General features: G+C 39.3%; 17 protein-coding genes, 5 long non-coding RNA genes and 2 other non-coding genes across 36 annotated transcripts in view; 15 read left to right on the plus strand and 9 right to left on the minus strand.

Annotated features, from left to right (window-relative positions):
• Positions 1-47,122, plus strand: part of arid1b (AT-rich interaction domain 1B) — a 194,959-nt gene extending 147,837 nt beyond the window's left edge. Inside the window, exons 6-22 of the mRNA XM_088433133.1 lie at positions 1,657-1,743; positions 6,060-6,188; positions 14,886-15,201; positions 27,162-27,289; positions 29,787-29,849; positions 29,931-30,034; positions 32,400-32,588; positions 33,100-33,312; positions 33,565-33,787; positions 38,136-38,277; positions 39,766-39,935; positions 41,025-41,157; positions 41,668-41,784; positions 41,866-41,941; positions 42,240-42,975; positions 43,884-44,014; positions 44,173-47,122. Of these exons, the coding sequence (XP_088289259.1) occupies positions 1,657-1,743; positions 6,060-6,188; positions 14,886-15,201; positions 27,162-27,289; positions 29,787-29,849; positions 29,931-30,034; positions 32,400-32,588; positions 33,100-33,312; positions 33,565-33,787; positions 38,136-38,277; positions 39,766-39,935; positions 41,025-41,157; positions 41,668-41,784; positions 41,866-41,941; positions 42,240-42,975; positions 43,884-44,014; positions 44,173-45,909 (4,694 nt within the window). The 3' untranslated portion in view covers positions 45,910-47,122. The remainder of the gene's footprint in view (positions 1-1,656; positions 1,744-6,059; positions 6,189-14,885; positions 15,202-27,161; positions 27,290-29,786; positions 29,850-29,930; positions 30,035-32,399; positions 32,589-33,099; positions 33,313-33,564; positions 33,788-38,135; positions 38,278-39,765; positions 39,936-41,024; positions 41,158-41,667; positions 41,785-41,865; positions 41,942-42,239; positions 42,976-43,883; positions 44,015-44,172) is intronic.
• Positions 47,123-47,926: 804 nt separating this feature from the next.
• On the minus strand, positions 47,927-47,998 carry trnah-gug (transfer RNA histidin (anticodon GUG)). Its single transcript has one exon. It is a non-coding gene; the product is annotated as a tRNA-His (tRNA).
• Positions 47,999-51,102: 3,104 nt separating this feature from the next.
• On the plus strand, positions 51,103-83,012 carry zdhhc14 (zDHHC palmitoyltransferase 14). Of its 3 annotated transcripts, none has more exons than XM_088433594.1 (10): positions 51,103-51,604; positions 52,141-52,435; positions 58,913-59,073; positions 65,813-65,965; positions 73,422-73,562; positions 74,800-74,848; positions 75,937-76,039; positions 76,803-76,912; positions 79,222-79,327; positions 81,645-83,012. In XM_088433594.1, the coding sequence occupies exons 2-10, from the start codon at positions 52,194-52,196 to the stop codon at positions 82,068-82,070; spliced, it is 1,491 nt and encodes a 496-aa protein (XP_088289720.1). In that variant the 5' UTR covers positions 51,103-51,604; positions 52,141-52,193; the 3' UTR covers positions 82,071-83,012. The 3 variants fall into 3 exon arrangements, with proteins under 3 accessions (XP_088289720.1, XP_088289719.1, XP_088289718.1); XM_088433593.1 differs by having other exon boundaries at positions 51,104-51,497; positions 81,600-83,012; XM_088433592.1 differs by having other exon boundaries at positions 51,105-51,604; positions 81,600-83,012.
• A 739-nt stretch (positions 83,013-83,751) lies between these two features.
• Positions 83,752-87,381, minus strand: lgals8a (galectin 8a). Its single transcript, XM_088433603.1, has 8 exons — positions 87,045-87,381; positions 86,819-86,907; positions 85,950-86,160; positions 85,730-85,849; positions 85,629-85,655; positions 85,056-85,144; positions 84,783-84,948; positions 83,752-84,711 (listed from the first exon to the last, which is right to left on the minus strand). Exons 1-8 carry the CDS (start codon positions 87,111-87,113, stop codon positions 84,562-84,564), a joined length of 921 nt encoding a protein of 306 aa, XP_088289729.1. The 5' UTR covers positions 87,114-87,381; the 3' UTR covers positions 83,752-84,561.
• A 56-nt stretch (positions 87,382-87,437) lies between these two features.
• Positions 87,438-89,461, plus strand: LOC148413035 (uncharacterized). Its single transcript, XM_088433604.1, has 4 exons — positions 87,438-87,584; positions 88,213-88,254; positions 88,720-88,833; positions 89,104-89,461. Exons 1-4 carry the CDS (start codon positions 87,452-87,454, stop codon positions 89,160-89,162), a joined length of 348 nt encoding a protein of 115 aa, XP_088289730.1. The 5' UTR covers positions 87,438-87,451; the 3' UTR covers positions 89,163-89,461.
• A 2,325-nt stretch (positions 89,462-91,786) lies between these two features.
• On the plus strand, positions 91,787-94,719 carry LOC148413036 (uncharacterized). Of its 3 annotated transcripts, none has more exons than XR_015867802.1 (4): positions 91,787-91,954; positions 92,741-93,979; positions 94,067-94,189; positions 94,388-94,719. It is a non-coding gene; the product is annotated as an uncharacterized LOC148413036 (long non-coding RNA). The 3 variants fall into 3 exon arrangements; XR_015867801.1 differs by having other exon boundaries at positions 93,950-93,979; XR_015867800.1 differs by having other exon boundaries at positions 92,741-94,189.
• Positions 94,720-97,204: 2,485 nt separating this feature from the next.
• Positions 97,205-98,311, plus strand: LOC148413037 (uncharacterized). Its single transcript, XR_015867799.1, has 4 exons — positions 97,205-97,261; positions 97,592-97,615; positions 97,696-97,815; positions 97,965-98,311. It is a non-coding gene; the product is annotated as an uncharacterized LOC148413037 (long non-coding RNA).
• A 2,291-nt stretch (positions 98,312-100,602) lies between these two features.
• LOC148413038 (uncharacterized) lies at positions 100,603-101,763 on the plus strand. Its single transcript, XR_015867840.1, has 4 exons — positions 100,603-100,689; positions 100,980-101,006; positions 101,088-101,210; positions 101,415-101,763. It is a non-coding gene; the product is annotated as an uncharacterized LOC148413038 (long non-coding RNA).
• Positions 101,764-103,271: 1,508 nt separating this feature from the next.
• LOC148413039 (uncharacterized) lies at positions 103,272-105,114 on the plus strand. Its single transcript, XR_015867704.1, has 4 exons — positions 103,272-103,414; positions 103,833-103,853; positions 103,940-104,080; positions 104,891-105,114. It is a non-coding gene; the product is annotated as an uncharacterized LOC148413039 (long non-coding RNA).
• A 1,062-nt stretch (positions 105,115-106,176) lies between these two features.
• LOC148413040 (interferon alpha-inducible protein 27, mitochondrial-like) lies at positions 106,177-107,424 on the plus strand. The gene is made up of 4 exons (XM_088432326.1): positions 106,177-106,344; positions 106,437-106,469; positions 106,557-106,718; positions 107,233-107,424. Exons 1-4 carry the CDS (start codon positions 106,335-106,337, stop codon positions 107,316-107,318), a joined length of 291 nt encoding a protein of 96 aa, XP_088288452.1. The 5' UTR covers positions 106,177-106,334; the 3' UTR covers positions 107,319-107,424.
• A 1,161-nt stretch (positions 107,425-108,585) lies between these two features.
• LOC148413041 (cytosolic 5'-nucleotidase 1A-like) lies at positions 108,586-113,647 on the minus strand. Its single transcript, XM_088433154.1, has 6 exons — positions 113,257-113,647; positions 112,365-112,532; positions 111,130-111,259; positions 110,348-110,470; positions 110,023-110,207; positions 108,586-109,028 (listed from the first exon to the last, which is right to left on the minus strand). Exons 1-6 carry the CDS (start codon positions 113,374-113,376, stop codon positions 108,693-108,695), a joined length of 1,062 nt encoding a protein of 353 aa, XP_088289280.1. The 5' UTR covers positions 113,377-113,647; the 3' UTR covers positions 108,586-108,692.
• Positions 113,648-128,442: 14,795 nt separating this feature from the next.
• Positions 128,443-129,217, minus strand: LOC148413042 (uncharacterized). Its single transcript, XR_015867847.1, has 2 exons — positions 129,078-129,217; positions 128,443-128,938 (listed from the first exon to the last, which is right to left on the minus strand). It is a non-coding gene; the product is annotated as an uncharacterized LOC148413042 (long non-coding RNA).
• A 2,153-nt stretch (positions 129,218-131,370) lies between these two features.
• Positions 131,371-141,789, minus strand: LOC148413043 (protein L-Myc-1b-like). 7 transcript variants are annotated; one of them, XM_088432570.1, is made up of 3 exons: positions 141,506-141,789; positions 134,743-135,272; positions 131,371-133,206 (listed from the first exon to the last, which is right to left on the minus strand). In XM_088432570.1, exons 2-3 carry the CDS (start codon positions 135,263-135,265, stop codon positions 132,644-132,646), a joined length of 1,086 nt encoding a protein of 361 aa, XP_088288696.1. In that variant the 5' UTR covers positions 135,266-135,272; positions 141,506-141,789; the 3' UTR covers positions 131,371-132,643. The 7 variants fall into 7 exon arrangements, with proteins under 7 accessions (XP_088288696.1, XP_088288693.1, XP_088288690.1 ...); XM_088432567.1 differs by having other exon boundaries at positions 134,743-135,275; XM_088432564.1 differs by having other exon boundaries at positions 134,743-135,321; positions 141,506-141,788.
• trnai-aau (transfer RNA isoleucine (anticodon AAU)) lies at positions 140,863-140,936 on the minus strand. Its single transcript has one exon. It is a non-coding gene; the product is annotated as a tRNA-Ile (tRNA).
• Positions 141,303-144,588, plus strand: LOC148413045 (zona pellucida sperm-binding protein 3). The gene is made up of 8 exons (XM_088432561.1): positions 141,303-141,694; positions 141,752-141,861; positions 142,729-142,835; positions 142,914-143,088; positions 143,167-143,284; positions 143,352-143,431; positions 143,511-143,599; positions 143,680-144,588. The coding sequence occupies exons 1-8, from the start codon at positions 141,320-141,322 to the stop codon at positions 144,246-144,248; spliced, it is 1,623 nt and encodes a 540-aa protein (XP_088288687.1). The 5' UTR covers positions 141,303-141,319; the 3' UTR covers positions 144,249-144,588.
• LOC148413046 (uncharacterized) lies at positions 144,580-173,971 on the minus strand. Of its 2 annotated transcripts, none has more exons than XM_088432560.1 (8): positions 173,759-173,971; positions 164,743-165,061; positions 151,885-152,025; positions 151,696-151,739; positions 151,479-151,614; positions 151,210-151,320; positions 146,663-150,313; positions 144,580-145,342 (listed from the first exon to the last, which is right to left on the minus strand). In XM_088432560.1, exons 2-8 carry the CDS (start codon positions 165,035-165,037, stop codon positions 145,284-145,286), a joined length of 4,437 nt encoding a protein of 1,478 aa, XP_088288686.1. In that variant the 5' UTR covers positions 165,038-165,061; positions 173,759-173,971; the 3' UTR covers positions 144,580-145,283. The 2 variants fall into 2 exon arrangements, with proteins under 2 accessions (XP_088288686.1, XP_088288685.1); XM_088432559.1 differs by lacking the exon at positions 173,759-173,971 and adding an exon at positions 172,231-172,292.
• LOC148413047 (syncoilin-like) lies at positions 173,575-179,136 on the plus strand. Its single transcript, XM_088432571.1, has 6 exons — positions 173,575-173,875; positions 175,024-175,264; positions 175,520-175,974; positions 176,762-177,172; positions 177,247-177,371; positions 178,427-179,136. Exons 3-6 carry the CDS (start codon positions 175,525-175,527, stop codon positions 178,485-178,487), a joined length of 1,047 nt encoding a protein of 348 aa, XP_088288697.1. The 5' UTR covers positions 173,575-173,875; positions 175,024-175,264; positions 175,520-175,524; the 3' UTR covers positions 178,488-179,136.
• On the minus strand, positions 178,970-183,379 carry rbbp4 (retinoblastoma binding protein 4). Its single transcript, XM_088432563.1, has 11 exons — positions 183,256-183,379; positions 182,618-182,765; positions 182,404-182,549; positions 181,000-181,173; positions 180,796-180,911; positions 180,549-180,709; positions 180,344-180,470; positions 180,169-180,246; positions 179,798-179,932; positions 179,600-179,710; positions 178,970-179,496 (listed from the first exon to the last, which is right to left on the minus strand). The coding sequence occupies exons 1-11, from the start codon at positions 183,269-183,271 to the stop codon at positions 179,434-179,436; spliced, it is 1,275 nt and encodes a 424-aa protein (XP_088288689.1). The 5' UTR covers positions 183,272-183,379; the 3' UTR covers positions 178,970-179,433.
• Positions 183,380-183,435: 56 nt separating this feature from the next.
• On the plus strand, positions 183,436-186,176 carry tslig1 (tRNA splicing ligase complex subunit 1). The gene is made up of 7 exons (XM_088433194.1): positions 183,436-183,614; positions 184,194-184,218; positions 184,306-184,427; positions 184,493-184,575; positions 184,736-184,788; positions 184,899-184,935; positions 185,011-186,176. Exons 1-7 carry the CDS (start codon positions 183,533-183,535, stop codon positions 185,095-185,097), a joined length of 489 nt encoding a protein of 162 aa, XP_088289320.1. The 5' UTR covers positions 183,436-183,532; the 3' UTR covers positions 185,098-186,176.
• Positions 186,177-186,710: 534 nt separating this feature from the next.
• Positions 186,711-191,382, plus strand: khdrbs1a (KH domain containing, RNA binding, signal transduction associated 1a). Of its 2 annotated transcripts, XM_088433675.1 has the most exons (11): positions 186,711-187,077; positions 187,491-187,618; positions 187,863-187,979; positions 188,062-188,208; positions 188,283-188,407; positions 188,488-188,743; positions 188,859-188,935; positions 189,020-189,081; positions 189,214-189,388; positions 191,030-191,092; positions 191,176-191,382. In XM_088433675.1, exons 1-9 carry the CDS (start codon positions 186,987-186,989, stop codon positions 189,321-189,323), a joined length of 1,113 nt encoding a protein of 370 aa, XP_088289801.1. In that variant the 5' UTR covers positions 186,711-186,986; the 3' UTR covers positions 189,324-189,388; positions 191,030-191,092; positions 191,176-191,382. The 2 variants fall into 2 exon arrangements, with proteins under 2 accessions (XP_088289801.1, XP_088289800.1); XM_088433674.1 differs by having other exon boundaries at positions 189,214-191,092.
• Positions 191,383-192,035: 653 nt separating this feature from the next.
• Positions 192,036-200,574, plus strand: tmem39b (transmembrane protein 39B). Its single transcript, XM_088434035.1, has 9 exons — positions 192,036-192,189; positions 192,950-193,132; positions 193,202-193,421; positions 193,742-193,825; positions 194,963-195,117; positions 197,625-197,958; positions 198,812-198,999; positions 199,112-199,232; positions 200,209-200,574. The coding sequence occupies exons 2-9, from the start codon at positions 193,002-193,004 to the stop codon at positions 200,440-200,442; spliced, it is 1,467 nt and encodes a 488-aa protein (XP_088290161.1). The 5' UTR covers positions 192,036-192,189; positions 192,950-193,001; the 3' UTR covers positions 200,443-200,574.
• Positions 200,575-201,175: 601 nt separating this feature from the next.
• ccdc28b (coiled-coil domain containing 28B) lies at positions 201,176-206,418 on the plus strand. The gene is made up of 6 exons (XM_088433548.1): positions 201,176-201,325; positions 202,554-202,809; positions 203,601-203,770; positions 203,874-204,028; positions 205,616-205,638; positions 205,711-206,418. The coding sequence occupies exons 2-6, from the start codon at positions 202,571-202,573 to the stop codon at positions 205,763-205,765; spliced, it is 642 nt and encodes a 213-aa protein (XP_088289674.1). The 5' UTR covers positions 201,176-201,325; positions 202,554-202,570; the 3' UTR covers positions 205,766-206,418.
• Positions 206,419-206,628: 210 nt separating this feature from the next.
• togaram1 (TOG array regulator of axonemal microtubules 1) lies at positions 206,629-223,190 on the minus strand. The gene is made up of 23 exons (XM_088433547.1): positions 222,912-223,190; positions 220,950-222,113; positions 217,804-217,870; positions 217,331-217,459; positions 215,976-216,233; positions 215,616-215,893; positions 215,280-215,503; positions 214,016-214,116; positions 213,767-213,931; positions 213,640-213,705; positions 213,380-213,534; positions 213,146-213,293; positions 212,806-213,042; positions 212,139-212,262; positions 211,835-211,940; positions 210,392-210,627; positions 210,147-210,305; positions 209,837-209,963; positions 209,618-209,733; positions 209,225-209,408; positions 208,930-209,149; positions 208,376-208,462; positions 206,629-207,766 (listed from the first exon to the last, which is right to left on the minus strand). The coding sequence occupies exons 2-23, from the start codon at positions 221,985-221,987 to the stop codon at positions 207,465-207,467; spliced, it is 4,527 nt and encodes a 1,508-aa protein (XP_088289673.1). The 5' UTR covers positions 221,988-222,113; positions 222,912-223,190; the 3' UTR covers positions 206,629-207,464.
• Positions 223,191-224,702: 1,512 nt separating this feature from the next.
• klhl28 (kelch like family member 28) lies at positions 224,703-232,697 on the plus strand. Its single transcript, XM_088433945.1, has 6 exons — positions 224,703-224,822; positions 225,607-225,867; positions 225,949-226,586; positions 226,674-227,117; positions 229,460-229,668; positions 229,971-232,697. Exons 2-6 carry the CDS (start codon positions 225,607-225,609, stop codon positions 230,132-230,134), a joined length of 1,716 nt encoding a protein of 571 aa, XP_088290071.1. The 5' UTR covers positions 224,703-224,822; the 3' UTR covers positions 230,135-232,697.
• The last annotated feature ends 1,303 nt before the right edge of the window (positions 232,698-234,000 follow it).

Consider the following 234,000-nt stretch of genomic DNA (forward strand, 5'->3'; position numbering starts at 1 on the left):
GTATCTCTGTGTGTGTGTGTTTGCGTGAAAAAGAGATACATTTTTGGCACGTTTCCAATGCTTTTGTGTGCTTCCGTGTTTTTCCTTGTGTACTTGTGAATGTTTATTTACATGTTTGCGCAATTACTTTTATTACTTTCACGTGTGTGAGTGCTTGTGACTGTAGGCGGCCTGGTGGAATGAAATGTTGTTTATGCAGTTTTATGCCAAGCAATTATGTTGACTTAATTGGGTTTGTTTATGTGGAGAGTGTGCCACCTCCAGTCATGTATTATCGCTGCTTTTGGCAGCACGCATGCACACATGTTAATAAATAAATAAATAAATATATATATAAACGTACCCATATGAAATAATGTTCACAAAAATAATATACTATAATTAGTGGAGCAAAGTGTGGTAATTGATGAATAGTAGGTGTTGTGAGATGGAAAATGTCAGCCTTTTGTTTTTGTAAACCTGCATACATTGTAGACCTGAGTGAAATGTTGATTTTTTTTTTAATTATTATTACTAATTTGAAATTTCTCTTAAAGAGGATTTTCAAAATAATAAATTTGATATTTTACCCCCTGCTGTTGTGGTGCATTTCAACTCCATAGCTTCTACCTTCCTTGTTTGTTTCACACCCATGCAAAAGAGTAGGCTAGCGCAACATAGCTACAGCTAAAGTAGGTGAACCGTTTCTTCCTAAGACAGTAGTTCTATTGTCAGTGGTTTGGCTTTGAGGTGACAGACGTGGAACAAGTAGCACCACGGTGCAACGATTGTTTAAAATCCGTTGCAATAAGAGACAGCAGCATAATTAACTTATTTTAGCAACTAAAACAGAGGCACCCGACCTAGTATGTAAAATGTCAAGCTTTGTAAGGGAAACAAGACCAACAAACTGCAGCTAAAAAGCAGCTAAGTGTTGAGTAGACATTTACACAAGAAAACACGTATTATTAAAAGGGACATGATGGAGAGCGATCACAAAAGCAGTTGAGTTGCACATTGCAAAAGATCAAGCACCCGTATATACAGTGGAAAAGACTGGGGCGGAATTGTTTATGCAGCAGGGCATGCCTCAAGCCAAAGGCAGTGGACAGTCTGGTTTCCCTGACCAAGAGGGAGTTATTTTTGCTGTGCTAGTTAAATCTTCCAGAACTTGTTTGGACATTTCTGTCATTTTTATGTATTTAAATAAAATAGGGGGGAAGAAAAGGTTTTATTTTTAGGCAATATCGCCCATCTCTAATACCCCCACCCCCCAACCCCCCACACTCCTTGCTGCAAGCCAAATCAATCCACTACGGTCCCTGTCTGCCATTGTCCTAATCAGACTCTCAACTTCATATTGGATTTCAATGGAACCTACACAGCCCAAAGACACGCACAAGCACCTAATCAATGATCCTCAAATGGCTCTAGTTTCCTACAGGGGATGGTTCCCATGTTTGAATGCTTACATGAAGAGAAGGCACAGGGTCAAAAGACCCGACATCTGGAAGCGCATTTGTCATTTAAGGGATGGTTGATATAACTTCATGGATAGTGATTGTGTCAAATATGAAGGCTCTCGTCACTTGGCAAACGTGCAGAATCCATTCGGCAACAATGCAATACACTATTGGATTTCTGTATTTTCATATTCTGTTTTATGTTTTCCTGAAGGCTCCAACTCAAACCCACAGAGCTCTGGAAATGGATCGGATGGTTCCCGCCCACCAATCACCCGCTCGCCAATGGCTCAGGAGCGAGGTTTGTACAAACTATACTCTGTGTAAATAAATTTTCTGCATGTTTTTGTTTTATGTTTCGGTTTGCTCAGCAGATGCTACTTATGCTACTTTTAATAAAATGAACTGACGCTGATAACACTGTGGCAGTTTTAACATATATATATATATATATATATATATATATATATATATATATATATATATATATATATATATATATATATATATATATATATATATATATATATATATATATATCACTATTATTGTTGCAACACTGGTACCGAGCGAAACTTGTCAACGACGACTGTGACTGGAAACAAATGCTGTAAAAAGATTCAATATTCAAGAGTTTTATTGTCATATGCGCAGTCACACTACACAATGAAATTCTTGTTCTGTTCGCTTCCCCGAGCAGATTTCCATTCCACAAAATAAAGCAAATAACTAAGTTGGCAATTAAAAAAATAATAATAGGGCAATAAGGGCAAAAATAATGAAGCACTAAAAAAGGAATAGACTCACAATAAACTGCAAAATATTGTGTAGTGCAAAATATTATGTGGTTAGCAGCTTTCCTGTAGGATTCGTAAGAAAACAAGAAATTAAAAAGATAAAATAAAATACAGCAATTTTAAGTGGAATAATCGGCACCCACATATTTTAACCACACCACATATGTTTTGGACACCTTGATTAACTTGCTGCCATCGACTATAGAGATCAAAAATCCAATTTGATTGGCCTAGCAGTGTATGAGGTCACACGCACTGTAGTTTTGGTATTGACGACTTTCTCTCATTTCTAAAAACAGCTGCAGGCGTCATTTCAAACATTGCCACAAAGACAAGACAGTGACCAAGAGCTCACATAAATGGAATGCACCCCCTGTGTCAGCTTCAGTCAGACAGACAGGGGGAGTGGATGAGGGTGGCCCTCTGGAAGGTTATTTCCCAACAAGATAGAAATCCACTTGGAGATTGAATGCTTCTTTCTAATGCATCCAAATTCTCCTTATTCTGGTGAAGAGAAAATACAATGCTAGTTAAAAGTGCTGTTGTTTGTGAGGTTTTTCCAAGCAAGAATTACGCTTCCTCGCACAGGCACTCACTCACAAATCTCTCACCCTAGCACACCCACTTTGCTCAAGTGCTTGCCTCCCTTAAGAGCTTCTCTCATCTCTTCATTTCGCTAAATATGCTGAATGTCCCTTCCCACTTCTTCCCATGTATGCTTTGCTGGCTGCCGCCTTTGTTCACTCTGCCAGGAAGAGGGAGAGCTTTGAGTGTATGTGTGGGTGTGTGTGTGTGGCTTTGTGTGCAGAGGCCTACTGGGGGAGTGAACCAAGCAGAAAGACAGAAATCCTTGAATGTGTTATTTGCTTTTAGCGCTTTCTACACATTGTTCTTCTTCTCCATCCATTTTCCAGGCAATTTAAAGTGCGGTATTACACACTATTTTTCCCCCTCCTCCACATCCTCCTCTCCCAACATCCTCTCATCCTAATGGAAACAAAACATTACAATAATGTCCTCACTCCTTAAACCCAGCACTCGCAGCCTAAGCACTTTCAGGCCCCAATCACAGCTCTTTCCCTCCCACACACACTTTTTCTCCAACTGTCTTGGCCTCCGTCTCTTTCTGATACACACACACACACACACACACACACACACAAACACAGCATTTATTGCTTGCATTCTGTTATCTACTCCCATACAGTCAAAGAGACAATTATGTGCACACAAGCTAGCTAGACACACTTACCGACCAATGCAATGGGTGCACGCACTCTCTCTCACACACAAACACACGCACACACACACATCACACAGACCAATGTACATAATCCAATGCATTATGCCTTTACAAAGAAAACCATGCAAAGTTACTGTCAACACTTGTCACTGTGGTTGTAGTTTGCAATGCTGTGGAGCATTTATAATATTTTGTCCTCAGCTAGCGGTACAGTTGCAGTCAAATGAAAACATTCTCTTGTTTTTTTTTTTTTTTAATCATTTAAAATTTCCTGATTTTTCTGTTTATATTTAAGTGTCGAAACCTTGATGAAATGATGTTTAAAAAAAAAGCCACTATAAACAGAATATTCTTCAAAGTAGGCACATTTTGCCTAGTTAACAAATTTGCTCATCTGTTTTCTTTGTCAACATTTTGAATTGGATGATGCTTTTACTACCTGCAGTGACTTCAAATTCATAGCTGTTTGTTATTAAGAGTTAAAAGCTTGAAAATCTTGAATTTGTTAATGTGTTGCAGACGATGAGAATTTGGATAGTAATGTACCTAACCCATTTGGCCATATTTACCTGAAGAACTATAAATATTTGTGTATTTTGTTTGTGCCCTAAAAACTGTCTGTTTTGATAAATACAGCATAAAACATAACATATATGTACATACAATGAATTAAAAAAAATTATTATACCTGTACGTAAATATGATATTCACAAAAATGGCATTTGGCACTATACAATTATGATTGCTTGCTTTTTCGACAACTGCAAACCCCCAAACTGGCAGAAGAGTCTGCTCCTGGATGCTTACCACATCCATTTCCACCTTGTGTGACACACATGCTCATGCACACACACGCACACTTTTTTTTTCTCTTTCAAGGGCCATTCAGCGACCTTTACCCATTTGTGTTGGATCGTAAGACCTTTCTGTGGGTTTTAAAAAGAACATGGTGGCTTGAGAGCGTGGATCCCGACGAGGATCGCTCCAAATGTCAATTTGAATGGTAAAGGCGAGTTTTAGCCTGAGAGGCTTTGAGGCACCTATTGACAGAGCAGCTTAGAATAATGAAGTAGCCATGGTCAAATCAGCAGCTTATTCTGTACACGGAGAGCTCTTTGCTCACTTACACAGCAATGTTTAGAGCAATCTTCTGCAAGGGGAGCTCACAAAGTCTGTGTTTGCATACTTTAAATTCATTTTAAAAGACAGTCTACGACTTTAGTCCATGTTTTTTCTTCATACCTGATCCCACTGTCTATCGGGTATCAAATTGAAATTCAGGTTCAGTCCAGGAAAAGTGTTGTAGGAAAAATGTAAACCCTCATATTTCAATAGTTTTGAAAATCAAGAAAAGAAATAGAAAAACTTACATTTTTAGAAATATCAATGTGTTCTAAAAATGTAGGTATTGTTTTCCTTTTTTTCCAGAAATAGTGAAATATATCAAAGTGAAGTCCTTGCTGCATGCCTCTCATGTGGCTGTTCTGAGCCCATTTAAAAAATGGAGACTGCAGCGAAGAAAAAGAACATTGACAAAGGGCAAGTGAAAATCTGAAATACGAAAAGTTTACAAACAAACTGTGGCTGTTTTCAATGCAATATCAAGAAGCACTGCCAGATGTAACATATATCCAAATGTCACGATATAAAATGATCACAAAATGAACCTCACAGTATGATAATTGTCATGATATTGAGGGGAGGTGTAATAGAAAATAGCTCACTACATTGTAAAAAAAAATGATGTTAGGAAAGTCACACTATCAGTTTTGGCACATAGTAACAACAGTGGCAAAGAACTGGCATCCGCCCAACCCCAAACAAACATGGAGCTTTGTTTTACAGAAAAGGGATAAAAGAATATCAAAGAACAGGAAAAAAGGTTGCCTTTTTCATTGTCACTCTAACGCAAGGTTATGATTAACATAGAATCAATTTTACAAGTACAAAGAAATATTTTCTTCTAATAAAATGATAGACAATAATTTTGCGATGGCAAACGGTAGGATCAGTGTCACCATATGATTGAAAAGATTATCAAAAAAAAAAGTTGAATCAAAAATAAATTATTTTTTGCATTTTTTCTCCACTGCTGTTAACGAGAATAAAAAAAAAATTAAACCCGGAGATCCTGAGGGTTATGAATCATACATAGATAACTGTGAAAAAGTGTTTGCCCTCCTCCTGATTTCTGTACGTTTTTGCATATTTATCTTTTGCAAAGGTTTTTCAACAAACCAATATTAATATTACACTGAGACAATCCAATGATTTATCAAATACAGTTTCTAAATGATGATGAACTGCATTTTATATATCGTTGTGTTGTCTCATTTTTATTGGTTGTATAAAAAGAAACCTTTGGGAGTGATAATTATGCAAAAAACTCATAAATCAGGAAGTACTTCATGCCACTGTACGTTAGTATATCTTAATGTCTGGAAAAGTGCAGTCGTAAAAAATACAAAAAAAATCAAGAGAAAGCTTCTTTTTTACATATATTGAAATAATATTGTCGTTGCCCTCATGGACATAGGCTCTTTGGCAAAAATTGTTCAATTTCTGTGTGTTTTTCAGGGTTCATGTCCAACATGCCAAGGAACCAGACTGGCTCTCACTTCCCATTGTACCCTGGGATGGGTCCCTACTCCCAAAGTGGCCCCACAGGCCCTTACGGACCTCAAGAAAGCCAGTATGGACACCAAGGTACAACACACTAAAGACACCACCCCAATGTGCTTGCCTTAATGTTTTGTCTAACATTAAATCCTTGGAGACATTTTAATTGCATAAAACAACTCATTTTTTCATCAGTATTACAAACTTTTTCTTTAAAATATTAATGAGATAAAACATTTCTTTTGTTGCCTTGTGCCATTCAATCATATTAAGGTTACGGAAGATTTTAGCCTCTAATGGGATTTTTTTTTTTTAACAGCTGGCCCTTAGTCGGCAGTCACACTGGGCCTTGGCATCAGTGTCATTGCTTTCAAAGAGAGCGTGCTAATGAGGAACATTAAAGGATTCATTTTGAAAGACACGTCCATCCTCTTTGTGTTTCCCACTTACGCACACACACAAATAGACAGTATTTGCTTGTCGTGTATGGCAAGTATTAAAGTGTGACATTTGAACTGCAGGCTAACCTCTTTGCCCTCCTCATGCAAACATGGTGAGGTCTCTACAGAAGGATGATTTCATCTAGGTTTAGCTGCGGAATCTTCATGAGAGCCCATGCATGCTATATGGTGGTTCGTGACACATTTTAACTTCAGCTTCTCTGAAAACGTGACAGTGTTTGGTATGTCCTTATTCTTCTGGGTTTAAACCTTGACAGTGCAGGGATGTTACAGTTAAATCATGTAGGGGGTTTTTTTGTTGTTTTTTTTTTCCATGGTTATTACTTGTAATTATTTTCAACATTACAAAAACGTTCTGATTTGCTGCCAATGTTGTGGTTCAATTATCTGACTTCCATGCCAGAAGCGTGGCAACAAGTCAGCTGGGAATTTCAATTTAATTCAGCCACCCTAAAGTGACACAATTGTGATTTTGACTCAAATATTCTGGAAAAATATATCATAAAAGCCAAAAGTTGGGATTCAAATCTGGTGCATTTCGTGATGTCTTCAAATTGCTGTCCTTTAAGCTCACTGTAGACAGGGAATTGCCAAGTCTGCTAGCATGCAGCCAAAAAATGCTAAAACCTCTCAATATCTAATAGTAAACAGGAAGTATAGCGTCTATTTCTATTTTGTTAAGTAGTTTTTTGTATGAAATAAATGATTAGCGGACTGTGGATGGATGACATCTGATTGCGTCATAACACGTGGCTGGTACACAACACACAAGCAGACTGCAAAGTAGCTGTGTGACATCAAAGATGACAGGACTGTCACTATCAAATTTGTATTATTCAGAAAACTGGATGCAATTTCCTTTTGCATTCAAGTGTAGTTCAAAATCATTTTCCCAACTCCTGTTTATTAACCAATTTTTATTTACTATTGTTTAGTGAAAAAAAAAGTCACAGTGGTGGGGTTGATGTACTCAATAAACTTTTTGGAACTGATTGCGTTACTGTTTCGCCCATTGTTTTCTAAAGTAAAAGCAGATGTTTGCAAAGGTCTTATTTTGATTAAAAAAAAAACAAAAAAATGTTTATCACTCTGCTATCATGAAATACTACAGAAATTAGGAAACAATTACTGTCAAGAAGCTGAAATCAGAAGATTTTGACAACTTAGAATTTTTTTCAACAATAGCTCTAAAAGATAACTTGATTATTAAAATAGTCTATGAATTTGGTAATGATTCCTTGTCGATTAATTGATTAATTTTGCCAATTCTAAAAGTAGATTTTAAGAAAAGCTGATGCATTAAGTGGAGAGAGAAATGTGCTGTATAAATCTATTAAAAATGTGAAGGGGTTGATTTTTTTTTCATTATAAAAGGACGTTTTCTAGTTCGTGCCCTTATAGACATCTTTTACTCTTTTACTCTAAGTTTTGATGATCATCATTTGTTTTACTTCAATTTAAACCGTCCCTCTCAAAATGTCACCCCATAATTTGGTCAATGAGATGAATTTTCCTGTCCGGAAAAACACATTTTATAGAGCATGGTTTGTTAAAGTGTGATCAGTAAAAACAGTACAGTAACTGTGTCAGGTGGACAGCATCTAAGTGTGCAGTCATTGTCAAGCCACAAAGTCAGTCACGCAAATACATTTATCTCCCCAGCCTAAATGGAGCACTCGAGCCCTGCGAGCTAGTGGCTAATTTATGCTAGACGCAACTGTATCGCAGCCTGAGTCACTGGTGAATACTGGCAACCTGTGCTGTATATTAATGTCATCGTAATTAAGTGATTCAATGTAATTGCAGATTGTTGAAGTCTCCATCCATACTGTGTATTAGCAGTTCTGTTACCGCATACACATCCAGGATGTATCCAGGACCCAAACCATAGTAATGAACAGAGTGGACAGCTGTTGGTAATTTATATTTCTAGTTGACAGCTCCATCTGCTTGCCTTCCCTTTCCCTCGCGCACTGACAAATTAGTAAGCCATTATCCAACACAGAAAGGCTCTCCAAGTTCCTGAACTCTGCTCTTCGTTTCTCTTGGCCTGCCTGTTGGCCTGTATCAGGAGAATCATTGACCTGTGTTAGGCGTGCAATACAACACTGAAAAGTAACAATACCGGCCACGCACATGGACAGACAGCTGAGAGTTCTCTAAAAGCTGCAGTTCGGCTTGTTCGAGCACAAATGGCAGCAGTCCAGTCTTTGTTGTTATTAAACAAAAAATGTCTCCACCGCAAACAAGCATGGTGTTATGTGTGGATACTGGTGGATATTTTTCTTTCTCCAGTCCCAACAGCTGTTCTACAGTCCTGCGCATGGACTAGAGCCAGCACAGACTGACAGGGGAGGAACATGTCATACCATTACAGGAAAATATTCAAAGTCCATATGGACTCTGTTCTTTCTCCCACCCATTGCATCACTTCCCCCATGCACTAAGATACCCCCCCCCTCCCAAAACTTCTCCTCGAGGGGTTAAACACTCTCCTACTAATGGCCGTGCTTGCAGGACTTTAAAAATCTCAGTGCTTTGCCGAATTGTAGTGTCTCTAAATTCTTGCCACACATACACACAGAATAGAAAAGTTGTGATTCAAACCGCATCCTGAGGTTCAGTATTTGGGAGAAAATTGTCAGTGTAATCGACACGTAAGTATCACATTAATCAACAGTTATTTCAATAACCGAATAATCGTGTAGATCCACTGTCTAAGTTAAAATTGCCCAAATCTACTGATTTCAGTAATTATTCCCTGACTTCAGTAGTTGTCATGAAAGCAGACTGTCAAACCATCCATGCAAACATTACTTTCAAATAGTTTGTTAAGTACAATATCAATTCCTCTTGTGTGGCATTGCTTAATTGTGGTGTATGAAATAATACTGAATAAAAATGAATGTGTAAATAAACAGTCATTAGAAATGATGGTTTTATGATACACTTTCATTCAAAATTATAATTATTTGATGAGTCAATTTAATAAGCAGTAGAATAATCAATGTTAAAAATACTTGATTATTACTTGATCTGGTTGAAAACAGAGTTCCTTTTCCATGGCGGGAGTGTGACACAAATTTGTACAAACTGTAACGTTCTGTAGTCTGTCATTACCCTACTCTAATTCAAAAGTCAGGATTATATATTGTCAAATATTATCTATTTAAGATCTAATATATGAAAAAAAAATCTAATCAAATAATATAAAACTAATTTAAGCAAACTATGCATACACTACAAACGGAACAGGAGTTCTCTCAAAGTTTGTATCTAGTCATCTATTTATCTTTTTTGAAAATGTATGGCCCTCATTAATCCTTTTGTGGTTGACAGAATTATGGGATGACATTGTTTTTTCTTTTAATTCATTTTAGGTTCAAGACATGCACACGTGTGCCGCTGAAACTGTCCTCGGCATCTCTAGCACATAACCATGTAATCTGCTTTTTAATCTATGTTGATGGAGCTCACAAATCAGGAAAGTGTATTGTTCACCATTACACTTTGCTCCATCATAGTCAGGGGTGTGCGAGAGGACGGGGCTGGGGGGTGCGTTGATGAGTGTCTCGGTTGTTAGGCATGCCCGGTCCATCCTGCTGAGGGAGCAATAGACAGTAATCTGTTTGGTCACACGTGAGCTCTCCCATGCGACTCCAAAGATTAAGACCAGCACTGAATATAGTGTGCGACCAATGCGTGACTTTGCTGGGAATTTCCATGTAATTGTGAACCAAGAACCGTGAGCACTTTGCCTTCTTCTCCCACTCTTTATGCTATAAATACGACCAACATTCCCCAAAGGCAGCAAGCACCCGAGAAGCGGGCGGGAAGTTGACAATGAGCCACGCGGATAGAAAAAGGGACAATATAAAAAGCAGACTTTCTTCTTGTTCTCTTTATCTCGTCCATCTTAGATAAGTTTTCCTTTTTTTTTTTAATTGCGTGAAGTAATCACAAAATCACCCAAAAAAAAATCACACACCTATATGGTAGCGTATTGGTTCCCATAGCATGAGGCGTGAGACGAATTCCCACTCTATCCTCCCTGGACTTAACCCTGCCTCTCAACCAAAGTCATCTGGGATAGGCTCCAACATGTGACCTTAATTTGCCCAAGCGGTGTAGAAAATAAGAAAGATTGTAGCTCTTTTTAAATCTCTTTGTCATTGACCTAAGTGGTACCAAGCCTGCAAAAGCAAGCATACCTGGCCTATAATTTCATTATCGTCCTCTCAGTAAGCGTGCTATCTGTCCTTGAAGACAATCTCTTGGCAATGTTGCAATCCTTCAAGACGTGAGTGATTCTTGCCGGGATAGAGCGAGACTCTCGGGAAAGCTTAGCAGGAATACGGTCTCCAAGCCGCTTTGTCTTTCTTTTGTCTGCTGAGCCAACATCGCCCGTGACTGGAACAATTTAAAAGGTGCTACATCAGGGCAGCACTCTGTTTAATGACATCCGTTTTCCCCCCCACCGCAACGCTTCGCTTTGAGATTTGGATTCACGTCACCTCTAAATAAAGACTTGCGAAAACTTTTCAGACGCCGTAACTCACTTTTGAGGCTCGCCCACTAAAATAGGAAAAGAATGCAGATTGTCCTAATGGGACTTAGTGAGCTTAACAACTCCGTGGGAGGTGTTCTGTAACTTAATTCTGTCTCAGAGGCCAGCAAGTCCAAAGTGTCCGTACAGCCTATGGCTCCACGCCATGACCTGGGGCTGAACAGCTGTCAAAGACGGCCGTGAGAGGTTCATGACTCCAGCCTCATTCATCGGCAGCAAACTGTCCGCCCATGCTGATAGGAAAGACACCTCGGGGCTCCGTTCCCAGAACTGTCCACAGTCTTGGAGCCAGTTGATTATGAGTGCCAGAAAATATGTCTCTCATTGCTGCAAAGTCTCAGACGTGGTTATAATGCATTATATCTGCAGCGTTTTTTTGTGCTGAAGATGTCACTGTCATGGAAATAGGAATTCATTACTTTTGTATTTTTCCATCCAGTCAGGATTTTTTTTTTTATGTATTCATTGATTCAAAATGTTCCACATAGTGCTTCCAAGAAATATAAGATGTAAAATTTCACTATAGGCATTACGCTGTGTGCATTTGAGGTGCAACAATTCATCGGCAGTTACGGTAATTAATAATCATATTAATTGGTCTTTTTTTTTTTTTTTTTTTTACAATCGATTAATTTTTTATGGACTTAGAATTTGAGCATCTCGACAGTTAATATTGTTATATTGGATTTAATTTGTTCTACATAGAGCTGGTCAATAAATCATATTTGATTCATTATTTGAGTCATTTTAAAAGTCAAGAATTTGAAAATTTGCGATCATAAAATCGAGTATTTGCAAAAGTGGTAGAAAGCTGGATGGGTGTTTCATAAGATAATGCATACATTTTTTTTGTTTAGTACCAGCTAAACCTTAAGCCTAACAATGATTAATAATTATAGACAAAGTTTCAAGTGAAAACTGATTTTAAATCAGTATTCATTATTTTGTCTGAATATTTTCTACAGGATTTTTTAAAACCAAAGCAAATTTTTAAATCGATGATTATTTCTTCCATTTAACTAAAATCGTAATGTCCAGAATGGGTAAAGAAAATCAAAAACATCAAAGAAAATCAAAAACAATATAGCCCAGCCCCAACATGAAACAGACTCCAGTGTTTCTTGAGTAGAAGCAATTACAAAAATCACCTTTTATTTTGGATAACACTAATCAACACTTTTGCCAATTTCCTAATCAGTAACTGGAGAAAATGCAATAGCATTTTTGTTTTTGTCTACTTGATTTGAAAAAAAAGACCTTTTTGATAAAGGGATAGAAATCAGCACGTATTTTTTTTTACCCTCTAATTCACCGATTGACAAAATAATTAATAGAATCAATTATTAAAATAATCATTGGCTAAAACTCTTGTGAGCATTAAAAGGTAACCCATTTCCCTAAATTCTTTCCTATGGTCCTTGCAAAACCTTGGCAGGTGTCAGCTTGCCGGCTAAGAAGAACTAGCTCAAAACCAATTCAACTCCTTCCGCCCCTGTTCCCAGTCGTGGATTTTGTTACAGTTTCCGTACAAATTCGACCACAGCTGTTCGCTTTAGGGCGAAGACTTTTATTTTGATCCAATATAAACCCTGTCTTCCGCGCTTTAGACGACAGACATTTTACCCTGTCTTGCATTACTCTCCCTTTCTGCCTTTTAGACTCGCAAGCTTATGTCACGAAGAAATCCTTTTCCATTTTCAATATTTTGTGAAATATTGTCATTTGGAACCCCATTGGAGCAAAAGCTTCAGCTTTTAAAGGGACTTGATCCCTTTTTCCAGACATATTCTCAGAGGATTAAGTAGGGAGGCCTTACTAAAGTACCCATAATCAAATCAAAATAAATAGCCACCATCACAACCGAGGGGGCCACATTTCCATTCTATACTTTTCAGGGGATTTGTCCCAGGGTAGAAGATCATGGTGAAACGAGCCCAGTAACGACAGGGCGTCATGGAACTCTGTTTGCGTGTGCACACGTGCATGTGTATGTGTTGTGTACTGCACTTACAGTGTTTTAGTGTGACTGAATGTACGTACACATTGTCTTTGACAGCCTGGTGATTTTCTGTCAGCTCTGATTTCAGCAAGTGCTGGAGTGAAACTGGGCTTTTAGAGCCAAAATGGAGGGGTTTAAGTGTGCCTTAGGAAAGCCTCTGGCTTGGCAGGCATGCAGCACACCAGGGTAGCAAGAAAGCATTTACTGCAGATTAAAGCTTGTCTCAAGTGTTTCGCAAAGTCAGCCTTAAGCTTGGCAATCGTTCCCTAGGCGAATCGGCAACCTGCTGCTTTGAAGAATGTCGCCAGACCAACACCCGCAAATGATTTCTGGCCTCCAGTGGAGGTTGTGATGGTTGTGAATCAGAATTAAGCTGTGTTCTTTACATTTTTCATTCCTCACCCATGGTGGGATTACTAGTTTGATGGATGATATAACTGCGAGTGTCACTGATGGAGGTGTAAGGGTGTCTGGGCGTTAGGTGATACGGCCTACATTTTTTTTTTTTTTTTTGAGAAAAGAAAGAGGAGTAAAGGGGTTAGGTGCATTTCCCTCCAGTTGCACAGTTCCAGTTGATCAAGTTTTGTCAAATACAAAACAGATAATTAATTAGAAATGTCCAATTTTAGCTACCCACCAAATTATTAGTACCGTAGATGTATACTTTTTTTTTTTTTTTAAATTCTGCTACTCTATCAGAATTACTTAACCGCAATTAGTTTTGCTTCACTGCACGAGCATAAAGCTGCCACTGTTGCATAAACATTTTTGCTTGGCACTTATTTGAATATATTTACAAGTACTGTACATCCAAATGTATTTGCAGATACATTCGGAGCGGCATGGCCCAGTAATGGACGCTGTGGGTTCAATCCTTAGTCATTGTAACCTTGTCAAAGTGTCTTTGACTTTGAGCAAGACACTAAACCCCTATTTCCTCCTGTGTCATCAGTAGGTAAATGTGTAGTCAGTACAAAACACTTTGAGTACCTATGGTAGAAAAGAACCATATAACTGAAAGGTAGTAAACCGTGCAAACGTATATCTGTTCTGAATGTGAAAAACATAGTTTGTTTCCCATCGTGCTACAGTTTGTGTTTGGCGTTTAGACTACAAGTATGCTTAGACATGTTAGTACATGCAAGTACGTTTGAACGTGAATGTTCAGATGTTTCAAATATGTTCAAACGTAGTGGTAGTTAGTCTGACATTTCAAATTTAAAAATAAATGAGATGCATTGAACGTTAACTGCAAATATGGAAACTATGTAGGCTTTAATCAATCTATAAAAGCAGCCATATATGAAGAAGAATGATGGTGAAATTACATGCTGTTTTTGTAAAAACAGCCTTGCATTTCACTACTTGATCAATTAAAAAAATGACACATTAATGCCTCCGTTTGCCATTGTGTTTTGCAAAGCAGACCGGGGTAGAGCATGACGATTCTTTGCTCATCTATAGGTTGAAGCAGAAATCATTGTCAATCAAATCATTTTGAATACATAATTGTGTTGGATCAAAAATCTATTATGAATAGAATCAAAGACCCAAACATCTCAATCAAAAGACAGTCAAAGATTCTCACCCTTGCAAACTAAAGACATGTAAAATGATTGAATAAATTGAAACAACCTCATAGAACTTGTGAAAGGTTTTATGTTTGGATATATTTGAGTGACAGTGCATTCAAATCCCATCATTTTAATGACATGATGAGGAACTGTCAGCTGACCACTGCACCTTGTCTTCACTAGGAAACTACCCTCGGCCCTCTAACTACAGTGGGACTACAAGCGCCAACTACAGCATCCCTGCCACGAACAACAATCTGGCCATGAATGCAAGCAGCCCTATGCACGGCCATGGCCCTGGTCAGCCCGTTTCCGGAGGACGCAATCACGGACCGGGCACCCACAACAGAGGGTACCCCACTGTGGCGCCCAGCTCCCCCAGCATGCCTCAGCCGGCAGGACCGGGAATGGGCCCTCCCTCTTCGGCCACTTCTAACCGCAAGACACAGGAAGCAGCGGCAGCCGCGATCCCAGGCTCAATCAATGCAACGCACAGCAGGTACGTGCAGCTAACTATATCATGATCATCCTAAGAGTGATACTGTCAAAGAAAGTAAAACACTTTATGGTGTGTCTCCAGCTGATAGCTCAAACAAAAGGTGAAGTTATTGCCATTTCCTGAGCTCCCTTGAAAATTCCAATTCACCAAGCAAAAATGCCAAAAGAAAGAAATGAGGCCATAACATCACATATTTAATACACAACATTCATTACTTTTCAGTGAAAAGCATGATTCTTATTAAAGTATTTTTTATTAACTATCAGATAGCTGCAAAAATACTCATAGGGTAGGCATACATTAAGCTTTTCGTTGAACGTTAAATCTACTGACATGTGAGTAGCACATGATTAAAATTCATTCACTGCCATTGGCTACTTCAGATGTCAAAAGTACATTTTAACCGGACAGGTGCACTCAATGATTTCTGGACCAAAATGACAAAAAAATGCATTTTCAGTTTTCAGCCGAAAGATAATTACAGCCGATACAATGCGCTCCAAACGGATCTTTTGATGACGCAAAAACAAGCAAGCGTCTGTCTGAAGTTCACTCGAGCACAGAGGAAAAGGAGAGCAGCAGTGTTGCTTGGTAGGCAACTGCTGTTTTAAAGCATTCAAACAGGTTGAATGAAGAACACTGGAGAACTTCTATTTCTCTCCTGGGACTACGGTTGAACTGTAAAAAAGACCTACCTAAAGAGGATCAACTTACTTAACTAACTGTACATCACACTCCAGACACTACAAACAGCTTATGAATTACAGTGTCACGAGCGTTAGCACTAGCTGCTAACTATGACTATGGTGCATACAAAAACGCAGGCATTTCAATCTCCAGACAGACAAATAATTGTCTGTTCGTTAAATATTCATAACACCTGCATATCTCTAAATAATGTGGCCTTCCTATAGAGCTATCAAAGCTGACACTTAACAAGAAAAATCATGGATTTGAAATTGCTTTGATATGGTACTTACTTAAACTGCATTACATGGTCCCTCTAGTCACTTATGTTTATAATAATAATAATCAAATAACTAGACCTCTGGCTTTCATTCAAGTGGTTGGTATGTCAGCGAAAAAAAAAGAATATATATGCCTTTGTTGTATCTAAATATTAAACATTTACTGTTGAAAAATGATTGAAAAGGTGTAAAAACATTAAAAAGATGCTGAAACACTGAACAAGACTAATATTCACAGCCATAGTATGCAGCTTTATTTCATTTTCATCTATCATTTACAGACCTGTGTACACTGCTTGTGATGTTACAGTCCGTTCCCCAAATTGTCGCAAGTCCATTTTCAAAAATGGTTATTTATCTAATAATTAATTTATTTTCCCAGGTGTTTCAGTTTTCTGGCAAGCATTTCCCATTTTTTGTTTCAGCCAAACCTTTTCATTTTGATGCATCATTAAATTTAACAGGGCTGGCAGTAAATGAGTTAATAAGTGTCGATTACTGCCTAGCTCAAAAAAATCCAATACTTAACAACTGATAAAATAAGTCACTCACTGACAAGAATTTCCCCTCTTACATCACGTTCCCTAAAAGGGTTATGTGAGCGAAAGAGTTTGTTCTCAGAGGTGCTACACTTCTTTCTACGAGCCATTTGTCAAGTATCCCTATTTTCACCAAACTGGTAAAAACTGTGACATTTTGATAGCAGGCACTGTACACTAAGTATCATTTCTCAAAGACAGAAATGGTGGCTTGTGTGAAGGCTTGAACACTGCACTGTTGAGACATAAAAAAAAGAAGTAAACCACAGGTTTCACAATGAAAACACTCGAGACCGAGATGCCGCCGAGCACCTTTGCGCGAATGCAAAGCACTTTGATGCCATAACGGTATACGAGTTGCGGGATATTATTTTCCATCGGGGTTGAATATATATTTAGTGTTTGCAATGCTGGGTCTGCTGCGGGATCCTATGAGTGGGGGTGTAAACTCCGACTGAACCTAGCTGAGGGAACTTGTGCAAACATGGCAACCTTGAGAGAAGCAGGGCGGTTGTCTGTCTTTCCTCCAATTGGTTTTGTAAAACAGCACATCAGGATGGGCATTTGTGAGCATTTAGTCACATTTCAGTGGTCGTGTGTTTGATGTTGCTTCCTTTTGGAGCGCCATCTGCAGGTCTCGATGTCAAAAGAAGACGTGTGCGTGTTTAAAACATTTTTATTTGTAATAGTTAATGCCTGTGAGTATGCGTCTAAATTGTGCGGGCATACATTTTTTTCCTGGTGAGTACAAATCTGAATTGTGTGTGTGTGAAACTTTTTCATGTGAATACAAATCAAAATGTTTGTCTGAATATTTTCTTTGTGACGACAAATCAACATTTTGTGGGTTTGATTTATTTCCTTATGACTACAAATCTAAAACCTGTGACTGCAAAGCCCTGTTAATGCAACTCTCAGTTAGCTATGAAGCTTCACTCCACACAACTGCGCGCGAATCTCTCGTGTGGATTGGGAGGACGAAACACGACGTGCAAATTGAGATGATGTCATGTCAAGGATTTAAGATGGGCTTACCGGTAAGAAAGGACTTTCTTTGGATAATACTTCCTGCCACCTGGTGAACCCACATTTAACTATTTCAGTGCCATGGATGAGAAGTCTCATCTTTTAAAATAGTAATAACAATAATAATTAATACAATTCTCATCAAATATGTTTTCTTTTCAGGGTTTTTTTTTTTTTTTTTTTATGGAGGGTAGCTGACACCCTTCACTAATGCTTACCTAATATAAGCCAATTTAGCACTGTAGTGCTAACTGTGATCTTTGGATGGCAGTTTCCAGACTTACAACACAGATATTACCTACATGCAATTATTGATTAATTAGATGTTTGAACAGTTCAATCACTCAACCATTATATCTCTAATCAATAACAATTTATGATAATTGATTAATGGTTTTGAAACCGTTTTAATTTAGATCGATCGACCTAATTAGTTTCAATCCTACTTAAACGTAGTTGCCGTTCTCCAAACACATGAAGATCTTTTGTTGTAAATAGTGAACACACTTATTTACCATTTGAGTGCCTAGCTCACTCATTATGGAGCGTTTAATCAGGCCAAATCCCCTCTTAACACACCTCAAACAGAAGGATATTCTTCATGGACTATTTTATAAGACATACGATATACTGACTGCGTATAAAGTATTTGCTCCGAGTTGGGGTTTTTGGAAGGAAGACTATTTTCACTCACTTTCACTCAAATTGTATATTAACTTGACTGCAGCACTTACTGTATGTAACATAAACACTAATGAAGAAAGCGTTTTTTTAAAAAAGAAACACTTGGGTCTGCTTGCCAAAACGGGTCTTCTGATCTACTGTCAATCATTCTGCCAGCTTATTTTCCCTACCCACTCACCTGTTTCTATTTTTTTTTCAAACCGGCTCTCCCAACTGTATCAGCCTCTTGCTCTCTGCTCCGTTATCCTACCCTAGACTCTTTTATCTCCTCTAGTCTTTCTTCCTCCCAATTTGCTTTTTGTTCTCTGCTGCTTCCAGTGCTGCCTTGTTATGTTTTCTTCCCTCAGATCCCACTTTCGAACATCTGAGAGAGATCAGGGGAAAATTGGCCTTCGAAAACCTGCAGTTAAAGGCTCCAGCGCCCCGTTTGCTCTCCGGATCTCAGTGCAACATTCCGAAACGTTCAGACCTAGTTCCTCCCTGTCTGAGAAACAAGTTGTTAGTCGTTGCACATGTCGGCTTTCCCACTTTGATGCATCGACCCTGAGTGAACTGCACAGCTGCCTGCTCTCGTCATTATAGAAAAATAGACGGGAAAATACATCATTTAGAATCAGATTCAAATTGTATGTTTAAGGGGGAAAGGACTTGTTCTTGGGCTGTAACCCTCAGCGGTTCTCATTTGTACCCTTGGTGTGTGACTCCAGCGTTTTTACATAGATATCTTGCAAAAAAGTCACTAAACTATAGTTAAGTTGAGAGTTATGTATGTGTGTGTAGCTAAGTGGATCGACACACTAAGACGAACTATAATTGTAGCATAACCTTTGTCAATTATTATAATATAATATCAAATGTATTTCCCTTGTTTTAAGGGGAGTCTTTCTCCCTTGCCATCATCGCAACACTGCTAAGATCTGCAAGAAAGGTTCTTCAACGGTGGCACAAAAGCATGCTTCCAGCGGTTGGAGACGGATAATTTCAGTCAACCCGGTTTTAAAGTCGACTTACCAACTTGGTCGACTTTTTTTTCCCTCAGATCTTGGGGCTATTGATCAATGGTGGGGAATTCCGGAAAGGAGAGCAGCTAAAAGAATAAGAAGATATAAGCTTTTCTTGGCAGCATCTTCTAAGGACAAAATTGGCTTTTCAAATGACTTCCAGCACTGCCGGCGACACTAGAAAAACTTCCTGGAGCGATAGGAAAGAGTGCTGTCGAAAAAAATAAGCACTTAGTAGAAGAAGAGCAAAGCTTAAAGAGAGAAAAAGCTGTAAATCAAAGGGAAATTGCAGAGAGAAAAATGTAGAAAGAGAGGGGTGAGGTGCTCCCAGGCAAATCCTTGCCAAATAATTCATTTCTGACCTCCTTAGTAAGTAAATTTCCTAAATAAATAAGAGCAGTGCTTGAATGTCAGGAATGGGGATACTGCCTGTGGCACTTTGTCGCTTGCCGTCTTGGCAGGTTTGTTGGGTGCTATGTTTTTATTAGCTGGGCCAAATAAATGGCTTCTCCTCCATCCATTCTTAGCCGTTTGATGTTTGGAGGGTAACAGAGTAGAGGAAAAAGAAGAGCGGCTTTTCTCTGGATTTAATATGTTAAAAGGGACCTTCACTCGGGTGCAGGTGGGTAGAGCGGTCCGTTTGTGTGTGTGTGTGTGTTGTAGACGCCATGAGACCGGCCTGCTCTAAGAACAGATTGGCTCCATATATAATTCATGGCCTCAGGCCGATCCAGTCCATCCAGCAACCTTCTTTGTCTGGCTCTTTCTCTGACACTTTCTGCCACACTTTGTTGCACAGGCGTGCACACACATGCACACACACAGAGTGCATTGGATCGATGGGTTGCCATCTTCACACTCCTTGCGGTCCCAGTGCATGTGCTGTCTCGTCCAGTTAGTAGTGCTGGGAGGCTTCAGCCTGTGCTGTCACCACCCTGAAAGGATGCAAGGCGCTGCCGCTTCAAGAGAAATCGACTTAGATGGTTGGCTGGCACCTCGTAACCATGGCAATCCCTTGGCAACTGCACACACCCCTGTGCATCAACCCAAGGACAGGCTCCAACACTCAACGATACACACGCATACACTGCCCCACGGTGTGAAAATGTCCTTCTCTGTTGTCCTTCACACATGTGCATTGTGTGTTTTGGCAATTATTGTGTGAAAATGCATTTTGATTTTTATTTATGTTTATTTATGCTATTTATGCTATTTTTATTTATGCTAATATTTTTATTCTGACTCAAGTCCCTTGGAATCCAAACCTTGGAAAAATGCTTTAAACTAACAAACCAACAGTGATCAATTGTCCTGTTGTCCAAACTACGTCCCTTTTATTGCCCGCACCCCATTTTTCAACGGCCCAGTCTTTCACTAAAGATGGCTTTTTACATGGCCCATAAGGCTTGTTTACAAAAAAAAAGTAAAAAGTGAAACGTCAAGGCAATATATTGCAGAGCATGGGTTCCCAACAAATGATAAAACTCAACATTTATAATCTTCATTTTGAATATTGTAAATATAATATACGTATAATATTGTAAATATGACAATTAAAATTTGGGACTCTGTGCGGTCACACATCTGGTGTCACAATGCATACTGCTTGGTGATCTGTTTTTGTTTGTTTTGTTTTTATGTGTCGGCGTGTGCGTTATTGAAGCTATGTAATGTAGATGCCGCTTTTGACCATGCAATAAGATTACGTTTTTTTTGTTTTTAGCCATTGCTAACTCAAAATCTGACTGTACTTGCTTGCATCCTGAAAACACTATATTATCACTCAGATATGAATGTCAGTTGGAATAATGTATTCCCATAATGCATTTCACTATGTTCAATACCAGCGGTCCTGCTTATTAGGTAATCTGGTGATTTATTTAGTTCATTATACATTACTAGTTATACTAGTTTAGAAGTGTGTATTTTGAGTCTGTGTGTGGGCAGGTGTACTTGTGTGTGTGTTTTGTAAGTGTTTTTGTATTTGTTTTTTGTTTTTTTTTGCATTTCAGGCAATGTTGTGTAATTTACAAACATAGACACCCCCCCCCCCCCCCCCCCCCCCGGCTGTAGAGCTTTTCTCATCTTGCAAGAATAAAAATAAAGTTAATCACTGCAAAACTTTTCAAAATTATCTACTTCTGTCAAAATTGTAAATATTTTCAAAGTTATATTTCTTTTCTTTTCCTTTCGCTTTTTGCTTTCTGTCATGCACCAATTTAGGACCATAATGATGTTCAGGGTAGGGTTTGTGATCTAATCTAATGAGATACATGGCCAGAGTCACCCAAAACTTTGGGAAATCCTATAATATTTGCCTAATAGTATTTGAGAAAGCTATTAAGTAGAACGTTTTCAAAATAACTAGAAAATACAAACAAAATGTAATTGCTTGGTTGATGAATTACACTCTCTTAATAGACTATAAATTCAAAATTAAATGTGGCCCCTCATCTTACTTTTTTTTTTTTGTACGTGGCCCTCAAATTCAGAAGTTGGACACCACAGAGTTACATGATTGTCTATGAGAGAGGTACCAGATCAGGGGAAGGGTACTGCCAATAGTCACTCAACAACGGGTTAAAATTTACAATGTATAAACCAACAGTCAACAAAATAATAATCCTGTGCACAATCTATTAACATTCACAGCAAAAGAAGCAGATTCCACCTTTTAACAAAATAGAATAGTTGACAGTTATTTGGATGATTTGATTAATATTTCTGTTTAACTAGTACAGTTTACAGTAATGTAGCAGTGCAATCCCAAAAAGCAGGGATTGCTTTTTTATTTTTGATTATTTCTCCTTCGTCTAAATCTGGTAACCAATTGGGGCTCTCAGAATGAAGCAGTGCAGTTCCACAACAGTTTAACCACAAACCACAAACAATTTGTCAAAATCCCAAATAAGTGGCATTAAATTGCATGTTCAGTCCCACAGATTGTGCAGCCTGCCTGTGGTTGTGTTGCGTATGATGTTTTGATGTTTTACTAAGAGCCCAAAGAATGGATTTTAATTTACATAGTTTGCGCGTTATTTGCTACAAGAGGTTTTTATACTTTATGACCCTCAGGTTTTTAGCAGGAAGTATTCGGAAGTTCAAATATAAAATCAAGTTTGAAGTGTTGGAATTGGATTTGTCAGTTAAAATGACAAACAGTTACATAAAAAATATACATATCGCTCAGATGATTTGGGGGAAGCTAGCAACAGCATCAAAACTGTTTGGTTAGATTTAACATGTATGGAAATTTAAATCAGCATACTCTGCATATCATTTGATTTCCAACTTGGAACAGACCACGCAAAACCTGCCACAATGCCCTAAAATAAACCATGAACAAGGAAATGCAGAGTTTAGAAGTTTAAGAAGTGTGGCATGACTCTTGTGACGGTCTCAAAGTCAAACCAGTTCAGAAGCTCCGTAATGCATCTCTGAATAGACGATATGTCATGATAGTTTGTATTCTCAGGCTTTTTGTAAAGCCTTTCATGAGCAGAAACATTTTCCTCGTGGCCTCTTATTTTGCCCGCGCTTTGCCAGTTAGCACCTGCCTTTTGCATGCTATTTTAAGATGTAAACATCAGCCATCACAATTCATCACAAGTTTTAGAAATCCGAGTTGGCATACTAATTTAATATATTTGCATATACAGTCACAGAATGTGGAAAAATAACAGTGAAGCAATTTTGCCCATTTGGTCCATCCCATTTTCATACACAAGCTTTTAGTAAATCAATGCTATAATGTCATAAAGTTCTAACAGTGTCAGAAAAAAGTGAGCAATATGAAACCTTTGTAAAGGTGGGATTTTCTATGTTGTCTTTTATTCAACCTCATTGAATGATTGAATTAGTGTTTTGGTCAATCTACAATTTATTTCCTTTTGCTGTGTCACACATTTTTAGGCCTTGGACTTAATGGCCTTCTATCCTGGCCCTCTTTCTGAACACCTCCTTTAGTTTCATCTTCCAACGCTCACTCCATCTCTCTCTGCGTCAACCATTTTTCCCTCATTGGTGCAAAGGTGCCTTAGAGCAAGATGAATTCGTTTTGCTTTTTTTTCCCCCTCCCTGATAGTTGTGCATGCATATATTAAGTGTGATTAAACACTATGCGCTGCCTCCATCAAGTGCTCGCTAATGGCTTTTTTTATGACATGAATTAGTCTTAATGGAAGAGCAGTGCAGTCAAAAGCTTCCAGCTACGGTTGTTGTTGATTTGATTGTTTGACCATTCACATGAGACTGCATCTACAATGGCTGTGAGTGGGTGCAGAAGGGATGGAAAAGCAGGTTCCAAGTCATTTAGCTGTAAAGAAAACATTTTTAATATGAGGAGCATAAAACTCAAAACATAAATTTCTATGGATTGGCTCACGCACGGCTTATTAAGGAGCGAGATAGGTAGTCAATGATGGGGTTGTATACCTCCTCCTATCGAGAATTGGGGTCAGGTAATCGTGTCTTTGGTGCTCGTTGGATTTTTTTCCACAGGGGCCCGCAGTACACCCCCCCCCACACCACCACCACCACCACCACCCAAATAGAGGGATTACATATGTATCATCACTCATGCTCTATGACTAATTACTTCTGTGAGATGAGATTATAGGGAGGTTTACTATGCCAATCCCTCCTCTTAGGCTAAATGTATCAGTTCCAACATGAAGCATTACTCTGTGTATGAAACAGAGACCGATGCCAGTGACAAATGATTTGAGTGGCATAGGTCCAAACAGAATTTTTGCTCGTCAAGAAAAAAAAAAAGGGAATTAAAAAAAATTGTTTTCTTAAACCTCACATAGTGAATCTTTTGGTCCTTTCATGCTTCCTCATCTTTTTTTTTTTTTTTAATCTATTGCGAGATGAGTTTCGTCCCTGCCTTATTTACATGATAGACAAAGGTATAGGACACATGAACATTGCACCCAGTGGTGTAGTGGCAGGGTATATGGCATATACCCACTTTATTTGGAGTGAGCATTGCATATACCAACTTCTAACCGCTCCCGATGAGCACCTTTCCGTAATATCCAACTGCCCGAAAATCCCTCATTTCCCCCAAGAATAACTTGACACCATTTGAGGAATATTGATCCGTCAGCCACATAAGACGAGTTTTGACGCACAGATGTGCATTTTTATGTTGGCCCTATTTTTACTTACTATAAATGGGACGTGTAATGGAAAATGTGTATTTAGCTTATATTATTATAATGTTTTGTTGTTCATTGACCACCTGGCTTTGGTTTCATAAAGCCCTTTCACCTAACATGGGAACTTTCTGTGCAGCTAGACATCCCTGAAAGATAAGTCAAACACTGACATATTGTACTCCATAATTTTGCCTCCCTTTATGTTTTAATTACTTCATTTCCGAGGTAGAAGTATCTTGTAGGCGTTGACTCCTCTGTGACTGTGTAAGAATCTTCATTTTTACTTATCCCTGCGCACTCCTTTGTAGACCACTAAGCTGTTCTGTAAACTTGTGTATTTGAAGCTTCAAATAAGAGAAACCCGAAAGGACAATTTGTTTTTCCAGACTATTTTACTATTCTCACTCTCAGACAGAGGAGTGGGACCTCAGTTCACTTTTAGCATCAAGTGCCTGTTGCAGCTAACAACAGCTCGTGTTAGGTGAGGTTGCTACGGAATTATTTTCAATAAAAGAAGCAGGCAGACTGAGCCAACGTCCTAATCCATCCTTGTTCACACACAGGAATATTACCAAAACCAAGGGGATCATGTTAAATTTATAATGTCTGCAGCTCATTCAGTTAAGTTTGAAAACACGGTTGCATTTTTGCCAAAGTGTTGGTGCTTCTTACAGACGGTAAAACAGAAAATACCAGAATTTGACCCCCAAATTAAGTCTGCGTCTTATATTTGGGGAATTAGGGTATTTCATTCACCAATCTCATGTAAGATTCATCTTGCTGAAAATATTTCCACTTGGTGATGCAGATTGTTAATGGAAAGAGGATTGCCCGTGTCTTGCTGATGCCAGTGGTGATCACAATAGTGTGTGAGATAGTGAGATGCATCATTTTTGGTTTTTGTTTTGTTACATAGAAAGCAATAATGACTGGCCAGTAGAGTGTAAAGCAAAGCGAAAAATTAAAAAAAAAAAAAAGTCTAAAAAAAAATCAAATGTGTTTGCTTCATCATTAATACATTTTGTAGTAATCCATTCTGCTTGTCTGACTATTGATACTGTAAGTACAAACTGCTCCAAATTAAGTCATGATAATTTTATCATAGTAGAAATTACAGATTTTTGCTTAGAGATGTCTTGTATATCATTGGTTCTAAAACGGTCCTTTTTTTTCTAACTACTTAAAAATACTGGTGAAATTTGGAGTATCCCCAAGCTACAGCAAGATACAGTACGTGAGGCCAAATGTCACAACTATTACTGAAAGTAAAATGTCAACTTTGGAGATTCATTTAATTTTATTTAAAAGCATTAAAGGCTGTTTTATTTACCTTCTTTGTGAGCTCTGTTAACTTTACAACCAAATTGGTCACCGAATCAAGGACGGAGAAAAAAAATGGGTGTATGAAGTTTTACTTTTGAAAACTGCTCGACATCTCATTTAAATATTAAAAAAATGGTGCACTTTGCGAAGCCTAGTTCAACCACAGTATTAGTTGAATAACTTTGGCTTATCATCTTAAATCAAGATACACTGCTCCACAGGGCATCACAAACACAGTTGAAGTATGTTGCTCATGGCCAGAATTTAACCTAGAAGTTGGAAGTATTGAGAATTGTTACTATCAAAAGACTATAAGGAAAAAAATGCCTCTAACGGTCAGACATTTCAGTTTTGTTCAATTGTTTGTTCAAAACAATGCATTAAATGATCAATCAATGTTGTTTTTGATGATGATTTTAAAAATATGCAAAAAAAGGCTTCCACACATATAAATAAACTCCACCATCAAAATTGTCAACTTTAACTGAGATTACATAGTGCCATATCCTTCAATCTGACTGCAGTCCCCCTTTTACACTATTTCTATTAGACCTCGTTATTTAATACGCCAATATAAAGGAAATCCAGGAGATTATCTTTTTTCAGACCCAGAAAGGTCAAATTTTCAACTATTAGGTCAGTGTCTTTGAACTGTGCGGCCTGCAATGAAAGGTGCAGGCTTTAATCTCATCCATACCATAACCCCTATCCCACACACACGTACCACCACCACAACATACACCCGCACTCACAGCCAGGCTAGTCTTCATCGGGTTGCAGATAAGCCCCTCTTATGTCACCTGCAACACTGCATGATGAGCCGTGAGACGAGGGAAGCTGAAGAGGGGCGATTGAGCGGGATTGATTTATTCAGTTGCCATGGAAACGAATTTGAGCCTCTCCAAAAGCACACCTTAATTAGTTAAATTATGACTCGTGGGAGAGACGAAGAGGATTTGCAGTGGGGACGATAACGGAGATTAGAAGAGATGCATGCGGCTCAGCCGTCTCCAATTTTGTGCAAACCGTGTTTGATCAGTGATATGTTGTCAAGTCTGTTTACAGATAAAAGTCCAAATGTTGCAACAACTGCTTGCTAAATGTCATTTCAATACAACCGTGTGACATCTGTTCTTACAGTTTTCCCTGTGATCTCATGACCTCCACGGCCCGCCATCATGGTCGAACATTTTCAAGCTACTTTCTGACAAAATGATCAAAATAAATACAGCTATGACCTTGTCCTGTTTTGTGTAGGCAGGGCAGCTATCAAGGACCTAGCGTCAGCCAGCCGAGCTCCACCGTCCCCCACAGCCGACCAGCAGGCAACAATGTGTCAGCCGTGGGCAACGCGCAAGGTCCGGCCTGCAATGTGATGCCTTCAGGTATGACTCCTAAATCCAACTGGGAAGAGGGCGTATTGTATATTTTCTGTTCTCACCGGTGGACATCATAAAAGGTGCATACGGGCCAAAGGTTTGACTATATGGCCTACAGGACCACTACAGCACTCTCATCCAATCGTGCGTGTGCGTGTGTGTTTTCATGACACTAACGGCCAGCATAACAAATTTCCCATTTTTTTAAATTAGAATGCTCAAGATCAGTGGTTCTCAAATGGGGATATGGGTACCCCTTGGGGTACCTGAAGGAACTTCAGGGGGCACTCAAGATTTTCAATAATACAAACATGCAAAAATCCTTTAAAAATCATTTTTGAATGAACTGTTTCAGGAAAATAAATGTTCATAAAACAAATTTTATATTCAGTAGGTTCCATTCAATTCCATTCATTTAAAAAGACAGATTCTCCCCCATTCTAGAATGGTTCGACCCAACTTGTCACGTGCCACTATTTGTTACCTCGTTAATTTATTTTTGTGAACAAATCTTTACTTTGATCCCAAAAGAGGACACTTTAAAGTTGAATATTTTCTTGTTGACAAATATTTATTCATAAATGTTTCTTTTATAGAACAGGTCTAACACTTTATGTTGATTATTTTTTGTGGACAAATATTTATTGATTTTTAAATTAATGATTTATTTTTGGAAAGAGGACGCTTAATTTTGAATATTTTTCGTGGACAAATATTTATTTATACTTGTTTCTTTTTGACAACAGGTCTGACACTTTATGATTATTATTTGTGGAGAAATGTTTATTTAAATTAGGTTATTTCTTTTTGATAACATCTCTTGATCCATAAGAGGACACTTTATGTTGACTATTTTTTGTGGATCGATATAAATGATGTTTGAAAAGTTCTAAAGTTTAATAAATTAGACACTCATGGCAAATTTATAGGGTAAAAATATACACACTAAAAACTGCCCTGTGTCATGCCTGTCCACGTTCATAAACTTTGGAACTATATTTGTCATACTATATGTAGACATTTTTATTGAGCAACTTCTGAAGATAGAACGTGTAACATCCTCTGGTTTACTTCTGGCTTATCTGCCGGAAAATACCGTCACTAATGACGATGTGAATTTATATAAAACTTAACAAAATAAAACCATACAACATTTTGCAAAATATTAGCAAATTCGTGTTCCAACTCATTTACTTTTAATTTGAAAAGAAAAACTGTGCAGTTTCCATTACAGCATTACAAAGCAGTAAATTAGATTAGATTTGATTTGCTTTTTTAGATTAGATTTGCTGATACTTGCACAAACCCTGTTAAAATCTCACGTACGAGAACCGCAGCTATGCTATAAATCACCATAAAACTTTACATCGCATTAAAATGTCTATAGCTATATCACATAAGAATTTTGTTTGCTTAAAATCCCAAAGATCATCAAAAGAATATGAAGATTTTTTTTAAATGTACAAAAATGTTAAGAGGTGAATAATTTCACACACATCACAACCTCCAAAAACCCCAAAATATTAAGTTTTAACATTTGTCAGTTTAGAGACTGCCCTGCCATGCACCATTTTGCACGTATCAGTTCCAAATCATACTTTGAAGGGTTCTGAGCACACGTGCTCTGCTAACTTATAACGTAATGCAATGTATAGAGTATTGTGAAAAATTACTGGAATAAAAAGTGGGGCTGGAGCTCAGGCCATTTGAGATAAACCTCCAGATGCCGAATGTGTTTATGTTGAATTTACAAAAAACACATCTCAGAGAATGAGTAAAAGGATCAAGGTTGAAGGCCAATGCCTCTCCACCACGCTCGCATCTGTGGTTATTTTTTTCAGCACTCATACTTTTCACGCAGAGAATATTGATGTAGCAAAGTTTCTTTAAGCCCTTCACCTTGCCGCATTGTCGCTGAAGGCACATCTGAGGGCATTGAATGAATAGGCACCTTTTATTCAAAGCCAAATATTAGAATGTTTGATATTTGAGGAACTTGAAATGAGTACCAAGGTTTCACAGCAGTTAGCTAGTTTGCCAAAGGAAAAGCCATTAGTCTGTTGTATCCAAGGAATCTTTCTTTTGTTTTATTAGAAATCTGCAGCTCCTAATATGAGATGCGGTCTTGATGATCTGGGTGCCTATTCAACTTGAATCCAAAGGCAGTTATGCCGGTATCTTTGAAATGAGGAAAAAAAAGAAAAAAAACTGTATCATGTGAATGCAAACTCCGCCCCCTTGCCATTGTGCCACCACTTTAAAGGAGTTTTTGCATTTGGATTTCTCCCGAAAGAATCAAAAGAGTGCACTAGCGTCGTCTTGAGCAGCCATCTTTTTCCAAATATTTCTTTCCTACTTCTGTGGAGAAATAGCGGACAAACTTGAAAGCGACACTTTGAGGGGGACAACATGTCAATACGATGAAAGGCGAATGTCTGTGACGTCATACAAGCCATTATCCTGAAGCTTTCACACCTCACAAAGGATCTACCATTTGTTTCAGAAATGAATGAATCTCACAAAAACAGCGGCAGCAAGTCACTTGAGAGAGCCTTGAGCGATCATGGTAAAAATAGATCATAATTTGTTTGAGAACATTTTTGTATTTCTTTGTTTTCCTTAAATGTTTTCTTTATCCTTTGCAAAGGAGCCATTGGAATGTCTGGGGACAGCATGATGAGCCCGGATGTGAAAATGAAAGCAGATGCAAAGGATGACAATGGGCCCGCCAACGACACTCACAAGCCAAAGGTAACAGAAAGGAAATCCATGCCTTGCTATATTTATCCTTTGTTTGCTCTTGTGCCCCCAATGAGTTTTGATTCACTCACTCAGTCTCGCAGCAGCACAGTAGATTGTTTTGGGGTTTTTGTTCTCCCCATATTTAATGATTTGTTTAAAATTACCATTCCTAATGGGTTCCTTGCTTTGTTTTGGCCACCAGCTCTTTCTAGCTGGTGTTTTGGCAGCCCGAGCAGAACACGAGAGCTTGGCATCTGTAACGCACACAGTCGCTCGGACACAAACAAGCAACCACACACAAGAAGTCACACGGCATCCGTTTACGTAAACATCGCTTTTACTGCGCACAACCAAACAATGTTGACCTCTCCTTTCACCTTCAGGTTGCACCTTGACTCGGCTCAGCTCAGCAACAGCAAAACTGCTCTTTCTAACCCCACTCTCAATTGTTTTCACTCACATACACGCACCTCCACCGCATCCGCTACACGTCTTTTCGTTCAAAATCCCCGTCTTTTCTTTTGCTGATTACGGTAGTAAGGGCTTTTTGAATTATTTAAAGGCATTCAGAGCAGTCAGTGAGACCCCTCGTGCTCCCAAAAGAGATGATCTGTCTGCCAGGAATGAGTGCAGCAACACAAAGACGGAGAGATCCAGAGAAGACCGACTCGGGGAAATGGAAAGTAGGGTAGATAAGCTTTTGCTGACTCCAACATTCCATATAAAGACCCGGAGAACTTGTCAAGCTGTTGTTCTGTCTTGCAGTTTCTTATACGTGCACACACACGCACATTTGTGCTGGTGAATGACACACACTGATCTTGATCAAACCTGTACCTATTGGTGAAATTTTTCACTTGTATTGAAGCGCGGAGCAGCCAATATGCAGTAAATATTTTTTACTTTTTTCACATGTATTGAAGCGCGGGGCAGCCAATATGCAGTAAACATTTTTGACTGGCAAACTCATTCAAGCATTCGTATGTATTTACATGTACGCTCAAACGTATTTCCAAATTCATTGGAACATTGTTGGGGGTTTTTTTGGGTTTTTTTTCAAATGCATTTGAACAGATTTTAACTATGTTTGAAAGTAAGGGCTGCATGACTCTGTGGTAGAGTGATCATCTCCTAACTGAGAGATTGTGGGTTGGATCCCCCGACCATTGTGATCATGCCAAAGTGTATTTGAGCAAGACACTGAAACTCCAGATGCTCCGGGGACTGCAGATAAAAAACTACCTTCTTGGCTAATGTTGGTGCATTTACAGAAATATTAATTAATGTACACTATCACTGTTATATAAAGTGAAAATAGAAGAATTTTAAATGTTTTTATCTCTGATGCTACAGCGTTTAGCATTTAGCCTGCAAGTATGAACATATTTGTAAGTAAATACTTTTATTAAATGTTTTTGCAAATGTTGTTCTAACATATTTATAATCCATTTGAATGTAATTTTAAATGTGTTTGAAAGCAAGCTAAATGCTAAAAAAATCACATTTTTCTCCATAACAATACAGGCTATGCTTGTCAACGTCCCTCCAAATTACTTATTACTCCAATTCCTGCTAGTATATGTGGGTAACTTTGCCAATTAAAAATGTTTACTCCATTTTGGTAATCTAATTCGATAATTACGTTTTCATGTACTCTTAACACCTTTAAAAAAAAAACATTTTGCCACATGCTGTGCTGTAGACAAACTGATGTCACACATACTGGGCTCAGTTGACTACCAATTATTCAACTTGCATACACCACATGATCAAACCCAGAAAAATGGTGAGCCATGTTTGGTCATTATTTGAGCCTTTCCTACATGTGATGTCAATTTCAGTTGACGGCAAGTGGGAGAATGTTTTTAAAGCTATTGCATGCGAAAAATAATTTATGTATCAAATTAATTATAAAAAACATTTACTGCGGAAAATTGCTAAATAAAGTAGTCCTTGAGGCACAACTCCCATGCTCCAGCCATAATAATATATTTTTTTCAATTTCATGAAGCAAGTTGTGGTTTATGCACATTTTTTAGTCGGTCTGTCGTTGTCAATGCCCATATACTGTTCAGCAAAATCTTAGATGTGTGTCTAGTTTTTTGTTGTTGTTTTTTTAATAAAGAGAGTATTTTTTCCAATGCAGTATCAATATTTGATCAATACATTGTGGATGTTTTGATAATATTTTAAATATTGTGGTTTGTTTATTTGAAGACCAGTAAATGAAGATGAACCCTTTGTTTTAATAGCAGCATCTGTGATTTTTAGTTCTTTCTCTCTTAGACAAGTGATGCTGCTCCCTCAGAAACAGCCATGTTATTTTTGGATGCCCACTTATTAAATCATTGTTTTATCCCTCTTCCCACACCAGTTACAAGATGGCCACAATAACAGCACCTCTGGCACACAGCAGTGTGCGTCACAGCCGGCCACACCAAGCAATGCTCTACCTGTCTCCTCTCCACTGTCACCCAGCCCAGCCAGCTTGTCCTCCTACCACGGAGACGATAGTGACAGCATAAGCAGCCCTCCTTGGTCAGTCAAGGCCCCGCCAAGCCCAGTAAGTACTTTTGGCTTAAGTATGAATGCATGGATGGTTGCTCTCGTATAAGCACAACAGGAGGACAGTTAAAATCAGTGTTGCATTTCCCCTTATTTGAAGTATTTTTGGCAAATGGAGAATAGTTTAAAGCATTGCTGAAGCGCTGGGTTCAATCGTCCAAAAACCGGAGCCCACTTAGGTTATGTTGTGAATGTTTAAAATAAATTCTTTTGACAAAGTGTGTGTTTTAGTATGTCCATATAACCAAGGGCCTAGTTCTCTTTGTGTAAATATGTGATGAAACTTAATGACTCCCATGGGGAGAAAGAATTGTTAAAGTACAAGGTTCAGCACATAAGACTGTGTAATTGCCTATCTATAATACATATGAAATGTAAGTCATTTAGAAGGTGAGCGGTATAATCGTTCTTATTATTTTAGGAATCAGAAAGCTATGTATGTTAACTACCTGTTCAAAATACCCTTCTTTTCTGAACCCCACATTTTTGCCCTCCATATTTTTCAATAGAAAGCCAACCTAAATTTGTCGACGTCTGCTGAGCGAATCTCGCGACTATACGAGCTGGGTGTGGAGCCCGAGAGGCGGATGTGGGTGGAACGCTATCTGTCTTTCATGGAGGAGAGAGGAACTCCTGTTTCCCAGCTGCCTATTGTGGGAAAGAAGCCTCTGGATCTTTGGAAGCTTTACATTGCTGTTCGGGAGATTGGAGGCCTTGCCATGGTAACTTGTTTAGGATTGGAATCACATTTGATGAAAAACACCATCATTAGAACTAGAAAATATTTAATGGTGATAAAATGTGTGTAATCTTTAATGAAAACCTCACTGTAAAAAAAAAAAAAAAAAAAAAATAGTGGCCATTGGGAATTTCGCTAAATCCTCAAATGGCCAGGTTGACAACCATAAACTTCAATGATATGTACAGTATCAAAGTCAATGGCACAAAAAATAAAAATATGTCACCCTACACAGGTAAACAAGAACAAGAAATGGCGGGAGCTGTCCACCACGCTGAGCGTGGGAACATCGAGCAGCTCGGCAAGTTCACTCAAGAAGCACTATATCCAGTTCCTGTTTGCCTATGAGTGCAAGATGGAGCGAGGTGAAGAGCCTCCAGCTGACAGCAGCAGCAGCAGTGGAAGCATGGCTGCAGGGGACAGCAGGAAGCAAGTCAAGATCCAGCCTCCCTCACCTGGTAAGGCTTGTTTATTTCTTAATGCTTTCAGCCTGTTTCCCACCTGTATGCAAACCGGTCATGCTCGCCCCAATAAACTGCAAACAACAAAATGACTCAAGAGTTCGAGCAAAGTTTAAAACAAAAAGCAATCATAATTTTTTAATCTTCAAAGAGCTAACTAGCGTCTCAGGATAGGATTTTACAGTAAATACAGTATCTACGTGGATGCAAAAGTCATACCTGATATTAGACCATTTCAGACTTTTTTCACAGTTCATGTTCTTTATTAACAAACGCAGGTAGCTCAACTTAAATATCAACAACTGTGAAGTTGTTGCGTACAAATTTTAATTGTTTCCCATCATGGAACATGTGGGATTTATTGCTGTCTGTCTGAAACGCGAAATTCCAATTTATTACAACAACATTTATAACATCTTCCCAACGCTGTATTTCATCCTCCCCGTACTCCTTCAACCGTTCGCGCGTGAGATTCATTCTGAGCTACTTGAGGTACTGTAATCAACAGTCAACAGTTTGGACAAGACTGGCGAGGCAATCAGTCAGTCAGGTCACAGGCACTCCACTAAGACACGATTGGCTCCCGGCCTTACATCACTCTTGCCTTCATTGGTAGATGTCACGACGGGAGCCAATCAAATGTCTTGTAGGATGCCCGTGAGCGTTCTAACCTTAAGAAGGTTGTTTTGTAGAAATCCCTAAACGAATTTCTGTCAAAAACTCTTCAAAAACGAATCTCCACAAAATGAGCCCGATTTTGTAAAAAGGCATCACATGTACATTGTCTAAAAATGATTATTTGCATAATGTTTTTTTTCCTCACATTGAGGCAGTGGTCAAACGCCACCACCAAACAAGCCCCCAAAGTTTTTTAGAGTACAAAAGGGTTGTATGCTGTCGGTAAAGCACTTGATGAAATACTGTAAGTAAACAACACGTGATGAGATACTTAGTCAGTTAATGAAGGTCAGCTATAATACCATTCCCATTAAACTTTAAACCTAAGACTTCCTTCTTTTGGATTATTGTGTGAGATTGAGGTTACGGGAGGTTGTATATGGGTGACTTTGTTTGTATATGTTTGGTATTCACACTGTCTGTGAACAATTATGACATTAGGATCAGGAGTGAAGAGGAAAGAAGAGAGTTGGTGCATTAAGGGCACACTTCTAATTTGCAACTGAGATGAGAAAGGCGACCCCAGCTATTTAAGAACTTTGCAGTACACTGCTGATTGCTTTTCCTACTTGTGGAAAAGAGCATTGGCCTGCATTTGTAAGTTGGACTACACAGTATATGAACTATCTGTTTCAATCACTTTGAGGCTTGGTCCACCTTGGTGATATAAAACAAAAGCTCACGGTACATTTTGCTCATTTGGTATCACAACATGATTGGTGACCAACATGCCTTTTGAAGTTAAACCCTTCAAACACACATCTTTCAAATCTCCATAGCAACCAGCATCTTTGGACCCAAAACCTTCAGGAACTTTCAGGAAGTTGTTAACTGGTGCAGGAACTGGCGGATAAATTCCAGGAGCAAGTAAAATCATAATCTGACATTTGGAAACTTCAAAATCTGAAGACTTTTAACATCTCAGCAGATGAAATGGTCCTCAACTATTAAGTTTACAATTGATTTCTGAGGCATCACCTCCCAAAGCATTTTGAATGTTGCTACGCCTGTGTGTTTTTAACATTGCTACGCGTGTGTTGTGTGTGCGCGTGTCAAATTATTGCAATGGGATATTAAATTTAATAGTTTTATGTCAATTAAAATATGGTTTGCCATTTGGTGCGGCCTAGTGATGACCAGAAAGTTTTACCATCTTTATTATATCTAAAGTGCATTAGGCTTAAAGAAATTACATTTAGATGGCATTTTAATGGTTCAACACAGTTTTTTTTTAGTTTTTTTTCTCAGTGCATAACAAGAAATAATGGTATCTCAACAATCCTCATCATCTACTAATCTCTTTATTTTCATACACTTTGATTTATGAACTGACCCCAAAACACATCACATGTATTCTTTATATCAACTTAAATTTTAAAAAAAGTATGTAATATGTATTGCATCAGTGAAGCATTATACTGTATTAGATGTAAATTGTGCTCTATATTTTTCTTTCTCCTTTTACATCATGAACTATGTGCCCTCCCGAGACCTCGCCTGTCTATTTATAGACTTGACAGAGCGGTGATGTCACAGATGGAGTGTGTCCAGCGGGCTGGTCACGGGGAGAGCGTGTATGTGTAGGAGTGATTAATGAGGGCTGGAATGTATAATGTAAACAAACCTGACCTCCCCATCACCTTTCATTCACAAAAGTGGCTCAGCTGACTGACTCCCATCCATAGCCCCTCCTCCTCTCTGCCACCATTCCAGTGGATTATGTCACCCGCTGACAAACACACACACAAACTGCACGCGCGCACATAAAATGTCAACCACGTGACTCAAACGCACACATTTGTTTCTCCGCTGTCATTCTTTTCCTTCTAAATGTGGAGCAGAAGGGATCCTGAGTTCACACTTGCGTCCATTTCCTCTTTGGCTTCTTAGCCTTCTTCACCTCACTGCTGAATATGCCTCATCAGATTGTCTGCTCTTCGTAAACTTCTGAACCTTGGTTAAAGCTTTGAGCGTGCTCCTCTTGCGTGGAAGCCGGTCCCACGTGTTCTTGACACTTCCACCTCTCTTATCATATGGCATAACCATCTTTCACTCTATTTCAGCTTCTTATTCCTTCTCTCTGTCTCCTAGCATGTAGAGGCTGGGGACGTCATTGAATAATTTAGAATTGGTATGAATTTTTAAAGCTTTAGTCTGTTTTTTCCTATTGGAAACGTGCGGTGCAATAATAGGCCACCAAGGCTGCTCCCGTGGAAGGCTTTTTACGCTAAATGCTCATTAGGCTGTTTTCATATCCTCTCTTTGTATTTGTCATCTTTTTAGCAGAACGGTCCTCATTTTCCATTAAACTTGCTCCAGGGATTTTGTATCCCTTGGTTTTATGAGCTTGTGTTACCAGTCTCTTGTGTCGGCTTAGTCCCAGATTTCACAGAATTGTGGCGTTAGAACAACCAGATAGGCTAACCCAGTTTTACCTCAATTATGTACAGTATATTACAACTTCTTAGTTGGGAGGTGTGTCATTTTTTTATGAATAGGGTTTTACAAATTGCAATATGTACTGAAGATTATTAGCAATGCAATGATTCACTTTTTGCTACGGTACACCTATCACAGGATCAATGTTTGTCATAATCATCTTGTGATTTCTAGCATCCAGCTGGCATAGCCTGGTACCAAAGTTTCTCACAAATACAAACCAGCATGTATCTATCCATTCCTTTAGTGTGTTATCCTTAATGTCCCTGTGTCAATAGTAACTGCTGCAAGCTAATGCTCCAGCGCACAGCCACTTATTTTTTAGCTTATGTACGTAAATATACTTGCGACCTATTTAGACTGTTTATGCTTTCATACTCCCAATTATATGGCATTTTAACCATTTCTTGCACATTTGAAAGAATTAACTGAGTTGACAAATCATTACCATTACAGGTGATACATGTGGTGACGATTCCAACGACGGATTAAAATGACAAAATCTACTGTTCCATCTGTCTTGGTCTATCCGTCATTTTAAAAATGTTCTCGTCATTCGGTGGTCCGTCGGCAAATCCAACCAACAGTCCCTCAGTACCGGCACACTGCCTACCCCTGGACAACAGTGCGCTGGTTTAACAAGAGCATTGACGGTTTCGACGCTGCAATTAATGACGGCTACATAATTTTAAGTTTTTGCTTCACAGCAGTTATATCAAGCATATTCATTTATTATTTATATGATGAGCTATATGGCTTAAGCACCTCAATCTTCTCTACTCCTACACTTGAGTTAATGGAATATATTGTTTTGAAATGAGAACAAATTCTAATCAGTGGAACAGCATGTGGCGTGATTGAAGGTTGGTTTGTTCATTTATTTCCCTTCACGTGGACCAAAGGTATAAGCTTTTCCTTCATAGGAATTAATCCCTCTTGTTTTTATCGGCTCTTCTCTTCCTCCATCGGCCCCTCCTTAACAGCCATGTTGTTATATACTGATGCCCATATGTGGGCTGTTTGATTCAGCTCACTTCTCATGTAGGTCATTACTGCCAGCGCCTCGGCCCCATTTCCAAAGTATTCTCTCTCATACAACCTCTGTAGAGCCAAAGCCCACGTTAGGAGTGCTCCCGACAAGCTAGCTGATGTTTATAATCATTGCATTTTAAGTTTATGACATAACTATAGCTACAGTCATAACATCCCATCATCTCCAATCTTGCAGCTAACTCAGGAGGCTCCCTCCAAGGTCCGCAGACACCACAATCTTCTGGCAGCAGCTCCATTACAGAAGGTGCAGGGGAACTCTTACCCCCCACCCGTGCTACTACCCCTCTTGGACAGGGCACACCTTTGCCTCCAAACAGGTATCTTAAATCATACTTCACTATTTCTACACTTCTAATGACAGTATTTTTTGTAGCTAGATTTACTGCCGTTTTCAGCGCATGCAGCAGCAGTCATCATTTACTACATTTCACATTTAATGTAACCACTTTCCCTGTAAAATCTCTTTTGACACCTTCAAATTGATGCATATCTCGGGAAAGGAAGAGGGAGTTGATTTACAGACCTAAAGGTCACACGAGACAGATGCAAGGAGGTCTGTAGTACACTTCTTCAGTTATGATTTGAAGATGAAGTAAAGCTCTTATTCTGCTTTACTGCATTTGCGGATCTTAGTCATGAAAAAGGCGTGCCTTCACATGTGCTCCTTAATCTATATATATATTTTTGTAGAGGTAGTCGTTCATGCCAACAGTAGATTTTGGTAAATCTGGGCAGCAGCTGGGTTTTGCATGCTTTTGACATAAATAATACAATAAACAACGCAATACCAAAATCAGCGTGTAATGTTTGTCATTGTTTACAATAAAATAGTATGACAGGCTTTTCTAATGCATTTAATGGGTCCATAATGCTCTCAGAAAACAAAATGTTAACCGAATATTTTACCTCACTGATGCACACATTGGACTGTTTATCTTAGGCAGTGAGGGCAAGGGCAGCTCCTGATTTTTTTTTTTCATGCAAGCGCAAGGTTTGCTGCACAATTGTCCAGTTTGTTAGACCATTCTTCAGCTAATTGCGATGTGGCATGGAACCTAGATTTTCCTTGAACATGCTCATAGCAGACTGACAATTTGGTGGCAGAAAGTCAATTCAAGTCTGCTTGCACCATGTCAAAATATGGCTTTGGGATTGAATGAGTCATGAGTAACTGCTCACTTTGTCTGCTGCCACAATACTCACACATGAATTGCTGTAATTGTCATACGCATACGCACATTTATGACTATGCGAGTGTCACTTAAGCATTTATTGAGTGAATCCGCTTTAAACAGTCACAAAACTTGCCCAGTCAGATCCGTCTGCCTATGGTCATTGACAAAATGACATTAGGGTTAAAAATAACCCAATAATGGGTCAGAAATGAACCAATCCAATCTTTGGTTGGGTTTGACAAAATAAGACAACCTCAAAAATGGGGTTGTTTTGTTCAACCCAACTTTTGATGTTTTCCTGTAGAACAACCCCTTTTGGAAACAACCCAGACAATTGTGTAAAATTGTCTCAAACATTGGTTCAGTCCAAATAATTGCATTATTTTTAACCTAACAACCATATAGCCCAGGATTTAAGCCATTCAGAAAAAATAGAGCTTGTTGTGTATTTGTATGTTTAACACAAAAACATTTAGATGACTTAATATAATTTTTTGATAAATTCCATGAATTTGCCTTTACATACAAATAACACATTTCATGTTGGAGAACACATTTGTTACTTAAATCCTGATGCCATTTTTCTACTCTCCTGTTTGTCCCTCCATTCATTACCCCTCCCCTTTCCAGGAGCAGCGTGAGTGTACAGGATCCCTTCTCAGAAGTCAGTGACCCGGCCTTCCAGAAGCGGGCTGCCTCCCTGCCACCCTCAGCTTCATACCAGCAAGGCCTCAGCATGCCCGACATGATGATGAGGATACAATATGATACCAAGGACCCTTTTGCTGGAATGAGAAAGAGTGAGTGAGACAAACACAAAAGAATTGGCTTGTGAAGAAATAGTAATCATAATGAAATTGACTTTTTTATTTAGTCATTATCTTTTAATACAGTAGTTACAATTTTTTTGTTAAAATTCTACCAAAAAACACCAGAATAATAAGTCTGATCAACGTCCCAATTTTGAACATTGTTGACAAATGTTGCAACAAAGGCTTGTATTGCTGGCAATGGACAACACACACACACACACACACACACACGCACACACATCTCCTTTAATTATGTCAGCTGTTGATGTTTTTTTTTTCTTCATCTTATCCATGGACATTGTCCATTTCCGTGACATTTTTTTATAGTATATATATTGTACTAAACCTAAGGTGGATTGGCATTTGTATGAATTCTGTATTAACAATTTGATAGACATTGCATGATGTGTATCTACCTCACAGATCTGATCTTCTGGGTTCAAACCTCATTTCTGTCCTTGTGGTCTTGTGTTTACATGCTTGTGTATGTTTTCTCCTCCCATATTCCAACAATCTGTTAATTAGGTTCATTGAAGTCCATAAAATTGTCCACAGGTGAGCTCAGTAGTTGGTCATCTGTCTTGTGATCAGTCCGGGGTGTATCCAACCTCTCGCCTAATGTCTGCTGGAATAGTCTCCAACTTAGCCATGACCCCAACGAGGACAAGCTTTATAGAAAAACGAAATGGTGGTCTCGTATTGAAAAAGAATGAGATGAAAATGAATGGATTAGTAGAGCAATTCGTGGAGAAGAAAGCAAAATAAAAAAGAAAGTATGCAACAGCACCTGTGCCGAAAAGTCAATATTGTTGGTGTTGAAGGTCAAAAACAGGCTAACCAATGAACAAATTGAGAAACTGGTGAATATTTCTAAGGTTTTGCTGCCCTCTAGTGACTAGCAGAGGCTCAGAGACTCAAAATGCATTTTAGGCCTCCATTGAAAATCATTGAACATTACTTTCTTTTTATCATAATCAGTATTAAAATGAAGTAGGTTTTGTATATCGTATTTACAGTTCTACATATATGATATAAACATACACAGTATTTACTTCTTTTGATTGGTGTCCCCCTCAGTGGCAGGAGCAGATTCCTACATGCCTGGCCAGATGCCACCTGGAGGTGTGCAGGACATGTACGGACGACCCCCAGCAGCCCTTAGCATGAGTCAACGCTCACAGTACCCGTATGGACCAAGCTATGACAGAAGGTGAGGTCCCGATGTTTGTGAATATGTACTTCGCTGCTAGGATTTTTTGTTTTCACCAAGGATGGACAGTGGAATCTCTAAATTATGAGCTCTTGCGCACCCAGTGAATCCCGATAGAGAATAATAGAATTCAAATTCCTCTGATCTAAAAGAGAAAAACATTCATCGTTGATGTTGATTATTTGTAATGGACTTTGATACAATTTAGTTTTTTTATTAGTCGTGCTCAGGAAATTACTCTTCATAAGAAGAATCACATACCACTTTTCAGAGTGCATTCCGTTCTTTTATTATTGTCAAGACACTTGAGAGTTTTCATGTTTTGTGGTCATCAGAACCACATTTTTACTCTCACACACACACCTCTCGGGTTTTGTGCAACTTTGTGTGAAATAAGGTATTTTATCCCTGAATTTTCATATTCCAAGATTGTATGACCTCAAGTTCCTGTCATTTAGCAGATTCCACTGTCTAATGCAAGCAGCATAAAAACTTTTGTTTTCTCTACAGACCAGACCACTTAATGGGAATGGAGGGGGGCTTGGGCCCTCCCGGTAGTCAGAACAGCATTGCACCTCACAGTGAGGGTGGCATGTATTCTTCCAGCAGATACCCTTCACAGCAGAGGTGTGTGTGATGTCATAGGTTTTTTTTCGCGTTTTTTTTTTAGAACAACAGTGTTTCATTCCTATATGTTTTATGTTAAAGACATGATGGCTACAATCCGCAATATCCTGGCATGCCGTACGGGATGCATCCATCTGGGATGTACCAACAGCAGCAGGTAAGATGTACCCTTAATGCTATAATGTATACATTTAAAATGTGATAACACTGACTGTGGTTGGTAATTATTTTCACAAAACAGGAACCACATCACTGTATGTAATGGGTGTAATTTACATAAAGGATTCTGTATATGCAATATTTACTGTGCATCTCTATATAATGTAATCATTATTCAAAATCTGTTTGCTTATCAAATTTTGAAATAATTACTTTGATAATTGAATCTTGATGATTGGAAATAATCATTTGTGTGTTAAAAGAAAGTTGCTCACCAGCCACCTTTGCTTCATCAGGGCTACAAACGATCCATGGACGGTATGTATGGTCCTCCACCCAAGAGGCACGAGAGTGAGATGTACGGAATGCAATACTCCAACCAGCAGGCGGACTTGTATAACCATTATGGCGGGAGCTATCCAGGCCCAGATCACAGACCCATCCAAGGACAGTTTCCTTACCCATACCACCGCGATCGGATGGGTTCTGCAATACCAAACCAGCATGGAATGATGGGTGGGGGACCGCCTCCTAATCATGCTGACGGTCCCAACATGTGGCCCTCCAGGACAGACCTTGGTTATCCCTATCCCAATCGACAAGGACACCCATCCCAAATCCCCTCTTATGGCTCAATTGGCAGAGAAGACATTGATGGGCGACAGGGACAGGATCAGTGGCACCGCCAGTCTCCTTATATGTCATCATCAGGCAGTATGCCTCCATTTTCATCACGCCATCCCCCATCCGCTTATTCCAATTCGCATTCAATGGCAAACCACCTGCCCAGAGCCCCCAGTCCTGGAGCTTTCCAACGCTCCTTGGACTCACGTGTGTCACCCAGCAAAGCAGCTTTCTTGTCAGCCATGAAGATGTCAAAGCCTGGGATGTCCATGATGGGATCTCAGGGATGTGGACCTCTGGGTCAGTTCCCTCACAACCTCAAGCGGGACCTCAACTACCCACCGGGATCTGTGGAGGGCACTATGCCAATACTCAGACCTCGACGCAAGCTTACCTCCAAGGACACAGGTGAGACACTGCGTATGTGTCTTCTTCTATTGCCTCCAATTATTTAAGTCCACTAATTTGTTTTACGCTTTAATTGCTTCAATTATAATTTGCCAAGACCCCCCAAGAAAGAATACAACTTTCACACCCACTCACTCAGCAAGCTGACTACCACCCCTCCCCGAGTAGTGTTTAAATAGTGGGGTGTCCCCCACTATTTGAGGAGGACTGGTTGAGTCCAATATGTACACAATGTACACCTCAACTTGGGGGGGGGGGGGGGGGGGGGGGGGGGGGGCTATTACTGAGTTATCTATGGAAAATTGAAGGGATATAAAATGTAATTATCCATTTTCAGCAGTAAAAAAAAAGTTAATAATTTGTCAATAATTAATATAACTAAATTATTTGTCAAATACATTCAACAGGGGCGTCCAAATAACATCTTAATTGCAAATGATTAAATACAGTTTTGTTTAAAGCATTATTTTTTTTAATTGCTTAATCTGTTTGTTTTTTTAACCTCTTCAGAATTTTCTAATTATTTGGCAATTGACAAATGAAAACAGCATAAATAGTCTCAAATACAGCCCAGGGCAAATGGATACAACTGCATGTTAGTCAAGGGTCAACTGGGTTTTGTGATACTTTACAAGCTGATCTGTAATTGGTCGTTACATGGGCCTTGTGCAAGAGTGATGTCATTTTCGGTCTACAGCTAGTGCAAAAATGTGTTTAGAGAGCATTTATTGTCCAGGAAAAATAACAATCAAATTATAAACAAAATAATTTTTGACAGCTGGTAATGGCTAAATAAGTGTATTATCCCTTGAATTGATTATCATTGGTTGCTACCTGACACCGCATCATCCTTCTTTTACAAACCAAGTACTGAATGACAACTTTTCTCCCGTGGTTCTTAATTCCAGGAATGCCCGAGGCCTGGCGTGTAATGATGTCCCTTAAGTCGGGCCTCCTAGCAGAGAGCACATGGGCACTTGATACCATCAACATTCTGCTCTACGATGACAGCACTGTTGCTTCATTTAACCTCTCACAGGTAAGGCAGTCTCTTGACAATATCTCACTGATGTCCAACTCCTCAAATCTAATTCAAGATGCATGTGTAAAAGCACAAATGTCGAGATATTCATCAGGAGTCTTTGTATATCTTTTTTTTCTACTAATGGTTGATGTTTACATTTTGTGTCTGTCTAGTTGCCAGGCTTCCTGGAGCTCATTGTTGAGTACTTCCGCCGTTGTCTGATTGAGATCTTTGGCATCTTGCAAGAGTTTGAAATAGGGACGGTGACAAAGGAAAGCTTGTTGGACCTCAATTCCAAACAGAAAGAAAAAACTACCTTGGACAATGAGACAAAAAGTGAGGTGCAATCTACATCTGAGTCTGTTCCAACTCTGGTGGCGTCAGAGGACCTACCAGGAAATACAGTGAAGGAAGATCTTGCTGTTACTGGGGAGCCCATCTCAGCCGATGAGATGAATAAACCCAATGGGTGCTTCAAAAAGGAAGACGAGAAGAAAGCAGAAAATAAAAGTGATGTTGAGCTGCCTGTCACTGAGCTGGAAGCAAAATCCAAGCAAGCTAGCAAACATGATAAGTTCCCGATAACAATTGTTGACAAAGACAACCTTAGCAGAAACTTGACTCATGACTTGGTTGATGAGTTCACCAGCGGGCTGCGACACTGGCAAGCTGGTGGAGGCGACACCACAGCTCACATTCAGACATACTTTGAACCCCGCTGTGACCCTCCTACCTGGCTGGACGACAAAACACTCGAAGAAGACAAGGAGCAACCGAGAAAACGCATCACGGCCACCATCGATGACGTTCTGTGCGCGCGGGTCGACGCCCTGTCAAACACGCACCCAGCTCGATCGCTGCCATCCTACCCTTTCCGGGTGCACCCAGATGGAGAGCAGGACCAAATCACCTTGCTGGAGGATGAACCGCGCTGCCTGGACGAAACCCCGCTGTGCACGAGCTCAGCCTGGCAGGACTCCTTGACCAAGCGCTGCCTGTGCGTCTCCAACATCGTCCGCGGCTTGTCCTTCATCCCCGGGAACGACTCGGATATGTCGAGACACCCCGCTCTGGTTCTTCTTCTGGGCCGGCTTCTCTTGCTCCACCATCAACATCCTGAGAGGACCAGGTCGTCCCCCGGCTATCAAAGAGATGAGCAGCAGGACAAGGGGCTGTCGAGCAGTAAATACGAATGGTGGTGGGAGTGTCTGAGTCAGCTTAGGGAGAACGCAATGGTAACTCTGGCTAACATCGCAGGCCAGCTGGATCTCTCCACTTACGCCGACACCATCTGCCTGCCCATCTTGGATGGCCTCCTCCACTGGATGGTGTGCCCTTCAGCCGAAGCCCAGGACCCCTTCCCTTCGGCAGTGGCCTACTCCCAGCTCACTCCTCAGAGGCTGGTTCTGGAGTGCCTTTGTAAGCTGAGCATCCAGGAAGGTAACGTGGACCTCCTCCTTGCCACGCCACCTTTCAGTCGACAAGAGAAACTCTTCACGGTACTGGTCCGCTATGTAGGTCAGAGAAAGGCCCAAGTGTACAGGGAGATGGCGGTGGCCATCACCTCCCACCTGGCCCAAGGGGACCCGACGGCGGCACGTGTCATAGCCATGCAGAAAGGCAGCGTGGGTAATTTGGTGGCCTTTTTAGAGGATGGCGTCAGCATGGCACAGTACCAGCAGAACCCTCACAGTTTATTGCACATGGGGCACCCCCACATGGATCCACCTAGCGTGAGCATGTTGTGTCGAGCGGCGAAAGGCCTCTTGGCCATGGCCAAAGTGGAGGAGAACAAAACTGAATTTGTGCTCTATGAAAGTAGATTGTTAGACATTTCCATTTCTTCTGTACTGAACGCTGGAGTAGTGGCCATTATTTGCCAGGTTCTCTTTCACTTGGGGAAGTTATGACAGGAGGACAGGCGGGATTCGCTTGGCAGACATTAAGTTGGACAAACTGTTTCACTTATTTTGCTATTTTTATTCATCAAACTGATAAAACACGTTTTTTTGTTTTGTTTTGTTTTTTTTATTCCACAACAGAATATCTGTTTGTATGCCCTCTCAACCCTGTTGAATGTGGCTTTGAGCTTTCATTTTAATACAAATATTGAATACCTGCTGGTGTTGGTCGTTGATATTATGTTTGGTATTTGTTTACTTTTTTCACCCAAAGCTACCACCGGATTTTGGTGCTGGAGTGTCTTTTTGATTTTATAAAAGCTAAATATGCTCATCTACTTTTTGTTATTGGAGAGTATTTATTAAAATGTGACACTGTACAGGAATTTGAACCTTTTTTTGTCAGCACTTGTGGAAAAACAACACACTGACCGTTTGATTTGAAATCTTTATGTCGGTCGCTGAAAGAGAACTTGTGCAATATGGACTCGAGCAAGTGGTCCCTTCTATGAACCGGATGACGAATACACGCCTGCAGTGTGCATTTTAGGCCACAAGGGGGCAGCTTGCACCAGCCAATCAACTTGAGAGAAGCGCACTTGTCAAAAAGAAATTTTTATTTATTGCTCATTGCCTCAACGACTTTGGAACTCTTGTCTCATCGATGCTCGTTTCATCTTGTCTGTATTTCATCACTGTATACAAACTGTACAATGGAGCCACATGGTTCTGTCCATATCAATCAAGCATAGCAAGAACCGGGACGATTTAACAAATGCTTTTATTGTTGTTAAACATTTGTTAATGTTATTATGAGTATTTTGTTAATGGGGTCTGATATTTGAACATGGTAACCAATGTTTCAATGTAAAAAAAAAAATAATAATAATAATAAAAGCCTGTATGCATTGTATTATAGCTGAGAAAACAATCGCTTTGGTAATCAAACATGAAAGTGCCAGGGTGAGAGGATATATAGTTGAGGTTAAACAAGAAAACTGAAAACTTTTTTTGTTTGTTAAATGTCCTCCATTCACATTAGTGGGCATATTTTGGAGTGCCCTATAAAAGAAATATTGGAAAACCTACAAGGTGTTCAAAATGCTCATTGTAAAATTTGCCTTTTTCGTATGACTACAGTATGTCTCTTTTATCCGGTATATACATTTATACTCTGTGCTGCACATGTCACAAATAAATGTACTATGAACATCACCAAGCATCACGGGGTTATCTAATGTTTGTACTCGACACAATTTAGTTTCAAGGCATGTATGAATTTTGAGTAAGCGTACCCCTGAGGTGAAAATCCAGTTTATGCATCCACCACAGCTTGAAAACCAAAAAGGTCTGTTTTGGTAGGATACCGTAGAATTGGTAGGATACCGTAGAATTGACTGCATTAAATCGATAATGCCTAATTCTACTACTCACTACACTGTGACAGTACTTTGCAGCTGTGCTTAATTATGTTCTTGTGTTTTCCATTTTTGGTTGAATTCGTCTGCCCTCTCTTTTGTCTGTTTCTGAATGGTTTCAATAATAGCATTCCATAGATGACAACACCCATTAAATACGTCAGACTAGGCTTTAAAGAAGGAGAAGCTGAGCTGCTGAATGAGTATCACATAGGTTTAATCATTAAAACAAGCTGACTGCATAAAAGGTGAACACAAACTTTATAATGAGATCCATGACATGAAAATTGGTCGATTTCATGTCACGCAATAGTAAACATGCCTCATGGCTAATGTGAAACTGAATTTTACATGTAGGTGTGGATACACACTTATGTCATTGTTGAGTATCTTTAAGGTACGCAGGAAAAACGTTTGTGTTTTTTCCTGCCTCACGATCCTGAAACATTTTATTTGAAACTACTTAAATATCCTTCAAAACTTCACTCAGTTTTCGTATTACCTGCAAGACAAGCTTTATTTAACCTGACCACCTGTAGCAATCATTGAAAGGTTTCCTTTTGCAATAGTATTACATAGTAGGGTTTTTAGGTTAAATAAACTAATTATGCCATGACCCGGATTCGAACCGGGGTTGCTGCGGCCACAACACAGAGTACTAACCACTATACGATCATGGCGAGCTACCTGGAGCTACCTAGAGGGCTTCGGTCACAATTTTCAGTCGTGTGTCGTGGTAGAGTTTGTTTTTTTTTTTTTTTTTTTTCCCTATGGACCGTTTAGACCTATTTTTTTGCATGGTATGGACCAAAGAAATAATGGAATCATTAATGTTTTCTGAACAATCCATTTCAAACATTCACGTTGTTTTTAATCATGGGGTGGAAATTAAAACATTTAAACCTGATTAACAGTTTCATGGACAATTAAAATAACCTTTTGTTGCTGCCTTTTGCGAACATTGGATTACTACATCTAACGTTTAACTCTGCTCATTGAAAACACAGACAGAATTATTTTAGCCCTGCCTTGTCATTTGAAATGGGTCACGCTTCTTGGTATGGTGAAGTCGGATGTGTTTCACGTAGGCAGACGCCATGCAGGAGAAAGCCTCCCACACTTAGTTTTCTCTGAGAAGCTGAGTCATCACACTGACTGTAGGTGTGATGGCTGAGAGGAAGCTGTGTTTGGTTACCTGTAGGGAAACTGTCTTGCTGCCTCTCATCACCAGTGTAGGTAGGTACATGTGTGCACAATTGGGGAAGGATGATCAAATGAGATGATGGAACCAAATATGTACAAACATTACAGGCAACAACAACAAAAATGACCTGAAACAAGTAAATGGACAAAGGTAAGTGGGATGCACGGAGGGAAATAGCTGATTGGATACACAAGGACGCGAGACGCACGGCCGACAGGAATGACAGACGAGCCATTGACTCCATTGTGATGTCCTGATGAGATGCAATGCAGGAATTTACACATTGAAAATAGCAATGTTGAGTTCACCTGAGAACGATAAAGCATGTGTGTCAGTGGAGAGAAGGAGAGAGTGTAATAAACACCAGACAGATGAGGCTGGTGATGCAATCAATCATACAAAAGTGGGCGGAACAGGAAATTGCAACAACACAACCACTGCACCAGTTGGCATCGGTGTAAAACTATGTGGTAACTGCCTGACTCACTTCTCAGCACTCTTTTCATTCGAAACAACATTGCCGGAGCCTCCATTTGAGGAACAACCCATTTGTTCCTTCTCCAGAAAAATGCTGTTTAACAATTTCAACAATGCTGAGAGGAACGAAACAAAGACATAGATTTTCAGCGTCAACAAAGAAACTGACATGTTTCAGACATTAGCATGCCCGAATTACCTGCTAGTACTGAATTGATATTGAAGATTAGCATTTACATTGTTTTCATTTATTTAACTCAGTTATTGATGCCCTTGTGGCAAATGGCTCTGGAGAGTATGCATGTCTTGTTTTGTTGGATTTAACTGCAGCGTTTGGTTGGGTAGACAACAGTATCCTACTGGCTAATTTATAGCACCAGGTGGGCATAAGTGGTAGTGCTCCAGAAAAGTTTAGGTCTTATTTGGCAGGCAGGACATTTTGTCAGCCTGCATTACTCTGAGTCCCGTATGTCGTAGGTTCTATTTTGAGGCCATTGCTGCTTTCCCTACATCTGCTGTCTCTGGGTTCCATCCTAAGAAAACTTGGCATGTCCTTCCACTGCTATGCAAATAACAATGTCCAGCTAACCAAAAAGGATGCTTCTTCCTTGAAGCCACTTTTCTCCTGTCTAGTGGAAATCAAAGCCTTGGATGGCATGGATTTTTTTAAATTCCAATTAAAATAAAACAGAAGTTAAAAGTGTTGGCTCCCAGTGGCCACCCTGTTAACCGGAGCGTCTTTTCTGGAACCAATAGTCTCAGACCTGGGTTTTAAATCGGACAGTGATTTTAAATTAGACCAGCAAATCAGCACTGTATTCATATTCAGGTTTTTAAAATCGTAGATGGCATAGACTACTTCGATTTGTTTACAAAATTAAAAGGTCTCACCTTCCTCTCTCTCTCTCTCTCTCTCTCTCTCTCTCTCTCTCTCTCTCTCTCTCTCTTTCGGAGTCTATATATATATATATATATATATATATTAGTGATGGGACGTTTGAAACCGAGACTCCGAAACCCATGTCAGCCGAGTGAGGCGGCTACACCGAACAGTGCATCAAAAACCCTTAAGCACAAAAAAAACGAGGCACTGGAAATTATGTAAATAAGTCATATATTTGTTGCTTTCAATTTGTCAACTGTGAAAAGAGCAACTAATGGCTCTCAAATGAGGGTCCACTTTTGAGCTTGGAAAAGGCACTCCACTGGTAAGTGAGATTTTAAAATATGTTTAAAAAAGTAACATCCAAGCAACAAATTCCTTAAAGGTAATTATTAAATTATGGGAACGTTTGAGTAAAGCTCCGTTCATAAGGATAATGTTATAATCAGTAAGAATCAGAATGGTTCGACCCACACTGTAATTATGCCACTTCAAGTTGCCTGTCAATGACTTGACAGCTGTATTTAAAACCAATTATTATTTCCTGAGAACAGATATTTAGCATGACCCAAAGGGTGATACTTTTTCTTGATAATTTAATGTGCACAAATCTTTATTTATAATTAATTATTCCATTTGTTGTTTGTTTTTGTTTCCAAATAGTTTAAGAGACCACTATGTAGTTAGTGTAATAAATCAGACAAACCGCACAGCACTCTGCTTTATTGAACCAAGAATGAATTGCGCTGGTTAGAGAGTACTTGGCCCCCCAAAATCATTCGTCGTACAGTACATTATGAACCACTGACATAGACGTTCAGGTGTTCTATTTAATAAGGCTTTGAGGTTTGACTCTTTTTTTTTTTTTTTTACCCCAAAATCACTATGGCAAATGGCTCAAAAGCTTCACGAGGCTTCGTTAGCCCATCTCTTATTTTTTTTTCTCAGCACTACAGGTACATTTAATTTAAACCATGTTGCAGACACATTTTGTGATTTGGTTTTTAAGCCTAAAATGGTAGGACATTTGATTTTGTTGGTGTGGAACCTTTATAAATAGCATTCTTTTATATTTGTTGTATGAATATTTATTCTTATAGATGCCCTCCCACTCCCGACACACACGCACACACACATACATAAAATGTATGCCAGATGGTAACTTTGGGAAGCCTTGAAAGAGAAGGTGGGAAGCGGGGCGCCCCCTCGTTGATGTCTTCCAAGTGGGCGGAGCTGACTGGGAGGCTCCGCTCCTTCGCTCGGCTCCCATGGTGATGGTGCTAGCGAGGGTGGCATTTCAGCCCGCGTACCGGGACACAATGTAAACGGGGAACTGAACCGGATCGGCAAAAACTCACATTTGGGGAACGTACAACTTTTTTTCCTCCTTCGATACCCGATGGAACAGCGGCGATTCGTGTCCAATCATAGCGGGTCGTTTTGAGAAAAACGCTGGCGCTTTGTGGACCCGTCGGCAGGCAGCTATAGTCGGGAACCGGGATGCTGGAGCTCGCCTGAGAGCAACCCGGCCCTGTATGTTGTCTTTTTCTTCGGATGTGCCTTGGAGGTTCTTTGACGATCAACTCCATATTCAACCATCCAAACTTCTAAAATGGTGTGTTTCGCCTTGTCCTCTGCTTGTTTTCCAACCTGGATAAGAAAGGGAGGAGCGGCGACGACGTGACAACTCCCAGACACGACTGCCAGATTTACATTCCCTCGGTAAAAAAAAAGAAAAAGAAAAGAAAAAACAGCAAACATAGCCACTATCGCGTAGCCTCGCGAAGCAGAGAGCACCAACACATCCTGTAAACGAGGAGACACATTGTTGACAGTCTACACACGAATCTCTTCGGTTTAGCCTGTCTGTGCGCAAAGGGGGTTCTGCGGTTGAATTAAAAAAAAACTAAAACGTGCATTTATATTTATGTCTATCCATGAGCTAGCCCCCAATTGCACTAGGTTAGCAAAATACAAACCTATATTCTGTCCAATTTGCTAGTCGTGTTAGCTTTAGCTTCACTTCAAATGCTATGCGAAGCTAACCAGGTTGCTTGCTAACAAATATCTACTATTGTTGTCAAAAGGCGCATGTAGCTGGCTAACTTTTGTGTTTGTTTTGTTTTTCACACACAACGCCGTATTATTTCATACGAAGATTAAGCTACCTTTATTGAGCTACATAATAGTCACTTTAAAAACAATCTCAGGTGTTTATGTTAGCTGAACTAACTTCCCCTTGTGTGTTGTCTCAACAGTGGCACATCTAGCCAGGGATTCACTCGATAAGGGCATTTAAAAGAGAAAATTGATGCATCTTGGAGTGTCCGAGTCGATGAGAGAGTGCGAGTACAGCCAAATAAGCACTCGCAGCTCCACTCCGATGGAGACCCCTTTTAAGAAGAAGAACCCCAAAAAGAGGAAGTGGGAATCCTTCCCTGGTCGGAATAAATTTTACTGCGATGGGAGGATAATGATGGCCAAGCAGACAGGGGTCTTCTACCTCACCCTTGTTCTCATTCTTGTCACTTGTGGACTTTTCTTCACATTTGAGTGAGTATTGTTTTGAGTCACTTTGTTATCCAATCTACGACTAACCTGTGCACTTTGACCTGAAGAATTAGCGATTTCATGGGTTCACCCAAGTTGAAATGATAGAAGCGGGTCAGTTGTAAGTTGAGTGCTTCCAATTATTCTTCTGGACTAAGTGGGATGTCATCCTGAACTGACCGGGTATTAACCCGAACCTTTTTCGCTCTCTTTCCTTAAACTGAGTTTTAGTTTAGAGTTGTGGTGCATTTTACTGATGTATATTACCAGACTAACTAATCTGATCACTAGGATAAACATCTCCATAAACTTTAACTGAAAACATAGCCATGCATTTTTTTTCCATTCCACCTATATTAAGTTGAAGATTGTCTAACGAACGATTCTAGCCAGACATCATCACAATTTACATTTCTCTGAGAAAAAGCTGCTAATAGAGTTGAAAATCCCAATGTCCCATCACTTCTCAGCAATATTTATATCTTGCCCGGCTAATCATAGGTCCTTCTGGGACTACTATATTAGTGACCCCTGTGAAAAACCACTCGTATACAGCCAACACATAGGTTTACCACAGTACATTGTTTCTCTCACCCCTTAAACTAATCAACTGTCATCGCAGAAACACAATCAGTTTGAGATAAAAATCATGCTCCATCATGATCGTGGTTGCTCAATCGGGCCTTCTGTCAGGGTAAAGTGCTTTCGAACCACATACTGTAGTGCTTAATAGGCAAACTCCTGTGTGTGCAGTGGATAATGGCTACTGTTCACTATCTTCATGGTGAATTTGTTCTTTGTTCCATTATGTCATCAGACCAAATGTTGAGACGTGGACCAGGATAGTTGCATCTGAAATGTTGTCAGTGCTTGCGTACGAACTATTTACTGTTTTCTATGACTTTGAAAAGTGTCTACTTTATTTTAACAAGTCCTTCCTAATTATAGGGAAGGGGTGTCCAAACTCGGTCCTCGAGGGCCGCTGTCCTTTTCCTGTTTTCAGGCTTCTTATCCTGTCACACCTGATTCAAACCATCAGGATCATTAACAGGCTTCTGGTGACATTGCTGATGTGCTGATCATTTGAATCAGGTGTATTGGGGAAAAAAAGGAAAACATGCAGGATATCGACCCCTGAGGACCGGGTTTGGACAGCCCTGGATTTCCAAGTTTGCATTAAAAGTAATGAAAATAACCCCAAAATGGAATATAAATTCCCAGGTGAAATGAATGGAAATGGAATTTATCTGTTCCATCAATTTAATGTTCATTTAGAGGTGAAACGGTTAATCAACATGTAATCAATAATCAAGTTAATCGATATTTTTTTCATAAAACATCATTTAATATTTAACCAAAATCTCAGAATTTAATCTTCACAGGTTTAGTTAGTCCTAAACAGACATATTATCGTCCTGTTAATAGAAATAAGACATTAAAAAAATGTGCTTTTAGTTTGTTTTGCAATTAACAATATCAGCCACTTTTCTCTCATTTTGGTCAAAATAAGATACTTAATAATTGGAAAACTAAAACCTATTTTTTTTACACTCAACTTGAGAAAATGCACAGGTTTGGGAATCAAAACATGTTTTTCAAAATTCAATAAATCGAAAAAATAATCCTCTGGTATATTTGACCACTAGGAGGCAGTACTCGAAAATCGTCAAGCAGACACAATCGAAAAATGAAGATCTTCTTCTAATACTACTTAATATTTGTTTTTCAGACCAATAAAATTGGTGCTTTTAAAACACAACCTTTCTCCTCCCCATAAAATGACAGATCGTTTTAAAGACGCACCTAATCCAATATAACAATTTTGAAATGTTTTAATTTGCAATTTATAGTTTGTGTTTGTAAAATGCTGTCATTGTGAGTACTGATACCTTGAAATAGGGCTCGCCATCAGCCCGATGCCAATATTTGGTATTGGTAGTCACGTCGTATGACTCGAATCTTGACATGGTCTTTTTGCATATAGTACTTGTCTATAATCTCCTTCCAATCTCTTGATACAAGTCTCGCCACCTTTTGTGGTATACAGTATACACCATGTTACCAAACAGAGACTGCTTGCCACCCTGTTTGAAGGCATCAGCGATGCTAATTAAAACACACACCATAGTTTAACTTGCTCTGATGGTCTAATTATATATCTTTTCAAGAGGTAATACTTCCATTCTTGACTTGGCCCATTTCATCAGTTAGTTGCTGTTGTATGGAGCCTGTGATAGAAAATAGAAAAAATACAGATCGATGGATTCAAGGCTCCTGAAGGTTGTTTGCTGTTTTGTCATGATGCTGGAGTGAAATCATGAGCATTACGTGTACAAAGCTGCACATTATCACATCTATCAGTATTGACCTCTGGACCATTTAATCTTTGAATACGTTGTCACCTGAGCAGACCAACACATCCATGGTCAAAGGACGGTCTGTCAAGGGAGCACGTGTGTCATGCTAAGGCTTTTTCAGAAATTATATACTACCGAACAAACAATTGCTCTTTGACCTCCTTGCCCTAACTGTCCGTAGTCGAGGCCTAACGAGTTCTCTTGACATTCCTCGCTCTGCATTTCCCTAGACCCTACTACAGGGTTGTCAAATTCATTTTTGTGGCGGGCCACGCTGGTTAAAGCTTCACTCATTATGACTGTGAAACCAAATGTGTTTTATCCTCTCACCCTATTATAACATTATACATACGTGTCATCGTGTCATTACATTATACTTATTTGATACTGTAAAAAGGGTCTCAGAAGAATTCTTGCAAAATCTCAACATTATTTTTTATTACACAGGACAATGACAAATTTAGGTATAGGTCTTCAACTAAGGATCATTTTAATAATCAGTCTGTTGATTGTTTTCTCAATGGTTGAATGAATTGGATTTAAAAATTCAACTTCCAGTCATTTATTCAAGGCCAGGACATGATTTCAAATTGACTGGGCAAAAAATAAAAATAAATAAATGAATTAAAATTCAGTTACTGGTTTGGTCTGTAACGTCCATTAAAAAGACACCAAAATCCCGCTAATTAAAGTCCAAAGAAAAACAGAAACAATTTTATTTTGATACAACGCCACAAAAATAGGTCTGCTTCTGTTTTCTGCTGAGAGGCTGAAATTTTGAGCATTTGGATCATTTAAAATGAAACTAATTATCAAAATGATTAATTGACTATCAAAATCAGTTAATCAGTTAATTTGATAATTGATTAGTTGTTTTTTAATAGATCAATCATTGGAGCTTATGTTGGTACAGATTTTAGCTAGGAACATGGCGATTAAAACATGGTTTGCTTTTGTGCGCCATTAGTTGGATACCTGTGTGGTATACCAATTGGCCCTAGTCATTAGCAGATCTGCACGTTGGCATCTGTGTGATTAACTTTAATGTTTCTATTGAAAAGACTGTTCCATTTCATTCTTTATTCATAAGGTTGTGGTGCGTTTGCAAGATGATGTTTGCATAATTTATTGCATGTTTTCTAGAGATCCCTCAACATCTCTATGTTCATTTTGATATTTTTATTTTTTGAGTCAAAGGGGTGCTGAGCCAAATACAAAATAGCCCTGTTAGCAAGCAGCAGACTTTGGTCTGTTTATTATTCTGTTTCAAGCTCCCACAGATGCACGTGTGCTGTCTTTGAACGTGTTGTCTAGTCTTGCGGCACAGTTTACTAAAATATGTTCTGTCATATGGTTTTGTTTTTTGAAAAGTGGTTAAATGAACTACAATGGTGCAGCAAATTACTATTTTACCTTAAAAGCAGGACTGCTTTTCTTCTGCTTTGGAAATTCTTGTCCAGGCGTTTTTGATGTATTCAGTAATTACTTATTTAAAGGCTGATTAAGTCAGGTTAAGTTAAACACATCTTGTGAAATTTTAAATGTATGGGGAAGTTTGCAATGTACTGTTTATAAGCAAAGTTACATTTTCTTTACAATTATGTGTTGTGTGTGCTCCCTGAGACTTATCACCATATTTTTTATTAATATCGAATTTGCTATCGACTAATAATGACATCACAGTGCCTAAGAGTTCTGCTTGCGATTATGACCCCCAAACTCAGACAACAGGTAAGCCGCAAGCCCTATTACCTGAACCCTTAGGTACCGTGATGCTGTTTTCAGTGAACAAGTAGCAAAATAGGAGCTTCCAAATTCCGTATGTGGCAGCACGGAGGAACGTTTGTTGGCTGTCTTTTTCTGGATCATCGGTAGATCGATCCTCAATTAATATTTTAGCTTGTTATTCTTTTATGCCCATAGGTGGGCTTTTGTTGTTATTCTGCAGAGATGGCAGCTCACTCATGTTGCTGTTTCCAGGGTAACCAATGCATTACCGTTCATTCCTGTTTGACATTGGATAGGTTGTCTCCGTAGCAACAATACCCTAAAATCTGAAATAAATGTAAGCTTTTCTAACAGGAATCCCCTTCCCAGCAATATTCCTCTTTCACTTCCATCAAAGGTTGAAGACTGCTCCTTGTTTTTACTGCTCAGATGGAAAACTCTTACCGAATCTGCTCTGTCTTTGCCACATATTTATTGATTTGTTTCTATTGTAGAAGTTGCCCTCAAAATTGCATGCATCCTCTGCCTTGTATTGAATTCTGGCCATCATTTTCTGTGGAATGACAGCCTATTCAATATTTTGTTGATGTATGACTCACTGTTTCTGAAGACAGGCTTTACGCTTTTTTTCTCCACAACTGCTAAAAGGAGATGTCGAATACTGTACTTAAACTTTTAAAATTACTATAGTCACAGACCAGATGCCCCCCCCCCCCAAAAAAAAAAATTAACAATGTAGATGGACACACTATTCGAAAGCGCTCAGTGTCCCTTCACAATAGACATATAAATGTAAGTAAATACAGTAGGCATATTGTTAAATAAATAGCTAATGTTAAATTAATAACTGTCAGTCTAAAGTTTCTCTGCAATTCTGCTTCAAATTTTGTTATTAGGATGATATTTTATACCTGAAATATTTCACTCCATAGCGTTCTCATTGATTATATGATGTTATTTTATTTGTTTATTTATTTATTTGGTATAGAACCCCCAACACACAGTGGCCATTACCCCAGTGTGTCCCAAATTGGATTGATTACTTTGTTCTGTCAAGGATGGAGCTTTTTTTACCATTGTTGTAGCAATTTAAGAATAATCATTATTTTGAGTCAAATTTGACTAATTGCACCATTAAATCTTTCACACCTGCTCTTGATTTCCGACTGGATTTTCTTCTGTTGACTGACTGCGCACCCACACAACAATCCGACGCTGTGAGTTGGAACATTAGCACGCGCTGTCAGCCAGAGGTGGGCAGTCCGTCTGCACTGCCGGACTCTCTGTCAATCCATCACTGACGGACAACCGTTTTGCTGACGGACTGATAAATGGTGGGAATGCAAAAAAGAAAAACAAACAAAAAAAACAACAACAGATTAAGATTGTTGGTGTATTTTTCATCCATAGTTGTAATTGTTGTTGTAATTGAGAAACGATGAGTTCTGAGCTTGAGCATCATGTAAAGCATGATAATGCCTCCCAGTGGACATGACCTGGCCGCTTTGTCACTATGCTGCGTTAGAATCGCCTTCCAGGTGTAAATGAGGACCAGTGACTACTGCCGCCGATGGTATTACTTTGGAGTAGTTAGGCGAGTTGTCGTGTGTTCCGCAGTCATTTTTCCGACCTGATGTACCGACACAACAGGCTGACGCAACAGCGGGCCCACTATTGCCAGCTGTTGGGAGTGTGCTCATTTTCATTCATTTGCAAAAAAAAAAAAAAAATCCTAATTATGCTTGACTTTAATTACCATGGATGAGCAATCTATGTGAATGGATTCTGAGATCATTTTTCTCTCCCCTGCTATCTTCTTTTACGGAACCCAACCTGCGGATGCTAAAAATAGTTTGCTCAGTTTGCGTAAATAACCGAGGTTAGCATACATAGCTTGGCATACATCGGCGGATGTCACCCTATACTCCACTCCCTTCCCACCTGGTGAGTTGCCATATGAGAAAGAAATGTAATTTTATTAAGTAGCAACACATTTCAATTGCCACAAGCACATCCACACAGCCGGCTCATTGAGACATACCAAATATATTCAAATATAATAAGAGATATATGGCACATGCCTCCAAATCCGTACAATTAAATGGGATCACTTTAATCTCCACAAGTCGTTGGAGGTTTAACAGGATTACAAGGGATTGTTTTATTAGAGCAGATTACAATTTGCGAGACTGACATGTATGGGCATTCTACCCATTTACTGCTTATTAAGCAGCAAAGTGCTTAACCTGTATTCATATTACACTTAGCGCGTATCAAAGCATGCTCTTTGGTTTGTACTGTGCATTTACAAGGCTTTGTTTTAGTCGAGGCAGAGACGTGCATGGATTATTGCTTTGTCATTTGTGCTTCTCAACATTTTGGCTTGTCTTCCCAGTTGCCCGTTCCTGGCAGAGAATTTAACGCCGGTTATTCCAGTGATAGGAGGAGTGCTTTTTCTCTTTGTGCTGGGAACATTGCTGAGAACCAGCTTCAGTGACCCAGGGGTGCTTCCCAGGGCCACTCCAGATGAAGCAGCCGATCTGGAACGACAAATAGGTAAGAAAACCCATCCGTTACGTTATTGACAATATAAACTATTGCTGTGGATATAGATGGTAATAGATGCGGGAGTTCCAGATAAAAATTGTCACTCTTTGGAGGAAAAGGTATTCGAAAAATATAGATCGCATGCCCCACGTTTCCCATTTTGCCAAAATTGTCTAAGATAAGCTGAACTAATTTTTAAAACAAGATTAGTTAAATCGTCTGGAAAACAAATCGTCTTTTTTTTTTTTGGGGGGGGGGGCTATATTTTAAGCTATAAAGACACATCTTAACAGAGCAGTCTAGTGGTCTGTAAGAGAGTGTGAAGGGACAAGTGAAAAAGAAGATTATCATTCACTTAAAGGAGTGAACTCCCTCAAGATGAAAACCAGCCCTAAACATGGAAAGAAACATCCCTCCATTAAACTTTCTTATCAGTCAGCAGAGTAAAATTACTGTAATTACAACAAGATGGGAGGTATGAAACTAAAATACAGTATGTCGGTGTTGAACTCATGTATGTCAAGGTCATCTCATTGTATCTACACAGAGAGTTGCCATGTATGCTAAGTGAAAGGGTCTTTCTTCAAACAAAACCAGGTTGTCAGCGAACAACAAAATGTTATACCAATACTTATTTTCTATTACATAACCATGACTACACCCAAATTCTAATGAGTTCTCACTAGATGAGATGCATGAGAATGCTTTGTCTAGTTTGTTGTGAAAGCACTAATGACTAAAGGTGCATGATTGTTTTGCTTAATCATTTCTGGATCCCACTGTACAAAAATTGCATGGGGTATCGAACAGTATTTTTTTGTCAAAAGACTTCATCTGGTTCTCAACCTTTTAGGTGCTCAAAGTGCTTTAAAGAGCTAGAGCACTTTTTTAGCCATTTTCAGCAGTATTATATTAATATTTTGTCTGTAGTTAATTTGATAATTAAATTGTTTTTCATTAACAGTTAATACCTTAAAAAATACATTTATCACATGCTGTCAGTTGAAAAGCCATGTCGCCCCATATTCCATTCCAGCCGTTAAAATGAGTTCCGATGCATTTCAAATCCAATTCACAAACATCTGTAAAAATGGAAACATCGGGTCAATTCAGAAATTTAAATTAAAAACATCTTACCATGCTGCAGTATATAAATTACATATAAACATATACTCTCCATTTGCAGTGTGAAGTGTCTTTTTCTAATTGCCTGTCCTTCAGGTCACTGAGACATCATTAAACAAACTGTGGAATGGTTTAATTAATCTAATCAGTAGATTAAGCTCCTAATTAGCTTTTGGTAGGGTGGTGAAGCACAGGGTGCAGAGCAGTGTGCTCCAACACCACCCTGGAGGAAAAAAAAAAAAAAAAAAACGAAGGGAGAAAAACATGAACAGTGTCGACCCAAATTCCACACGAACACCACTGGCTTTTGTGCACAATAAGAGCAACTGTTTGCCAACCGCAAACTTTTCATGTCACTATAGTAAGGTTTTTACTGCCTGGATCAATGTTTTCATGTGCTTTTTTTACAGAAACTATTGATACTAAGGTTCTCTAAAGTAAATGGGAACCCTAACAGTTACCACCAATAATAGAAGAGAAAAAGAAAAATCAGACTCTGAACTTTGGGCAAGTAGCCTAGTACTGATACAGGGTATCAATATTGAGCCGATACCAGCCCTATTTTAAAGAATCAGGTTCTGACAAGGCTGCCAATACTAGTCACTGTTGCCCTTTTATGGCCATTCCATAAAGGAGGTAAATGGCAATTTCTAAGGGAATTGGATCATGGTCAATCTTCACAAATGTCCATTAAAATGCCATTTTAAAATATATGTATGTTTTTAAGGTTTACAGGGGGGGGGGGGGGGGGGGGGGGGGGTCTGAACTTGCCAACCAATTGCAGGGCACACAGAGAAGAACAACCATTCACGCACCCAATCACACTTGAGTGCAATTTAGTACGTCCAATACACCTGCCAAGCGTGGTTTTGTAGTGTTAGAGTAAGCCGGAGTGCATGGAGAGAACCCATGCAGACTAAGGGAGAAAATGCAAACTCCACACAGGAAGGCCGGAGCGAATTGGATTTGAACTCTGGTCCCTGAACTGTGAGACGGACATGCTAGCCACTGCATCACTGAGCTGCCACAAAAATAGTATATTTTATTAATTATTAATAAATGTCTATTTTTCCTTATCCCTCATCAAAAGTACCATTGGTGTCAGTTACTTGGTGTCAATGAGTTCCGAAGAGTTGAGTGCTCATACTATTATCGGTCTGATAAAAAGTGTCATTGAAGATCCGTAAAATAAGTGTGTCTAATGAAGGAAACAAGTGAGATGGCGGAAGCTGGCACAATGCTGAGCTGTGTGTCATCGTCACACTCACTTTTTGTTCTGTGCTTTGTCATGATGCATGACCTTTTTTCCCCCAAGTAGACTTATAGTAGTGTTTAACTGTGGGTGTCACTAAGGCATTATACTGTATCCGTGTTACATCACCCTCATTTCGTCTTTCTACAAACACTGCACAATAACCAGCCATCTCGTGTGCAGCTTTCCTGGTTTGACTGCACACTTTTGTGTCTGTTTTTTTTTCTGTTTTTTATGTATACAACATATAATTGCATCATACCAGGCAATATACAAAAACTTCCATGAAACTTTCCAATCCAATTACCATCCTTTTTTCTCTACCTTTGTTGTCCAGTGTGTGATGCAGCTGGCTCAAGTCTTGGCATGGCAGATTTACATGCAAGGCATCCCAGGCACATCTGTTTCCTCTTATCCTGATCATCCAGGCTCATTCCAAGCTCCAATAGCAATCAGCCTAGCTGTGATTTGCGAGGAAAAGACTTCATGTCCCTGTTTCTTTTTCATTTTTAATTGCACAACATGGTTCATGTCTGTGCTGCATTTTATATTAAACAAAATCTACTTGCATGTTATATACTCTAGTTGGTAAATAATTAATGTGTTTGTACTTAGCAGAGGCTGATCATTTCTTTACACAGGACGTGTTCCTAGTATTCCCTTCTCTACAGAAATGGCACTGTACTAGTTAGGGATAGCCTGATCCCGATTACGTAATTGGAAATCGGGCCAAATCGGGTCATTTTCAACTGATTGGAATTGGGTGACAAAAGATTGGGGTTAGGAAAACTTCCTTTTATTTGTTCATTTATTTTTTATTTTGGAGACTAGAAAAGTACAGAGATAGTTCCTAAAGAAAAAAAATGTTTGGGTTCACAATACACTACATGGCAACAAAGCCAGGAACAGCGTAAGGAAACACAGTCATTGGGGTAACGTTAAAATTGTTTAACCTACTTGGTTAAACCACTGCTTCACTCGCCATATAAAAGGAATTGTGCGTTTTTTGTTTGATAAGAAAAAAACATTTATAAAAAGACAATTAAAAAACAATTCTTTCCTCAATATATTGCTGAGGGATGGACTCGGGGGACACACCCTGAACTGGTGTCTGAACTTGCCAACTTGATCAATCTAGAGCCAGGTTACACTTATTGAGTACCTTCATTCGTCTTGGTTCTGTGTTGCAATGAAAATTTAGCACAAACATAATGAAGAGCATTCTGTGGCTCGAAGAGATTGTAAAATTAAGGTTTACAGTTACCCCTCCTAAATTGGATGCAGTTATTTTTACTTCATTGTGCCCAATCTTGTATCAACGCTCGCCTGCTGGCTGGCATGTCCTCTTCGCAACAACTTGCCAAATCCGAAAGGCTCTCTCGAGTATTAATCAGAGAGAGATGGCCCGAGCTTCTTTCCTTCCACCTAATACGGGCCAAGCTAACTACTGAGTGTTAGAGCAGTGATGTTGCCAGCGGAGGAAATGGATTTTTGATGGCTTAAGGCTCGGATAACTGGAAAAGGATGGCAACACCACTCAAAGATGTTGTGATGTTTGTGTGTCAGTTAAACAAAGCTGTTTGAAGTGGAGTCTTTACTGTACAGAAATGCTATTTTGTTTTCTTTCATTTCCCCTCCTTGGCTCTGAACTCAACCAGATGCTTTTTAACTCTGCTCTCTCCCTCTTCATATTTTCCTGATGGCTGGCTTTGTCCTGTCTAGAAAATATCACCCAAGTTTCCGATTACATTTTTGTTTGAAAATCAAGTTATGAAATTAAGCAGCTGGACTTTTTATGACAATTGACCAAGTAGTCTTGATGAAAGGATCAGGAAAGGGGAAGCCGAAAGGTCTGCGGACAGATATATGATGAATTTGTGGAAGTGGAAGATCATATGCCTGCCCATCCTATCTGTAAAGGATGTCAGAGACTCATACATAATTGAATTCTGATAGCAGCCATTAATCCATTTAAAGTTGGTCGTTTCCTGATTTATTGCTTGGATAGTTCGGATGGCGTTTGCAGTACTATTGAGTTTGAAAAAGCTGGCAATTATGACAGAAGTGTTGTACTTTGTTGTCAGTAGAGAGACTCAAGCGACAAGTAAGCTCAATCGTAAGGTAAAGGTTTGTGTGCTGAGCAGTAGCCCGCCACCCTACTTTATGCAGATGGCAGAACCCAATGTCTCAAAATTATAATCAAGCTGTGATCGCCTTCGGTTCAACTGATTACATTTGATAATGACACAACAGTAGCAACATTTTCACCTCCAATAGGGCCTTGCTTCTTAGAAAGATACAAGTCCGAACAAGTCCATAGTCATGGCTTTGCCCACACCCTCCAATACATGGTCTTTTTTTAATAGTATCTGTGATTCACTTTTTCTTGTTTGCTTCAACAAGAAATGACCTGTTTAAAAGTGACTACTGCTTTTTTAACCCCCTTTTAGTCTTGTACAGTTTTGGGATCGTGAGAATGTGTGGTGTCCTCTTAGGACATACAGCTGTGTTGCCCAATCATTAATGATAGAGCCACATCTAAATGTCACTATTGACAGTGGCGACCCCGCTATGAGCAATAATCAGAGAAGTTCGCAAAACCAGCATCGCTACCCTTCGCACTCCATGAGATAAGGGCCTTAGCGCTCAACCATTAAGGATGTTGGCAGCGAGTGTTTGAAAATCAGCAGGACCTCAAAGAAGACAATCACAAAATTATACTTCGTTTGGCTCAGGCTCTGTCCAATTAATTCTTTTGAATTTTCCGGTGCTAATCAGCGGTAAATAATCCACCTAAATTTCAGCAACGTTCTTAATGCTACAAGAATAAAGCCTTCTGAGAACATCAGCCACTGTCTCTCGACAGAAACCAATATTTAAGTCTGTGTAGCCCTAATATCACTTCATATGGTTATGCAAGGACTCCATTATCATTAATAAATAAAGACCTTCCTCTCACGTTGCACCACGTGGTCATACTCGGAAAATGCTTATTCTAGGTATTACCTGTATTTGAACATGATACAGATGACTTGGGGTAGGCGCAGTCTAAAAAAAAACAGCATGCTAAGCATAATGAATTGGGATTTGTTTGTCATAAGAATTATAGTCAGTCTTTGTGCAAATCCTCCCTTCTCACCTTTACATGCACAGGTGGGTAGCAATTAGTTTCCTGTTGTTGCCAGCAGGCAAGTGTTGTTTGGCTGACATTGAATCCTCATCTGTGTTGTTTCATCACCTCCCAGTCTACAGTATTCGGTCTCTTACTGATAGGCCTGTATGCATGGCAGTTTAGAGTGAAGAAATGCTTAAGTGTGCAAAAAAAAAAAAAAAAGAAACTACTTCATTGATAACCACACTCTTGGTTAGTTTGCTTGCTTGTACAAGCAAATGTTGTTTATCTTGATGGACAGGTTGATGTGCATCGAAGGTGTGACAAAAGATGGCAAGCCTGTTTTATGCTGTGTACATTTTTTCCCCAGTTGTCTAGCATAAGAGGAAACCACACTATGTGATGTGAAAAACATGGCCCATTAATTCACAATAATTGAATGTTCACATTGTCAGATGTAACATGCGTATTTTTTGAGTGATTAGCAGTTAAGTACAGTACATCATTGCATCATCATTGTACATACGCCCCAGGTTTTTGTCCCCTGCTTAAAATGGGAAATACAGATTAAACTTCTTCCTTTTGTTATTGCTACCATCTTCTCACCAGAGACTCTGTTGCAAATGGAGTTTAATGTACTGACTGCCTTTGCTCTTCTATTCATATGTCACCTACACAAACATCATACATTAAGGTGCACAAACATCATACGTTTCCCTCAGAAATGGTTGTAAACACAACGTTCAAAGAGACACCCATGCACTATCCTATTTGCTTAGCTGTGGCTATTGCCCGGTGTAAATATGATGATTCAAGCTTAATTTGTCCCTTGGTCTAGTTTGCTGAGTGTCACCCTTGTCAATGCCTCTCAGCAACCTAGTAGGACTTTTCAAACATCTATAGAAATACTCATTCAGTGCAACAAACACTGCATGAGCACTTTGCAGGAGATATGCAGAAACATTTTATTATTTATTGGACATACCCTAATCAGAACAGCCGTGTGTCAACTCAAGTTGCTAGGGCAAGAGATACACATTTTTCTGGGGGTAATTCCAGTCACCCGCCCTCCCCTCTGTGATTCAACCATCATTTATTTCTGAGGAAAAAGAGGCCCCACCTGTGCTAAAATTCTTGAGAAATACTACTTACTTTTTTCCGTAAGTTCGGCTTGCTGTATTTGTGTGACTTTTACAATCCATCTGTTGCCTATTTGCTAATTGTATTAACCTACAGTGTTTTCCTTTTCTTCAATTAAGATGTGGCGAATGGCAGTACAGGCTACAGGCCACCACCCAGGACCAAGGAAGTAGTCATCAATGGCCAAACTGTTAAGCTGAAGTACTGTTTCACTTGCAAAATCTTCAGACCCCCACGTGCCTCTCACTGCAGCCTCTGTGATAATTGTGTGGGTGAGTAAAGTAATCTGTCAGCGATTTGGGTCTTTATTATAGCCCACACATATAGTAGGAACTGCATGACTAATGGCATGCACCTTAAGACACTGCTCCAACAAAAATTTATTGAACATCAAATCAACGGATTACAGCCATTCATCCAGTCATTGGTCAATTTTTTTTACTGCCTCTCTCAGAGTTGTACAGAGCTTGTGCTAATCCTAGATTCATTCAGATGAAAGCATCCCACACACTAAATTAAAAGATATTTGGGGATTTATGCAATATATATTATTGTACTATCATTCACAGGAATGGACAGACTTGCACGATAATATCGTGATTACTTTTTAACAAACATTGTCCAACATAGAGTACTGGGAGTGACTTTTTCGGACTATAAGCCGCGACTTTTTCCTCATGTTTTGAGTCCTGTGGCTTATAGTCCAGTAACAAATGTGTGTATCGTTTCGAGGTGTCAATTTATGGAACAACTATCAAATAGAACTTTTTTGCTCATATTTTGCTGCTGTGGCTTATATACCAGTGCGCCTTATAGTCCGGAAAATGCGGTACTTTCATCTGCCCACATTCTCTCTCGCACTTGCCCATAAAACAAAGGCTGAGCGAGGATAAGCACTTTGGAGAATAAATTAATTAATTACAGTACGTAATTGATTCACTCATTCACTGCCAGACCAGTAAAAATTGATCTTTGATGTCATAGCCATCAATGGCAGTGAACAAGTTAATGTTTTATTTGCCAGCAAATTATCTTAAAACTAGAATATTTGCAATTTCTGAAGAAATTGCGTGTGAAGGTGTAACCTCTGAAGGCAAAGGTGTTGAATGATGTGGAATGGTGGGAATTGGGGGAATTGATTAAAGTTGGAACGGTCCGAATCGGATGAAGAATGACAAAGATAGAAGTGATAAACTAAAAAAGTGGAATTGTGGGTAATTTTTGAACTCTGGAAAGAAGAAAATTCAAACTACCATTGAATGGGGGGAATTGGATGAATCGATTAAACTTGGAACGGTCGCAATCGGATGAAGAATGGCAAAGGTAGAAGGGAAAAACTGAAAAAGTGGAATTGTGGGAAATTTTTGAATTGTGAGTAAAAATGGAGTGGCGGGCATTGGGAGAATGGATTAAAGTTAGAACGGTCAGAATCGGATGAAGAATGGCAAAGATAGAAGGGAAAAACTGAAAAAGTGGAATTATGGGTAATTTTTGAATTGTGGGTAAAAATGGAGTGGCGGGCATCGGGGGAATTGATGAAAGTTGGAACGGTCAGAATCGGATGAAGAATGGCAAAGATAGAAGGGAAAAACTGAAAAAGTGGAATTATGGGTAATTTTTGAATTGTGGGTAAAAATGGAGTGGCGGGCATCAGGGGAATTGATTAATGTTGGAACGGTCACAATCGGATGAAGAATGGAAAAGATAGAAGGGAAAAACTGAAAAAGTGGAATTGTGGGTAATTTTTTAATTCAGGTAAGAAGAAAATAGATACCACCATGTAATGGCGGGAATTGGGGGAATTGATTCAAGTTGGAACGGTCGCAATTGGATGAAGAATGGCAAAGATAGAAGGGAAAAACTGAAAAAGTGGAATTATGGGTAATTTTTGAATTGTGGGTAAAAATGGAGTGGCGGGCATCGGGGGAATTGATGAAAGTTGGAACGGTCAGAATCGGATGAAGAATGGCAAAGATAGAAGGGAAAAACTGAAAAAGTGGAATTATGGGTAATTTTTGAATTGTGGGTAAAAATGGAGTGGCGGGCATTGGGGGAATTGATTAAAGTTGGAATGGTCAGAATCGGATAAAGAATGGAAAAGATAGAGGGGAAAAACTGATAAAGTGGAATTGTGGGTAATTTTTGAATCATGGGAAGAGGAAAGGGGATACACAAATGAAATGGTGGGAATTGGGGGAATCCATTAAAGTTGCAACGGTGGGAATCGGAGCAGGAATGGCCAAGATAGAAGGTTACAAAGTTTTGGATGAGGAAAATGGGAATGAGGAATTATGGGTAAAAATATGAAAATAGTTATGAATTACTGGAAGGTGTGAATATGAGTAGTATTGATATTGGGGAATGTATTAACTGATTAATGTGAGTGTGAAGTGGAGAAGCTTCAAGTAAAAAATGTTAAATCCACCACTGGGAATGAATTATGAATTGTTATAAATGAAAAATATTGAATTATGGGAAAATATTAATAATTATTAACTGTTACAATGGTGGGAATGAGCCATAAGGCGAAATGTATGAGATAAATGTTATGAATATGAAATAGGAAAGCTCAAAATGTAAAATGTTTAATCTCCCATTGGGAATGAATGGGAAGCCCTCCCATTGGAAATGAATTATGAATATTTGAAGGATGAAAAATATGGAATTATGGGAAAATATTGGAATGTATTAATTACTGGAATGATAGGAAGGATCCCTATAACGAGATGAATAAGTTAAATATTGAAAATATGAAAAGGGAGAGCTGTAATAATGAAACAAAAAATGACCCAATGTAAGTCAATGGGACTTTTTGGGGTGGAAAACCGGGAATTCTGGGAAAACTGTGAATACTTGGAATTCCAAAAATGGAAACGCCCTTCGGGCGCTTAACTGGAATAATGTGAAATTGGAACGGTGTGAATCGGATAAACTGGGAATGAGCTGAAATCCGTCGAAAAACAGGCAGAATAAGAATAATAATAATAATAATAAAGAAAATGGCCGAGCACAATAACATATGTGTGAAGGTTCCACCTTCACACAATAAAGAAAATGGCCGAGCACAATAACATATGTGTGAAGGTTCCACCTTCACACAACTAGAATATTTGCAATTTCTGAAGAAATTGCGTGTGAAGGTGTAACCTCTGAAGGCAAAGGTGTTGAATGATGTGGAATGGTGGGAATTGGGGGAATTGATTAAAGTTGGAACGGTCCGAATCGGATGAAGAATGACAAAGATAAAAGTGATAAACTAAAAAAGTGGAATTGTGGGTAATTTTTGAACTCTGGAAAGAAGAAAATTCAAACTACCATTGAATGGGGGGAATTGGATGAATCGATTAAACTTGGAACGGTCGCAATCGGATGAAGAATGGCAAAGGTAGAAGGGAAAAACTGAAAAAGTGGAATTGTGGGAAATTTTTGAATTGTGAGTAAAAATGGAGTGGCGGGCATTGGGAGAATGGATTAAAGTTAGAACGGTAAAAATCGGATGAAGAATGGTGAAGATAGAAGGGAAAAACTGAAAAAGTGGAATTATGGGTAATTTTTGAATTGTGGGTAAAAATGGAGTGGCGGGCATCAGGGGAATTGATTAATGTTGGAACGGTCACAATCGGATGAAGAATGGAAAAGATAGAAGGGAAAAACTGAAAAAGTGGAATTGTGGGTAATTTTTGAATTGTGGGTAAAAATGGAGTGGCGGGCATCAGGGGAATTGATTAATGTTGGAACGGTCACAATCGGATGAAGAATGGAAAAGATAGAAGGGAAAAACTGAAAAAGTGGAATTGTGGGTAATTTTTTAATTCAGGTAAGAAGAAAATAGATACCACCATGTAATGGCGGGAATTGGGGGAATTGATTCAAGTTGGAACGGTCGCAATTGGATGAAGAATGGCAAAGATAGAAGGGAAAAACTGAAAAAGTGGAATTATGGGTAATTTTTGAATTGTGGGTAAAAATGGAGTGGCGGGCATCGGGGGAATTGATGAAAGTTGGAACGGTCAGAATCGGATGAAGAATGGCAAAGATAGAAGGGAAAAACTGAAAAAGTGGAATTATGGGTAATTTTTGAATTGTGGGTAAAAATGGAGTGGCGGGCATTGGGGGAATTGATTAAAGTTGGAATGGTCAGAATCGGATAAAGAATGGAAAAGATAGAGGGGAAAAACTGATAAAGTGGAATTGTGGGTAATTTTTGAATCATGGGAAGAGGAAAGGGGATACACAAATGAAATGGTGGGAATTGGGGGAATCCATTAAAGTTGGAACGGTGGGAATCGGAGCAGGAATGGCCAAGATAGAAGGTTACAAAGTTTTGGATGAGGAAAATGGGAATGAGGAATTATGGGTAAAAATATGAAAATAGTTATGAATTACTGGAAGGTGTGAATATGAGTAGTATTCAAATTGGGGAATGTATTAACTGATTAATGTGAGTGTGAAGTGGAGAAGCTTTAAATAAAAAATGTTAAGTCCGCCACTGGGAATGAATTATGAATTGTTATACATGAAAAATATGTAATTATGGGAAAATATTGAAAATTATTAATTGTTACAATAGTGGGAATGAGCCAACAGGCGAAATGTATGAGTTAAATGTTATGAATATGAAATAGGAAAGCTCAAAATGTGAAATGTTTAATCTCCCATTGGGAATGAATGGGAAGCCCTCCCATTGGAAATGAATTATGAATATTTGAAGGATGAAAAATATGGAATTATGGGAAAATATTGGAATGTATTAATTACTGGAATGATAGGAAGGATCCCTATAACGAGATGAATAAGTTAAATATTGAAAATATGAAAAGGGAGAGCTGTAATAATGAAACAAAATATGACCCAATGTTAGTCAATGGGACTTTTTGGGGTGGAAAACCGGGAATTCTGGGAAAACTGTGAATACTTGGAATTCCAAAAATGGAAACGCCCTTCGGGCGCTTTACTGGAATAATGTGAAATTGGAACGGTGTCAATCGGATAAACTGGGAATGAGCTGAAATCCGTCGAAAAACAGGCAGAATAAGAATAATAATAATAATAATAAAGAAAATGGCCGAGCACAATAACATATGTGTGAAGGTTCCACCTTCACACAATTAAATGTTATTTTCTTTACTCCATTTGACTTGTACCTGTGTCGGTAAACAACTGAATCAACATAAAATATTTTGAAATATATGAAATCCATTGAGTGTAATTTTCAGGTTTTGTTCTCGCTATTAGCATGTACTTTTATTATTTTTTATCATTCTGCAGGCGGTCACCGCAACAACATTCAGTAAATATCAGTGACGCAATAAGCTTTTAAATTTTAATAAGCAGACACTATTGATGGGGCCTCCCCACTGCTTGTAGAAGACGACATGAGGTTTGAGAGCAGGAACTAATTAGAGCACTTGCACTTTTTATGCACTTGTTTATGTCATACATTAAAAAAAAATAAAAAATCAGTGTGTGCGTGTGTGTGCAAATAAATGCTGGTTTAAGTGTTTTTATTCACACTTGAGTTGAAATCTTAATGACCGCTGAACAGTTTTAAGATTAGGTTTTTATGACCTTTTGTCATCTGTGACCCTCATCTTGTGCTCTTACTCATTTCAAACAGACATTGATGACTAAAGACAAAAAAAGGTCTGCTGATCACAAAACTGTTTTGTCAGCTCTTAGTAATAAGTTACACAAACATTTAGTACTGTCACCAAATAAATACTTATTGCCACAGTAAAAAGGCTTGGAAACTTCCAACTAGAGAATTTGTTCATTAGGAGAGCAGTTTTTACTTACAACAGACCTTATATTTCTGTCCCCTCCAAGATAAAAAAAATTATGATAATGTTCTCCTTAGAATCCCCCTTTTAGCACTGAAATAGATAGCAAGCTGCTAGGAACGATTCCTATTCATTCTCAGATTCCAAATTATCTCTGTATCAACACTCTTAACTTTAATAACATCTCCTTTTTGCACTCTTTTACATGCCCTCCTAATATCTACAAGCCGTCGTTGAGTCCCGGTCACGCGTTCACTCATTTTGCACCACTGCTATTTTTTGCTATGAGCATAGTGTACTGTGCATAATTGTCGCTTTTGCAAATTGTGTGTGTACTTTGCCCTGGACCCTGTGGGACAGTTCACTTTCCCCCACATTTTGCACAGATGTGGATTCCCACTGGGATGTTGCATGCTCTGAAGAAACCAGGGTGATAAATTCAAACATGTACCCACTGAATATGTTTTAACAAAATTAAATACAGTTTGCTCTGGGTAAACAATTGATAATTGTCAAAAAAGATCAAATTGTATTATTCTTGGATGAAATGCATTGAGTACAAATTTAGTTTATTTGAACACACAATCTTTCTTTAAAAAAAAGAAATCTGAATGATACTCAATTGATGAAATAGTTGTCAACTGCAAGTCTACATTCAGCTCATTGTTATTTAGTTTTTTGTTTTTTTAGGAAAACATTTTTCCCTGTTACAAACTAAAATTAAATACCTTTTCCTCAAAATTGCTCTTCATAGAAAAAAAAGTTGTTGTGAGCCTTTTACCCACCGGTAAGTCATTTATAAAATGTGAAAATGTGCTTTGTATCAATTCTGTATTGCAACATAATTGAGTGGCCAGAGGTGTGTATACAGATTTTTTTTTTCTTTTTTAAATTGCATACCAAACATATTTGATATACATGCTGCATTTTTAACCCCTATTTGTAGGACCTTTTTGGCCTGATGAAAGTCATTTTTGGACAAAGTAATTTGGCAACGCAAAGGAAAAGAGGATTCAAAGTGAAGTTTTAGTGTAGTTACAAATTAGTTGGTCATTGTATGCAGACTTTGTTTTGGAGTTGTTTTGTTTATTTTTTTATTTATATTTTTTAAAATAAATATTTAATCCTAAGAGTACACTTCTACAATTTCATTCAGAAGAGACAAGGGCAAATCAAATGAAATTTTATTCATGTATCCCTGAATCACGAAGTCTCACCGAGCTTCACAGGTGAAAAGAGGTCATAATGAGACTCCTTTTGCAAAAAAAGAAGTCGTACAGAGACTTCTTTACGTCACAAGTATACAACAGCATCCTCTGCTCAAAGCTCCCAGAAGGGGAAGAAAAAACTCAAAAACCCCAATTTGGGGAAAATCAGAAACCTTCAGAAGGGACCACAGGTGGGAGAAGCCCCCTTCCAGGCTCAACAGGTTGAAGTGGATGTTGCGTGTACCAAATACAGACAAATACAGATACACAATGCAGATTACAGAAACATATTGTGCCATATTAGGCAGTAAACGTCCAGTGCAAAGATGTCTTGACAGCAGGCGAAACCATTGGGCAGGAACAAACAAAACAAAATAAAACCCCCGCCACATGCGGTCGATCTCATAACCAGCAATGGTCGCTTATCGCAGGGCGTTCAAATCATCTCTCGCCATCCAGCCACCTCGCCGAGCCGGGAGAAGGGGGCAGGGAAAAGAAGATGAAAGCTCCAGACAGACCCATTAACTAAATGCTTGCTTGTATAAATGTGTTTTTAGTCGGGATTTAAAGATTTCTACTGAGGTGGCTGTGCGAAAGGCTGTTTTCCCCAATACACAAAGCGCTAATAATTGAGAAAGTAGTAGACTGGTATCCTAGACTAAAATCCCCCAAATCTTTTGTGTGTGGGAAGCCCAAAACTGGCCTGGATTAATTATTTTCCTCTTTGCCTATCCACACAGAGCGTTTTGACCATCACTGTCCCTGGGTGGGGAACTGCGTGGGAAGGAGGAACTACCGCTTCTTCTACATGTTCATCCTTTCGCTGTCCTTCCTTACCATATTCATCTTTGCCTTTGTCATCACACACATCATTTTACGTAGTGAGTAAAACACACAAATGCACTCATGGGCGAAATAAATAATGTATATGTACGTATGTACAAGATGATTGAAAAGGAACTCCCCGTTTTAAAACTGTTTTAAAACATTTATTCACATGTTATTTTTTCTCTTTTTTTAAGTATGTTCCATGATGTATGTCAATCAAATCTAAGTCCTTGTTTGGTTTCAGAGGGAATATTTTGTTTGAATTTTTAAAGTCTACCAAAGTGGCTGGACATCTGACCCTACTTATAATATGCCCAGCTTCTTTAAATCTTAGACACTGATCCTGTGGCAATGAATTTTTCATGACAGTTCTTAATTGTCTTAGCACCAACTTGAGCATGTCGTTCTTTAAGAGTCCTCCACCGTCTTTACACTTGAACTACGCGTCTCGGAACTCCATAACGTAGGGTTAGAGGTCCAGCCACTATTATAGGCATTCAAATTCCAAATAAAAGAATCCATCTGACAAGTAAACAAGAACGTAGATGTAATTGTCATACATCATGGAACGTACATAAAAAAGAAAAAAAATATTGCAACACAAGTTAATTATAAGTATTTTAAAAAAGGAATTTACTTCTCAATCCTCTCGTATGTGCACACAGACATTTGTTAGTAATTAGGAATCATTCCTGAAATCAGTGGTTCTTAATCTTTTCTGAAAGGTGTGCAATATTTTTTTTCAGGCAAGTAGATACAACTAGAGTAAAGCCTTTTTAGATGGGGGGAAAAAAAGACATAAAACAGGCATTTGTGGCATCCGTGTCTGGTTGATTGAACTTTTTATTTAGCAACTTCGAGAGATGTTATATCAAACATCATCTGTTTATTTTCTGGCTCATCTGCTGAAAAATTGCTTCACTCATGACAGTCCCCATTTGTATAAAACTTAACAACAAAATAATGTCATATGATGTTTTGCAAAGAAGTACCTATGACTTAATTTAGCAAGTTGCTCTGTGTTCCAATTGATTTGACTTTAATTTGAAAAGAAACATGCACAGCTCCTGCCGCGCCCTTACAAATATTTGACGTACCACTTTTGTACATTCACATACCACCAGGTGCACTCATTCACCCATTTGAGAACCGCTGCCCTATGTCACTAATGGACTTAAAAATGTGTCTACAGTACAACCCAACATTTGACATTCTGAGCTGCTTAATCATTCCGTGTACTGTACCATGTTGAGCACAATATATGTAATATGTTCCTCTTTTTTTTTTCAGGCTCTCTTCGAGGTGGGTTCCTAAATGCTCTTAAAGATACCCCTGCCAGATATCCTTTCACTGCAACTTGAGGTTTGCCTGTATCTCAGTGAGCGGTGAATGTTTGCACCTGCGCATGTAGTGAAAGTTGGTTTTTGGTCAGGATTCTTAGCCTGAACGCTCATTATTTAGCAGAGGTTTACACCAGTTTACAGAATCCCTTTTATTCTTCCTTCTGATTTGGTGTCTGTCATGAGTCAAGACTGTAAATTTTTATCATAATGATTTTTACCACTTGCAGTAATACCAGCCTCATTTTATTTATTTATTTTCTCCAAAATATCTCTGTGAAATAAAGGGACACTATTCGCATCCTCTTATAGCAGTATGTCATCAGCAGATTCATATCTTAGCCAAAGCCAAGAACATGAACCACGATGAAATCTGCCTGAGAGCCCAGAGCTCTTTTTCTGCTATCCTCTCAATGGCTGGTCGCCATAACAGTTTGTTTGGCAAAGAAATGAGTGACAGACTAAGCTGAGATGGGCCTGTTCGGCAACACTCGAATAAAATGTATGCTGGAGTCAATACAATCAGGACCGGCCTTTCCACAGGATGAGTGAGGGTACGGTTGCTTTATGTCCTTCAGAAGAGAACAGTGCTTTGGGGTAGGCTTTGTGTGAAAAAGAGGCAGCCAACAAGATTTATCTAAAGACTTTGCAGACCGATGGGTGCCGTTTTATGAGCAGATCATGTGACGGTATGCCCAAAGAGGCCTGCAGGGATTTGTCTGTTTTTTTCTTTTGCCACTTTGTTGATCTCTTTGAGGGATTACAGAATGCACTATGCTAAGATTTACTAAGTGATATTGTAGGTCAGTTGCAAGGCAAGAAGGTATTTACTGTATTCATAAGCTTAAGACAGATATGTGGAGCAGAGCAAATGAACAATGATCAGAAATCCTTGTAAAGCGAAGTGGCAGAAAAGATGTATTGGCAAAAGAACAACTGCCCCTAGGCAATAGGTCAGTATGTTAGCTAGTTATTGCCATTAGTTCCTATGTGCGCCCGTGCTTCATTGTCTATTCTGTTTGTGTGGTTAGTGTGTTCATCATCAACTGAGCAACGAAAGAATTCTTCCTTGACTGCAAAGTGTCACCGTGTTGGAGGTGGTGGTGTGTTTTTTCTCTGTGTGGTCTATTGTTGGCCTTTCAGGCTTCCATACATACCTTATCAGCTCCAACCAGACTACCAACGAAGACGTAAGTACAAAATATACATTGCGTCCATACGACTGATTTAGCATCAGCAGTTGACTATACATTATTTTTTTTAAATAATGATTTCCGTTTCTCAACTTGAAATATCATCAGATTTCTTTAGTGCTGTATGAAAGCATACAGAATGTCATTGTGTTGAATCAAAATAAAACATTTACAAACACCTGCTTTTTCTTTGGAAAATAATAATCAGCATTTCTGATTTTTGCATATTTTTTGACATTACAGGACAAACCCGCAACCAAGTAAAATGTTTTTGCACTGTCATTTGGAAAAAAAAAAAAGAAAACTTTTTCACCAGTATGGAAATTAAAACTTTAAAAAAAAAAAATCTCATTCATCGATTAAACAACAAACTAGATGATTAGTTTTAGATTAGATTAATCGAGCACTAGTTTACTCAGGAAATTGTGTAGTTGCAGCCCTATATATATTTGTCTGCTCAGTTCAGTATGTGTATGGGTGATGTTCTTGAAGTACAAGTGGTTGTGGAAGTTGCAATTGTAATTATGGTCTTGCTTTTCCACAAATTTTTTCTTCATAATATAGACTCAACTGAAAATGAAAAACTGTAAGCACTTCTTGCATTATGAGAAACGTATGCATTCATATTCAGTATTTGATGGCAACTTGCCCTCTTAATGTCTGGCAAAGTTCGACCCAGGCTAGACGCAAACTGTAAGTCTAGACACTCCAAACACATGATCTCTAAGCCATCTAGAGCTGTGATTGATGTCTCCACCAGATAAAAGGTTCCTGGTCTTCTAAAAGAGGGAAGGACAACTATAATCCATACAGCCATGGCAACATAGTCACCAATTGCTGTGCAGCGCTGTGTGGACCTCTGCCACCAAGGTATGATGTCTATCACTGAACATTCATCATAACTGTCCCAGGATTATCCATACATGCCACACTCAGGGAAGGGGGTGTTCAATTCTCTGGAACTGCCAAAATAGAACAGATGTGACGAGCTGCTTTGGCTTGAACTGCCTCTAGCCTTTTTGCCCTACATAGCCACTAAGACTGCGAGAGCTGAATGGATTTCAAGCACATCCTTGACAAATCTCAGATCAAAGTCTGAAAGAGTGATCCGATCTCACACTGACGCTTTTCATGTGATTTCAAAATAATACACTTAGACACATATGCCATGGATACTTTCAAGCCAACTTCAAAGTGTTTATTGTCATGTGCACAGTATAGAAACAAGTTTCTCTGTACAATGAAAATCTTTACTTTGCTGTCGACACAAATGTAGTATGAAATAAGTTAAGACGAAGAGCAAAGGTGTAAACAGCAAAGAAGTAACAGAGCACAGGTATGAACCGTAAGTGGGTCGATTCTGTACAGATACCTACAATAATGTGCGGGATGGAGATTCAGATGTGTGCATGATTGGTTAGACACAGATATTTACAAGTGGTGTGCAAAAGGAGCAGTAAAAATAGTACAAAAATTCTGAAATAAGATGAATGGTCTTGGCATAGTCACAGCTGAATGAGATGTATGAGAGTGATATCAGCTGTATTGTGCTTCTAGTGGCTGTTGAGTAGTCTGATGGCAGGAGGAAAGAACGAGTTCCTGACTCTACTTGTTCTGCATTTTACACTCCTGTACTTCCGTTACATTTTTGCATACATGTGATTTTCGCACATCATGCCATTCCATAGCATCCATCGATATTAGGGATGCACCAAAAATTGCATATGCTTGGCTGAAAACCAAAACACTTGATTTGGTATTGTAAACATAAGTGCAGATAGACCAATTGTTAAGTAGAATGTCAAAGTACCTAATTACCTAAATACCAATTCCACAATCATTTTTCTTGATTTGCCACCTTTAATAGAGCGATAGGAAGCCCACATTGTTTAGGTATTTGCTGTAATTAACGTATAATACATTGACATAGTTAGCAGCTATCGATAAAGCTGGAGACTTGTGCCGTATCAAAGGATTAGCAGTGTAATTTGACTAGCATTTCTTAGCCTCCCTTAATCAGCTATTGAATTATGATTTTTTTTAATGAAGATGCGCTGATGTTGGTCACTGTGGTATGACGGTATAAAAATGGAGCGAGGACTCTTGCTAGCCACTCTGCTACCACAGCTACACAGGAAATGTTAGTGTATTGCATCGTCAGCCATTCAGCGTCTTTATTTTGATTTTGGCCTTCGCAACACATGATGTTTTTCATCTTCCTCGGTAGGTCATTTTGGCTCAGCAAGTTGGCAGTGCTCTTTTCTCGATGTACTGAAACACTATACAGTAGTTACCTTCAAAGTGAGGTCCCTCTCCTCCTGTGTGCTCATGTGAAATTCATACAGACTCTTGCTGGTTTTTGCATCATCACAGCATCCCTTTTCGGTTATATTGCTTCGGTTTTGTCTTTCTGCTGAAAACATCTGCCATTTTAGGTCAATTCAGTTCATTTGGATCCCTAATAATTATATAAGGTAAAAAAAAAAAAAAAAAAGTGGTTTTAACCACCTCGCTAACTCCTCTTATTGTCTATAGTCACATTGAAAATACATTTAGCCACGGGGCTACACATTAAACTTCTCATAAACACACACAGTTGGTAATTGAGAACATAAACATATATATTTTCCTGCATTCACAAGAAACTAAAGAACAAGGGAGTACAAGGTATCTTGATGCCATTCTTTGCTGTTTTCTGCTTTACCCTGAAAAGGCATGATTCATCCCACCTTGGTGGTGTAGGTGGCTGGCTTCTGGCCACATATTCATGGCTGGCCACAGAGATTTTACTGTTTGAGACACCAGCAAGGAAGGAATGTTTGAACCCAGCCTCAGACTATGCAAGCAATGCTTCCCTTCACAACCTTAAACACACGCCCGCCGGGGAGAATCTGCCGCACTTGTTTCTTTATTGAGGCCTTAACTCCAATACTCACTCACTATATCAATATGCGCCTTTCTTTTAAATCAGGTGTTCTCAAACCTTTTAGTTCCAAGGATGACATTTTCAAATTTTCTCTTAATCCTGAAGCCAATTAAGCTTAACTCGTAACTACGATTTGCAACCTTAAATATCAAGGGAATTTTGAATGTTTGAAGTAATGTATTTAGACATGTTTATGTTGTAATATCAAAGAATGAATGTAAAAGAATAATACCTTGCTCCTTTCTCCCTGTAGTCTCATCGACCGACGTGGCTTCATTCAGCCAGACGCGCCACAGCTAGCACCGCCAACTAATGGCATCACTGTGTATGGGTCAACACAGTCTCAACAAAGCCACATGGTAAGAAGATGTTCATTTGCTGCTTTTGTCACAATTGTTGAAAAGGAACAGATAGGACATGAAAATACATATTGATATTGATCATTGCTTACAGATAACCTAGTGGTGGTAGGCTTTAGAAAATGAGTTAATGATGTTTGTTTATCGTGGATGCACAGTCATGTAATTAAAGACGCATGACTCTTAAATTCTATTATTAAGTGTGAAATGATCTTAAACTTTGTTAAAGCATTTTCCTGGCTCATGCTTATTTGCTTGCTACCTTGGCCTGCTTTAATAGTGGAAAAATAAACATTGCTAAATTCCGTGACATAGAGCACAATCAGGGATGTAATTGTTTTTTTTTTTTAAATTGCCATGCAATGAATTTTCACTCAGCTAGTCCATTAATCCATTAATTGTGTCTCAAATTGTTTTTGCTTTACCTAATTGAACTTTCACAAATAGGTAATTGATGTTTTTACCTGTGCATCTCTGTCACTTTTGGGCATGGCAAATATTGTTTAACCATTGCAATTCTATGTTATACATATTATGAAAACATTTTTGTTTATGCTCTATAAAGCGCATAGAAGTATGTGCAGTAAATACACGAGTTATTTGAACAGACATATTTTTTCTTCCCGTGATAGACTCGATCAGTTATTGCTTATTTCCGATTGTGTTCGGCCCCAAAAATTCTGATTGTGTAAATTCTATAGACATATATATTTAATTACTATAATCAACTGCTTTTCTGACGCATCTAAGCTCAGGCTGTGAATTCATCAGTCAGCGCAGGGATCATTTAGCCAGTAAGAATAGTTTTTCCCTCATTATTTTCTTGGAAACATTTTTCAGATGATGTGATGATGGGCACCAGTCAGCAGTATCAAAGTGTGAAAGTGGCAGATGGGTTTTGTTTTGGGGGTTTATTTTGCATTTTGACAACAAAAAACTTTTGACATGTCTGTGACATCTCTGGAACCACAATGAATTCTCATAAGCGGTTGTCATAGTAACATCCTTTTCTATGTTCGCGCCACATCCCTGTAACATACTGTGCATCTGGAAAGTATTAACAGTGCTTGACTTTTTCCACATTTGATTATATAACAAACCTGAACTTATTCCAAAATCGATCAAGCTCATGCTGATGTCACAAGTATACTCAAAACTCTAACAAACAAACAAACAACAAAAACAAAGAAGTAACATGTACATACATTCTCACTACTTTAAAATATCTGCGCTGTGCTGTTGATATGGCCTAATGTATCACACACAGCTGGCATTTATGCATGCGAATGAGGCATTTTTAAATCTAAGCTGGCAGTGGTGCGCCGGCATAGCCAAAATAAAACTGGGTAGAAACAGCATAGGTGCGGAGTATCTACAATATCTGCGACCATGCCCTTCCAGTTAAACATCTGCAATCTCGTCTTTTAGGTCAATGAGCCAGAGACAAACAGGTGAGATAGCCAAACATATTTTCTCAGTCTTTTATTTACTTTTCTTGTCTGATACTTCCATCTGGAACTGGACTTCTTAGCTGCTTACTCACTGCTAAGGTTGCCAAATCCCGGCAAGTTTTAATGGCAAACACTTGATGGGAATTCATAGGTCTAAACCGGGAGTTTACCAAATTGAAGGATGGCTCGAAATGGGAGCTGCAATATCGCTGGGAAGGTATTTGTTATAGTTAAAAAAAGAAATAAATAAACAGCCTGTTAGGGCAGGTTACGTTGGAGCCTTGTCTTTGCCGTGGCTTAATTTTTTATTTATTCTTTTTCTGCAAGCCAGAATTGGTTGCCATGTGTTGCCTGCCACTTAAGTGGTGTGAAAAAAAAAATAAGTATCGTACTTCCTTTGCATGTGGGCTTAGGAAGCACAGGTGACTGCTTTGGGCAAAACCAAATGTTGACATTGCTGCTTGAATATTATATCTTTTCATCATGTTTACAATTAATTTCCATGGAAATGTTTCATCTTTAATATTTTCCAAATTCCCCGTCTTTTCATGAAAATCTACCAGAAAATTCCCTCGAATTTACCGGAATTTTTTCGCAAACTCAGTCACCGGGTGAATGTGAGAATGCCTTAACAACTTTACCCACTGGGGCTTTTACAGGTTCTTTGGGGGCCTGGCATTCTAATGAGGGTACTAAAATCCTTTTCTCCCCCCCCCCCCCCCCCTCTCTCTCTCCAATCATCTATTTCGTCTTGCTTCTGCCTTATCCGCCACCACCTCCATGTTCCTGTTTTCTCCTTCGCCCGCTCCTCGGATTTTCAGTGCGACCAAGACCAGTGCATTCAGAGCACTAAATTCGTTTTGCAGGCCGCTGCCACGCCTCTCCTCCAGCAGCAGAGCAGCGAGCCAGTCATCATGACGGCCTCCTCCGAAAACGGGGGATCCCTCCCGAGCCGCACCTCGCTCGGGCTGGGTGGCCCTTGCGCTTCGCTCCCCCTCGGGCAGCCCACGCCCCCGACCTCCACGGCCAACCTTAGCCGCCAGGAGTCCACCGACATCCTGCCCATTCACGCGCACGGCCACTCGCACAACCACGGCTGTCCCCTGCAGGACCAGGTCGCACACCACCACTTTCTCACGCCGGAGGACCTGCCCTCGCCTCCGGGTATGCTTCCCTGCAACAGCCCCCTGGGTCACAGCCACACAGTGCAGGCCGGCTTTTACAATCCGGCCAGCCAAGACTCGTTGCACGAGGACTCCGTCAGGGGGCTGGTTAAGCTCAGCTCGGTCTGAAAACTGAAAGACGTGTATCCAGCCCCAAAAACGTGCCACTTTTTGACAAAGGAGCGCTCGCCTTGGCTTTCGGGTTCCAACCAATGCCATGATTGGAAGTCAAACGCTGAGAAAGGACCTGAACACAACCCAGGTGAGAGCAAGCCACCACAGCCAACATCTTGCCAAACCTTGCTGCTGTGTTGACACACTTTTCTCGCTCCCTTTTGAACTTGATGGGAAAATATCTCCTCCTCCCCACCGTTCCATGTGTCTGTTAGTCTCAGATATTTCAGGCAAAAGATGTCCCTTTTTTAATGACATTTTGGGTGAAAATCTAAATTTCTGTCCCCCACATGAGACAAGTCTTCAGTTTGTTTTATGCTTGACGCATGGGTCTGTGAAGGCCCTGCAACAGAATTATGTCATTTCAATAATCACACCTGTCCGTGCGGCATTCACATAACCCTAATTTTCTGCATGACGTGAAGCCTGCAAAAGTTTGCACCTGTGCAGACAGTCCCACGTGGAAATATATAGCAGTCAAGCAACAGCTGTTGTAAACAACTGGTTTTCTGCTCTCTGATCCACTTTCGTTTACATTTACTTTTTTTTTTTTTTGCATAAATTTTGATAGTTTAAGAAAAACATAAGCTGTAGATGTACTTGACTACCCCCAATATGGACTCTAGGAGAATATCGGGTCAGCAAAACAGACATGCATCAAGCATAAAACAAGCTTTACGTTTATTTACCTGATACCCTTTTGGATTTTTTTTTTTTTTTTTTTCGGAGGATGGGTTACCCATCTACACTCAGCATTTGTAATGTCTGATGTCACCTTATTGCATATCATTCTACTTTTTTATGTTGGGGGTGGGATGACAGTTGTATTGTACCAAGGTTATTAAAAATATATTTCCTGTGGATATAAATAAATCATACTTTTTATCAGATGTCAAATGGTATTTGTTTCTGATCTGTGCTGTTAGAACATTCCACTTTAAAGTAATGTCTTGTTGACAGCCAGCTAATGTGGGGATTAGTGCACGTCATGGAGGATATTGTCCTTTTCATCGAGTCAACATCCAAAAAAACGATGGCATGATGTGCCGCCAGCAACAGTTTCTATTAGTGCTGTAAATGCGTTTCCATTTTCTTCAGCCGAGCCAGTTGTCTGTGGTAGAACTCGTCTGTCACCTTGTGGCCTAACGAGGCGGTGCAGTTTGATGAACCGTTTGCGAGAAACTGGACAGTTTCATCCATATTTTACCAATGCAAAAATCAAGTTACCTGTGTCCATAAAACTTAATGCATTTTTAGTTAAAAAAAAAAAAGGGGAGTTTTCGCATTTTTTTATATCTTAATGCTGGATACATTTATGATTCAATCCATATTAATATTAAATATTAAATGTGGTCAACTTCAGGAGTTAAAAAAAATGTGTTCATTTTCTTTCGTACAGAAATGAATGAATGTGTAAAACAACGGTGATTCAAAGTGAAGGTATATTTTAAATCCCCGCAGTACTGTATAACTGTTCCACACTACTGCAATTAGCAAAAGTAAACATACTGTTGAATGAATTCCCCTTGGTCAGTGCCAATGATACCAGGCATTATCCTTGTCAATCGGACAGTGGGGCTTCAGTCTACCAAGGATTCTGCAAAACATGCAAAAGAAAACGAGCAACATAAAATCATTGTAGTCATGTCTTTTTTTATTTTTAGTAGTAGTAGCATTTTGTCAAGACTGAGCACAGATTTGGTTAAAAATTCCATCAACTATACATTACACTCCTTCACCAAAATATAGGAGAATTAAACATGTAAAAAAATAAATTATACATGATCACCTCATCACTTTGAGATTCACAAGTTAAACCGTAATCATAAAGCATTTTACTGTAAAGGCAATGCTTATAGATTTTAACATTCTTAACTTGGCATGGCAAGACAAAACCTTTGCTATACACACTATCTTACTTAATACTTGATACTCCACCCCGAATCAACCCCCCTCCCTAAATTATAAATGGGTGTCTATGAATACTGTCTACATGTCATTTGTCATTGTTTACATTTCTGCATGGTTGTTGAAAAAGAATCCATCTGTGTGAGACAATGGTCAGATCTAACACCAGGATAAACGATTTGGTTATCACCCTCATTGTCCTCACATTGGATGAACAGAGACATCACTTGGTGATTCCAAAGTTGTCACCTTGCCATCTTAGCAAGTTGGGACTTGGAATATCACTACTACAATGCTGGGATAAGATTTGTGCAGGGGTGTTGAGTAACCCTTAAAACGAGCAAGGAAGGCATGATTAGTTTGTCACTGCCTCACGCACTTCATTTTTCAACATTCTTGTGACAAGGATAAAAAGAAGCTAACGATGCCAATAACGACAAAATAAAAAAAGTGAAGTCACATCAGCACAAAGAAAAAAAATCATAATGGTTCTGACAACCAAGTGTGAAACAAATCCCAAGGGCAGCAGCTATCAGGATCACCACAACTGGACGTCCATGAGCTCGAGGTCTCCCATTATCTCCAGCAGGTCGATTGTGCTCAAGTCCTGAACCCGATGTCTGAAGTCAAACAAGTGCAAGCCGTTCACCGCCAGTTTGAACTGATGCGCCTGGCAGAGGAGGACAATCTGACGACAAAGGACACACTCATCAAGTGCAAGCCTTTTCTTAAGGAAGGAAATAAGCAGGTGCAGTTTACCTCAAAATATTCTCCAGGAGAAAAGGGGAAAAAGAGCAATTCCCGCTCCTCCTGACCCCAGCATTCATTCAGGTAGGAGTTTCTGATGAATGTACTGGATTTCATGCGAGGGTTCAAGTGAAGAGCAATGGTCTTGGTCCTGCTGTTGCAGAGGTTCACTGTGACACTACAAGACGTTTGGAGCTGAAATTTACTCAAGCGGCCAGGGGAAGACTTGTGAAGGAAGCTTTTGCGTTCTGTGACGAAGCTCCACATCGTTTATTGGTTACCTACCTGTGAGGATACCTGCTGATCTGTCCTTTGATGGTTACGTGTTGCCCAGGGCTCAGGCCTTTCAGTATACTGCCTTTGTAAGGGAGGCTCTGAGGGCAGTAGGACAAGTCTTGATCATCTTGCACTACATGGACAGTATTGGGGGAACCTGGACATTACACCTATTAGGTGTTTTGTTCGGATGTTTTGGGCTTTAAGTCGATCCAGAGTTTAGGTCAGGAAAAAAAACTTGTATCCCCTGCACACAGTCTTCAGTATTTGTAATAGTGAAGTCTGTGCTCTGCAACTTGAGTCAAAATGCAGTCGTTCCCATTTTGAGTAGTCAAATCCATCATGAAATGGTTCAACGTATGCATTACGCTCATATACTTGTCTGCTGTTTGGTGCATTGAGTGAGTATTTCAAATTCAAGAGTTTTGCAATTATTTATAAGATGAAAAATGTTCCTGTGTTTTTGGAATAGCGCAAACCTGACAACTGTAAAGGCTTTTTTCAACTCCGAGCTTCAACTTTCAGTAGCAAATGTGTGCTATTTGGAAGAATGGTTCTGTTTGTGCGAAAGGAGAAACTCACCAAGTCACCAGACTCTGAATATATGGCCTGAGAATGACAAAAAGCAACTTTATTCACATCGAATACAAATTGCAGGAATGCAATGACAAGAAAAAACTCACAGAGTTTGGGATGTAGCCTATAGTCTGCACCTGGACCTTCCCAGACACCGAAAATGTGTTGATCCTGTTTAGCGGGATTCTATGTTTGTATTCCAGTAGGTGAGCTCCGTTTACTGCCACCTATTGGCAACGATGAATAAATAAATAAAATGCAATGTCAAAGAACAGAAATGTGCTTCACCGACGAACATTTGATTTGTGCATCTGTGGCATCTCTTACCTTGAAGGCATCCTCATGTACCATGATGACGGTCTCGAACGGGGCCCCGCGTTTATAGGGTAGCTGCTGCAACGTCTCCTCTTGGCCCCAGCTCTCTTGCAGCAGGGAGTTGCATCGCACGCAAGGCGAGCCCTTAAAGCGAGGGCTAAAGCGCAAAGCCACATCAGAAGGTGGCCTGGTACTGCCGCCGCAGGACAGGTCAATCTGAAACCTGAGACAATTTGTGCCAAGGTGTTACACATCTATCAAAATACATTTAAACAGTATTTATTTGCTCTTCACAAATCCAAATAGTGATCCTTTGTTTTTTCTCGCGGAACTTATCCCCAGCTGCTGAAAGTAGGCAGCATCAAAGGTTGCTTTTCAGGGGCAGTAAAGTGGAAGAAATTACTGAGAGGATTGCTTATATAGTTTAAGGGGCAAAAGTGACTTTTGAAAAACTGAAAAACAAATATCAATATATACAAATATCATCATATATGTTTCTGTTAAAAGTGCTAATGTACAGAATAGCTATGAAATACAATTAAAAACGTGTTCAAAAAGAAAATCTGTTATAAACACGAATAACAGAACTTTTCCTTTATATATATATATATATATATATATATATATATATATATATATATATATATAATGTGTGTGTGTGTATGTGTGTGTGTGTGTGTATGTGTGTGTGTGTGTGTGTGTGTGTGTGTGTGTGTGTTGTTACTAAACAAATGGACATTCAGTTAAACGCTCTCAATGGCAACTTCACAAAATTCCAACAAAGAAATGTGACGTAAACATAAGTTAGGAAGTGATAAGTCACATAAGAGTAATAATGCAAGCATCTTAACGCAATGCTGTAGTTGTTGATCACAGCTCACCTGTCAGCATTTGAAGGTACAGTCCCTTGGATGATGATGATCTCTCCGGGCTGCAGTCCTCCAGGTATAGAGCCTGTGTATGGGATCACCTGAGATGGAGAGATCAAACCACTTGACGGTGGGAAATGACGAGGTTCGCATTGTATTATCAGATAACGACTCCAGTAAAAATTGAAGATAATCGCGATTGAGACATAATTATTTTGTGTGGCAGTACGATTCTCACCGGCGTCAGGACACTCAGTTTCGCGTTCGCCACCGACATCGAGCTTCCCGTGTCAGTCTGCAAAAACATGTGCTTCGAGAGAAAACGATAGAAGGAGTTAGTTATGTGACGATATCAGCCTTCAGCTCATCCAGGGATAAATGCAAATAGACGCCATGCCAGCCTCCGAAGACGCGCATGCGCACGTCTGACATGTGACCATGCGCCTCCCGATAACGGCGACTGCGACCGATTGTAACATCGATCCCTAGCAACCAATCACTAGCATGTTTGGCTCGAACTGTTAAACTTGTGCATGTAAATGGGTCAAACCGGGAGAGAGAAGGTCCGGTTCACCCCTTTATATCCCGCCTTCTTTCAATTTTATGGACTCACTGAATGACAGTCCTCCAAGCCAATGATATGCTATGATTCTGACCAATCAGACCAGCTTTCCTGTAAAGGTTTTTACCTCACTCCAGTGCGTTTGCTCTCAGTTATACGAAGACGATCCGTTACGTAGTCTTAGCGGTGGAAACAATTACAACAAAATGGGATTTCGTAAGTAATGGTCACTCTTTCGTCTATATTAGGAATGTATTTATTCGAAGTTTAGTAGTAAATGGCAAAAAAATAATAATTACATCACATTACAAGTGATAGTCCATTCGAGATGTTAAGTATTGAACAATGGCTCGATTGAGTTATTAATGACAATCTTAAACTCTTACTGCCATGATGAGATCGTGTACCGAATTAAAACTGCGTCATGTCTGTCAGCGTTGCTTGGTGCCTCTGACCTAATAGGCTGCACGTGCCGGTAGTTTTACATGAAATAATTATGATAAGTGCTTTTCCCGGAATTCAGGGATGTGTTATCAGAAGTGGTGGTACTGTATCAAAAATAGTTTGTCACAAATTTGGCTTATCTTTTGCACAAATTACGTTTTTGTATACAAGTGCGTGTTATTGAAATGGACATGAAAGTGGAGCGAGACGTATGTATCAATTGTTTTATCCTCCAAATGTTCGCATTTTTAACCGCCGATCAATCTAAGTACTTTCAAATGTGTGTACTAATGTGGCGACCCAATTCAAATAATCATGCAGGGCAAATGATTATTTTGCAAAAATGCATTTTACACCCGAATGAAAATTTACCTTTTTTTTTTTTTTTTTTTTATCTCAGTTACAGCACTGGCTGTTGCTGCAGGCGCCGCGGGAGCAGCAGGTAAAAATCCTCTGAGATTGAAAAATCTCATTTCCATATGCAAATTCTCTGATGTTACTCTTCTCACATCCTGGTATGTTCTTGTGAATAAAGTGAACCCCTTCCGGTGTCCCATGAGATCGTCAGGTGTGCTGGGGAAAAATTTCTGACATTTTACAGACCAACAGTTACTGACTCATTTATCACCATTCATGTTTTTGTGTTTTCTGTGTTACCAATTTGAAATCATGTCATATTTAAAATAAAGGGGTGTAAATCAAAGCATTTTTAACCCTAACAGTGCTTCTCAATTATGTTTTGCCATGCCCCCCCCCAACAGAAAAAAAACAATCAAGTGCATCAAAGTGTCTGAAACTAATAATAATTTTAAAACATTGTACTGTGTACTTTTTGTGAAATTTCTTGTCTGGGAAGCACAGTATTAGAGTGTGTGACTGTCATTTTTGTTTTCTTGCTTTTGTCCAGGAGGGGTTTTGATTTTTGCCCCTGTTGCGATTGCCACGATTGGTTACTCAGCTGCGGTGGGGGTGACTGCTGTGGTTAACGCAGGAGTGGCGACAGGCACAGCAGCAGCAGCAGGTACACACAAATCCTTGGGGGTTGTTCAAGGTGCCAATAATGTATGGTTTATTCATTTATTTATGTATTTATGCGCTGGCGACCAGTGTACCCCTCTTGTCAAAATCAAGTGATAAGTTCTGGAGAAATTAAAAGGATAAATCAGCCTTCAACGCACTATAGCGGACGGCCCAGTGTAATTCATGGCTGTTATATGGCAAAATTTCAGCGGAAATACGATTGTGTTACTTTGGCATGCTCCGAATTCTAAAATGCGACCTCTCATTTTAGGTACAGCTGGTGCCAGTGCTGCCGCACCTGTTGCAGGCTTGGTGATGGCTCTCTTCTAAGTTCTCAACAACTCAAAGTCATCAACCACTTCAAGCAATATTTGTTACAACCTCTGCCATATTGCTGGTGTGCATTGCCAAGGAAATGTTGCAGATTGCTGTTCTTTTATTTGAGTTTGACTCAACAATGCCTTCCCTATTTTGCGCAATGTGCCTTTATTTTTGTTTATTTGTTGCCTAATTTTGCAGTACACCCACAGAAGGCTCTGAGAATTCACATATTAAACGATCTGAAATGTTTCATCTACACTACTGGAAGTATTTGTCTAAATATTACAATAAATGTCAATGGAAAATGACCAGTGTTGAACCATTCTCAGTTCAAATGGCACAGAAACCTAGTTGGCAGATTCCTCACACTCCTCTTTCGCTTCCGTTGGTAGTACAATGCGTCCCACAGCTTTTCAAAAAAAATCGCAGTGAGTATAGGGAATCGTAGCAGTACGATTAAATGACATTACACATCTATCTACAGATTCTAGTAGCATTTAGCAACTTTTCCATATATAAACCGGTGCAGCATTGACTGTCTACAAGTTAGGTGCGTTGAATGATTTCTCCTCAATTAACCTTCTAGTACTGCGCAAAAATCTTTGTGCTATACATGTGTGTTACCATAGATTACTATGTATTGTAGGTGTTCGCTGATAATTTTCACTTCTCTGGCACATATAAATTAATATAAAATACAGATTGGACAAAAGAATCCCAGGGCCTGTAACCTCATCTATGGAAGTGAGAATTTTTTTAACAGTTTTCCAAGTATTCTAGACTTAACAAGTAATATATGCCATACGTTTTATTTTTTTTTGAAAGAAAAAAATAATGAAAGAGTTTAAATGTATAAAGCAAAAAAATGCTCAAGAGTAGTCCCGCTCATGTTTCTGACCATTTTTTATGAATTATGATGCAATTTCTGTCCCATTCTGCTGCTGAAAAATTAAACTTATTTGAAAGCTATCTTTGATAATGTAGAGAAACACTTCTTACAGTAGAAAGAATAAATCTTGAATACCTCAGGCAGTAGTCATCTTATTATACCACGTTATCTCAGGTAGTTCTGAATGACACTGATTTGAATAATCCCTGGATTTTTTTCTACAACCACTTATCCTACCAATGGTTGCAGGCTTGCTGGGGCCTGTCCCAGCTGACTGGGCAGTAGGCGGGGTTCCCCTGAACCTGTTGCCAGCCAATTGCAAGGCACACAGACGAACAACCATGCACACACCCAATCATACTTAAGGACCATTTAGTACAGGTATGTCCAGTACAGCTGCCATTCATGTTTTTGGAGTGTGGGAAGAAGCCATAGAGAACCCACACAGGCTTGGGGAAAACATGCAAACTCCACATAAGTAGGCCAGAGTCAGCTGTAATTGAACTTGGGTCCCTAAAAGGGATAGTGTGTAAGACTTAGAGACTTTTTCATTACAGCCAGCGGGAGGTGCTGCAATAAGCATTGTCCGTAGCTATAACAAACATGGCTGCCTCCAGAGAAGTGCCACTCCCCATGTAATATAATGTAATGATAACTAGACCTATGATTATATTTAAAACATACTGGTGGGCATTAAGAACACATTCATTTGCTAGTTTTTGAAATTTACAATCATTTTTTTTTTTTAACAAAAAAGAAATGCTTACACACTGACCCTTTAACTGTGAGGCAGACGTGCTAAACCACTGTACTACCGAGCTGCCCTACTTACACTAATGTCTGCTAAAACTGAATGAAAAAGAAAGTAAATTATGATTTTTTGACTTTGTTGCTTTATCCTGTTATACCAAATTTGTACTGAGCTGTAGTCCCAAAACCGGAGTACATACCGAACTGTGACTTCTCGTTCTCTATATGCACCTCCCTTACTCCTTCATTAACATCAAGCAAAAACATTGAACAGGTGAAAGCCTATAACTCAAAAACCTTATGTTGGGACTCACAAATCAAGTACAGTCCCTTGAATGATAACTAATTCATGATTGTAATTCAAGATGAAAAACTTGCTCCATCAAACTTATTGAAATGCAATCAATCCACTCTACCACTATATAATCATTGCAGGTTTTTTTTATGTTTGGATTTTAAAATAATGTAGAACAATAAGACAATAATTTGCATTTGCAAACATGCCTCCCTGGGAAAGAGCTTTCAGAGAAAGAGCGAGAGACCCCTCCCCCTTGTTTTTCTCGAAACGGTTTCGTTTCACAAGAAACGAAACCTAACATTGATTGACAGCCCTGAACAGCCAATAGGAACCCAGCTGTAAAAAAAAGTAAAATACAATTACTGTAGTCTGCGTAACTCTTTGCATACCCTTTATATATATATATATATATATATATATATATATATATATATATATATATATATATATATATATATATATATATATATATATATATATATATATATATATATATATATATATATAGGTCAGGCTCAGTCTACGTTGCAACACTTTCACTTCAGGAACTTATGGACAACTCAAGTTTTGTTTTTGTTTTTTCAATCTAAGCATACACATCTATTCATAGGCCTAGATCAAGTGTGCACATGAAGTCCTTGACTCGCCCAGGGCGTTGATAACAAAAGTAAAATCAAATACAGGAGAGTGATGTGGACTTCCCCAAGAACTTACATACCCCGACGGTTTAAATATTCACTTTTGCTTCCATTTTATGACTCAGTCTTGTGCGAGCAGGAACGGGGTCAGAAAAACAAAGAATAAGATAAGTAGCACGTGAGAGCCTCATGAATTGAGTTCAAGATTCCAGCTGTAAACACTAAGGTATGTCCGCCAAGATTATTTTTCGGCAGCGGGGGCAGGCATTCCGGAGAACATTGTAAACAAAGTACACGTGACTGCAGTTTAACAAATAACATTAACAAAAATAAGTAATAATAAAAGTAATAACAAAAGTTATTACTCAATGTAAGTCTGTAAGGCAGTCTTTTTTTGGGTTTTTTTTTTCAAGCCAGGCAACAACTACTTGAACCACTTGTTGTAATGTATAAATATACATTATGTTATATACAATATGTTAAATAGTGTTTGTAAAAATAGACCATTTTAAATGACATAAATTGTTTCTCCCCATGTTTTTTAAGTGCCTCAAAAAGAGGCTGTTGGTTTTGCAAAATGGCTTGAAAGTCCTACCATGGAATTGAACCTGTCTTAACTAATAGTGAGAGTAATAGTGTGCAAATCATAATGGAAATTTCCTGTTAAAAAGGAATAAGGCATATTGATTCTTCTCCTTCTTTTCATTCAAATGTTTGCATTTTTACAGTTAAGTCTGCTTAACAATCAAAATCAATTACTGAGCAACGCTAAATCAATTAAAATAATCATGATTTTGAAACTGATTATTGTGCAATGTCAAAATCCTGTACTCTGTGGTGCAAAATCATCCAAATAATATTGCTGTAAAATTGCTTTACTGTTGACCTGAAGTTATATGCCATGGCTCATGTCATGTCCACTCGTTGTACCTGTGCTTAATTTTTAATGAAGTCGTCTTATTTTATGATGAGATACATACAAATGTTGTTACAATTTTGCTGTTGGATGCAGTTTGCCACTTCAGCAAAGGAATGTTCTCAGAAGAGATGAAGAAAGGTGAAGAAAAACACAGAACTCGAGTTGTTCCTGCAGTTTGTCTCAGCTAGCAAGTGGCCTGTTAGCAATTGCTTCTCGACTAGCTTGTTTGTTAGCAATAGCTTGCGCTACATTCACGCGCTTTTTTTCATGCTCGCCAAATAAAGGATGACTGAAAGTTTTCGAGCCCTGTTAAAATGCACCAGTTTGATCTGCTAGCTGAGGATATGAACAGTAAATCTGGCACCACATGTAAGCGTGTGACAAGTCACTGCACTTTTCAGAAAAAAAATAGTTTGCTCAGCTCGGTTATCATGGATTACAGAGATACACAAATGAGCAAAGTGACGCATGTGATGTTACACCGCAGGGATTTCTTTAACTCATGCGTACCTGCATACCAGTTACATGCACCCCTGATTATAACATACTTTTTAAACCATAACGTATGGTCTTAGCTATTTCTCCTGGCGTCTCTCAATATGGTAAAGGTTTTGAGATATATTTGTAGTGTTTTAATGTGGGTTTAAAGACCGCCAAAAAAAAAATCTGTGCCAAAAATGCTATGAAAAGCATTATACGAACTAATCAGAGGTTTATCAGCATTTTAGAAAGAATTGTGTTCTAACTCGAGGATTCAGTGTGTCTGTGCTAAGGTGCACTTGAATAGTTATGACTGATACAATTGTTTTATTGGAATAAATCTTTTAATCATTAAAGGATGATAGAATTTGGCATCATCAGGTGACCTAGATCGACACAAATTGTTCCACGACCAGTCATAGTGCTTGTGTCCTGCCAGCTTTTAGCTATAAAAGTGTGACAACTGTTTTGTTTGTCAGACAAGCATGAAATTCTCTCGTGACATTCAATTGAAGGAATACATAGAAAACATGGGAAACGGTGAGTAAAGTTGAAGCTTACTTTTGAACTTGCTAAGTGTGATTTTGTATGAGCATTTTAATATAGTATGGGAATATTATTTGCAGAACAGGCTTCACTTGTGCCCAATTTATTTAGGTGCTTACGCCGCATTTTTTGTGTCGCTCTTGAAAATTCTTAGTCATGCATGAGAAGACTGAAAGTGAAAGAATTTGTTATAATGCATCACTTGTATACAGCGCTATTGAGCACAATTTCTTTGCCAAAGTAAAATTAACACATTCATGCTTTATTCTCTTTCAGCAGCCTATTCCTCTCCTGCAATTGAACCAAGTAGGATTGATTTTTTTTCAGGGGGGTCCATTTTTATTTTAGTCTCAGCAGCATTGTGAAAATAAATGTTATGACTTATTTTTGCAGGATTAAATCCTCTTTTTTTTGTACCACCTGTCGGGACAGCAGTCGGTTTTCCCCAACCAAGTCCACTTATCTGTAGTGAAATGGCAACAGCTGCCATCAACACTGGCGTGACAGTTTTTCAAGGTACAATTGAATCTTGTAGTCAGGTTTGTAGGCAAACTGGCAGGTGGCAGATTTTTTTGGGGGGAGTGCCTTGCTCAAGGGCACCCAAGCCACTTATTTACAATCACCTTAAACACAATATTACAAATATTGCAGCCGATAAAAATCAAATGTTTAATTCAATTTGCTTTGATAATAAAGTGTGATATCATTTTGCAGGTTCACCCGCATTCAACCCGCATCCGTGTCCGACAGGCTTGGGACCTTTCCCTTGAAGCTTTGGCGACTTCACTGCTTTTCTTTCTTTGTAACATGTTTTGTTTTGTTTTTTTAAACTTGTAATATATGTAATATAATATGGTGGTTCAGCCATGACTCAAATGAGAACAAATGATTTGTATACTAGCCTACCTTTTTATACAGTATATTTTTCCTACTGCAATATTGATTATAGTATCTAGATCCTTGAATGCATTTCATGAAGAGATTCATGTTGAAGAGAAATATACAGTTTTTTATTTAAACACGTTTTTTTAAAATCTGATGTTGGATTGTGAGGGGTAATAAAATGCTTTATTATTTACATGCCATGATTCAATGTGTTTCTTTGTTTACACGTAGCATCACAAAATGTCCCCCAATAAGTTTTCACATGGGTGTGCAAACGAAATTTAACCATTCTCATTAGAGGCAGTGATTCCCAACCAGCAATGAGAGATCATAAGAGATGATCCAAGGAATAGCCAAGTGTCCCTCATATCAATTTTGTCTAGATATTTGTCGAGGGACTGCATGAACTTGATGCATGGCTGTATGTGCATTTGCAAGTGAGAAGACACATTCTTGGTGGTTTAAATCAGTAAAAACAGGTATTATAACTGACCTCAGGAGCTGCTGTGAGAAAAACAAGGCCATATTAGAGGGTGGAGCGAAGGGAAATCTCTGACAGGAAGTGTTTGTTTACACCCAGGGGTGTAGGGCTTATGTACAGAGTGATTTACAAATGAATTGTGCTTCATTTCCAAACACTGAAATAAGCACTGCATAGCCAACTGTACCCTGAGAAACTCACCCTGGCCACCAAAAAAAAAAAAAAAAAAAACACTCTAACATAGAACAACCCAAAAAATTATGATAATAATAAAATAAATAAATAAATACATAAATAATAAGAATAATAAAGAAAGAAATAAAAATAATTCACTGTTGAATACATTTTCTACATTTACTAGATAAGGAAAGCTGAAGCTATTCACTAAAAAAGTGAGCAAACACTTCTTTTTTTTTTTTTTTTTTTTACATGAGGAGATGACTTATTCCCAGCTCGATGGAGTGTCCAAGTTGTTGAAACATGCTTGCAACCCCTCAATTTGCCATTTGTATAAAGCACTACTTGTTATTAGTGTAGGTGATTTGGAACCACAAAGGAGAGGATCCTATGACACATCTTGTATGCTGCTTCTCCACACAGAGTTTACAACACAAAACACGTGTGTCCAATCTTTTTATTACAGGGCCATATACAGATAAATCAAAGGATGCAGAGGCTCGTGTGATTTTTTTTTCGACACCACACCAACATCAATCAAACAATTGCATATTGTTTGTATTTTATATATTTTAACTGAAAACTTGGGATTTTAGGATGATGAGAGACCCTGTAACCCACCAAAAAATTTTGTATCTGCACCTGCACTGACTGAACAGCAGCCAAATATGACGTACGATTTCCCTTGTTTGACACACTTACAGTGGCGCAGTGAATAGCACGTCCGCCTCACAGTTCAAAGGCCCCGATTCAAATCCACCTGGCTCCGGCCTTCCTTTGTGGAGTTTGCGTGTTCTCCCCGAGCCTGCGCGGGTTCTCTCCGGACGCTCCGGCTTCCTCCCACTCCCCAAAAACATGCATAGCAGGTGAATTGGACATACTAAATTGTCCTTAGGTGTGATTGGGCGCATGATTGGTCGTTCATCTCTGTATGCCCTGCGATTGGCTGGCAACCAGTTCAGGGTATCCACCGCCTACTGCCCGAAGCCAGCTGAGATAGGCGCCTGCGATCCCTGTGGGGATAAGCGGCTATAGAAAATGGATGGATGGACACACTTACTTGAGATTCATTTATGCACAATTTGTATTTTAATGCAGAGAAGAGGTTAGAGGAAACTATTGTTGCTTGTAAAAAAATCATGAGTATATTCACCACAGTGTTATGAAGAGAAGTGTTATTACTGGTTTAGTTGTAAATAATTCATTTACATTTTTGCACATTCAGAAAAGATCCACATTATATGCACCAAATTTATGGGTAGAAAATGTCAGTTTTGATGTGGGCCGCCTAAAAACCGCCCCTGGGCCATAGTTTGTACACCACTAACGTAGATGAAGTCCATGCAGCAATAGGAATAAAGACACAATGCTTTTTTATCTATTTTTTTTCATCTATTTGGTGAAGGTTTGTGTGACATGGAGCATGTTGCTAATTAGTAAATGTAGAGAATGTGAGCTTAAAAAAAATTGCAGTTTTGACAATCCCCATACCGGGTTGTCTGAGGTTGCAATTTTGGTAATGAAACAATATGGTTTCAGCCTTGCGGTGGAGGAGAAGATTTAGGAGCGGTGCGTAAACAAATGTGGAGGAAACCTTGCACTTAGAAGGAGGGCAAATCATTCAACTGTTTTTAGGTCTACATGTCGTATTTGCTAAGCCATTCTCTTGGTCTCTCTCGATATGGTAAAAGTTTTCAAATGTGTTTGTAATGTTTTAAAGTGTGTTTAAAGACCTTGAAAAAAAATCGATGCTATAAAAGCATAGGAACTAATCAGATGTTTATTAGCATCTCAGGTGCAGTTAAACAGGTGTTCCTGATACAGTTGCTTCAGAGGTATAAATCTGTTAATCATTAAAGGATGATAGAATTTGCCATCCTCAGGTGACCTGATTACAAGTGCATTGTTCTACAACCAATCACTGCCCTTGCGACCCGTCACCCCTCAGCTATAAAAGGGTGACAACTATTTTGTTTTCCAGACGAAAGCTCGAATTTCTCCCGAGACAACCAATTGAAGAAATAAAAAAAGAATCATGGGAAACAGTAAGTAGCTTTATTGCTTTCTTTTTAACTTGTTTTGTCTGATTTTTGTGAGAGGAACCTGACGGAGCAATATTATTACTCAAAAAAGGTTTCAACTATGCCCAATTAGTTTAGGTGGCTAAAGGGAATTGACTTCAGTTTTTGTGTCCTTGTCTAAAATGTTTAGTTGGCTTCCTGTTTGAAGTCTGAAAATTAAAACAATTGTACTCCTCTAGTCTCCATCCATCCACTTGCTACAACTTCATCACTGCAGATATTCAGCAAGTGCACCATTTCATTTCCGATGTAAAATGAAAATTAACACATTTATGCTTTATTGTGTTTCATCAGGCCATCCCTCTACTGCAGGACCAGGTAGATATTTTTTTGTCCAAACAAATGTGTGTGAGCATCAGGGACTATGTGACAATTACTTTTATTAATCAATTTTACAGGATTAAATCCTGTTTTCTTTGCACCCCCTGTCGGCACGACCATCGGTTATCCCCTACCGAGTCCATCGGCCCCGAGTGACATTGTAACAGCTACCACCACTGGCCTGACAGTTTTTCAAGGTACACTTTTGAGTTACAATTGAATATTTTGGTCAGGTTGTACAAAGCCGAAGTGCTCGTTTACAATCACCTTAAACACGATATTAAAATCACAATCAAACGTTTAATTTCATTTGTTTTGCATACTGAAGTGTGAATTCACTTTTTAGGGTCACCTACATTCAACCCTCCTCCGGGTCCGATGGGCCTGGGACCTTTCCTTTGAAGCTGAGGCGACTTGACTGCTTTCCTTTGTTTTGAATGTTTCTTTTTTTTTTACATGTATAACAAATGGTGATTCAACTGTGACTCAACAAATGAACTTGCATACTATACTAGCCTGCCTTTTTATACAATATCTTTTGCAACTGCAATACTGATTATTTTAAGTCCCTGAATGCATTTCTGTAATAGATTTAAGTTGAGAAATATGTACAGTATTGTTTTTGAACGTGTTTTTTTAATCTGATCTAAGGTTGTGATGGGCAATAAAATGACTTTGTTCATTTTCATGTCATGATTTATTGTGTTTCTTTTTTCACATGTGGTATCACACAATGACCCCAATGATGTTTTCACATGTGGTCGTGTGAATGATGAGTAATTATTCTCATTAAAGACAGAGATTTGCAAACAGGGTTCCATGAGAGATTCCTGATAAATCACTAAACATGGGTGTTACAACTGATTCCATGAGCTGCTGGGAGAAAAACAAAGCTATTTAAAGAGAGGGAGGAGGACAGAGAAATCTCGAACAGACAGGAAGTGTTTGTTTACATCCAGGTGTGCAGCTTATATAGAGTAATTTATAGGAGAATTGTGCTTTATAAAAAGCAGTTTATTCTCAAGCACTGACATGGGCACTGCATGGCCACTTGTTGGCCACTGAAGACCTCACCCTAGAACCAAAAATCACACTACAAAAACATCTTGTTCCCAAAAAAATAATCATTCAAATTTGTTAGCATTGAAAACATGTTGCAAGAAATATTTACAAGGAATACAAAATACCTACAAATACTTAGGCAGGAGGATTTATGTCCACCATAATGGTGTGTTCAAATTGTTGAAGAAAGTGGCCCCACAGTTTTCCTTTTGTGGAAAGCACTACTTACTAGTAGAGTATTTGATTGGTCATCGTGGAGAGAATACGCACGCCGCAGCCTGTATGCTGTATAACATAACAAGCAAACCGTCTATGGGCCACTTACAGAAAAGTCGAAGAATGCAAAGGCTACTAAGATATTTTTTTCAAATTATTTTGATTATCAATATATTTATATTTTGTATTTATATTTAAAAATTCTTTAACAGCAAATTGGATTTTGGTTTGGTGAGAGACCCTCTAACCCATCCAAAAAAATCCACACAAGCAATGAACAGGAGCCAAATTTGTCTTAAGACTAAAGCACTTACTTGAGAATCACTCATGAGATATGTTCCTCATTTGTAAGGTAACATTGAGAAGACATTAGAGAACATTAAATTTGCTTGTAAATATTCATTTGTGTACTCACCACAGTGTTATGAAGAGAAATGATGTTACTAGTTTAGCTGTAAATATGTGTATCATTGCACATTTAGAAACGCTCTACAATATATGCAACAGGTTTATGGGTAGCAATTGTCATTTTTAGTGTTTGACCTGAGCCTCTTAAAAGGCCCCCAGGCCATGATTTGGACACCAATGGCATAAATGAAGTCCGCACTGCTGTGGAGAACACTAGTTAAGCGCTAAACGCTAAACAAATGACTTTTGAGGGTATGGTAGTGTGATGAACACTCAATGTTTTTGTTTTGTTTTTTTTAACCAGTTTGGTGAAGATTTGTGTGATCTTGGAAGGGAAGAGCATTGTCTAGGATAGCTTGCATTGCTATCCATCCTAGTTCATCTCGCCCCAGTCCTTAGATAAAGCTGTTGACGAAGGAAAGTGGGACCTTGGCCCAGCTGTTGGTGGCGCCCGACTGGCTCTTTTTGTTATGTCTTGTAATAAAAACCAGGCAGGGGCGCTTGGGCAGTTGAATTAGCGGAGAACGTACGAGTTCATTTGCCCAAGCTTTTTCCCTATCCATGGCATAGAAAAGTCAATGTTGGCTGGTCTGAGTTACTCTTTTTGCTGCTTAGCAGCTAGGCTTGTCCTAGTCTTCTTTTAGAGATTTCTCTGACACAGTCCCAGAAGTAGGTCGTTTTAGGTCACGATTTCAGTCCAGAACAGTAGATCGTTCAGCCGTTGCAGCAGCGGCTAATTTTTTTCTGTCTTAGACGACAGCTGTAACCTGTATAAACACTGTAAAAAGTAGTTCACAGTTGTTGAAAGTTGATTTATATTGCTTTTTTTCATTTTATTAATGTTACTTATGATACAGTTTTAAGTATAGTTAACACAAGATGTAGATAATCCTTTCTGCTGGGGGCTTTGCAAAATATAATTGAGAAGCACTGACTTCAAATGAGGGTACATGATTACACTGTTTTTAGACCATAACATATTTGCCATTTCTCTTGGTCTCTGCAAATATGGTGAACGTTTTCAAATGTGTCTGTAGTGTTTTAAAGTGTTTTTAAAGACCTTGAAAAAGTCAGTGCCAAAAATGCCATAAAAGCATTATACAAACTAATCATAGGTTTATCAGCATCTTAGATTGCATTGTGTTCTAATTCAAGGTTCCAGTTTGAATGGGTTAAGATGCTGTTAAACAGATGTACCTGATACAGTTGCTTCATAGGAATAAATCTATTAATCATTAAAGGATGATAGAATTTGCCATCCCCAGGTGACCTTACGTCCTGTCCTCACTCAGCTATAAAAGTGCGACAGTTGTTTTGTTTTTCAGACGAGCTCGAAATTCTCTCATGACAACGATTGAAGAAATAAAGAGAAAACATGGGAAACAGTGAGTAACTCTTATGCTACATTTTTTAACTTGAGAACTTTGTTTTTTGTCTGAACATTCTCATATTGTAGAGAAATATTATTTGCCAAACAGGCTTCACTTGTGCCCGATTAGTTTAGCTGTTTATAAATCTAAAATGTTTACTGCAGGTCTCTATTAGAAGACTAAAAATAAAATAATTTGTAGTCATTGGGTCTCCATGCAGACCATCTAAAAGCCGGAACTTATTCTGCAAGTGTCCAATTTCTTTTCCTATTTTAACATCTTCATGTTTTATTCTGTTTAATTAGCCCATCCCTCTCCCGCAACTGGACCAGGTAGGATTTTTTTTGTCTGTAAAAAGGTATTTTAGTGTCAGGGACTATGTGAAAAATAACTTGTATTACTTATTTTTACAGGACTAAATCCTCTTTTATTCGCACCCCCTGCCGGCACGACGATTGGTTATCCCCAACCGAGTCCACCTATCAGTAGTGAAATGGCAACACCTGCCATTAATACTGGTGTGACAGATTTTCAAGGTATGCTTTCGAGTTAGAACGGAAGTATGTGTGATCAGGTTGCAGACCAACTGTCATATTTGAGGGGGAATACCCTGTTCAAGGGCACAAGCCAGTCATCTACAAGAACCATAAATGCAATATCAGATGAATATGTGTTGACAATAAAAATCAAATGATTCATTCAATTTGTTTTGCATACTAAAGTGTGATATCACTTTGTAGGTTCACCTTCATTGAACCTTCCTTCAGGTCTCGTGGGCCTGGGCCCTGCCCCTTGAAGCTGTGGGGACTTCACTGGTTTCCTTTCTTTTTCATGTACTGTACTTTTTTCATATACATGGAATACAGAATAGTGGTTGCTGTGAACGTTTTTTCATTTGTATACTAGCCTGCCTCTTTCGTTACTACAGTATTCATTATTTGGAGTCTGTGAAATAATTCCAGTGATAGGTTTATGTTGGAGAAATGTGTACAGCATTATATGTAAATGTGCGTGTGTATGTGTGTTGTTGTTTTTTTTTTAATCTGATGTGGGATTGTTAGGGCCAATAAAATGGTTTTGTTCATGTCACGATTTATAGTTTCTTTGTTTACATGTAGCAATGAATTGACCCCAATTAAGTTTTCACACATTGGGGTGTGAAAAAGAATATTTAAATTCAACTAGTGTTGAAAATATGTTACAAGACAGGTAGCTAAGGAGGAAAAAAGATACGTTCTAAAATTTGGTCCTTCTATCTTTTACATAAGAAAATCGGTAGGAGACTCATGCCCACAACGATTATAGTGTGTTCAGGTTCCACTAGGAGTCAAAATACACACTGGGAAAATAAACCCCCACAAGATTAATGAATTTTATTTTATGAATATTAAAGTTGTGCATCAGTCACTAGTTAGGCGCCAATCAAATTTTAAAAATATATACAGTATATCCAATTAGTGTACTTACTTTACTTCTCTCTTTTTCTTGCATCAATGTAGACAATTTCTTAAACCTTTAAAGACACAGATGTTCATTTGTTTAAAAAAAGGAAAAGAAAAAGAAAAACAAGTCAGACTTTTTGGAACGCAAGTCTTTTGCGAGTTATCTTGATTTGCACGCAATCCCAAAAGCTGCTGTGAGCACATGTCCATAAATAAGGCAAATGGAGGACAGTGGAATTTTCCAACGGACGTGCAAGTGTTGGCAATGACATGAGCGCACTTGATGAACTTTCTGTAGGTGGGTACTATATGTACTGTAGTCGCATACATTTGTAGCATTGCCTTGTAAACAGCAGCCTGATGGGCTGTAGTGTGTTAATGAAAAGGTGATGTCCAAGTATCCTATGTGCAATTTATTTCTAAAGCTGTCTGTTGAAAGAACATTTAAACTTGAGCTATAAATAAAAATGTCTTTATGCTTTAATCACGAGTCCTTAAACAAGAGGAAATTGGTTTTCTCAATTAGACTGTAAGCGCATATGCACATGAAAATACACATTCTTGATATTGCTGAAATCCATGTAAGTTATACTTGGATGAAAGTACTGTACTGTAAAACCTGCGAGAACAGACGCAAGCTTCTGCAGAAATTGGTGACTGTGCAAAGCCAATGTATTTGTTTGAACGTATAAAATGATCATAGAAATACAGTACAGTACTGTAAAGTCGTTCTGTTTTCATCATGGCATGGGCTGACCCCAGAAGCTGCTGTGAGCAAAACAAGACCATATAAGGAGGGAAAGGGAGACAGGGGATTTCCGAACAGACAGAAATGTTTGCATACATTCAGGGCCTTATCCTATACATACATTGTGGTTTGTAGGAGAATATTCATTTATAAAAAGCATTTCTCATTTATAAATGTAAAAAAAAATGCATGTTTACATACAAATACATTATTTGCGTGCTCAGTTTAATTGAGAATTCAACTAAAGTTTTGGGACAGTCTGACTGCATTCGGAGTGCTCTTTGTGTCAGATTATATTGTGAAAGCTTGATACAAGAAAGTGTTCGACCTTTTGAATGCACTTTCACTTTCGGTTTGACTAGGTTGACTTTTCAAAACACCCCACATACATTCAACCAATAAGAACGGTGGAATCCACTCATTGCCCGCCCCCAGTCGCCCACCGTTATCGGGGAGCCACCGCGGAATTTTTTCCTCATTCAACCTCTTCCTCTTTCCTCTTTACTGCGCAACGACGAAAGGAGAAAACAAGAGAAAGCCGACATGGGAGGTGAGTTGCGTTTGACAAAGACGAGTGAGTCTTTTCTATGATATTAATGAGCTTTAAATACGTTAGAACGTACGTGAATATGCCCCCCCCACACACACACACAAACACCGCGCACGCGAGAATGTGGGGGAGGTAGACTTTTGCGTTGAGATTTGTTCCGTAAAAATGATCTTTTGTGATGCTGCGGTTGCAGTTAGGCATTCTTTTAAGTTATCCAGAGTTTAAATTGTATTTTTTATACTAACAATTAAAATGACAATCGCTGCTGAACTTTAGAAATATATATATATATATATATATATATATATATATATATATATATATATATATATATATATATATATATATATATATATATATATATATATATATATATATATGAAGTCTCATTAATATAATACATTTTCTGTTTCCTCAGGGAGTTCATCTGTTCCAGCTGGTAAGATTTTTTTTCTTGTTCTATCATAACACCATTTTCTTTACTATAACCAAAACACCACGAACTTGCATGTTTGGTCTATGTAGGCGCCATGCTTTATCCGCCCCCTGCTGGAACAACAATTGGCTATGACGTGAATCCGAACATCGGCATGATTGCTAATTTGCCGTATGCACCACCTGGACCAACGTCTACAGGAGCTGCTTCTGCTGCCGCCTATGCAGCAAGTAAGCATCGAATGTAGTGCTGTGCCATTCGATCCAAGTGTCGAAATGATAGACACCAACGCTGATATCGATGTCGTAGCGATAACAACGCTACGGGGGGGGGGGGGGGGGGGGGGTCCAGCCCTCCGTGCTATAGCTGCAATTATTTGTGTCAAAGTATTGTTAGATTGTAATTAAGAGCATAGTTGATGGATTTTTGCAGATTTTGACTTCCAGTATTATGTTCACCTGCCATCTTTGATTCTAATCTCCATGTAGAGAAATATTGTCACACGTGTAGGACGAAACCACAGAATGTCTGCTTCACCATATTGCTTTAATTAATTCAAGCTAATTTTAGAACTTTAACAAATATACGGTGTTGTTTAGAACTCAAGAAAGTTTAGTTAAATTTTGACTTAAAACTAAAATAGGTGCTTGGCTCAACAAGAATTGGAAACGACCACTCTTCCAAGAAGCCATGATCTTTTCTTAGTCTTGTAGTGGACGCCATCTTGTGGCCAGGCAATGTCACCACAAGGCTTTGGCGCCACCCTGTGAAATCTTAGGGCGTTATAGAAATGGGACAAAATAATGTTTTCAAGGTCTTCAGGAGAATACATTTCAAAATGTTCAATATGTGGAAAGGGAATGCGCCACTAAAAGTATATGTATGCCAAACAGAAATCTGCAAGACGCTGAGGCTAGAAATTCTGAAACACAATTTACAGTACCAGGATATACTTTGTAAAGATCCCTGCAGAAGTCTTTTCAGCTGTCAGTGTTAGATGAGTTAATGCTACATGCTAATGGTGTCACATCTCACTTTAGGTTCCACCTCTGCTGCTGCTGCACCCACTGCTGGCCATGTGATGTCCCTGTTCTGAGGTCCTCACAATGGAATTAAAAAAAAAAAAGTCCGCCATTTCAAATGGCCTGTTCTCATTACAAATAATGCATAGTAAGCTTAACACAGTGGCATTCTGTTTCTGAAGGAAATGTTACATTCTATCACTGTTGTGTTGTAGTTCTCAAGTAAAGAACAATACTCAGTGTGGGAGAGTCTTTCTTACATGATGTAAGGCAATTGGTACATAGCATTCACGTATAATTATGAGAGGATTGGGGCCTTGGAAGCAGCGTACCCAGAAAAATGTGCAGTATGTTTTTTTTTTTTTAAGAATAACCAGTTATAGTATCAATATTTGTGACATCCAGCAATATTCAGTAGCTCTAGTCAAAAGCCATTCCTTAAAAGTTCAACTATTCTGCTGTTGATTACATCAGTCAACAGCCACTTTTAATCACAGATGGCTTTGTGACCTTAAAAATACTTTTGATTTTTATTTTTAAAAATGCCTCTACTTTTTTCCCCAAGCACACAAGTGTTTTTAAGATGTTTTCGTTTTGTTAATGGGTTTACAGGTTTATTTCTCCAAGAAAGTTTTTTCTAAGTTTTTTTTTTTCTATGCTTTCTGCTTTTTATCGGTTTACTTCTCAAAAAAGGTGTTTTCTCTCTTTGTTATTTTTGTTTATAGATATATTCAAATAGTTCACATCACACGCTTCATTCTGATTTTTGGAATGAAAGCTCAATGTGATGTGATGTATATGCCACGGCGATATTTCCATCTCTGGTTTGATATTACTTTCTTCAATACATATGATAGGACCATGTTGAATGTAAGCTAGGACATGTTATCAAAGCATCGGAATTGTCCAATCGGTTTGAAAATGTCCTATAGTATAAAATAACACCTTTTTTAAATTGGCTGCTTCCATGAAATCAGCACACCAGCAATACGGTACTGTACCATCATTTTGGAGAGGCCACTTTTCTGTCAGTCACATGACTACGTTCACTAAAGGATGTTCCATAATATACGAAGATTATGCTTTAAATTAGTGTAAGGCAGACAGACGTAAAGCTTTATAAACACTGACGTCCCCGTGGGTTATGAGATTTTAAAATGTGGTCAAAACTCTTTGATGAAGCAGGATTGTGTTTTATTTCATTTTTTCACATGCGTTACATACAGAAACGGCGTGTATTACTTGCCCGCTGTGTCTCTAAAACGACGCGTCACAACATTCTGTCGTCACTCAATACCAGTCACGTGCTTCGTTCCGGAGAAACGAAACTTAGTTTCACCGACGGAAGGGGCTTGCGATCACGCCCTCTTTCATTCTTCCCTCCTTTCGTCCAGAATCGAAATCTAGCAGGAGAATATACGGTTTGCCCATACTTTAAGCGCACACATCCTTAGAGGACAGAATGGGATTATGTAAGTATTACGACTTTCTTAAAAAGGCCATCATCAATTTTAGGAAATGCAAGGCGTTGGCTTAACCCTTCAACGTGTGTTTTGATTTTCAGTGACGGCGGCTGCAGCTGCTGCTGCGGGCGCAAGTAAGATGTTTTACTCGCAATCAATTCATATTTCGTGAGAGACTTTGGAAACTGTTTTAACTGGTGTTGACGTCACTTGCGGTCCAGCTGGTACGGTGATTTTGGCTCCGGCGGTCTTGGGGGCTATCGGCTTCACATCAGCTGGGATAGCAGTTGGCTCCTATGCTGCGGGCATGATGTCAAGCGCGGCCATCGCCAACGGAGGAGGGGTGGCGGCGGGCAGTCTCGTGGCTGTCTTGCAGTCTGCAGGTAAGTCAACAAAAATCATTGCATTCGTAATACCCAGTTCAGATTAATGCGTTTGACACCCCTGAGAAATGCTTTTTATGAGACATTTTACTACAAATGGCCTTTCATCTATTTAGCTGCATTTTTGCTCAATCCTTTTAGAAATGCCAAAGCATCTGAAAAGAAAAAAACTTTTTTTTTTTTTAATCATTTACAACTGGACAGAAATCATGACCTCGGTTTGAGTGACACACTCCATTATGGCTTAAAACAGTATCTCCCAAAAAACAGTATCTCTGTAAAAAAACGAAAGCAAGTCTACACAACCCATTCTTGAAGCAATTACCTTGATGTTGGACTTTCTGACAGTGAGATACTGTTTTTGATCTATCTCTAGAAAAAAATGACAAACGTTTTTATTATCAGCTGTGCCCCATTTTGTGTCCATGTCCAACTGTCAATGTTACTGTTTCAATTATAGAAAATGCAAACGATGGTAGATAAAGGTGATGTTTCTTTTCTTATTGTACTTTAGGTATGGCTGGTTTGTCGGGCACTACCTCTGCCGCTCTGGCCAGTGCAGGAGGAGCTGTGGCAGGAGTTATTGCTGCAATCTTCTGAGACCAAAGCCTTTGGGGATAAAACAGATACTTTCATGTTATATTATATCAGTGATATGATTAACAATAGGCATCCAAAATCATTAAAACTTCCAATTTTGGCTATAGTTCATTGTCTCCATTGCTTATTTTGTTCAGGATCACAAAACTTTTACTCAGCTGGCATTTGCGTACAGATGGCGTACGCCCTCTACTAACCCGTCTGCCAGTCTCAGTAGTGACAACCATTCATGCGCAGAAATAATAAAGGAATTAAATAGAATTATAAAGCACACCACCCAGTCAACGTACTTGTGTTTTCAAAGAAGATGAGTCACCTAACTGCCATGGCAAATGTGACTAGGAACTCCAGAGCCTCCCATATGTTTCAATTTAGTTCAGAATGATCTGTGTCCTTATAGTCAAAACATGTTTTTTTTTAATAATCTTGTGTTCATTGAATAATAGTGATCAGAAACATATAACAATAGTTGAACATGCAAAGCAAAGGAGAGTGGTGCGTTTAGCTTTTGGCAACGTAAAATGGCCACCGGTGGCCCGCGGGTAAACGGGATTGTCAATCCATTCGTTTATAAATCCGTGCTCACAACGTAGTACTAACAGAAGTAAACGGGTAAACAAAGTCAACAGAGCCATTTGGTTCTTGTTTACAACCAGCATATAAATTAAATCTAAACCCTTGCTTTCAGGGCTTTGCTTATTTTCTTTTATTCCAACAGCCGCCGCGCAGAATGATGACGCTAGTCACATGTTTGTGTTTACGGAAGCAACCCCTGTCGTACGAAGGCGACAGTGTCCAATATATGTGGGGAGCAGGGGTTATTTTCTCCTCATCTCAAAAGATGCACTTGGTGGCAAGGCGAGGCTTTCGTTCTTATTTTATTGGAGAAGTTTAAGACGTTTTGTCATTACCGTGCAAAATGAACCGTGCTTTATCTCCATACATATGGTACACACACACACACACACACACACACACACACACACACACACACATATATATATATATATATATATATATATATATATATATATAGAAGAAAGTGAAGTGTCTATAAAACTGCACATCTGTTTTAATGAGACAAATATATATATATATTTTCAATTTAATGGTAAAATACATTATATAAACTACATCACATGTACAGCGTGCCACTGATGTGTAAGCTAAAAACAAAATACTGACATTTAACAAATTTAAATAAACAACAAATATTTAGCAATAATTTTAAGCCACGTAAGCATTTTGTTTTGTTTTTGTGTTGTTGTTGTTTTTTACAACTTTTTACATTTTGTAGCACTAGTACTATCATGCCAAAACAGTTTCCTCTACTTCCAGATGTTTACAGCCTTTAGCATTAAGATAGTAAAGAAGTCATTTTTTTACAAGTCTCTGCGCAATGCCGTAAGGAACATGACAGGCCACCGTGCCAAGCTCGGCCGCTCCTTCAACGTGAAACATCTGGTCGTCAAAGAAAATGTGCGGCCTGATCTTTTCCAGCATGGGACCCTTTGGCGCTCCTGCTAGGAAGAGAGCCTCGTCAATCTCCAGGCCCCACGACCGCAGTGTTTTTAAGGCTCTGGTACCGGAACTGGCGGCACTGCGAGCCGTCACCAGAAAGGTGCGGATAGGGCAGTCCATGCGCAGTCCTTTGTCAAAAAACTTCCTCTGTAGTTTCCCCAAAGCCTCCAGGAAGCCTTTCAGTGGGCCCTGCAGCAAGATGGAAGAGCATAATGACAACACTAGAATACAGTACTTTAGGTGTCTTTGCCCCAAGTGGGGGTGAGGTTATCTGAGCAATGCATCATGTTGCAATTCTACAAACTACTGTACTAAGACTACATAATAGTGAGTTCAAGATATTGCTTCATGGCTGTCTGTCAATTTTTGCAGTCACTATTTTCCTAATTAGCTTAAAGAAACCTTGTGGTATGAGAGGAAGCCAAACATGGTTCATTCCTTCTTTTTTGGCTCAAGAATAGTTTTGTTTGTTTGTTTGTTTGTTTGTTTTTGTAAAGGGATTTGCAGTATTTTAGCACACAAAAATCTGGCTTTGCTCCATCCATTTTAACAGCTTCGTCCTCACAAGGTTCATGGGCATGCTGGAGCCTATCCCAGCTTTTTTTGGGCAGTAGGTGGCATACCCTCTTAACCAGTTGCCAGAATATTACAAGACTTTTTTTTTGTACTCTCACCACTCAAAATATTCAGTGGCATTATTAATACATATTGAATTTTCTGCTTTTTAGACAATAAAAGCACACAAAAAATGACAAATGTTGCACGTGTTCATCTATTCATCCATTCATCCATTTTCTAGAGCCATTATCCTCACAAGGGTCGCAGGCTTGCTGTTGCCTATCCCAGCTGACTTCAGGCAGTAGGCGGTGTACTCCCTGAACCGGTTGCCAGCCAATCGCAGGGCACACAGAGATGAACCACCATTCACACACCCAGTTACACTTAAGGAGAATTTAGTATTTCGAATATACTTGCCATGCATGCTTTTGGAGTGTGGGAGGAAGCCGGAGTGAACTCATGCAGGCTTAGGAAGAACATGCAACTTCCACACAGGATTATACATTCAAGTGGTAGCACATTATTCACATTCAACCTGTACACTCCCAAGCAACTCTTCCACAATAACTTCTATTTGTACTTGAGAACCTGCCATCCATCAGCATTCACTGAGTGTATACTGTACATGGTCCAGCGGCTTGTTCTCATGAGCCTTCTCGTGCTCAAAGAACTTGTCCAGTCCGTGGGCCTTGAAAATGCGTTCAGACTCGTCTGAGAAGAGGACCGCATCGCCGTCAAAGGCCACGCGAAGCTGACTGTCCGACACTTCCTTCATCTTCTCCGGCGTGAACATGGTGGCTGCGGCAATACCTGACACACATGCACTTACATTTTTAGACACACATACTTAGATTGTTGCAAGACTGTAGACTTATTGGTGCTTATTCAGGATCTAAATGAAATGCTACTTATATGACACTTCTATTTATATGGTACATTTATACACTGACCTTCTTCCAGAGCTTCTCGCACCTTGGAAGAGTCAGCAGAAAGGTACAAGTTTGTGTGGTAGGCTTTCAAGTAACCTATTGGACTATTTCCTCCAGTCATGCAGAAGCGCTCGATCAATAAGCCTGGAAGCGGATCAAACAGAAATGATGTTAGTGACTAAAATACACACACACACACACACACACATATATATATATATATATATATATATATATATATATATATATATATATATATATCCCTTTTTGCCTTTTTATTGTTTTCTTTTTTGTTTAAGGACATGCTTCACTCCTGTCTTGCGTCCCTGCACTTGGGTCCAAACCACATCAGTTATCAGCTGTGACATAAAACACATAGTTGTTGAGAGTTGTGCATTTTCTTTCTCACTCTGTCTGATTCCATTGAGTAATGGCAGTGGGGGTCGCCAATTCTCTTGGGGGACATTATTTGGTGTGTGGACCATGAGAAAGATCCCATTTTAAACAAACATCAAACTGGGATTTGGTCAACAAGAGGGATTCAGTAAAGAAACTGAGTTGAGCGCCACAAAATTGAGAAGCCACATCCTTTTGTTTTGCTCTTCCTTCCTTAACCTTAACAACGGATGCCAGGGTGTAACTTCCTGCAAAGACACATTCGCCAACGCAGGGTCATGGCATCAGAGTGGGAGGAGGCCGAGGAGTTCAAGGAACCAAGTGATATTTTTAAGAGAAGTTCATTTTAGAATTTCAGAGTGTCTGAGAAACACAACAGCGAAATCAGGCGTGTGCTTGAAACTCACTATGATGATTGATGGTATGGATGAGCCGGAGGCCCACGTACGCGTGGTTGTTTGTCACGAGCACCACGTCGAACAGCTCCTCGCTCTGTGGGTAAAGCTCCCGCAGTCGACTGTTGACAGCCTCCAGAGCCTGGGAACACCACCAATTGCACATTTCATTTGAAAATACACAAAGCTCCTCATCACTGTGTGGGCTGCATGTGTCTGTTTGTTCATTAATCCTTATTTTTCTTCAGCACCCCGAGATACTGGAATAAGCATTTTAAAGCACGTTGCGGGGGCGGGTTAAAGACTCAGTTTACGGTATACTGAAATTTCTGAGACGGATGAATGATTCCGCCTATGCCGAATGTTCCTATTTTATTAGGGTTATTTCTTAAGGTTCTTGATTTTGTATTCATTTTATTCAGTGCATGTTTCTCATATTTCTCATGTCTCCCAGTATAAGTCAACCTCGCTTAAAAGTCAACCGCCCCCTTTTTTTTTTACTTCAATTTGGGGGAATTTTACAAAAACACAAGCATAAGTCTACACCAACTTTAATGGTTACATAGATCATGGCTGTCCAATTATAACACATGGTGTGTAATATTAAAATGACAAAATGATGGTACTTTTAGACGCTTTTTTCATCGTATATGAAATAACATACTATTTCAGTTATAAGGTGGGGGGGTGGGGCGAAAATGAGACAAGGGCGAAGCAATGTACGCATGCGAGTAGATGCAAATGCTGAAACTAATGTTGCAACAATAAGATGATTTGAAGTTTCAATGCCTTTTTTTTTGACACGGCTGAAAATTAATTTGTCAAAAAGCCTTAAAAGTCATCATCACTTTCTGACAGCTAAATAGTGCCTCCTATTTAACTCACAGACGTCCTCTCCAATCTCCTCATCAGTTTTCAAACATCCTCGTTACTCTTCCACAGCTCGGGCCCTTCCAATTTGTGGAGGTCTTCGGAGAGGATTTGCTGATCATCATACTTGGGATATTATCCCAAGCTTTCAGCTTTCAGGTTGCCGATCGCTATTTCTATTGCATGAGCCAATGCTAATGATTGAACAAATTCTCCATTTTTGGCGTCTCGAGAGATTTTGGCTGACGCCAGCGATATGCATGAAGGATGTAACATTCAGCGATGTCATTTGTAAATCCCACACCAAACACTACAGTCAATGTTTGATCATTGATAATCATTTTTGCTGCACTGTACCATTCTAGGAGCTTTCTGACCTTGACGAAGGAGAAGGCAGGGCCAGGACTGAAAGGCTCACTTTCATGCTCCAGCTGATACTTGAGGTACTCCTCCATGCCTTGCCGCTCGTAGATCTGCTGCTCACGTTCCATGTTGAAGAGCACCCGCGACGACACGGCGATGGTGATGGCGTGCTCAGGTTTGGGCTGAAAGATGACAGAGTCAATGTAAGAAAAAGAACAATATGCCATTTAATACTTATGTTGTTTGAATGATGCCTTAATAATTCCTTGCAATTGATTTCCCCAGACCATTTGAGCTGAACTACCGAAACTCATCAGGTTTTACGGTGTAGTACTTATCTGCGGGGCCAAGCGTCATTTGTTTTTACAGTGCTGTCAGCGACAAGGTGACAATGATGCAAAACACTTCATCACCTCTGCAAGGGCACATACCACAATGCCTGAATGTTCACAACATTTATTTGATTTAGTGATTTATAGCAAGTCTGAAAGAAAACATTTACCGTAGTTGCATTTTAGAAAAAGAACCCTTTATTTATCCTTACGTGATGGAATATTAAGGCATCCTGCAAATGATGCCGGTTGCACTTTTCGATGCGGATGTATCCACAGGTTGTTAAACTGGTGAAAGTGAACCAAGAATGCTCCTGCTTTGCTTGTCCTACAGCTGAGACAATTAGGACATTTAAAAGGCTCTATTTGACCATCCTTTCTTCCTTGAGTGATTCCGTTGATTGTTCTTTCCTCAAATTGAAATCCAAATCACGTCTCTTCTGTCTACTCACAAATTTGCATACTGTAAAACCCATGCAGGCTTTTGGAACGGGGAAAAAAAAAAAAGCAATGCAATTATCCAACCTGGTTGTCAAACGGAGTAAAGGAAAATCGAAGCTGAAAGCATACTCACTGGTTGAGGCTTCCTTGTCGGAGTAGAGGGCTTCTCAAGTCTCTTATCTTCACGGTTGCTACTTGCAACATTCGTCTTCTGTGCGCTGGCAGCTGAAGTCTCACCATTGCTTAAATTCATTTTGAGGAAAAACAAAACCTTTCCTCACTTTCACGTTGTTATTGTTTCCACTCCCTCTCTCTTTGCCAGGAGTTGCCACCAAAATGCTGTCTCACTAACGCACATGGGCAATTTGAGCTGAGTTGCTGTGCACTCAAATCAGTCAGACTGCAGCAGCACGGCTGAGCACTCTGGAAAAGGAATAACATGCAGACGGACGGCAAGAGGTGGGCACTCAATTCACATTCTTCTTAGCTGCGGCATCGTGAGCTTGCCTGTTCTGTTTGCTATGCCTCTCTTTCCTCTCTCATCCACGCTGATGACTTGCAGTCAGTTTGGCATCCTCCCCCTTAGTTTAACCCTTTCAGCGTTGTATGCCCAGGAGTAACAGGAGCATCTAAGTGAGTGTGACAGGTGCTTGTTGCATGACTAAAAGGACGTCGTAGAGTAGAGTGACTTATCACAGTCGAGCAATGTCACAATACCTTCATGTGTCACGCATTTTTTTTTTGTGGGATTGATAGCCTGTTTGTGACTATATAGACTTTATCAATATATTTGAATATATTATAAACTGTGCTCGTGGGCGGCGTGGTTGCAAGTGGTTAGCATGCTCCCCTCACAGCGCAGCAGTTGTGGGTTTGATTACTCATGTGGTTTGCATGTAGTCCCCGTGCCTGTGTGTGTGTTTTTTCCAGGTACTCCTGGGTGGCACAGAGGAGGAGTATTTAGCATGAGCAAAAGTCACCGGTTCGTTTTGCGACTACGGCCTCACTGTGTGGAGTTTGCATTTTCTCCCCGTGCCTGCGTGGGCTTTCCCTAAATCCTCTGGTTTCCATCGATAGTCCCTAAAACATCTACTATTGTACACTCTATTGTATTGTACATAATATTGTACACGCTGAATTGCCCTTTGGTGTGTGAATGGTTGCTTGTCTGAGATTGACAACCAGGTGACGCCATTGGCCCGTGGGGATGGGGTGGTAGCAAGGGTTTTCTAGGAAAATAAAAGCCTACTCAATATATATTTTTTAAAAAACTTACAGTATAATTTCCTAAAATATTTACATGGTTTAATAATTATTTTCTAAATATTTTTACATACATGCTATTTTTTTATATTTCAAAATCTCACATACTCCCTGGAGAAGGCTAAACATTCACATTGAAATGTAATATTTAAAGTATTACTGAAGGTGCGACTGAAAAGCTAACTGACTGAATCCCTATGACCACAAAAAGTGTAACATTTCACATTCATTAATGTAGGAATAAAATGCCATCAACGTGTACGAAGCAGTTAAATTAATCTTGCTTGACCAGAAGCTCAGTACCCTTAAATCTCTGATGCTAGCTTTGTGATTTCTCCATCCTTATCACCCACTGCAGCAGTGTGGGAAATTGAGTCCGCTATGGGTAATTTACCCCTCTCCCCCCGACTCTTATTCGAGCCCCTGCAAGATCCTGGCACTGAAGCTGCACGAGGTGTTGCCAAGCAACAGCCGCAAAATGGCTTGGCCGGGGAGGGACAATGAAAAGGGACACCCACTTCCAGGATCTGATTGGATGTGGGAACAGCATTCAAGTGTCGATTTACCGGCCATCTCATTAGGTACCCCTGCACAAGCTAACGGGACCTATGAAAAGTCGAATTACTGCGGCTGAAATTTGCATTGTGGTAGAGTTTAGGAGTTTGGAAAAAAGATGATCTTCTAGTTGTGTAAATGAAAAGCCTTTATGTCAAAATCGTCTTTCATGTTATGCTGCGGCTCTTGTATTGGTGCACCTCTACAACGCTGCATGTAGCATCTGTCAGAGAAACAGACACACATCAAACAAAGATGAAAAGTGTAAATTGCGCTTTGAAGACATCGCATGTAATACAGTGCAAATTAAGTACAAACCAATTTAGAGTAGCATGGTCAGACTTGAGTGTAGATGATGCTGAGCAGACGCGTTTGTTGAGACTCATTGAAGACGATTCTTCGTGAACAGCCATCCATCAACACAAACTTTAACTGTTCGGTCATAGCAATGACTGAAACCGATCCAATGTGACTAAGAGCAGAAAATTGATTCATTTCTTTATTATGTTTGGTTTTTCGCACTCGCCTTTAGCACCACTCCAGGAACGCACACGATTGCCTGCTCTGTTTGAGGAAAGTTGAAGGAGAGAAAAGAAGTCCTAACTACAGCAGAGTAGAATAAAGTGTTCAGTGGGCTCCGCTATTTCATTTTTGACCACAAGATGGCAGTAAGCTTATTTAGTTTGCGATAAATGTAGATTTGAAAGAATCAGACCAAGCGTTATTGTAAAGGAAATTTTTGTCTTGACTTCGCCTTTAAACATCTATTGCAAAACATTTGGTGCTCAAACATTAATCGATTAGAAGGAAGCACTACACTACACTAACTACAAACCTGAGTAGAAAACACACTTCACTTTGTATTCATTTTATAACTATTTACAGTATCAAATAAATTTGACATTTTTAATATAAACGGCTATAGAAAATGGATGGGTGAATGTGTTTAACTAGAGAGCAGTTACAATCCTAAAAACAATTACTTATCATCCGATTTTGTTCTTATCATCTGGTTCCCATGTTAGGCTGGAGACTGATTTTATGTTTTTGTTGTGGCCCCTTGGGCCTTTCGTTTGACAGTCTAACCCTATTTTCAATTTAAAAATAAAGAACCTCAAGAGAATTCTATGAATAATTAAATGTTTTTATGTTCCCTGAAGATTAGTGAGGGGTATTAATACAAATCTTTTACATTACAATATTACAATATTATATTACTATAAGAGGAAGATCTTCAGGTTAGTTTTGACCCATTTTTATTTATTTGAATAAAAGAGACAAAGCAGGTCTTTTCTTTCCCCAAAAGAAACAATTTTAGTTTAAATACGAAGTGAAAATCAGACCCACTAAGATGACAAAAATTAAATTTGCATGGTCAAAAAAACAATAATCAATCAAGCAAATTAAACCAACATACTGTACATCAAGTATTAGGCTCAAAACAACTGTGCAAGAAAATGAACGTGTATATTTTTATCTCTATGCATGTGTAGCTAGAGAGACCGTTGTGTTCTTTGTAGAGCTTGATTCCGCAGTAGAAGCTCATTCGTAATATGTCCATGTGGTGCACAAACATGAATGTACATGTGTGTTTAGATGCAGCATGTGTGGCAAAAAAAAAAGACACTTTTGGCATGTTCTTTGCAGACAAATGTTTTACAGATGAAGCAAAATGTCCTTATTGCTGGGACAGACCTGACGCCTTTCTATTAGAATTAGGTGGTCTCAACTGGGAAGTTGTAAAAAAGGCACATTAGATATGGAACACATTTTTCATACATTAAGAGACCATGTTGTGCTGAAATATGCCAGACAACACAGAGTTCTTCTGCATGTACATGAGCTCATTTTCGTTAGTCTATGTCATTTTACATTATTTGTTAGCATTAGGCAACCGTACGAAAATTATAAAATTGTAAAATTAGATTGTTTTTTTAACACTTTGGTGTTTATATATACACTGTTTTAATCTCTTTTTTTAATGTTTAGGTTAATACTAAGATTCAACTGCTTGTGACAAAAAAAAATGTAAACAATCACACATTTTGAGAATTCGTTGCTCAAAATGATGTATTGTTATAATTTATGGTTTCTCTTCAGTGAAATAATGATATCAGGTACTATCTTTTAAAAATCTTAAAATACAAGCGCTTTAAAGAAATTAAATGTCTTCAAAGTAGGGGTATTACTAAAAAGACGTACATATTTTTAAACATATCGCAACGAGAGTACCTACACTAAGCATCCGGCGGACACCAAACCAAATTTGAGGTATCACGTGGTGGTGAAGGCTGCTGAAACAAGGCACCGACAGCACCCACTCGTGGCCGTTCTACTATCAGGAAGTAAATAGCGTGCATGGCTGACTTTTTTTTTTTTATCAGCGTCCATGTTAATCTTCTCAAATGCTCATCAAGTTGGAACTTTTCTAAATCCATGTGTGTGCTTTTTTTTATACAAATGTGTATTATTAGTATAGTTGTGCTAAAGTGTATACAGTACTTACATTTCACATACACTTCCATGCTATTATTTGGCCATTGGAATGCAATTTATACAACTACATGTTTATATAATTTGGAATAATAATGAGAGTGCATAGTAAAGCTCAAATCCCTGATAAGTGTGTTCTTTTTTTTTTTTTTTAAAAATGCCTCAAATTATACAACGTTGAGTGAACATTGTTTTATTTGTTGATGCTTTGTTTTTATGACATCAGTGCCTCAGTAAAGTTGCGCCTTTGTATTGCGCTTGCTCTGCTGAAGCTCAGAGGGAGTTAACAGGAAATGGAGACAGTTGGGCCGCACCCACCGGGCTCATTTAAATAACGCCGGCATTTTGGCGCGAGGCAGTGTTGAGCCAGCCTTTCTTCATACCGACTGAAACCACGCCCCTCCCTCTGCACTCCGAGTGGCGGGAAATGCAGACCAAAATAAACACACAAAAAAAGAAAAGAAAGAAGGAAAACAAAAGAAAAAAAACGGAAAAGAGCTTTAGTGGCTCACCTTCTCTACACCACCTGCACTGGTTGCCCTGGGAACATCCGGATAGAATAGAATGTAGCTTGAGGAGACGTAATAGTAGAAACGCTGTAGCCTTCTTGTCTCAGTGGGTGGAGACAAAAGCAAGCATGAGTGGAGTGGGCCAGAACAAAGAGGGTACACTTATGCCCCGATCAAAGCTGCAACCTCAAAATATACCCTGGCCTAGACTTTACATAAATATAGAATCTAATATATAACTCTAATTTAGAACTTTAAACATAACGTATGTTTAAAGTCCTAAATTCACAAGAATAACAAACTGAAGATACAGTTTGTTATACTTGTGAGAGGTCAAAAACTACAGTTGATCATAAATACAGATAATTTTGTGAGAAAATACTCTGGTAAAAGTAGAAGTACAGTTATACTCTATAAGTTTCTATAAGTTATACTCTATTCTATAAGTTTAGAATAAAGTACCGACTGAAACATAATAGAATAAAAGTTTTTATCATCCATATGGGGCTTAATACCTGTTTGGATAACAGAAAATTCTTCTCTCAACACAAACTAGTTGACGTCTTTTATTAACTTGCATGGAGCTTGAATTGTGAGAGAAAAAGAACTCAATTCTGACAAATAAGTCAGCTTTGAAATGACAACAAGGTCCAGCACAGTAACCAAAAAGTCACACAAAAAATAAGGTAAAGAAAATAACTGAAACAATACACCTTAACTGATTATGTGTGTGTGCTTTCTTTTCAGATAAGACATTTTGAATAGCATATGATGGTGGTTTTTGGCTGGCACATGACATTGCACTCACCACAAATCATTTGTTTAATTGACAACATCAAGCAGTTTTATTAACTGAAGTCATGGATGTGGAATATCTTGCTTGCGGGGTTTTATTGTTGCTACTGGGTCACATTTCTCCATGTTTGTTTCCACTTAAGACTTCAATCAATCAAGAGCTTAACTGTGGTTGACCTTAACTCTCTGTATTTACGCCTATTTTCTACATTGTGGCGCCATACACAGACGACGGAAAAAGTCATGAGCCCATTTTGACAAAAAAAAAAGGAGTAAAACGTGCCAATATCTGTTTTCAGATGTGGGATATGTAAGTCAAGTCATGAGAAAAATAATAGTCACGTTAAGTACAGATACCTAAAACAATTACTTCAGTAATTGTGTGCTTTGTTTACACACTCCCCTTCAGGGTAGCGGAACCGTATGAAGGTCGCACGTCAGGCCCTGACCACTAAAAGCATCTGCCGAGCACTCAACTAATTGAATTTAATTTCTTTCCATTGCTTTTCTCAAATGTGATTGTCCAGCCAAAGCCCTTCTAGATCTCTGGTGTCTGCAGGTCAAAGTCAAAGAACAGCAGATCATCTCACTTCCTGCCTCCTTTGGCTTACCACAAAAACAGGAAGTGTGTGCTGCCTGTGTGTTTCCTGGGCCTTGTAATAGGCGAATGATATGGACTCTTAATACTAAGATTGTAAAGCAAAAGACAGTTTTATAACGGCTAGGTCTTATAAGCATCCAAAACAAGCAAACCTTCACAGCCCCTTGTGGTTAAAAACACCGCATGAGTTTAAGGCTCTGCATTTCAAGCATTCAAATGCATATTGATGTAAATATAATCCACGCTGTTCTCTCACAGTTGCAGTAATTGGTCAATAAATTGGCTTTTGATGTGCGTGGGGGTGGGATTGGCTGGGGGTGGGGGTCACCTGATTAGGCCTTACTACCCGTAGGGGGGCACAAAGAACACAAGCACTAAAGTAGATACCTAGCATGTTTGTGGGGGTGGAGGCTGTAATGGTTTTAATGGTTGTGAGGCAACAAAGATGAGGTCTGCAAAGGGGTTGGATGGGGGGGGAGGGAAAATCCCCTTGCCTCAGTAGCTTGGGGGTGCAGAAGGCGCTGGGGGTTGGCGGCGGCAGCACTCAATGGGCCCACTTTCAAAAGACGCGGCCCAAGTCCCAACTTTGGCAGAGGCAACTTTACACCGCTGAGCATAACAATGGAACATCTGCTGGCTGACAAAGTCGAGTGGCTCTGACTTTAACTGCTTCTCAGTCCTCAGTAACAAGTTACAACTTATTGCCATGTTGTTAATGCCTCTCATCTTCTAGCGCATCAAGATACGATTCGACACTTTAATGGCAATAAAACGATTAAGGGTAGTATTTGTGGTTCCAGAGATTACCCTAAAATGTGTGTTATTTATGGGGCATAGTTACTAGTTTACTGTTTTGTGTAGGCTTGAACATGCAGTACCAAAAACTGCCACGAAATCAAAACGTTGTTTTTAATACATTTTTAAAATAATTTGATATTTCACAAAAGTAAGGTTGAACCTGATACTTGTCAGTTTTTTGTAGAATATGGCTCTGAAGTTAAGCAGTTGTTTGTTTGCTTTTTTTTCTTTATCTCAGTTTCTGTGAAACTAATCATCCAAGAAAAATCATATTTTGGAAAATGTTTCAACTGGCACCAGAGATAAAGGCAGAAGCAAGACATGCAAAATTTTGGGAGAGGTTTGTGTACTACCATATATGAGCTACTCTGCTGACATTGCAGATCTGGAGACTTTTAGAAATGGATATACACATTTGAAAACTTGAAGGCTCAAGGTGAGAGGGTTTCCCCAATTTTACCCCAATTTACTTTTGGAGTGTTCCTATTAATATTTGTGTCTTTGTAGTAGATATTCTACAGGGCAAGCTGAGGGTTATGTGGGAGCCAATTGACAAATTGACAAAAAAATGACAGTGATTCATGTACATGTATGTTATTTGTCCCATTTATGAATAAAATACCATGGAACCACCAAAATAGGATTACACCACATGCATTACAATGACCTGGTTTTATTTGAGCTCGTCTTCAGTCTACTCTGCCGCCAAATTGTCATATAACGAGGGAGCATAGTAAAAAAAATTAAAGTTGTTGTGCCTAAAAGTCCAGAAAGGTTAAGCGCAGTATTTTAAACCTCCAAGCACATGGCGCTAGATTTGCCCAGGCACAAAAAAAATACAACTCACAAACTAAAGCTAGTGCTATTACAATTTTGCTTGTCAAGGCTTGCCCACTAATGATATCAGAGTCCAAATTAAAGCCAGGCCAAGAGTTTGGACACACCTTCTCATTCTGTGTGTTTTCTTTATTTTCATGACAATTAACATTGTAGATTCTCATTGAAGGCATCAAAACTATGAATGAAAAAATGAAAATAAATTTTATATTCTGGTTTCTTTGAAATAGCCACCCTTTGCTCTCTTTGCACACTCTTGGCATTTTCTTGATGAACTTCAAGTGGTAGTCACCTGAAATGGTTTTCACTTCACCAGTGTGTCTTATCAGAGTTAACTAGTGTAATGTTTTATCAATAGATTTGCGACCCTCATTTGCGTTGTGCAGAAGTCAGATTAATATACTCGACAAGCCGATTGGACTACTGTTGAAAGTCATGATGAATAACAATTCAAATTGATATTATGAGAAGAACCAATGAGCTAACTAAAGTAAAATGAATGGCCATCGTTACTTTAAGAAAGTGAATGTGATGGTGTGTCCAAAACATTTGGCCTGTAACTGTACGAGGCAGCCAGTTGGACCCGACCCCCTATGAAGTGCAACAGAGAACCTAACAAAAACGGCCAAGCTTATCTCCTCCCAGTCAAGAACTGTTTAACCCCCACCGTGTCAAAACGTTTGCTCAACAAATGACTGATTTTCTCTGTCAGACACACCGTCCCCAAAACATTTTTTTTTTAAATCAGAACCAGAATGTCTGACTATCATAATTATTTTAACAGATTTTGTTGGGTCATAATAGTGTTGCCGCAGTAGCTCATTTTTAGGACTTATGTTTTTGGAATGTGTGACAAGACCAGAGTACCAGTATAATAAACAAAACCTTTTAAACTAAAACAAAACCCACCACCGATTCCGCCATCTGATTTTTACTCTTTTTTTTTTGTTTGTTTTGTTTTGCATCAGTCATGTCATCCAACGCTCCGCCCTGTAAACGTCAGTCTATTATGATCTATAAGCCAAAAAAAAAGATTGTTGAATGTTTTTTCATGCAGTTACCGTAAGAGGTTGTGTCATAACAGTAAATTATGGCATAGGATGCACCTAAGATAGAAGGAAGTGTTGCTGTAACTGTTTCAAATTCCTTGGCATTTTAATAATCCCGTCTGAGGAGTTTTTCGTCATCTCCCGCAAATCACCAACACGATCCACTTTGCACGCTATGTGTGAAATCACTTTGTGGTGTAATAACTTAATGAGGTGCAAATTACCACAGCCACATCCATGGGCATTGCGATGAAAACAGCTTGCATCATGATGAAGTTGAGGAAACAGGTAGGTGATGTATGTTTTGACAGTAGTATGAAGTCAATTTTATGTTATATAACATTGTTATATAATAAGAGTTGACAACAGATCTTACAGTCTCTCAGGGGCTACAATCCTACATTCACATTAACGACATCCAACAGAAGTCCACATATGTTAACACTTTGGCGACAGAGACGGTATGGAAGAACTCCCCTCGAACAGAAACAGGCATTAAAGGCAAACAAGAGTAGGGACTTCAGTTTTTGTGCGAAGGTGGGTTAGATCCAATGCTGGTCATTTACCAGTCGAGTGCGGGGCAGGAGAGAGGGTTGCGCCGCTGTGGGAGTGATCAAAACGGACTTCAAACATGGCCAAACAACACAGGTCCTTTAATTGCTTTCAAAAGAGGTGCACTATTTGCGGGCCAGCGTATCGACATGGCAACAGCATATCTGCGCTAGGAAGTGGACATTTGAAGATATATATATATATATATATATATATATATATATATATATATATATATATATATATATATATATATATATATATATATATATATATATATATATATATATATATATATATATATATATATATATATATAAATTTGACCTCAAACTTGCTGTATTGGCTGTCATTGTTGCTATTTCTGATACCATAAATCAACATAAATCCAACTACCAATGTAATTATCTCTGATTGTCATTCTGTTATAAACTGCCTATCAGTATTGTAATAGGCTCACCTGCAGAACCTGTACACCTTTGGTGTGATTGAGTCACACAAAATTCAGAGACTCATGAGAGCCAGCGAACACAAATGCAGTGTGACATCTTGATGACCTTTTGATGGGTTCATTATAATGACCACCATGGTGTTTGCAGGCACAGATGGCAACAGTGTTTGCACTAACGGGATTAGGATTATCTCTAGATTACACAGGCAAATAGATATATCTGATGCACTGTCGTGGCGTGGCTGCATGGTCCTAATTAACGCTCCAAACTGTGTTTAACCAAAGTATGACAATCCACCCAAATGTAACCACAAACTAAAAGTTGAAATAAAATACAATAAGAACTTGTATTGTCTTTGTTTTTATAAATATATGCATATGATGCATATGCATATGAGGAAATCAAAGGAGGGAAAAAGATTTCATATCAGAGAATAACTGGTCGATTAATTGGTTGAGACTCAAATGCATGACAGGAGCGGCTTTGATTGGCTGTGTTTGAGGTTGGTCATGACTAATCCTATAGCGGCACAGCTCCTTCCACTTGCAGAGATGTGCTCATTTTCAATATTAAAAACTACAAGTCTAACTCACCTATGTGCAGAGTTACGCCACGCTTCGCACTGGATTTTTGCCAGTCACAGAAATAGAGCCCAAAGAGTGTAGCCAACCAATACGCTGTAAAAACAGTTTGATAAAAAAAAAAAAAAAAACAACAACAACAAAAAACTGGATCAAAAAAAGAGTTACCCAAATCTTTGCGCAAAATTAATAAATTCAAAAGCAGGGTTGGTCCTTTTTTTGACCCAATTTTTTTAAACTGTTTTTAGTGTTTAAAAAAGGTAGTTAAAAATAATTGCGCTTAAATGAACTCAAATTGGGTCACAAATAGATTTACAACCTATAAAGTTTGTTTGTGCCTTTTCAACATGACTTTTTTTTTTTTACCTAACTATTTTTATAGAACAAAAAAAGTGTTGGTTAAGAAATAATCACAGCTGGTTCAAAACAAAAATACTGGCACCACTTTTTGGGTAAAACTGAAAACATTGGGTTTGTCCCCTTTTGACTTGATTTAGGTTATTGCTGAGTGAACTGTTTTTAGAGTGTAAAAAATGTTTGTTAAAATAGATCATTCTAAAACAGTTGAGTCAAACAATAATGGTCTAATCCAACATTTTGGCTAAAAATTAATACCATATAATGTTCAGTCGGTCCCCTATAAACATGTTGGTTTGGAAACCACTCAAACAGCCCCTTTTGACCCAATTTGGCTTATAATTGACCAAACAGTTTTGTTGGTTTAAAAACCTCCTTTAAAATGGCTGGGTGAAAACAAAAATGGACTAATTAAAAAGTTGGGTTGGTGCCCTTTGTACCCAATTTGGGATCATTTTGACCCAATTGTTTTGAAATGGGGCGGATCGGTGGCACAGTGATTAACACGTCCGCCTCACAATTAAGGGACTCGAGTTCAAATCCAACTGGCTCCGGCCTTACTGTGTGGAGTTTGTATGTTCTCCCCAAGCCTTCTTGAGCTCCGGCATCCTCCACACTCCAAAAAACATGCATGGCAGGTGAATTTGACATACTAAATTGTCAAATTATTGAATGAGATTATTTTTCAAATCATGTAAGGCACTGACTGAGATAATATTCTTGTGGAGGGTGGGAACCATGTGGAATTCCAAATAAAGCACAACAGGCGCTAAAACAAGAACTTGTGAGGCTGAGTGTGTTTATTTGGTGTTGGGAGCAGCGGTGTGACATTGCCGAACTGAATGGCAGTGCAAAACAAACGGCAGCAATTTACCACCAGCAACCCAAGGAAAGCGCAACACATCCTACCCGTTACAAGTGAATCATCACCGTTATGTAACGCTGACCTTCGGACAGGGAGGGCAAGGGACGCGCACGCATAGAGGAACTGTGCAAAGAAGTGTGACCCAGATCAACAAACACACATGCACATACCTGGGGAGCAATAAACTGTGACCATCAGATAGGAAGTTGATAACGTAGATGAAAACATGGCTGACAGGGAGGGACAGTAAGACATTGAAGATTATGACTTGCATGCCCACGAGCGCTGGCTGCCAGCTTCGTTGCAGTGACCGAATTCTTCTGGAATGTGGGTCAGTAGGCAGAGAGAACGTAGAGAACAAAGTAGAGAAAGTTTCCTCAACCTGTGTGTGCGTGTGGGTGCTGTTGCCCCCACAGGGTCCTGCGCATCTCTTCCCGCTTGGGTTTCCCACAGCTTCCTTGACCGTCAACCTCTTGAAAATAGACTAAAGGGAAGGGTGTGTGAGTGCTTGTGTTGAGCAAGTTTTAGGACAAGACGGCTTCTTCCTCCAGCCAAGCATGCAACCGCCGCAAATCTCTTTGCATAGTCCCCAAATGAGTGGTTAATAAAATTGCGGCATTTACACAGAGTGAGTTTGATGTTGCCGCAAGATAAACCGATTTATCTTACACTTTTATAATTTGTCCTACATCTACAAAATGGAGGTCAGTGATAAGGGAGAAAGGCCATAGAAATCACAAACCGCTGCAGTGTTTATGGTCCTTGTTCACACCTCCTCACAATGTAAACACACAATGCAAGCTAGGCTACAAAGAAGACAACCGTCAACAGTGGTAGAAATATTGCCCAACAAATTTGTGCGTGTGCGCGTGTGTGTGTTTTAAGCTACAGAGGCAAGAGACTCAGCACAAGCTAGCGGATGTTGCAAAACTTGATCCTCCCTCGTTCCAAGAACAAAGATGCACGTTATCTCATTGCACAATTCTAAAGCCTGAAGAGGTGAAGTTGATGTTATCAGCACACATGTATAAGCTTCATGCCTATGGGATGCCTAAAAAGAGGATGACATGTCCATTTGTTTTCATTTTGCTGATCCTACTTAACACAAACAAATGCATATATGCAACTTTCCACATACTGTACTGCTAGTTGTCGTGATAATGCATAGGATAAGGATGATTAGATCAGCTGTTGTGCTTCTTGTGCTTGAGTTGTTGGAGGTTGAAAAACAATTGTTAATCACAGCCTGACGTGAACACTTTATTGGCTATCGGTATGTTTGACATAACCTCCTGTTTTGGGTGGTAGGGCAAGTTCAGGAGCAGAGGAAGTGTGAAATGTTGAACAATGATGAATTTAAATTTAAAAATTGCACTGACGGCATCTTTGATAAAGGTAGAGTGAGATGTTGTCTTTGTGAGAAGGAGCTCACATACCACAGAAGTAGCTCAAGTTTAGCCGGCCAAAGATGTAAAGAACCCAGCTAATGATAGCAACAAAGACGCTAATATAGCAAGGCTCTTTGCCAAACTAAACTAGAGGACACTGCGTTTAAGCAAATCAGTGACGAGCAGGATGGACGATGTTTTATTTTATGTTAGTTTCTAAATATTTGGTGTTTGACAAAGAATACAACACCATTGCTCCTGATGCTCAAAACTAAAGGCTGCAGCCAGCTCTTGGGGTTTGTCTCAAAAACAGCAGAATTTGAATGGTTACAACTGCATCTGTTAAAGTCTGTTCAGCTAAATAAATGAGTGAAACCATTTTTTTCCTGTTGTTGAGCAATATTTTGATTGGCCACAATAACACAATGTATCTAAATAAGACTGACTGAGGATCTTTCTCTGCAAATTTTTGGTGGATTAAAAATAATTGAGTTGGATCAATGTACCCTAACATTTACATTATACTATACCAAGTCATTTATATACATGTTGAGTGTTATTGTGTGCTTGTGTAATTATTTTTGTATGCATCTTTAAAAGACACACGTCTCAAAGAGTCTAGGGTCAAAGGTCAAATCATTCCATACTGCCACCCTTCTACCAGGCTACCACTTTGCATGCGATTGCATCACATCTGAATCTCACACACACAAAACAGCGCATCGTCAAAGAGATGAGATTTATTTAGCGTGCGCAGAAAGAGGAAGTACAAAGCAAAGAAAAACAGAGGCCTCTCTCCACACAACTTAGTGATCCATTCTCCACAGTCCCACCCTGATCACACACATCGACTTGTGTATACAGACATTTAAGTCAGATCGGTGGTGGAAAAAAAAAAACTGAAAGAGCTATACATGCAGAAAATGACTCCTTGCGGCTTCTAGATTGTGAAGACGAAAATAAAAGAGGCACATAACTTTCAAGACGTTTGTGTGTGCGTGTATGTGAAAGTGCTCACATGTGCTCTTCTGAAGTTCTGTGTGGGCGAGCCTCAAACTCGGGAGCTGAATTTCTGGTCTGGCAAGTTTTTAGAGTTGAACCGGCAGAGCAAAAAGACACAGCTACTTATTCAGGAAAGTCTGCTTTCTGACACACAAGAGTGTGTGAAGTGTTTCGGTTCCTTAGTGAACACGCTGGGCCATGTATGTCTAGAAACTATCACACTTTAAATCTGAAATTTACTATACTTTATCTGCATTAGACCGATACAGTTTTACAAGCTAAGAAGCCACAGTGGCCCTTTTGGGAGCAGGATCTGCACTGATTCATTAAGTTAAGGATAAATAGCTTGTTTTTTCATATGACTGTAAAACAAGAGAAAATAAGCGTAGTACTATAATGCTGGATCCCGTCTGATATCATTATACCTTTTCCTTTCGCTTCCTGGTGCGGCAAAACGTTCAACTATCGAGCTACTGATGACAAGCTGGTGATGCTTCACTTTTTTTTTTTAAAGTGACAAACCTTCATTATGATAAGAATGTTTTTGAAAAATACTACAGGATTTTTTTGTGACAAATAATGAATGCACTGACAGGGGAAACGGTTTTTCAGTGTCGATATTTGTTGAGGTTATTAAAACCCCTGTGCACTATTTTGACCATTTTCCTCCACAACATTCTTGCCATATTTTAGCCAAGGGATGGCATACACCTGGTAGTTGATAACTAAGTGGTCATGTCAGGATGAACTTTGACATATTGTCAACATTTGGGAAATTTCAGCTCCCTAGTGTCTTCTTCCGACGCTTTCCCTTTGATGTGGAATGCTTTTGATGTAAAGATCAAAGGAATGGACAAAACACAGCTCAAGGGTTAACGACGCTCAATGAATACGTCTGCACAAGGTTCTATATTCACCGTAGGGCTGCAGCTAATAATATAATACTGGATGAGCATATTATTTTGTCGATTAATAAATAAATCGGACAAAATAGTTTTAATTAGCACTATCAAAAGAATATAAAAATACCCCCCCCCCCAAAAAAAAAAAAAACAACCCCAACAAATTTCAAAATTAATACTCATCCACATTTTTTAACTCAGATATGTTGTGTTAAAAACCTTTTTAAACACTTAAAGGATTAAAAGAATGATCATCAGTATCAAAAAAGTGACTTCACTCACACAGTAGTAACCATTTAGTTGTAATAACTGCATAAAACTTCAAGTAGGCACTGTTTATATATTGTTGTGCACATATGTCTTAAGTGCAAGTGTGAAAGAGCGATGACTTGTCCTAAGTGCAACCAATTTATTAAAAAAAAAAAAAAAAACAGCAATGAACACCGCGAATATGTCAAAATGACTTTTGAACTGCGAGAGAATATATTAGTGCTTTTCCAAATGCAAGATTACAGTCAAAATGTGTAGTTTTATTGAATTTTCACTTCTCTCTGCTAAAATGTGTCCCCCGGGGGTGAAAGTGCACAGGAAGCGGGTGAAATCAACACCAACCACAAAAAAGGCCTCGACAAAGGAGAGATGTGAGACGGTTGGAGCGCAGGGCGTGCCGGGCTCGTCCGTCAGGCTGTACCTGAACAAAACTGTGCTTTAATACGCAACTGACTAAAAATTCCACAGCCAGTCACCCTGGCTTGCTGAGACTCGTCTGCGGGGTCATCAACAGGGTCACAGAATACACAAGGACTAAAACTGGAACTAAAAAAAAAAAAAAAATGTTACACTGTCAATTTAACGAATTAATTTGTGTATTCTGCCTGTTACTTTAAAATGTAAGTGCTGCAAATGCTATAAAAATTAGATATATAGATAATAATAATGATAATAAAATACTCACATAAGAATCAAGATTCTTGTTTGCTACGATCTAAAATGTCCAAAAATGGATTTTAATAAATCAAAAAGTAAAACAAAGCCGCTTAATTTTGACTCCCACATAACTATGGTTTGGCGCACAGTTCCAAAGAAGAGGCAACAATCACGTCACAAACCAACAGTGTGCTGTGAACTTAAACATAAACATGAAAAATAATGCAGAGGTGCCAATGCAATAACTGTAATATGCTTTTGTTTTGAAGGTGTTTTTTACGCAGGTGGTTGCGTAGCAGTTAGCGTTACTCTGCTGTGATGGTGGAACACTTTGCTGGACTCTCCCCACGACTTGCTTTATTACCATCACATCAAATAGCCACCAACATCACCATACCGAAATGAAAAAAATATAGATTCAACCGCGACTTTTTTGGATCCCAATAAAGCACAAATCCATTACGCTGTCATTGTATCATACGGCACAAGGCTGTAGCTTTAGCCGCTAACTACTTGGTACGTTCAATTGCAGTTGGACATCTCAAACTCATTTTCATTTGCATTTTAATTAAATGTTAATACCTGCAAATAGCTAAACAATATGGTATTTCTATTAATCTAGCAAAGCCAACATATGTCAAGAAGAAACATTCAGGTTACTTTATTTTACTTAAATACCACAAATGGCCTGTCACATGTTTACAATACCTGATCATACCTACTCACCTACTTATGTTCGCGCCTGATATTTTCCATTCAAGTGGTTGTTATGTCAATGAATCAGAATAAATAATAGACTAGCAATTGTGGTCCACATGCTTTGTTTGTGGGAAAAGGCACATACAATCGACATTTTAAAATCTAATAAGCGTAAACAAAAAAAAAAAAAAATACAAACTTCTCCATGTGTCACTGTGTCTTGTAATGCAGACTGAAATAGATCATTACAATTATTTGGACATCTATAGATTGAACTGAAAATCATGTTGAATCAAAACGTGGGCCTATAATCAGACTCCAATTCAGTCGTGAGACAATCAAAGATTTATACACCTAGTAAAACTAGGCCTGTCAATGACAATATTTAAATTGAGTATATTATACGTTGCAGAGGTGGGCTGGATTAGCTGCACATGTGTTTATGTGCACTGTATACCAGCCAATGTTAGCTAGCCATAGCTGCTACATTTGTAGCTTTGAGTATTTACAGTAACACAAGTCGATTAATTATTTAAAATGAAAACTCAATGAAAAATCTAATAGAGGTGATAAACTTACTGAACTTGTGCAGCAGAAATGTCGCTTAAATCTGCACTGCTTCTGAATACTTTCAGCTGCCTTACTTCCCTCCACTCTGAAAGGCAAAATTTATGTTTATCTTTCTTTTGTCTCAGGATCTGTCCATTTTTTTCTTTCTTTGTTTTTCTAGTTTCTGTTCGCTGGCCGAAGGCTCAGTTGTTGACAAACAATGGATGAGCTTTGTTTTTTTTTTTGTTTTTTTCTGGAGTTGGCCAAAGGGAAAAAAATAATTGGGCACACCTTCTGTCTCTAATTGTTTATTTTTCCCCAGGCAGCTGTTCATTTCACTTGTTTCATGGATCTTTTTTTTTCTTTTAACTTTTCTTTGAGCTAACTGTACTTTGAAGAAAAACTGACAATTTTAACAAATATGACATGCTTTTTTAAAGTGCCTTAAATGAATATTAACATTCCTTAAATTAATTTCTCTGGCCATGTTTCCATTTAATTTTTCTAGTCTTTGTACAATTGTTTGCCATAGCCATCACCAGTAAAGTACTCTGTTTGAATATCTTTTCAAATTGATGATACAGCTGAAGTATGCCTGTGAATGATTTTTCATTTTTGATTAGGTAAATAGTAATTAGGAAAATGCAAGTCTCAGTGTGGCATCCGTTGAGAAGTGCCTTTTTACAACCTAATGCCTATAAATAGCATTGTGTTAGATGGAAGTAGAGGTCCACTCTCTTGGGATTCTAAAGATGCCAAAAGTGCATTTATGTATGTGTGCGCGTGTAACCTAGATGAAAGCACATTAGGTACTCAGTAGCCACTGCAGAGAGGAGGATACACAGCAGTATTGCGTATGCGCTCGTCAAGGGCAAATCTCAAGGACAAGCTGTCTAACCTTGTTTTTCCTTGCACCAGCTTGCCAATGTACAATAACACTCCACTTGACTGTAAGATATCAAACAGTTGCCGCGGTTTATTTGCTTCAAATGTAGATTGGCTTTGCTTTTACTATATGAAAAAAGTTTGACCAGTGTGTTTCATGCGGAAAAGAAAGACAAAACTGCTTCACGTTTGCTTGCAAAAAAAGATATATCAAAATTTAATGTTGCGGTTGAATGAGCATGCTTGAAAGTCAACCAAAATCAGGAGATGCATTGCGTTCACAAAGTGACGTGTGAGTATAAAGTACAGCAGTGCTTCTTATCAAACTTGTTTTTTGTTTTTTTTTTTTACTCCACATTTTCTTAAACAAAATAGAGGCTCCTGAATGCCAAACAGAAGAGTAAAGCTCAGCAACAAATGATGATTTTGTTTTGCTCCTCCAACCAGGAGTCATAAACTACTATTTACATAGAAATATGAACAGTAGGGCTGCACAATATGTCACAAAAAAAAAATTATAATCACAATAATGGCACTTACAATATGCGTATAACAAAAATGAAAGATGAATTAATACTTTCATATGAAAATTGCATGCTTTGATTTTGACCAGTAAAATTCACCCTTAAATTACCCAATAATGGGCATGGTTACTACCAAGAGGGACATTTTTAAGTTATTATTGATGATTAATCTGTTGTATTTTTTTAATTTAATTGATGACATCTTAGTCCCTTTATTATACAAAAACAGGACTGGTTCAACTTTCATCCATTCATTTTCTATACCCGTTTATCCCCACTAGGGTCGATGGCTTGCTGGCGTCAATCCCAGCTGTCTTTGGGCTATAGGCGGGGGACAACCAGAACTTGTTGCTAGCCAATCTGTTTCAAATCGACAGTGCAAAAAAAAATGATGCAGCACTGTACACAAAGACTTGGCCGATAGATGCAAAGTACGAGCTGCAGGTGATCAAGTTTTGTGATCAGCAATGAAAGACATTGATCGCTACAGGAAAATGTTAAAAATCAACTCATGTTATAGCGCCAATATTGTGAAGCCCTAATGAACAGGCGGACAGAAACTATACAAACTAGCTTACATGCTCGCACCATACATGGCACTCCATTCCACTACAAATGTGCAATGATGGAATGAAGTCATCACAGTTCAATTCCACACATATTCTGAAGGATGTATCACACCAGTTAACACACATCGAAGTCCCTCATCTCCCATCACAGCATACCAGGCTACTACAAACATTTTTTGCATTATCCTCACTGCATAACTGTGCAAAACAGGAAAGAAACCCCCACACACTGAGCTATGACAACCCCCCCGTCAATAACAGGGTCAGGGCAACGATTCCTCTTCAAAATCAAAGTATTCCAAACATAACTGGAGGGTATTAACATGAGGCATAATGTCATATAAAAATTGTGGCTTTGCAGATGGTTCCTATACCGGGCTTGAAAAACGCTTCAGCGCAGCTAATCTGCGCAGGAGATGCTGCTGTCGGGCTTTGAGGCGTTTGCGCTCCTGTAGCTGTCGCTTCTCCTCTGCGTTCAGCTCCTTGAGGTATTCCGTGGCGTGGGTCAGAATGGCAACCTTTGGAGTTTTGGCGGAATCAAGACCTGGGATGTGATCTCGGAGGGCTGAGAACCTGGACCTCAGGTCGTTCCTCCTCTTCCTCTCCAGGAAGTTGTGATTCTTTCTTCGGTCTGTGTCCTCCGCATCTGAGTTCACGGAGCTTCCGGAGGGGGAGGCGGGCCGACTGGATGTCGGGCACGTGCGTTTGCTTTGGAGGTCCTCCTCGTCATCATCTTCATCGTCGTCCTCATCGGGCTCTGTGTCGGGGGAGCGGGCGGCGTAGTTGTGCTGCTGCCGGTGAACCGAGGCGTGGAATCGTTTGGGGCAGGGGTCCGCTCGCACCGTCAGGGTCACCGGCCTGCGGACACTTGCGAGTCGGCACTGCTTGTGCTTGCTCTCCACTGTGACAACATCAATTTCTTCTTCATCATCTGCAAATTAGACACAGAAATAATTTTTCAAAAACCATATCTAAAAGGGACTCTTTCATTTGAATGTCACGCATTTGAAGCTATTTTTAACCCCTCTGCCATATGAAATCAGGGTGTGCCTTGAAAATGATCCAATCTGACTTCACCGGTGTGAAAATAAAATTGAATGCAAACAAATAATGTATTTATCTTCATCCCTCCATGCAGCTGACTTATAGTGACAGGCATAACAATTAAAGGAGAAGAGAAAAAAATTCTTTACAAGAAAAAGTGCCTCAACTAGTCTAAACATGGTATTCTGATTAATAATGTATTTGTGGAAATTTATTTGAGCACAAAACACCTGTTTTAACAATCTCGGGTGGTAGTCATTTTGCAATTGACTGAAATGACATCATAGTTGCTAAGGGAATGACCAAACCCTGAAAATTAGTCCTCAGCAACTATGCTATAATCAATATGGCCACAGCCACTGAGATTGATACAAATTTGATCCAGCAAACACAATATTAATCCAAATGCTAGTGGAAACATAAAAATATTATTGTAAAGAATGTTTTGCTCTCCCTTTCCCTTTAAAACAGGCGCGTCAAACTCATTTTTATCATGGGCCACATTGTAGTTATAGTTGCTGTCAATGGGCTGTTGCGACTGTGAAGTCAAATAAATTTTAAGTATGATGGTTACTCATTTACACATTTTGAAATCTGATGCTGCTAAAAACAGTTCAAAAGTGGCACTGGTAACAAAAAAAAGTGTAGAAATAGAAAACAACTTTTAAAATTAGTATTTTAGCCAGAAACCTTCAGTCATGATTAAAATTATGTGGCGCACCGTAATTGGCCCTTGAACCCTGAGTTTGACAACTGCCCTTTGAAAGTTCTTTAACAAAATGTCAGTAATTAAAAAACAAAACAAGAATTAGTTCAACTTTCAACATTAACACATCCAAATATCAGACCAAATTTTTAAATGTTAAACATTTGAGGGTAATTTAAAATAAATTGAAATGTATTTGGTAAACAGTATACAGTATATAGTTTTAGTGAAATTGTTTCCTGGTGTACCATGGATGTCAAACGTGTCTCCTGGCTCACGCAAGACTGAGAAAACCCTGCATTAGGAACAGCAGTATTCCAAATTAGGTGGCAAAAGGAAGTGCATTCCTCAGCCAAGCAAGCACATCACCATTTCCCCCCACGCAGCCTCGGGGCATTGGAGCAGAGAAGAATTCAAGCCTTTGTCATGGACCACGAGGAACATTCATCAGCAATTGTAATAAGGGGACCTGGTGGCAGTAGGCGTGCCCCAATTGGAGAGGTCTGCAAGTTTAGTGCTTTTACCGCTGAGTGGTACAAAGGCTCCATCCAGTTCTTATGACGTGTTCAGATTGGAGAGGGAGCGGATTTTAAAGAGCCTCGAGGCATGCGGTTTATTGGGAGCGCGAAGGCCACGCTCGGATTTGAACTCTCTCGATCGTTATGCAAGGTTTTCATGTTACGCATTGGAATTCCGGAGATCGGGCTGCGCCCTTACCGGAAGAGTCGCTACGGGACTCGGAACCAGACGACGCCGTCTTCCTGCAGCTACTTGGCGGGTAGGTGAGGACAGCCGCGGGGTCCACACAGTCCGTCGCCGCGGCGGGGAGGTGGGCGCTCAGCGAGACGCAGTGCGCTTTGCTCGGCCTCGGGGGGCTCTGCGGGCACGGGGGAGCTCCGGGAGGCTGAGGCGCAGGCGGATCCCCCTGTCTGCTGCCGTGGAGCGCCTTCTCCAGCTGCTTGCCGGCAGAGAAGCTACTCCACATGCAGTCCTGGATGATGATGGAGCTGAGGTTGCGGAAGAGCCCCTGACCCTCGCACTCGTCGTCCTGGCCCAAGACCACGGACAACCAGCTCCGTTTGCCGTCCCCGCTCTGCAGAGTCCGGATGGGCGACATGGGAGGGGTGGGCAGCAGCTCAAACTTTTTCCAAATGCCCTCGCTCGGTGCGGTTGAATTGTAGAAATCCTCTTCGGTGTCAAAGTCATCCAAAAAATAGTGCTGGTAACAGTCATACTCCATTGTGAGGCTGCTAATAAAAGAAAAAAAAATCCTCTTTAGGTTCAGTCCGTTTGCACCTGGAGGAAACATTGCAGTGAGTTAATCACTTACTTCCTACACGTTGAATAAGAAAAAACGGATCGCCGGCACACGAGCATATTACATCATTACAACACGCTCTCGAAATTGATTTCGGCAGTGGCTACATCTGAACGACTCGGCAAACTACTTTTAACTTCACCTCGACCAAAGTAAACGTTCACCAATAAAATGCCACAACTATTACTCACCGACTCGGCAAATTCGGGTCAATGACAAATCCTCCGGTACAATCCAGCAAACGCAACCCAGTGCGAATCGAGTCTTTTTCTTTTATTTCCTTTGTTGTTGTTATCGCAAAAATAGCCAACAAGTAGCCAGCTGCGTTTCCGCCCCGCGACGTGAATGGAAAGCCGCGCAGTGCGTTTTTCGCGCCAGTAGAAATCCTGTTATAACCGCGACAAAAGTGCAGGGCGGGGCCTAGAAAACGTCTGCAGCACAAGACCTCAGAGATCTCGGCAAAGCCTTTATATTTGCATAAAAGGCGGAGTCGGACATTGCACCCCGCCCTGTCTGCGTCGCTGCCTGGGTCACTGAGTAAAATAAAAATCGATTTGGGGGTTCTCCTTTCTATTGATTTGTGATCATTCACCTACTTTAAACTCTCTTTAGTTGAGCACGTCTTTTCCCCTCGAAAGGAGCCATTTTCATCCGCAAGAACAGATTTAATTTACTTAATACTAAAACTATTTCTCGGCCTATTGGAAGCACCAAAAATAATGAGTGTACTATGCATTTACGGAAAAAACGACTAACTCTGATCCTGAAAATGCAATCTGATTTATCTGGTCCTCTAGTGCAAAAACAACAACGTACAAAAATCATTTAGATTAATCAAAATAGTGTAAAATTTACAAACAGTAATAATAGGCATAAACAATGACAAAATCAAGATATTTAACTCATTCAACCCCAAAGACCTGTTTTAGTAGATAGTTTTTTTTTTTTTAAGATATCCCAGGTATCCTTTTTTTCATTTGTTTGGCTAAAAGAGTGTTTAAAATGGCTGGCATTAAATTAATTAAGTACTGAAGTAATCAATTACACTAGGTAAGTAATTAAGTGAACTAAGTAATTAAGTACTAATGTAAATACTTTAGTAGGTGATTAAACTTTAAAAACAGTTAGGTTAAAAATAACCCAATTATGTCCCCAATTATTTACAAAACTACCCCAAAAGTTGGGTCTAATTGATCTAAATAGTGAGTTAATCAGTTTTCAACCCATATTATGTTATTTTTGACCCAATAGTTTTAAGTGGAAGCACTGAAGTAATCAATTATTTTAGGTAATTAAATTTGAACGAAAATAATTACTTTAGGTAATTTTGTACTCAGATAATCATTTACTTTATCCCTTAAGCACTTAATTAAGCATTTGCTTTGGTCAATAAAATAATTGTTTTAATATCAATTACCTAAAGTAATGGATTACCTTACTACCCAAAAAAGAGCTATTGCTTTAATATGTATTTAATTTATTACCAGCCATTTTTACCATCTTTTAATGAAATACTCAAATAATTTTGGGAACAAAATATACAGGTAATAATAATAATAAATGAGTACCCTGGATTGAATGTCTGGACTCTTGAAAAAATTAATAATATGCGTTTGAGACTGAATGAGCTAAATATTTATGCAACTTAAGAGGTAATTGAACCGAGGTGTGCTAAAATAGTTTGAAGAGCAAATATAAAGTTCAATCATTAGGTCCTAAAACTATAACTTGTGTGCAAATGTGCAAAAGTGGGGTTAAGAAAATATACATAGTATTGGTACCATACTTTAATAAAAACATTACACAGATACTGTTGTTCAATAACGCACAAAAGTGGGCAAGTCCCTTTCAAATAAACAATAAATGAAACAAAAATTAAAATATTCTTCGCAACACCATAAAGTTTGCCTTAGAAATGTACGGTAGTGGTCTGTTTGGGGGGAGGCGAGATATTGATTTAACAATCGTTTTTATTCCCGTTGTTATAGTTCACTCATGTTCCTCATCATACTAAGATTTGTGTTGCATTAAAGATGCGCAATCACATGAAGAAATATTTCATATTGTGTTTGAGGTAGAATTTCTGGTTTTGTAATTTAGCTAATTACATTGTGCGAGTGTACCCAATATAGTAACCCGTCTGAGTAATCATGCCTCTAAATTTAATTGATATGCTCTAACATATAATAAAATGATTCACGTACATAATGATTTCACTTTTTGTCATGATTGCACTAACTGAATTTGTTTCATATTGGGATAAAAATATCAGCAGGGTTTTTGATAATCTGTTGAAATTAGTTTTGTTTACCTCATACAAGACATAGTTTTTGATTTGTCAAGCATTACAGCTGACAAGCTGTTGGCAGATATGCAAAGGGTGAAAAACGGTCGAAACCAGCTAACCACTATTGTATTGGTAAAACCAGATCTAATCATTTGTATGATAATGTGGCCATTTCATTTCCATTTTCAGCAGGTTGGGTAAAAGCACAGTGAAAAACGTGGTGAGCTTCTTTGAATATAACTCAAACAAATGAGGATGAGTACCTGGGGTTTCCCAGATGTGAAGCAAATCACCATGCACCACGTTTGGATCGAATTCTTGAGAAGTGAAAACTCTAATGAACTGCTTCCAGGCAGCAGAGACCAAGTGAAGATATCATTTTATTTTTGCAAGCAAAAGGCTAAGTTCACCAGTGTCTCGTGTCCAGACAAGTCCAGGTCAAACTTTTGTGCCACCTGAAGGGGGCTACACCTCGCCACAACAAGCGTATTGATTCGCTTGATGACATTTTCAGTCTTTGTAATCACGAATGAGAGTGGGCTGGACACAAGCCTCAGGATCATGTTCAAGCTGAGTGAATGACATCGATTAGTGATGGTCATCCGTCTTTGGCAAACAGCCTGAGGTCAATCACATGATGACGACACCACTCATAGCTGTGCGTTCAAACTGCAGCCTTAAAATAAGATTTCAGAAGCAGTGAACATCAACATTAAGCAGGTGATCTGGTCATGTAAAAACCAGTTAGGATAGTTCTTTTATGACTTCCCGTGAATGGTGCTATTACTTGTTGTTATTATTAAGGAAGTAAGAGGGCCAAGTTACATAAAGAGCACACATTGGAATAACTGTATTTTCCTGTAACCAGATCAACTACAGCACTTAATCCAAGCAATGGACTGCTGTCATTAAATGGATTAGAACATACACACCCATTTTCAAATGTCTGGCTTTTGTGCAGCAATAAATGAAAACAATGTAAATCCCTTTAAAACACTTTCCACTATCAGTATGATCAATAAAAAAATGCAATAAAATTTTTAGGTTTTGCACAATTCAAAATAAACAACTGAGAAAATGAAATGGGGCCTTTGTTAAGGTGGAAGATAGAAAATACGAAAAATAAAACCCTCAACTCTCCACTAGAAAGCAATCAAAGGTCACGAAAAGCCGACTAGAATGTTTGAACTTCATTTGGGGCGAAACTTAGGGACGTTAAATGGCAGCAAGTGTGGACTGACTTTCACTTAACATGAGTGTCAAAGTGATTGGTTAATTCTGAGAACAGCCACATTCCAATGAGACGATACGCACACTTGTGTAACCACATTATCTCAGTTGTTTAATTTTACTTCCGCTTTTGATTTTTTTGTTTGTTTGGTTTTCCACATTTGGATTGTGCAGGTTATCGGGTAACATTAATGGTTATTTTTTTAAAGTGACAAAAAACTTAAATGATGTATTTCAATGGTTTTAGTGGTGTAATCCTAATTGTAATGGGCAAATGTGTTTTAAAATTCAAACTCCAAGCCTGCTAGCTAGAATTTGAGTGGTGCCAAAAGGAACCACAACAAGAACATCTTTCTTTCAAATCTTTTTCTCTAGCAGGGACTGCTTAATAACACTAACAATGACCTACTCCCTTTGACACCCCACCCCCACCCACAATTTAACTTCAAGTGGCCACCATTGTCTTTTATTGTTATAGTAGCATATGTGTGAGGATGGTAAAGAAAGCAAAGAGGGGGGTGGGTTTCACCTCCGTTAAGCACTCATGTTAGTCACATAACCCATGGACTATTCCGTGGGGTATCACACAGTCACAGTGAGGGAATTTGGATTGTTGTATGAGCATGTTATATACAAGAGGAGCCCACCTCTTCCCCACGACCTCGGTGACACACACACACTAACCTTTGACCTAAACATCCCGTCTTTGAGCAGGTTTCAAAATGGGGCCAGTCAACCAAAAAACATGCGTACGATGTGAATTATTCACACACATTTTATTGGTCTCCCGAGAGTTAAGGAAAAACAACAACAACAAAAAAACACCACTCCGAAACGAATAGAAAAGAATAGAAATGGACCAGGCCGGGTGACAGCTTAACCTGCCAAAAATGACATGCTTACTTGGTTTTGAGTTGATATGATATGTCTTCCCATAATTCTCTATTATAGAGACAATAGCAGATGTAATTTGAATTTATTGTTACAATATAGTTTTTGTCTTTCTCTTTCTACTTTTTGGGGAGATCTTTGTGAATCCCATCAGTACCCAAAACTAACATTCTGCTAATTAAAAAAAGACAATATGTTACTAAAGTGAATATCAAGGCAAGAGCATTTTAGATGCTCCTTTTTGACTGAAAAAGCGTGAAAATGCCTTAGTGCTCAATGTATCCATGACTGCTTGTAGTAGCATGCCACTTAGTGGCTAAATTACGCAATGACATGCTTAATTACCAGCGAGAAACCTTTAAAATTGAAAAAATTTCTAAATATACTTTAAAAAAATTTGAATTTAGTAATAATAATAACAATAATGTTTTCTTTACTCTAGCTTTGTCATGGGAATATATGAAAGTATTGGAATGCATTACTTTAGTTGCTTTAAAAATGAAATTCGTCGTCTTTATTTGTTGTTGTTGTTTAATATTATTTTTATGGGTGGGCCAAATTACAGTTCGCGGCCCCAGATCAAAAACGGAGCATGCCTCACGTGTGCTGTGAAATAAAGTCGCTGCTATTACAAACTCTATTTTAACGTAGTGCATTTTTCACGTAGAAGTAAAAACAATGTGGTTGACCCTGTTTACTTAATATGGCTTGCAGTGACTCTTGAAAAAATTCAATTTACTTGCGTGTCTCTCATAACTCAACTCAGCTGTATAAACCTTGTAAAGGCAGTTTTTGGGACACAACTTTGCCTATCGTTGTGACTGTTGAGATTTTCTTATACACAACAGTACAAAAATATGCATTGACATTCCTTTCTTTCTACTATTTGTGCAGTTTTAAGAAATGACGATGTTCTCCATTTTGTTTTAGAATCTAAATCAAATGCATCATCGAGCATTATACAAATGTGGGAACTCACACTGCAACTTTAGATATAAAGATAGAGCCTTAAGTGAACATTCGTTTGTTTATGCCGAATACAGGTCATAGTCACGATTTGTTCGAGCCGGTTTAAAAACTAAACTCTTCAACAATCGAAAAAAAACGTAGATGGCCCGTACGGGGATCGAACCCGCGACCTTGGCGTTATTAGCACCACGCTCTAACCAACTGAGCTAACCGGCCATGAACACACAACACATGAATGGTTAATGTATGCATTAACGCTGTTGAAGACGCGCATCATGCACGTAGAAAATATTCGTCAACAAATTACTAGATTCAACTGTGTACTGCTGTAACATTCAGTGTGTCAGAACAATCCTGAGTTCTGAAATACAACGTCAGTGTTGCCCCGTGGTCGCTTAATTCAACCCGAAAAAAACATCCCATTCATCCCGAAAACATAGAAAATATATTTAACAATGTCCTCCAATATGATTTATATGAACCCATCAGTTCTAATTACTTGCAGCTGTGATCGTCCGAGGTTTTACTTGCACATTGGCGAGTAAAGACGGAACGCGACAATGACAACAAGACTTCTTTGCACTTCATTATTCGTTTTAATGCTTTTTGGCATCGGTTGCAACGAAACGGACACCAAAGTTTCAATCCCTGCCGCGAAGCGAAATAAATTACCCAAACAAGTCACCTCAATATCCAAACCTCGCACGATCCAAGTAGGCGAGCCATTTCGCGAGTTTTCTGACCGCGAACCAGAGGTAGAAAACACCCGGTTCGGCTTGACAAACCTTCCAGACGTCTCCGTGACATGTTCCGCCTTCGATTTGGTCGTCCGTGTCAAGCCGTCTTTCTACGGATTGGGCGCCGATGAATCGGAGCTTCATCTGGGCGGAAGCTGCAGAAGCAACGGTCTCCTAAGACCCTACGGAGACCTGCTCTTTGCCTATCCCCTGACGGCGTGTGGCTCCCGGCTAGAGGTATACATCTTTTTCTTTAGTGCTGAAATGACCACTTTTAACTGTGCACTCCGACAGTTGACTCGCGATTTCCTGGTCTACAAATTCACTCTTCATTATCAACCTTCAACCGATGGGGTTTCAATCAGAGTGCCTCTTGACGTCAACATTGAATGTCGTTATCAAAGGTATGTTGACAAAACTTTACCTGTAAAAAAGTGGAAGTACAGTATAATTGGTGTGTACGGGGCTAATAAATAAATAAACATCTAAATTAAGTCATATTTGTGACGCGTTTTCATAAAACCAGGCTTATGCCTCCAGAAAAAAAATGAAATATTGATATTACAATTCTACACTTACTCCCCTTTAACTCATGGATGTCTGTGGATTTTTCACAAGACTGGCCTTATTATCACTAAACTTGGGCTGACTGTGAAAGGTCATAACACTGTCAAATAAAAATGTACTTTCAATCCTCAAAATGTTAAGTGGCATTGGGAGGGGTGGCCCTCTATATGTACAAAAATGGTAAAAATGTGATAGTAGCTAAAGTAATTATGATGTACAGTATATTCATATTTGTAATAGGAATATATATTATTTCATAATTAAAGTGTATTTTGACTTGCATTATGAGAGTCCAGGCTAAGCCAATCATTAAAGTCTTTGAAAGGCTTGCAAATGTCATAGGTTGGCCGCGAGCGCAACCTGGTGGTTTTGAGGTGACAACAAAACCCGTTCGCAGGTTACCGTTGAATAGATTCATGCAAAAAATCGGGGGAAATGCACGATAAAATATTACGTTTTCAGTAAAAAAGAACATCTATTTCCAGTTTTGAATGGCACTAAATGAGTAAAGGCAGTTTTCGGACACAAATCTTATGGGCTAAATTTGACACTTGTAGGGTGTACCTCTTGACCTCCTGTTTGCAAGCACTTAGCAGGGATGACAGTGTGGCATATTGAAAGTCGTCATGTTTTGACAATCTTTGCAATATTTTATTTTGTTACGAGACTCTGAACCACATGTCACTCATGCTATATTTACCAAGGTACCTCCATGTGTACCAATTAGCTGTCAAACCCACTTGGACAACTTCCCTTGTGCATAAAACTCTGAGAGCCAATCCAAATAAGTTCCAAATTCATCTTATGGAAGGTATGTATACCTGCAGCATATGTATGCGGTTTTGTGCTTTATTTTCAGCGTCACAGTAAAACAGTGTGTCAAATTCAGATTCATGGAGCAACCCGGTCAAAAATCAAGTATTCCAGCTTGGTCAAAAGGTTAATGTCCAAGTCTCTGCTCCACATCTGCCTGCTGGAAGGAGACTGTACATCAACACCTGCTATGCTTCACCAGACAGAAACTCTTCAGCATCCCACAAGTACACAATAATTGGCAATTTGGGGTATGAATTGTATACAGGAGACAGCAGGTTATTCTCATTGGTGTTCCATTGGTGATGTCATCTTCATGCCATCCACAGTTGCTTGCTAGACAGCAAGCAAGATTCTGGAGGGACGTCTCAGTTCATCTCTCATGCGAACGGGACCCTGAGATTCTCATTCAAAGCCTTCCAGTTCCTTTTTGACCCAGACAGTGAGGTGAGAATCTGCGACCACGGTCCCTCAATCCTAGTCAAATGTGATTTAAGATCTTGTATGTGCTCAGATCAGCATTTACTGCAAAGTATTTACAACGTCAAAAGAGCCAGGTCCAGCACAGAAAGCATGCACTTACACAGAAGATAGGTGAGACCAAATTCTAAATGAATTGATTGTTAATTGTTCCCCAAGTGGTTGAGGCATAGTTTTGCGCATCTCTTGCTAGGTGGAAGGCCCTTTCAGGAGATGACTCAATTTGTAAGTGCTGTGATTCACTGTGTGTGAGCTCCAAGTCAAAGAGAACATACTCGGAAGGTGCAAAAACCCCGCCTCCACTTCAATTTTTTTTTTCTTGTGAATGTCTTTTAATCCATACGTTTGTCTTTTTTGCAAAGGTTTCGTAAGAAGTGGCTTGTTGGTTTCAGATCAGCCGCTACTTGCAGAGGAAGGCTTACTGCGTGTGAGAAGACTGAAGAATCCCCTACATGATGTGGCTAATTCTGGCATCTCATGGCAAAATGCAGAATTACTCAACAAAGATGACAAAGAAAAAGAACAAAGCAGGGAGGATTATGGAAAAAGAAATGTGATTCTAGAAGATAAAATAGGACTTAAAATTGAAGAGGTTGACCTTCAGAGGACAAAGTCCGCAGAGAGGGGATTTAAAGACTTCACAGACGGTAGATCAGGAGATGACACTGAGGAGGAGGATCAAGGAACAGATACCAAACAAGTTGACGGGGAAGATAATATAAAAAGGGAAGTTTTGCAAAAGTTGGCAAAGATGGAGCCCATTTTAGCACCACAAGTCACTGTGCAAAGTGATGTGCCAGGACTTGATATCAACAATAATGAAGGAAGTCATTTGAATGGGACTGAAGAGGCTACAAGGACGCAATCTTCTGACAGCCACAAAAATGTGATGGATGATCAAGAGCTCACTTGGTATTTTACATGGGCGTAATAGAACCGAATACAATCTTTACGCGGCCATCTCAATAAAACATGACATTTAAGGAATGCATTTTTTTTCCACATTTCTAATAGTTTCTAACAAGCAGACATTCCACAATGGGCAGCTTCAACACTTTTACACTATATACAGTAGCTACAAAACCTAGTTTGCAAATCATTGTATTCTAGTTTTGAATAAGCTTCCAACTTCATTGGATTCGCAGTTTGTATGCATTGTTACTCAACAATTAAGCATCAATTATTAAGCATCAATAACCAATTGCAATCACCAAATGTATCAAATAGTAAAGCAGAATCCTGACAGAAATAAAGACCATATATAGTGTGTCCATCAATCTTTATTTTTCACTTTTATAAATGATTTCATTAGTCTTTTAAAGTCTGGGGGAGGGGAGTTCAAAGCAGAGTTATCCCACTATTTGAGCCATAGCAGCAGCAGAAGTTGTGCTCGAAATAAGAAATTTCAGTATTACTTATGATTATTAACTGACCCTGAACTACATTAAGGGCCATCAACACAGAAAACCTGAAATTAAAGGATAACCTTGTGACTTGTTGAACGGAGAACATGTAATATGAGAACAAGTTATACATAAATTCTTGATTCAACGATTTTTAGAAATTCACACAACTGTGCAAGGAAGACTGGGGGACCCTCTTTGAAAAATAACTTATTTGTTTTCTTAAATGTTTTTGGAAACATCTTTGGTACATTACGGAACTCGGCGATATTAGCTATATTTACAGAAGAGCGCCCTTGAAGTCCCATGGTCAGAATTCTGATAAGCACTGATTCAGCAGGACTTAATATACGTATGTGGTACAATCATTATCAAACAGTCAAGGCCAGCATATTTCAATGTCTTGCACCAGTAAAGCTTAGAACACCACGTGGCGCGGAAAACGTACCATATCAATGAAACTGTGGAATGTGCACATAACCAACACCATTTGCACCAATGTGTTTTTTTTCATATTACAACATCTTAGCAGTAAAATCCATCTTGTCTTCAGTGTGGAAGGATCATGTTGCTCCCGCTTCGGCAATAGACACCTCTGCAACGTTTGGTTTCTCTGCTACATCTAAAGGTGGAGAACAGAAAAAAAGTTGTTTTGTAGAAGGAATGCTCAAAAGGGATCTTTTAATTTGGTCTAGGTGCTGCTTTGAGGGCCCTATTATTTTTTTTAAGGTTCAGGGGCACGTCTGGCGCAGTGTGCAGTCTAAATTTGCGGCTGGATGGAATTTGCTCTCTTGGTAATTTGCTAGACTTTGCGAATGGTAGAATTGGGAGTAACGTTTGCGCCCTCTCTGCGTCATGGTGAGATGGAACCAGCTGAGTCCCAGCCAATCCTGACATTATACCTAATTTGCATAAGTACCGGCACGAAATTCAAGATGCACACGTTTTTGCAAGCACAGTCTACTTTGAGAAAATTATCGGTGCATCGGGGCGCAGCAAAACTATGTGTGCTGTTACACCCAAACTGGCGCAACACTGCCCACATGGTAGACTAGACCAGTGGTACTCAAAATGGGGTCCAAATTACGGCCCTACATACTAATTATTTGTGGGTTTTTGCTATTCAAGGTAGAATTCTGTGCTCAACCCCACAGATAGCGAGGATTCTCTGTAATTCTCAGTATTTTCAAATGGAATTAGAATAGAATCAAGAGTCCATTTTTATTCCCCCCGTATAAACATTACTTAAGGTGTTAAGATAATCTAGGTGGAAGTAAAAATAAATGTAACATCTAATAAAGTGGTGCACTGAGAAAAGTGTTTCAACTATTTTGTCCAGCCGTATGTTTGTTTTCTTTATGTCCATGAAAGCCTGGCCTAACTAACCAGTGTTAACATAATTGCCCAGGTTTTGTCAGTTCTGCGCTATCATGCACTGAAACTAATGGGGAATTGTATTAGTATGCGCTCATTCTCGCTCGTTTGGCGCATGTTTCCAAAGTATGGTGTCTCTGTGATGCCGTAGTGTGTCACCTAACACCAGTAAACGGCAACTCAAAATAATCCGGTGGGAAAAAAGAACATATTTTTATTCTTATTCTTCATATTTTTAAACTTTATTCATCTGTCCACTAACATATTAGTCTCGTGATGTTCTCGCCAGATGAAAATGTACACTATTTGCGCCACAATTTAGTCTTTACAGGGCTATGGTGACAGTCATAGTCTAGTTTTCGTCATGGAAAAAAGGGGTCTGACGTCGTCATTTTGTTTGACAAAAACAACAGTGTAAGACATATTGCATCCCCTTACATCGTAGGTGCAGTATTCCAATTGAGGAAGAATCCAATCTCCTCGATTATCAATTGATAACACAGCGGTAATTTGAAGTACAAACTGATAAGGGAAAGAAAAAAAAAAAAAAAACTAGTAATTTTCTTACCCGAGATGCTCTCCGTCAGAGCTGGCTGTCCTGCAGTCTGCTCCATCCCATCACTGTTCTCCACATCTGTGGCCTTTGTCTGGGGTTTTTTTGCAACAGGTGGTGGCATCTTGACTTTCCTTGTCAACTCTACCTCCTTAATCACATTGGCAGAAATGTCTTGTGTTTTCTGGGCGGGTGTCTTGGTGTCCATCCCCACCCTCTTGCTTTTCGAGAAGATAAAGCTCGCTGTGGCGGTTGGAGACTGACCATGGTCTTTAGGGGACGTAGGTGAATGTAAACTGAGGCGAAGCGCGGAGCCGTCTTTGGACCTGGCAGCTGTCCGCAGGCGGATGGCCTCCTGTAGGTTCATGGAGGGAGGAGGTGAGGTGGTCATTGCTGGAGACTTGACGGCTGCGGGTGGAGGTGCGGGTGAAACGACAACAGGCTGTGGTTGAGGTGGAGCTGGTAGAGTGGTGAGAATGGTAGGTGGAGATGTGGATGTAGGTGAGGATATGATCAGAGATCTTCTAATGGGCTTCTGTGGGGCCTCATTATTGGGTTGGGAGAATGGGATTAGGGTGTTGGGTTTCTGGATTGTCAAAACGTCCTCAGCTTGAGCTTGCTCCTGGGCTGCTCGAGGTTCGGGGCTGCTGTTAACAGGTCGCAGCTTGACCATCTGCAGAAGGGAAGGGGTAACCACAGGGGTGGCTTCCTCTTGGATATTATCTGAAGAAGGTTCAGGGCTTTTGTTCATTATGCTTGCAGTATTTGTCTGGTGAAAAAGACCCTCAACAGGAAGAGGTGGTGGTGCAGGAATGCTTCCTGGTGGAGATGACTGCGCTTCCTCAAGGCTCTCTGGTGTCGGAGGGATGTCAACATTTGGTGGGATGGAAGTGTCATTCGGTGGTGAAATCAGCACCTCCTTAACATTGAGCTCATTGGTGTTTGGGAGTGCAATCTCAGACGAAGGGAGAAGATCTAAGGGAGGCGGAGGTGGAATACTTTGAGGAGGAGTTAGAATACCATTAAATGAAGCCATCTTTCTTTGAGATTCAGATGAGATGCTCTCTTGTTGAAGGATGACCTCTGTCTTTGATTTGAGGGATTCGCTTGGTGGAGGAGGTGGAATACTTAGTGGTGGATAAAGTTTGGAAGACAGGGTTTCATCAGCCTCTTCCGAGGCCGGGGCTGAGCCCGTCTCTGGAGGCACGAGTGGGAGCTGACTAACCTCAGTGGGAGGATCTTCCTTAACAGTGACTAAAGATGGAGGGATGTGTTTTGTAATCAGGGAAGCCAATACTTGAACCTGTGGTGCGACGGCCTCTGTAGCCAACACAGCTGGAACAACTTCTGGAGGTGGCGGAGAAATCTTTTGAGTTATTGGAGGGACTTCTTTCGGCGGAGATGAAATGACTTCTTTCGTTCTCACAGGGACGGTAGCTATAATGGGTGGAGGGGGGGCTGCATAGGCTGGTGGAGGGGGTATATTTAAAGGAGGTGCAATCCCATTTGATTTTACACAATCCTGTGTTTCAGGTTCGGCGGTCACAATAATTGTTGGAGTTGCGCAAGTGGCGATAGCAACTGTAGCAGGTGGCGGTGATGTCGGAAGGGCTGTAACTGACCCCTCTTCACTAAGTAAGGGTGGAGGCGGAAGAGGAAAATCTAACTCATCGGGCACACCGACCACTTGTGTTATTGGTGGAGGCGGTGGAGGCCAGGCTGAGTCAGGGGACGCTGCATTGTTCATCTGTATTGTCTGTTTTCCAGGGGGCTCTGGGGGGTAATGTGCAGGTGGAGGAGAAGGGGATGTGCGCGTTAATGAAACGACGTGCATGATATCCACTTTAGAAGTTATATCTGTATCTTGTGAGGGTATATTTTTGCCTACCTCGCCCTTTAACTCCAACCTTTCTTCTCTTTTCTCTACAGCTTTCACCAACATTCCATTTAATATGTCACTTACACGTACCTTCTCGTCATTTTGTTTCACTTTGCCAATTCCTTCTAAACCTACATTCGCAATCAGTCTCTCAGTGTTGTGAATGTCATTCACGTTGAAAAGTGCACTTTCTTGAACCTTCTGCATCCCAAGCGGAGTTCCATTTGTAGGATCCATGATTGGCATCAGATTTTTTAGTTTTCTTTCTCCAGTTAAACTATTCACAGAGCCCTCTGTAGATGCAGATGTACATGACCTCTGCTGTCTCCTGTCTTTTGGATTCTTTTTTATGATGGCATAGACATTGTCTGGGGCCGGGGGTCCCAGAAGCAACTCAAAGGTGCGCTTGTTGTGAGCCCAGACCTCCGGAGGAGGAGCAGGAGGTGCACGGACGTTAGGATGTGGAGGGATGTCAAAGAGTTCTCTCAAGGTCCTTACAGAGGGGGTGACACTTTCACAATCGATTCTTTCAGGATGAGACTTTGGGTCCTTTGAGGATGCAGGGTTCTCATCCGTCTCTAAATGTGTGAGGGGAGATGGAGGCGAGGCACCAGGAAATAGCCTTTGAAGTTTTGCGAGAATTCCTCTTTTGTGTTTTGGTGAGGAGACGTACGGCTCAAACTGTGGGGATGTGCAGTCTTGGCTGGAGTAGCCACTGGACGGGGACATTATTTTACTTACTTGAGTCTCCTGTGGTGGATCCCATATTTGTTGAGAAGAAGAAACAGTTTTTACCTCCTTGGCTGAGTCACTGGCCTGTGGTGGTTTTGCAATACGAAATAGCACAGAGCCTGTCGAGTCATCCAGAGAGCTGGTGTCCCCGTTGTAACCAGGGCTTTCTATGGTCCTCACAGGAGAGGTTTCAGGCTCCTCAGTTCCCCCATCTAAAGCCGATCCGCTTTGAGGAGAAGACTCCTTCGAAGTGACCACCACCTCTGCTAAATCTCGAGACCGCCGCTTCATCTTATTGTGCAGAGAATAAGAGCGGCTTGGGGGGGGCGGTGCTCTTTTGGGCTTCATAACAGACAGGCTGCGTGCAAAGGGCCCCTCCTTCTTTGCACCACGTTCCTTATTAATGAGCTTGCCATTGACTGTGATTTTCATGGAGTTGTCATCCTTGTTTTGTGCGCTCTCCTTCCTAGAGATATTACCGCTGGAAATGGTTGACGAGTCTGACACCAATGTCTCTGAGGACTCAGAGTGGCTCCAACCAGAAGCATCTGACAGGCTGTAGGGGTTGTGGTGGTAGGTTGAGCTGATTTTAGAGGCTCTGGAGGAGGTACGGGAAGGAGAAGGGCTGGACAGAAGAAGGCTGCTCTTGCTGACTGTGCGGAGGCTGTTGCGGCTTTGCCCTCGGCTGATCTCCACCACTTCAATAGATGGTGGCAACACAGCATTGGGAATGATTTTGGACATGTAAGCAGCCTGGGGGGACATTGACATGACTGGGGAGGGCATTTCTGCCTGGAGGCTGTTGGCAGTGGTCATTGAGGGAACGGCTACTGATCGAGGCCTCTGCCCATCCATCAAGTCCGGGCCCAGTCGGTGGAGCAAGGCCAGGTCATCCATTGGACCTGCGTGAATCTGCTCGACTTGGTCCTCGCTGATTGGCTGGATTACATTTTGGCCGGACTCTGATGCTCCTCCATGCTCACCATCGCTCTCGCCGTTGAAATGCTCTTCTTCATCTAACTTTGAAGACATCGTTCGACCAACTCTGTCCAGCCCTTGAGGAAAGAGAAGCTAATTAACATATATCTGGAGGAACGCGGTGCACATTTTTTTTTTCTGCATTATACATTTTTTTTATATGATGTACTTTGTTTCTAATCCAAATAGCTCGTATCAATTGTATCATAATCCATGTATTGAGGCATGTATCAAGTTGTCTTATGAGAAATGCACTCCAGATATAAATTGGTATCAGTCGATTTGATGTTGCTAATGATTTGATATTTTTTAAAATTTAATTAACTTGAATACTTTGGGCTTTGGAGATTCATGTTAGATATGAACAACATGACAAAAGCTACAGTCCACTGAATTGAAGCAAATCGAATTGTCATTAATTGGAGAGATGCATACTATGCCTGAAAAACTATGTGTCAGCTTTTCTTTGAAAAATAAAGTAAAATAAAAAAAAAGAAATGTGCTCATTTGTATGAAACAGAACTTTACCTACTAAAATTGGATGTCTGATGAAGGTAATGATAAATGTGCTAGTTTTCTTCATCGTCTTGTGTATTTTGACAGAAGAATGTCAGAGGCTTCTCATTAACATATTCGGGTTCATCAAAAACACTGTAACCCTTGTAAAGTTTATTGCACGTAAAATTTGACTTGAAATCAACTTTATTGTTATATGATTAAGAGTTTTATGATTGTGACAATTTGACAGCAAAATGCGTAATTTCTTCTTCATATTCTAAAACATATTTTTTCAGTTGGGAAAAAAAACTAAAACAAATCAGCCACTAACGTAATGAATCCGTTTAGCCTTAGGAATTCCAATATTCAGTAGATTATTCACCCATATATCTTGTTTTGAAAAACAGTAGCCAATCATCCATCCTCGGTTTCAGAAATTAGTTTCTGTGATAACTTTCAAACCAGAGATTCATACCAAGTTCTCGCTGAACATGACGAGGGATGCTCCCCACTGTCTTCCTGTGTCGCCTTCGGGTCCTGCTTTTTTCGGATTGCTTCCCCGAGTTTAAAGGTCTAAACGTTGATCCTGGTAAAACAGAGAGATAACAATAAGCTCTAGACACGATCATACAAAAACAGTGACTTAAAAACATTTATTACTGCCTCTCCATTACGATAAAATAACAGTTTTTCTTGTTGTTTTTTTACTCAGTTGAACATGACTGTGAGTTACTTCACATTTACCTTGCCTGGTGAGACCAGAGCGAGAGGATCTCATAGACAAAGACGATTGCATAGAGGCCACAGAAGATGCGTCAGGAATGGTACTGTCAGTAGTAAAGCCTCCACCCTCCCCATCTGTGTGGGCTGTCATTGTTGACTGACAGGGGTAAACACAAGAGCCGTTTACTTCCAGAAACTAGACAAGAAATAGTGACATTTAAACTGCAATGTTGCTTACAGTTGTGCTTTCATTATCTTGGAATTCCACTCCAGCATTATTATCTGCAAAAAGGGAACATTTACAGTTAATCTGCACTCTTTGCCATGTCATGATTTTCATTACACACTTAAAGCCAGAGCGTTATGGAATGTACTTGTACAGTATTGCCTCTTAGTGACTAGCTTCAAGACTGCAAGGGCTTTTTACCTTCCTGTTGCATCATTTTCAAACCTTCCAAGGCCTCACTGTGAAGGTCCTCGAGGTACTTGGGCCTGCTGGCCTCGATGAACACGTTCTCCTGGAGCAGCGGAGGAGGCGGAGTCTTATCATCATGCAGATTTAGCACAGCTTGAAAGACAAAACAAGAAAAACAAAGGGAGGTGATCAGCAAAGTACATTGTTACTCTCACAGCAGATTAGTTGGCCATATGGATCCCAAAGAGGCAATCGTGTTGATACTAGAATAGACACATTTAAGTCCAAATGCATGTTGAAAGCAAGCAGCAGAAAGAATATCACTAGCATTAATAGTGTTTCACCTCTGAATTGGATTATAGTTTGCCTTTAACAACAGCGCAAAGGAGGATTATCAAATCAAAAATCTACTTTCCTGCAATTAATGATGGGGTTTACACATTTGTCTGGAAAACACCTAATCTCACCAAGAAAGTAAAAATGGAATTGATAGTACAGTCACATTTTACTGTATTGTATATTTGTAGGAATATATTTATTTTTTCTCAGGTAATTCAGGGACAGTAGCAACACGTGACAAGAACCATGAATTCAGTCCAGTAAAAGACAGCCTGATTTGAGATACAAATGACTCAGTCACATGTGAACTTCAAACATAGCAAAAACCTGAAGAACCACTTTGAATGCCTAATGAATGTCTCACATTCTCACACTCAGATCCTTACTACTTTCCAGGTTACTGTACACAGTCTTTTTTTAATCTAATAGTGTCTCAGCCACTCAAAATAAGATCTTGCTACCCATGAGGTAGCTTCTATGTGTGGGCCACTTGCATATGGTGCAAATCTGGTGGGACCTGCAAAGACACTTTTATGTAATGTGGACAGCCGCTCTACATTTAGCCACCTACTGTACTCAATTTGCAACAGTCACTTTAAGGTCATACTGGAATTAACCTCAAAATGTCCACATGCTTAACTCTTAATTGTCAGCACTTTTCCAACAGCTTTACAACATCTCTAGAATCAACTATTAAAAGTATTATTATTATCTCATTATGTGGCATGTATACAGTACATCGGTTACAGGGGCAAACTAATGAAAGTGACTGGTGAACTGTTTTCAAGTAAGCAGTCCAGGTCACATTACATTTATCAACCAATCTGCACTATTCCACTGATAATTTCTATGTGCTGCCTCCACTTACCTTTCTTCTTGACTGTGGGAAAGCAGTAGAAAATAGTGCTGATATCATTAGTCAAAAGCACCACCATGGTTTTTTTTTTATTTTTTAGAGCTCGTCAATGATTCAAAAGTCCAACAGAACTCGGTATAAAGTGTCTTAAAACAAGGTAAAATCCACCATGTACAGTAAACGGACTGCCTGATCAAGATGAACCGATGATCTGTGTTGTTTGTGAAAGATTGTTTTGATCAGTTCCATTCAAAGTGGAGAATGTCTCAACAGCCAATACACAAATCGGAGCTCAGGCACTAATCCTGTGCAGCCTAATTCCTGCCAGGCCTCTTGCTGCCCATATGCAAACACCCTGATTGGTCGCTGCGGATCAAACTGTGGTCATACATGTAAACAACAAAGAGAGACTTGTTTTCAGGGATTCGTTTGGTAAGAGAAACTTCATCGACTCGAAACATCTCATTTCATTGTAAAAATCCGAACTTTCCAAAATATCTCTACATATTCATGTTGAGGAGTATAATTGAGCCACAAGGGGGAGCATGTAGACTGAGTAAAATAATTCCTAAAACAAGATTAAAACCATGTTTGAAAAGAGGCCTGCAGTTCCACAGCACATGGTCACACATGTGAAATGTGTTCTTGTAGTCTTGGTACAACTTTTTCAGGTTGTACAAGAGTTATGTACACAGGTGACAGTCGGGGATCGGTGAATTTGTGACTTAACTAGCTGGATGGTGATGCTGAGATTTCGCCATTAGTATGTTACTTAGTTATTTTCTGTTTACGTCTCCATCAATGCAGTGGGTATACTTCCAGATACACGCGATATGACATTTAAACAAATGCAAAATGGACGAATGAATCTGACAGAAAGCACTGAAGTAGAATTGTATTGTACTGTACTGTATGAGTTACATAGAAATAATAAGAAATGAACTAAATTGGTGACTGTTGTGGCACATATAGCATATATAGAGTCATTTGATATGGTCACATGGTGAGACAAGGCAGTGTCTAGTTACCATGGCTGAACACGCTTGACAGGAGCGGTGTGGGTGGGGTGCGACTGGCAGTTAATGAGGTGCTTCTATAACTATCACTGGTTACACTCAAATATGTGTGCATATTAATCACTGTGCTTAAAAGCACCATCTGTCCGGGGTGGATTGACAGTATTAACAAGCTGGAAGTGATTATGTATCAAATCCAGGCTGATGTTTACATCTTGGATTTCAATAAACTTACTAAATCCAGTGGACATGATCCTGCGCAACCAGTCTATTCAAGTTCCACAGCTCAGCTTCCAGAAAGGGAAAAACATTGTGTGACACAAAATCAGCTTATGGAAATATGATTACACTCTAGAGTCATACTGTAAATAACAATTCTCTTTATACTGGATTTAGAAAAGCACAAAAGATTGCCAGAAATAGATTGGTGCATTACTCTAGAACAGTGGTTCTCAACCTTTTTTTCAGTAATGAACCCACTGTGAATTATGTTTTCAGCCAAGTACCCCTTAAACACCTTTTTTTTTCCACTCAATCTATTAAATTTATTGTTGGACAGGAGGTCAAATTAAAAAGTCCCTAAACTCCCTCTGTCAGATTAAAACATTACAAGGGGTGTTAGGCCAGCACAATAAGGACAGTGACACCTTAACGACTTTTTAAAACTACTGTTGACAGGTGGGGATTACATTTGTTGCTGTTTCACAGGGGGTGAATCACGAGAGAATCCTCTGAACGCAACAGCGGTGGGAAACATTAATGACTGAATGTGCCACTGACTGTATTAACAATTTGCAGTCACAACATTAGATACGCCAGTACTAGCCCATTATGATGGAATATACGAGTTCCAATAAAATAGCAACAGGTCAGTTATTGCTGTTACTACTGTGCGTGAATGCAGAATGTGTCATGCAAAATTGCTGGACATACGTAGGGTGTATAAAAAGTTTAAAGCGACAGAAAAACTAAAAGGGATAGCAGAGTTTTGATCTTATTTTTTATTTAACATGGTCCCCATCAAGGGCTGAAGAGTTGCTCCAACAGAACTCTTTGGGACATGCATAAACACTTCTTATACACAAGGCTTAAATTTTTTCATCCACCCCTCATATAGTAGTTCCAGCTGTGGTGAGACATTAGGGACAGCAACACATTCTCTTATGGTCCAAACACATTTAGTGTTGGCTGATATTTAGAATATGATTTCAAATATTTGCTCTATGAAACTGAATTAATACAGTCACAAACGTCTATTTTCCTCAGTTCATAATATCTTAGTTCACTGCTTTTTATATACACCTTGAACACCTTTGCTCTATGTGTTGCCAATGTTGATGACAAATCGTGCCAGGCCATGGCCTACGTACATCAGCGGTGTCCAAACTGGGTCCTTCAGGTCAGGTATCCTGAAAATTTTACAGGTTTCTTCCCCTGATATACCAGATTCAAATGATCAGCTCATCAAGCTCAGAAGAAGCCTGATAACAAACCTGAGCCTTTAAATCAGATGTAACAGGGAAATAAACCTGGAAAACATGCAGGATCGAGTTTGGACAACCCTGGCCTACATTTTCATTGCGCTCATAATAGCCATGTCAAATGGGCAAAAGCAGTGACTGTCGAGTGTGAGTCCAAGTCTACCTATTCACACAAGTCACGTTCCAAGACTTAAGGACTTCTTTGCACAAAATATAATCAAACACTCTTTGATAGGCATTAGCCATCAGCAAGGATCCAGATTTCAGTAAAAGCGATGCAGGAGAATGTAAGCTATTTAGGCCTGCTAGTGCATGTTTAAGTGCAGCTTTACAGACTTTTACTGTACGGTATTACAAGCAATAAAATTGGATTTGAAGTTAGAATACTGTGCAATAATAGAGTGAGTTGAGAGACAAGTTTAAGAAAGACTGAGTCATTGGAATATCAGAAGTGTGAGCTTATCGCTGTGGGTTCCTGACCTTGAAAGAACAGTGTGTGCTAAGGGAGGAAACAACCAGTACCTTTGTTTTTCGGAAACCTTCTGTTACTAGAGTGCCAAGTTATCGTCCATTCTAGAGCTTTGCAGGTTTCGACAAATCTAAATGAATATTTTGGAATCAGTGACAGTACTTTTTATTTTCAAATAAAGAGCAAATTAATTGGAACATGAAAGACCTTATTGCTAAACTGTGTTATAGTGTCACCTTTACTCACGGTCGTATGGCTTCATTTTATTAAGTATTACATAGATGCACTTTGTGGCAGGTGAGCCAGAAATCAAACAGATAATATGACTGTACATGAGCGATCTTCTGGAGTTGCTGAATAAAATAAGCCTAGAAATACCACTAAAAATGTAGTTTGAAAGTTTATTAAATCAGACGTGGATGGCACAACACATCGTTTTCAGTCTTTTTGTTGTCCATCCAGAAATGCTTTTGCACTGGCTGAAAAAAAAACAAAAAACACTCCACATGGCATATATCCTTGAAAAAACAGTTGAGAACCGCTGCTCTCGTCCATACTATGATTCCAAATTTAAAGTATTTTGTCTTTTTGTTCCAGTCATTCAACTGACCCATAAAACACACACACTTATCAGTCTTTATGTGTACTTCCTACACTGCACCGACAAACATGTTTTCTTGACAATAGATACTGTAACATAGCTTGCAAATGAGCAACGCGTGATGTCATCAGCTGACGCCGGCTAGCCGTCCTTTTAGCTAACACAGGACAACTTACACTGGAAGATAACAGTAAAAATACTGTATAACAACAGAGTGAAAGGAACTTTATAAATCTTGTTTACTCATGCGATCAAAACGATTATCTAAGCCATTTGGGTGCGGTCACTCTCGAGAAACCAAAATCAAATCCCCATAAATATCTGCAAAAACTTGTTGTCACGCGTGGTACCATTTACTATGAAGCCGTGGCGCTAAAGAGTCTATTATTACATCAGCAACACCACAACACACACATTGCAAGCCAACTGGTGAGAAAATATTTGTGCGCCTGACTTGAACCTCTACTCCGAGAACGCCTCCCTGAAGCGAATGCATACTAAAAATGTTTTCGATCACTTTCCATAATGAAAGAAGTTAGTAAGTCAAACCAGTTTGTCTGTCTGTCTTTATTATTATGTCATCATCACAGGGACAACAATGACAGGACATTTTGTGAACCACGCATAATCTGACGAAGAGAAAGGGTAATATTAAAGGCTTAGGAAGTAGAAAGCATTACATTGGAACAGATAATTTCCGTAAAGGCTTATTTTTACGTTATATACCAGTTTTCATTGAGGCTTGAGAAAACAAATGATTGCGGTACATAAATTCTGCCTGGCAACAAATGACTGAGCATTAGCAAATTAACATAGGTTTGGATTGCCGCCACATGGCGAACTCGGGTTACGACCCCAACCGCGGTACGGAATAATCTCATAAAGCGAGGGCTCACTGTATTTGGTCCGACACTAAATGGAGTAATATTTACTCAGAATATTTCATTCTCTTCCTAGTGCAAATTTCTCTGTATAGACTCTGTTTAGACTGGGACCAAATATACTGTTGGTTTTTTTTGTAGTAAAATGTACTCTGTGTCTGGAATTTACTGAGTATTTCAGTGCTCGTGTTGTTACCAACCATAAAATGTACAATGGATTAACAAGATGTAAAATCAATATAAGTGATGTGAACATTGATTTGGTTAATATTGTAAACCATTGCTGATGTATATGTATAACAGCTTTGTCTTATAGTTTGGAGAATGAGGGGTATGATATTTATAAGTTCTTTGAACTTGAACCTACTTCTTTTGAGTATTAATTGAAAGTTTGCTTTTGCAATTTCTTTATTTTGTTAACTTGATGCTCAAAATAAATAAAAACTTATTTAGCCATTTTCAGAAGTAATACATGAATATTTTGTATGGTTAAATGTATGACAAAATTATTTTTCATGTACAATTAACATCTTTAAAAAATATACATTTTTAAATTAGCAGTCGACTGAAAAATGACATTACATGAGCTCAGGTAACAATCAATCACAGTTTTCTGGTTTTGGTCATGTGAGACTTGCAAGCTGAGCAATGATTGGTTGTTACCTGAGCCCTGAGCACATGCGATGTGAAGTAACAATTGTAAATGGAAAACATCTTTGTTGAATTAAATGAATGAATGAACGAATTCACTGTGCACAAAATATAAACTTTATTACGGCTGATAATGGCTAAATACTTTAGGTTCATTCTACTGTATTATCTATGCAAGTGATAGTGCTCCACCAATCTTTTGGCCATCAAAACCAAAAAACTTCACCCAAAATTTGCTCCTTGGTGGTTTTTGGTGAACAAATTGGACAGATTGCATAATAAATCCTCAACAACTGTATCTGCTTGCTTGTGTGGCTGTTTCTTTCACTTCCCCAAAGAAAAACACCGTTGTTTCATTTCCTTGTCGGCCATCTCACAGCTTGAAAATATTTCCACACAAAAGGTGACGCTGGAGCTGAGGAACCTGTATTTGCAACAGTAGTAACAACATCACACCTTTGCAAAGCCTGGGCATCTATGGCAAGCCACACAATCACACAAAGGTTTCTTAAATCCTCCCGCTTAAATCCTTTGCGGAATCTTAGAAGGAGCCTTTGGAGAAAAGAGGTGACACGCTTATATCTGGAGAGAAGTGTACGACCCCAACTATCATCCACTCACCTCATTCGAACCATGTTTGGACTGATTTGATGTCGAAAGACCTCTTAGGTCCATTTGACTAGTGCATTCCCAATCGCTACACTTCCCCACCTCTGACACACTTAGAAGAGGAAAGCAAGCACGCACAGCATGTGTCACACAATGACTGTAAGAAAGAATTTCATTGCTAGTCATTCATAATGGGCACCATTCATAATATAAATACTGTAGACATAATGACAGGAAGGAAGATTTTTTTTTAAAAGGTCGCAGCAAGCTTGGTCATGTAAGAATGAATTATTCGTGCAAACAGTATACATATGCAGCTCCGTTTTTCACTTATCCATGAATAACTACCACTGTACATAAGAGAAATAACAAAACTAGAAATAATCGCCTTTCAAAAAAGTTCCAAGCACGCTTTGTCACACACGAGTGCATTCCACATATGCAATATACAACTAAGCCAGTGATGTTACTGTTCTTCTTAATTGTTCATGAAACTGCAACCTTGCATAAATTGAGAAATTAGATTCAGAAGTACATAATTCAAGGTGAAATACATAAGTTGTTCAAGTTCTAACATTAAGCCTTATATTTATGAACCATGTTGTGGTGGCCCAGACAAAACTGGCACTGGTCAATTATACAGTATAAATTTCAATGTTTGGTTCATAATTACCTGTACTTTTAACCCTATTTAAGATGTTAAGAAAGTATAAATACTTTCTAGTTAGTTTTTATTGCAGTTAAAACCTAAATCAAAATTCAACATTTGAAATTTTTTTCCTGCATATTTTGTAGCACTGTCAAGATATTGAAAGAAATTGAGAGATTAATTCCTTTGATCGATCATTAATTAATCTCCTTTAATCACACTTAAACATTTATGAGAAAACTTCACATATTCAATTCATCATATGTATTTATCTAAATTGTAGTGGCTGGATTAGGCCAACCTAGACACAGAGTGGCCCTGGGCCATCCGGCCACTGTTCATGTAGAACCTTGTTGTTTATCAAAGACAACAATGCAAAACAGACTAAAAGAAAAAAAAAGATAAAAACAGAAGGCCAGAGGTTATCATCCCTATCCAGCCACTGTGCTGGTCAAATTCCACCAGCCTCGTTTACAAAAAATACATTCCTAAAAAAGGTAAAGGGTCAGGCAAACTTTGGATTCATCATTTAGATCAGGGGTCACAAACCCGTGACACCAAGTGCTACCAGAAGAATAACAACTCACAGACGACTACTTGTTCGGAATAACTTTCTAAAAGTATTTGATACATTTGTGCAATTGTATATCAAATGTATGTGTAATTTGAAATCAGCCAGGATTCACACTCAACCATGTGTTCAAAAGTCTCTGGGTATTCGCAAATCTTATTTTGCTCTTTTGCTGTAATTGGAACATAAAGACTGTAACCAAAGTGATTCTCAGGTGTTGATATACTGTAGTTGCAACATTGCAATCCTTAGTGGGTGCCAGTTTTTCAAAGAGGAGGAATAGTGAGAGGTCAGGAAAAACAAAACCTCTTGTTCCTCCGTCAATGTAACAGTCCTGGCATAGCTTTTTAATGAACTGGCCCAGTGCCAGGCATTGAGTGACCAGGAGGCCCCTTTCTGGCATCAGTTCTCATCATCATCACAAGCTCATGTGGAGGGATCTAATTCTCTGAGCCAGTGAGCTACACTTGTAATGTGTCCTCTTCCTGGAGGTTGTAACTCACAGAAAACACATGCAAAGAGGTTTGCTGTGCTTGTTGCCGTTAGTGACCATTTGTACACAAACTGCTCATTGCCAGGCACTGCACCATTCCAAAGAAGAATAACAGTGCGATGATCATAAATGAAACTTATAGTCACAGAAAAAGTTTGGGTTGCTCAGTACCTTATCAGCAATACAGTCAAATAGTTACACAAATTAATGTTACTAAGTACATTACATGAATGGCAAGCCCAAAAAATAATCAAATAGCTTGGCCACAAACAACACATTTTATCTTTCTATAGTTTGTAGGGGTTTAAAAAAAAAAATCAGAAAATCGTTCAACTTTAAAATGTCCCAACCTTGAATAGTTCCAAATCTCATGTGTGAAATGTATTGGATAATTTTTAATTGGAAGGATGCACACTCCTAGTAGTTTTTAATGTTTTGCAGTTGGGTTAAGTTTTATTAGACAGCCGTTTACTTCTATAACAGTTAAGAAAAATTGTGATTAAGAGATCTAAAAAAAAGAAAAGAAAGATTAATTAAAATCTGCAATTAATTGATTTAATTAATCTCAAATAAATCTCACAATTCTGAGAAAATTCCTCAATTAGATTATTTTTATTATTTAGATACATTGTTTTCACGTGGCAGATCAAAACATTGTTTGACAACAACAAAAAAGTGCATTCAGTCTTTTATTTTCGTTAACAGATGTTGTAATAGCCAAATAATTAGAAAATCACATTGAAAAAGACATTGTCCATCCTATCCATCACAGACTTGCTCAAAATGTGGGGTGTTCAAGTTTAGTTTGGCAAAGTCCTTTGCATGAGACACATTTGTTGCTCACATTAGCTGTGACTGCGGTTGCAGCTGGGGTTTTGCATTTATGTACAAAGCTAAACTTGAGCTGCTACAAAAGCGAGCTCCTTTATGCAAGGGAACGTATATGACAATAATTGTTGTCAGAGGCATTTTTTAATGTTAAATTTACCATTCATTGGGCCGACAACAATCACATGCTCTTCCATTTTCATGTCTTCCTAATTCTCCTGAACTTGTCCTTCCATCCACAACAAGAAGTCATGCCAAACACAATGACAGCCAATCAGTGTTCACTTCAGGGTGTGATCGGCCTATTGACCTTTGTTTCGCACCCCCCGACAACGCAAGCTCAAGAGGCCCGATTTATAAAAATGTTTCTCATCAGCACAAGAAAAGCATAAAGTTAGAGATTAAAAATTAGATTAATGCGGTTTGAAAAAAAGCATAACTAATTAATGGATTGCAATTAATCTGTTAATCTGACACCTCTACAAATAAATATACTGGGTTTTATAAGGGCAGCAGTTTGACCCCAGAGCACGGTTTTGATATATTATATCCATCCATCTTCTATGGCCACTTATCCTTACTTGTTGATGCTGGAGCCTATCCCAGCAGTCATCACCCACTCTGACCTGGTTGCCAGCCAATCGCAGGGGCACACACAAAGACAAACAACCATTCACACTCACAAGCACAAAGGACAATTCAAAGAGAGGAAGCCGGAGTTGACATAGGAAACCCCTGCCGGCACGGGGAGAATGTGCAAACTCCACATGGAATTGAACCTGGGACCTCTGAACGGTGAGGTGGATGTGCTAACCACTCCTCCACCATGTCACCCTACACATTATATACTATACCAACATTAAGAACAACTTAATCACAGAATAGATTGTTTGACTTTGGAGAGTCAGCCGTGTGTATATTTAAAGCATATTGCACAAACCGTAAGTCCCCTCAGGTAATCAACTTAGCCATAAAAGTGCAAACTGAGACCAACTCTGCATGCTTCATTTATTTTACAGGATACATTTTGGCAGTATGTCTCAATGTTAAATGTGGAAAATGCGCAGACGCGAATAAACATGGCCCTGCTCGGGTAGTTCACATACAAGCTGTCCTAGCCAAACTATATCTCCTTATCTCTAGCATAGTTTACTTTCTCTTACAAAACTCTGCGCTTTTTGTCTCAGTCATAATGAATCACATGGTGCACTATGTACAGCCAAACTTGCGAAACAAGGTGTCTGCACTCATCAGACACTTTTTTACGTACGCGTTCTACACTCTAACAAGAACTAAAAACAACAACTCCAATCAAAAACCTTTCCAAAGATGACTCTCAGCAAATAAAAACCATGTTACATAACATGTAATGATAATAATGTTATGAGCAGCCAATCTAATATAAACAAGCCATTTATCCAAGGTTTTCATTTTTGATTAAAGTAGTTTTGTCTGAACATGTGTTCTCATTTAACAGTTGTAGTGAAACATGTGTGAGCTGACACTATTTTGGGTTTTGTGGAAATCCCCCGACACCTGCCCCACTCAAGCTTTGGGTCTACACTTGGAGTAGCAGTGAGCATAAAATGTGGTTTCTCCCTTGTCTGGAAAGTAAGAGTGCTTGCTGGCGGGGCACCGTGGCTAAAATTGTCCAAAACAAGCATTAGGTTTGTGTTTTTAGAAGAAAAGCCTCATTTGCAAAAAAAACTTTTTGTTCCGATTTTACCGGTGACAAAGACGTTTGAGTAATCATCATGATGAATTTGGTAAAGACAAAAGTATGCAATTTTGCAATTGACAAAACTAAAAAGAACGCTGTGTTCACAGCTTGTTGCGCAGAGTGCAAAGAGAAAACTGGTTTGGAGGTGTGTAGCAGGCTTGTGCAAGCTCAGACAAGATCTCCTGAGCACACCTCTGGGAAAAGTCACTTTTGCAGGTGAGTGTGAAAACTTTTTTTTTTTTTTTTGCCATTCAAAGCGTATGTGTTTAAACCGGCTTCATACGGCTGTGTGAGTGTGACCTAACGTCTGCAAAAGCCCTTATTCACAGAGTCTGAGTGCAGCACTTGGTGTTGTAATACGAGGACCAAGTAAGTCAGTGATTGTATCACAGAATGGGACAGACAACAGCAAAGAAAGCAAACCTAAAAGGTCAGCGGGTGAGTAGGAAGCCAGTCTGTTCAAACAGCCCTCCAGCGAACAAACACATATGCCCCTGAGCCAAGCGAGCTATTCCACTGGTTTCCATTAACCTATCAGGAATGGTATGACACCAACATGTTTAGAGATGCAACATATCAATTAATTTCCATCCTTATGATATTGTTTTGTGTTAAAACAAAATTTGAATCAATTTATATTTATGCATAAGCACTGTTTCCCTATTTGACACAAAACAAAGTCATTTGACTTTACCCGTTGTGATGCTTTCAATGCGTTTTGCCTCCCTTAGACCATCAGGCACCTTTTGAACGATGCATAATTGAGGTCTGTGTCATCGGCTCATGACCGAATAATCAGCCCATTTTCAAATGTGCCAAAAAGAGCATCCCGCATTGTACTTTATCCAAAAGGCGCTGAACATAAAAACAACAAAAATGGCTGACTTTAATAGAACAACATTGGATAAATCTCTCTGTATTCTCTGCTAACTAACCCACCGGAACCCTAATTCTTCCATATATAAGTTATTGATCTGCGGTTTGGTGTACAAGACATCATAGAACTGCAAAGGACAAAACTGCATTCAATGCTAATCATTTGCTATCTTGACATTTTCAGAAGTTATTAATTGTATGGGAAGTGGGCTAAATCTATGTTAGTGTGCACATATATCTACACTAAGTTACTATGTATGTATGCAATACACAAGTGAATATACTGTATTTTCTATGCATATGTGTGTAGGTTTATCACACAAACACTGATATAAAGAAGACAACAGTAATATTTAATTGTAAGGTGGCTAATAAATATTCATTTAGAATGGGTGGGATTAAAATGAACTTCTTCAAATTTCTTGTAGGTGAAATTACCATTCTGTTTCTTGCAGTGTTGTTTTGACTGTTCATTTTATGCTATCGTCATTTTCTTTTTTCTTGCTTGTTAATGACTGTTGTGTATGGTCTACATCATTTGCTTGTTCAGAACAAACCTGTGAAATCCGAAAATAATTCGGCAGCCGAAAAAGTGTAGGCACCCCAGCTTTACATAGCACCAGACACTTTTTTTAAACTATTATCTTTCATTGCTTGTATATACTGCTTTAGAGGTCGACCAGCATCTAAGATGGAATCGAGATGTATTTCAGATGTTGCATTTCAACGTGATCTTCCAGTATGAAAGTAAAATACACAAGAAAGAGCACAAAACATGCTGCTGCGAGAGTAGCAACATGAGAATTATAAAGGGTGCAAAGGGTTCTTACCATGACTGTTTCCTTGGGTCTGAGTCTGTCTTCCTGACTTGTGTCCTCCCTTGTTCCCGCTGAGATGCGCAGCCACGTGTCCGTCCAAAGCCAAGTCCAATGCGGGACCGAGACCTGGGTTCTGCCCATTAGCGTTGAGATCCTTCCTCTTCTTGCCCTTCAGCCAGCCCAAGGCCCGGCCCAGGGAGTGACTGCGCTTTTTCCTCCCCTTTTTATGCTGCTTCTCATGGGCGAAGATCTCAACCACATCGTGGGGAATCAGATCCCCAAAGCCCAGCGAGTCACGGTTGGACATCCCGCCACTTGCTGGATTGGAGCCCTGGAACAGACACACACACAGAAGGAATGGTTTCATCAACATTGCTTGTGTTGTTCTTCAATGTCCGGTTGTTACGTTTCAAAACTTTATGGGGATACACCACAAAAGGAGCTCGTGACAGTGACAAATTCGTAACGATAAACAAATTTGAAGTCTCGGGTCCATTTGTGTTCATCTGTGTGCTGCAATTGTGCTAGTCTGTGGGCACAACTCACTGAGCTGGCCACATGGCAGCAAAACTCAGTCCCCTCTCCAGCCTCTAAACCAAACTTCACAGTTCTGCAAAGAAAGGCCTGGCACCGCTCCCTTCATTCCACAACACGGAGTCATAACTCACAAAGCCGCACCCCACAGCGCACACACAACTACCCTATACGCAGGCACAACTCACAACTCACAACTCAGGCAGAACACACTGCGAAGCTTAAAGCAAGGAAATAAACAATCCCTGTTGTCCGTCAATGCTCATATCAGAGACGTTTTCAATCATGTCTGTTCTTTCATCTTTCTCCGTGAGCTCATCACCCTCCCCCTTCCTCCCTCCTTCACCTTGCTAAACTACTACTCCTCCTGGGAATCTACAGCAGTCACTAGGCGTCTTCCAGCAGCATACTTTATGGGATATTTATCAGCCACTCGCAGGATAAAAGCAAGAATGTGCTTCCACTATATGGCAGTAAGATCAAGTAAATAAGCAAAAAAGATAGACCCAATGAAAGTTGGGTATGAAAGAATCATGAATCTGGCTTGATTTGTCGAGATCAATTGCTCAGTCGTTGTTGGCTCGCAGTCAAGCATGTGCCCCCCCCTCCCAAAAAAAAAAAAAAATCTGCAGCATACTTTACAGTGTAACGGAGGGAATGCTCATGTCCTTTAGCATGAATCACACTGAACGGAAACATGTCTAAATAAACTCTGGTTGTCAAAGCAGACAAGCAGGAAAATAAGGAACATTTTGGCCAAATTAATGTTTTAGCTATCACATCTTGCCAAAGTCAGTGTGGGAATTTGTGGGAACATGGGAGAGGGAATGTGCCTTTAAATGCCATAAAAGTTAAATGTGGATCTGGTCTTTTGGTAATGGGCTAAGCCACTTAAAATATATGCACACAGCAATGCTTGCAGATAGTTAGTTGGGGTTTAAACATGTCTTATTTTCTATCATATGGCTGAGCTAAACTTGGCTGGAGCGTATAGTTTGAGTGTGTCATAGAGAAAGGCCTTAAAAAGACAATGCGTACATCTTTATGAGACAAAATTACCAGGTTGTCTTCACTGCAATGATCCATGTGTTTCTGCTACTCTAAATTACAGTCATTTACAATGACTAAGACCTGTCCCTGTGTATTGGCTCAAAAAAAAAAAAAAAAAGACTCCTCTCTATGGAGACAGGGACTGGTTCCTTTGTTTACAGCCCAGGAGTCGTTGTGAGCTCCACAAACTCCCTGATTATTGTCTCCAGAGAAGTTCCTCAGTAGTAGGATGTGGCAGGAGGACCACCCAGTGACTTACTCTGCAGTCTGCTCTCAAGAAGTTGACTCACGCTACTATTTCCACGGTTACACTTAAAAGCCTCCAAGTATTAGCCTTGCAAACACATTTAAACAAGAAACACACTAAGGATAAAAATGTCAAACCCACCAAATTGATGAGATCCTTTTATTGTACACTTAGCGGAGAGGTTTACACAAGCAAGCCAGGCAAAATGTTAAAAAGAGAGAATCATTTACAAGCACCCCCTGCCCAACATTACAACTACAGATTTTGTCACTCCGCCACAGTACAATAATATGTATGTATCATACTTTATTCCTCCTTTACTTAACACAAACACAACCTGTTGTTCTTCTATTCCTTCTCGAATCCTATCGTGTTCCAAACATGCCATTCACTTATCCTTCACGATGGTCTTAGGTTTTCACCCTGGATGCCAGAACTAGTGCAAAGCAGTGGCATTGCACAGAAGATGTAAAAAGGCTACATGTTTCTGTTCAAATTCCAGGTTATTGTGATATTAAAAATATATATTAAAAAAAAACACAGCAATGTGACCTTACAAATCAACTGGTTTAAGTCTCTGAGAGAAGTAAACATATACAAGAGAAAAAAAATGTGGTTGCAAACCCTCTTGTAACTGCAGATGTGGTTGTGTTCAGAACTAACTAACCCGATTTAAACTCTAATTAAATGGGAGCACATACAGTATCTGCCACAATTTAAATTGCCTCTGATAACCCCAAACAAATTTCAGCTGTTTCAGAAAACCAGTAAAACTGGTGTATTTTGTAGCACTTTCCAGTGGAAGCCAAAAGGTTTTGTACTGTTCATTATTCTCTCCACTGTGACTAAAGCTGTTTTGATCTTTGGTTATTTTTTTGTCCAAATGTCCAAATGCAAGCCTTGAGATTTTATATATATATATATATATATATATATATATATATATATATATATATATATATATATATATATATATATATGTACGTTAAGTTTATGTTGATGACATTTTAACAGTTATTATAATTACAAGGTGTGATTAGGTGCATGAATGGTTGTTTGTCTCTGTGTGCCCTGCAATTGGTTGGCATTTCTCCCCCGCCTAGTGCCCAAAGTCAGCTGGAAAAGGCACTAGCATGCTTGCGACCTTGAGAGAGTAAGCGGCTCTAGAGAATGGATGGATATATACATATATCTATATATAAAAATATACAGTGTATACATATAGATATATAGCCCAAGTAAACAAGAATTCAGAACCGTTTACATACTATCGTGAAATAAACTGTGAAAGGACTTTCACAGTTTCCAATATAATATATTGGAAACTGGTAGATGTTGTCTGTCGAGTTACGCATAACGAAGCTTGAGGACATGCATTCCAAAGCAAAGCAGTGTCTACTTTGCTTTTATGAACGGAGGTGAGCGTAGGAAAAGAAACAGGAAGTCATGGTAGCTGCTTTACCTGAATCAAAGTATAGAAGGAACATATTGGGGAGATTAACCCTAATCTGGAGGGAACAAATCTGGTTTTCAAGACAAATTTTGTGGTTTGCTGAAGAAGAACGATAAGGGAGGATCTATTTTTTTGTTCAACGTCCTAAAAGGACACATGAAGGGTAAACTTTAATTAGACTTCTTCTAAATTTGAGAGCAATTATTTTTATAAGTGGGATTTTAGCAATAACATTTCAACCACAACTGTACTAAATTTTAATAATGAGTCAAGTTGAAGAAAGAAACAAAATAGCTTCAAATGGACCTACTATGTGATCTATTTAAGGACGTATATAAAAGGCATTTGGGTGGGCATCAACTTCAAGGCCATGTTTACGTGTCCCCCACCTACTGCCTGAAGCCAGCTGGGATCGGCACCAGCAAGCCTGCAACCCTTTAGAGGATAAGTGGCTCTAGAAAAATGGATGGATGGATGGATGGATGGATTGATGGATGGATGGATGGAATACTTATTAAAACTGAACTGTTCTGACAAGCCATGAAGTCATTTTACAATTAAGACTTCAAAGTAAAATTCTGTAACAATACTTAAACACATTCAGAATTGTTCCACAATTGTTCCACAATTGTACAAACCTGGTCTTGACCACCAATCCATTCTGCTCAGTCCTAAATTAGGTAAAAATGCCTTTGATTTCAAGATGACACCAAACCATTAAAAGTGTTCTTGCGACAGACGGATATTGAGAACCTTCCTATTTCATCAATGGAATAATCCACAACTAAAAAAAACATGGCAGTGCCCATCTGTTTATAGAACAAACTGATTTTCTTTTGCTTTAGCCCAGTATACAATTTGTGTTTCCAATGAGAGACAGTGTATTCATGTATAAAGTTGATATAGTGTCACTAAAACAACAAACCTAAGACTTCTGTCCGGTACTGTATATTAAACCACTCAATATACTGACAAATAATGGTGTCATGTTTGACAAAGGTGGCTGATGTTGCTTTACACACTTGATTTAAAAAAATAAAATAAAATAAGCCTGTTGTCTGGAAATGCACATAATACTGTATGGTGATTTCTAAAAATCAGCAATAATTGAACATGTTTTTAATATACCATTTTCAAAAAAATACCTATTGACAAACAAACGTCTAGATAAACTTTGGTAAACATAAATAATGCAAGGTCCATTTTGGGAGTGAGGCTGGCAGACTGATCAGTGTGGATAAAGCACTGCCAAGAGGGCGTGGAAGAACATAGAGGCAGGCAGCCACCTTTGTTTGGACTAGAACAAGCTCAGTTTAACCACGTGGACATTTGCATCTACATACTGGGATGTTAGCAGCATAGCACATGCTGCGCTCCGTGGATGAAAACTGAACTAATGACAAAGACATGAATGGTTCAAATCTTGGGAAGTTAATAACTAAGACCAGCAAATTTAGAGTGAACTACCTAGCTCATGTGGAATACTTATTCAAGAGTTCAAACCGCACTATAACAAGAATCTAACAACATCGAATAGGTAGGCAAGTTATAAGGTCCAAGAACTACAATACCAGCAATTCTCGAATTGAGGTAAGAGTACCCCTGTAGCTTTGAGAAGGTACTTCAGGGAGTATATGACATTTTGAGAGGATCTCTGAAGATATCAGCAAATATATTTTAATGGCGCAACAGTACATTTTTCCTTTCAAATTAAGAACAAATTAAATGGAAATATTTGGCAACATTGTTTAATTATATTATATAGACTCCTTTGCAAAACATGCATTTTATATGACTGTAAATTGTCTTTAGTGACACAATTTTCTGGCAAGCGAACCAGAAATAAAGCATGATGTCACGTGATATATCTTATAGAGTTGCTGAGTAAAATACGCAATGAGATACTACTTTGAACTGCTTGTAGAAGTTTAATGATCAGATATCAGTGCAAGACGAGAATTTTTTTCATGAATGTTATCTTTTTTTTTTTAAATAAACTGATTAACAAATTAAACTAAACAAAAATAATTGCTGGTTTAATTCATCAAATGTTACAGGACAACTAAAGGTGTAAATGCTCAATGGGCCGGATTAAAGAGCATAACAGGCCAAATATGGCATGTGGGTCATATATAAGTCCACTGCTGATTTGGATCCTAAACAATAAGAGCTACGTTTCAGCTATAACTAGATCTACTTGACAAATACATACATTTTGGCAAGGTGATTATAGTTTTCTGTGAGTTCTTTCTAGACAGCATCATACAACAAGACTGTTATGTGGTATTTTTGTCTCAAGCAAAAGGGATCAAGTATCAAGTAATGTATTGTGGAATACAACAATGATGAAATTATATTGTGGCATAACTGAAGCAGAAAAAGTTAAACAAGAACATTGACTGAGTTTTGAATGGTAATGCAAGTTGGTGTGGCGTTAGGCCACTGTAGCCTTGCAGCAGCATGTCTTCTACGAGAACAGGCTGCATTCCTAAGAGATTGATAATTACCCACTGAGGAACTCCTCTGTCCAAATTTGCTTGCACCCTCCCACCATCTCCTTCTAGCTCGCCCCCTCCATTCTCCCTTTCACCACTTCAGTTCATCCCTCACCTCTGCGCCGCACATCCCCTCATGCACATGAGTGCGAGAGACTAGCCACACGCCACAACAAGTCAGAGAATAGTGGTGGGGGAATGAGTCATTCAGAGATAACGTTAACATGTTCCCTAACATGAAATGATAAGAATTCATCAAAACTTAGTCGTTGCAATTTTCTCGTTTTTTGCCATACTGCTGTAATTATTACAATTAGTATTCATAGTTAACATTACCAGACAAGCACAAGCGCAAAACGAGAATTTTTTTAATTTACAGTATGTTGTATGCAGCTGTGCTACTCTAAATACAGCATTCGGATAATATTATGTTTGTGGAATATGATAGCAGTAAAATCCACTCATGTCAGAGTTGGGGGCAGGCACTTGTTGATGACTGAAAATGACATCACAGAAGAATTTATATATAAATGGACTAAAAATGTCGCTCACTCGCCGTCAAAATGCAGTATATTCTTCTGTCTCCAAGGCGAAATTGTTACTGTGCATGACATACAGTTAATCCAACAAGTCTGAGAAGCACTAAATACAAATTTCACTTGTAAGACTGTGAATTTAAAATTTCTCTAATAAGAGGTCTATCTCTGACTGCTACGCAAAGATTCATCTGCATCACACCAGACACATCAACTAACAAATGAAAACAAAGCCCAACAGGAAAAAAAAAAAGCATGGCAAAATGTAGACCTAATCCATCACAATTTTCAATACTGAGATAATACACACTGAATGGTTGATGCAAACAGTGACGTTCGCTCTGAGAGGCGCTCATTACGCCATACGGGGGCATCCAAGCATAAAGCACACTAAAAAGCTGAATAATATTACAAGTTGTCAGTAACAACATTTATTCGCCAAGATCGTCCCATCCAAGGGATGAACACTTGCTCTGGCGGCGCTGGGGCGCGTTTACCTCAATTTAAAAGAAGTCTTTGTTTGGGATATGCATCAACGCTGATTATACAAGATGCTTAAATCTTTTCATACACCCCTCATATAAGGGCTTGGTTCAGGTAACCAACAGTCATGCCTCGGGTTGTGGTCTTCACATGACTGAACCCAGAAGAGGAAAGGTGAGCTTTGGAATGTCTTTTTTTGTTGTTTTTTTTTTTATACCTCACTCACGGCACAGGATACTCATTGGAATCAATTGACGGCATAATGAGCCTTTCCTGACTTTGACCGGAAGAAAAAAAAAAAAAAAAAAAGGAAAAACGCTCAAATTCGTACCTGACTGCTAGTACAATGTGTATATCAAAACCACTCAAGAGTAAAATCCCTTCAAAACTAGGTTCCTCTAATCTAAAAGTCAGAAGTAATATCTATTTAAAACATAGTAAGACAAAACTACCCATGTTTGTGTATGCCAAATAATGTTTGCGATAATAAGCCACAGATGAGTTTCTCATCAGCTAAGCCTATTGATCAACAGTGTCACTTACAGTTTGGAGTTTCTTCCTAGGCAGACGCAAACACTCTCACACTTAATCAACATACAAACACATGATGATAAGCGTGTACCTACTGAAACACCCCGTAGTTCTTCCCCTAAACATCTCCAGACCCATTATAGGGCAAAGAAGAAGAAAAAAAGGCTTCACCTCAGCAGGAACCATTTTTCTGTCTTCTTCCCAGTGACCGTGTACGTCTGTGTTACCGTCTGCTCTCATCCTTGATACTGTATATCTCGCTTTCAAGCCAAACCATTTGCTGTGCCTCCGGTGATTGCATAATTCACCTGTAATCTCCATGGGTACGTACATACATGCCCCGGCTTGGCAGGCTGGCGGAGGAGCACCAGTATGCGACACACCCTTTCTAAACAAATGACTCTGCCTCAGCCTTTCCTATAAGAACACAAGCTAAAAAAAGTTTTTAAAGGCTTTTCCTTCCTATTTGACCCGGTGTTGGTATTTGTTTGTTTTTCGGAGAAGGGATTAGGGACCTCAACTTTAAAATGTCAAAGTCCAGAGAGGAATCAGACAAACATGGAGAGCATGAGGCATCACATGTTATCTCGGTCAGGTTAATCAAGGAGGAATTCAAACAGCATACAATGGCATTATGATGCGCACGTGCACGCACCAAATGTATTCTCGCTCGACACTGTAGAGATACAGACACTTGTGCTTAAAAAAAAGGATTGCTAAAAGCAAATTGACTGATTTACCTCTATTTGCAGATTTTGATAAGTTGAAACTTCGAGTGCAAAAATTTCGATGCACATAAAACAATTTTATCTTTCTAATTGTGCACATTGCTAAAAAGAGACAGAAAATCAATCTAGCGAGCATTGCCTAAGTATTTTATGCTGACAAAACATGTTCCCTCACCCTTGTCCATATTGTGAACTAACAGAAAACTTCATTTAAACCTGCTTTTTTTAACGCTAGAAGATTAAACATGAATCGTCTTGTAGCAGACAAGGCCAAACATATTGACCCTTGATTGGGAACATCTTGTGTCTCCCAATCTGTTGCATCATTCTCAACACTGGTTTAAATTGTTGCTGTTCTTGTTTTTTTCCACCTTCTAAAATCTCAAATCAAGATCATGTCCGTTTATTTCGCATTAATGGTATGTCTCATCTGGTTGACTAAAGTACCAAGCGTATTTGACCAAGCAAGGAGTATAAAGTATACATTTGTGTTTTTAATTTAAATACTAAAGTGTAGGTACTTCAGAAGTCTACTACAGTAACGAGGAATTTGAACTTCGTTACTTCCCAAACGCACACACGTCAATGAAGGGATTAAGCCAAGTGTGTGAGCTCCACGCTGTCAAGCCAAGCCAGCGATGGGAAACAACACAATAGTCCTTATTGTCGTGAGCTCCGCGGCTGAGAGAAGCGAGACATGTCTTAAATTACCTTTACTTAGGATCCCTCAAGGCCAAGCTGAGCAAATGTCCCACACCTACTTTTTTTCCCATACATGCCTCGACTCAGCCAGCATCCATTTCTCATATTACGGTTTTGTGTTCGAGCGTCACCACCTGAGCTAGCGTGGTAAATATTGATTAAAATGACAGAATCCAATTTTTATGGTTTTTAACAAATTCGCTCCAGCTTCCACTGACACGTGACCCAGCGAAATTGTGATTATAATTGAGGACCAAAAAAAAGCCTACCTTGTTAAATTTTTATGAACCGGATGGCTTGACTTCCCTCAACCCCTCTCCATTTGCAGCTTTTCTTTCCACTTTTGAGTCCAAATCCTTTCAGCGAGCAGAGCAGGCAAACTTCAGGTGAGACATTTCCGCGAAATGCATGGAAGAGTCGGGGAGTTACGCTGGTTTCGAGTGTCGACGCGAGGTTTTCAGAGTTCCGCTCGAGTTTTTGTAACCCAGTTGTCAGCCGTGTGAGGACGCCCCGCTGGGCCGCGGAGGGAAATGGCACAAAGAGGTGGCGCTCGGGTGGACATGTCTCGGCCCACCTGGAGGAGGCTGGCCGCGTCTTGCGCAGGTGTAGATGCGGCCATGCGGTCACTGTGTTAGGGTGACATCTAGTTGCCAGTATGGAGAACTACATGATACAATATGATAGATAGATAGATAGATAGATAGATAGATAGATAGATAGATAGATAGATAGATAGATAGATAGATAGATAGATAGATAGATAGATAGATAGATAGATAGATAGATAGATAGATAGATAGATAGATAGATAGATAGATAGATAGATAGATAGATAGATAAACTTACTACATCAGTGTGCAGGAAATGAGTCTTCTACAGTTCTACACTTCTGCTCTTTCTCAATAGTCATGGGCACGTACTTTAGGTCCTCTGCAGTGTTTTGTTTCTTGACATAATGCTGCAAATGAAGCTTTGCAAAAGATTTTGGAGATGCAAGTCATTGATCACCAACCAGAGTTAAAAAAAAAAAAAAAACAACCAAACAGAAGATAACCGATCATTGGCATTGGTCCTTTCTCACTGTGGAGCAAACCATCCAATGTATTTAAACAAAAAAAAAGCACACAAATTGTGTGTGTGTGTGTGTGTGTGTGTGTGTGTGTGTGGGTGGGTGTGTGGGGGGGGGGGTATAACTATATGCTTAAAAACCTTGGATTATCAAGGTTGGCAGCACAAAACTTTCTTGAGATTGTGTTTGTACTGATGTTTTGTTTTGCGGAACTGACTAAAGAAGTCTGATTGATCAGCAAATTAAGACATAACAATCGTTCACCAATTTTGCAAAAGTGCAAAATATCTGCCGATCCGATCAAACCAAATACTGTAGATCTGTGTAAAGTCTACTGTTTGTATATATTTTTTTCAACCAGTAGGGTATGACGCAATGTAATGTTTTGTTTTTTTTTTGTAAATGCTACTGTCATTACCGTTATTGGTTAAATTATATGAAAATGACCCATATACCATCTTACAGGTTCATCATACAGAGCAGGTATGGCAGTCTACAAGAAGCACTGACACCGATTTTTGATCCCCTGTGGGGTCTGACACACTTCAGCCTAACCCAGGGATAGGGTTACCACACTGACTCCAGTTGTTATTAATACGCGCAAAGTAGGCCTCTATTTTGCTAGCGACATAAACACACCACGGAGAATCTTTCAACAGTGAACAAATTCAACCTTCCATCTCTCTGGACTTCATCTTCAAACTGAGTGAGTATCGATTGAGGATTAACAGTAATTGATCTGTACTTAAAGGACTGTTAAAGTGCTTAGATAGTCATCACTAAATGGTAAGATCATTGGCTTTTACTTTTCACGTACTTGTTATGCAAAACAACTTGACTCGTCAACTCAAACTACAATTTATTCTTTCCTGAGGTGATTTACTTCATCATCATCTGATTGAGTCTTGGAAAAATGGAAATGTCATTAATCACTCAATCCTTTTGTTGGCTCATTTTGCAGTTGGCATGGAATATCTGGACAAAGCACTTCCTGAGAAGGCTCCCACCGAAGTCACACAGTTTGTTGAGAACATCAGACAAAGCACTGATGGCGATTTGGATGGCGATTTGGACAGCGAAAACATTTCTAAGATTGACAAGTCAGACATGGAGAGCGTAGGACACATGTTTGAAAACTGCATTGAGCAAGTGTCCCGCCTGGAAATGCAAAGAGAAGAGCTGATAAAAGAGTTCCTGTTCCTTCAGGAGCCCATGATGCGAGTTGTGGCCCATCTGAGGGAAAAGCTGGTGGAGAAGCGAAAACTTATGACCCTGGCTCAGATGGATCACATGGATGTATTTGAGGAAGTGCAGCAGATTAAAAGGAAACTCTTCAACACTGCCAGAGACTGCATCCATAGCCAGGTGACACTGGATGAACAAAAGTACCAGGTGGCTCAGGCAGCTCTAACAAAGGTCAGGCGCCAGTTGGGTGCTTTTAGGCTCAAACAGTTGGCCTACAGGTTATTGTTTTCTATATTCTGCAGTGTATTTCATGCATTGATCGTTCAGGTTTTCCAATGATCTGATCATTGTGAGTAATTGTGGCTTTAAAAGAGAAGTCAAAGCAAAAAAAAATGTCCTTGCAATAATAGGCTATCTGAATGTGTTTAAACATGTGAATTTATTGATATTGTGTTTTTGGAATATGAATTAAGTTGAAAAATCCATCAACATTTGCCCATCCAAGGGGCAGCCACTTGCTGTGAATTGATAATGGCATCACAGTAGCTCGAGTTCAGGTAACGCCTCATAATATCTCACCTGTTTCTTCGTTTGGACAAGTGACATCGCAGACTGGCACATGATTGATGATTGGCTTGGCTGCTTAATTCATATTCCACAAACTCGATATTAATCCTAACATGATGTTTAAACAACTTGTATTGTAGAGAACATGTAGCAATTAAAATGTTTGGTTTGATTTTCGCTTAAAGTACTGTATTTTGTTGGATGTTTTTAAAACCTTTGACTATACTGTACATTAACCTTGATTTTTTTTATGACAGGGAATTATGAAGATATTTTCCCAATTATTAGAAATACAATTACTCGAAATACAAATTGTACTTCTAATAATTGAATAGAACTGCCACTGAATACAATCTATCCCTGTGTATAAAGGGTCAAATGCTTTTTTGATCAACTGTACTTACTAACTAGAAATAATTTTAGGCTATTTTTGAAACTCATCTTTTCCCAGGAGGAGCTCAAGGCCCAAGTCCAATGTCTGACTGAGGAATTGTTACAGCTCCAGCAGTCCCACCAAAACCATGTAAACTCTTTGAGGCATCAGGCCAAGAGGTCCTGCAGACCGAGGGCTATGAGCGACGTCAGCCTGTGCCGTCAGGCTTCCGTCCGTCTCCAGCGCAGACTCAGCGTCAGCATTCAAGAGTTGGAGGGCTGGTACGAGCCCCGACTCATAGCACTGCTGAAGAGGAGGCAGTTTGGAGAGAAGGCGCTGAGAATGAGCAATGAGCAAGCGGCGAGCTTTAAAGCCCAATTGGAGCCCCTAAAACAGGCGGTACAAAAACTTGAGGAGCAGAGGTCCTGTCTGGAGCAAAGGATTAACCTGATGCAACAGGATAGGGAGGAGTTAATCACGCAGCATAAGGTACAGTACAACACAATTAGAATTAAATAGATATGATGAATGGCTCATACCCACCAGAATATTTCTCCACACAGGAAGCTGAAGAGGAACTAAAAGAGGCCCTGGGGAAACTAGTGTTGGACTTTGAGGTTCAAAAAAGACTTAAAAGAGATTTGGAGGCTCTCACAAACGATATTTTAGAAGAGATGGTAAATCTCAGGTGAGCTGCAACAAGCCAGATTCTAGCACTCCTCTAATGATTATGAGACTAGGAGGAGGAGACCCGAACAGAAATGCGCTTGTTGGTCGTGGGTTGAGTCGGGAGCGGGGAATGGCACAGGGAACAAACAGGCTTTGCTTTTACCTTGGGGAATGTAATTGCGCATATACAGCACCAGGTAGTGTAATGGCGCTCTTGTCGTCTGTGCTGGAAGTCAGATCATTTATTCATTTATTTTAGAGATCGGTGCTCCAGCTCTTTTCTCAGCATCAAACGCCTCAGTCGATCAAAACACTTCGTCTTACATAAGAATTTTTTTTCGGCACATTTTTGCACTTTATTTTTTTTCCCAGTGTCAGCTGAACCTGTATCCTGTCTAAACCTTGTAAAAAGTAAAGCTAACATTTGTTGCAAGATGATTTATATTGCTATTTTCTTTTGGTATTGTTAAAAAGAAATATTTTTCTCAGCATCAAACTGTTCAGTTGGTCAAAATACTTAAATAAGGATGTGTGTGTGTGTGTGTGTGTGTGTATATATATATATATATATATATATATATATATATATATATATATATATATATATATATAAAATCGAGGCTTGCATTTGTGGGTTATTTTGGGTCATTTTATTTTTTTCCAGGAACTTTGATGCACTTAGGTTTTTTTTTTTTTTTCAATTTCAGGTGAATGTGTACCCTGTATAAATATATACCCTGTAAAAAGTAAAGCTAAAATTACTACTTTATTTTGGTACTGTCAAAAAAATATCGTTTTAAATATGCACATTTTCAAGGTAATGATCTAATTTATTCATTTTATTTATAGTCACTGTGCGGAGCAGGAGGGTGAGACGAAAAGTTTTCACTTTCCTGGGTGGTGGTTGGGTTGCAAAAAAAAAAAAAAAACGTAATTGAGAAGCACCAGGTTAATGCATTAACGTTACAGAGACATGAGTTGATAAACTTGGATATTTTTTTTGCCACACAACTTGTGCAAATGAACTAATCTTAGTGACTTCTAAGAAGTCTAACATGTTCATGTTCTTTCTAGACTCCATGATGAAGCCACAGCAGAACAGCCAAAGGATTCTACTTCTTGCCAAGCCACCTAATGTTGAAAAGCTTTGCATGAAATGTATAATTTAAAGCAAGTACAAAATAGGGGTGAGCAATTCTTGGGAGGAAAAAAAAAAAACACTTATTTTGATGATGTAAACCCTGATTAATGAAAAAATGTAATGAAAAACTGCTAAAAACAGTTCAAAACTTATCAAACCATCATGCCCATGCCCTACACACTTAGCTTCTTTCTTGAGAACAATATTTTGCCTTTGTTGTTTATTAAGTTTTGCATTTTCATTTGGGTACATTCAACACCCTTGGTTCCTTGTACTGTATCTTTGTACACAGAGTGAATAAGCATATGTTTTCTCATATTTTGTTGCATTGCTCTTAATTACCATCCATCCATGTTCTTTAGCGCTTAGCCTCATTCGGGTAATGTGTGAGATGGTGTGATTCAAGCACAGCCTGGCCTGATCACAAGTCAATTGTGAGACTGATGGAATGACAAACTTCCATTCAAACAAGCAGACCCATTTACTCCAAATATTTATTATGAATATAAGTACACAAGAGTTCAGTTGCAGCACAACAAAGAAGAAATGCGGAAAGAAAAATGTATGAGATGCAACAACACAGCTGGAAAATTCTTGCTATTTCTTTTGAACAAATAAAGTGGAAACTGTATGTACATTTGTATAAAAATGGGTCTGAGTAAAAATGTGTTAGCTTGACTAAGCAATTCCAAAAAAGATGGGGGAAAACAAGCTCAACGTAACAAAGAACCTTAATGACAGACACGTTTTCGATATCGAATTGTGACAAACTAGCAGATCTAAAAAAATGCAAACCAATCAATTCAGATTGATCACAACAGGATGTTATGATTATCTCCAAAAACAGTGGTGCCCAAAACACAGATTTAAAAAGAAGTGCACCCAATAATGGAAAAAGATCATTTGAATAAGCAGGTCACAAGAAAAAGCGGGAAAGGATTCATGCTTGAACTTCGGAATCTGCTACTCCCTCAGGGTCTTCATCATTGTAGATGTTTTCAGCCTGTAAAAAGAAAATAATGCAATAGTTCTCAACAAATGTAATTGGGGCAATATATCAAATTACCAGGGACATTGCAACATCAATGGTTGCAGTTAGGAATTACCATTTGCCACACTTGCATAATGTTGTCCTCTGACACTGAACAGATGACCCATGGTTCATTGGGGTTCCAAGAGAAGTCTGATATCTTCGCTGTGTGTCCACCATGGATGAACTAAAAAAATAAATAATAAAAAGTAAAGAACTTTGTAGCCAAGACAAAGTCAAATTGAAACACGAACAGCTCATAGTCCCAACTGACCAGCAGCTCTGGGGGGCCATCCTCTGCATCCTCAGGAGACTGCTCTTCCCCAATCTTACTGAGGTCCCACACGTTTAGCCTCCGGTCTGTGCCGCTTGAGGCCAGGATGGTTTCGTTGTGAGGAGACCACTGCACCTGGTTTATGTGAATGGGACAGATGTTACATTCCAAGTACTAGACTGGGCTTGCAACTAAAATGCTAAAGCAAAGCTACTTACAAACATAATTTTGTGCTTTGAAAATATTTAATATCAGGTGCATACAGAAATAAACCTCATTTGTTATCTTTTTTTAATACAAGAATAGGATTTTAAAACTTAAAAAAAAAGACAACAATAGTGACAACATTGACTGATCAAAATGACTTTTACCTGGAAAATCTCATCTTTGTGAGACTCGAAAGAATGTAGCTTCAGCTTCAAGTTTCTCAGGTCCCACAGAGCCACGGTCTTAAAAAAAAATAAAAATAAAAACAAACAAAATCCACATTCACTTCAACTCCCACAATTGAAAACAGTGGTCAGCGTGAGTAGCAAAAAAACCCACCTTGTCTGCGGAGCCAGTGGCCAGGATGAACTCGCTGTATGGATTGAAAGACAAGCAGTTGACCTCAGCAGTGTGGGCATCCACTGCGTGACTGGGCTTGGAGGTGTTGTTGGATCGTGTGTCCCAACTATTCAAAAGAATGAAACATCAGGTTTGAAAAACGGTACCGTGCACGGACATTTACATGCCGGTTTGTTTGGCTTACATCATGAGTTTCTGGTCATCAGCCACAGAGCCGAAGAGCGACTCGTGGAGCAGGTGCCAGGAGACGTCCTCCACAACAGCGGTGTGGCCCGTGAAGATGGTCTTGGCATCCACTATCTTTCCCTCCTTTGGTACTGTGCTGATGTCCCACAAGCAGATCGTCTGCAAAGAAGGCAGATAGCGGTAAGAGGCAAAAGAAACATTTAGCAAAAAAAAAAATCATTTCGCTTGTTTAGTAAAACATTTACATGGTCATCTGAAGCACTGAGGAGGCAGCCGCTTAGGTTTGGATTCCAGGAGAGGCCGTAACCCTCCTTCTGGTGACCTCTCAAACGGAGGTCTGGAGTGCACTCGCCAGAAGGATCTAAAATGCAAAATGAAAGGTGAGGGACGGAAATGACACCCGATCATCAGTTAATCCAGGAGACAGTGAAACGTGGCCTGATTTTTACCTGGTTTGGATGGATGCTTAGTATAATCAAAAACCAGCACATCACTGGTGGGGGTCTTGGTGGCGATAATGCAGGGGTTCTGTGGCATGTACCGGGCTCTGTTGACTTCTCCTTCATGATTGATTTTGATTTCAATCTCTATCTTTCCACTTACGGAGCCAAAACCACCAAACTCTGTAACAACAAACAAAATTAAAAGTGATCAAAAGAAAGTACTCAGAACAACAGGTAAAAATTCAAATGACAAAATACAATCTTGCCTACTGATATCTTAGGGGAAATTCAAGTCAGTTTACAACAAGGCTGCATCTTTCTTATCAAAAAAAAAAAAAAGACAAAAATTACCACACCGGCTTCATTTATATATTTTAATTTTTACAATGATTACATTTGTTATGAATTTTGTTTTTCACCTTAATTTTATGTGGGACTGAACGATTTATCAATTAGCAATATAAGAAGAATTTATTACATTGCAATATAATATGAACAAGATTGGCTAATTGCAAAAGCTGCAGTGTAAAAGGTTTGAAAAGCAGGAGAGGGAAGGAAGAGGGGCAGAAGCGGCAAACAGGTACAGACATCATCACCATATATATATTTTTTTAAAAAAGCTCACCCCTACTTTTTGGTGAGTTTACTGTCACATTGGAAGTTGAGATGTACATCGACCATGTTCAATAGCTATTGATATGTTGAAAACAGCAACATCTTGTGTGTGGCAATGTATTGCATTGTCTGACATCATGAATTAGAATCAAGACAAACTAAATCATTAGAGATGCTGCCATTGGTAATGCATGCTACTGGTTATTGAAGTCAGACAATGTTAGAAGCATGCAATCAGACGCATGTACTGTATAATCTTACTTTCTCTTCTCTTTTAACATGAATACTTTTACACGTGTTTACATATCGGACATCATGTTTCATGCAACATGAAAAGTGGCTATCTGTTGAAACATTAAAGCCAAAGATTTGTTTGAAGTAATGGTATAATCTGCACTTCAATTTTTTACTGAAGTTTAGTAGTGTACATATAAAATTATGTCAATCACACGTGTGTGGCAGTTGTCATGGTGAATGCCAAGAACACTACATGAAAGTTGAAAAAAATAATCATGCAATTGAACAGTAGTACAACAAATAATTAGTATGCCATCTATAATATTTTGTGTTTTTGTGGTGTGGTTGCGGCATGGCCTTCAAATCTGATTAGCCTGTGCATATTGTCTTTTTATCATCTCCATTGACCTAATGGCAACAAATAGCAACAAGCACTGTCCAGTTTTTGTGATTGTTTAGTTTAGCGGTGGCACACGAGATTTTTCTCTCAATCAGTGTGTATCTCTGTAATAAATAAAATATATAAAGACACAGGCCTCCATGACACTAATTATTTACCTCCTTTCTCACTATCATAGTGAGACGCATCAAACTGGGCATCGTCATTGGGGAGCTGGACGCTAGCAATCACAAGGTGATTCTGCTCATCTGACGTGTGTGTGCCCAGAACCAGCCTGTGCACACTGTAGTCTTTTCCTTCTGGTCTGTGAAAATAATAAGACACTTAATTTCCAATTATTGAATATGTTTTAGAGAGACGGCGTCCAGCTACCTGGTGACATCTGGCAGCCACTGGGCAGTGAGACTGGGCCACTCCAGGGCATGAGTCATGACCAGATCGTACAGGAAAGGGGTGTTCTTCTTCCAAATCTTGTATTCCTCATTGATCACCCTCTCCTCCACCGCATCGTCGAAGGCAGCTACAATCCGGACATAATATAGAGTGCAAATTTGTAGTTATTGCAACGTTTTACTTACGATGCACAAAACGCAAACTACGCCATTAACTGAACATGATGAACTGAACAACAGTCAGACAGTGCCTAATACGATAATGGGTTTTAGGATTTATATTGTTAAGCTAACATTGATACACGTTGCTAGGTGAGCCAAAAAGAAAGGAAATAAATAGTGCCGCAATGATGGAGACTAACGCACAAAGCTAGCAACAATTCCAAGTGAATCAACTAATGACCAAGCGCTAGTCGATGAAAGCCTGTCTATTGAATTTAGCACGCTGGCGGCAGCTAACGCTACAGTAGCTAACAGCTAGCTTGCGCGTTTGTAACAATGAAAGGAGATGCGGGCAGACCCGCCGACACCGCTCTAACTAGTCCAACAGTTTCGATATTCCCGGGCAACCATAAACCAAGTTTAACCAAGTAAGCTCAGTAAGTCGACATCCTTTACCGTCTTTGTCAGCCATCACGCCTTGGTTGAAAAGCTAATACTCGCCCGAGTGCCGATTTCACTAGCGCTCTAAAGACAGCGCGAGTGCTTGCAATGGCGCCAACTCCGTAGACCACGATTATCCTATCGCGGTAGAGGAAACTCAACCGGAAGTGCGACACAGCGTTTGCGTCCCGCCCCTTCGACCATGTTGGAAATCCAAACCACAGACCGACATGCTGGAAGTTCCCTTCCGACAATCGCTATTCTCTACATGCCGAACAACTCCGTAAATTAAATGGACGATCGCCAGCTAGACCTGACAGAGGCACAGAAAGAAACCAAATCCAAGTATCCTCCAGTAAACAAGAAATATGAATGTGAGTGAAACGTTGTTACCGTAAAAGTGCTCGCTAAATTTGGTCGTACTGTACTGTACAATAAAAATACAGTACATATACACTATTTGTCACATCGCGGTTGTGTTAATGTGTATATTTTTTTGCAAAATATATTATTTCTGTACTATATATATATATATATATATATATATATATATATATATATATATATATATATATATATATATATATATATATATATATATATATATATATATATATATCTTTACCTCATGCATTTGCATTCTTTTAGGACAACAGTATATTGATTGGTGTATACCTTGCTGTTTTTCTTGATAGTTTTCCTCCAAAGTGGGATCAGATAACAAAAATCCATACATTTTATGTACTTATTTAGGCATTTATTTATTTAAAAAAAAGGGGGGGGGGCTAAATCAAACTAGTAACGAGTACGACTAATTTTGATTGACTGTTCTAATTAGGTGATGTCCTGAAGTAAATAAAGCCATGTCATAGAGTCCAACTGTTATCTCAAAAGCAAGATGTGAGTTTTGTTGTCTGAAATTTAATTGTGACCATGTATTTTATCTATTACAGACTTGGATCATACCGCAGATGTACAGTGAGTCTCCTTTCATGTCATGCCATTCGTGATTTTGGTTCTCAGATACTGTGATTGGTGTGTTAACAATTGATTTGCCTTTCCAAGAATTCACTCCTGGGGAGACACCCTCGAGGAAGCTTTTGAACAATGTGCAATGGGGATGTTTGGCTACATGACGGACATTGAAACAGTGACACCCATTGATACTGTCGAAGTGGAGTCAGAGGGTGAGGAATTTGATTGTATTATTGATTTGGTACAAACTTTAATGCTTTTCGTTGGACATTTTCAGGAGAGGACTTGGAATCTTTACTCTTCCATTTCTTAGATGACTGGCTGTACAAGTTCAGTGCAGATATGTTTTTTATTCCCAGGGTGAGTATGTTTCTCACAACCTTCATAAAGCCTGAGAAAAAAAAACAACCAAAAAAAAACAGTTTCTCTTGATTACATTGACATTCTTACAATATTTCAAAATTAACATTTGTAATTCATTGTTACTATCTTCACTGTGGTTTTATCTTTTCTCCTACAGGAGGTCAAAGTTTTGTACATTGACAAAAAGCACTTCAAGATTCGCTCCATTGGGTAATGTTGCCCTCGCCTTATACTGTAAATGTTACCCAATACAGTGTATACCTCACAATCGCATTTATCCCATTTTTTCATGTTGTGCTCTCATGTTTTGTGTGCTGAAGGTGGGGTGAAGAATTCTCACTGGTGAAGCATCCACAGGTATGAAAACCGGCAAAAGGTTGTGCAGAGAAAAATGACCGAAAAGTGACAAAATGTTTTTTTTTTTTTCCCTAGGGCACAGAAGTAAAAGCCATTACATATTCTGCAATGCAAATCCTTGATGAAGAAAAACCAGAGATCTTTGCAATTGTTGATATCTGATGTTGATTACTCAACTGGTTAATTGGAAATGGAACATATATCCGGCCAATTAAATGGCCTTTTAATGAATGTACTTGATGATTGATTTGTAAAATATTATTTCAGCTTTGGAGTTCTAAGATGTTAAGAATGTATGATACGATGTCAACTATTAATTGCTTATGCTGTGTCCAAACAATTTGATCATGATTCAATGTTGATAATCAAAATGTTTGGTTTTAAGTAACATTTAAGGAAACAATGCCTCTTAAGTACATCAGTAATGAATTTCTGTCAGTTTATCCCTGCTGCCTGTGTGTGAGGGATGGGGTTCATGCTGGGTAGGTGTCCAATCTCAGGGCACATCTAAAAAAAAAAACGTCCATTCATGAAAACCTATGTAAGCATTACTGAAATGTTGAAAATTTAATTCCTCGCAATCTCACAGGAATTTAGTTGAAATTTGAAGTCTGAACCACTCAATAGGTATGCGTGCCACCGGCTACTCCACTGTGCTGCTTCCTGGTCAATGGTGGTGGAGTGGTTTATTCAACTTTGATAGAGGCAGTGTAGTTTCAGTACCCACTTGGTAACTGCAATTCCAGGGTTTAATTGACCTGAGATCTCCTTGGATGGTTTCCTTGCAACCCCGAGCTAGATAAGATGTATAGAAAATAGATTGAGAAATGAAAAATGCTCTATTTTGCCTTGCCTTTTTTTTTTTTTAATCTGTACACCCGGGGAGTCTGTTCTAATGAAGCGCAGTGGTGATGGAAGATGGTGATTTCCTAGAATGTTGCAAAAGTGATCATGTGAACTAATAAACACTTTTTATTCATTTGATGTCTTAGCTGAACGCTAGATTGCTTCATGGACTCTTCTCATGGATTAATAACAGTTTGAGCAAATATATTACAATACGTAATTCAAAAGAGTGTATCACTCTAGTGGCCATTTTCAGTAATTGCAGTCACAATCTTTTTTTTTTTTTTTTTTAGCTCAGTTTAAAATAAAGTTGCGAAGCCTGTTGTAAATCAATTGGCACATTTATTTTTTTGTGGTTACTATTGTTGAAAAATAAATATATTTGAAAAACGGCATTTCAAATGTCTCAGTCATTGTTTGGATGGTTCTGAAGAAACGTTACAGTGACTGTAAAAAGCGGTAGGTTCCTGTAAATAATAGCTCAGTTTGAAAATGCCACACGACAAATCCAGAAAACAGGTAAACCGTTTAATCTGAGCCTTGAGCACATGTGAGGTAATTTTTAGTCGACATCAAGAGGGGAAATGTACATGAAATCCATTTAGTCAAATTAGTTATATTTAAAATAACTTTTTACTGCCCAATTGGCTAAAGAATTTAGTATAATTAACAATCATTTAATCATACTACATGCTTAAATTCTAGTCCATGGTTTTCACTGTTTTCATTTTAGTATTCGTATGTTTTATGGACATCAAAATATAATGTCAATCAAAATTGTTGATTATTTTTGCGGTAACTGCTTAAGTGTGAAAATAATGATAACGGCAAAAGATAGGTCGAAAATCACTGTACTTGAAGGATTTCGATTTTATTGGTCAGTTATTATGATGTCATATCCGGTGCCTGCCACATTTCCTTCTTTCAATCAAATTCAGCTGCGCCATCTCTTCTTTGTCCGTAGACTACAGGCTCCAGGTCGCTGCAGACTCCCGGCGGGACCAAATTGTCACGAGACTGTTAAGCACGAGCTTTATTCTTAGAGTCTGCAGCACATTTTTGTTGCTTGAAACGTAAGAGAAGTGGCTTTTTTTAATTTAAAAATTTAGTCGTATTTTTTTTTATAAGATTGAAGCTAAGCGAGTGTTAACAAAGGCCGATTCCAGTCCGCCATTGCGTCGAGAAGTGTTCAAGAGGAAAGCAAAATGGAAGACACAAAATACTTACCGGAGCTCCTCGCCGAGAAAGACAGCTTGGATTCATCCTTTACTCACGCAATGAAACTCATTTCTGCAGGTACAATTTGGCGATTCCCTTAGAGGACCTAACGGCTTTTAGTCGCCTTGAGAGCCGTTTTTTCCCGATTCATTGAAACACATTGAAATGAATGACCGAACGATGCTGAATTAAATACTAAGCTTGGGTGTAATCAACCATATATGCATTAAAAAAACGGCCTACTATTATGAACCACATACTTTGTGCTGGTTTCGTTTTTTTTCTGTTACCGCCAAATTTTAGCATGGCTTTTCTAAGCGGCGGTCGTTGCATATTTTCCAGGAATATGAGCTGTGTTTGTAGGCCCATTGTGTGCGGTGCCGCTTTCGCATCACCAATTCTCGCCCGATTTAAAAGTCTACTAGCGTTTTATATGTACTCTTATTGAGTGTCTCGTGTCCTAATTAGTGTTCATTGTTCTCGTGCTACAGAAATTGAAAGGATACAAAAAGGTGAATCCAAGAAAGAACAAGATAAAGAGAAATACTTGGATCTCTTTGCTACAAAGAATCTCCAACTCAAAGAGCGTGTACTTATTCCGTCCAAGCAGTATCCCAGGGTAAGTCGATTTTGTTTATTACTTTTCTGCAATTTAATAATTATCCATAACAGAAAAAACAATTTTTTGTTGATGAATAGTCATCATCATAAGGCTTGCTTCATTTTGCTCATCTTAAATGTCATAAATTGAGGTCATGAATCCGTATTACAAGGTGATTTCTGCATGAGCAAACTGCCAGATACTTTAATGGTAATCACCGGGTGCTAAATAACGCTCATTTACCGATGCTTGATTCCACAAGGTCAACTTTGTCGGCAAGCTTCTGGGACCACAAGGCAGTACCATCAAGAGGCTGCAAGAGGAAACTGGTGCTAAGATTTCCGTTTTGGGTAAAGGTTCCATGAGGGATAAGTCTAAGGTATGTGTGTGAGTCTCGTTTTTGTAATGCATGATTTGCCACCATTATCTTGCAGTTGCACTAATTTAAATTGTGCTTTTAGGAGGAAGAGCTGCGTAATGGCGGCGAAGCCAAATATGCTCACCTTGCGTTGGAGTTGCATGTCTTCATTGAGGTGATGGCACCCATTCCAGATGCATACCTCCGAATGGCTCATGCTATGGATGAGGTCAAAAAGTTTCTGACCCCAGTAAGCCACTCATATTTACCGACATACTGTTTACATGGCAATCTGCAATTCATATAACAAGAATTTGTCATTAGGAACCTGGTGAATATGACCCATACATGGACCCTCATTTCCTGAACGGATCTCACGATGGCTCTGCCAGGGGCCGTGGTGGGCATATGGGAAGAGGACGAGGTGTACCGCCAGGTGCTGGGCCGAGGTAAGACGAAAGCAAGTAGTGATAGTACCTCTGTGGCTTTGCAACGTCACAAAAATTCTAACGTCTGCTAATTTCCACAGGGGACGTGGACTCCCTCGCGGTGGTCCTCGTGGGGGTATGCGCGGTGGTGGCCCGCGAGGAGGGATGGGCCGGGGCAATTCTCGAGGTGGGCCAGCCGGTAGAGGTGGGCCCGTGACTCCTAATCGAGGGGGTGCTGCTGCACGCTCCAGACCCCCTGCAGCTGGGGCGCCGAGGATGCTCCCCGCTGCTGCCCTTTCCCACCAGCAAGTTCCCCCTTCAGGCTCCCAAGCCAAACCCGAGTCCTATGAAGACTATGTAAGCTATTAAATATAGCTTTCTTATTTAGACGTCCCAATAAATGGTTTATCAAACGCACGGCTTGACATCTTTTTGCCATGATAATGTACTTGGTGATTTATCTTCCTTCCAGCCTGCTTATGAGGATTCATATGCAGAGGCAGCCTATGAGGGATATGAAAATTATTATAGCCAACAACCTGTGCCCACGTAAGTGAATGCTATGGCATGAGTTTGCCGCCCAGTTTATTGTGATCCAACAAATTATGCTTACATTTGAAATCTTTTTTACAGGGATACTGAATACTATGACTACGCTCATGGAGAGCCCCAGGAAGGTGCCTATGAGCAATATGGCAAGTATTTAATGCATGTTGCAGCTTTTTTTTTCTTTTTTTTTTTAAGCTTACAATTTGTGAAATCAAACCATTTGATTGGTCATCTTCATTGTGTGCGTGTTTTTGTTTTTTTGTTTTTTCCCGCATCAGCTCAGGAAGACTGGGAGGGCACTTGGTCCGCCTCTGCAGCTGGAGGCAAGGCTGCTCCAGCAAGGCAGTCCAAAGGAGCCTTTAGAGAGCATCCGTATGGAAGATTCTGAGCAGCTACTGGTAGAGAGTTGCCATGGCAACTGTCTTCCGTTGTAACTCGCGTAACGTTTCACAAGTAATTTCCATTGCTTTCCTCCCCCATTTTACTGTTTAGTTTTTTTTTTTATAGTTTTACATTTTTAGGGCAGGTTTTTTTTTTGCATGCCTGAATTTTCCAGGTGTATAAAAATGTTAGTTGGTTGCAATAATTTACTGTGTTTCCACTTAATAACTGTTACAATTAGTTGTTGGCAGTCCCAGCGTGACCAACATGAGGCATTCACATTATAGCGAAAATTTTCAGAATCTTTTTTTATTTTAAATTGTATCGTAACAAAATTGTTAGTGGCGGAAGCGATCTATGCTCCATAGTTATGAAACAAAAGAGGACATGGCTTAATTTGCATTCTAAAATCTTGTTTAGTTGTACAAAACAAATCTTGCATCATGAAACCCTTTTCTTCTATTAATCACTTAAATCTTATAGTAATAAAATACAGAAAAAAAGGTAAAATATGTTTGATAATGTGAATTGTCACAATTACTTGCAAAAATATTGAAAGTCCCAACTAGTTCTCAATGTGTGAACAGTAGGCTGCAGCGTCAATATTTTGTACATAACTGTAGGACAACTATGTATGTTGCAAGACAAAAAAAAAAATGCATAACTGTGTACGTTTAGCTAAATAGGATTCTAAATGCGTATATCCAAATGTCTCTGCATTGCGTTGTTTCAATAAAGTTTCTAGTTTCAGTTTAAACTTATTTTAAACGTGGTATTTTGCATTTGTTGTACGAAAACGGTTTACGCGGTGATGTGACGCTGAATAGCCTACATGTGTACTGTCAGTCTCATTTTCCTTTAAGACCAAACAAAACTGTTTTGATATTGACCCTAAGTGTTTTCCCCAAATTTTCTAAACTACACTTGTAATGTCACTTACAGTAATAAAGCTCATCATTCCATGAGGTATGGTCTGCCAAACATAAGTTGAACTTGATGATATCCTGCTTGAATATGTACTGTCGTCAGCCTTTAGTGTATCTGCAACTTTAGAAGGCGTCAGCCACTTGAAGTAACTGAATCTCAACAATATTTCAAACCAAGCTTGCAGGGGTTCTTGACTTTGAAGCAAAGTCACGCTGGCTGCTTTTTTATAAAAGACAAAAATCGCAGAGGGGAGGATTCTAAAAGCCAAAAGATCGCCACATGAAGGTAAAACTAACCAACTCTCATTTATTAGAGTTTTGTTTTATATTGTGCCAAGTATAAGGTAATTTCAAATGCACTAAAAATGCAAATGTTACCAGCTGTTCCGAGCAAAATTAGCCAAACAAAAAGATGAGAAATTGTGATGCAACTCTTGCTCAAATAAAACTCAGTTGTAATTTATTCATACCTTATTTTATCCTGACAATTTCTGTTTATTGTATATGGATGAAAATTAGATGTCACCCTTAACAACACATGTGGTAATAAGATCCCATGTTACATGGATGAAAATTAGTCCATGATAATATCACATCTAACAATACATGTGCTGGTAATATCCCAATAATGAAAAAACGTGCTTGAGTTGCATAAATCTTTAAATCATGTTAGTCAAATTTATTTATATAGCCCTTATTAGCGTTGTGTTTGCTTTTGTGAGTGTGTGAATGCCTGTTCAGTGTGCACGTGTGTTCTGCTGAGAGCTCATTGTGTTTTTCTTTGTAGGTTGTAAGTGAAATGTCTCAGTGGTGGAGACATGACTGCTTCCGATCTCTCCGAGCTAAAATGGTTGGTAGGGAAAATAAATCATTCAAAATTGTGGTATACATTTGGGAAGGACTAAGTTAACGTTTGCTGTGCTTCTTGAACAGGGAGGGCTATAACGTATCCTTTTGAAAGAAAGGAAGCTTTGCTGCAGGGAATGCTGCTTTGTCATCACCAGACCTGGAACTACGCTTTTGCAGAACTGTGGGGACAAGACGTTTTTCTTGAGGAATTTTGAAGATATATTGGAATATGAATTGTTTGTTTTTAAGCAAATATGTTTATTTTGACTTAAATAAATTATTTTATTGGAATGTGTCGGTGAATAATTGTGAAGCAGAATATGCTGTAATAAGCAACATCAGTAAAAGTAATGGACCATCAAGCTACTTTATTGGTTTTAGGATTTGTAGTGTTTTCACTGTGTATCTTACAGTACAGCTACCCATTGTGTTTTAAGAAATTGCACCCAAACAAAAAAAATGCTCTGAGCACACCAATTGAAAATTTTAAATGAAAAAGGAATGCATAAATCATTTTGTGAAATGCAAATAAGAGAAGCACTCAAAGAAAAATAGTTATCGCACTCAGTGACATGTGTTTCTGATACATCAAGTTGATAGCTAGTTTTAAATTAGGTTTACACGCATACAGAATAACCATAATCCTGACGTACAGTTGATTTTATGTGTCGTGGTGTGTTCCACAATGTTGAAGTCTGCCCCCTTTACACACACACACCCACTATTCGGTGCATTGAATTGAGAACATTTGGGCGTCCCTACTGTAAAATAACGAAAAGAAAAAATAGGGCAAAGGCTCGACCCACAAACCCCAGTGACGTCTGTGTTCATGCCAAACGCCGATGTACGCGTAAATGACGCCACGTTTTCTTGCTGTTCGCCTTCACCACATTGCGGCGCTGTCCCTTTAAATGAGACTCCGCCCTCGGGTTGCTAACATCCGCCCTGCCGACTATCAGCGGCCACTCGTACAACAACAATGAATGTCTTTGGTGATTTCAATGAAAAACACACCAAGGTCTCTGTAGTTGTTCTTAAACTCTATTGCCTTTAAGTGGAAATTGATGCCACGAAGCAGTATTTGACACACGATTACTGGTAGGCTCCCATCCGCTTTTATATTAATTTGATATCTGAACGCTAGCTAGCTCGCTTCATGGACTCTTTAGCTTAGGCCTCTGATCTTTGTATTTATTCAAGCATGGTCTTGGCGGAAAGACCCTCCGGGTCCATTCGTTATTGTGTAGCCCCCACGTTTTTGCAGCTTGGACGGGAATGTTTCCCCGCTTGTATTCGTTAACGATTTTTTGACGTAGTTTAGTGACGACAGTTAAAGGGTTGAATGTGCAGCAAGTGTGAAATAGTTTGCAAGTTTATGATGCATGTTAATTAGAATTTCAATCGTTATGACTACAGAATTAGGTATTCGTCGCATTTTTACTGGAATAGCGACGAGTGCGCAATTTAATGGCTTGCTCTTGTTGAGACCACACCGTCAGGTTAAATGATTCATTCCTAATGTACTACAAGCACTGGCAAAAATATGGACTCACCTGTCTCGGAGTATGTTCATGCAGTTGTTTCATTTTGCATAAAGAAACTTAAGTCATTTGAAATGGCAACTTTCTGTCTGTAAGATACACTAAAAGAAATCACGAATAAAAGATGTGATACTCAATGACAGTTAATTTTTAGACCAAGCAGATGGAAAGAAAAAATTGGAATCATTCATTTATGAGGAACACCCTCCGAGACTGTTGATTCCATATTTTTGCCAGTTGTGTAGTGATGTCAGCCATCTAAATAGCATCTTTTTGGGGGTGCAGTTTGTCTTAACAGTTTTCCCTCCTCTTAACAGGTCTTATAGCAAGGAGAGGATTCCCCTTCGGTGTGAGTTGTGGGTGTGTGTAATGGCAGGTGGAAGGCGAGGGGCAAACCGCACCACTTACTGCAGACCCCCACTTGGCAGTGAACCAGGCTCAGTAAGCAATGGCAGCCACTCCACCAGCTCTCCAGTCACCGGGGTGCGATCTCGTACAAGGTTTGTTTGAATCCTTGGCCCACAGAATGCAGAAAAGCATAAGGAGCCTAATACATTATTTTTCTGCAGGAGCGGTACTGGAGCTTGCATGTCTAGCCCTCCGCTGGCTGCACAGACAGTGGTTCCCTTGAAACACTGCAAGATCCCGGAGTTGCCTGTGGATCACAATGTGCTTTTTGAGCTGCACCTATTCTTCTGCCATCTCATTGCCCTCTTTGTCCACTATGTCAACATCTACAAGACTGTATGGTGGTACCCACCATCACATCCTCCCTCACACACTTCACTGGTGAGTACCCTTACAGTGATATGGAAATCACCCTGCAAACAGTTCAGGTGTGATAGTGTCCAGGTCTCGACGTATTAGTAAATAGATAATTAAATCTTTTTAAACATCAGATGTACCACTTTATCTTGTATTAAAAACACATTGTTTATATATCAGTTTTTCTTGCAAAATGTTGCTTTCTGCTTTTTTCCACAATGTAGTCTTTTACCAACAAGCTCACTATGTATGTAAAGAGTAATGCGTCTCTTCCACTGTTGATGCCGTGCAACATTTTAATACATATGGCACAGCTATCCTTAAATCTTCATGTTGTTTTACAGAACTTCCACCTGATTGATTATAACATGCTTGTGTTCATAGTCATCATTCTGGCTCGTAGGTTAATTGCAGCAATTGTCAAAGAGGTGAGAATGCTTATTTTGCACTTTTGTAATGCTGTGTCAATTTGTCTCATTTTGGCAAAAACATGTTGAATATCATACAGTGGAGATGATCCAACGTATTGCTGGCGTCAGGTCGAAACCACGTGACTAATTAGGGAGGCTGGAATTGAAACCATGACCTCTGCATATGAGGTGGACGTGCTTTTGAACAGTCTTTCACTGTGCCGTCCTAAATAATTTGCCCTCAATGTATTGCACATGTTCCATTATTGCAGTACTTCTCAATTATTATTTTACAAAGCCCTCCTTATGAAAGCGATAACCTTTATATATAAATAAATAAAGTTGCATATAAAATGTTTACCTAAAACACACACAAAAGCAATATAAATCAACTTTGACAAGTTACCTACACTTTTAGTGTTTAGATAGGTTACAGGCTAGTTTAAAACAGAAAAAAATCAAGAGCATCAATTCTGATTCCAATTATGTTTGACAATGCATTCATTCATCACATGGAAGGAACAAAGCCTTTTCCATGGAGTCATGCATCCAAAGGAGGTCCGCTCCACTATTTGAGAAGGACTGCATTAAAAGAACATGGAGAGAAAAATATTCTAAGCTCTGCAAAGAAATAAAGACGAAATAAGACGTCCCGTTAAACAAGTGAAGTGCTGTGAGAACTTTCTTCATTGACAGTGTTCCAGTCAGTATGTACATGGAGTTTTCAATATTTTAATTTTGTCTTCTTGCACACAATTCTTGTTAATTTCTGACCACAACTAGACATGAGTAAGTTAGTAGCAAGTTAATACTGATCATAGACTTGAGTAAACATTTCAGAATGGTAACACTTGATTACTGTGTTTCAAGTCTGTACAAATTGCATTGGGCTTGATAGTGCAAATATAAACATTATCGGGTATTGGCAATAATTTTCTACCAGCTTCATATTTTAAAATTAGCAATACAAATCTTATACCGGACCTCATTTATTTATGCCACAGTATACCTGTTTTAAGTTGTTTGTACTGTATATGATTTTCGAAAAGGGCAACCTAATGTTTAAATCCAAGCAATCGTTTTGTTACTTTGTGACTTTTGATACATTACATTATAGCAATTAAGTGTCCTCTTGCTGTTTTGGCTTTCTTGCAGGCATCACAGAGTGGGAAACTGTCATTTCCTCATTCAATCTTCTTAGTTATGGCACGGTTTGCTGTCCTCACGCTGACAGGCTGGAGTCTGTGCCGCTCCCTCATTTATCTCTTCAGAACTTACTCCGTGCTGAGCCTGCTTTTCCTCTGTTACCCGTGAGTGCCACCATTTCTGCTTCATTCAGGGAACTTTGGACCTTGAGCTACTGAACGTGTTTACTTGCAGATGTTACTGTCATAGTGCACTCAGTTGTTGTCCCCACGCTTCTGTGAGTTAAATGTTACTTATCAGAGCTTCTTCCACATTAAGCGTTATTTATTATCTGTTGGTCTTAACACACAGACCCAATACACATTTAGTTGTCTGTTCAAGTTTAGGATTGTTCTTATCTCTGTTATTTACATTTGCATCTTTATTATCTCTACTGATAAATCAAATCCCTAACCTTATCTTGACAACTCTGGGACGATTGACGTTAAAAGGTATTTGTTAAAAACAAGGTTACCTGTATCATTGCCTCAACGCAATTCAGAATTATTAAATTACTATCACCACTATTGTGTATATTTCCATTAACAAAACTGAATATTATACCTCTGTGCTTATATATTTATTTATTAAAATATGAATAGTGAAAGAACAAAAAGTTAAGAGTCGGTTTACGTCATCTGTCAAAGATACGTGCTACGCAGGTTTTGCATCACTGTTTGCGAATACATTTTGGACTTTGCGCTACACATGGCATCGCTAAAATGAGAATCAAGCACCCGCCATTGGTCCTGAATGGTTTTTGAACAACTGCTTATTTATGTTCAAGAGTGCCAGGTTTAGCTAGACTTAATCCATGATCCATATGGAACGATCACCATGGTTTGGGGGGATTTTGGCAACCGGGAATAAAACAAGTCCTTGAGTAATGTGGATACTGAAAAACAAATGCAGGGATATTTTTTCTATTTTATATTCGTATTCTTATATTTTAATTGAGGCACACCGCCATGCTAAGGAAGCTGCAACCATTTATCATATAACATGTTCAATCCAACCTCAAAATAAACACATCAGATTATGCGTGGAATTCAATATTTTTTTAAAGTTGTACCAAATTGTTGCCCATTAAAAAAACGCTAGACGCTAAGGAAACGATATGTCAGTTGCAAACTCGTCATCATCGTATGATACTGCCAGCAATCTTCTGCTATCTGAGGATGCATTCAAATGCAGTCAGAAATTTCAAAGTCGGAAAGAAAAAAATACCTGTATTAGTAATAACAATAATAATTGCTAAGAATATACCGTATTATTATTGTTAAATAAAAACCATTGCTAAAAAACAGGCACAATAAGCAAACATCATGCAGGAGGGCCTGAGCTGAGATTGTAACCACTACACTACCGAAATGCCTTAGAATAAATATTGCAATTTACATGATTTTTGATAGCACATACGCTTAACAGTTCTAAGGTTTGGAGTAGGAATCTCTGCTCTGGTCACTTTGTGTGGAGTTGTACTCTGGTTTTCTTCCTCTATTATTCGCAAAAATTGAAGACTAAATTATGCATAGATTGATGTCAATCTGAGTGTAAATTGAATCTGCGAGTGACCAATAACCAGTCAAAATTGTGCCGAAAAGCTTGGATGTGACTAATCACAAAAAAAGAATAGAAAAGGTGAAGATAGATTTGATTTGAATAATGATTGTTGAATACCTGAAAATGGATAGATGGATGATGAAAATCAGACTAGCGTATATTTACAGCACCGTTTTAACAAGCTGTAAAGAAGAAATCACTCTTGCTGGTTGGTGGACAGTTCGCTGCTTGTTAGTAGGCGTTGACAATGTGGACATTGTACAGGGACACAAGAGCGCATTGATTCACTTTCTTCCGACTGCTGTTGATTTCACTGCAGTCGCTGTCTCACACTCATCACCTGGTGTTTGATTCATTTTAGGGCTGCATCGAGTGATCATTTTAGGGTTTGATTACTTTGTAGATTTTGTCTGATGTATTGATTAATAAGATTAAAAAAAACACGTTATTTTCCATCTTTTTTTTTTTAATGGATATTTTATAAAATTGAGACTTCAGGAAATCAAGCAAACAATTGTTTTTTGATTTGATTATTGTTCTGTCTGCAACATGTCAGAAATTTGGCAAAAATGTTCATACTGTAATTTTTTTCCAAATTAAAGGTAGATGTTTATAAATATTTTATTTGGATTTAACACAATGATCATCAGTCTGCTTTCATAGAGGACAAAATCAATCTGAAAATATGTATGCTGTATTGTTTGAAATTTTGAGTATTTGGACAATTGTAGTTCTCGAAATCGATTATCAAAACAAAGGATAAATTTGATTATTTTTAAGTTGAAATTTGATTAATCGTTGAATCTCTATGCATTGGGGCCTTTTACACTACTACTGGGACTATACTATATTTGCTGTTTGGCATTAAAAAATGGCTTGGGGGGACTCTGATTTCTGTTATTCATAATATGCACTTGTGTGTGTTTATGGATGATATGAAAGTATTGGTTATTTTGGGTGTAGTGTTGTGTGTGTGTGTGTGTGTGTGTATATGTGTGTGTGTGGGGGGGGGGGTTGGTGTCTCCCTATGCAATTTTAATTGTAAACTAATTGTGCCTCTTGTCTTCAGATTTGGGATGTATATTCCATTATTTCGGCTGAGCTGCGACTTCCGGCGTGCAGGTCCCCTTTCTCCCATCGCCAGCATTGGCTCTAAAGAGATGGGCAGCGTGGGCCGGGGGCGGGACTACCTGACAGTGCTCAAGGAAACCTGGAAGCAGCACACCAGCCAGCTTTACGGCGTCCAGGTCATGCCGACTCATGCCTGCTGCCTTTCTCCAGACTTGATCCGCAAAGAGGTGGAGTTCCTTAAGATGGACTTTAACTGGAGAATGAAAGAGGTGTTGGTCAGCTCCATGCTGAGTGCTTATTATGTGGCCTTTGTACCCGTCTGGTTTGTCAAGGTGAGACACTCGCAATCGCTGGTCTTTAACACTTTTAATGCCTGCAATTAAAAAAAAAAAAAGCCAATTTTCAGCAATCTGTTGTCCTAAAACCTTTTCTTTGCCTATTTCTGTTCAAAAAAAACAAAAATCTTGGTTGGCTTGGTAGGGTTTTTGTTGACGTCCTTGTGTGACGTCCAGATGGCCCTCAAAGTGTTAATATGCAGCACAACTTTTAAATGTGAATTTTAAAGTCAGTAGAATTTGCAATGCAACCACTACTCTCTGAAGAATTCAAGCTGCTTGAAACTTCAGTCATGTACTTCATGCGATAGAATATTTCAACAGCGACAGCTCAGTCAACATCTAAAGCAGCAGTTCTCAAAATGGGGGGTATGAATTCCCCTGGGGGTACGCGAATGAACTTCAAAGAGGTACATGAGATTTTAACATGGTTTCTGCAGTTATCAAATACAATTTCATGCTTGAAAACATTGTATACCTTCATTTTATTACGTTTTATACGTTTACGTTTCACCACTACAAATACAGTTCCAAAGTTTATTGGCTAAGACACGGGTGGAACGGCACTTAGATTTACATGATTTTATTCCATCCCAGAAATGCAGAAAAAATATTTCACATCATTTCTAAAGTTTGAGAACCTCTGGTTTAAAGAATTGAGCAAGTATTTGCTTTTTCTGTGGCTTTATTTGGTTTTTCTTTATTCGAGTACATTTATAGACACTTTGAACGTTGACTTCAGTGATTTGTCACTCACCGCTAGAGGGAGCCATATACACCCATCACACATTCACTTGGTAACAAAGGACACCTCAGTGATTGCACCTTCTTTTTTCCCCTCTCCATTTAGAGCACACAGTATGTAGACAAACGCTGGTCTTGCGAGCTCTTCATCCTGGTGTCAGTCAGCACGTCAGTCATCCTCATGCGACACTTGTTGCCGCCTCGTTACTGCGACCTTCTCCACAAAGCCGCGGCGCACCTGGGCTGCTGGCAGAAAGTAGACCCGTCCCTCTGCTCCAATGTCCTCCAGCACTTGTACGTAGTGCTCGTTCTTCATAGCTGCAGTCAAACCAGCCCATTCGCTCACTGAGATTAAGGTACATTGAGATTCATTTGGAAATATTGTCTGTGCTGCGTTTCCTCTCAGGTGGACGGAAGAATACATGTGGCCACAGGGAGTCCTGGTTAAGAATAACAAAAACGTCTACAAAGCCACGGGACACTACAACGTTGCAGTACCATCAGATGTATCTCATTATCGCTTCTATGTGAGTAATACTAGCAGATGAGCTGGCTGCAGACTGGTTTGTCCAGTGGTGCACTGAGATACGATTTTAGTAGTTTAGATACTAGAGAGTACTAGTTTAGCTTAGTTTTGATTTTTTGATTTTTTTTTTTTTTTTTAGGAAAAAGCCATCGCTGGGCTGATTACTACTGCTTGATGCATTTTTTTCTTTTTCGAAGCCAGAGCTTTTGATGTGGATTTCTTGCAACAAATACAATGCGCCAAATTGGCCCTTTGCCACACTGGTGAATGTGGAAAACAATCACCAGGACACAAAAGGGTTTCAGTTTGTCATTGGTGATGTGGGAGCATGCATTCCAAGTACATTATAAGTGAATTATTATTATTATTATTATTAAAACATTTTTTGGGGGAGGTGGTGTTCTGGATCTGATTAAGTCAGGGTTCTCAAACTCATTTTGATCGTGGGCCACATTATGGTTATCGTTTCTGTCAGAGGGCTGGAATAAATTTTAAGTGTTTGTCACACACTTTACCTAGTTTTGAAATCAAAGGCTGGTAAAAACTGTTCAAAAGCCAGATTAGGAACAAAAATTGTTGCTTTTCGAAGAGAACTTGCAAGTTCCGTATTTTAGCCAGAAACTGGAAGTCAAATCACCATTTCGCGCGCCACATAAAATGATGTGCGGGCTGGATCTGGCCCCCGGGCCTTGGTATTGAATTTCTGGATTCCTAAAAAAAAAAAAAAAAATATATATATATATATATATATATATATATATATATATATATATACACACACACACGTTTTGGCGGGGAATGAGTTGATGGCATTTCAATTCAGTTCGATGAATTCCCCATTGAAATGAATGGAATCTCATAATACCACTGTATATTTTTCATCTTGAAGAGAAATTGTAATATATATGAATAAACGATAGCGATTTGCGCCAGGTTTCTTTGGCTCACAATTGACTAGTTCTCTTTTCCATCTGCAGTTCTTTTTCAACAAGCCGCTACGAATATTGAACATCCTCATCATTCTGGAAGGAACGATGATTTTCTACCAACTCTACTCATTGATATGGTCAGAAAAGTGGCATCAGACCATATCGCTGGCACTCATCCTCTTCAGTAACTATTATGCCTTCTTCAAACTTCTGAGGGACAGAATTGTCCTAGGGAAAGCGTACGCCTTCTCAAACAGTCCATCGGACCAGAAAGTCAGTTAGGTATAAGTTATTGTGGGGCGCATTCAAGAAAAAGATGCTCAAGAGCTCTGTATTTTTTCTACAAATTGCTTTTTGTGTCATGCTTTTGTTCTGATCTGTCATAATAAAAAAGATATTTTTGTATTACTTAAACCTTTGTCTGAGTGTATATGTGCATCCTGTCCTTGAACATTCCACCTCAGTCCAAAGATTGGGCCTTTAAAATTTTTGTAATACATATATTTGATGGGACACACATAAGTTACTATCTTTTTTCATCTTTTTTTTTTAATGAGGGAACACCGTATATACATAATATTCAATCTTTCACAAGTTGTATTTATTTTTATCCTGTACAGTACTTTGCTATAGAATTTTCTGTATTTAATCTTTAACAGCAATGGAAGCATACCCACATGACAAATAGAACGTCTTGCTTAATTTTGCGTGGCAATCGAAATAACATTTGATGAAGGTTGAAGGAATATGACGATGGTAATGGCACATCGTAACCTCAAATATTTATTAGATGCTGTGAGATTGTGACCTGCATTTAAGTGGTGTCGCCAAGAATATATCGTATAAGACTGGGTTCAAGAAGGTTTCGTTTTGATATCCACAGATTGAAAAACATGAAGCTGTCATAGAAAAATAAGCTTTGGTAAAGTAGAAGAGAATTGTATGCGATCAAATAGTAGCGCCTTTAATGGCACACTGTCTCTTTAAGAATGCTGAAGGCTGCAGCTGCGCAGAGCATCGCTTGTTTCAGCTGCGATTTAACGTCTCTATTGATGCTTCGAGGTTGAATTAATCTCCCTTGTTTATTCCTACCTAAACGTGGAAAATGACAGATGGGGAAATATAATGTTGCGATCATTACTTCCCCCGATGCGTAACTGATTCGGTAAGTGTCATTTGTTTCATTCGATGTCTATTTACCATCTTCCTCAAAACAAAGACCACTTTTCAAACAAACGATAGGTTCTAATTGAAAATTTTAAGTGTTTTAGTAATGTGGATCTCGAGACTTAATATCTGCATGTGTAGTTTTAGGACGCCCTCGAAGGATCCACCAGATAAATGCTGTACTGACTGACTATTTTAATCATCAGAATCTAATAGGATTAAATGTCGGCTTCATTCTAATAGTGAAGTATAATTGTGTCTAACAAGAACACTGTACGCTGGTTAAATTAAACCACGGTTAACATGGGTGCAGTCTTTCTACAAGAAAAACATTCTTGCAAATATATTCTTTCCGTGGTTTTACAATAACAGTGACATTAACAATATTTGTTGTCAAACAAACTGCTCTGACTTTGTGCTTGCATTAACACAAGTTGCTCCTGATCTACAAAATCACCGTCGAATTGAAGAGAATTGATTTTCTCATCCCACTGCTGCCTGGAAGTCATAACATGAGGCCCATTTGAAAGGAGTTCTGTTTCATGTTGAGCCTACACTTGCACAATAATGGATGTACTAAACGTTTTGCCGTTTCAAAGATGCACACTTTGGTTTACACTGACAGTTATTAAAATAGCAATGTTTATTATTGTCTTTTTTAAGATAGTACTCCAATAGCAAAACAACATTCTGCTTTTGTAATGTCATTTTCAGAGGATTTTTTTTTCTCAAACCGGAGTGTCTTGATGTTGCGAAATAATATGTAATAATATGTTTCATCATTATATTGTATCGTCTGTTAAATCTGACATCTATGCATGATTTTGAAAGTGGGATTGACTGAGTAGTTTTACAGAAAAAAAGTCATATATTTTGAGGGATGTTTGTGGGGATATTTTTTTTCCAGAGAAAACGTGTAAAAAGTATGCATTTGTATTTTTGATTTTTTTTAGATTCAATTTTAAGCAGACTTTGCTCTTTTTAGACCTTGTCACATACAGTGGCAACTTTATTAGAATAAAACTGTGTTCTCTTAAATTGCTATATACATCCACATTGTTTTCCAAATGACTTCATTTTCATGATATTCATAATTTATTCATAATTATAGTACCATCAATGTTTTACCTTGCAATGGCAACATAATGTTCAAATTGAAAATGAGCTTCAAACGAGCGACATCATTTCAATTGAAATACTCCTTTATTTATTTTCCAAAATCATAGAGAGCCGCATTTCATTAATGATGGAGGACAAGCGCAAGAAGCGAAGCCCCAAAGTTTCCCTCCCGCAGCCACCTCCTCCCCCTATTAACCCACGAAAGGTTTCCGTCCTGCCTGCCAGCAAAAGTGCCACCTTCTCTCTCGGTCTGCCGCAGCCCCCCTCTCCCAAAAACCGAGGCAAGTATAAAAGGTCCATTGGTGCGGTGGGACAGTCCAAGGAGGTGTTCGCTGGTGTTGTGGCACCACCCAAGACTACCAGGTAAATAGACAAGCATAACTCTGGGGTGATGTAGGGTAATAATATTCAAAAACTGTGGCACCAGTAACACTCGTGTGATGTAGGATCTCTAGTGGGAAATGAAGGAATCCTTCTACTGAATGTTTAAATTGGACAAAATGTTTAAGTAACTTCAACTTTTGCAGTTAGGTACAGTTCAGTTGTATTTAACTTGTAAGCACAATGTGGAATTTTGATTGGTTTTCCTGCATGATCTCTTCTGTTGCCCACACTTCTTAGGTATGTATTTTTGAAATTATTTGTGAAGTGTTGTACGAGGGTCATTATTAGTATATGGGCTTTCTCTTCTCATTGTTAAAAAAAGGAAATCATTGCACGAGTAATGTTCAAACATATGTAAAAGTTCAATACGTGCACATTTTAAAAATGTGTAGAAGTATACATTTTAATTGAATCACTAAGGGTCCTCTCTGTATTTGATCAGCACAGTGTTGATGTTCAAAACGTGCATTGTGTGTCAGTGAGTTCAATACAACTACTGTATATATTTGTTTTCAATTAACCCATGAGCCAACAAAACCAGTGCACTTTTGCTTTGAGTCATGTTCGGATTATTTAAAGCGGCTTTTGGTGACAAAAGTATGACAACCACTGTATTATTACGATACACTGGTAATATGGTGACTTGATTACATGAATGTTAACATGAATACTTGTTAGATAGGGGCAAATCCAATCACCGTCGCTTTTTTTATGCGCTCCGTAAATAAGTTTAGGATGTTCATTCTTTCTAATTGCTGTAACCCTTCCAGGGCCCACAAGGAGAAGCCCAGGGCCCCCCAACCTGCAGGGCCTAGCAAAGTAGTGCAGTCATCCCCCCTGCAGCACTCATTTCTTACCGATGTGTCCGATGTGAGAGAGATGGAGGGAGGCCTCCTGAACCTCCTCAACGACTTCCACTCGGGCAAACTACAGGCTTTTGGTAAGATCATTTGCAGCGAATTTGGAAGGCTGCAGCGTTTTGCAAAAAAAAATAGGTATAATTTCCCACAGAAAACATGACCGTGAGCGTGTGTGTGAGGCAGGTAAGGTGTGTTCCTTCGAGCAACTGGAGCATGTGCGCGAGATGCAGGAGAAGCTGGCGCGACTTCATTTCAGCATGGACAGCCATGTGGAGGAGCTTTCTGAGGACCAGAGGAAGTGCGCCTCCGACCACAACCTGGAGCACCTGCTAGGCAATGTAAACACTTTATTCTAGCTAGTTTTTCAGGTACCTGTTCTTTGTTGGGAGTACACTAAATCTGAAAAAAAGTTAGCCATCTGTCAAAATAGCCACACCCTTTTTTGTCAAGCCCATGACATAAATACAGGAGGGGTTAAAGGGACAGTGTGTAAGATTCAGACTGTTTTTCATTAAAAAGGAACTAAATAATTGTAAATTTCAAAAACATGCAAATGCATGTGTTCTTAATGACCAACAGTATGTTTTAAATAATCATAAGTCTAGTTATCGATCGATTTTATTACATGGGGGGGTGGCACTTCTCCGGTGGCAGCCATGTTTGTTAAAGCTACGGACAATGGGAAATGCAGCACTTCCTGCTGTCTGTAATGAAAAACGGTCTAAAGCTTACATACTATACCTTTAGTCAAAGGCATTTGAATATTTTATATTTATAAGGTTGAACGCAAGCAATATATTTCCTGAACTTAGTGAAAACAATTACTATTGTTTTCAGTAAATTCTTACATGCTTAAATACTAGGTTTTGGTGGTATAAAAATTAAGATATCAAGAAATAAAAAAAACAACAAAAACAAGACTTCCATAATTATGATCCGTGATTGATTTGATCTCTTTTTAATCTCACCTGAGAATTGCAGCGAAAAACCCTCATCCAGAGTAAATTTAGATACATCTTGCTGTTATTGTAGATCAAAAGATTGGTACGTATAAAATAATGACATGGTGTTACTGGCTTCTGTCTTTAACAAATGGAGATGTAACATTTACCGTATCTTCAGATGTATTTGAAACTAGTCCAAAATGCTGGCTGCAACATTTAGTTTCAGGAGGAATGGCCCTGTTTTCTTTTGTCAATCGTCCAAATTTAGAACGTAACATTCAAATAAACATTATTCATCCTGTCCGTCGCAGACTTACTCAAACGCCGGAGTTTTGGAGTTTAGTTTGGCATAAGGGCTTTATTATGACTCACCGCATAGTGTATTTGTTAGCTGTGGCCTGGGTGCTTTGCATTTATGTGTACACCTTAATTATGTAATTCATCACAATTAATCTGACACTCATAAATGATTCTTAGATTACTTGATGTGGCTTTCTCTTGATAGCAAGGTCCGAAATTACATGTAAAATGGTGGTATCATCCACAAACATTTCTGAATCCGGGGGGGGGGGGGACTAGAATCTGTCATTTGATAGCTTTTAACTTAATGTAAGAATTCAATCTAGTGCCTATTTGTTTTATTGCACAGGATGTTTTGAAAAGTAGAGTGCCTCATTTGTGTCCGAGAAAAAAAACAAAACAAAAACAAGGTTGAGAAAAACAATCGGGCTCTCGATGTTAGCCATCGTGGAAAATTCATGAAATATTTAGTGAGGCTTGGAACAACATTCTCATCATCCCTTTTGCCTCCCTGTGCTCATCGTATACCATTGTGACTGAACTTGTCTGGTCGAAGGGCATTCGACGGAAATATCGACAAGCAAACGCGTTATGCAATACCCCGTTATGGACCAGTATCAGGCTCAGGTTCCACTTACAGTATACCCGTCTAACTTTTTTTGTCTTCTCTTCATCTTACAGCTCGAGGAGCTCAGCACTTCAATGTATCCTTTTCGTCTACCCGATTCTAAAATAACGCAACCATGTTTGCCATGATCTTTAATGTGCGTGTTCAGACAAAAGCTGCACCTGGCTGAGAACCAGGACCTGCCCAAGACATCTGCCCCCTGACTAAGTGAGCTGTTGAGCGGCCGTAACATCCCAGCAGAAGTGGTTACCATGGACATATTCCACACGGCTGTCATAGTAACACGATGGACGCTTTAAAATAGGGGGAAGCTACTTTTCTTGTTAAGGCGCTGAAGGTACAGGACCAAATGACAATACCAAACTCATTCAAAGCACAAGGGAAAAAAACTCACGCGCGACTGAATCTATTGAGGCTATTTTGTACTTCAAAAGGAAATTTTATCAGGGATTTAACTTTCGGGACACATTATCCTTGAAAACTACATTGTGCTTCAGTCAGTCGCTTTATAGCTTTGCTAACATTTTCAACAAGCTGAACGTTAATATAGGACTTCATTGGAAAACCAAATGTACAGCTTATTTTTGGGAATACATATTTCCAGGTATTATGACATAACTGTCATTCAAATTTCTCTAAAGTCTTTGGGGTTTAATTAAGATGTGTATACTTTGTCTTTATGTACGGATTCAACATGGCAGCTACTTGTAGTTTAGAGAATTGAAGGGGTGAGTGTTTGCTTGATTTCATACATGTGTTCCCCGATGGGAAATTTCAAGTTATTGCTTGGCCCAGCCAATTATTTTTTGTCTCTTGTGAATCTATTAATAAACACATTTGGGATTGCCTCTCGCAATTGCTTTCAGCTTTCATTGTGAAAAGTAATTACATGAGTAAAAAGGATTTTTTTTGTTTTTTTACCCTGACTTTGTCAACATGACAATCAAGCCTACGTATAGTTATGGCATTTATAATACTCCTGATTAGTGTATAGAAGTGGCACCGCACCAAAATGAAGTGGGCAGCGAGCAATAATATGCAAAGATTGTGAAAAAGGCACAGGAAGTTCAGTTTACAGAAATAAAACACTTTATATATTTGTATTTTTTATATCAATTTGTCTTTGCCATTGTTTTCGAATAAGTAGAATTTAATTTAACAATGGAAGATGTTAAAAGGCTATTTGAAGACTGGCACTGTACCTTGAATCCTCCATGATTGCCTTCTGTTTCTCAGGCAACAATAAGAGTCGAGCCCGTACTCCCTTTTCAATAGCCTTGATGCAGCTAAACAGTGCACCTCATCCCGGAGAAATGTTCATGCAAATAAACCAAATCTGCAGCACATCATAACGATTTAAAAGGGTTACACAACACATACAATTGTTGACTGAGCCAATATAAGGTTTATGATTACAGAAAAAGCTAATACTGTGCAAATACATACCAGATGTACAGGAGTACTATTCGTGTAAATCTCATTTCATGACACAGCCAAAAAAAAAAAACAGCCACATAAAACATAGAAAATATCACGGTATCAAATGCCACGAAAAAACATGATACAACATTTCAGATCCCTGTCTTTTTTTGTGCATTTTAACTTTACATTCTGCAAACGGCTCTCTGATTTGTCAGCTATGTCGAGGGGGTGAAGTAAAGCAACGACTGATTCGTATAGGAATCTGGTGGTCATCGTGATGAGTGAGCTACCTTGTCAATGTGTAAAGACAGCAGCGATGTGTGAGAGCAGGACCTGATGTTGGGATGTCGCAAAAGTCCGAGCTTCTGAACCAGAGGAAGAAATATCGCTGAAAAAAAGAGCCAAAAGTTACTCGTGGTCCAGTTTTCTCTTCATTGGGACAAAAGTGCGGGCACTGAGAAATGTCAAACATCTCCGTCTTCAAGTAAGGTCAGTGTTTTGTCTGTGTGTTTGTTCTGCCGCTTTATCTTTTGGATGCGTTCTCAGAATCTCGTTTAACCCTTTGTGAACATTGGCCGACTGGGCCGCGGCGCACTCGTTCAGGCCGGGCCCCATTTGGGCGTGAAGAGCTTGGCACAGGTTGGCGGTGGCGGCGCGCACGCTGCCGCCGCGTCCGTGGACGCTGCTGCTGTGGTTGGACGTGCCGAGCAGATGCCACAGCAAGGGCAGCGCTTTCTGCTCCACCATTTGAGGCTTGCGAGGGTATAGCTCGCTCACGAGGTCTGCAAGAAGGAAGACCCACACGATGGTTAAAAGATCACTTGGATCTACATACATATGTAAATTCTAAGGCGGTTTCGTTATGCAGAATTTTCATTATGTGAGAAAAAAACAGCTATTCAATGCTGCAGATTTTGCAGATGGGAATATGCAGGTATAATGTTATGCCATGCATGAAATAAAACAATTAAAATAAAACCTTTCCTGCATTATTTAGTTCTTGGATTGATGCCTTTTATCAACTCCAAGTCCCACAATACATAGCATTAACTTTGCATTTTGGGAGTCAGGCAAAGCCACTCAATGAAGTCATTGAAGGCTTGTAAAAGTCATTGGTTGTCTGCTAGCGTCCCCCCTGTGGTTTTGGGGTCCCAACACAAAAATTTCTACAGCACCCAGTTTGCGAGTTGCCGGTGAAATGATTTATGCAAAAATCCGGGAAAATGTGCGATAAAATATCGGGTTTTCAGTATGTCCAAAATTGACAGTATTTCCAATTTTTACTGGCACTAAATGAGCCTGACATGGGCTAGGTTTGACATCTGCAGGCTCTACCTCGTTACCTCCCATTTGCAAACATTAAGAAGGGACTTGTTTACATTCAAATTTACCTGCAACCTTCTCAATAAGATCCACCTTGGCTTTGCCACTTGAAAACTGAGCCTTAGTGCAGAATGGCTGAAGAAGGAGACTGTTATCTGCCAGTAAGAAAAAATTGAAATAAGAAACAGCGTCATGTGTGTATATATATATATATATATATATATATATATATATATATATATATATATATATACATATACACATACATATATATATATATATATATATATATATATATATATATATATATATACATATATATATATATATATATATATATATATATACATACATACATATATATATATATATATATATATATATATACATACATACATATATATATATATATATATATATATATATGTGTGTATATATATATATATATATATATGTATGTGTGTGTATATATGTATGTGTGTGTATATATATATATATATATATATATATATATATATATATATATATATATATATATATATATATATATATATATATGTATGTATGTATGTATGCATGTATGTCTTTAGGACTGAATTATTGAGAGAGCTGCGGGTCATACCAAGATTCAAAATAAGTGCATCAATTGTTCCAATAGCAGCAGAGTAGATGGCGTTGTTTTTAGAGTTAAGGTGATTGTCCACAATTGCTGGGACGAGAATGTTAACCACTTGAGACAAGTCGCCCCTCATCAAGGGGATGACTTTCTGCAGTGCCTCAAGAGCGTACTGGTTGACCTTGCTGTTGGCTTCCTGCAGCCTGGCTTTGAGCGCATCAAAAACCTGAAAGCAAACAGGAGGCTGGGATCAAAGTCTCTTACTTGACATTTAGGCGTTTCACTTGAGATTTCTCCATACCGGGAATATGTTCTGGATGACAATTTTCGGGTTGTGCTGGCAGTCAGCCACGAGCTGGTCAATTCCCTTGATTCTCTCTCGGAAGTCCTTGGAGCCCAGCAGGCCTGTTATGTGCTTGATGTATTCGCTCTTGTCTGTTATACTCTGTGTTTGAGATCTGTTGCTGTAATTACTGCTGGACATTCTGTAAAGGACACAGATTCCATCATGTGATATATTGCTGTCAGCCTTGCTTTTAATCGCACAGCATATGTACAAAACTACATGTCTCTTTATCTTCATCGATGTAAATCGTTTTGGACATTTCTACGCTTTCGCCCGTCATTATTATCTTTGGGTGAGCTGGTCAAGAGTGCTTTTGTCCTGACAAATTTATTTTTTTTGGTAGCATACCTAACGGTGTGGTGGAGTGGCTCTCTGGTGAGAGACAAGGCTCGCACTGTACCGCTGCCTCGGAGGGAGCGTCTACCTCTGGCTGACAGGGTGTCCACAGGCATCTTGCCAAGCCCCTATAACACCCCCACCCCCCCCAAAAAATAGGGTTAAGACTCAAATTTAAAAAAACAAAAAACACCAAAACAAAACGTTGTTTTAAAGGTGTGACAGTTATACCTTGGTTTTGAGCATTAAGATGGTGTCTCTGATAGTCTGCAGATATGTGAAGGGGATCGTTTTTTCCAAGATCTTCTCAAAGTCTGGGTGGCAAGACAAGGTCAGCAGCATTTGGCGGCCATAGTATCTATAAGTCAAACGATCAACAGTCTGTCAATTCCGCATATTCAGACATTTACAAACATTTTCAGGCAAAAATATCTCATCTTCTGGTCCACGTTTGGTGTGACACACACACCATGTCACCAAACAGCACAGTGACTGCTTGTAAGTATTGTGTGCTTAAATAGGCTTAAGTCATAAGGCATACCTTACTTCCTGCGAGGAGTCTTGTGACAACTTGGTGACTGCAGGTAAGATTCTTTCCGTTAGCTCTCTACTTCCACACAGGAGGCGAGCGGCTCCGGCCTTTTCCACCAAATTTGCCAAATGGCGGGCGGCGAGCTTCCTTACCAGTACACTGAGGTGACTAATAGCAAAGACAAAAGCAATTTATTTTTCCTAACCTAATTGCAGTTTCTGAGAAACATCATATTGGTGTATGTGCATACTGACCTTAGTCCTCCAGAGAGCAAGGCATAAATGCCCCGAGTTGGAGTGCAGTGCTGCACCATGCAGCCTAAAGCAGCATCAACATCCTGCTGAATAAAGGCGATAGACTCCCTGGCCTTGTGCAGCAAGACTTTAACCGTTCCCTCCAGCTCCTGATCCATTCCCTTCTGCATGTGTACATAAAGGTCACCCAGTGTACACACAGCAGTCCTAGACACGCATGACCTGGGGCTCTTCACCTGAAGAATGAGAATGTCATACTTATTGCACAACAAATTTGAATGCATATTTTGGAATCTGACACAAAAACAGTGACCATCCATGGTCTAAGCTAAAAATAGTGTGTTCTTATCTTTCTTATGCAATCTCTTTATTCTTATCAATCAAATCATTTTTAAATGACACCTTTGTCATGAAACCTCAATTGTTCGTTTTCACCGTTTATTGTCGGCAGTGTGTTTTTTTCAAATGCATTAGTTACTATAATGGCTATATTATGACCCTAGAAGTGATAATTACATTTTACATGATTAATTTTCCAAATTGGGGATGTCAGATTAACAGACCAATTATGATAATTATAGTCATAGTGGGTTTTTTAAACTGCGTTAAACTCATTTTTATTGATGGGTTCCGGTTGTGGATGGAAGGGCAACTTCAGGCAGAAGACTTGAAAATGGAGCAGCATGTGAGAGTTGTCCATACAAACAATGATAAAATATAATAAAAAAAAAAAAATGCCCCAACAGCACATTTGATGAAGGTAGACTGATATACATTCTTTGGAAGAACGACCTTGCGTACCGCAGAAGCAGCTCAAACTTTAGTCTACCCCATAAATACAAAGCACTCAGCTACGACTGTGGCCACAGCTAGCGATAGCAACAAAGATGCTATTGTAGCATAGCTCTTTGCCAAACTAAACTTGAGAACACCCTGCATTTGAGCTAGTCTCCGACGGCCAGGATGGGTGATGTTTCATTTTAAAGTCGACGTTTTCTAATAGTTGGATTATGGCAAAAGAAAACAGCACCATTCCTCCAGATGGGTGAAACTAAAGGTTGCAGCTAGCACTGGGGACTAATCTCAAATACAGCAAAAGGTAAACGCTAACAACTGCATCTGTTACAGAAAATAAATGACTAGAGTCACTTTTTTGCTGCTGTTGATCAATCTTTTGAGCTTCCACAATAACACAATGTATCTAAATAAATAAATAAAAACTCAGATTGAGGGATTTTCTCAGAAATGTAGCTGGGATTAAAGATTATTAAAGATGAATTATCCCAATTAATTAAAGATCTTAATGAAGCTCTCAATATTTTAAATATTGTAACCCTTTCCAGGCTATTGTACTAACAAATCAGGATTTGAATTGGGAAGTTCAACGACTATATATACAGTATTATGGCATTGTGTGACATGATATACATGTTGTTACTGTACCTCTTGAATGAGAGACAGGCAGACATCACGAAGCCTGCCTTGGAGTACGTCAGAGTGGTACTGGGCCAGAGAACGAACGTATGTCAGACCTTCAATCTTCTTCTCCCTGAAAAGCACAACGGTAACGCTAAGGATACTTACAGAAAATTACAGAAAACTACAGAAAATTTTAATGTGATAGTTTTTTGTTGTTGTTTTTTTTAAACACATGAATAAAAATGTACGGGTGAGATATTCAAGACAAATATGATTTTCCATAAACTTCAGTTATAAATGTAATGGGATGCATTTTTCTGTTTCTCACCAGTGTGTTGAACTCAGCAATTCAAAGCTCTGCATCAACGCCAGGTCCGGTTTGGGAAAGGGACATAGTTTTGGAGTCTGAGAGACATTTTTCTTGGGGACCACAGTAACAGGGGACAGCTCATCTAAAAAGGCCCATCAAGACAAGATTGTTACGACTCTAAGCCCAAAAAAGCAGTGTGTTGTGAAGTATTTTACGAGTTATCAAAATACGGCAGTGTTGAATAATAGAACAAAATACAATTTCCTCATGCTCCAACAACTTTAATCGGTAAGCAAATGCGCCAAGTCCAGTTAAAGCGCTGCTTTCAAATGTATAATTATTAACCAATATATAAGGAGCAACAAAGACAAACTCACTGGCCACAACAAAGGTTAAACATCCACATCTAATGAGATTCAATACAGTTGCTGAACAAAAATTATTCTGCAAAGGAGTTGGCCTTTACTTCTGTGTTGCCCAAGAAACAGTAAAGGTTGTGCTTGTTAACTCAATGCTAGTCGAGACTTGAGCTACTTCAATCGAATCATCTTGTTTGCGAACATGAAACTATGACTGCAAATATTACACCTTGTGAGAAACATTCAATTGTACGGAAAAAAAAGCCAAAGATTACTACTAATGTTGAGTGTATTTGATTTTTTTTGCATGTTGACACGCCACTGACCTGAACTGTGGGATAGCGAGGGGCGCGTTCTACCGAGGCTGGGCGCTCTCCTCATACGGGACAGGCTTTGGGCATTAGGAGGCACAGTGGGGGGGCTCGGTTGATGGGGTGGAGTGAGGCACTTGACCGGGCTCTGGGGTCCGGGTGGACTGACTGAGCTAGTGAGGCTTATTGGTGACCCGTCTGAAGAGAGGTCTTCTATACAAGAAGTGATTGTAGTACCGTTCGGATGCAGATCTAAGACAAAGATCATCATTTTGTCAAAATGTGAAAGTTTTGCCCTCGTAAAAATAATGTTTATTTTTGATGGATGCAGTCACATAGTCGAGGGTTTCCACACCTTTGTTTTTCATATTTTCTTCATCGGGTGAGTCGGAGAGCATCTGTCTGACACGGTGCCGTATCTTATCTCTCTGAATGGACTGCTCGTCAAGTTGATCCAGATGCTGCGGCTGCATCTTATCCCGGATGGACTTCGTATTGATCACCTATTTGTACATTGGAATCACAAACCAGGCACTACTGTGACATACAGTCGCCTCACTGTCATTTGAAAAATAAGGCCAAACTTCACCTCATCCAGACAGAAGTCGTCACGGCCCTTGTGATCACCAGAGATAATAGGGAGGCCTAGCAAGGGATCTGCGATGGGTTTGGCCACAGAATCACCCCGCTCTAGTGACGGGGCCAAATCTGAACGAGGAGAGGACACTGCGGTACCAAGTACGCCTAGGACACATTAGGGGTATTGTGATAACCAAATTTAACAGTAACAGAAACACTGCATTGAAAAAAAATTCTATTGAGGAAAAAAAAAGAGCAAAACTAGCACACCTTTTCCAATGACTCCATCAGGCATGTCTGTGGCTGGCGAATTCCTGCTTCCATTGCTTCGAGATCCTAATAAACAGAAATTTCAGAATAGCCCTGAGGAGTGTTCATGAATTTGCTGATGACTTACCTTTTATAGACTTTACAGCTCTGAATGAATCACCCAACGATGGTTTCACCAATGGAGGAGAGGGTACGGTGGCCTCTTCGCTGGCTCTCATTGTTCCATTGGAGTAAGAGACCCTCTGCCCAACAACGCCCGGCTCAGACGACAAGTCATTTTTCTGAGATAGTCCTTTGAGACATATCATTAAAAAGGCATTGAAATTTAAATTCAAACAAGAAAACATCTGCCTAAAGTATTAGTGCAGTCTCCTACCCGGAAGGCTGCTAAAGTCCATGGACACAGAAGTCCTCAGGTTTGCAGAAGGCACTCTTGCAACACGAGGTTTCACTCTTGGGGAGGCCAGGCTTCCAGAACTTTTAACAGGCGTGAAATGTTAGTACAATGTGCATGACCATTCCCACAAACACACAAGTGCCAATCACTTACGCAGCCCCCCCCCCCCCCCCCCCCCCCCCCTTCAAACATCAATTTCAGACATCACAACGAATTAAAGAACACAAACACAAGTCAATTTTACTCCTTTAAGGAGGTAAGAGGAAAAAAATACAAATAAAACAATCTTCAAACAAGATAATTGTGTATTGGATGTCTCATTCACAATTATAAAGGTCATATAGAGCAGTTTTAACAAAATTACAAACAAAGGAAGCCAGCCTGTCTGTACAGACACAGGTAAAGTTATTATCCTAGCTAAAGCATGTATAGCTGCACAGGACAAACAATTTAAATCGATTTTTTGATAGCTGTAGTTCGGGTTGCCACCTTTCAGAAATTATAATAAGGGACGCACCACCACAGCTACTAGGGGCCACGACCACCATGTATTATTTAAAGCATCTCCCTCTTCCCACTCACGTCTGTACTCTTGAAGTCGTTTGCGTTTCTGAGAATGCGGTGGAGTCACGGGTGCTGGAGTAGCGGACATTTAAACAACAAAAAACGTCCGGTGCCGATGTTTGTTGTCTGTCTCTAGGCAACCGTGACAACGCCACGCGCACGCATCCATGCACAGACACAGAGCATGATGACAGACAGAGTTGATGGTGCTTGGACACACACACACACACACACACACACACACACAGGAGGGAGGGAGATTCCGGGTTGTAACTGTTAGATATGATATGGGTGCAACAGACATTATTATTCTATTAGTCATTCATGAAAATATCAAACAAACCACGTCTTATATCAGGTAAATTCAGGACGCAAGAGTTGACTGCCAAATAAAGGACGATTCCGTATTTTACGGGACGGGTGGCAACCCTAGCTGTAGCCACATCATCACTGATATATTGGTGCAGCCTGCTACTCATTTTTAGACCCAAGGCAAGTTAGTCAAGCATGATGACGAGGGTTTGGATTTTCCAACTCTGCAATTAAGGTGAATAGAAGTAAACTAGTTTTTGGTAATAAAACTACTAAGCCCAAATGTGAGGGTTGAGCGTTCATCTCAATCTGTATGAATCTAGCAATAGCTCACTACATTGCATTATCTAGCAGTCTTTGTATTTACCTTTTGATGCCAAAGACACCGGAGGTGGTGGAATCCATACTGGAAAGACCACTCTCGCTGGTTGAGCTGGTAAATATCGGAGAGGTGTGCACCGCTAGGTCCTGACCAAGGGGTAACCCTACTGCAGAATCTAGGCTGTCCTGGTCTGGGTCTGAACTGCTTAGGCTCACCTTGGCCCTCTTCTTTGCGGCACTGTTGCGCAACGAACGTAGCGAATTCAACATCTGCGAACAAATCAGATTGGAAGGGGAATGCCCGACATCAATTTCAAATACTTTCCACCGATCACATTCAGTCAAGACTTGAAGTATGCAAGTAAATATAAAAGCTGTTTACCTCCTGCACATCCAGAGGCTCCTCCTCTTGAGTATCCTGCGTTGTGGTGGACACCACGGGCTCTAGTAGAAGGTCCTTCTCGAGATGCTGGTTCTGAGGGCTGCCACGTGCATTGGACCTTGGGTCATTGCTATAAAAATGCTCTCCAGAATGAATGACTGGTGAGAAGGAGAGGGATGCCCTGCTGCTGTTCAGGACTCGGCGAAAGGATGACGTTGACGAAGGACTCTTCAGGGAGGCGCGGATTGGCCTCGGAGAGCATCTGCTCGAGAGGTCCCCTGGTGCACGTGAGGAGAGAAAACTCATTATTACAAAATCGAGATGAGCTCATTTATATTCAGCTGACAGGCTAACCCTTGCCTTTGACTGTTGCGTCCCCCCAGGAGCTGATGTCTCGCTGTTGAGGGCTGCTCTCTCGCTTGTTGGGCCACGTGTTGGACATGGAGAGGGACGGTTCGGCATGGCGACGGGATAAGGTTGGAGTGAGCACACCTCCCGGGAGTGCAGCCAGAGGGTAGGAGGGCAGCAGAAAGGAGCCAGGTGTTGTGTGGTTAGAGGGGAGAGAGTGTGTACGCTCAACACTGGCGTTCCTTGAGAGCATGTGTCCTTTGGACAACACTGCAAGACACATTTGTTCATACCTTAGGACACTCAAACAAATAAGTGAAATAAAAAACTGCATGCTAATATGATGCCTTTTTATCAATAAAGTGACAGAGGGCATATAGCCCCATAAAAATAAGGATATTTAAAAAATATATACCATTTGTACAATATGTAAATGTACAGTGCACAAAAGAAACTAACCCAACCAAACTGATTTGCTTGAAAAAATACTTGTATATCACAATTAATATTTTTCTATGGTACATAAAAGTGGTTATCAAAGGTTTTTCGACGATGAACCCAATTGCCCCTTACAAGTGAAAATACTTTGGTATGGAAAAAGGCTTAAAAAAATAGAATAAAAAATAAACCATGCAAATGAGTCCTTTAGCAATAGGTTGCCCCATCTTCCAGTTAATTTGCTCTTAATTTGCAAAGAACCCATGAACTGTTTGTATCAGGGCAGCACTAAGCATTAAATTAGATTTGTTTATATCTGCAGAGAAACCCTGTTAATTACCCCTAGCCCTAGGGCACAGGTGTCAAACCCAAGGCCCGGGGGCCAGATCTGGCCCGCCACATCATCTCACGTGGCCCGCGAAATGCCCATTCCAATTCAAGTCTCCGGTCAAAATATCACATTTGTAAGTCAATTTGAAATTGTTTGGGGGAAAAAGCAAGCGCTTTCTGCCATCACCCTCTCTCTGATTTCAAAACTAGAAGGAAGTGTGATAAATACACACAAAATGTATTTTATCACAGTCATCCCGGCCCTCTGACAGAAACTGTAACTGCAACGTGACCCTTGATAAGAATGAGTTTGACACCCCTGCCCTAGGGGTAACTATACTCTCATTTGAGAACCACAGCTAAACATAATATTGCTACAAATGTGGTCCAATAAATTCAAAATATCTGCTGATCAGATCTGTGTAAAGTGTAGATGCAACACCTTTTTTTTTTTCCTGAAACAAAAGAAGCCTGGACATCAGGCATTTATTTGTACAAATACAGAGGGGCAGACTGTAATTGGTTTCCATCTTGTAACTTTAAGCCTAATGTTTCATTTGGACTGAAAGAACAAATATTATTTTGACAAAGTTCCTTACCGCTATCTGACTCAGTGAAGTTTGTGGTTTTAAAGATGTCAGGGTCTAAGTTGAGGCTTCCGCTTCTTCTGAGCCGGACTGGAGATATTCTTCTTCTGGTTGTTTGGGGTGTCTGTGGTTCTGCAGAACCTTCAAATGTATATATTTTTTTTTAGTTCACAGTCTTGCAAAATAACAATAACCAACCTGTTAACACAGGAGTGGACCAAAGTTGTAAAAGTTAAAATTTTATCAATTAAGAGAAGATGGATATCATTCATTATAGTCTAGTTACCATGATGGGTACACTTACAGCCACATAATTCTCAGAGCTTTCTTTAGCGAATGGCCTTGCGACTCCTTTAACTCAACATGCTAATCCAATTCCAAGCGGCTCTAATATATGCCAGCTAAAGTTGACTGTGACAAACATTCAACTGTACTTGTCACCTCAGATTAATATGGGTGTGAGACATAGATGGATCAACACTTACTAAAAGTGGATATGTAGGTTTCTGGGCTCAACTTCCTGGACAGCGGAATAGGGTCTTTAACGGTCACCTGTGAGAAGACAGATGCTTTTGCATTGATTGTAAAAGACAATTGCATATTGATTAGAATGCCATCCACCACATGAATGGTTTTCTGCAGCAGCGCATTTAAAAAGCCCTGTTCAAGTTCGTTTGTTTTTGCCGTTAAAAAAAAACAAAAAAAAAACAAGACATATGATTATATGCAATTTTTTTCCACCATTAATGTGACCTAAAACCTGTCCAGGTCCAATATATTTTTTTTTTAGAGTGGGGAAGAGAAACTTAACAACTCCATGGTAAATATACCATGGAGTTCACCTTTAATTTTATTGCTCTGGGGACTTTTGTTACTTACCAATTGTAAACGCTGCCTCTTACATTTGTTGTATATTTTTCTCTTGTGACCGCTTTCAGGGATATTGGATATGCTCAAATGTAGTCACAGGAAATCAAGTTGGTTGGAGATGGTCTTGTAGCCTCTAACATGCTTATTTATATATTTTTTCATCTATAATTTTCTTTCTAATATTCAGAGACACATCTTTTGATTCTGTGGTCCATGTTCAATGTGGTACACACCATGTCACCAATCAGCACAGTGCCTACTTCTACACTTTTTTTATGTATGCTATTTTCAAAAAGAGAAACTGCCAGTCAATTTGGAGGATTCTGACTGAACATACAAAGTGTTTTTTCCACCTTAGCTTAATAAATCAAATCAGAGATGCCCCAACCTTTTCTCTTGGTCTCGCCATTAAAAAAAAAATTGACATCAATTGACGTCGACAGCTCTTCACAGTACGGTTCCCGCTGACGACATTTCATTTCATTTGTTTCTTGAGTTGTTCAGATTTTAGGTCAAAATAAATGTGGACAAATATATTTACTGTACCTTGGTCTCGTTTTTGTACACCACAAAAAGACTGCTATTTGAAAAGGGCTGTGTAACTGTTTTTGTACTCACTGCATCTGCAAAGATTAACAGCATATCTGATTTTTCCTGTTTTGAGTACCAGTCCTACGTGCAATCTGTGAAACTTGAATTTAGACAGCTAAGGCACAGACAATAATGAGAGCTTTCTCTCATCGTTCAGCTCAGTCACAATGAAAAGTTGGCTGAGATTAGTCACTGCCAGCCTGTTTGCTTGTTAGCACTCCAGCACTTGCAGTCTACACAAGATTGGTAAATAGGCCATGTTTGGCATGAGTAACCTTGTGATATTACCAATTGTATTTGCCCAACACGCACAAATGCACACATACGCACACCCATAAGAGGTGCTTTGCAATCATGGGGTTGCTGGGAAACAGATGCTGCGGTAAACAGAAGGTTTTGCAATGAACCAGAACACTAAAGAACGGAATGGAACCTAGTCAATTAACACCTCTTGAAGCCCACCACCCATTATCATCATTAGCAGAATCTGTCTGAGAGCACTGCTGTGAGTGCTGATTGGGGTGGTATACTCTGTACAAAAGAATAAATATCTTGGAAGTATTCTTGTAACAAAGGTAAGAAAATGAGTCATCACCAGATGCAGGTCAGCCAACCTATGGAAAAAGACTTCCAGAACAATCATTGCTGTGGGCTTGAGCGTGGGATGGTTAGCGTCATAAACTGTATATGCAAAGATATTACCCCCACATCAACCTTTTAAACTATGGCCACATTTTAGGCTTCAAACTAAGATTTAATATAAGCAATTTGGAGGGTGAAGACTCAACACCAAGAGGGACAAAACTGCGAAGTGAAACGAAAAATATATGAAGCTATTTTTAAAACTAAATTATTACGAATTATTATGCCCTTTTTCTCTGAGTGCATCCAAATGACACCAGAGGTTTCGCTAATGATTTCGGAATGGTCCAATGTTGACCTAAATTACTATGTTTAATATAGCCTGTTTGTTTATTCTTTAAGAAAATTCCAAATAAGAACGCTTATGTAATAACAAAATAATTGGTGTACTAAAAATTAAAAATAGTTGTAGTTTGCATTCCAAAGTGAAATCTTAGTCAGAGCGTGATTTCCCAGTACACCAGTTACGCAACACGACAAAACTTAACTAACCATGCAGCTCTTCTCCAATTTCTAGTTTTTGACTGATTTAAATGTTGCACCTCAAAACTGTTTGTCTAATCCCCACCACATTTTTTGTATTATCCAAACAAAGCCCAACATTTAATTCTCCTTTACGTTCTGCAAGTTTTGACTGATTCAGCACGTTTCAGTTTTAAAATGTAAACTTATCACAATTATGTTTTTTCCTCTCAAATTTCACAAAAAACAGTTCCCATCTTATTCCTAGTACATTTTTCCCCCAAATTTAAAATTAAAGCCAAAAAGAAAGACATAATTCATTATACACAATTCATTTTTCAAAATAAAGGTCAAACATTCTCTCTTCTAATTTCTACTTTTTGACAAATGCATACCATTTCAACTTTAGTCTGTCCACCGTATTCCCATCATAATGTATTTTTCAAAATAAAAGCCAAAAGGTCCATTTTTTGGTTTTCTCCTCTAATTTCTACCTTTGGATGAAATCAAAACATTTCAACAAGCCAAACATTACAACTTTGCTTTGATTTTTCCTCCTCTACTTTCTACATTTTTGGACAAGTTGAAAGACTTCCAACTTTAGGCTGTTCAGCCTCCTTCTATACACGTCATGTTATACTGTGATTCACTTTTCAGCCCTAAGTATCTCGTGATGTCTTGGATTCAAATCACACAGAATAGCCAGACAGCAGTTTGTAACTGGGCAGGTCCACAATTCCTGTTGTAAAGCTGTAGAGTGCAGTACTTCATTTTACACTTTTCTACAAGTTAAGCACATTAAAGTGCAGCCCGTGGAAATGTTGAGTTTGACTTTGAGATAGAGACTATTACATTTCCACTGATTATAAGCAAAAATGTATAGAAAATAGAAAATGAATCGAAATCAGAGGTTGAGAACAGATCAAATTTGACCTAGGTTCTACTGTATGTCCAAGAACCATCATAGTATTGTTCTGATGTCTGTCTCTGAATGCATGGATTAAAAACAAAATATTGGCAAAGGACAAAAGGAATAATAGCAAGGAAATAGGAAGTTTGATCTCACCTGCTCGGAGCATTTTTCATTGGGGGAGCGGCACTGATGGTTATTTTCAGTCAATGAATAACTTAACATCTCCCACGGTAGTTTATTCTTCCCTTTACCAGCGCTGACGATCCTCCTCTGAGAGGGAAACTCATCAGTGAGGGATCCTAAGCTGCCGTAGCCATACGGCCGCTCACAGTCTGGTTCAGTGCGGTGACTCTTTGCACTGTTAATCCGTCCTCCATTCATCACCCAGTCCAGATCAGCTCCTGAACAACTTGCATGATGTGAGGAGAAGTGCAGCTCTGATTTCGGCACCACCAGACCGTACTCCACCCCTCCCTCTGGTGAAAGTTTGGGGAGAACGTGCCTTGCCCGTCTGGCCTGCACAGCTGCCATAAGACCCTCCGCGTCTTCTTTGAGCTCAACGTTGTCCACAGCTTTGGTGAGAGGCTGTTTTTTCCCTGTATCCAGGCAGGAGTCAAAAACCGCAAACAGCTCAAGGGCAGCGTGGCGGACTTTCCTTTTGCTGTCGGCCAGATATGGTGCAACTTCAAAACAAAGCTTGGGGATGTTGAACTCCTCCCTCGGATGAGTGAGCATAGCTACAGTAATGATGTTTAGAACATCCTCCCGGACTCTGGAATTCTTGTGTTTCAAGTTACAAATGACAAGATCTAAAACTTGTTGGGGGGCAGAATTTTTCATCATCAGATGAAACATGTTCATGTATTCATTCCTGGCTATGGTACGAGTGTCGCCTAGAGCCTTGACGGCCACCAAAACTAGTTGTTTGATATATTTGTGAATACTTGTGTCTAATCTCTGAATAAGTACATTTAAAACTTGTAAGGTGCTAAACAATACTTTAAAATTGCTGTCATCCAAAAGTCTGGGAAGAAAATTGATGAACTCATCAATACTGTCAGAAGGGACCGAGTTCAAGTCCACTTCCGAGAGGATTCGCTTGAGCTCTACCACGCCATTTGTGCGATTCTGGTAATTCTTTGGGTCCAGTAGTTGCTGGTGTAACTCCTGGGATATTAATCCAAAAATCATTATTGGTGATTTGACAGATGTAATCAAACATGAGAAGAGTCAAGTGCAATATTGGGAGGATGATCATATTCCTCGTGGTTCCCGTCCGCATTCATCCTGAGTGGTTGACGATGGGAAGCCACTTCGCTGCAAAGAGATCAAAGAAATCAGCAAATGACACAATGGATGAACATCTATAGATGGCCAAGATATACATCCATTTTCTATTCCAACTGTCTTCATTAGGGTTACGGATGAGCTAGAATTGATCTCTTGGGGTTGGAGACGGCTAATAACTGGTTGCCAGTCAATTAAACACTTGCACTCACATGCACACCTAATAACAATTCAATGAAACAAACAGGCATGTTTTTTTTTAATGCAGGAGCAAGTACTCACAGAAAACCCTGAAAATAAGGGAAGACACTCATTTCCACGGTTAAGACAGGAGTCTAGATTCAAAAGCCAAACCTCGGGATTGTCAGGCAGGTGTGTACAATAAAAGAAATACATCTTGAACAGTTATACTAATACAAGAAAAAAAACTACATCATGAGAGCAAACTCATCTTGCAGCACTGATTCACGATATCACGACAGGACACACTTGGACATGCAACCACTTGTGGCTGTTTGCCCACTCAACTTCATGCTTCGGAACAACATTCCTCGATGTACACAATCGCCTTCAAGTGTAACATGCCAACGGGAACAGAAATGTCGTCCGCAGCAGCCCACGCATTGAAACGTTTACAGTGGCTTCAGTGGACTTCTAGCAATCGATCCCCTACGCCACCCTAAAGAAGGCACAAACTCGATATATTGACTCGTTGCTGGTGTTAATAACATTGCGTGCACTGTGCTAAGCTAGCTAGTTAGTTACTTGCTTATATAATGCTCCTGACTGAAGCTAGCAAAGTTAAGGCAAACCAGTAAGAAAACAAACCTTGCGGTGTCTCACGGTTCCTACTTGGACAGCGATCGTCGAGAATATTGAACGTTACGTTGTCCACGTCCCGTGTCCGACTGCGGAACGGGCTGTTTATTCTCCAATCGTGAACATTTTGGTTCTGTTTAGCTGGCGTGTGGAGTGTTGAACGTTCAGAAGCTACCGGAGGTATTTTCACTGACTGGCGCCCACGCGCGCGCACACACAAGTACACACTTTACAAGCACAAGCATTCGCGCACGCACACTTGCAACCACGCTCACAGCCACACGCACACACAAGAAGCACCGGGAGGCAAAATGGCGTATCCAGGTCGCAAACTGAGCGCTTCCATGGAGACGAGAACCATAGAGCTGCTGGCTCGTGCACGCGCTACCGCACGGCCGCGCGCTCACGTCCTTCGGAAATGAAGTGAAGAAACTGCTGGAAGAGCCAGCGGCGTTTGATTCATAAAACGCACAATAAACTAAATTAAATTAAATAAAAAACGTGTACAAGGAAAGATGTGTATAATAATGAACTAATAATTATTTCTCATTTTGTATCTTATTATTTACACGCAACAAGCATGATATAACGGATTGAATTAGAGGAATAATGTATTAATGTATTAATCTTGCTGTCCCAAACAATTGTTTTTGTTTGCAATGGAATTAGAAAACTTCCAAACGTGTGCGCGATTAACGATTATCCGTAATAGTTATAATTTGTCCGTTTTGATTGCTTTACTTTGAGTGCGAAACAAAGTTGTGTGGGTCTGATTTTTTTTATTCTTGTGACTACAAATACATAATTTGTGGGATTGATCGTTCATCTCGTGAGTAGAAATCTAAAACCTGAGAGTGCAAAACCCTGAATTCGTAATTCGAAACTACGACACAAAAGCGTCTTCAACACGACTATGCATACAGACCACTTCTGTGGATTGCCTCTGAAATGCTTATTGCGATGACGTGAGGCAAAGTTGTACTCCCAAGAAAACAAATGTATTAATTTAAGGTTGATACATAGTTTAATTAATAGTCACATGGGTAAAAATAATCCACATGATTTTGATTTGTAGTCATTACAATTCATAGTCAGAAGAGGGGAAAAAGATACAGTACTACGTATTTAGGTATGGCATCTCGGTGGCACATCCGCCTCACAGGCCAGGGACCCAAATTCAAATCCACCTTGCTCCGTCCTTTCTGTGTGGAGTTTGCATGTTCTCCCTGAGCCTGCTTGTGTTTTCTCTGGGCACTCCGCCTTCCTCCCACACTCCAAAAACATGCATGCAATTGGCTGGCAACCAGTTCAGGGTGTCCCCCACCCAGTGCCAGGAAAGATATGATATCAAAGAGAGATATTGTTTTGTAGTACTAATTAAACAAAATGTGAGTTCCATTTAAATAATGTTGTTTTCCAGCGTCAACAAATTACTTTATTATTATTATGATGATTATGATGATGATGATTATTATTTGAATATTATTAGTACTACGCACAGCATATGCTATTACTGTATTATTGCCGTAAGTAGTCTTAGTATTCATAAATATTTTCAGTGGAAACTTTTATCTGTATTATTGTGTTTGCAAAGCCCATAAACAGTATTTAAATTACAACGTTTTTACTCTGTTTTCCTAATATTTAATTAAGTTCATCATTGCAATTTTAGTGTAGTGGTTGATGGCAGTATCAAAGCTTTTATTTTGAAAGCAGTAAGTGTAGCTGTGCTATTAGTTTGAAAGTAGCGGAAGTGGTGTTCTGTTTACTCGCTCATTTATAATAAGAATTCATCTGTAGCTTTACGGCTAGCTTGGCAGTGACTGTTTTCCTTGATAGCCGCCCGGGGTTCCCACTCACTGCTGAAGTCCGTCTGCAAGATCGATCACCGCAGCGGCTCACCAGACGTACAAGTTCCAGGTTCATTTTACTAATGTCACAACGCAACACAACTTATCAGCGGACAGCTTAGCAAATTGTTACATTTTGTGTATCTCTGTCAGCCATGTTACTGTATATCAATCAATGATGCAGCTAGTGACCGTGTTTATTTTTAGCAGCTATTTTTTGCAGCGCCACGAAACACAAAAATGGAGTAGACTCTTGTGTTTTTTTTCATGTAATGTTATGGTTTTGACTATCCCGCATCTTAATATTAATGCTAACTTGCAGTCGTCAGCAATGTGTTTATGCTAAATTCGGCGGTGTTTGGGTTGACAGCTTAGCTAGCTTTCTAGCTGGTGTGACGCTAAGGTGGCTAGCTCGGTTTTGATAATGTCCGGCCGGTATATTACATACACTATAGAATAATTTTTCACTAAACTCCTTACTCGTTTGTTTGTGATATGTCATACGCGCTGCAGCTATGGACGTTGTACTAAAAAAAAAAAAAAAATACGTTTCCTGCCATAAGGGTTGATTAATCATTCAGCATCTTTAGCACTTCCCCCAAACCTAACAACTGCTCTGAGTGATGGCAGTATTTCATTAATATAGCTGTCGATCTCTAAAAACGAGGCACATTTCCTGGATACTCGCTGTGTATGTAATGTTGTACCCAATTTACTTTGTCTTTTTAGGAATCTACCCTGAACAAATATTCAGTTTAAAATTTGACTATTGATTTGGATATTGGTTGGAATCGATCGAGTAGTGCCGCAGTAACTGATGCAAATTGACACTATTAATGTGCTTCTGCTTTCAGATGGACCAGCAGGACCAGCCGTATATGTTTGCCAGTCTCACACGGCCGCATTCTGAACAACTGCTGCAAGGCCTCCAGCTCTTGCGGCAGGATCACGAACTATGTGACATTGTGCTCCGGGTGGGGGATGCCAAGATCCATGCCCACAAAGTAGTTTTGGCCAGCATTAGTCCCTACTTCAAGGCCATGTTCACAGGTAACCTGTCAGAAAAGGAGACGGCTGAGGTTGAATTCCAGTGTATTGATGAGACTGCCTTGCAGGTAAGCTGAAAGCTAATGGCAAAATAAAGTAGTTGAATTTTGTTCTATTTTTTTCCCTTATTACTTTTTTTGTCATTCTAGGCCATCGTTGAATATGCTTACACTGGGACAGTGTTCATCTCCCAGGAAACTGTGGAATCTTTACTACCGGCAGCCAATCTACTACAAGTCAAGCTAGTACTAAAGGAGTGCTGCTCCTTCCTGGAGAGCCAGCTGGATGCTGGGAACTGTATCGGCATTTCTCGCTTTGCAGAGACGTATGGCTGCCACGATCTGTGCCTAGCTGCAACAAAGTTCATCTGTGAGAACTTTGAGGAAGTCTGTCAGACGGAGGAGTTTTTTGAACTGACGAGGGCAGAATTGGATGAAATTGTGTCCAATGACTGCCTTAAGGTGGTAACGGAAGAGACTGTGTTTTATGCCCTGGAGTCTTGGATTAAATACGACGTAACGGAACGACAGCAGCATTTGGCTCAGTTGCTGCACTGCGTACGCCTTCCACTCCTCAGCGTCAAATTTCTTACACGTCTATACGAAGCCAACCATCTTATACGAGATGACCATGCATGCAAGCACTTGCTCAACGAGGCCCTCAAATATCATTTTATGCCTGAGCATAGACTATCCTATCAAACTGTGTTGTCTGCGAGGCCAAGGTGTGCCCCAAAAGTACTGCTGGCAGTAGGAGGCAAGGCTGGACTTTTCGCCACATTAGAAAGGTAGGAACCGAATGGGGAACAGAGATCGATATTTCCTTACCCATTTTTTGTTTAACTAACAAATGTAATCTGTTTTATCTCTTGCAGCATGGAAATGTATTTTCCACAGACAGATTCATGGATAGGATTAGCGCCTCTCGGTGTTCCCAGATATGAGTTTGGAGTGGCGGTGCTTGACCACAAGGTGTACGTGGTTGGAGGGATCGCTACCCACATGAAACAGGGCATTAGCTACAGGAGGCACGAAAGCACAGTGGAGAGCTGGGACCCTGAAAGTAACACCTGGTCTTCAGTCGAACATATGGCTGAGTGTCGGAGCACACTTGGGGTGGTTGTCCTGGCTGGCGAGCTGTATGCACTTGGAGGCTATGATGGCCAATATTACCTCCAGTCGGGGGAAAAGTACGTCCCCAAATTGAAGGAGTGGCAGCCCGTGGCACCAATGACCAAGTCTCGTAGCTGCTTTGCAACCGCTGTGCTGGATGGCATGATCTATGCCATCGGAGGATATGGACCTGCTCATATGAACAGGTAATATTCTTTTTGTTATGAAATAAAAGTAAAGGTGGTTTACTTAACTGCATCACTTGTGAGTTTGGGGGTCAAATTGCGTGCTTGCACTGTTTTTCTCCCGGTACTCAATCTTCTTTTTGTATTGCAAAAGCATTCACGTTATAGACCATGAAGACTAAAATGTCCTTGGGTGTAAATGTGTAAATAGTTTTTGCCCATCTGATTAGCTGGTAATCAGTCCAGAGTGTAACCTCCTCCTTGCCAAAGTCAGCTGGGATAAAGGCCCCAGTTCATTTATCACCCTACTGAGGGTAAAGTTCTGTCAAAAGTGGATGCATGCAAACTGTTAACTGCAGAGACCGTTAACATTGTTGCATTACTTGTAAAATTTAGGAGGTTTTGTCATTTGGAGGAAATTTCTGTATGAACCAATAACCTACACTATAACCTTTTCAAGTGAGCTTTTGACAACATGATATGTTGTTGTTCTCAAACATATTTACAAATACAAGCGTGATCTCAAACTCAAGGGGCCCGGCCAAGGCTTAAATGTTTTTCTTTTGCAATCTAGGCTCTTATTAGTGAAAGGAGGTAAGGTGCAATCAGCTCAGATAAGATTTGACTGCAATATTCTGAGTTCCACTATTAGTGGCCTCCACTTTAATAATAATAACGCAATGTGCCATAAATAATTGCGGGGTGAACTTTTTGTCCAAACTTTCATGGGAACAACCGTGAAGGTTTGCGTAACCATGATAGGTGCTTTTTGTTTGTTTGTTTTGTTTTAAACTAGATAGTCAGTCAGTCAGTCTTCCTCTGAAGAGTGTGGTAGTTTTTAAATCTTTGGACAAAAGCACAGGATTTCAAGTGTTGCTGAGAAAATGGCGAGGGGCTTGTTTATGAGTGAAGTTAAAAGTGAAGTGGAGGCTGAAGTTTCATTGAGTGCCGTTGCTGTGGCTGACTGGTAAGCACCGTCTCTGTTGCTCGTTTCCTTGGCTCCCAAAAGCCTTCAGGAGTTTGTATTTGGACACGCTCTTGGGACTGATGCCCCCCCCCCCCCCCCTCGCCTCCTTCTCCCAATAGCTTTTGTTCACTTGCCTCTTGAAAAACAATCCCAGATTGCCAATGTTCCATTGTGTCTTTTGGGAATTCATTTAATCGATTTGTACTGATGTAAAATGTACTGTATGTTGTGCGGGACAAAGTGATCACGTTAAGATTGTTTCGTTTAGTTGCAAATCATGTCGGCACAGGTTAAACAAGAACTGCCAACGATGAACAGAAATGCCAGGTTGTGGTAGTTTACTCCCTCTTATATTAATGACTATTTAATATTGTCTGGTTTGGTGGATCTAAACTTTTTTTACCCTGTCAAATATAATTTTCAGCGATGTACCTCCTAACCAGAGAAGAACCTTTATTTTCACGAAAAAAAAAGACTTTAAACGGAGTGTTGTGCTATTCTTGTCACCAGAAAACATTTTACCAATGTTGCTTCTCCTTCCAAATAATTTGCTCTTAATTACAAAAGAAAAATGTACTGTTCCTGTCATGGCATTAAATTAGATTTGCCCCCTGATGGGCTTTTTACATACCCACGTTTGAGAAGCACTTGTCTATTAGAGGTAGGGCTGCACAATTAATAAAAATTTGAATTGCAATCACAATATTGGCTGCCACGATTAATTAAGCTCATCCTCTGCGATATTACCATTTAAAAAATAAATAAATAAATAAATCAAGCACTTTTTTTTTTTTTTGATTGCAAGTCAAATCAAGCACTTTGTCATCCTACCATCTCGGGGCAGTGTTTCCCACATGTTTGCATGACAAAGACATCTTGCTTTTCTCACCCTAATATATTATTTACCAGAGTGAATTGTCATTGAGTTTCTCACCTGATTCCTAATATAAACCGTGCTAATTTTTCAAAATTAGGACCCATTTTGAAAAATCAGATTCGGTTTGAAATGACCGAAAATGACATTTTGACTGATAATTAAAATGATTAATTAATTATTAAAATTTGCTTAAAAGTAAATAATGTGCTTGGTTCTACGTAGGCTTAGTTTTTTTCATTGGTTTACCCTCAGCAAATAAGTCAGCTCTGTTGCCCTTTGTGCCAAATTTTTGCCATGTCTTGGGCAGTGAATTTGTTTTATTTATTTTATTTATTTTAGCTTATTATTTTTTAAGTGCTTGTTTAAAAGAAGAGCAAGAAATGGACGTTTGTCCAAACATGATGAATATTCACTGATTAATAATCGCGATTGACCAAAATAATCATGATTATTATTTTGTGCAGCTCTAATCAGAGGACTACTAAATGTTGCCAAATATGTTGCCTTTTCTTTGCACAGTGTGGAGCGGTACGACCCTAGCAAAGATGCCTGGGAAATGGTAGCCCCCATGGCAGACAAGAGGATCAATTTCGGTGTGGGCGTCATGCTTGGCTTCATATTTGTGGTGGGGGGACACAATGGCGTTTCTCACCTGTCCAGCATCGAGAGGTATGATCCACACCAGAACCAGTGGACAGCCTGCCGACCAATGAATGATCCCCGCACTGGTGAGTGACTATCATACAGTAGTATAAAATAACGTGTTGGGAAAATTGTCAGGTGCTGTACAGAAAGTAACTTAGAGAAACTAATGAAGGTGGCTATAGGTACTAGATTGATCAGAAAATATTCATGCATTACATAAGTATGCTTTTCTTAAGGAGTTTCTCATACATTTTTGAACAAATTGTTGCTTACACTAGCAAAAGGCCACTTGTCCAGAATCCCTTTTATTCCACAATGACATTTACATTTATCTTTTTAATGAGCACTTTTTCCGTTGTACCCATTGATGTGATTGTGTTTGCAGGTGTGGGTTCTGCCATAGTGGACAATTACCTCTATGTAGTGGGAGGTCACTCAGGATCATCTTACCTGAACACTGTCCAGCGCTATGATCCCATCTCAGACAGCTGGTTGGACTCCAGCGGCATGATTTATTGCCGTTGTAACTTTGGTCTGACTTCTCTTTGACCCATGGCCCAGCCAGCGCGCACCTAATGAGTCAACTTGAACACAAAGCTGTTTCTTTTTTTTTTTTTTGGCCTCGTTGAATCCTTTTCCGTCCCCGCATCCTTTTCATCCTCCAGGTACAAAGGATTGCCAAACACCAGCATGATCAGCAGTGGACAAGACTGCTGACCGGCTGGCTGCCTGGATGGATGGATGGATAGATAGATGGATGGTATAGGCTAGCTTTCTGGCTGGTCAGTAGGGGTGTTGGGGGCTGTGTCTGCAGAAAAGATTAGGAGCTGCTCACTTGTGCTAACAAGGCAATTATTGCCACCATGGCCGTGAGGACACGGCTGCTCTATGTCTGCTGGACCACAATGAAGACTAGGAGCCATTTCCTAGAGGATTATGGGGGAAAAAGTCACATTTTTTTTCAGAATCCTTGTACTCTTACAAATGCCCCACCCCTTTAGCCATTGATCAGTTAAATCTTTTTCTAAGTTCCCCTGCTGCAACAAGTACCACGTTTTCAACTGCTGCAGAACAGTAGTTTGCGTAGTTGTATGAATGTCTGTTTGCCATGTGTGTGTGCTAAAGGGGTACCTGCATGTTGGATAGGATTGTTTTGGTTTAGCATCTGCATGCAGAACAGATGCTCGTGCTTGCTGACACGAGGTTCTGCATCACAATATGCGCTTCACAAAAATAGGATTCAAAGTTTATATTTTCTCAAAAAGGGCTGCCTTTCTCTCACTTGTAAATAGCCTAAAATGAATATATAGATATGAATATATCCTTAGCGCACCACCTGTAAATGTTTTATCATACTGGTTCGTTTTTGTGTAAGAGGTGTCGCGTGTCTCCGTCATTCTCTGTTCTCGCCCCTCTTGCATCTTTAAAAGCACCTTGTGCTCTTCTTCCCTTTGTTGAACCTGACCTTCTGTGCACCGTTTGGTCTGTCTGCAATGCCAACTGGTGCTATATTTAGGATTGAATGCGGGCCTGTGTTGCCTCGCACAACTGGGTCAACCTCTGTCTGCTCCTTAGAACTGTCTTAGGCGTTCATCTGTTGAAGCACATGCACCCATCCATATAAAAAAGCACTGAAAGAGAAGCCCACGCACTCCAGCAGGATCGTTTTGAAGTACAGGCACTCCAAAGAAGACACTTGCAGACTCATTGTCTAACCCGCAGGTTAAGATGCTTTCTCCATTCAAGCAAGACTTTGGTCCTCCTGTGCGCCAAAGCATCTTAATTGTAGCCACCCTTCCGCTTGTGCCACCAAATGGATTTTTTTTCTTTCTCTCATTGTGGCATTTTGGCCTGCTACTTTGTCAAACAGCTGTGTGAGGGTGTCTTTACCCACAGATGGGCCCAGCAGAATAATGGAAGTGTTGTTTTAAGTCGAGTCACACTTTGTTTGCAAACAAAGTTTGCTCATACCCCCCTCAAAAAAAAAAAAAAAATCCTTTAATACATATAGTAAGGTGTGCATATATGCGTTTGGATAATTAATGGCATTACATCATGCAATAAGACTAATGTTAACATGTTTTGTGTCTCTTCAAAAAGCCAAGGCAATCTTGTTTTTGCTTTAACATTGCATGTATTGGATTATCACTTGTGGCCGCTAAGGTCCAGTCCAACGCCACTTCATCGATGTGCTTGCTTGTTCATTCCATTCGTGTTTTCTTTTCAGGTAAGTTTTTAGGTAGATTCAAACAGACTGTTTCAGGTATACAAGATTAACAACTTCTTTTCTTTTTTATGCATAGTAGCTCCATTTAACAAGGTAAAAGATGCACTCTTCCATATTGCTCTTGATATGCTAAAAGGAACCATTTTCCTAAACTATAAAATGAAACTTTAAATTAGACCCACTTTGCAAACTCATAAGGTTTGTTATATTGTGGATGTGTGTTCTTCAATTTTTCCAACATGTTGTATTTTAGACAAATGTGAATGGATACTGTATTTATAATTTAATTTTTTGTTTCATGTCCTGTCTTGATCCTTGTCTTAACTTTTTTTTTTTTTGTCAACACCCTTCCAGAGTGCGCAGCACAAATGACGCAGGCGTCATTATCTGCTGCTGCCATCATATCTGGTAAATAGTGAATATAATGTTTTGTGTGTGTGCGTGTGTGTATGTAAAATGGGTTTGGAGTGAGGCTAATGGTAAATCTGCAAACGTGAATCTGCAAAAAGAAAAAGGATGTTGTATCTGAGTTTGTACACTTGTGGCCTAACTAATGTCATTGCCACCGCTCTCACCAAAGTGCTTGTTCAAAGAAATCTGATGGACGACCACTTGTATGTTTGTCTTGGGGGGGAGGGGTTGAAACTGATGTCAATGTTAGCCAAATGACCACTCTGCTTCTTTTCTTTTTTCTTTTCATGCCCCTAACTGCGGCTGGAAGTGATGTTGAATTTAACTATCCTGTGGATTAAAACTGGAAATTCAAGCTAACACTAGCAACAGTAGCCTTCCAGTTTTGATTGAAATCCATTTTACATGCATTGTAGTCAGTTTGTGAGGTGCAGTTGTACCCAGTTTTAAAATAAATGCCTGCCTTAAAAGGTATAGTCTGCTTTTGTTGTACTTCACATGCGAGAATGCAAAGTATCATCGAATGATGTGCGTCACATTTTCAAAACACTTAAGTTTTTACAAAACGCAACTCAAATATTTGAAACGGTTCACTAAAAGTAAGACTACATGTAAAGATGTTAAAATTCATATTCATGTTTCATATCACTATGCTAATGGCCAGACCACATGTTTTTTTTTTTGTTTTTTTTGGGTTTTTTTTACAATTTCAATTAAGATAGACTAATCTCAACAAACTCGACCAGGTGCAAGTTCAACTTGTATCAGCAATAAAAATAAAACATGCATGACAAAACATTTATATACATTTTATTTATATCCAATAGTATACATTGAAAATGTCAAAAGGTGTAAATTCAAATCTTATCTTTGGGAATTTGCTTATATGTACACTGTATAGCCACAACATAATGACTGTACAGTACAATACTTATATTTACCTGCGAAACTATATCAAAGCAATAGCCAACATTTCCATTTATTACAAATTTAAGGTTATTATCACAATCAAATTTGTCAGGAACCTTTGTTTTTGTAACGGACATTATTTAGTGCAATTCTACAGCATCTAATAATTTTAATGCACTATACATGCCAAATAATTCGTAATTTTGCACATAATTTGTGTGGCATTCTTCAGCAATAGGGAGCCATTTTACAACATATCCAAACTAAATAGCAAGGTACCAAATAAAAATAATTATTACTAGATCTTACTAATGAATGATATAATTTCCAAAAACATGTTGGTGAGGATGTTACTACTAATACTTATGAGTTCCCTTGTCGACGACTTGATGACGTAGCTCTAAAGGTAGCGCAGAATCAGAATAAGCAGGTTCATTTATACCGTACATTAAAACCTACTGACGCAGCTCTTTGTTGAAGAGTGCTGACCTCTAGTGTGTATTAAAGGGAATACCATAGTTTGACGTTCCACTGTCCAACTCAAATAAGTGAAAGTAAATTAAAAAAAAAACCACTGCGGATAAATGTACCCTGTGATCATTGTGTTAGTTCACTCAAGTCATGTTTTAATTGCACAATGACATGAAACTGGCATTGAATGAACAAATTTAACATTCTTTACTAAAGACGCTCTTTTAGAGTTAATAATCAGACAAATTCAAATTTGTTCTTTAAATTTTGTTGTTAATAAATGCATGTCTGTTTCCCTGTCTCAGACACACGTAGCCCTTATTTGTTTGAGAGGTTTTTGAATTATGATGATCGTATGATTTTCGGGTCACTAGGCAGGAGGTCTATAGATGTAGTG

This window comes from Hippichthys cyanospilos, chromosome 14, assembly GCF_059441005.1.
Source record: "Hippichthys cyanospilos isolate Australia breed blue-spotted pipefish chromosome 14, RoL_Hcya_1.0, whole genome shotgun sequence".
In the NCBI taxonomy this organism is placed as follows: Eukaryota; Metazoa; Chordata; class Actinopteri; order Syngnathiformes; family Syngnathidae; genus Hippichthys; species Hippichthys cyanospilos.

Bases quoted from the DNA above. Each gene is read 5' to 3' on its own strand.
- zdhhc14 (XM_088433593.1), top strand. From the start codon at position 52,194: ATGCATCTTGGAGTGTCCGAGTCGATGAGAGAGTGCGAGTACAGCCAA. The intron at 73,563-74,799 runs GTGAGTAAAACA...TTTTTTTTTCAG, and splicing joins CACACACATCATTTTACGTA to GCTCTCTTCGAGGTGGGTTC. The intron at 74,849-75,936 runs ATATCCTTTCAC...GCAAAGTGTCAC, and splicing joins CTTAAAGATACCCCTGCCAG to CGTGTTGGAGGTGGTGGTGT.
- lgals8a (XM_088433603.1), bottom strand. From the start codon at position 87,113: ATGTTTTTGCAGACTGACACGGGAAGCTCGATGTCGGTGGCGAACGCG. The intron at 85,850-85,949 runs GTAAGAGATGCC...CGTTGCCAATAG, and splicing joins TACATGAGGATGCCTTCAAG to GTGGCAGTAAACGGAGCTCA. The intron at 84,949-85,055 runs GTAGGTAACCAA...AACGTCTTGTAG, and splicing joins ATCAGCAGGTATCCTCACAG to TGTCACAGTGAACCTCTGCA.
- LOC148413035 (XM_088433604.1), top strand. From the start codon at position 87,452: ATGATTCTGACCAATCAGACCAGCTTTCCTGTAAAGGTTTTTACCTCA. The intron at 87,585-88,212 runs GTAAGTAATGGT...TTTTTATCTCAG, and splicing joins TTACAACAAAATGGGATTTC to TTACAGCACTGGCTGTTGCT. The intron at 88,255-88,719 runs GTAAAAATCCTC...GCTTTTGTCCAG, and splicing joins AGGCGCCGCGGGAGCAGCAG to GAGGGGTTTTGATTTTTGCC.
- LOC148413040 (XM_088432326.1), top strand. The intron at 106,470-106,556 runs GTAAGATGTTTT...CTTGCGGTCCAG, and splicing joins AGCTGCTGCTGCGGGCGCAA to CTGGTACGGTGATTTTGGCT. The intron at 106,719-107,232 runs GTAAGTCAACAA...ATTGTACTTTAG, and splicing joins GGCTGTCTTGCAGTCTGCAG to GTATGGCTGGTTTGTCGGGC.
- LOC148413041 (XM_088433154.1), bottom strand. From the start codon at position 113,376: ATGAATTTAAGCAATGGTGAGACTTCAGCTGCCAGCGCACAGAAGACG. The intron at 112,533-113,256 runs GTGAGTATGCTT...GTCATCTTTCAG, and splicing joins CGACAAGGAAGCCTCAACCA to CCCAAACCTGAGCACGCCAT. The intron at 110,471-111,129 runs GTGAGTTTCAAG...ATCCGCTTCCAG, and splicing joins CCATACCATCAATCATCATA to GCTTATTGATCGAGCGCTTC.
- LOC148413045 (XM_088432561.1), top strand. From the start codon at position 141,320: ATGCTTTTTGGCATCGGTTGCAACGAAACGGACACCAAAGTTTCAATC. The intron at 143,089-143,166 runs GTATGAATTGTA...TGCCATCCACAG, and splicing joins ACAATAATTGGCAATTTGGG to TTGCTTGCTAGACAGCAAGC. The intron at 143,285-143,351 runs GTGAGAATCTGC...GTATGTGCTCAG, and splicing joins TTTTTGACCCAGACAGTGAG to ATCAGCATTTACTGCAAAGT.
- LOC148413043 (XM_088432564.1), bottom strand. From the start codon at position 141,527: ATGTCACGGAGACGTCTGGAAG. The intron at 135,322-141,505 runs GTTTGTCAAGCC...TGTTTCCTCCAG, and splicing joins GTCACGGAGACGTCTGGAAG to GTGCAAACGGACTGAACCTA. The intron at 133,207-134,742 runs GTAAGGGCGCAG...TCTAATTTGCAG, and splicing joins GTCCCGTAGCGACTCTTCCG to ATGATGAAGAAGAAATTGAT.
- LOC148413046 (XM_088432559.1), bottom strand. The intron at 152,026-164,742 runs GTAAGAACCCTT...TTGTCTTTCAAG, and splicing joins GACCCAAGGAAACAGTCATG to CTGTGCTAAATCTGCATGAT. The intron at 150,314-151,209 runs GTATGAATCTCT...TCTTTCCTCAAG, and splicing joins TCATGTTCAGCGAGAACTTG to GGCTGGACAGAGTTGGTCGA.
- LOC148413047 (XM_088432571.1), top strand. From the start codon at position 175,525: ATGGAATATCTGGACAAAGCACTTCCTGAGAAGGCTCCCACCGAAGTC. The intron at 175,975-176,761 runs GTCAGGCGCCAG...ATCTTTTCCCAG, and splicing joins CTCAGGCAGCTCTAACAAAG to GAGGAGCTCAAGGCCCAAGT. The intron at 177,173-177,246 runs GTACAGTACAAC...TTCTCCACACAG, and splicing joins AGTTAATCACGCAGCATAAG to GAAGCTGAAGAGGAACTAAA.
- rbbp4 (XM_088432563.1), bottom strand. The intron at 180,912-180,999 runs GTAAAAATCAGG...TTTGCATTTTAG, and splicing joins TAAGCATCCATCCAAACCAG to ATCCTTCTGGCGAGTGCACT. The intron at 180,471-180,548 runs GTAAGCCAAACA...TCTTTTGAATAG, and splicing joins GATGACCAGAAACTCATGAT to TTGGGACACACGATCCAACA.
- tslig1 (XM_088433194.1), top strand. From the start codon at position 183,533: ATGGACGATCGCCAGCTAGACCTGACAGAGGCACAGAAAGAAACCAAA. The intron at 184,576-184,735 runs GTGAGTATGTTT...TTTCTCCTACAG, and splicing joins ATATGTTTTTTATTCCCAGG to GAGGTCAAAGTTTTGTACAT. The intron at 184,936-185,010 runs GTATGAAAACCG...TTTTTTCCCTAG, and splicing joins CACTGGTGAAGCATCCACAG to GGCACAGAAGTAAAAGCCAT.
- khdrbs1a (XM_088433674.1), top strand. From the start codon at position 186,987: ATGGAAGACACAAAATACTTACCGGAGCTCCTCGCCGAGAAAGACAGC. The intron at 188,744-188,858 runs GTAAGCTATTAA...TCTTCCTTCCAG, and splicing joins CCGAGTCCTATGAAGACTAT to CCTGCTTATGAGGATTCATA. The intron at 189,082-189,213 runs GCAAGTATTTAA...TTCCCGCATCAG, and splicing joins AGGTGCCTATGAGCAATATG to CTCAGGAAGACTGGGAGGGC.
- tmem39b (XM_088434035.1), top strand. From the start codon at position 193,002: ATGGCAGGTGGAAGGCGAGGGGCAAACCGCACCACTTACTGCAGACCC. The intron at 193,422-193,741 runs GTGAGTACCCTT...GTTGTTTTACAG, and splicing joins CTCCCTCACACACTTCACTG to AACTTCCACCTGATTGATTA. The intron at 197,959-198,811 runs GTGAGACACTCG...CTCTCCATTTAG, and splicing joins TACCCGTCTGGTTTGTCAAG to AGCACACAGTATGTAGACAA.
- ccdc28b (XM_088433548.1), top strand. From the start codon at position 202,571: ATGATGGAGGACAAGCGCAAGAAGCGAAGCCCCAAAGTTTCCCTCCCG. The intron at 202,810-203,600 runs GTAAATAGACAA...TAACCCTTCCAG, and splicing joins GCACCACCCAAGACTACCAG to GGCCCACAAGGAGAAGCCCA. The intron at 203,771-203,873 runs GTAAGATCATTT...TGTGTGAGGCAG, and splicing joins GGGCAAACTACAGGCTTTTG to GTAAGGTGTGTTCCTTCGAG.
- togaram1 (XM_088433547.1), bottom strand. From the start codon at position 221,987: ATGATTTTTGGATTAATATCCCAGGAGTTACACCAGCAACTACTGGAC. The intron at 213,294-213,379 runs GTGAAGTTTGGC...ATGTACAAATAG, and splicing joins ACGACTTCTGTCTGGATGAG to GTGATCAATACGAAGTCCAT. The intron at 208,463-208,929 runs GTATGACCCGCA...TCTTACTGGCAG, and splicing joins TGCACTTATTTTGAATCTTG to ATAACAGTCTCCTTCTTCAG.
- klhl28 (XM_088433945.1), top strand. From the start codon at position 225,607: ATGGACCAGCAGGACCAGCCGTATATGTTTGCCAGTCTCACACGGCCG. The intron at 227,118-229,459 runs GTAATATTCTTT...TTCTTTGCACAG, and splicing joins GGACCTGCTCATATGAACAG to TGTGGAGCGGTACGACCCTA. The intron at 229,669-229,970 runs GTGAGTGACTAT...TTGTGTTTGCAG, and splicing joins AATGAATGATCCCCGCACTG to GTGTGGGTTCTGCCATAGTG.